This window comes from Meleagris gallopavo, chromosome 17 (assembly GCF_905368555.1).
Source record: "Meleagris gallopavo chromosome 17, MGAL_WU_HG_1.1, whole genome shotgun sequence".
Classification (NCBI taxonomy): Eukaryota; Metazoa; Chordata; class Aves; order Galliformes; family Phasianidae; genus Meleagris; species Meleagris gallopavo.
Genome location: NC_139420.1, coordinates 3,287,739 through 3,499,817, shown reverse-complemented (window position 1 = coordinate 3,499,817; position 212,079 = coordinate 3,287,739). Strand labels below are relative to the sequence as shown.

At 38.0% G+C, this 212,079-nt stretch overlaps 4 protein-coding genes and 1 long non-coding RNA gene across 6 annotated transcripts; 4 read left to right on the top strand and 1 right to left on the bottom strand.

The window, feature by feature from the left end:
• The first annotated feature begins 6,924 nt into the window (after positions 1-6,924).
• FZD10 (frizzled class receptor 10) lies at positions 6,925-10,258 on the top strand. Its single transcript, XM_010720229.3, has one exon. The coding sequence runs from the start codon at positions 6,956-6,958 to the stop codon at positions 8,711-8,713; it is 1,758 nt and encodes a 585-aa protein (XP_010718531.2). The 5' UTR covers positions 6,925-6,955; the 3' UTR covers positions 8,714-10,258.
• A 64,057-nt stretch (positions 10,259-74,315) lies between these two features.
• Positions 74,316-94,977, top strand: PIWIL1 (piwi like RNA-mediated gene silencing 1). The gene is made up of 21 exons (XM_019620996.3): positions 74,316-75,327; positions 75,731-75,816; positions 77,045-77,177; positions 77,456-77,587; positions 79,051-79,265; positions 79,716-79,837; positions 80,457-80,537; positions 81,430-81,627; positions 82,040-82,151; positions 84,086-84,206; positions 85,602-85,719; positions 85,876-85,990; positions 86,811-86,998; positions 87,580-87,652; positions 87,987-88,187; positions 88,501-88,604; positions 89,113-89,183; positions 89,758-89,911; positions 90,790-90,915; positions 91,956-92,103; positions 92,363-94,977. Exons 2-21 carry the CDS (start codon positions 75,736-75,738, stop codon positions 92,477-92,479), a joined length of 2,610 nt encoding a protein of 869 aa, XP_019476541.1. The 5' UTR covers positions 74,316-75,327; positions 75,731-75,735; the 3' UTR covers positions 92,480-94,977.
• Positions 93,746-210,516, bottom strand: RIMBP2 (RIMS binding protein 2). Of its 2 annotated transcripts, XM_085238704.1 has the most exons (27): positions 210,292-210,516; positions 209,040-209,174; positions 185,262-185,399; positions 146,478-146,567; positions 141,012-141,134; positions 137,647-137,751; positions 135,173-135,223; positions 133,365-133,385; positions 130,006-130,210; positions 126,978-127,129; positions 125,374-125,450; positions 124,777-124,886; positions 123,547-124,356; positions 120,558-120,709; positions 119,755-120,222; positions 119,138-119,287; positions 116,972-117,130; positions 113,576-114,307; positions 111,771-111,888; positions 108,835-108,987; positions 105,988-106,172; positions 103,879-104,047; positions 101,799-101,864; positions 100,320-100,423; positions 98,516-98,587; positions 97,706-97,840; positions 93,746-95,308 (listed from the first exon to the last, which is right to left on the bottom strand). In XM_085238704.1, the coding sequence occupies exons 1-27, from the start codon at positions 210,490-210,492 to the stop codon at positions 95,120-95,122; spliced, it is 5,070 nt and encodes a 1,689-aa protein (XP_085094830.1). In that variant the 5' UTR covers positions 210,493-210,516; the 3' UTR covers positions 93,746-95,119. The 2 variants fall into 2 exon arrangements, with proteins under 2 accessions (XP_085094830.1, XP_085094829.1); XM_085238703.1 differs by lacking the exons at positions 101,799-101,864; positions 113,576-114,307; positions 185,262-185,399; positions 209,040-209,174; positions 210,292-210,516 and adding an exon at positions 158,009-158,150.
• LOC146543167 (uncharacterized) lies at positions 105,414-113,198 on the top strand. The gene is made up of 2 exons (XR_014887064.1): positions 105,414-105,648; positions 106,563-113,198. It is a non-coding gene; the product is annotated as an uncharacterized LOC146543167 (long non-coding RNA).
• On the top strand, positions 169,327-182,182 carry LOC146543166 (uncharacterized). The gene is made up of 2 exons (XM_085238706.1): positions 169,327-172,009; positions 182,136-182,182. Exons 1-2 carry the CDS (start codon positions 169,327-169,329, stop codon positions 182,165-182,167), a joined length of 2,715 nt encoding a protein of 904 aa, XP_085094832.1. The 3' UTR covers positions 182,168-182,182.
• Positions 210,517-212,079: the final 1,563 nt, after the last annotated feature.

Below are 212,079 nucleotides of genomic sequence, written 5' to 3'. Positions count from 1 at the left end.
AGTTTATTTGTTTCTGGATAGGTGTATCATCTCTGGTCTGTTCTGGGATAAAGAAAAGAATATATGATCCTACTTGGTGTCTTCTATGTGCACGAATTAGGTAAGCTTTAGAAAAGTTTAAATACCATTTGGATGTAGAAAGTGTCGTAAAAATACAAAAAAGAAAAAAAAAAACAACACCTAAGAATTAAAGTACTGATAAAAGTTTAAACAAGTGAAATAGGAAAGGAGTGGTGGATACAGAAAGACACTTTGTGCCATCCTTGAGGCTCTTTGAAAGGAAAAACAACACTTCCTTGTCAGGGCACCAGCAATCTCCAGCTCATATTTGCTTACTTTGGCACCAGTCTGACAAACCTCATTCCCTTTCTAATTGCATATTCTAATTCTTTACTTCTGGCCAGCCCCAGTCGTTCTGAATATTATAGGCTGGGTACAGAAGCTGGGATGTGACTACTTCAACAGTTATAGACAGCTGGAAATTATCTTTTACATCAGTGCCCACAGGCAATTTCTTCCACCACCAAAACAGCATGAAGTATTAATGGAAGAGAGACTAAGCCTCCCAAACTTGCAGTCCTCAGGCCTGTCTATAACTACAACTCTCCCCACCCCCGTTCTTTTCATAGAGATAGGTTTCAGGCCTGAACAGCATACATCAGTCCTGGAACCTTCACAAGAAAGCCTGATCTTTCTAATCAAGTTTTCACATGAGCAAAGTAGAGTGCCTCTCAGACAAATGGGTTTTTGTAAATTGCTCTGGAAGTTCATGAATGAATGATAGTTAGTATTAGGGAAATAGACCTTTCTGTACTCTACTGTACAGTAATAAATACATTTATTCATCTTAATTCTGAAACTCCCTGCCTAGACCAGAGGCACCCAAAAGCTTATGGCATTCTATAGGCAATTAAAAGATACAATAGTGGGAAGAAAGCTGAATTGAACGATATATAGGTGATCAAATGAATGATGAGCAGGAAAATTACAGTATTGCAAAACTTTAACAGCAAAGAAGGGAGATTTCCACAAGATTATTGCCTAGGTGTGAAGGTCCTTCGTGGACCAAGGAGAGCCAGTCACCACATCTTTCATCAGCTGCAAGCTCGGGTAAAATAGGGTAATGTGCACATGTCAGAAATATTGCCTTATACTTCATATACTTCAGACTGCTTTCATCTACCCAGTCGCCTTTCCATAATCCAGCTGCTAATTTAGAGAGACACTGAAACTACAACTGGGAGCTGCAGGCACTAAGAGCATCTTCCAGACAAGAAAAACTCAACTTCATTTTCCAGTTCTCTCCAAGCTGGATGCTGCAAATGTTTGTATTGGAGACTTATTGTAAAGATACTTTGTTGATGCTTTACAAACAGCATGAGGAGCAGAGATTCTTCTGTAGCAGACTTCCTTGTTGTTTTTTTTCTTAAACTAGAGAAGATTAAGGGAACCTAGATTATCACTTTTCTCCTTTGCACCATCCAGGAGGTACACAGTTAATGTGGGTTATGTAAAACAATGACCAAAATTGGGAGTCCCTATGCTGAAACACCTGCAGTGTCTGATGCAAAGCTGCAACTGCAGCAAGTCACCCAGACCTTGGGGTCTTACTGCTCCTGCCTGCTGATAGCTGCTTGGGTTTCTATCTGTGAAGAAGTACACACTTATATCTGGAAACAGAGTGAGGGTGCCATTAAAAGATTGGTTTTTCCCTTGGAAAGTAAGAGAGGGGAACTTACAGGTAGAAAAAAAAAAAGAGTAAGCGACTAGAACAGAGCTAATTAATCTCTGCTATCATACGTATTTCTCACTACGTGTATGCCTTTATGAGTCTAGATCTGGCTGCAAGACATTATGCAAATAGTGCATGCAAAAGGAATGGCGAGTGAAGCTTATTGGGCAGTAAGGGAAGAAAATCTGTGTGCATTTCCCTTCTTACTGGACCTTTCCTTTCTTTAGTCCCTACAGAACTTTCTGCTCTGGCCTGTGCTTTAGGACGATATTGGCCTTGTAATATGAAAGCAGAAGTGAGAAGGATATTCTGCTTTTATATACTTCTAAAATTATTGCATTTGTTTCTGAGTAGGAATCTTTTATTTATTCTGTTTCGGCTTTGATTTTCTTTTTTTTCTTTTTCTTTTTCTTTTTTTTTTTAAGTTGCTGTTTTTGTTTTTGCTCCAAACAGGAGAAAAATACTGTATCTTTAAATTAGAAGTAGCTGAATAATGAATCTTGGGCAGTGAAAAGGCTAATGTGCTGTGGAAGAGAAGGAGTTTAATCTAATTTAGTTGGAGGGTGTCTGTCTGTGGTGTTGTTTTCTGGACTGTGGGAATAGAGGAGGGAAGCTGCCCCAGTGAATGGTTCCTCCTGAGCCAGAATCAGTGGGGAGTCCCTTAGATGCCACTGATCCGAAGCCAGGCCATGAAAAGGGGATTAAAGAAATGTTCTGATTTGCAATTCACACTAATGCACCCCGTCGAACCTTTGGTAATATTTCAAACCACATTTCAAGGGAAGTGCCCTTAAAATAGCCAGCTAAATTGTATTAGAGCAATACTATACAGCCCACTCATCCATTTATGATTTGTTTTTGTTTTTAATTCCTTTAACTGTTGGTGGTGGTGGCTTTCTAAGGTAATTAAAACTTTTGTGCATTGTGAATATTCGCACTTGCATGGGAATATTTCTCAGTATGCCTGTCCTATTAGGCAGACGTGTTTATTTAAATATTGGAGGAAAAGTGCTACAAAGATTCCGTGGCTAGGGAGAAATGAGCTCATTTGGTTTAAAAAGCAAACATTTGCTGCGTGCCATTTAATTTTATGAATACCTAGTGGAAATTCAGAAAGAAAGGAAGGCTTCTACAATTGATAAAATTGCTATCAGCTTTCTTTTGTGTGCGTGTGTGATCTTTTTGTTTTACAGTCGACACCTTTTGTATGGCTTTTATACACGTGTGTGTGTATGTATATATACATATACGTGTGTTACACATCTCATTTTGGTAACAAATTCTAACAGATGCAAACAGTTAAAAGGTGCCCGGATGAATCAGCACCAAATATAGAAGAGGAGAGGATTACTGAATAGGGCTAACATTAAACTGATCTCTTTTTTGTGTGATGAACAGAGAGCACAAAATATTGAATCTGAAATAGTGATAGATCCAGAATTTTTAAACTAAAGGTCAGCAAGATAAGTTCACATTCTGTTACGACACACTTGTTATAAGAGCTCATGTATTTTGTTACAATTCTTTAATGTATTAATTAACTCTTTAACTCCCCAAGCCTATCATTTCATTTCTCTTTACTGCTGAAGCGTCAGAACATTTTATCTCAAAGGGATTATTTGGGTTTTCTTTAATCCCATTTCAGAAAACCTTGCCTAGCACTGCAATTTCCATTGACTCTAACATGTATAGAGTAGATGCAACTTTGATTTTCACCGTTACCCATATCAAAGTATTTTATTACACTGCCACTGTTGTAGATTACACAGCATTAAACTTTGCCATTCCACGGATGGGGGGAGAGTGGGCTTTTTCTTGTCTTGTTTATGCTTTGCTACACCTACAAAATATTTAGTTACGGTTTAAATTTTGAGATGCATTATTAAACATTCAGGTTTTTTAATCTTTTGCTTATGGGACAGAAGATGAGCTGGACTTTAAATGCAGACGATTCCTCTGCACATTTTGGGGAGGTGTGGAGATGGATGGCTAGAGGGAGAAACGTATCTTTCCTGCGAGTTGGCACATTATTTGAAATCATGTTTAATTATAAAGTTTCATTAAAAATCTTTTGCTTAAAATTTTAGAAGCCTAATAAGATTTCCATTAATTTAAACATATCGCTATTCCCACAACGGCCCAAATGCTTTCTTTTTCCTCTTTCATCCATGGTTAAATATGTAAATAAAATGTCTAAAGTCATTCTTCAAAGAAGACAAAAGAAAAAAGAGCTGAGGGAAAAGACAGCCATAAAATTCCTCCCAATTCTCCATAACATTTGCCAGAGGGGGGCCAACTCCTAGCCAGGGCCTAGCAGCAGGGGTGCCTGGCTGCTCCATAGAATCACACATCTCAAATCCCACACACAGGAGAAAAAAATAAAATAAAATATCTTTTCAGCTGGAGCCATCAAAAGGCTCTTTTCATTTATTAGTTACAGAGGTATCTTCCAGTTGCTGATTTCTCAGCGCTCTCATTTTTCTATAATAATGTTCTATTTGTTAGTTTCACCGACTCAGGCTCGTTGAATGGAATATGCTCCTAGATAGCTCTTCAAAAATATAGGAAGTGAAATAAATGATCTAAAGCAAGATGCAATGGCTAAAATAATGGCTAGAAAAACAAGGCTGATTTAAATTGGCACATAAAAGATCAATTAAGAGAGGCACAACTACAAAGGTTTGATTGTGGGGTTTTTTTTTAATCCCTTTCCTTTTATCCTCATTTTTTATTTGTATTTCTTTTGGCCACTTTGGAGAAAAAGGCCTCTATGTGCTATAGAATACAACACACCATGTTTTGTTTAATGTGTTTTTCCTAGTTGTTGGGTTTTTTTTTTTTTTTTTTTAATGAGAATGGTGATATAAAGTGCTCTACAGAAATACTTGTTGAAAATAGGAAAAACAACCTCAAAAACAAGCTGAACACAACCAATATTTAATAACTTCATCTTAAGCAATAGGGAAGTTTTAAAAGGTGGCTTGTCCCTTGTGAAAGCTTTCCCCACACTTCTCTGCCACCCCCAGCTGAGCCCTCCAGAAGAGGAATTGGGATGCATACAAATACTAAGAAAATAGGCTTAGATTAATGAAGAATGGAAATGCCCCAACACACACTCGCTCTCACACACATACATACACACAGACCCACTAAAATAAATACAGCTTATTTTGCTCGTAACACTGCCTGCTTTTACAACATTGCCTAAGGAGTCTCTGAGTGCCCAGGAGAGGTCAGCCCCAAAGACCAGTGCCTTATAAGTGTGATCTCTTCAATCCACCCAAAAGCCATTAAAATATATATATACTGTTTTAAAACATATTTATGATGGCTTTTACTCCTAAGCAAAAACTAGCTGCATCTTCAGGCTTTTCAAAGACGAGCCCTAGCCCTGGTTTGTTGTCCTTGCCTGGATCGGTTTCACCCTTATCACAACTGAGGAAGCCAACAGTTTCCTTTCTAGAGGCTGGTGGGTATTAGCTCTGACCCTGCGGGATTTGGTAGTTTCCAGGAGAATCCGTGTTCGCTCCGATAAGAAACAGGCAGTCATGGAGAGGAGCCCAGTTTGTGTGGGCGAGCTTGAATGAAGAGAGATTTTCCTTCTTCATTAATATGTTCGCTAAAACTGAGCTCAAAGTAAATAGTAATAATTAAAAACAACAGTAAAGTAGGGCTCATCTTTTGACTTCTGATCACAGTGCTCCTTTCGGTCTGTACATCTGTGAATTTTAGCTTGGCTGGGGCTTTAACTTCTTCCTTCTAGCTCTGATGGACCAGTAAGTGGTGTAAATCTCAAAGCTTAACTCAGAAAGTACACACAACTCACTGTAAAATGATCTCTGTCACCAAAATCTGTATGTTTCTTTTCTATAGTGGATGAAGTCACTTTCTCAAGGTTATGTTGCTTTTAGGGCTTCTTATGTAAGCGGGAAAAAAAGAAAAAAAAAGCTACTTTTCAAGAGATGCCATACTGTGATTAAAAACATAATCAGGTACTTTTCCAGCAATCCTATCTGTCCTGTTCATTTAGCAATTCGAAACAAAGCACAGCGTTTGAAAACAGCTGAGATTCCAGGCTAAAAGCGAGCATATTTTATGACCCTGGCAGCGAAGAGTTTATAGCACTCGCCATAAAATGCATCCTCCTCCTCCCCACATCCTCCCTGCTAAAGCATTGCCCTCCCTCCAATAAAGGCAGTCAAGGAGGTACCACCTTCAGCCCTCTTATTAGGAGCCACGAAGTCTGCGGCTCTCGCCCTGCCTGGCTTCCTACCTGGGCGAGGGAGGAGAGGCTGACGCCTTCCAGAGAAAGGATCTTGTTAAACTTTCAAGGGAGGGCAACGGGAGAGAGAGGAGAAAGGAAGGAAAGAAAGACAGGAGGAGAGAGAAACAAATGGGGCTTTTTCTAATCTGTGCTGATCAAGGAGAACCTGTAGGGGTCCTTAAGGAGGTTTCAAGGCGTTTCGAGTGATTGGAAAGTAATCACCGTGTCAGCTTCACCTTTCTCATGCAAAGTGGATGTCGTATGCAAGGCGGATCCTGCACAGGTTTTTATTTTTTTGTTGTATTTTATTTTCTCCTCGGAGTCAGCCGCCCCCGGAGCCCCAGCTGCTCGGCCCGGAGTTCCCTGCGGGGGGAGGCAGGCAGGCAGCGCTCGGCTCAGCTCTGCACGGCGCGGGGCCGGAGCGCCGAGGGGGCAGATCTTCCAGGCCCCCCTCTTCAATGGCTTAGATATTTCCTCCTCCTCCTTTATTCTACACTCGGATAAACCAATCCCCACCTCTCGGCGAAAAAGTCCGGAGCCGTGACCCGCTCTAGGAAGAGGAAAATCCCCGGAGGAGCTCGCTGTACCGAAAGCCGCCCGGGACATGTGCGAGTGGAAGAGGTGATCGCTCGGATCTGCCCTGATCGCTCTGCCTTCGCTTCGAGGGAGGAGGAGGAGCAGGAAGGGTGCTGGAAAGACGGCTCGCCAAAGTGGAAGCCCGGCGAAAAGAAAGTTGCCGGGCTCCCCGCAGTAAGTTCGGCTCATCGGTGCGTTGGGGGCACGTCTTCCTCGCCTGGCTGTTCCCGAACTTCCCCGCCCGCCTCCCCGCTTCTCCGGCGGGGCCGAGCGGCCCGGGCGATGCTGACCTGAGCCCCGCCGTGCCCTCCGCGCTGCCTCGCCGGGGCCGGACGCGATGCAGCCCCCGCCGCAGTGACCCGCCGCACTGACCCCCGGCCGACATGGGGCCAGCCGCAGGGAACCTGGTGCGGGCCGTCCTGGCGCTCTGCTGGCTCGCAGAGCGCTGCGCGGGGATAAGCTCCATCGACATTGAGCGCCCCGGCGACGGGAGGTGCCAGCCGATCGAAATCCCCATGTGCAAGGATATAGGGTACAACATGACGAGGATGCCGAACCTGATGGGACACGAAAACCAAAGGGAAGCGGCCATCCAGCTACACGAGTTTGCCCCCTTGGTGGAGTACGGTTGCCACAGCCATCTGAAATTTTTCCTCTGCTCCCTCTACGCCCCTATGTGCACCGAGCAGGTTTCAACGCCGATCCCAGCCTGCAGGGTCATGTGTGAGCAGGCGAGGCTGAAATGCTCTCCTATCATGGAGCAGTTCAACTTCAAATGGCCAGACTCCTTAGACTGCAGCAAGCTGCCCAACAAGAACGACCCCAATTACCTGTGCATGGAGGCCCCCAACAATGGGTCAGACGAGCCGCCCAGGGGTTCCAGCATGCTGCCACCCATGTTCCGGCCGCAGAGGCCCAGCAGTGGCCATGACCTGCAGCAGCACAAGGACAGCCTCAGCAGAACCTCCTGTGAAAATCCGGGCAAGTTCCACCACGTGGAAAAGAGCGCTTCCTGCGCACCGCTCTGCACCCCGGGGGTTGATGTTTACTGGAGCAAGGATGACAAACAGTTTGCTGTCATTTGGATTGCCATCTGGTCCATTCTGTGCTTTTTCTCCAGCGCTTTCACTGTACTCACTTTTCTGATAGATCCTCAGCGTTTCAAGTACCCCGAGAGGCCCATCATCTTCCTCTCTATGTGCTACTGTGTCTACTCTGTGGGGTACATCATCCGCCTCTTTTCAGGTGCTGAGAGCATTGCCTGTGACAGGGACAGCGGCCAGCTCTATGTCATCCAAGAGGGACTGGAGAGCACTGGCTGCACCATTGTGTTCCTGGTTCTGTATTACTTTGGTATGGCCAGTTCCTTGTGGTGGGTAATCTTGACTTTAACTTGGTTTCTAGCGGCTGGGAAAAAATGGGGGCACGAAGCAATTGAAGCAAACAGCAGCTACTTTCATTTGGCAGCCTGGGCCATTCCAGCTGTGAAGACCATAATGATCCTAGTTATGAGAAGGGTGGCTGGAGATGAGCTGACAGGGTTGTGCTATGTTGGAAGCATGGATGTGAATGCCTTGACCGGGTTTGTACTCATTCCTTTGGCTTGTTATCTAATCATTGGCACTTCTTTTATTCTTTCTGGTTTTGTGGCCCTTTTTCATATCAGAAGGGTGATGAAAACAGGCGGAGAAAATACCGACAAGTTGGAGAAACTCATGGTCAGGATTGGTGTCTTCTCAGTCTTGTACACAGTGCCTGCAACTTGTGTCATAGCTTGCTATTTTTATGAAAGACTTAACATGGATTACTGGAAAATTGTGGCAACTCAACAGAAATGCAAGATGAACAATCAGACTAAAAATTTAGACTGCATGATGAATAATTCCATTCCAGCAGTAGAAATTTTTATGGTCAAAATTTTTATGTTGTTAGTCGTGGGCATTACTAGTGGGATGTGGATCTGGACTTCCAAGACTCTTCAGTCCTGGCAGAATGTTTGTAGTCGAAGATTAAAGAAGAGAAGTAGGAGAAAACCTGCAAGCGTTATTACCAGTAGTGGAATCTACAAAAAACCTCAGCATCCACAGAAAACTCACCTTGCAAAATATGAATCCACGTTACAACCACCCACCTGTGTATGAATAGGCTTTAGATGAGACTTACAAATATCCACAGTAGCGGTCCAAAATTAAAAAATAGATGGTGCTTTTTTTTTTTGGCAGAGGACACTTTAATACCTCAAGGCAAAATGTCATACTGAATTCAGGACCTGGTTAAATACTGAAGATAAATGTACTTGTGGAAAGGTTTTCAGTGAAAGAAATATTGTGAACTAAAACAGCCTCTTTTGTTACTAATTTTTAGTTATGTATTTAATCCGGCCCTCAGATAGTTAAAGAAAAACAGACAAAAAGCAACAACAACAACAAAATAACTTGTTTAACTTTTTAATGTAGCTGAGCTGGGTTTCCTACAGGTTTCTGAGTAAGCAGATATAGCCAAGTTTTATGGAGCAATGATTTTTCTTTTAGAAGCACCCAAGTGAGCATTGTCTCTTAAGGAAAGGAAGGTCCCCGAGAGGTTTGTCCTCACTGAGTATGCTGCTCTGTGAAAGCAACTTCCGTGCTAACTTTGAGAGAGAGAAATCCTTTACGACTCATCCCAGCCCATTGGGTTTGTGGTGCCTAAAAATAGGTTCAATCTATAATGCTCACTAATATTCTTTCACTAGAAGAGAAACTTCCTGCACCAGACACAAACTTTCTGAACAAGAATAATGTGCAATACATTTTTTTTTCCTTACCATGACATGAAAAGAGAAACAAGTATTTTGCTGTACATAAAGACAACAAAAGAAATCTCTTAACAAAAGAACTAAGAGGTCTAGTCCTCAGAAACCCTTTAGTGTTACATTTTGTGGCTTTTTAATGGAAATCAAGCCAATGTTATACACGTTTGGACTGATTTGTGGAAAAAAAAAAAAAAAAAGAAGGGGGGGTGTCAATTCAAAGAGACCCAAAGGGCTTATTGACTCTTTCTATTGTTAAACAAATTCTCACTATGAATAGATCAAGAAGCACTAGATTCTGCAAAGGGAAGCTTTGTATAGAGTGATGCTCTTTACTGTGCTGGGGGTGCACAGTTTTGGCTGTATATATTTGTAATATACAATTATTTTTCATGCTCCGCTATTTTATTAAAAATAAAATATGCTCTTTAGTTTGATAATTTTGTGTTTTCTAAACTTTCTCTAACGTGCTTTGTGGTTAATAAACTTGCTCCTTCAGCCATTTGGCAAAAGCACACTTTGAATACAATAGTTGTTATACTGGACAGCGCGTATAAGCAGAAAGAACAATAATTTCCTCCAAAGAAATTGCTAGTTGAGATCAGATAGGTGGGTTTTGAAGTTACGTCTTTCTGTGAACCTCTGCAGTTGAGGAAACTGAATGGGAAGAAGCTTTGGTGATGTTAAAACAAAACAAAAAGCTGCAGCCATGTAGGGTAGCACCATGTTTGCAAAGCACAGAGATTACAACAATGATCCTCGGTTAACACCCCTTTAAAATTTGCATAGGGAACGCTCAGCATGTTAAAGCAGTTTGAATGCAGCTCAGCCTCTACTCTTCAGGGATGTTTTTCCCTTCTAACGTTGCTGAATGCACGTTATTTGGGAATGATGACGGGAAAGGAGAGCAGAAATCTAAATATTTGAATACTGCTACAGGGAAACCATCTGATTAAAACAGTAAATACGTTTTCAAAAAGTTTTTAGTAAGACACGAGTTTTACGAACCTGAAGTTTTCCATGGAGTTAACTAAAGTAGGCTGTGAGATCACCTGCAGTGGTAGTAATACAGCCTCACCTTCTCACACAGGCTGTTCCAGAAGCCCTTTGTCAGGTATCTCACTGCAGAAAGAAAAGAGGTTTTAATGGGACATCCACAGAACGACGGTCAGCTTGCAGTGGCTGGGAAGGTTACAACACAAGGACTTCTTTCAGTGGCCTGGTTTTTCAGGAGCAGAGCTGCAAATGAGCTTTTTTCTTCTTGTAGTCTTTAAGTGTTTCTAGCAGTGCCAAGGAACTTGAATGACAAAAACCTCTTCAGTAATGCTCACATGCGAAGCAGCTTTCGATATAAAATTTATTTAGATGGAGGGGGACGGGGAGGTGGATATTTTTCTGCCCTTGTGCATGTGTGCCACTGTTGGATGCACAGCTCTGTAGATGCTCTGTAAGTTAATCCTGTCAGAGCACACCCTGCTGGAGCCAAAGTAGGACACTGCACTGAACAAATCCACTTCTGAAATTACTCAATTAATGCTTTAGCATCTGTGTATTTCTAGTTAAAATCAATTACATTAGATCCCAAGAAATACAAAGTTTTAATATAATCTGTGTATTGCAAGTTGCTGTGGGAGATTCTGCAAGTATACAACTATACTGACTTCTTTACATCAGGACTAATGTATAAAAATGTAGCAGAGTATAATAATACAAGAACATTAAAAACAATGTTCATTCAGAAATTGTACTTCTTGCTGTCCTATAACCCCTGAGTCCTTAACACTTTCATATTGAAGTTGCTACATAAGGTATCAGAAGCATACAACTTTTAAGGAAAAATATGCTTATTTTTATGATGTCAGTGATTTAGTATAGTATTGATAACTTATTCTTGTCCTAGATAACATTAGTTAGAAATAATAATAAACAATGAAAAAAGTATTTGAAAAAAGTACGTCAAAAATATTCTCTATTAAACTTCTTTACTTTACATAGGAATTTTATGTTTTAGTAAAATCCTGTTGGTACTTTTACATGTGGAATTTGATAGAATTTGTCTCCACGTACTGTCAAGCCCTGTTGGCTATCTGCTTATCAGTAGGTGTGTAAGAAAAATATGTGAATATATTAACAGTTCAGTCACTCCATAGGAAACTTGTTGAGGAAGGAATGCAAGCCTAGAACTTCCTTTTGGAGAGGATGTCTTACTGCAGTGCAGTGACATTTATCTTGATACAGTTTTGCTCGCTTAAAAATTTCTCAAAAAAAAAAAAAAAAAATCCTGTTAGTGGATTTATATGGTAACCAAGAATCTAATGCTTGCTGCAGCTTGTGTCTGAGGGCTCTGTTCTCTCCCATGAGAGCTGTAGAGGGTAGAAATTGTCTCGAACTGTGTAGGTTATGATGATGCAGATCATATCTCAACACTGAGGTATCATCTGTGCATATGTATTTATATATTAGGGGCAGGTAGAAGAAAGGAAAAAAGTTCATTTTCTGGTGAGGGTAACTTGTTAGACTGTTTGTGTTGAATAGACATTACTGGGGTGAGAAAATGAGATCAGCGGGGAAAAATTAGATTTGGGAAAAAGCACAAAATTTATTCTTGTTACAACTTATCTTGTTTTTCAGTAAAATGCCAGCGATTCTTATAAGTAGAAAATTAAGCTCAGTGCTTTCAAAAGTTTTGTGTTAGGTGTGACATATTTGAACAGTACAGTGCAAGCAGCACAGCTGAAAGGATGTGAGGAGCTCCATCAAGGAATGTTCAGATCTCTTATCAGATTTTTCCCAAAGTAGAGTTTCATATGTATGTTATTATGAAGCCATTATTCACATATGGCTGTCATCCCATGGCTTCAAACTGTATGAAAAGCCAAGTAACAACAATGTCTGAAACATACACCCTTCTTATTCTAACGTTTAAAATCTATGGCTTCAAGGGGATAGTTCTGTAATGATGGGATATTATGTGCTCAGGTGGTCTTTTGATGACAGGTGGTCTCCAACAACAGATGGCCTCAAAGGAGAAACTTCAGTGCATTTTAGTTTAAAACATTTACACATTTCTCTAAAAAAAAAAAAAATGAAATGTTATCCTTGTGTAATGTCCTTAAGTATTTCAGACAGAGTAGCCGAGTTATTAACACTGACAGATGATAAATCAGGGCATCCTTTAAAAGGTGGGTGATGGTGATTATGTGGTCTTGGAGCTTGCTTTGATCAGAAGTGACAGGCCTGTAAGGTCTGTGCCACTCAATCCCCCCTGGAGGGAGATCAGCACCTGTTTGCACTTTGAGCCTCCTCTACCTCCCACTGCCTTCCAGCACTATTTCATCTTTTTTAACACACTTGATGTTGATTGGCTTTAAGCAAAGTCATTATTCATTTACAAAACACTCCTTGATGGAGCTCACTCAAAACCGAATTTCAGTAGGAGTGTTTGTGCTCTTACACTTAAGGTTGTATCAACATTCCCATTATAAAACTTTGATTTTCAGTGAACTACTGAGTTAAAATCATCCCGAGTCTAATATTAACCTCTTTCATATTTTGTCTGAACAATAGTATGGGTGGCCTGTGAATCAGTTTGTATATCTTCATGTACTTACTCCAAAGAGACATGTGAACAAATTTGTGAAACAAATGGCCCTGATATGGTAGAAAATATTTTAGCTGTTTCAGGTAGCTTTGTCTTATTTTCAAAGTATAATTGATATTTCTAGAAAACATCACAAGACAAGGATTTGACTTCACCAACAGGAAGCATAGGACAAACTACAGAAATCAGTGTCCATTGGTTATTTAGTGTTGTACATGCAGGACTTTGGGACGGATGAGTTGGGCTTAGATACAAACGCACACCACACTCAGCGGTATCTCATTAGTTAATTCCAGCATATCTGAGAACAGATGTTCATGCTGCTGGTTGGGGAGCCCAGTTCTGCCTTTCCTGTATTAGCAAAGTTAAGGCTTTGGGGAGTTGTACATCAAAGGCAGGATTGAGTGGTGGTTGCGTATATTTGTAGGGCATTGTTTAAAAAGGAATTCCTTCAATTTGTTATCACTTGTTTCTTCCTTCTATTCTTCAAGATCCCCTCATAGATCTGCTCCACTGAAATCAATGGGTGACCAACTAAATTCAGTGTGTGCTTTGAACCAAACTTCCTATCTCAGGGAAACCACATGGTACAGGAAAACTCCTTAGTTTGTTGGGTTTTTTTTCCAAATCAGAACAGTTTTTTTTTTTTACAAAAAGAAATCATAATATGAAAAAAAAAAAATAAATAGAGGAAATTTATTACAATTATATTTTAAAAACATGCTACCATGTTAGAATACACGTAGCGTGTTCCAAAATCATGTGTCATTTTCAAAATGGAATTCAGAAGTACTGGGTGTTGGTAATGTTGAAACAAAATGGAAATTCTTTTTTTTCTTTTTCTTTCTTTTTCTTTTTTTTTTTTAAGCACTGCTCTTACGTTTTTTTGCAGAATGTTCCATATTAACAGATCTACATTTCCTGGCACGAATACCCTTTCAAAAATTCTTCAGTCAGTTTAAATCTTTGCTCGTGAGCCTTTTGTCACCTCTTCCAAGGGAGCGGACCTGTGGTATCAATGGGAGCTAAGGATGAAGAGCAACATTTTGAGTCTAGCCTACAACGCGCTCTTCATTTCCTCCTTTCTTCACTGATCAGCACTTCCCTTCCCTTCCCTTCCCCTCGTCTCAGTCTTTCATCATCTGCATGTGACTTGCTTCTTTTACCCTCCTCTCAAGTGACCCCATCCCTCCAGTCTCTAATCTGCCCACACACCGCTTTTTGTGGTACTGGCCCATAGCTGGGACTGCTTTGAGGTGTTTTTTTTTTTGTTCAATATAAAAGAAAAGAGATTTCAAAACTTGTTTTTTAGCATTCTTTTTGAATAAGGAATGTGGTAAGAAACAGAAGTTCAAAGTTCTGAGCTACCAATGCCCTGATGAACACAGGAGAGTGTCAGGAAGAGGCAGGCACCTTAAAATTGAAAATGCTCTTTTGCTGAAAACAAGCTTGGCTCTGTCTTGTATGTTTGTAATTTCACATTTCCTTTATTTGAGTCTAATACCTATCTGTGTGAAATTATCAACAGGAAAGGAAGAAAGAACACTGGATCAATTGATAAAACAGGAAAAAAATAGAACAACAACAAAACCCACCCAAACATTCAAAAGCTTTTAGCCTGAGGAGAGGTTTGCACACCCAAAGCTTGCAAGTTTTTCCCATTTATACCCAGCTGAACTAACAGACATATCTGCTCATTTTTCTCATGTCCTTAAATCCTCAGAACTCTTAACAACACTACAGTTAAAGCTATGCTACAAATAGTAACTGAGACTGACTTTGACCTCCGTGGTTCTCGAACAAATTTGAAAACTGAACTATGACCACTAGAATCATCTAGTAACATTAGAAGTTGTGGTATTGAAACCTGGATTTTTAATATTATTTTTTGTTATTTAATTTTTCACCTTTTAAAGACTTTACTCAACCTATTCAAAATCTCAATTTGTGTTGTCAGAATTTTTTCTTGTAAATTAACTTTTAAGTAAAGGACAAATTCCTATTGGAGTTTTAGGTTTTTAAGTTACTACAGATGCTGGGGTAACACTTTTTTTTATTTTTAATTACATAAAATAACTTTATTTTCTGGGATACTCGTTTAGTATTCATATATGGCAACTTCCCTAGATTTCTCAGCCTTTTGTGTCAGTATCAGTACAGTTTTTAGTTTGTTTAACAAACCTTTCATGTTTGACAGAAGACATTGGTAACGTTTTCACAAGTTATTTGCTGAAAAATAGTAGGGAATAAAAATGAAGCCATGGATTGTGCAAATTATATTCCTACATAGTTCCTACAAATAGTTGTGATCCTGGGTTGTATATTCTGCTTTGTTTCTTTCTCACTGCTGAGCTAGGAACACAAAGAGTGGACCAAGTTTTATGTTTATGTTCATCTTTAAAAGCTCTTCAGGAATGCCTTTGAATACCTAAGAAGGAAACTATAAGAAGGACTTCTGATGTTTACATGCTATATGGTTGTCTATGACAACGAATTCCACAATAATATATCTATATGGGAGGAGCTGAAACTTTGCAAATTGTGTTTCTGCAAAAGAGAGAAGAGAAAGAAAATTGAGCATAGGTAGTAAGTAGGTTAAGGATACAGAGAACAGAGCGCTGGGAGATGAGGAAGGAAGGCACAGCCTCAAGGGAGTTGTCATTATGTAAGTCATAAAGAAGAGAGTCACAAACACAACAGCTTAATTATTTTAAATTAATATCATCTGATTCCCAGGAGCACTGCTTTCCATCATACTGATCTGACCCTCTACTCTCCTTGCAGATCAGAACTGATGTTTAGATATCTTCATTTCATGATTCTCTTGCTATCATGTGTGAGTGTTGCAATCATTACAGTGGAATCTGATTATCTAGTTTTATGCACGGTATTTTGCACAATTAAAATGGAAGAATATTACAATGTTACATTTCTTTATAAACTGAAGATGCCAGCCTGTGGTTTTGAAAGAAATTACAGTGCAGCGACAAGAGAAGGTTTGAAAAATTTTAAATCAAATTTAAAACTTCAACCATTACTGCTTTTGTTAATTACCTTATCTGGGGTAACAGGTTCTTCTTCACGTTGCTTTGAAATATTGAGCCTTAGAGCCCACATAGTTTGGACTGTGAAGAGATGTATTATGCAGCTCTTTGATCAGTTCGGAAAATTATTCAGAGTCCTTGATTTGCAGTGTATGATAAAGCGAAAATTTTAAAGGCACAAAAAGGTATGTTCTTTATACCTTCCTTTAATATCCAAGTTTGGTTTCTTATGAACTACTGATTAGTGACCTCTGAGCGAGGTACTTAATGAAACAGATTCCACGTTTATTAAGTAGTACAGGAAACACCGAGGAGACTGGGGAGGTGCTATGCTTAAAGAATAAAGCAGAGATCAGCCCAAGAATGATTATCAGAAGATGCTCTCTTCTGTACACACTTATTAGAAAAATGATGAAATAGAACAGCTGTGAGTTTGTCTTCTCTTCCTCAGACTCCCTCCATCCACAGGGTTTCAGGCATGACACAACACCAAAGCAGAATCCAAAGCCAGTATGAATGCTCAGGAGACCACATGCTCTCTGATAAAAAAGCATATTCAATTTATCTATAAATATTTTGTGTGTCTCAGAAAAACAAAGTTTTGAAAGCAGTGTTTTAGAAGTTATTTTGGGAACTCCAGATTTTGTTTCCTTTGTACAAATTTGGTGCTCAAATCTCTGCCTGCTGAAAATTCCACTGTGTGTCTGGAGCCCTGAAGTGAAATTAATGGTCTTTTTATCTTGGGAATCATAAGGCTCAAAAGGATTGGAAAGGTCATAATGACATTTATGTGAAAGTTGGAGAAATGCTGTGACGTGGGTTTGTACTCCTACACAGCCACCCGTGCTCGCTGGGGATCTCCATTGCATAACGTTGACATGCCTAGAGGTACTTTGAGAACAGTCAGGAGCACAGCTCAGGTTTTGTGCTTTCCATTACGTGGTAGTGACTGTTTCTGGGTTCGTGTATGGTTTGTTTGAAGTAATGACAAAGTAGATGTCTCGTTTCGGCAAGCCCTGTTAATGTCACTCTGTCCGCCTTCTTTGGTTCTCACCTTCTTGTGTTAATGATCCCTGGTCAGCTGGGCATTTACAGCACCTAAGAGCAGCTGTTTGAAATGCATCCTTAAGCAAACTATCCTTGTCTACAGCAGAACTCAGAATGCAGGACACTGACTTCTGGTTGCTTGTTTGATGTGCTTAACACAACAGAGGTATCTACAACTTGGCATCTAAAAACGTCAACAAAAACAAACAAATTTTGTTCATTTACATAACAGAAAGTTGATTGGACTTGCAAGGAGACTCCTTTGAAATGCACCATTGTTTCTGTCACTGATGGGAGAAGGATCTGTCTGGTCTGGTGCTCAACCTCCCATCCCATACACACAGCAAAAGGTAAAATTTCAGTCAATGGAATCTGTTCCTCCTATAGTGTGGGGGTATTTAAACAACAACGACAACAGAAACTGCAGGGGCACAATTGTCATGTATTTTTCCTAAACTATTATTCTTAAGAGACTGAACCTATGCAAACTTCGTGATTGATTCTAACTAGTACAGAATCAGGCTGCAACAGAGAGAAAAGGTTCCAGCAATACCCCGATTCCCATAATGAGTGATTCATAGCTTGATTTTTCATTATATCTATTCAGAAACATCTAGTACTCAAATAGTTGTAGTCTTCAAGAAGTAAATGTGTATGATAAAATATCCCTTTCTATCATCATAATCTACCAGTACCTAAAACTCACAGCATGACAAATCAGGAAATCGTATTTCAAAGCAGGTTTAACCTTTTGGATTTGTACTTTAAACACTGAAATATTGCGTCAAGAAACTATGTAGTCATATTTTTTCTTTTGCTTCTGCTTACAAAGAAGGCCTCCCTGAATTATCTCCTTTTCATTCTGGTCATTTGCAAAAGTAATTTCTGAAAACAACAAAAGGAATTGGTAGAACAAATTCCCAAGGTAAGAAGAGGGGTTGATGTTAGGAAAGAGATGGCTGGTTTCTATTTGTTTTCTGTGCTTCCCATGGGATGAGCCATACGTAGTTAAATGCATTATTAGTATATCTCAGACCTCTGATGAAAAGTAAAAGGGTAGCACAGTGAAAATGGCAAACAAAAGTAATCCCTTAAAATGTATCATGGCACTCGATGGTGTAGAATATAATAAGCATGAAGCAGCAATTAAAAGGTCAGAATTTCATGAATTTGAGTCTTTTGTCTTAGATTTTTTTTACAGCTTCAGCTAGTGTAATATCTGATCACCTCAAACTACAACATCTATTAATCAAAATATTAACACCAAAGCTATAAAATCCTATTAAAGATAGTGAGTTGAAATGCAACTGGAAGTGCAGATGAGTCACTCCCAGTCAGTGAGGCAAGAACATGTTAGAAGGGAGGCACAGCAGATCGCTGCAGGCATTGTGGAGCAGTTGACTCACCCAGAGACGGAGGGGTAAATCACCCCAGTCAGCTGAGCTGGGAGCCACAGCTTTCAGATAGAGCAACAACAACCTCTGCATGAAGCAGTGGTTCCCACAGGTGCTTTGGGAACACAGCAGGGCCAGAGTGTCACTGTATTTCAGGAACAAGATAGGGCTTGCTGATGATATCTGACCAGTGTGATACCAGCTCCAGAAAATTCAGGAAGACACTGGGCCCCTTTTCTTTCATGGGGCAAGCTGATATCTTGGTGAAGCTTGTACTTCCTCTTGGATTCCCGTGGGTAATGAGAAACCAGCTTTGTTGTGGAAGGGCAAGACTGATATCTTGGCTCTGTGCTGGCTCTTTCATCTTCAGAAATTCAGTGAGAACCAAACCTTGAATTACCAGTCTGAGATGCAGGAGTAAAGATAAGGCAGAGCAAGAGGAAGAATATGGGTTTTGAAGGGCAGTTTCAATGGTAGAACCCTGGAAGAGTCTGGAGCTTGCTATGATGAAGAAATATGAATGCCTGATGTCTTAATCAATTCTCATGTTTTATGAAATATAACATCATTGGGTGTCTAAACATTTATTTTCTTAATTTACAAATTTGCCTAAAATACCTATGAGGAGGTGCTGGGGGCAATCAAAACAGAGCTCCTGAGAGCCAGATCACAGAAGTGATTTGAGGTGGCTGATCCCATCAGCATGGTGAATTATCCAGCTGGAGGAAATGATAATTTCTAAGATGAGTTCACAAAGTCTCTTCTAGCTCTTCTTCCCCAAATAGAAAATTTTTCATACATGATAAAAATAATGTGACTGCAGTCTATTTTATTGCAGAGCCTGTAAAAATGCTGTAGGAAATGTGTGGGGTTTTTTTCTTCTTGCAGTTTTAAAACAAGTTATCTTTGTTCACGAACCTGGCACAATCTGGGCACTATTGCTTCGGCAGTGCCTATGCCTATCAGAAATAGAACAAATGAAAACACTGGAAAGGTATATTTTCCTGTCAGTTAGGAATTTTACCAGTGAAGAAGAGGAAGACATTTTCCTTTTATCTACTCCTCCTATTAATTAGTCCACACACCCTAGGCGAGCATTGTATGGACAAGAAAAACTGGCTTTAGTGATCTTAGTAACTGCAAAAACTGGTATGACTATCACACTTAGGCTTCAGCAGATGAAGAAAATTAATATACACAGAAAACATAGAGCATCCATAGAAAACTTAACTTACATTTGGGAGGGATGAATAAGTAAAAGGTTCTTATCTCTAGGGATTTACCAGTTATCACTTTGGTTTGAATTGCACAAGAAGGAGGAGAACGATGACCCTTTCCATTGATCTGTCTCCACCTGTGACAGCATGGTGCTAATGGAATGTTAGGCATGAGAAATAATTAAAAGCATTGTAGTAAGTGTACAGCTTGCAGATCCACCACCATCTCAACTTATACCCAGCCCCTTTCTTTTTACTCCACCCAAGCTTTGGTTTCCTTCACTCACTCATGACTTTCGTGCTATCTTCACATACCAGCTGAAATAGCTCCTACTTTCTGTTGCCTCTCATCCAGGATTATAAATGATCTGTTCATCATTACACTATCACTAGCATAATGACCAGGTTCATAAAGTTATTGAACACTGACTAAATTTATATCAACCATGATCAATATTCTTATCTATTAACAACTGATTGTTGTATATTGGCAGGTGGGATAAAACCCAGGCTATGTGATGCAAGTTGAGCTGGAAAATGTGCAAAACCAAAAGTAATAGATATATTTGTGAGGAATCTTGGGTCTTAACTGGTCCATCTCCTACGCTGAGCTGATGTTTGTGTCAATCTCATTACAGAGGGCAGGATAGATGCCACTGGTTTATGACATGGATGTCATGCTCAGAAGAATGTGTGACGTGAAGCCACAGGATTGCTGTAGAATCAGTGTTTTGTCAGTAATGTTTCATTCTTCTTTCTTTCCTTATTCCAGTTCATAAATTCCAAGCTAAACTAATTACCAGAGGCTTCATTTGGTGAGCTACAGGCTTTAAGGGAGCAATTCCAGTCCTGAGTAGAGCATATCATTTATCAGAGGGGAGTGCATCCTTCTACTGGCTTTCAATAGCCATGGTTTTAGATGAAAGGTGCTAGTTAAATTGAGTGGATCAAGGCCAATCAGCTCTTGGCAAAGCTTTAGTCAGTAATGGACCATACAGAATGATCATATAATTTCAGGTTGATGAGACAGATTCTGCTGTTTCTGATAGCAGCGTCATTTAGAAGTAATCCCATCAGCTTCAACAAGGTATATGAATGTACTCCATTATAGCTGAGAATGGCCTTTGAATGTACTCTCATAAACTATGTACGTGCCTTTCCTCTTTTATTCTTTCCCTAGTTAGGTGCTGTTAAAAAAGCATGCATTTTTTTCCACTGTAAGCACAGAAGCTAAAGAAGAGGTAAAATGAAATGAACTCAGTGTATGGAAGAGATCATAGTTTGGGAGGGAATCACGAGGCAGATATTTTACCTGTTATCTTAAGTTATGAGTGTTTGGTTTATATCTGCCCCCAGCGGATTTGAGAAGCTGCTTAACATCTGGTTGATCATGTTTCTTTGTTATTTATTTTTTATTAACCCCATAGTGTATGGAGTATATCTAAATATTCTATTTCTAATGGCAATCATAACTGTGTTCCTTGGTCTTTTATTTCGGGTGTAAAATTTACCATGCCATGGTGTGAAGGTCTAGTAACAAGTTTGTATGAGAAAGGAAAAAAGTTGGAAACAAATGCATTTTTACCTCTATGAAGCTAGACAATTGATCTGTCTTTGGATTAAAAAGAGGTATTTGGCAGATATCATTTGTTTCTTTTAACTTCAGATGATCTAGAATTTAACAGAGAGGAGGAGAAATTCTAGGTCCCCACTAAGCTTTATCCTACAGTAGAAAGCTTCAAAATCCCACCCTTTCTGATACTTGTAAACACAGCAATATCTGTTGTGCAGATGACTATTTCCCAAGTGGGAATGATTAATTAATTCCACCTAGCTGCCTGTTCATGTTATCGCATGGAACAACAGAATCAACATGTGACTCAGCCTACACGAGGATGCAGAAACCTCTAGGCTCTGTCCTCTGATTTAATTAATAGATGTCGGTGAAAGTACAGGGCGCCATTACAAAGGCTGTCAGTACCACAAAAATGGAGCAGATTAACTAATTACATAAGCAGGCAGGTAATTTAGGCAGTAATTGCCCCAACTGCAAACCCAGATGCAAGCATTTGAAGATAGATGCAAGAAAAATGTTTGCATTTCTTTCCGTTGACAGTTTTGAACTCTTGTGTACAATCCCACAGAAGCCCCAAGGTACTGACGATGTTTCAATCTTGATACATTTTGTCTTCCATGAGATTTTTCTTTTGCATTTTTATAGATCCTTTTCCACAGAATTATCTGCTAGAAGGGACATTTTCTGTATATCCAAGATCAAACTTTGTCTCATTCTAGGAAATATTCCTTTTTTTAAAATTTATTTTCAATTCACTTTCTGCAGGACACAGATTTCTTTTGGGCTTTAAAGAAAGCAATTAAGAAAGCAACGTCTCTTCATTTCTCTTAGTAATGAATAATAAAAATATTCAACATTGTCTACATTCAATTGTCTGTATTCTTCTAGTCTTAGAAATTGAGTACTTCACATTAGTATTTGGAAAATAAGACTTTTTTAGCAGCTCACTTTATTTTATCTGCTGGTGATTCTTCAGTGAAAATACCATCATGTAGTCCACATAAATAACGTTGATTTTCAAGGTTGATTATTTTATTTAAAAAACAGAATCTTAATTATCTTTATTTGTTTTTCTTTTTAGCTTTTACAAATTAAAATCTCAACATTGCTTTCTGACAATAATTTGCCTACAAGCTTTCGTGCCTCCTTTATTTTTACCATCTTCAACAAGGCAAAAACGGAACTGTATTTTTAACTTGTTTATTTCCCTGTAGATCATCATATCCAAGCTGTACAGAAAGGCAGTTTTCTACAGACATAACAGAGCTAAAATCCTTTTCTTCCTCACATACAAAAATGAAGATTCCTCATAATTGTAACTTAGTATGTATAACCTCTTTCTTCCAATACCAACAAATTCCATCTTATTTAAATTTAATCATCAACGCGTTGCTGCAGAGATTATCTTCCTGATTTCTTGGTTGTGTTGTAGCATTATCTGTTTGTGCCCAGCTTTTACAACATGCCCCTTCTTCACCACTTCAATTACTTTCAAGCCTCTTTGTGGATTTGTTACCCAACATTTCACACGCTAGCTAAGTGTTATTTCCACAATTACTCCTTTTGATGCCACCTTTATCACTTAATTATTATTTTCTCATCCAAGCTTCTGTGTACAGGTGGAGCATCTCTTAAACGTCTTCTAAGTAATTGCACTGTAATCCCTGTAATACCTTCTCAGATGTCTATTCCCCAGCAATGCCTTCGTTAAACAACTGATGTAATAAGGTTGTTCCTTGTGCTGACCAACACAAGCGGCCAGATTCCATGTATTTTTCCCATCAATCATCTTCCATAAAGTCTTTGGGGAAAGAATCTCCAACTCTTCTCTGTGCTTAGGCATTGAAAATAGGATTCTGGTCTGTCACTAAGGATCTATAGCATGACTGCAAGGAAAATAATACATTATTATAACAATTCAATGTAATTGGGTGACAACTTACATTGTGTTTGGTAAGCTGAATAATCAATTCTGCTTCAGGATATCAGCTGATAGTCACTTTGGTTGTGAAAGAATTATTGTCTCACTTGTAAGCAGTCTTAAAAAAGCAGTCAAGTGCATCCTTTTCTTCTTGCCTGCCTCTAAAGTATTCGTTCTGTTTCTGAGTCATCATCACACTTGATTATACTAAATACTTTTTAGAAGCGACAGTCTATGGTATCCCTTCCCTTTTTGTCCCAGCCCAGCTGCCATTCATGCCTATGTCAGTTTTGAAGGCTTTGGAAATCCCATTCTTTGTCACCTGGCTTTAACCCTGTCTGTTCTTCTATGTAGTAACAAACTCTGAGATGCTGTTCAAGCATAAGCTATGAACATTTGTAAAAGTGTGACATATTTGCCAAAAAGTCCTTACTGTCCTGCACAAACATATTTCACACACACGACCTGGGTGAAAGAGTGAGTGAAGGGACTATTCGGAAAGCAGAGGTTCACTAAAGTTCTCTGTTTGTAGCACTTTAAGAAATTTAGAAGGTAGTTGTTAGCTCATCCACTCCGACATAAGAAGCCTGAGTCCCCCAGGGATTAATCTGGGTTTTCTGATCATACTCCACAACCAAGATCTACAGCAGAGACAGGATTACTCTCTCCTTTGAAAATACTCTAAAAGTACTGAATGCCTGTCCAGTTCCCCTCATTTCAAATATGAATCTGATACTTTTCAGATATGTAAGCTCTAAGGAATAAATACTCATTTGTCCAAAATAACTTAAAATAGAGATATGATACTAATGGAGATGTAGTTCCTTTTCCAATTCTCCCTGCATCACCTGTCAGCATTTTCATCCAGGTTTTCTGCAACAGTCAACACCTATGATGGCAGGAATGATTAATACTTGGGTTTATTTATTCTTGTATTGTTTGTGTTTCTTAGAGACTCACTGTGTCAGACAGAGTAAATGAAATAAGCCTGTATAGGATGATTAGGCAATACAATTAAGCTGAGATCATCCATTCTGACAAAGCTACTGTCTCTCACACACACACTTACATAGAGAAGAGGATCTTTAGCTTACCAAGGAACAAAGTGTGGTATCACACCCAGCAGGCCCCACTCAACATCCAAGAAGAGGATGCTATCTAAATTCCTGAGACTTTCAAGCTAGTTAGTTGGATGCTATGGATGCAAAAAGCTCTTTGATGACCCAGTCACTCAACTGAGGGGAAAGGAACAGCAGCTCTTGAGTTACTTGCAAGTTCATCAAACAAGGCTTTTTTTTTTTTTAATAGCTTCTGCTATAGCTTCTGTTAGGTTGTGGTTTCATGTCCTGTAAGAACACATTGAAGGAATTCTCATTCCTGTTTTTTCCTGTCCCTTTTTTTCTCTTCTTCTCAATCAGAGTTTTATTTTGGCAGTTTCTCAAAGAAGAACTGTGAGATTTTCTGGTTTACAGATAGTAACTGAGGAAGAAGAAGTAAGGCTTATTTTGGTAGGCTTTTCTTCCAAAAAATTACACAAGGTCTTGTATAGAGCAAAACCATCCAAGCACCGAGTCAACAAAACTGAACAGATGGTAATCTGTGATGAACAAACAGAAATGAGCAGCTGTTGGAAGGGAAACTGGGAATCAGTTTTGCTTGACTTGTAGCCAATGGAACAACAACACAATCCTAACTTCAAGCTGCTGTTTTTGTGAATTGTCCCCTTCAGGCCAGAACTTTTAGGTAACAGTTCTGAGAGTTGTTTCAGTGGATCACAAACATTTTTACTTTTTACTACAGCAAGTATCTGTGAAAATATGGCAATAATTCTGCAGCAATAATCAGAACAATTAACAGGCTGAGGACAGAGGTTGTAGGAGGTCAAGAAAGGAAGTAGGTGACCTCTGAAAAAATAAAGGAAAAGTACTGTTGTAATGGATCAGAGATGAAGTGAGTAAGCAGAATAGGTTTCATTCAAATGTTAGATACTTTTACTTTCCCCTGCAGACATAGGTATACAGATATATTTAGTTCCCCTGCTACCATTCATATCATAACACTATCTGTGAGTTTCAGCTCTGGCACAGGACATCTGTGTGCTAACACAGTCCAAAAAGACTGTCCCTGCCTTAAATAACTTCTTTTGACTAGCACAATATGATATTAGCAGGATTTTGCAGTTACAAGAACAGACTGTAAAAAGATGTTAAATCTAGGCCACTGCAAAAGAATCTGGAGAAAGAAGGGGAGGGATGGAAAAGGAAGGAAAGAAAGAAAAACAGTAAAGATCATCACTAGGAAAATATGTCCCACTTTTGAGGGTTTTTTTTCTATGTGTTCTGCTCAGAAAAGGTTTCAGGTGAAGATGAAAGGGAAGTAGTACAAACCACACTGCAAAAAATGGCAACATGACAGTGTGAAAAAAAAGGAGCAACAAACAAGCCTAATGGTTTGTGAGACAGTCAGTGTAGAAATGCTAGGAGACATCAGCACTTTGGACATAAGTGTTCATTTAGAATAGGGTATAATTAAAGGCAAAATTTGCTCTACCTGACAGAGGGAATAAAGTGAGTGAAGCAAAAATATGCTGTCCTACACACTGATGAAAGAGCAAAATAAAATTTGGCATCAATATTTTCTCATGTTTGAAAATTACTGAAAGCACGATGACAAGAGTAAACACTATTAAGGAATGTCCAGACAATTTGAGTACAGGGTGTGATGCATCTCCTTACGCAATGTTGAGGATTGGTTTAATCTAAGCATGCTTTGTGCCTGTTAAAGATCTGCTGCTATGACTTGAGCACCACAGGATCTCATGCAAAAGACCAAGTACACATTTTAGGCAGAGCAAAGCACTGATTGATGCTTTTTTTTTTTTTTTTTCTAGATTAGAATGCATCCAAAGAGATACTATAATATACAGTGTCTGTACTATAAATTGTTACAGGGATTAGAGAGATGAAAACAGCCACACTAACTGCCAGGCACCATGCCTGCCCTGGCCCCACTCCTTCCTCAGCTGTTAGGTCCCCACCTGGCAGGCTGCTGCTCAGCACATTCACTGCAGGAACAGTACCATTCATGGGCTGATGTGGTTTCTCAGTCACTGGTTGGAGTTGCTTGGTTCCCACACTGCTGAAAAGGCTATCATCTGAATCAGCCACTGCATAGTCTGTAAAATAAAATTATTCATTATTTTCCTATCTCAGCTCCAGATTCTGCCTGCTGGGAAAGCTCAGTGCAGCTTAATTAAGTGAGTGGGGTGGTATCAGTAAGGAGCTGAACTTCTGATAACTTAGTTGAAGCAGAATGTTTACACCCATTAGATTTTACCAGTGCATCAGTAAGAACCGGAGTTTCCAGATACCATAAAAAAGAGTTTCCTGGCTCAAGAACATACCCATATTTTTTCTCAAGCTGTACCTAATACTCTAATACAAGATATTACTTCTGCTCACAAACCAGGTCTGTCCACACACTGTGAGGACACTGCAGAGATCTGCTGCTCCATCAAGTGAAAGCAGATGCTGGTGTCAGTTATTAACTGTCACTTTCAATTCAACCTGACAAGAATGAGTTAATGGAGGAGCTCCTTTACAATGGTAGACAGGAAAATAAAAGCCACACTGAATCTATTTTTCTTGTCTCCCTTGTTTTCAAAGACAGTGCTACTGGCATAACACAGAATGCCCTGTTCATTCATTTGCTGATAATGCTTCCCCCTTTGGGAATGAGACACAGCTACTTCATGGATATAGAGTAACTTATTCAGCCACAAAGAGAAACCTCTTCCTTCCTTTAAACTGTTCTCAGACTACCAAAGCAGCTACTGATGCTGACCTACATATTACTGGCTACTTTTCTCACTAATAGCAATTGAAAACTGGAGATAACAATCTTGTTCTTTTTCAAGTGCTTAAGATCTTATGGCTTTCATTCTTGTTTCCGTTATATTTGCCAACTAAAACTACGGGATGTATTGTACTGAGTGAGTCTGCACCAGAGGATTTTAGAAAATGCTTGACCCCGTGTATGATCTCTGTTTGTAGTCATAAATACAAATGATCAGGTTTAGAAAGCCACATGCAACACAAGAGCTTCCTTTTCACCAATGGTAATACAGAATTCTTGTATTCAGACTGAAAAATTCATGATGGAATGGAATAATTGAGAGAAGGTTTTTGTCTAATAGTTATGTTTGGCTGAACCCAGAAGCTTTTTTTGCCACTCTGCCGTTCTTCTTCTTAATCACATGAACTCACTTCAGATGCTTTACATGGTTCCTCTCCTACACCCTTCTGAAATTCAATCACAGACCATACTGTAAAGTAATTGAGGAGTGGTTGTGTCTTAGACTGCTGTACTGCAAAGATGCCTGAGTATTCCATATATTTAAGATTTAAATAGTTCTTCAGGAGATGCGATAGGATTTTTGTAAGAGTTTAAAATTGAGTATCTATGCAATAATTTGTGGGTATGTCTGTGTACCAGTTATCAAGCACTGGTTTTTCTTCTGCACCCATGGGATTTTGTGTTGTAAAGCAACAAACAAGTACAATTGCAAACTGAAAAATGGCATGGCAATATATTGCAACAATGAGTATGTCTCACTTGGAAAGTTTTCCTCATGGCTCTTATTCAGAATGTTCCTTTTGAAAAATAATTACTGTCTTTAATGGCAGCTACTTTCAGAAAAATGCTAGCAAAGTATTAGGAAGGCACACTTAGGCAGCTGACATGATCAGTACAACATTTCCTTTTCCTCACGCTCTGTGTATGTTGTAAGAACAGTTACCAACATCAGATCTTTCTCCTTTGCTGCAGTGTTGGAGCACCATTATATCACAGTTTCTGTCTGATAACTAAAAGAACAAAGAACAAATAAAGTCTTCAAAAGATCACCATGAGATCCATGAAAGATCATCATCCTCTTCAACTTTTTTCTTCCTATTACCCTGTACTTTAGCTGGCATCTATAAAGATAATGCATTTGTGCCTTTAAGCCTTCCTGGTAATCACATCATAGAATGGTTTCAATTGGAGGGGACCTTAAACACTATTTAGTTCCAACCCCCCAGCCATGGGCAGGGCTGTCAACCACCACCTCAGGCTGCCCAGGTCCCCATCCAACCTGGCATTGAATGCCTCCAGGGATGGGACATCCACACCTCTGTGCCAGAGCCTCACCACCCTCCAAGTAAAAAATTTCTTCCTGACATCTAACTTAAATCTCCCCTTATCTAGTTTAAAGCCATTCTCTATCATACTGTGTAAAAAGTTGGTCCTCCTCCTGCTTCTAAGCTCCCAAATCTTTGTGAAGAAGTTACACCCATACACATCAGCTGAGCCATTAAGTCAACATCAAGCACAGTGTTACAAGTACCACCTACACCAGCTGCTGTGGGTGGCTCTTAAATTTCAGAGATCTTAACAACTGCCCTTAACAATTCCCAGTTGAAACTCATTTTCATCCTGCACTTCATTCTGAGGCTCAGCCCACTGGAGGTTTCTTACTGGGGCGATGTGCATTCAAAAACCAGAAAATGCATGAATTCATTTGAAGGTAACAATTCCCCTTATCCCCTTTAGAAGTAAGTACATACAGATCCAAAGCTGTGTGCTTTTTAAGCTCTCTTTAGTCCCATTTTTTTCTTTCCAAGTTGCCCTTGATTTTGGCTCTTTGTTGCTGATTCTTCCCCTATCCCTTTAGTACTGTCCCTGATTTATATGTCAGTGCTGAGTGCATCTGATCAAAACATGGCAAAGTTGCTGGTTCAGCACTCGCAGCAGGGGCTGGGAGAAATGGGCTATGTCTAATCCTACTTTGTAATCACTGTCACAATGCTGTGATGCTGCCAGTTGGCAAGAAGGGGCAACAGTGGAATTCGGACGAGATAATGACAGGTGCTCACAGCACAGCTAGAACAGCACGTGCTGGCAAACAAGTATTTTTACTACCCTGCTCAGCCTTTAAAATAAAAAGCACATTGATTTCAAACAACAACCCACCACTGAAAAGTGTGCAAGACATCGCATGTGGCAGCAAAGCTGAGCAGGCACCCGAGCGATGGCTGGATATGTGATTGCACTAAATTATATCTATATTCAGTCTGCTTAGAATGAGGTAGCACTAAGAAGCTCAGCTAGGTAGGGTGTTTTTTTTATTTTTTTTTTTTAACTTCAGCCTAAGAAAATTTTGTGGGAGGAGTCACTTTGGAAAGGTGGGAAAGCCTTTACCCTCAGGTTGCCTCAGTAAGAAGCTCCCGCTGTGATACTTGAAAGCCCAATAGACATGTCTGAATTTATAATACACTCTTGAAGTATTCATTCATAATCCTGTAGGGATTTTCAAAGCCACAAAGAGGATGTATTTCTTTTAACTGGCTACAGGGAAAATATTAGTTCCTGCCGTAATAAACAAATAATCTATTTTGGTGCAAGAAGAAAAAATTAAAAGAGTAAGAGCAAGGAAAGGAGAACATTTCTGACACTCTTGAAAGTTTCCGTTGTTCTAAAATATGTGATACCCCACGAACTGTTTCCATTTTCTCCCTGTTCTCTACTCCCTGTTACTCCCTGAAAATTCACTGTTACTACCTGGTTCTCCACCAGTGTAAACTGAGTTCACTGCAATCACACCAGGTGAAAACTTCAGCCAGTTTACCATACAATCAAAAGAAACAAAATGCTGAACTATGAAAAGATGGAAGTGTGGGCGGTCAGAGGGAGCTATTTTCCCTTGGATTATTTGTCCCCACTATCTCCAAGCCCATCACAAAACAGAATACACAGCATTGCAACTCCGCATCACGCAGCCACTTCTGTGTGCTTCCACAGCTCGTGTGGACTTGTGCAGGCACAGTTATTATGGTCAGCAAATATAGGCCTCAAAGAAAGTGAGCAAAAATGGCATAGAGAAGTAGAGCTGGGAGCAGTATGTTCCTTGTACAATGGGGTTCTATTGCCATAAGATTAAGTTGCTGAAAGGAAAATTAGCCATCTCTAATCGCTCCGTCAATTCCTAGCCCGTGTCAGCAAAGTACTCCTGCAGACTTTTACATCTTATGCATGCTGTGACAAGCCCTAATATCATGGCTGGTGGAATTTAAGTACTATACAACGTCTGTGCTTAGTATGTACATAAAATGAGTGTCATAAAGGGAGCGCTGATCTTTGCCAGAAGGTGAGGTGGCTGCAGAACACCTGTGCTGTTACTGCTTGTGTGCTCTGCTTATGGTGAGACTTCACCGCTGTGAGCAGGATGGCTCACACCTTCAACAGCCCTGCAGAGGAAGCAACTTACGATAGCAGCTCACACCTCTGCCTCCAATTCACCCTGCCATACTGACAGAAGGAGCCTGTCCCATTCATATTTGGTTTAATTTACTTGTGAACTATGTGATCACCTTTCAGAAATAGAGAAGGAGCCAAGTTAAAATTCATCTGTATACTTCTTGTATTTGTCTATTAAAGATAATTTCTTATACTTCTCAGTCTATACCTCAATCAAGGCATGGCAGTCACTTAGTTGAGCCAGCCCAATCAGCTCTGGATAGGAAATGAGGAAGATCAGTATAACTGAAGCTGCAAGCAGGCACAGTGTAACTTCATTTTGAAGAAGAGAATAAGAAAAGATTCACCCGCAAGAGAGTACATAGCACCTCTGTTCCTGTGAAAGTGCCCACGTATCCTCTGATGACCACATGAGTTCAGGACCAAGCTGAACTTGATGTCACCACATTTCCTATAGCGTGAGTTGTTTTTGCTAGAAGTCTGTTAATCCAGTATGGAGTGAATCCAGCTTTGTTCAGCTTGTGAAATCAGAGCCTGAGGTGGAATAGATGCAGATCATTCTATTTGCTCACATCACAGATCCTTTACAAGATACCTATCTAAGTGAAGATACTGGAGAGAGAATTAACCTACTTGAATAACTAGTGGTTTTAACTGCTTTGAATTACAAAACGTTCCCCTGAAGAAGGGAACTCGGGTTCCCCTGGATGACCAATTATAGAGCAGTATGGGGACAACATTCTCATTGTTGTGCTGTAATTTTACATTCAGCCAGGCTTAATGAATTAACATGCACTGCAGCCTGGTGAGAGGGCTTACAAACAAATACATTGTAGTCACCAAAATAAATGTGATACTATAAAAGCTTGGGGAGGCAGAGGGAAAATTGGTGGACTAAGCTGAGCACTAAGGCTCCTTATCAACAGAGGATGTTGTACTGACAGTAAATAAAAAAAGCACCCAGAAACCAGGTAAGCAGCTGAACTGCAGACTGCAATGTAAGCACTTCAAATTCACCAAGGCAAATTCACTTTGCCATCTGAACCTCCCATCACCCAATCGTCTCTCACCTTATTTAGAAGCTGAGTAACAGCAGGGTCTTATCTTGGGAAGTCACTCTCAGCTCAGCTGGGGAACAGTATACTGCAAGCAGCATTTTCCACTATAAACACATTAATTGGCGACCATTTTCCTCACTCAACATGTGCACAACTTGCAACACTAATGGGAGCTATGCAGGCTTGTCAGTTTGCTGCAAACATCTTTTCTTTGGGTCACTGCAAGCTCAGCTGTCTTTCATTATAAAGACATTAATCAACTCTAAACAAGACCAATTTATTTTCCTTGAAAATAATTTTCTTACTCCTCCTGTAGCAGCACAGGGATTGAGATGAAAGCTGGTATGTCAGGTACAGGTACAAAACTTCATCATGAGTTGTTACAAGAGCCAGAACAAGGTATTTGCCTCATGAATGATATTCATATTTTCAGGATTGAACTTTACGAATTAGAACACTGAATAAAGAAACTAAGGTTTGGATTAGAAGATATTAGAGGTTAGAAGACGCTGTGCTACAGAAATCTGTTCAGATATAATGACTTTACATACAAATTTACTTCTCCAGCACTTTGGATTTCACAGTATGTGGACCACTAACAGGTTGAAAGGATGCATGAAAAGGCAGATGCAGGCAAGCTACAGCAAAACACACCACTGTTTATTCTGCTGCAGATTTTGCTTCATAGCAAACTTGATTGTTAAGCAGAGTCCAAATGAAGCCTGCATACATTTCCTAGGTGTATTCTACAAAATGTTTTACAGTTGTCAGTTTCACCGTGAAAACAGAATTTGGCCCATTTTTTCTACTTGTTGTAAACAGATTCTTTTCCTGAATTCCCAGAAAATTAAATTGTTCCTTAGCTGCCTAGACTATAAAAGTAACCATAAATTACCCTTGTTTGTGAGAAACATCTATTTGTATGCATATTTCATATAATAATTTTCCATTGTTGAGAACTCACAGTCAGAGACCTTAATATGAATTTTCCTATTAAATCTGTCCTAGGAAGTCACTATTTAAAATCTCTCCCTCTCCTCTAAATTTCTTTGGATTAAAATAATTACTTTTATTTAATGTGTGATCACAGATTCACCTGACCTGTCTCTGCAAGAGATCTGACAATGCCCAGGTCAGTATTTTCCCTAGTAAGAAAGCTCTTTGTACAGCTCACCCTGGGAAGCTGCTGAGCAGCCCATGCATCAGCTAATAACCAGATTAGTTTTCCTATTTCCCACTTAGAACTTCCGTGGTGCTTGAATGGTGGAGGAAATTACAGCAAGTGGAAAATGAGCAAAGCAGAAAGGACAGACACTTCAAAAGACAAAGATTTTCTCTGCCAGCTATTTCGCAGCTGCCATTAGCTGCTCAGAGCTCATTGATAATGTGAGGAAATATGGGGATGTTAGAAACAAATTACAAGGTTAAGTGAAAGCAAACCGGAATCCTGACTTCTATTTGAAAAAAAAACCAAAACATTTAGATGTACACATGTGGCAGTCACAGATGAAGATAAAAGCTGCAGATATGGTTCTGGGAATGTGACATATAGTAGATGGTTTGAAAGGTTTGCACCATAGGCAGAGTTGGTATAGCAACGAAAGATAGCCATATCAGTCATAATATGATTCTATGCTAAGAACTCTGGCAAGGTTTATTTTGAAGCAATCAATAGCTCGTAGTGAGGACTTGAAATTTGGCAAGAAGATACCCTTCACATTGTGCATAGGCTTTTTGTTTTCCCTTCGAAAGCTCACATTAAGCAATCCAAAATATAAACTCTGGAGGTATTGTGGTTTACACATATGCAGTAAACACTTGTTAGAGTTCATCATCCAAAGCATGTAAAGATTTTGTCAGTGCCTGAATTTCTTACTGAGTCTGGATTTGATTGAACTGCCCTTTCACCTGCTCCATCCCTAAGAATGACTGGAGCAAGAGGATACTGAAAACTGCAGGAGGAGATCAGTATGGCAGTGTCAGGAGTAAACAGATTTTTCAAGATACAAGGGAGCTGGGAAGATGGGAAGACCCTTGACAATTTTGATGGCCAGTCTCAGTAAGACTGGAATTATTAGGACATGGATACTGGCTCTTGGAATCAATGGGATTGGAGCAAGAAGAGCTCACGAAGAATTTAAGGCATGTTTCATCAAATGCTTGCAGAAAGATGGAAAGTGGTTTCACAGTTAAGGAAGATGTCCTGGGGAGATGAATTCAGCTGCAGAATGGGATGCCAGTGCAAACACTTACACTGTATTTTTCAGAAAAGATTATTAATTTATGTTGTCTCTAGTCCACAGCTAAATAGAGGCTCTTAAAACTGATTTGCAGAAGTGCAGAGCAATTTACACTTTATAATAAAAACTGCTATGAAAGAAATCAGACCTTCCATGTCTCAAAGCTTAAATAAATGACTACTTCCAGCCTAAATATCTCTGTGCAGTTCTCCAGCTGTTAAAAAGGACCATATTTTCTAATCTCAAAAACATAAAGAAAAATAATATAATCTATGTACTGAATGACAAAGATCATATAAAAATAAGATATGCAAGCCAAAATAGAGCTCATTTGATAATAACAGCTATTAACTATGCAGTGAGAGCTCTACAGAAGTCCCTTATCATTCAGTAATGCTGCTGCTGCTTCCCTGTGATCCTGCTGTAAGACAGGAGAATGCACCTGCAGCCAACACCTCGACAGGCAGCCCTGGAGGCAGTGCTGCTGGTTCCTGCTGTGCTGCTTTTACTTCTTCCATCTATTATTGCTCAAGATTAGGACAGCCAATGCCAGCGCAAGGATGTGCAATACCGTGTCATCATTTTAGAGAGATACATCACTGGATCAAAAGATGTCGATAAGAAGTCTTCATTATTAGTTGAGAAACCAGGGATATTAGAAAAGGACTTGACAAGTTCTTTTAGGCTTCCTCCTTCATTCTTCTGCCAGAGAGAGATTCTCCTCAGTTCACCCATCTTCAGGGAATCCTAATACCTTCGTTACTGACCGAGTTTCTTCATGCCTTCAGAAGCACGTTGCTCACAGAAATAATCCTCCTGTCCTCCTCCAACCTCCAAATCCATGACAATCTGAAAGCAGAACTCTGAACCAGAAAAGTGAGAAATTTATTAGGACAGTCATTCTCAATGTGTGAGCCATGGCCTAAGGGTGATGACTACAAAAAAGTGTCACAGATTTACGAGCACATTGCCACATCCATCCTCGTGGGAGAAAAGGCTATAGATCATCATAGTGAAAAAAAAGAATCAGAGCCTGAATGTAAAACCAACAGCTAAAATAGATATTGCATTGGTAAAATACAGCACTGACCTTAAAAAAAAAAAAAAAAAAAAGATTTGCTGTTAGTTTGTTTGCTTGCTTTTGAGAGAGATTTGCCTAGTCTTTTCTTTATAAGCTCTAATTTCTTCATATCACCTTTTCTAACATCTTTGAAAAAACTGCCAACACTTCCTGGCTGCATACCTTCTGAAAGAGTTTTGCTTCAGGATTACGAAATACTTTCTTATAGTCCTTCAAAGGAACAGCTTGCAACACGTGTGCCCAAGTCTGCACATAGAACCGTATGCGAGTCAGAATGGCAGTGTTCCAACACTGGGGGAGGGCACCTCAAGTGATAGAACCAATGTAAGGGTAAATGTTGGGGACTGCTGACACTTTGTGCACAGATGGGTTTATATTCCTTGCAGCTGGTTCATTAAGTAGCAGGGCATAAATCCAGGATGACTGTAGGGCCAGTTGGTGCTTAATGTGAACACGATTTAAATGGGACAGCCACAGTCCATGAATCTTTTTGCTGCTTTTTTTATACTGGGCTACATTTCAGGTTACTGGGCACAACATGTGAATTATATTTAAATTCCTGTCCTTCTCTGATTTCCAGGTGTTCACTGTCAGATTAATGTTAGCGGTAGGTTGCAGGTTAGGACTTGTATGTGTGCGATTTTGTATCTCAGCATGTTAGTCTGAAATTTTGTGAAGCAGTTTTAGAGATTAGGGTATCCGTATCACATCTATAACTCCTGTACATTTAGTGATAAGTAATTTTAGTGATACAGTGTTAGTACTTTTTTACTGAGGTAACTGCCATGCTAAGAAGGCTGACATGCCAACAAGCCAAAAATATCCCAAGCCCATTCATAAAGTAACTCCCCAGTAGCTCTAAAACAGCACTGACAGTAGACTTTATCCAGGGAAAAAGCATTCCCTGAAATGTTAACATTTCATTTGGTAAAAGAGCAAGAGCATAAACGCTGACTGGTTTTGAGTTTGGCTTTTTCTACCTTTTTTGTCTTGACTCTAATGAACATATAATTGGTTAGAGCTGTGTTTATCCCTACAGTGAGCTGGCAAGCCCAGATAACCGTCTAGATTCTTAGATATAAATAGGCACAGTTCCAGTGTGTTTAAGGAAGAAATGCTGATTTAACCCAGCTGAAAGCTTGGCCTGTTACAGTTCATGTTTTATTTATTCTTCTTCCATATGGATCTGTATCTTCCAACGGTATAGATATAGTATGGCAAATTGAATCTGGATAACGTATCTTCTCTCATTCTCCACTGTAGAATACAGAAGGGTAGAGTTTTTCTTCTAGCTAAATATCTTCCAAGAGCCTTGTGTCAATGGGACATCCCCATAGTCACAAGTGTGATCTGTGTCTGTGTACATAAAATTCTAAGAATAGATGAGAGAACAGCAAATGCTAGTCAGACATAAATAATGTAATTCCTACATATCAGTAGAGCGAGTTGTACATTGCAAGCAGCTTTTTCTGGCAATGCTTTATGTGATTTCTTAACGCCCAGGTAATTCTGTGCTTCCTGCCAAACATGCAGTCTTCGGGGAGATATTTTTCAGGGTTGCAAATTTACATTCAAAAGTCTTTGCATGTACTTAGTAAAACTGTAAATAACTGAATTCGTTGCAAACACGTGTGGATGTGTGTGAGGAGAATTCGATTTTGGTTTTGATTTTTCCCCTCCAATGGGGGAAAAAAAATCTGTATCAAATGGGCAGGAATCATAGAATCATGTCTGCTCGAGTAGATGAGCTGCATTTTCTGCAGAGTGACAGGTAGATGGGAACAGAGTCTGCCATGGGAGAAACCCAACAAACATCGGGAAAAAAATTCCAAAGAAAGGATTTGGGGTGAATGGGAACCCAAGGCTTTCTGGAGGTGTTATAGGAATTTATACTGACCTGTATGCAGGAGGATTTTAGCTACTGTACCAGGATCGAGTCTGAGATACTGCTAGGTACAGGGGAAAGGCACAGAAAAGCTGCCCCATGCTGAGTGGGGACCTTTTGTACCCTGTGACTGTCAGATCTGACGGAATGGAAACCACTGAACAGCTCTGTCGTAGCTGAGGTAATGATTCTTGTTGACTGTTTTCCTTTTGCTGCAAAGATAGGAAGAGTCACACTGTGCCTGACATCTAAGGAGATTCCACAAGCAATTCGCCTGAGTCAGCAGGGCCTGTGCTGCTGCCTGCAGATAGATGGCATAAGCCAGAGCTCGGCTATCTGCAGCACACCTCTGGGGGGATGTGATGGAGGGAGCCTGGAAAGGGGGCCAGATTTCATTACACAGTTTAAATACCTTATAAATATATATAATATATCGTAGTTGTTTCCAGTCCCGATCAGCTTTCAGAATCCCACTCTTTCCTAACTGCAGCCTGTCACTTCCTTGACTAATCCTCTCTCTTGCTGCCTTAAGTTAACACCTCTTTATTTCAGAAATTGGCTTTTTTAGATTTATACTCCACTAATTGGCTTTTTCACCCTCTGAACCTTTTCTGCTTCCTCCCCGTGCAATCCAGCCCCTTTCACCACCTAATCCCCTCTTTTCACACTTCGATTCCACCATTCTCTTCTTCCTTCTTTTTATTTCCTCCCGAAATGAGCTCGTACTCTTTTGCTACAACCCCTGAGGGTCTGGTGTTAAAAATCTCCGACTTATGTTGTGGTGTTAAAAATTTCTGACTTTCCCTGACTTTCATTATCTGACACTTCCAAAATAGGCTCTGTTCCTATAACATGTGTGGACATGCCAAGCTTGAATTTGAGTGCAATCAGACTTGTGTCTGTATTGCCAACTTTTATGGTTTTCTCTTGAGGCATGGGATCTTTCTTTTTGTTTCTGAAAGCCCAAATGTAAGGAGGCCATGTTAAAAATGCTCTGCTTCACAGAGGAGAAAAAAAAGGCAGAGAAGATATAACTTCTAGCTCTTCTAGTTGCAGAAGCAGGTGGAAAATACAAATTATACAAACATTAGAGTCAGAGGGGACATAAAAATAACTCAATTATCTTTATCTCTCTCTATATAAATCTCTTAATTGCAATCTCTTAATCTTATTGAAGGTGATACAGTTTTTGAATATCTGCGGTGCTGAGCGTATGTAATCAAACATATTTGGGATTCCTTGTGTTCACTTATTAAGTTATCACTGGCTTTTTCTAAATAAAAACCAAGTAAGTCAGAAAGATGGATTGCCTATACGGTATCAGAACAATGCTCTACCCAGTGTGTACAAAAGATTCAAAGAAAGGAAAACAGAGAACCAAAGCAGTGCTGCTCTAAAGGGATATTTTAGAACATCTGGTCTCTACTGGAAGAAGCATTTCTCCAAAAATGGGAAAAAAAAAAATTAAGTAAAAAAGTAAAATCTTTACATGTATTCAAAAGCAAAACTTTAACGAAGAGGCTTTGATCTGCAAATGTAATTAGCATTAGAATTAGAGATGGAATGGAGATTTGTCTAAAAGCATTAATTCAAATCCCACGCCTGATTTTTCCTTATCACTGCTGTAATTCTAACAGTGCCTGTGGCAGATTCAGAAATCAGAAGAAAGGGACAAGGGCAGTAGGTCTCCCACTAGCAAAAAAAAAAAAGAGGGGGGAGAGTTGAGAGAGGGGAAAAAAAGCATGAGATGGAATTAATCTATAATATCCCCAACCCAGCCCTGTTTTCAATGTATGAATTATTTATCTTCCAATCTCAAAACGCCAATATATCTGTATGTGCCATTACTTTGATCTCATGCCGCTCCCCAGCACTGCAATGCCTACAACGTGGCTGTGGTAACCTATAGGTTTCAGGTATATTTCCTTTTAATAATAGACCCAAATGTCGACTACAGGTTGGTTTTGAAAAGTCTGGAAAAAGCTTTTTTTTCTCGAAGCCATGGCTCCTTCCATCCCGCTGCGATGTGTGTGTGCTCTGGGCATGGTGTGCCGTCACACCTGGCTGAGCAGCTCCACTTACCTCAGCTCCAGTGCCAGTAACAGTGAACAGTTTGGCCTGTTTGTTTGGTAAAACACAAACGGAGGTAGAAAGGTTAAAATGGACTCCTTTGTGATGTGTGGTCCTTTGTATTAAGACAGCTAATCAGTGTTTGAAGGGATGTTTGAGTTTAGGATTAACCTCTTTCCCTAGTCCCCCGAGCATCAGAGCATACATACGTGCAGACAAAGCGTTTTGTTTAGTCAACTGTAGTACCCATACCTCTTTCAATGGAGAAGAGAAGGCAGCTCTGTGCTTTGATTCCTAAATCATAGGGCCTCCCAGTTTATTCACATATGGTTTTAAACACGCTTGATTCTCTGTACTCACCAAAAGCTACAAACATTAAAAACCTGTCACATCGTTAAACCTCACCCATTGCATTTGGCCCAAACGGTGCCCAGCTCACTGCTCCCTAACAGAAGCCAAAGTTCTTATTGGGACATCTCAGACTCTGTTCCGTGCAATTGTTTTTCTAAATTGTGCTCCCTGTAAAATAGAAATAATCACATGATGACTGCCCACTTAACAGAAAGATTTGGCATTTATGGTTTTCAAGCCAACATTTTTATTATTACTATTATTAAAACTACAGTTGATCATTTTTACAGTTCTTACCTTTTTTTTTTTTTTTTTCCCATTTCCTAAGAAAGAAAATAACTTTAGCGGGAACAAAGGCTGAGAGGCTGAGCAAAAGGCAGCCATAAGAGCCTTATCAAAGCCCCAACAGAGTGGGAATAATTATTCACACTCTGTTGGGGGTTCCAGAAAGACCATCTGAGGAAAGGATCACTCAGTCTTTTCAACATGTGAAATTAAAGGAAACGACTAGAAATTCGGTATGGGGTGGGGAGAGGGGAGCAAGGCAGGGGCAGCTGAGAGGAAGATGTGGCTTCTCCCCTTGCACTTTGCTCACCCATTAACTGACCGCGGCCCAGCTGAGTGCCTGCACGGTGCCTACCAGGACTGTGAGCAGCTTCAGCCACAGGATAACAGCAGAGCTGTGTTATCAGCCACTTTTGATGGAGCTGCTCTGTTCACTGTCTCCCACTGGTGTGCTCGTTGTTTATTCTGCACATGGAGACAAATATCTAAGCTTTAACTGATCAACCTAATTGTTCACTGTAAAACAAACACCTTTGTGCTATCTCCCAAGCTGTCCCTCATTCTGGAGGAAAGCATCTCTTAAATATTCATGGAGCAGCCTCACATTACCCAACTGAAACTTTCATTTTTAACCATTTGGCTGCTTGTTTTTTGAAGTTCACAACCTGTCACAATGATCAATATTGTTTAATTATTTCACAGGACGATCCCATCTGTCTTTAGCCATTCCTTACTTCACACTGTAGCTTTCTGAGACAAAGTCCTTCAAATTCTTATTTTTAGTGTCAGACATCCCTCACTGGAGCCCTAGTGACATGGCCTCAGCTCTACAGTAACCATCACTGTTAGACCATCACTATGCTGCTGATGTCCCTAGGACTTAGACAAATAATTTACACAAATGGGAAACTGAGGCAGAGAGGTGTGATTTACCCTGGGTCACACAGAAGGTCTGGGCAGAGCAGGAGCCCAGTTGTAAAGCTTTTACAACTACAGGGCTCATCTAATGACCACCAAATCAGCTTTGTTTTTTCAAAAACAAATCAAAACAAAACACAAGTGAAAACCTGTAATTAAAATGAAAGAACTCTGGCTATTTGTAAAGTAAGACCTACCTACCTACAGACTGGAGATAGCCTTTGGCATACTGGAGCCCTGCTCTGAGTTCAGGAGTGTTTCTCTTCATAATTTTTCCCTCTGACTTCAGCTCAGGGTAAAGCAACAATATGCTGCACTGGGCAAAGCCTCTGATTTTGGCAGGCATCGTGGCATGTTGATGGGCCCCCAGTGCCTGTAGCGAATGCTCACTTATCAGTGTCCCTGAAAGCAGCCATGTGTTTGCAGCAACATATCAAAAGGATTACTGAAATGATTATTTTTATGATATTCTGAAAAATACTGCTTTTATTAAGCAGGGTGAATGCTCTGCACTGGCCATTCAAACAGCTCAGCATGTTTGCTAGCTCAGCATGTTTGCTATGATTAGGAATTATTGATAAGGATTGTAAGTTTTGTTTTGTTTTAACGTACAATTGAAGTCAACACTGGCAGGATTAAAATCTTCATTTGGAATGAAAACCTATCATTGCCTCTTATTTGCTCAGGTTTTTGTAGTAACTTTACAGTCAGCATTGTACTTGGCTTTGTGTTTGAGATAAGGCTGGTGACTGCCCGGATGGCACCTCACCTGCAATTTCAACCACACAGAATGCTGGTTTTACTCAAATACCTTTCCTTCCAACTAAACCAGCCTCTGAATAAGCATGTTTAAAACTAAAGGCGATCTCTCAGCCCATTGGGTCTTCTGCTTCTTGAGTACGTCACAAGAAGATTCTATACGGTTTTCTGGCTTGGGTTTTTGTTGAGAAGTGAGATAACCTCTTTGGAGATGACCATGTTAATAAAGTGCAGCTTGACTCAACAGAAAAAGTCCTGATCAGGTGTTTCATCTCTGATCATCTTCTAGATAAAGAATACTTCTGCCACTGAGTAATGAACAGCCCAAGCAGCCCGCTGATCTTAGCCTGTGACTTCTGTGATCAGGAAGCTATGGAGACTTTTTTAGGTAAGATAGAATACTAAGCTCAAGATTTATTTTATATGGGGAAAAGAAAGATGTTTCCAATCTGAATTCATAAAAACAAAGAGCCATGCCTGAGCCTGAAAACTGCTGGACATTAGGCAAAAAATTAACTAGGTGATGTAATCAAGTTGTCTACATGTCTAAATTATACATTCCTAAAGAAAAAGGGAATCTAAACTGTTCACTGATTTGTGCCTCATGCTACATAATATTGTTCTATTTTATTTTGTGGATTATGCTGTTGTCTAGCTACCAAGGTAGTGACAAATGGTTAGAAACAAAGCAAAACCAGGGATCTGGGAACTGATTGCTAGAGACAGAGGATGGAGGTAAAACCACAACCAGACCCAGCGTGCCCTGCTGCTAAATATCTACTGGCCTCTTCCACTGAATGAGCTAAATCTTGTTGGGTTTGTGTTAGTGAAACTGCAGATCCCCAGCACAAAATTTTACCCACAGGCCTAGCTGAGCTGTGTTATAAATGTGCTCTATACCAAGGGAAAAGTATTCTCTAGTGTCAAAAAATTGTTGGTGTTGCTTTGATTATTTTTTATAGAAAAAAAATACTTTCAAAGTGAAAAAGAGGATTTTTTTTTTTTTAAATCTTAAAAGGGAAAAAAACAGCAGGGTGTTGCTTTCCTTAGTCTATATGCCCTTTAAAATCCGGCAGAGAATACCCTATTAATTTATTTTCTCTTTCCCAGCATCAGTCAGGTTTTGAAAGATGCCCATCAGACTGCAGATCTGTAGCTGACTTATTATTAGACCCAATGCAATGATGGAGGAATCATGAACAATTTTTTCCCCATACTCCCAGTGGCAACAACTGGTGACCACATGGCAAAAGCCCCGCTGATTTTTCCTCCGAAGCAAACTAAAGCAGATAAGGTCTGTCTCCCTCCACTGATACACAATGTAGGGATGTGCCTCTGTTATAACCCCCGCGCCACAGTTATTGTTAGCAGGTCAAAGCACTGAATATCAATAGACTAATTCCTTCACCCCTCCAACCCTTCTCTGACTGGAATGTAAACTTCTATTGCACAGCTTTCACCTTTGGCCCTCGCCATCTTCATGGCTCCATACTTCAAAGAATTCTGCTCATGTAGAAAATGCCTTATTGAAGGAATGGTCATAGCTGCACAATTATTTCAAAAAAACTCGACATTGTATTTTAGCTGAGGACAGGAGAACTGGCGAAAGTCTGAATCACTTTCAAGATTCAGATCTAAATCCTGAGGTTTAGAAATATGAAAGTCAAAACTACAATAGTCCAAACACACAGAGCCTATTCTTTGCACCTTGAAATGTTGGAAATTAAAGAGCTGCTCTCAGTTTGACTACTCACCTTTCCATTTTTTGAGGCACCCAACAAAGTTCCCTGTGCTAATGAATACAGGTTTTGATTGTTGGATTACACAGATTATTTTCTGTCATCTTCTAGTCCTTTAAACAATTGCTTTCTTTGAAATCCCTTATGCAAGAAGCATGTGACCTTACAACACTCTTATTTCTCTTTTGTATTTAACATCACAGTCCTCTCTGTGGCTATATACAATATGGGGAATGCTATAGGTCAGGTGAGGTGGTAGCTAAAAACGTAGTGTGCTCAACTATTGAAGCTAACACAAAATACACAGAATAAAAGAGGGCTACAAGGAAAATGATTTAAAGGTAAACATTATTTTTCACATCACATTTTGTTACAGTTAAAAAAAAAAAACAAGGAACACGTGATTGTATGTGAAACAGGATGCAAGTACAGGGAAAACAGAAAATTAAATGGGATGTAAACATGTCATACAAGGTGGCCAGACTGCCTGGAACAAAGCAACAGAGGTACCTCTGAGCCCTAGCAAAGCAGTAAATAGCTTGTCCCTGAGTCTGGTCCTAAAAATTTTTTACACTTCTACATCTTCCGCCTCAGCACCATCCTGCATTTCACAATCAGAATTATGTGCTTCCTGTTATCTTTAGGGAACAGATAGAAGAGACTCAGAGATACTGAGGCATGACTGTTAAACCAACAAAACAGTAAGTGCTGGTTAAGTGCTGATGAGTGTTTTTGATTCTGTGTTAAGCTGCAGACATGTGCATTGGGCCATACTTTCTGAAGGTGAGGTTTTCAGTGAATTATTATTTGGTATTTGTTGTGTAGTACAGTTCTTGATTGGGATTTAAATGCAGGAAAACACTTTGGGTACAGCAGGCTTGAAACAATGAACCTAACTTTATCTAACTCAGCATTCAGAATTGTTACTGGCAGAGATTTGTAGAAAGGAACCAGAAATCGTAATTCAGCAAATTCCTTCTATCACTGCTCAACTTTCAGTCCTCTTAGTAAATTATTAACCTCAGCAACAACTCCGTTAGCAAAAGATTAAAGGCTGGATTCTGGCACCCTTGCTGTTATTGGTTAGTATTGTGAAGAGTCCTGTTGAATGCTGCAGAAACATTATTTAAGGTACTACAACTCTACATGAAGAAAAGTTCATGTAGAGTTGTTCACATGTAACATGTTCAGTTACAGCATTAAAAAAATTACTGAAGATTCATTTGGAAGGGCACTCTTTGCCTACTTCACAGAGCAGCCTTCAGCTGGATTCCAGATACAGGAAAAGCAGACCTGGCCATTCAGTTTCTCAACCCAATATCTTAACAGAGGCCCTACGTACAGCAATCTCAGCCACCCCCTTCACTTAGTCTTACCCATTTCAGTTTCTCTTCAGTTAAGTATAAATATCTGTCATTTTGCAACAATACAACTGTTTGGGAACCCATATAAAACAACCTATATTATATGTAGGCACTGAGGTTTTGTCTCTTGCTTCTCTCAGCTATTATGAACCAAGAGTTATCATTTCAGCTTTCTGGAAAGCACTTGATACAGTCAGTTCCTTTTAGAACATATTTTGTTGGAAACTGTTAGAAAATTCAATAAAGAGACTTTGATCATGATCCATTCATTGACTTTTTTGGACTAACTCTTATATGGGATTTAAAGTGGATTTGAAGCTTCTGTTTTTAAAGCAAAGCATCTTTTCCAAATTCCTGCAGTGCCTCATGGCATCAGCTTTGCTTTTGAAATAGAGAATGAGGATGCAAAGATATTAAAGCTAAGCTCAGAGAAACATGATTTTTCACCCCCTCTAGAAAAAAAGAAACATCTTTGCTCTTTCTTTGAATACATAATTAGTGTTAATTGAAGAGCCATGTCAAGAAATTTATACGGAGGGACAGGATATAGAATGCTCAGGGATTTTCATATCAGTGCCAGACCCAAGAAAATGAAGATCTGCAGTCATACACTTCATGGTTACTCATGTCACATACAAGACCTACAAGCCATCATTCAATTTCCACTCATATGTAGTCCTCACAAGCAGCTCCCCAGTACAATTGTACCAGTTCAGAATCCTAAGGAGTACAGGCTGAATCCTGCCATTATGCTGGCTGTGTTTTGTGGGGCTGCTCACCCTATGGGCAATAGCTGCTCAGGCAGACAGCCATGCCCTCCTGGTTAAACTGCCTCAGCTCTCTTGACTGAATGGAGAAGAGCTTTCTTTTTTTCTGGTAGACTCATTTGCTGCTGTACTTCATAAAAATGGCTGATCTCACAGTGGTTCTACTGACTACAAGAGATGAGTATGAAAAAATTGTTCTCAGCTTCTTTGATGATATGATGTAAGTACCCCTAAACTTTGTGAAGATTTTAATTTCCAAATTAAATATTTCATGTAAAGGACTTTCAGATAGCTAGCACTCAGCAAAATTTCAATCGAAATCTCAGATTCCTATTCTGACAAAAAAAAAAAAAAGTCATTATAAGAAAACCTGAAGTATTACGAGCTTCTTAGAAATAGATAGTTTTAAAGCAAAAAAAACCTGTTTTTCTTAAGTGCATCCTTATAAAAGACTGAAACTTCTCTCAGTGCTAACTCATGTCACATGTCTATCTCCCTCATTCATCAAGATGAGAAAATTACATAACACAAAATTCCCATTCAGCTTTAAAAATTTTCCAGCTGTTATGCAGTTCCCTGGATCCAAATCAAAGTCTGCAGATCCTCTAGGGGTAAAATCTCTACTGAACTAATAGCACAGTCTGGACTGAATTATTAAGAACATTCATGGTGGCTCCATGAATCTGCCTGGATGCAGATCAGCTGCTCCTAATTGAATCACATGCTACATCATTATGTCCTTATGTCCTTGGTATCACTGCTTTTTTTTATTTTTATTATTCCTGATATCTTCTTGCTTTCTTTCTTCAAAAGCCCATCTCTGGCAATTTGACACTAAAAACAACCTTCTGAAGATGTATTTCCGAAGTAATGGGGCATTGAAATAGAGCCAAATGCCATCCTCAACTTTGGGAGTGCATCTTTTCTGAGGCAGCCTCAGGTTTGTTTAAACTGAAAAGCAGAATAATTTTTTTCTTTTATTCGAATCACTGGTTCTCTGGTTTTCATTTATAGGCGTTTACTGTAGATCTAATGACCATGTCCTGTACTTTGAAACTGGAAGAAAAATGCTGTAAACAATTGTTCTCTTCTACATGAGCTGTATTCTGGTTCAAGTAGACCCCTGTTGATCCACAAAAAAAATTGTGTTTTTTTTTTTTAGGGCTCATTCTGTACATAGCAACATGCAAAGCCCAGTCTTGTGCAACAAAATAAAAACTTGAACCAGTGTTCAACTAAGCGTCAGTTGCAGGAGTTCCTCAACTGGAGGAATTCCTTGAATGCTTGGGTCTTTCTGAGTGTCTTCTATGGAACCTTTTACTCAAGTCACTAAGAAGACATTGCACATGGAAACGAATGGTAGAAATATCCAAGCAATGTTAAAAAAAAATTGTTGCTCTGGTACTGGAAGTGGCTTTAGCAGCACAGGACTCTGTGTGGAGTGCTTTGTCCTGTTGAACAGAAGCAAAATTCAGTCACCTGCTCTCAGTTTTATTATTTTACTTTGCTAATTCACATCTGTTACTACCTTTAAAACTTGGAAATGGAAAGTTGTGAGTTTTAGTATAATTAAGTGATGATCTTTATAAAGGGTTTTGCTTGACGTTTGTGTGCACGTAAATTCTATAATGATTAAGTAGATCTTCTACGTCAGACTAACCATTTGAAATAGTTGTTCTGAATTGGAATGAGTTTATTTTCCTGTTCAAAACGTGTTCAGTGTAAAGATTTGTGTTTCAGTGGCAGATGAAGAAAATCCAATAAACAAGCAAAGTAAAACCTTCAGTATCAAGTCATATGCTAAGGCCAACTTGAAGAGAAACTGTTTGGCTGTTCAAAAGTAGTCAGTAATCCCATTACATAGTGACTACAGTTTGCTGCAAAGCAGTCCTGAAAAGTTGAAGAAATAGAATGTTTTGGACAGAGACTGTAGATGGAAGCAAGGCTGGCAGTTTCGTTCTCCATCAAAATGTTCCTTTTTGAAGATGAATCATTTCAAAGGGTAAAAATGGACATAAACAGAACAAACTTACAAGCTTTTATTCTTTCTTTTTTTTTTTTGAGCATGAAGACTTAAGTGCTAGTTATCATTTCTTAAAATATGCTAATTGATTTATTTAGTGAATAAGAGAAAAGAAGGAAAACACTTCAGTGTATTGCAGGAAGAATTATCCCTTATAATGGATCAAAAATTTGAGGGAATAATTTAGGGGAGGTTTCTGTTAAATAAATTAGAATAAAAACCTTGAAAAGGTTTTACTTGATGATATATGCAGGAAGTTGTGAATCTTCTATCAGCAGATAATACCAGTTCTCTTCAGCACGTGATTGCTTGTAGCTTGTTAGGGAACATCTGACATTGGGCTCAGTCAAAGGCAGAGACAGCACCGATGAGACCCAGCGAATTCAGTTCATTCTAAGAACAATTCTGGAGGTCTTTTGGAATCCCTGTACACCTCTTCTGGGTTCTTTCAGAAGTCTAACGGGAGTGTGGAATGTAAATTCAAATCTTTCTTTCCCTGAACATACATTTTACCCCAGTTCTACCCTTCATATGCTTGCTAACATTAATTTATTTATTCCCTCTTGCCATTCAAAAGATTTGCCATCAAAATAGCTATCAGAAAATAAGCTAGGAATAAACCACGGATAAAAAATCTCATTAGACATTGCTAGGGCCAGCATTTCATTTTAGGAATTACCTCGGAACTGCCTGTTCCGATGTCAGGACCCACAAAGGTCATACTGCTTCTGAAGCAGAACCTGGCTCTATGCAAGTTCCTGAAATCCAACTGGGCATGCAGTGTTTGTAATGATTGAAGTGATGTCCTATTTTGCAATACCACGAGCCTTTGAGTTTTTCGACATAACTGTTTGTGCTATCCAGTTTAAAAAATAAACAGAACAAAACAGAAAGCTTGTAAAAGAGACAATTAAGTGTCTTAGGTTGAGATGCTCCATAATTTATTGCAGATATATGAGAGAACATTTGTAGAATGCGTTTAATTCATTTAATAGTAATGCAAACATTGATATAAATTAAAACTCCAGAATGCTCTCTCACATCTTTTCGCTCCCCATGAGAGGTGAATGAAAATGATTTATTACTCATAGATTATAATTGCTTAAAATAGGTTATGATGTAAGAAAAAAAACCTAATCCCTTCTACCAGGCAGGAGCAAAATTCTACAGACAGAGAAATTACATCTAACGCCAGTATGCTAAGGAAGAAACATCCTTCGTCTCCCTTTGGGGAAACTCTAAGAACATCTTTTTAGAACTGTCAAAATTCACAAGCTGTAATAAATTATTCTTTTTCATTACCCATTTATTAAGTAGGCTGTTTGGTATAATAGCAGAAAAATTCTGTTTAATTTTTGCAGTATTACACTACTGTGATTTCTCATTTGAAACAGACTAGTTATCAAGAGCAGTGATGTGTTTTATTTTGTACGTTGGGACCATCCTTCCTCTGAATTCTGATGAAGACAACTTTTAGAGCATGTAATGCTCTGCCTGTCAGAACGGGTGCATGTCAGGGAGGTGCCTGGCTCAGTGGAGTTGCTACCCTTTGGACCAGTACGTGTAGGCTCTTGGATTCCAAGTGCAGTTAAGTTGTGCACACGATATCCACCACTGCTTTTCTACAATCTCTTCGTTAACATACATCACAGTGCTTAGTACTTTTTCCTCTTTGAAATTCTGGATCCCATCCTTCTTCTCTCTCAGATCTTGAGGAATAATTTATGATGAAAGGAGTTCAGTCACTGATTGCAGCATTTGTATTAGCATATTTGATTCAGTTACTTGAAGAATTAAAGTGGACATTGGATAGAAAATTTAGTACTATGTCAAACAGGAAATTTGAGGAAAAACAGATCACAAAGCAAAGATTTTTTTTAAAATGGCACAGTTGTAAATAATGGCTGTAAGAGGTTATAGGGAGCCCGCTAACAAGTGCAAAATTCTGATTGAAATGCAATACTTTTTGCTGGATAAATGGCTAGAACTTGGGCTTAGGAGATGAGAAATCTGCTATTATGTCCTGGTTCCATTAGGGATCTTAGTATGGCTACAGATCTTTGCATGAGACATTTATTTACATTAGACTCCAAAGTTCTACTCAGGATAAAGCTGCTTTGCCCCGGTGGTGTAAGTGAAACACCGAAAACACAAAATGAAAGCAAAAATACATCTTCAGGTTTGCATAAGTGCGTATTATGCATCAAGAGCTTTGGAATACAAGATCCAAAGTTAACCAACACACTGTAAGTGGGTTTTTTGAGAGTACCACCAGCTCTCGCTCAGCTGTCATGGGCCACATCCTTCCCATGCACAAGCCCAAATGTCTGAGGCCTATGGGCAGGCAATGTGCAACTCAGGGGAGGTCAGATCAGATCCTTTGCTGGTAAAATGAAACTCTTGTGGCTCACCTGGCATTACACCATGCTTCTCCTGTGGTCTGCTATGGTTTTTGGACAGAGTTGCATAAGTTGTAACTCATAAACTACATAGTGGAGCCCAAAACTTCAGAATACAAAAGCAGAGAGAATAGGTGACTATAATATTTGGGGTGAAATTTACTGCCCTCTTACTCCCCAAAAAGGAAACAGAAAGACAAAATAAATCCTACCTATTACCTATGCCCTGAGAGGCAAGAAGCCAGGAGTGCTGGCTTTGGTTGAAAATATATAAATAAGTGGTGGTTATAAAACCCACATTGTATCTTCACAGCCAGCAGCGACATAAAGCTGCTTTCTTCAGCTAGGAAGTGGATTACATTTTTATAACTAATCCACAGCGCTTTGGCTGAAAAGATTTGCTAAACCTCCCCCTCACTACGTTTTCTTTTAGGTCTGTGCACTCTTAAAGCTTGCTTCCACCTTCTTTCACCTACTTCCCAAAAGTGTGTGCGTGGCTATTTTTGGAGATTTGCAGTATGTAACTGTATTTGTGCCTGGCATTGTTAGGATTCACAGATAGGGAAAAAAAAAAAAAAAAAAAAAACACCAAAAAACACCAAAAAAACCAAAAAACCACCAACAAACAATTCAGTGCTTCACTGATCCATAAAATCATTATAGGCAGCATTTCAGCTTCAACAAGTGCCAAAAATTCCCTTTTTTTTCCCCCCGAATATAAAAAATAAAGCAGAAACAAAAATAACAAGGCTATTAATCTTTCATTAAGTTAAAGGGATGAAAAGGAATCGCTTAAAGTATCATTCTTTACTTGCACCACAAGATTGGATGCCCCCTGCTAACTTCAAAGGCTCCAAAAGAAGCTGGTTAATATTGTTGGCACAGAACCAGACTGTGGTTTACTTTAGTTTTTGTGATTTTTTTTTTTTTTTAACAAAAGAAAACATTAAGGATTGGACACTGATTGCTGAGTAACAGCTATGGAAAGGAGCTGCCTTTTGTGCTGCTACCAGCAATATGTCAATTTTCAGACGTGTAATAGCTGTTCGAAAAATCGTGTCAGTCACTGCATGAGGGCAAAAGTCTCTAGCCTTGCTCCTATTTGTTCTGTGGTTTCAGATCAGATACAAATCATTACTTTTGCTGTGTGCCAAAGCGTTTGGACTTGCAGTGGCTTTGGTGAAATATGGGCTTGCTCTGTGAGAGCCACACAGAGAAAGAGACAGACCCATCACCAGGTGCCCAGTCACCCACCTGCTGCCCTGCACAACTGCCAATAATTCTAATTCTTCCCCAGCCCCCAGATTTGTGTCTGTTGAAAACAAAGCTAATTGCTACCGAGTGACAGAACTTTGTGGTTACATTTCTTTGTGCAGGGGTTTCTTTTCAGTGTAGTGCAAGCTGTTAAGCTATAGATTGTGGTTGCTGCTGCCTGGCAAAGGGTAAATAACAAGAAGGAGGGAAAAGGAAGGCAGGAAGTGCTTGTGATGGTTTGATGATGTGCTGATAGATTAATGAGCTTGGCTGAGTTGTGTGGTAGAGGCTCATGTAAATCCATGTTGCTTGGTGTGCGTGTGTGGCAAAGGGACAAAACTTTCAGTATATTTTGCCTTCTTTTTCAGAGATAAAATAGTTCAGCCTCCACTGCACAGCCAGCCTTCAGCCTTTTTCCTTATGTTGATAGTAAGGCTTGAACATGTACAGTGAAGCCTGCTGAGGACTGAGCACCTCAATTCTCTGCGTGTGCATACAACTTTTCTTGGGCAAAATAAGTAGAAGGCACAGGGAACATTCCTACACCACACAAAGCTGCCACTCCAAGTGCTGTGTGTGTACAGGGTGATGTGAGCTGGATGAGCTGCAAGCAGTGCACAGGTTTGCAGAAGCTCAGCTCTTGCATGGAGGAGCTGGAGATAGTGGCCATGTCTGTTGGGAAGACCAAAAAAACAGACACGTCCTTCTACATAGACCTAACAGAAAGCCAATCCTAGATGCCAAAAGTTGCTAATAGTCCAAAAGTAGCTAAGAGTGTCCTGTTCCTGTAAAAGCAAAGCACTGTCAGTGTTGGGATCTTCTAATAACAGCCATGATGCAAACTTCTAACACAAGTCCAGACTTCTGGTTACTTGGTGTAACTGACTTGGGTATAAAATGGGATGAGAAAGCACCAGCTGAGAAGTTCAGTACGGTTTATGGGAATGTTCTGGAAAGAAAGGCAGTAGGCATTTTTAAAACAGAAGCTGTAGAAAGAGGGTAATGTAATTTGAAGAATCTACTGTATTTGATCTGTTGTCATTCATCCCCTAAAACAGCACTATTGGATCTGCGCTTTTGAACCCATGTTACAGAATAAATTAGGTACACTCCATTCATCCCTATGAAGTTCTTTGTACTTATACCAGGCTATTAATACATAACAACAGCAAATAAATTTGGCCTCTTCCCCCAAAGTGTCATTCACCCAGCATCACCCCGTCATACTCGCATCCATGATCTCTTCTCTTCTCTCTTGGTCAGATTCAACATTCACTAAAAAAATTACATTTAATCCAGCATTGTTTGCATAAGATGCATATACATTCTTGCATACGCCAAACATGACAGATATCTTTAATTCTTTCTTTCAAACCACTTTTCAAGGAAAGTTTGGAATAGTGCCACTATAACTAATAATGTCCCCCTGTCTTCTAATAAGCCATTTTATTTGTCTGAGTTAGACCATAAATTCTTTGGGGCAGGATAAAAGGGCATGACCATTATCCCTTCTTTTATTTTTATTTATTTATTTATTTATTTATTTATTTATTTATTTATCTATTTATTGCAAGAGGAAGCATATATTTCCTGCACAAAATAGCAAACGGAGCCAGTGTCACTGTTTGCTGAGCAGGTTGCCCAGTGCTTCCTATTATGAGACACCTCTCAGTCACTCATAGTTCTGCCAAACTTTTGTTTGTCCCGAAACGTGTGATCCCAGCCAAGTGCTGCAGTCATTTCTGAGATTACTGAGATGAAGGATAAGTTTGTTGTGTTTTTGTGCTCTGGCAGACAAAGAGACAATAAAGCTGTCATTTGTCTTCACAGAGCCTGAAAGCGTAAGTGATGTTTTTAAGGCTTCTACTGTAATGATAAGTGCTACAGAAATCTCCATTAGGAAACTACAATTGTGTCTCAAGGCCAGTTAATGCAGTTGGTACACAAGGCAGGGAGGTACACACTGAACAGTGGAGGTAAAGGGAAGCACTGAACAGCACAGATCTGTCTCTGTGTGCTGAATGAGGCATGGGTTCTCTGGGAAAAAGAATGTAATTATGTAATTAAGAATTCTGCTATAATGTATAAACAGCAGGAGGCTAATGCTGCTTCACGAGCAACTCAACTGCTGGAATGTTCTTATTTTTAAGTGCTTGTGTTTGACCCGAATAATTTTCTTTTAATTTTTTTTCCTATGTCTGTGTAATAAATAATAGGACCTAATGCAAACAATTCAAAATACAATTATTTCATTTGGGCATCCATGTGAGTTGCATTCATTTGGGATAGAGTAGCTTCTACATAACAAAAGAAATACTTCTTCCCTGGAAAATGAAATGTTTCCTTCTCCCAGATTTATCTGATGGGGTTTCCAGTTAAGCAGGATAAGGAGTACATTCTTCAGAAGTATCTTAGACAGAACCTGAGGAGGGATGCATAAACAAGTATATCACCTGAGCATCCTTTCCTGCTATGGGACTTATGGAATCCCTTCAGCAGGGTTGCTACCCTGGTTTTCATCTGCATCCTTTCCTCTTGCAGAAATGCAATGGGTTCATTCAGTCGTCTTCAGTGGGCTTTGGATCAGGCTTTGGACATGAGTCAGAAATAAGTGTAAGGAAAAATAGTACTTTAACACCCTGTACAGGCCGGTTGTGTGCTGCAACTTTGAGACTTTTTATTGAATTCACACTTCACTTTGTGTAATGTTTATCACAAAAAGGTTTCTTAAGCTTAGCTAAGCAAAAAGACTTTTCAAGAGGGGAAATGGTTCATTCACGCTTGAGAGGGCTGCCTCTTAAATGTTACATTAACGATAAGATCCTGAAAGAGCTGGTCTGAGGTGAGCAGTCTTTTTCTTTCCTTTTCTACACTATCTTTGCTGAAGTTTTCTTTCTCGCTTATAGTGAAGGAGAACACTTCTTCTCCTTTTTTTTTTTTTTTTTTTTTATCACCAACTTCAACCACAGGGTCAGCTTTAATTTGGGTGAGTCAGAAACATTTATCTTTGAAGTTCTCCCATGCCTGGGAATGAAGTGTTTCTCCTCATCTCAGAAGACAGACATTTTAAATAATTGAAATGCTAAAAAAAAAAAAAAAAAAGAGGCAATAATAGCTATTTATTTAACCTGCCTTATAGCAGGCCTGATTTATATGTTTGCTGGTACATATAAGATTTTAAGAGACTTCTTTAGTTCCTCTATGACAATGTTTATAGTTTGTTTATAGAAAGAGATCTGTGCTCCAGATTTTACTCTAAACTGCTCAGCTCAGACAGTTGCTGCAGCAGATAGACTTGACCCAGTCCTCACCCTGTTTAAGATGTGTTTTATTTTTGCAGGCATTCCATAGTTGCAGGAAGCACTCAAGCCTTAATCTGGACCACTTGTCGGGTAGTGAAAGGGAAAAAGCAATACAGAGAGCAATCCTCTTGAAAAACCATACATGGGTTTAGAGAGAGCTCAGCAGGCCTGCAAATGCTGTAGGCAGCTTTGAAATCCCCAGTTTGAGATGGGCCAATGAGTCTTTGTTGTTGATGCCCCAAGGGAAAAGCTAAATGTAGTGCACATCACAGTGTGAATGCATACCAAGAATAAACAGAGATTTTGCATGGTTTGATCTGTACATCCTTTTCCTGCCTCCTTCTGCAGTTTTGGTGGAAACAAAACTGCTTAAAAGACAGAAAACCCTGGAAATATGTTGGTTCTCAGATTGTGAGTGGTATGTCCAAGTTCGTCAAGACTGAAATCTTTTGTCCTCTCATGGTTTGTGCCTGTGGGCAGGACAGCATGCCATCAGTGCAGCTGTCTGACTGTTCAGAGGGCTGTGCACAGTGGGAGTGAGCATATGCTATCCTTGGCTTTATTTCTTTGGGAATATTAGACATCTTGACACGAGTCTTTGTATGTTCTTGGCTTCTGTGGTCTTCTTTTGCTTTATCCATAGTAACTGGACTGTAAGTATGCCTGGCATTGCCAGTGCCTGTTTCTCCTCTATGAGATCTTGTATGGTGTATATGAAGGCCTATGGTAAGAAACTCACAACATTCTGAGTCTCAGAGCAAGCAGTCTTTGCTTCCTTTTTCTTTAGTATTTGAACTACCCATTTCTTCTGAGACCACAGTATGACTAAACAAGAAAGAACAAACCTTAAGTATACTTGAGGAACACTGCAGTGAACTTTAATTTAGCTATTTTGGTTCCTTTTCCTGCTTTCACACTGAGCCTAACTAAACAATTAGTATTACTAATTCAATGGAAACTCTTCTCAAGATTTCCCACATGAACTAACCTCAGTTTCAAGATAAGAAAGACATGCAGTGGAGATCAGTGTGGGCACAGAGAACATTAGCAGGCTGAAGTCAAAGTGACCACAGCAGCTGCTACTTACAAAATTCTTAACTCTCCTTGAATGAGAAATTTGGATGAAGGAACAGGAAATACCCAGGAACTGATAAAATAATAAATTAATTAAAAGGTGTATGATGTTGCAACTATTGCTTTACCTTGCAAGAGCACTGCTTTTTGCTGTCTCTGCCGAGAGGGGTTCTGTCCCTGATTTCTCAGATGGTGAAAAGGATGTTGGCCCACTTGCTACTCCCATCTCTTGTAAAGTTTGCGGTGCTTTGCTATTTCTTGAAGCTTTGTGGAAGGTAGGTACTCACTATACTATATCAAGACTGTTTTCTCACAGATTCTTTAGTTCTATGACTTCCCTGCTCTCTGGGCGTGCTGGTTTTCAAGCAGTATTCATGTGAGCAGATTATGGGAGGAAACAGGGTTCATTCAGTGGAAGGAGCAGTCCAACTAAATAACCCTTGTGTCATGTGAGTTCCTGTAAAACTGATGTAGATAAAAGTATTAATGGTTTGAAAATTAGTTCTTCTGTCCTTCTCTCCTGGGCGTTAGAGTGCTCTCAGATGAGATCTGGGCTATTTGGCTGATGTCTCTTTTTTGTGTTCTGTCATTTCACCATTCTATGCTCAAGCACATATCCCTGAAGACAGGACATTTGCTTATAAAATAAGATTTTTCTTTAGAGATGTCTTTGGATAAGATTTAACAGATTAAGGGGTTAAATGAAAGGATGGAAGATGTGGAAATAGTTCATCTTTTGGTATTTTGTTAAGAAACCCCTAATGCACTTACATACCCTAATCTTACCAATTCCATAAAACAAATGGAAAGTTAATGAAGCAAACCTCTCAGTCTAATATAAAGACAACTACCCACCTGAAAAATGACACATTGATAAGCAGGTTTCACATTCCCTCTTTGGACAATGCTCCCCTCACACAGACCTGAACAAACCCAGCGCAAGAATCATTCATGCTACTACTGAGCATTATGTAAGGCTAAACATAGAATTGAATGTCAGTCTTCTCAGACCATTCTCTTTCCTAAGCTGCAGCATGCATACCATGATGCATTCCTCAACTGTTGTTAATTTAAGGGGTTTGAAGCCGAAAAGAGGAGATTCTGGAAATGTCGTGCTGTTCCATGTGGGTTAACTTAAGCTGGGCTATCTGTGTTTTCAGTTTGAGGATTCAGAGTGACTTGGTGGAAGACTCTCATTTGCTCTTTTTCTATCTACTGTTTCTCTTTAATCTGGAAATCAAGAGGACCAAGATTTAATATTAGAATTCTGCGCAGCAGATTGTTAGCGGTATTATGAAAAATAATTTATATATTAGAAAATAAAAAAATAAGGACTTTTTAGTCTTGAGTAGATATAAAATGAAATACTTTCTTTGATTATATACATCTGTATCTTCACAGTTAAGATTGTAGAAAGATTAATTTGTCATTTTCTTTTGTAATGGAAACCTCAGACCTATATTATTATTTCTCCACTTATCTAACTAAGCTCATTGTCTTCAAGCTTTTAACATACATTCTTAACTATGTCCAGGAATAACAAAAAATATCTTTTTTGTTTGTTTGTTTGCTTCCTCTTATTTCTGCATCCTTCTGGGAGCTGCACAGTTCTAACAAACATCACTGTACAGAAACAATATCCCACTGCACAATTTTTTTCTGACTTTGCTGAGTTCTGTTTTCATTTAGACACATAGCCAAAATTCCATACTTGATCAGACTAGTGCTATAGTATCCTGTCTTTAAGAAAGCTAGTAACAGATGCTGCATAGGAAGGAGAAAGGAATGCTTTGGTTAGGAACCCAGGGGTAACCTGCCTATGGGGAATGATTTCTCCCCAAGCCCTAGCAGTAGGAGACTTAGTTATGCCCTAAAGTATAAAGCTTTATATCCTCTTGAAAAAACTGCATTTTTTCTTTTTCTCTCCCTCTTTTTTTTCTTTTTTAGATAGCTATCATAATTTCTCAAAAGTTTTTGTGAAGTATGTAATTCTTCATGGAGTCCCATTAAGTTCTTGCCTCCACAGTTTGTAGGGTAACAATGAGTTCAATAACCCAATTATGTTCAGTTATGAAATAAATTTCTTTCCTTTTTGTCACTTTCCTTTTTGGTCTATTTCAATTTAATTAAATGGTCAACATTTAAAGTATACTTTTCCATCTTGAAAAATAAATTCCTCATCATAACTTCATCATGTCATAGAACCCACCCCGTTCTTTATTTTTCACTTTGAATAATTCTGAGTTTTTACACTGATGAGAGATTGTTTAAGCAGCCATCTCACTTATCTGCTGTAGAAACAATATTTTAAACATGCAATTTTCCATGAAAGAAGCTAGTTCAACAAGTAATTCTCGTCTGTCTTTGATGGATCATTTGCTCAGACATAATGAATTCTGCAACGTCTGATAACTTTATTTCTCATAAAATAATCACAGTAAAATAATGAGTTACTGTATCATTACTTTTGCTTTGTTTCTCATTGCTTGCCTTTTTCACTTGAAAGAAGTCCTTGAGTTCTTGATTAGTCTTCATGGCTTAAAGGATTTGTCTTTGGCCAGGTTGAAAGAAAAAATTAGTCAGATTCTTTACTTTTCACTAAGCATTGCTCTGAAATAATGAATCATATCCTTTTCTATAATGACACAAAACATCAAGGGTGACTTCCTACTCACTATGGAAAGACACAGGTCCATCTTTATCATCGGGATAAAACACTTGTTAACATAATCTGCACAGTGGTTCGGGTATGTTAGCCTGCTAGACCTCTGATGAGATAAGGCAGAGATCTTAAGAAGAAGAAAGGGATGGAGAAACAGAGATTCATAGATGAAAAAAAAAGGGGGGGAGAGAAAAAAGTGATTTTAGATGGTATCAAACAAATGAAAAGTAAAGTATTTTACTGTCAGCTCTCTCCCACCAAATTTGCCTCTTCCCAGTTCAATCCTGGTACCACCACTTAGGTCAGAGATTTATTAAAATGCAATGAAGCAACAATATTTCTGGAAACTTTGAAGCATCCTGGAATACTTCAAGAATTCTTCCTAAAGGGTCTGATCCAAAGCCCACAGAAGTAAATGCTTCCCATTGATTTCAAGAGGCTTTCGATTTTGCCATGATCCTGCATCGTTTGAATGAATGCTGAAAGGTTGTTGGCAAGGTGTTCAAGAAGTCACTACTGCTGTTATTAAGAGAATTCATCATTAATAGAAACAAAATACCACATTGTTATTTGCTGAAATAGTAACAATACCTCTCCGTCTGATAGCTGTTTAATTTTAACAATTAAAATCATCACAAATTCAACACTGAAAGGTTTGAAGAGTTAAGATTCATCAAAAATTTGGAAGCTGCAGTATTAGCACTAACAGAAAGGGCTTGCATTTACTTCTCAAACAATCTTTATTTTAAAAGTATGTGCACTTTTTCAAATGTTATTTCATGTTCTGTTCCTAGCAATGACCTCTACTATCTGTGCTGGACTTAGATATTATTTTTTTACGGAAAAGAGATCTCTTTAATCAGCTTAAAAAACATTGTGAACTGAAACAGCTCTTATTTAAAAGTTTAACTTTACTTTCATCAATTTATAATCAGAGTTCCTCTGGTATGTTTGATTCCTGACAAACAAGGATAAAAGTCTTGTGCCCCCATTGCTAATGAGATGATAAAACAGCAGGGATCAAGTTTTTAATTACTACAGGCTATGCACTGGAGAGGTACCAATGATATTTTCTATTGCATGTCTAAGTTGTAACTTCAGGCTTATGACAGTCATGCTGTGTTCCTCTGCCTTTGATGATCACTCATCTTTGTCTCCTGAGAACATACAAAAATTTCTGAGCTTGGATCCTGGGGGGCTTGCAATTATTGCTGTAACCTGGCACAGGTTCCAGTGTAGTACCATTGCTGCTCAGCAAGGATCTGATGTCTGAATGGAGGATAGGACATGCAAAACACTATGAAGTTTTCTTCTCAAACAATCTGGATTCTCAATTTACTTGCATGCAAGTCCCTTTAATAATTATGATTTTAATTAAGCTCAAGAATAATTTAATACTGTTTTACTTTTTCCTATCAGAAGCACAATCTATTACCTTCTCATTTATGAAGAACTACAGCCACAGGCACACAGCAGTGCACGTTTTTGGCACTAGGGGACTCAGGTCGTGGAACACAGAAGCTTGTTTTTGGAAATGGTCGTCATTCCTACCCACATTTACAAGCTTGCTGAGCAAGTTTTTCAGTGTATAAGATTAATAGTGATACAAGAAATTTAAATGCATTTTCTAGTAATAAATAATTCCATTATTAGAAAGAGAGAGCTGAAGCAGATAATTTTGCAGACCCACCCTTCCCTTTCCCAGCTTCGCAGATCTCAGCTACACTGATCAATTTGCATTTGGCCACTATTCTATTTATTCAAATGTTTATTTTCCCTTTTCCTCCACAATGCTGACTTAGATAAGGGTGAATATTTCCTTTGGCTCCAGTGCAAGGCAAACACAAGGAGAGCCACCCATTCTGCTAACATAGACAAAGCAGAGATGAGACAAGAATGAGGGCATCTTTAGGTTACAAAGAAAGCCTCTCAGTTGCTTTAGGATCGGATCACTGCTTAGAACACCAGAGGAAAACACGGTGTCTCCTCACTGTGAGGAACTTCTGAGCGATTTTATCCTTTAACACAAGGTTTGTTTTCTCATGAAGAATTTTTGAAGTCTGGCAATAAACACACCTCTTCAAATCAAGAAGAGTCTGTATCAGTGCAGGCCACGTACCTCTGAAATTCTGCTCTGAATCTGCCGCATCGTTTTCCTGCCACATTTGTAAAGCTCTGCCTTGTTCCACAAAATCTTACAGACATCATTTCTACTAAATTATGTTGAAAGAGCACTCTATGGGACAAGTGTTTCCTCTCAATTTATTTGTTGCCTCTTCTGCTTAGCCAGCGCTTGATGTGAGGAGATGTGTGCATATCCAAAATGAAGCTTCAGTTCATGCTCATTTGCTTCAGTCAAATCTTAACCCAGGGAGCTTTCCATTTGGGGAAGGAATTAAGATCACAGAAATGTTCAGATGGTCACTCCAGCATGAAATGGAGTCACTATGGGGGAAAAGAGAAGGAAATCAGGAGCAGGATGTCCTCCATGAATGCTGATATAGAAAAAATAGGGAAGTACTATTTCTTCATCTAAACTTGAAGATCATTTGAGTATGGAAAAAAAAAAAATTAAGCAAGTTCCTACATGCCAAGATGTTACAAAATACTACATGAAAGCAAACTAAGATATTAATTTCAGCAAGAATTGTGTATTCTGATCTGACTTGAATTCTCCAGAGATTGCACGTCAAACAAACACTACAAAAACCAAGAGACCTGATGACCCACTTCTCTCTAGCTTGAGGATAAAACCCAACTGCATAGTTGCCCTATCCAAACTGGCTGTAACTAATCATTCTTAAGAAAAACAGTGTGGTAATACTAACTTCAAAAAGTACCTCACAAATTTGGAAACTTTTGTTAAATAACCAACCACAATTAATGCACTTGGCTGCAGAATTCAATTGCATTTTAAAAGCAAATAATGAAGGAGATTTCATACTTGTTTTGTTTTAGCACTGATATGACAGATCAAAAATGTTCATGTTACAGCTTCTGACTAGAAACCAGGCATAGCTCAAATGCATTGATTTATTTTACAAATGTTGGACATCCAAGAAATAAGACTACAGTTCTGTAGGGGCTATGGATAACACTAAAGAATTATACAGTTCATACGAACTCAAACCAATGCATAAACAGAATCAAAAGACATTTAATGTGCTACGTAATAGAACGTGAAATGATGTTGACCATAAAATGCATATAATATAAACTGCAGAAATTACACCATTTTAATGATCTGCTCCTTAAAAAGAAAATGCGAAGTGTTTAAAAGATTTAGCAAAACGTGTGCATAGATTGTATAAATCATCACGGATATCAATTATATCTCAAAAAAGTGTACAGCTCTTATAACATCAATGGCTGCTTTTAATTACAGATGCAGTGTAATTTTCTTAATTTTAATGAGTCTTTTTCTATTATAGGATTAACTTGCACTGAAGCTGAAGAAGCCAAAAGAATTTTGCATTAGAATTCCAAAGACATTTGAGAGGCACACAGAACAGCAGATTGTTTTGGAATACATTGGTTTTGGCTCAAGTGCAGAACCCCAGAGGGTCTTCATTCATCATCATCATCACAATGCATTGTAAAAATATTGAAAACATTTTATTGAAAAATGATAGAATGCAGTTCACTACAGGCCAGAGTGGAGAACCAGTTATTTGAGAGGTTACATCACTCTGTATTGGGGGTGCTCTAGTTTTTGACCCTTCTTTGCCTTGCTTACCCAAAGGTTCATCATGGTCAACAACTTGCTACCTATGTTCAGAACTTTTCTTTTTATTTCAGCACATTCTTAGGCCACTGGTCACCAATGAAATCTAATGTGAGACATAAAGATGAGGGACTTTAGGACCACAAACAATTTATGGGAAGCATCTGCTTTTGTGCAAACATGTGAAGTGTCAGAGATTAGAAGGCATTGTTCAGTCTGGAAAGTGGGCTCTGGAACACAGAAAGAAAGGAGCATCAGGAACATTATACATCCATTATGCTAAAACTATGCCAGCTCAAAGAGTTCTTGTTTACAAAGAGGTGAACACAGTTCTTGAGGCTACAGCTGCACCTCAAGAGTGATTTCAGTATGCTAAGGTCAGAAACATCAGCATCTGGAATCCCATTTTCTTCAGCAAATTTCTTTCCTGTGACTTTTCTGTTAAAAGAAGTGTAGTGTATATCAATAACATTATTTTGCTTATACAAAAGGAAAAGTAGATAATAGGTGCTTCTTATGTCAAGAGAATTGTAGTGCTTTTCTCTGACTGCTGGGTGGCCTTAATATTTAACTCATAAATGGGCAAATGTCAAAGCAGATCTCCTACTGTGCCTGACTCCCTCTAATAATTAGGTGCTGTTTTATTGTTCTGTGGCTTAGTTGTGAGTACAGCTGTCAGCTGACATAACTGGTAATGGAAGGACCACATTCCTTATAGCTAGACAACTCCCTTCAAAATTCAGGACATATTTACAGCCATCAGATTTGCAGTATCAGGTTCCAGACTGTAGCTTTGTGCAGCATATTTATATCTGAACCTACTTTACTGCACTCTCATAAAATACATACTTAACCCCACTTCCCCCCCCCAGAAAAAGAAAAGAAAAAGGAAAATAAAGAGGATCGGTGCTTCTGTCCTGCTACAAGCATACTTTGTGCAGCTTTGGTAGAACCAAACAGCTTCATGGCCCTCTGGGAACTCTCTCTTCCTTGGAATTGCTGTACAGCATAACCCTGCTCTACTGGTTTCAGCTCCCTTCCCTCTCACACAGGTCACAGAGAGCACAGGACAAGGACAAAGCAGCAGTGAGCACAGCCTGGGTCCCCAGACGCTGCAGTGGACCTTTGGAGAAAGAAATAATTAACATAATTTAGCAGCTTGCTAAAAAAGCAAGGTAAATTAAAAAAAAAAAAAAAAAAAAAAAGACAGTTGCAAAGGTTGTTGGGAGCATGTGTAGGCAGAGGGCTCATATTTATATTCACTCAAGGGAAGTACAACAGCCATATGCCTTGCCTGTCTTGGTTCTGTCTGAAAGGTGTTTTATCATCCTATCATCCTTTTTCAGACACACTCTATAGACTCCTATGATACTTGGAAGGGCAAGAAATTTTTGTTGGGTTGATAGCTAATGAGGAATCACCTCCCCATCCTGACATACTAGTTCTTCAAAGGCTCCAGGTGGCAATGCCAGTTCAACGCCTGCCAGAAAAGCTTGCTGTGCTGGGCGAAGGGCCCTAGGGAGGTAAGGGTTTAGAGCAGTAGCATTGCTGGGCTGTGCCAGCACCTGCCCTGCTCAAGGTGCTTCTGTGCAAGCTGTGCTGCGAGGACACAGTTGTGTGTCCCCAACAACCACCTCTGAGCAGGCAGTGGGTGGCACACAGAGATGGTCATTCCAGACATCCTTCCCATGGCCTCAACCAGACCAGATAGCAACAAGAACACAGCATGGATGTATACTGTACCCTCTGACACATGGTGATGTGCTGCAGGCTGTGGCGAGATGCGGTGGAGCAGCCTTCTTCAGGAGGTATTCCTGAAAAGGAAGATGCTGCTTCTTGCTCCTCTAGCCAAAAGGTGCACACAGGTCTAATGCTGCAGGATTTGTAGCTCTTTGTGTACTTAACACAACCCATCAGTGATGTTCTACACAAAACCTTTCCCCTGTCAGCAGCTGTCAGGCTTGTTATAAGCTGCAGTGGAGCAACCAGTCAGGACTTGTGGCTTTCTTGGGGAAAGCATTGTTGTGAGCATCGTTGTGCTCCTTTATTCCAGAAAATCAAATTTACTCCTCTCTATTCCATGTTCTAACCATAATTTCCTGCAGCAAAATATCATCCTTCCAGCATGGAAAATAAGGCAAAACCAACTCATTCAAAGCTAGTAGTATTTAGGAAGAGCATTTAGGAAACTTTGAATCTGTGACACCTCTGTCTCTAACCTTACATCAACAAAACCTTCTTTTGTATCAGTGGCACTTTTTCAATAGAGAATGTATCAGCCACAGCTTGTTACCAGAGGCAGAAATGATCAGAGAAAAAAAAAAAAAGTAACAAATAATCTAACAGTAATATTAGAGGTTTATTACTAGTCGCACACTGACCCCAATGAAGATGTTAATTCTCATTAATGGTTATTTGAATAGGAAAAAGTAGGGAGGGAAAAAAAAAAGGGAAAAATAAGGCAAATAAGATATTTTATCTGCTTTCTAAATGCTGCTAATCATTCACCCCAGTTTTTGTCAGATAAGAAAGTTCCAGCGGTGGCTATTTGTGAGATACTTAATGCATTGAGACTTTTAAAAAATTATTTTTGCCCAGGAGACAAATGTGTAACCATATGATTTTTTCCCCCTACTATGTTAAAAATGCATTTATATTTTTTCAAGCACACCCCGATTAAAGAGGGCACATCTGTTTTAAGTCCTTCTTTATGAAAATTACTGAGCTTCCTCTGAAAGCTTATCTTTTAATTTCAAAATTCTTTGTAGCAATAACTTAGATAATAACCAACCATATTTCTGTCTTCTTTGGGAAAAAAAAAAAAAAAAGAGAGAGAGAGAGAGAGGGAGAGAGAAAGAAAGAACCATTTTGAGCTTTGAACTCCCCCTCCCTCCCCTCTCTGGGTCTCCTTTGAAAAGGCCCCCCTCATTTGCGTTTAAAATGGATGTTTCATACTGGTTGATTAGTGTTAGTATGGGATACCAGCCGCTCTGAGCCCAAGGCTCAGCTTGAGATCTGCGGATTATTCATCAACTTCCCCGGCAGGGGGGACCGTTTCTCACTTTCACTGCACAGCAGCAAAGTGTTCAGCTTTGCTTTTTAAGATTTTTTTCCCTTTTCACAAACTTTTATTTTTTTTTTTTTCTCCCCCTATGAAGGGGTTACTTGAGTGTACATAACACCAGATCACTTTTAATACCGAACCTCCCCCACTCCGACTGGCTTTCTTGCCCTGAATAGCACGTAATGGATCGGGATGTATTTACCATATGTCTGTCTCGTTACAACCATTGTTTAAGGCAAAGATCATTTAAATATGTAAACTGAGACTTGGAGAGCACTTGATCTTACCATTATATTAGGGCTCTATTATAGCATCTCACTTTTTTCTTGTTTTTCTTTATGTCTCACTGATGCTTTTTTATCATATATATTAGGTTAGAATAGGTGTAGAGGATGTATGTTAGGACATGTCTGTAATAACAAGGCTTCAACAGCACTTATTATCGTGGCATTCAGCATGTAGAGCATCTAGTCTGAACAGAATTGTTACTTGGTGTTGGCTACCTGTTTGTTTGCAATCTCTTATTGTTGTTAATAGCTGTACCTGCAGTGCTAATGCTGCAGAACCAAAGAAAAGGGAGTTTTGCCTGTGCAGAACAAAAGCAAATAGCACACAATTTTGTGTGCCTAAAATCTAGCCCACTTTTGTGTCATCTGATCTCACAAAAGATGGGATCCCTACAAATGTGAGGTGTCTCAGCTGTGTAAGATATTATGGATAAGGGAATACAATGGCAACATGAAGTTTTTCTAGGTATTTATTTGTGTGCATACACATATTCCTTTGCTCCTTTGTCTCAGCTGCCTTTAGGCATTCATTCTTCCTTGAACACAGTGAATAGATATGGAGTTATAATGGCTACAAAAGGGCCCAATTACATTCTTTTTGCTTTAGCCACCTAAAACAGGGATGAATCTTGATAATAATTTAGATGAATCTACTGCTGATAGAAAGAAACCAGCACCTGCAGAACATTACCATGCTAACAGTATTCTGTAGAATATTCCTGAGCTATGGAGCTCAGTGCATGAACTGATGGAGTCCAGACAAGAAGATCAAATCAAAATCCCAACATTTAGATGGCAGAGACTGACATACTGAGACACAGGATGATTTGGTGCAGTGCTCGCAATCAATCATTCGTCTTTAAACTAACAGCTAGCATGAGCTGATTTTTCCCTTTTGTCCCCTGCTCTCATCCCTGAGGAAAAAGCAAGAAAGGCATCTTTCATTTGGTGCTTTTAGTGAATTATGCTTCTCCTCCAGGATGTTTTCCATCTGCCTACAAGGAGCTTAGGAGGAGTTAGGGCTGCTCACTGCTGAACTTGATCAACAACTTATCCTTGTCAGAATCAGGTGAATGCAGCACTGAACGTGAAGGTACTGCACACATAAAATGCCCACTACCATGATGCTGATATGATGCATTTTAGAACCCACGCACAAATGACAGTGCCGAACCATCCGATGTCTTCAGCTGGCTCATGAAAACCACAACAGCGCCTCAAATAAGTGTTTTATATTCCTAATTAACACAATAGCTTAATGACACAAATGGGTTTCTACCTCCTCTGTTAGGTCAGCTGTATAAGCTCTTTTCTTTGTAAGAGCCCTTCAGTGGGTAGCATCATGGATCAGATTCCTGCCCAGAACAGATTTTAAATAGAAGAGAATCGCTACATTTTCAAATTAATGTTATACAGATCAGGATTACTGCGTTCATCACCATGCTTTCCCACTGAAGTCTGTTGGGAATCCATGCAGCAGGAGCATTTTTAACGTGGTGCATCAGGCAACAACCCAACATTTTAAAAGTTAGCCAAAATAAAATCTTACAAAATCATGGCCTGCAAATGTTCCAAGGAAAGTGAGTGGAATGATGACAGATGTTATGTGTGTAGGTAAATATGTATTTTGTTTAAGACGAAATGTGTCAGTATGATTTAAATTTGATCGCAAAATTAATTATTGGGATTTTTAAACCATTTGGTCATTAAAGTATCTTCAGAATAAAGAAAATAACTCTGGTTTTTATTGTTTTACTTCAATTTACATTGGTGGTATAAGGAGCTGACAAGAAATGATGACAAATAAGCTATTGTAACCCTTTGGGAGTTTATTAGGTCATTTGTGGGACCATTGAATAGAGTCATTTGTTACCCTCAGGTGTTTGAGAGCCTCTTTACCCTTGGGAAAGGAATTTAACAAAGGAGTGTATTTCAAAGAAGGCACTCTGTGTTTTCCACCCTTTTTCTGAAGTGTTTTCAAACACACTCCAAGCTAAAAATTCTCAGAAGTGAGAAAAAGAGGTATATATCAGACGACCCCTGAAGCAGCTGACAATCCCAGGGAGCAGAAGATAGGGTCAGACTCTAGATGCTTGAATCCCAAATACATTTTCACCATAGGAGGCCCTGATTTATTTTTGCCCTACCCACTGGTGACAAACTTTGAAATGCACAATACAAAAGCATTGGACTAATGCCCTACTTGCATTTTTTTATTTGGCTGAAATGTGACATGTCTTGGTTTTTTTTTTTGTCTGGTTCCAAAAGACATTGGTTGGGTCCTTTGTTGCAAAAAGACATTGCATCTGCCTTAATCTATATATCTTCTTAATTAAATAAAGGATTTGCATTTGTTCAGCCTATAAGAAAACAAGTTGTCAGGCAATAGCAATATAGCCACGGTGAGGAATCTGCTAAACGCAAAATTAACAAAAAATTAACTACATTTCTAATTATCATACATTTCTAATTATCATCTAGGTGGTTATTTGGCCTGAAAGCAATGGTCCAGACAATCTCTCCAGTCCAAAGAAGAGTAAGAAAGAAGACAAAGGAAAAAGAAAACTGGCAGTGAATCTGTGTATGTACATTTTAAATTTCTTTTTTATTTCCTCGAATAGCAGCAATGAAATTTTACTCATGATTCCTACCTAAAATGTGCAGGGTAAGCAGTTTTAGCATCACCCAACCTGCACTTTGTTCAGGACGTGCTATCTAATGACTTCACTAGCTCATTATTTCTGCCTAATTATCATACTTAGAGATGAAAATCTGTGGAAATTAAAAGGTTAGTAGTGGCAGTGATGAAATAATAACGCAGCCTTACTGAGTAGTGAAAATTTACTGTGTGGAAATCCTGAATTTAATAAAAACAGTTGATGTAGACCAAGTAATGAACAAGTTTGATGGTTTTTGTTTTTTTCCATGCTGACTGTTGCTGCTGGATCCAAGGCAAGATCAGTCTTCTTTGTTTCAGGAAAAGAAGCCTTCCTATTCAAATTTTGTTTAAAATAGTTTGTATTCGTAGAACCTCTCAGAGAAGTGAGACAGAGAGAAATAAGCAAATCACAGACTGAAAAAATGCACATTTAGGATGATCCTTAAAATAATAACCGGTATCAAGTATGGGGAAATGTTGATATCATCTTTTCATCTTGTCTTGGAGTACTGCACTCATTTCTGGCTATTTCATCAGAAAGTTATGGGTAAGTTTTCATTAAACTGCACTGAAAAAGACTGATTTTAGAAGCATAGAAATTTTACTCTTAGGTTATATACTGTAATCAAGAAAAAAAAGGAATGGTGACCTGTCTGCATGAATTTGGCTTCAGTAATCACAAAGGATAAATCTTAAGAATTAGAGTTGTCGTTCATTTTAAACTAACACTGATCAGTCCTTCAGTACCACAGCTCTATTCTTTGCTGTGCTGCTAACAATATAGAAAAGGTACCAATGACTCCAACAATTTTATATATTGATTCAATGACTGATTTGTATTTTTTGTCTGTGCAATCAGAAGTCCTTCTTGTCGCTGCAAGGCTGTAAACCTGGGTTTAGTGGGAACCATTTGAAGAACTCCTTAAGAGTTTAGAATAATTTTGTCTCCTCCTAAAAAATTCACTTTAAAATGTGGTTAAGACTTCAAAGAGTTGGAAGGTGGTGCTTTGGGTGATGGTGGGAGGCTGGAAGGCATCACTGTGGTTTTACCAGTCTCCTTTCCATGCGCAGTGTCAGGCAGGAGTTAACTGCATGTTTGAGGAAAACAGAACAAAGCAGTGTGAAAAAGAACCTGTTTTCACATCTTTCAGAGTTCTGGATGGGGTTTTGTTTTCCTTGACAGAAGCTTGAATGTAGTGTGAGATTTTTGGCCTATGTTTTTTGGGAGCTGACTATTGCCTGTCTGTGTGTACATAGCACATAAGAAATAGCATAACACTGTCTGTGTTCTCGCCGGGTGCAGGCAGGCAGGGATTTGTGCATTCCTAACATCCTTCACAGGCAGTTATAGAGGTTCCCACACTATCTCAGGGATGGTCCTGCAGATTCAGTCACTCCAATTCTTCTGTCACTGAAAAAAACCACTTCAAGTGGTTTTTTAGCTCAGATGGAAACTATAGCAGGATTTCAAATTTTGAGTTCAGCAAATTGAAACTCAGTGTAATCAAGATGCCTGGCTATGGTCCAGAGTTCCCTTTCATAGTAAACAGGACTCAGAAGGAGCCTCAGGTAGCAGTGCATTGAGCCAGCATAAAGTCTGCATACTGGACTTGAATCTACCTGTCCCCTTCTTTGCATTTATAAAGATGGATGCAGGCTTGACTCAATAAAGGAAAGCTTTGCAGTGTAGCAGTAATTCCTTCCCCATATTGCCTGCAATGCATGCACTAGTTCATACCAAGGAGGAGACTACAGTTGTTTTTTGTACTGTGAGTTATTTCTTGTTCTTATTCAGAGCTGCAAATATGCATTCATCCACTTAGACTCCACCTTGAACTCCCTCTCAAGCCAAGTATCCTCCAGCTCTTATCTATCTTTAAACAGCAGCATCCATCTTTTTTGATTACGCAAGGTGGATCTTTCACAAGGAAAGCTGATTCTTATAGCTCCTCTTGTCTCTTGCTTTTTCATTTCACAGTTGGACTCACTTTGCTTATGGTTCATGCAAATAAGCTACTGTGTGCTTGGAAGTAATCCCTGATGAGGAATGGTTGAGGTTAGGATGCTCTATGGGATTTCATGCAGCCTACAAACCTCTTTGCTAAGGCTGAATTTAAGAGCAAGGAGAAATTAAACTGTCTGTAGGTGGATGTTCTAACAGTGACAGCTGTTTATTCCTGGCTGCTGCTCATACTTGGTTTCTATCTTTCTCACTGGCCTTCCAGTGTCTTTCCCATGTTATCGTGGATGTAATCCATACAGGGAGTACTTCTAACTTGAGAGTCTTGTTTGCTCCTGAACTGCCTCTGGTGTAAAGAATCTGGCAAGTTTTGTCAAGGGAGTTTTATGCTGGGAAAGTACAAAACAGTAACTTGGAGTGCCTGGGGAAATTTGTAATCAGAAAGTTCAGTGCACATGAAATTAGGCACCTTCAAGAAAAGGCAGCATCTAAGCAAGGCATTCCAGTATTGCAGTTTTGTATTCAAGTTCTATGTCATACACTGCAGATACACACACAGAGTCCATCTGCTCTCCCTTCACCCCATCAGAACACAAGATGACAAAAGTAACACCAGGTCTTGATAATCAAATATAGGAGGAAAAGATCACTTTTATCTGTGATTCCCACTTTTGCAAATGCTACATGAAATATGACTTAACAATTTACAAAATGTACAAATCTTTCAGGAGCAGTAATTGGTTTTAAGCATTATATTTTCTCTGGATCACTTACAATAATGAAGCAATAGAATGTGATTAAACACTGCCACTTGTGGAAATGTTTAAATGTACATGGATAAATGCAGCATCTTTTGTAAAAGATCAAGGAATACTAAATGTTCACTATATATTCTATTTTCTGCTTAAATACAATAAAGAGAGTTGCTTTCATGCAATAAAACATTCAGGTTAAACTACTATGGAAACAATACAGGGTATGCAGATTGGTTGATGGTTGTAGAAGCTGTGAGAAACCTGTTTGGTAGTTAGTTGTGCTCCTCCATTCTTCCCAGGCATGCAGATCAGACACTATTTGCAGGGAGCAAAGAGCAAGGTGATTTTTCTAATGTCTTAGTTGAGATATCTGATCTGCACTTTTATAACTAAAGATATCACTTGTGGATTGTGTTCCTTGTTCTGATGGGAGCATACCTGCCAGATAACCAGGAATTTGACCACTCTTCCAGAAAAGTTATTGGAATAGGATACTGAAATTGTTACTTCACTTTCTTGGATAGTTCTAAAGATTGTGGCTGTGGATCTGATAATTTCAGCAGCAACGCTGTGCACAAAGGAGCAGCAAGGCTGTCCTCTGACACTGGATCAGTGACACCAGTACATAAATCCAGCGCTGTGATCCTGTGAAAACACTGTGCTGCAAGTCCACTCATTCTCATGCATGCATAGCACTGATAAATGTCTCAGTAAAAACATCTCAAAAATAATTTTGTGACTTAAGAAAACATACTTTAGCAATTACCATTTCCTTTACCATGAAACCAAATTCACTGTACATTACAGCTTTAAAGCCAAGATCTGAGGTTCAGATCAACTCTTTAATCCTAACTGTGGCTTCAGGTACTTCCTGATATTTATGAGAAATGCTCCAGGCCTGCAGCTGGGCTTTGAACAAAAAAATAATGAACTTCGTTGACTGAACAAAGTTCCACATTATTTTAAAGAAAGTTAAGCTATGACATTTTTTAATCCAATGCTAAATCACATAACCCAAATTCTCTGCATAATTCAGGAATGTTCAGAGCAATAAAAAGACAATTAGATCAAACCTGCTTGTTAAATGAGCTGAAATCAATCTATCTGAACTTGAGAACTTTCACTAGTCTTTTTCCTGAAATACATCCCATTACTCTTTGGATGAATACAATACTTTTACTATGTAAAAGTAAAATTACTGATTGAAAAGACTTGTTCAGTTCCAGTGTACTCTATACACTAACACTGTCTCCTCTTATAATTTAAAAATGTAGATAAAAAAGAGCAATACGACATCTTACAGAATTGCATACTTATATTCCTGCAACAAGTTTTACAAATCATTTATAATAGGTCCTGTTTCTGTTCTTTTAATGTGACCTCTTCATTCAATGTTACTGTTTATTCAGAACTTATGTCAAATCACTTCTTGCTCACTCTGCACATTAGATGTCAGCTCAGAATGATGTGAAATTGCAGAAATGAAGAGAAAATAAAGCTGAGTTGATTCAGCGTGGGAAATTTTGGCAGGGATATGATGGTTCATAAATGAAAAGGGCATTTTCTTTTCAGGAAAAGAGGGCTCAGGGCACTGTCTGACAAAACAGGGCTTGGAGTGAGCAGTGCTGATAACTGCAGTGATCAGATACTCTGGTAAACAGTGAGCTCATGAAACAGAAAAACAGCTTTCTTCTATTGAATCAAAACAAGTTGTTGTCAAGAGGAGCAGGGGAGAGTCCTATGCAGTAGATGAGAAGAGAGTCGATGAAGTTTAGGAGGAGAATTCCTGGCAATAAAAGTTTAGACATAAGAGTTAAGAATCTTAAGGAAAAATAGAAATTAGAGATTAAACAATAGATTACAGAACAGCAGAGAAAATACAGAGTTGAAAAATGTTTTCCCCACTCCCAAGGGAAAATGCACACATTGTATTTGCTGTGTAGAGAGTTGGATATTATCTCCTTAGACTTTTTCCCTAACATGCCTTTTGCTTTCTGTTTTGGTATGTAAATAATAGCTTCCCAATCCCCCACATTTCACTCATGGTAGCACAAGCACCAGGCCCCACTGTGCAGGCCAACCAGATCCTCTACCCTGAGCATAATTACAGTAAATTAAATGGGACATTAAGAATTTGCATTGGGATGAAGCAAGGCTGTTAACTCATGAGATATTTCTGATAGTAAGTCAGCTTTTAAAACCTTGCCTCTGACATTTTATATATAAAAAAAAGATAAGAATGTAAAAATACTGTGATTGAGATTTGTGAGTTCTCACAGGAATGTGAATTTTAAAGTTTATTTTTGAGCAATTCCTATTTGATTTTTTTACAAAATATTTAAAAGGATTCAGGCCCAACATGTTGGTCTCTTGAGAACAGGGCCACATGTGACTTACTGTGTTCTGTTGTGAGATGTTCCTTTATTTTTATTTCCTTCATCACAGCAGACAATACTTCTAAATCTGATATCTTGAAGTATTGCCTTTTCTGGGGATAGAACCAAAGAACTGTGGATACCTGAGCCTGGTGTTATAAAAGGAGTATAAAGGCAAGACATTCAGCTCACACTGCTGGGAATGTACAATATGGTTATATTCCATGCTAAAGGTACTGAAGTGAGCATATTCTTCACTGTATGCATTCAAATCATTTATTTATTTACCATTCAGGATCCCAAAGTGCTGCTAACTACACAAGTTAACAGCTGTCTGTTCATACAGTTCCTGGCTCCTACCTCCTCAGGCATCTTTTTCCTGTTTATACTTGTACATCAGATGGGCCTTTGGAAAAATCCCTGATTTTCTTTTGTTCTGTTTTCTTTGTTCTGTTTCCATGCAGTCTTTTCCCCTTTGGAGATGACATGTATGGGAAATGGCTTATTGTAGCAACAGGAGACAGAAGCAAAAACAACTGCATCATGGGTAAAGAAAACATCAAAGCAAAGCGCAAGCCAAGTAGCTGTGAAAAAATTATTTCGTATGTGATACTTCAGTGTGTTGAAATCCAACATTGGTAGATTTTTTGGCAACACAGAAAAATAAAATAAAACACAAGCAGCTACCACTTTCAAAATCTCGTTTTCCTCTGCATTTTTACTAAAACCAGACAAGACTATGGACACAACACACCTGCTGCAGTTGGTGCATTGCCATTTCTACCTTTTCTAAGATGTGAAAATACATTAACCTACCTGTAGGGATGGTTTTAACCAGACTTGAATTGGATTTAAAAAAAAAAGCAAGTCTGAAAGACTGTGAAAAGCAAATTGGAACCCATCTTTCATTAAATACTAATTACCTGTCTGACAACCCACGTACAAAAATTAGTGTGCTTATTGCAGAGGTATTGTTATCGTGGATGTATGTGTATTGCTGTAGGTAGCCAACATGATTAAGTACTTTTAGCAATTTGTATCTAAAGATAATTAAGTTCTGCAGTGAAATGGAAGGAATCTGGCATTAAAAAAAATAAATAAACATTAAGGATGGCAGATATTTTAAGTGAATAAACAAATATAACTATTTCCAACACACACATTCTCCTTTCTCACAATTTACATAATGTAAACGGCTTTGACAACATCTTCACATTCTGTTTATCGTTAAATAGAGCTGAGCTAAGAAAATCTGCATATTGTGTTTCTGCAGCTGAACCTTCTGACCCGCTGGAGAGTTCTGCAGGCTACCGAGCAATGAAAGTTCCCTCTGTGGGTAAAGAGCCCATGGCAAGCAGTAATCAGCGCTTGCAAAAGCAGCAAACGTGCCTCATCTAAGTAAGTATGTGTGGAGTTTGTTAAATATTTATCCAGATTTATATTTGAGTAATAAAAATTACATGCTGGAAGTACTTCAACTATCTTTAAGCAGCAATATCCACACTTCCATAGTTTGAACGCTTTTATTTTTAGTTTGTAAAAGAGAATCTGGTTTCCTAAGAGGGTTACTATGCTGACATTAATTAGAAGCACAACAAAAAAGGCTTTGGAAGCAAACTGACAATCCAAATCAAACAAAAGAAGGTATTTTTATTATTTATGTTAATACCACCACTCCTTTTCCACCTGGAATAACAGAGAACAAAGCAAAGCAACTTTGTCCTCTATTCACTGCAGGTAGCTGAAAAATTGCAAGTGACCTGACGAGATCCCTCTGGTCTTTTATGAAGGTAGGGTTTTAATTAAATAACGTTATCTCTTGTCCCTTGAAGTCCGTATCTCCAGATGCATCACAGCCACCTAAGCCTCACATAAAGGCACACTTACAGCAATAGAAAGGTGCACGTGAGCCTTGGCACTGCCTGGCCCTGCTGTGCTCCCACTGCAGTGGGGAAGGCTTGCAGACAGAGCTAATGCCCACTGAAGGCCAATTACTTTCAAGCCATAAGATTTGCTTGTTCTGTGGTACCTAAAATAGACACGATGATTCTCTGGAAGCAATCACAGCAACTGAACCAGCCTTGGCAATTAGAAGAAGGCTTTTTTTTCAGCTGGATGCTTGTCTGCCGGAGAATGTCTCTCAATGTAGGGATGATTGCTCACGTGTTCTCAATTGTCGATGCTTAATTGGATTGTGTCCAGTCCTTCCTTCCAACTGCTTCTATGCAGAGTATATTTAAGTCCATTTGTGTCTATTTTTGTCCACATTCTGTGCGTGTCTGGAACAGAACAAGTTTTAACAGCAGCTTTGTAAACGCTACTGACAAATGATCCTTCACAGAAACAACTTTCATTTCTTGTTTCATTGCTCCACCTTCTGGTTAACTCACGTTTATTTTTCAAGCAAGATCTGGAGTGGGAATGGAATCATACCTAGCAGGGAAACTCCCTCACAAAAGCTACAAAGCCCTCAACGGCCGCTCGTTCCGGAGGGCGCGCCACGAGGCGAAACGCTCGCGCCTGGCACGCAGCCTTCGGCTGCCAGCGGCCCCCCGTCGGCACTCTTCGGCACTCTTCGGCAGCTCTCGGTCTTCGGGAGCCAATCAGAGAATTCCGTGCGTTCCCGCTTTAGCCCGCTAGCGCGTGCAGGCTGAGGAGAGTTCTGCGGGCCGGGCCCGAGGGAGGCGGCGACGAAGGCTATTGGTGGCGGGTTTTTTGGTTCGGGAAGCCCGGCGGGGAGGTAGGCGTGTGGTATTGTGGAGACGGCGGTCTCCTGTTTGTCGCTGGAGTGGGGACGGCGTCGCTCTGTCACTGAGGTAATGCTGAGGGCATGGCCGCGCTGGTGGGGGAGGGGAAGCGGATTTGCGGCCGAGAAAGGCGGAGCCGGAAGGGATGGGCCCTGTGTGAGGAGCCGGTGGTCTCTGGGGGCCGTTTGGGTGGCTGTGCGCTACAAATAAGGCGTTTGGTGCTCCGCTGGTAATGTAGTGAGTTAGTCTGCGTCGAGTTGGTAAGCGTAACTTCAGAGTGGCTTTGGTGGGCTCAGAGTTTGAAGCTCTGGCCGTGTCTTCACGGCTTGAGAATGCCTGGACTGTGCTGTTAGGCTTCAGGTTGGCTGTAAGGAGTTGTTAATTACTCACATTGAATGGGCAGATGAAACAGTGCTGCTTACAATATACCTTTGGGTAAGACTGAGCGCTAATGGGTGCTTTTTCTTCGAAGGAAACATGACGGGAAGAGCTAGAGCCAGAGCAAGAGGGAGGCCTCCAAGTCAGGAGGCTGCCATTCCTCCTGTGGGAGCTGCATCTGTAAGTTGGCTCTCTCTAATTAGCACAGCTGTGCCTTGAAATGTTACTGCTGCTCACTGTTTTAGTATGTATGTGTTAAATGAAACTCCTGTATAGGCTGGCACTCGTATCGTGTAGACTGGGTGCGTCTTCATCTGTGAAGCTGAGTTTCAGAAGTGTTTGCAAAGGAGTTTGCAGAAGGAAGAAGAGAGCTGAATTCTAGATGATCCCTGTTGTCCTTGGCACTGGACTGATACAGACGCATTGTAATACCACAAAGTTGATTCTGCTCATGGTTTTTATAAAAAAGAATTAGTGAGGTTAAAGGAGATGAGAGATCTCTTTACATAACTTTCTGACAACCTGTGATTGTTTGGGGGAGTGCCTTTCTGAGTGGGGAAACTGCAGCCTTTGAGGAGGTTGTCAAGAAGATGGAGCTAGGCTCTTTGTATTGGGGCATGGTGGGAATATGAGGGAGCACAAATTCAAATGAGTTGTTCTGACTGAACTGAAGGTGTAGAGGAATTTCAGGAGAGAAAGGCTGGCAGGTTGTGTGAGAGTACAAAAGGTTCTGCTTTGTTGTAGAACGGAGCTTTTCAGCTCTCTGGCTCAGGTTTTGCCATTATCCCTGATATTGGCCTGTTGCTTGCTTGTACTTAAAATAGTACTTGAACTTGATTTTTCAACTTGGGGAATAACTAACCATACTTGTGGAGCAAACTGATAATCTGGTCAATGTTAAACTGAATTGTGGGATTGTTTGTGGCTAACAGTCATGTTTTGTAGTCGCTAAATAGAATAAATCTCTAACTTCCCTGGGAACTTGAGTTGTTTTGGGGGGAGAAGATCTCGAGCTATTCTGTGCAAGCATGACACTTTAATATTACATTAATATTATATATTAAACTAAACACTAAAGGTAGAAGAACTGTTTTTATAAAATAGACATTTACTTGGAATATCAGTGGAGACACTGAGAATGAGAATAGTCCAGAGATTCTGTGCAGGACCTGGAGAGAGGTTTACGTTTACTGCTGTTAAATGAGCATCATCCCAAACCCCATTGTTTTAGTATTGAAAGCACAGAGTAATAAGTCTTGGTAACTAATATAGGGGAAAGAAATTCAAATACAATTGTGACACTTGAGTGTTTGCATATTCTGCACTTGATCAGTGGCTTTGCTTTGTTGTATACCCAAAATGCTGTTTCTTCAGTTGCACTGGAAAAAGTTGTTCTCAACTATTGCAGGCTCAAAGGACTTTGCCCAGTCGTCCACCTGGGCAGCAGCAATCTCTGCAGCCGTGTCGTCCTCCAGCATTGGCAGAAGAATCTGGTGGCCGTGGGCGACAGAGAGGCCCTCAAGATGCTCCAAAGACACTAGGTCAGAAGGACGAAAAAAAAAAGTTAATTTCCCACAAGAGCATGTGTTTTGAAGAGAGTGCAGTTAATACTCTCTTCATGCAGCATTTCCAATTCTTCTTTTCAAAATAACATCCGTTGCTACATTTTTGAAAAGTTGAGTGTTTACCTTGTGATGATAGTGTTGTCCTGGTTCAGTGATGCTGACTGTTGAGTGCAAACTTTAGTAGAGCTTGAACAGAATATGATCTTCTTTATCAAAATAGTAAATAAATAAGATTCTTTTCCTCTGTTTCAAAGCAACAGGATTACAGATCTCAGCAGGGTTTCAGGAACTGTCTTTAGCAGATAGGGGCGGACGTCGTCGGGATTTCCATGACCTCGGGGTAAATACTCGGCAAGCCATAGAACACGTTCGAGAATCAAAAACTGGTATGTCTAGGTTAGGTCATAAACAAATACAACCAAGTTGAAATGAACAGTAGTTTTGCTTTTTTTCTGCTTTTAGCATCCCCTTGGGAGCCGAGTTTAAAAAAATATGTGTATATCCTTATTATGCGCTAGAAAAAGGATATGAGTTGTTCCCGACACCTGAAGAGGAACAGTAAGATGATGTGTGACAGATGCTGTGTAGCATTTAAATTGCAGGGATTCAGACATGAGTGGTAGTCAATGTGTGTTCCCGATGTCCACTTCTGCAAGCAGCACTGCATTGCAGGACTCTATAGGTTTGCTTACAGACATCTGGATTCATAACAGACTTAAACAAACTTGTAAAGATCTCCTGCAAAAAATGTACAACTTGAGACCTGTTCTGAAGAAACAGTTTAGTTTAAGTAGAGGGTAATTAACTTCTGCCCTTAAGATGAAGTCATGTGAAAAGAAATACAAGCGGGCTGCCATAGTGGTCCCGCCTCATTGCTACACCACTGTCCTACAGTTCTATGCTGATAATGGTTTTATACTGCAAGTGACTGAGAGATATCACAGCAGTACAGCTGCACCTGTAGCAGTCTGTGCTGACTGAATGGCCCAGCAATGGTGGGAAGTAATTTTGCTCAAGTCACTTTGGGTCAGAAGCAGAGTAGCTCTTATCTGTATTTTTTATTCAGAGTTCTGCTAATGCAACTAGATCATGGCTTGCTGTACCTAGGCAGCTGTATTGCTGGCCTTTTGTTTTCTCTTTGTACTTTTGTACAGGTTTCTGGTAGAATGTACATCTTCCGTAGGACGTTTTGTTTCCATCTGAAGTGTTAAATTTCAGATAGGAAAAATGGGTGATCCAAATCAAATTGAAGTGCATAATCCTTACTGACTGCAGTGTGCTTTTAAAAATTATTATTATGCTTGTGGTTTTAAGTCTAAAAGAAATGGAGATGAAACTTGGAGGAAAAAAAAAAGAAAGTGGGGAAAAAATGTGGCCTGGAGTTTGTTCTTACTGTGTAGTGTTTTTATTTTTAAATCTTGAGATATCAAAGGACATGTCCACTTTCCCATTCATACATGAAGAGATGACATCTAAGCTGATTGGTACTTGTCTTAGTTCTTGTTCAATGTTTATGATTCACAAAAAAAAGTAATTTGTCCATCTGTATTTTGGTGGCAATTCACCTCTGTAGTATATAGTAGCTGCCCCTTAGGAGGTTAAGTTATTGATGTGAATGTGTGCCTCCTTTGATGTAGGAGTTTTCCAGAGGGACAAAGGAATTATAAAAATCTCAGGTGACAGTAATAATGCTATCCATGTGGAGTAATTTCTATGAACGTTACTGTTGTAGGATGGTTGCTGAACATAACTGTGTGTATGACTTAATATTTTAATTTTTTGAAGTTATTAAAATTCTGTAGAGGGGTAAAGCTGATGTAATTACTACTGTGTTTGCTTCTCATTTTAGGCTCTTCAGGTGCTGTGATAAAATTAATTGCAAATTTTTTTCGTCTCACATCTCGACCCCAATGGGCTTTGTATCAATACCATATAGACTATAATCCTGAGATGGAAGCACGCCGCCTTCGATCAGCTTTGCTCTTTCAGCATGAAGACCTAATTGGAAAGACACATGCATTTGATGGATCAATATTATTCTTGCCAAAAAGACTGTCGAATAAGGTGTGATACGAGAGTACTGTCTTGCTTTTCTTTTGGCTTGTGTTTCATGACATTTCTTGTTTCTTACTAGTCTGGTTGAACTTAAGGAATAGATGTCTCAAGAGCAACATTTAGTTGAATTGAATGATAGTATAAGCTAATTTGTTTCCATAGAGAAATTTGTTAATAAACTTTTGATTCTAATGCTCAGACTCTGCAGACTAGCATACTCCTCTGCACAGAGGCAGGTAGTACAGACTGTATTTTTCCATCATAACTTTCATGTTCTGACATCCACTATCGTGGAAAGGCTGGATGTACTGGGTATGCATAGTAAGGTTTTAGTAGCTTGGGGCGGGGTTGCCCCTGTGGGAGGAGTTGAAGTCTGCTTATACACTGATAGTAATGAAGCAAAGTCTAGGCATAGCCTGTTTGCCTTTGGTTTTATTTATCTAAGTTCATCTTTCTCAGGTTACTGAAGTATTTTCTAAGACCCGAAATGGAGAAGATGTGAGGATCACAATCACACTGACTAATGAGTTACCACCTACTTCACCTACGTGTCTGCAGTTTTACAACATCATTTTTAGAAGGTTTGCTTGCCCAGCTATGTGTTTGTAAGAAGTGATTTGAAAAATATCTGGCTTAATGTTTCATTTCCAAAGAATGGACTACAGATCAATATGATAAATGTAAACTTTCAAGCCTTTGTAGCTACCATTTCTGTGTGGCCAGCCACACCTGGTAATATTTTAGCGTGTGGCTGCATGCACGCTGTGACGTGTGTTGGTGTTGAGAGACTGAAACTGGTTGCTTACAGAAGCTGTGGATGCCCCATCCTTGGAGGTGCTCAAGGCTGGGTTGGGTGGGGCTCTGAGCAGGTGGTTGGCAGCTGTGCCCATGCAGAGCACAGTTTGAATTGGATGGTCTGTAAAGTCCTCTCCAACCCGAACCGTTCTATGATTCTGGTGATTTTGGTACATGTTAGTGTAAAATTAGTTTATGCCTTTTCCCTGTGCAGATAGATTCACACTGCAGTGCTCATTCATCTAGGCAGTTAGCCCCTTCCCTGCCCTCTTCTCCTGTGTGTGAATTTGCATGTTAAAGCAAAAAGTAGTTCTGGACCATGAATGGAAACAGTTGTACGAGAGGTGGGACCATAGATAGTTTGATAAATAATAATGGTAAATAATAACTTTCTTCAACTTCTAGGCTTTTGAAGATGATGAATTTGCAGCAAATTGGACGTAACTATTACAACCCTAAGGACCCAGTCAACATCCCTAATCACAGGTTTGACAAAATGGACACCCAAGTGAGACAGGAGAGAATGATTTTTCAGTGTTGTTCAGCTGTTTATCTTATAATAAAGTCATAGATGTAAAAAATGTTATTCCCAAGGAGCACGAGACCTCCTTGTCAAACATCATTCTGTGTAACGTCTGATCATTCTTTAGCAGTGTGTGTTCTGTTATTATGTTGAACAAACATGACAGAAACCCTGCATAAATGACCATAAAGCTGAAACCTTTGAACCCTTTACTTCTAAAGTTCAGGAATGTCCAGCCTTCATTTTGAAAGCCATTTAAGCTGCTGAGGAAATTCCTATCAGGCCATGCTCCAGTGGACCGATAGTTTTGCAGCTTGCTGATTGCAAGATGATGTGTTTTAACTCTGTCTCCCTCACCAGGATCCCATAGAATATGACTGATGCTTCTAGGTAGCACTGGGTCTGCTGTATGTGTTGACAGTCTTGAGTTTGGCTGATGCCCCTTGGTATGGCTGCAGTGTACACCTTGTTGTTGGTCTAGCCTACCTAACCTGCTTGTTGTAAGAAACTAGACAGTGTTCTAATAAACTACTGGTCTTTTTAACACATCCCTTGAACACTCATATACTGTGTACTTACGATATTTAAGTAGAACTTTGAAACACTGTTTTTCTGGGGGCTCGGTTATATTGCTGTATCACTAATTGTTTAAATCTTAAGTTGTCTAGAGGTACTTGCATTTAAAATACTTCTTAAAATTAGTTTTTGTGATCTCATTTGTATTGGATAATGGTTTCTTTGTGACTGATGGCTTCAAGTGTCTGAGACAGTGGACAGAAATGACTCAAGGGTCTGAATAGAGATGCTTTAAATCACTGTATGCATTTTAAGATCCTGTTTGTTCCCTTCTGATAGGTTGATGGTTTGGCCAGGCTTCACAAGTTCTATTCTCCAGTATGAGGAGAGCATTATGTTATGTGCAGATGTGAGCCATAAGATTCTTCGTAGTGAAACAGTTTTGGATTTTATGTATAGTCTCTATGAACAGGTTGAAGAGAGAAGATTTAGAGATGCCTGTGCAAAGGAGCTGATAGGTGTAATTGTTCTTACAAAGTAAGTCTCTTTGGAATCTTCTAAGAGATCTGTTTTGTTGTTTGTTTTTTTTTGTTGTTGTTGTCCCTGTCCTGAAGAGTACAATGAGGTGTTGGAAAGCTAAAAACATTTATCACTGTCCCATTAGCAAATTAACTGAGGTGACAACATTTACAGAAGCAGGAAATGCATTTTGGGTTATTTCTGTTTTCATTTGGTGTGCAGTGTAGCTTTTAGTAGAATTGATACCTGTTATAAAAGGAAAGTTGTAGTTACTGCTGCTCATACGAGCGAAACTTCCAACTTATATGAGTATTGCCATTAATTTTTTTCTTCATAGTTTTGTTTCATTTGTAGTTGAGGTAATAATTTAAAAAACAAACAAAAAAACAACAACAAAACAAACCAAAGACTGATGAAATGGTTTATTCAGGTACAATAACAGAACATACAGAGTTGATGACATCGACTGGGATGCCAATCCGCAGTGTACTTTTAGACGAGCAGACGGCTCTGAAATCAGCTATATAGACTACTACAAAAGGGTATGGAAACTTACCTGTCAGTTTGTGTGGTATGCTTGAATGTTATTTTAGGGCATTGTTGGAAGCTTTACCTACGATGCTGTTGTCTTTAATAATTTGTAATCTGAATGTAACTGTCTACTTGGCATGAGTTTACCATTAGTGGTCCATCTCAAAGAGTAGGAAATCGTGCAGTAAGACCAGGAAGGGGAACAGGGAGTTCCTGGTGAAACTCAAACACAGAATGGAAATATACAGAGTAAAAGCAAGGACAAGCAAGCTGGAGTGAATAGAGAGAGTGTCCCACCATGCAGAGATGAGGTTCGGAAAGCTGAAGCCCATTTGTAGTTTAATGTTGTGAGGCATGTAAAAGGTAACAAGAAATGCTGAGTTACCAAATGCAGCCTTTTCTTTAGTCTTCATTATGAGGACTGGCCTCCAGGAGACTCAGGTTGCAGGAAAAAAAAGGAGGAATTTTTGGAGCAAGGAAGATCTACTGTTGGTAGAAGAGCATCAGGTCAGGGAGTACTTAAGCACTCTGGGTTGCACCCACAAGTTCTGAGACAGCTGCCTGATGATACTGAGGGGCCTCTCAGAAATCTTTGATGATAGTTGGAAAAAATGCCCAAGTGCTGGGGGAAAGTGAACGTCACTTTCTTGAATTAGGGCTTGGAGAAGGATGCAAGGAACTACAGGCTGGTCAGCTTCACCTCAGTCCCTGGGAGGGTGTTGGAGAAGCTAATTCTGCAAACTTTCTAGTAACGTGAATGATGAGAAACTCATTAAGGCAGCTTGACTGGTGTGATAAGTTTCTGTGATGAGTAACTGGCCTGTTAGATGAAGGAATGCCAGTGGATATTGTCTGCTTAGACTTAAAAGGCAGGACTGAAAGCAAAGCCTTACTATAAGATCCTTACTATAAGAGAAGTGGATGAGGCATGAGCTGGATGAGAGACAGTGAGAGGTGGGGATTGAAAACTGGCTGAATGGCTGAGCTCCAAGGCATAAAATCAGGCTGGAGGTCAGTAACTAGAGACTTAGTCTTGGAACCTGTCCTGTCTAACATCTCTACTAAGAGGTTGGATAATGGACAGAGCGTACCTTCAGCAGAAACGTTGTTGATGATTTTCTGGAGGTGAAATATGTGGACAATATCTTAAGGAAATTACATTTTATTAGTTTTAGGCCATTTGAGACAAAGTTTATGTATGAATTTATAGCTCAGCCTTCTCTCAAATTAAACTTCCCTTTGGAACACAGTGAATGTCATTTTCTACTGTAAAAAAGAATGGGGCTTCATTAAGATTTTGCTTCTTTATACATCTATAAACTAGGATGAGTTTTCTTTCCCTTCTAGCCTTTGCTGTGATCTCGCTCTTTTGTTTTTTAAATAGTATATTTTTTTCCTGAGGTGTGATTCTCTTTAAAAATAAGAAAGAGTTAAACTGTGAAGTATGTTTTACTGTCGGCTTTTTTTTTTTTTTCCTGTCTAAATTAAATTAGTGACTGCTAAACAGACCAACTCTTCCCAGATGCGTGGAAAAGTTGCAGGAGGGTTGAATTTCAGACTTGTGAGGAATCTTGTTTGATTCATGGGATGTATTGAATTAAACTGCTCTATAGGATAGGAACCTTGTCCATTAACTAACTGGAATGAGCATCCTAATCTTGTATTAGGTACTTCGGGTGGTATTGCCTCAAGCTAGGCAGGACTGTTTCTGTTGTCTCTTGCAAGTCAATATCTTACAAATTAATAACCTGATCTCACTAATAGAGAGAACAGTGCTTCCTTGTTTGGCTTTTTCTGATGAAAACAACTTCCTCTAAGTTAACGTGTAAACTGAAGGGGAAAAAAAAGTTGATGGCTGCTTTTTTCTTCTTAAAATTTTCTGAAATAAGCATTAAGAAAACTTAGTGTTTAATAGAGTGGCATACAATATATATTTTTAATACAGCAATATAATCAAGAAATCAGTGACTTGAACCAGCCCGTCTTGATCAGTCAGTGTCGGAGGAAGAGAGGAAACGTGATGGTAGGACCTGTGGTTCTAATCCCAGAGCTGTGCTATCTAACAGGTATGGTAGCAGTAGTTTTTTCATATCAAAGCATCTGTCAAGCCATGCCTCTCACTGTAACTGATGTTTTGACTGCATCCATTATAGATATGCTGCTGTGGTGGTGGCGGTTCTTCCTTTTGGGGAGACTCTGGACCTCAATAAAGGTCTTAAACCCCTTTGAAGTGGTGGGATGTGGTTTTGACTGTTTCCTAGACAGCCATAGATGGAAAATATTTATTATTTGGAGGTCTGGTAACTGCTGCAGATCCCTCACCTGAAGTTCAAGAATTGCATGTGAATTCCACCAGATCTAGATGGATACCTGGAGTGGTTTGCAAGTTGTTCAGTTTCAAATTCTGAATAAAATTATAGTACTTTGACTAGGAGACTTCACTGTCAGCTGTGACATCCTAGTCAGCTCTCCTGGCCTGTGAGGCACCTTCCTTGTCCTTAAGTAGCTCCTAAACTTGTTAGCAAATGCTAAAAGCCCATTATTCACCTTAGAGTTCAGCATGTTTTGATCATGGATCAGTGCAACAGCTCTGCCTGTCTTACACAATGTCCTGGACAGTCTTGCTGACAGAAAACGAAGAGACAGTGCTACCAGGGATTACTGGGCAGTGAAATTTAATTATTTAACTTAGCAGAGAAAGCTTAAAGACAGTCCTGTAGATCTTTAAGAAGATTTGGTATCATGATATTATAAAAGTTTGGTTTTTAAAAGTTGAGCTTGAGAGTGCAGTGTGTTCAGCAGGTAGGGAATTTAACCTTGTTTATTTTTGCTTATGAGATGAATGAATTAAGCTTTTTGGAAGTCTCTGATTCTTCTAGACTTTAGCACTATTAATATGCTCTGTACTGGTAATTTTCACTGCATAGGAAAATGAATTCAAAGCTCTGGTGTTCTGACAAATTGTTAATGCCAGCGTGAGTGCCTTCCAATGTAGGGATTCATTTTTCATCTGTTTAGCAAACTTCCTTTTGCTTACTTGCCCTTAAGAAAACCAAATGAGGGCAATAAGGAAACTGTGCAAATACACAATACAGTAAAGTTGTCTAAATAGTACTATGTTAAGAAAAGACTGAGGAGCTTGTATATTGCAGTGAGAACTTTCACTAACCTGTGTAATATGGGAGGAAACAATGAATAGAAGAACTGTGTTATTAGGAAAGAGCAGAACTTCTGTACTGTGCAATCATCTACAAAAGAGTCAGTAGGTACAGTGGTATGCGATGTATTCTTACAATTTAATGCAGACAAGCATTAAAATGCTTTATGTAGCATTAATTACTGTGTACAAATAATTATGTCTCAACTAATGCAGCTTGTAAGTGAACTGACAAGGAAAAACTCCAGTTCTAGACTTCAGAGTTTTCATAATCTTTAGTCTAATCTGTATTTGTTATTGACAGGATTGACTGAGAAGATGAGGAATGATTTTAACATGATGAAAGACTTGTCTGTTCATACACGACTTTCGCCTGAGCAAAGACAACGTGAAATTGGAAAGCTTATTGACTACATGAAAAAGTATGTTACCTAGGTATCTCCTGTACTTCCTTGTTCATACACGTTTGTTGTGACAAACTTATTTCTTGCAAGATTTTTGTGAATCTTACTTTAAAAAAAAAAAAAAAGTCTCAGCAAGGATAAACTTGTTTTAATTGAAATGCTGTTTTTGAACAGAGATGAATGTGTTCAGAAGGAACTCCGGGACTGGGGTTTAAGCTTTGATTCTAATTTACTATCCTTTACGGGAAGAGTTGTTCAAGCAGAAAAGATCCTTCAAGCAGGAAACGTGGTGAGTAAGTTTTCTGGCTCTGTCACCAGTGAAGCAAGTTCTTAAAGGATAAAATACTGCTTGTTGGAGGAAGGATTGTGAGAGAAAACTGCACGCGAGTCACTGTCCATATGATTTAAATGCAATTGTCCACAAGTTCTGTTTAAAAATGCTTGGCTTGCATTACGGTTGTCTTCTTGCAAAACACTCCCTTCTGTCTGAACAAAGTGCTTTCAGATACAAAAGTAGGAGAATACAGTTGTTTGTAGTCAATTTCCATTTATTAAAATACCAAGGCTTTCAAATGAAAAGCCACTAAGTTGTCCTGTGGGCAGAACACACACAGAATCCATTCACTTCAAGCTGGGTAAATCTTTAATAAGAATTAATGAGATTTCATTAAGTTGTGAATTTCGGTAAGACATAATACTTGGTTTGTAGTAGTCTGTGCTATAAAGGATTTGATGGTTTTCAATGGATGTTAAATAGAAAATATTTTTTAACAGTACTTAGCAAAGCATTTTTTTTCATATTGAAAACTTCTTATACCTTCTATCTGGGGAAAATACGTATTAATACATGAACAGCTTTGTCGCTATATCTAACCAAAGCCTGCACAGCAAGTAATGACTTAAAATGAGGGAAACATTTAAAGAGTGTAGGATGCCTTGAAAGAGTTGAATAAAGCTCTGCTGATGTCTGAGTGGCATTAGTAGGGAAAAAAACAAAACACCCACAGAACAACATGAAAGTACTTCTGTATATTCTAGGCAAATGTGTTTGCAGGCTGTCTTTTAAGTGTTTGATAAAGTGGTGTTTCTCTTCCATTTGTTGTTTACAGTTTGATTACAATCCTCAGTTTGCTGATTGGTCACGGGAAACCAGGGTCGCTCCCTTAATCCGTGCCAAGCCTTTGGACAACTGGTTACTGATTTACACACGGCGCAACTATGATGCTGCTAATACGTTACTGCAGAATCTGTTCAAAGTCACTCCATCTATGGGAATCAGGATGAACAAGGCAACCATGTAAGTATGTTAGTCTGATGGAAAATAATTTTATTTTTAGTAAGGTCTATCTGTTAACATGATTAGTTTGGTAAATAAGATAGTATTGAATTTCAAGTTACTTCTACTGTAAGATTTTAATTTAAAAGAGAAGTTCCTTTCAGTTTGTGGGTTACTCAAGTAAGTGATGTTTCTTACTCATGCTTCTCTTTGTGGAAGCTTTCTTGGGGGGCTGAGGCATGCCAAAGTCAAATAGCATTAGCCATCTGATTATTGAGCAGAACGTTCTCAGATGGACTTGTGTAATATGAGGAGTGCATGTTTTAATGTCGGCCTTCACCAGATCTTCCTTTATCAATTTTACAGATAGCACTGAATGTTTGTTCTTGTTTTAAACTATCTCTAATCGCACTTGGAAGCCTAAGAGAGGGACTTCTTAGTGATCAGCAAGTACAAATATCATGTGTTTATTAACAGCTATAATTAGGGCACATAATACTGTGCTGATGCATAATGGGTATTTGTTTTTGGTTATGTTTCAGTAGCTGTTAGAACTCTTAATACTTACAGGAAGAAAAACAAAACATTTCTCCTCCTTTCAGGATTGAAGTGGATGATAGAACAGAAGCTTATTTAAGGGTTCTGCAACAAAGTATTACTCCAGACACGAACATCGTATGTATAACTTCAAAGCATGTTCATCTCTAATTTGTATTTTTAGACTAGTGGATTAATTCTCAGAAATAAAACCCTTGGCTTGAGGACACCTACCATCATCTCCTGTTTGCCCACTCATAGTGCTGTTCAAACTCCAGTGCACATACCAGTAGCATCCCGTTTAAAAAGCCTTTGTGCTTGACTTGCAAGTATAGCCACTGAAACTTTCCAGGTAGCTCTTTCATTATCAATATTTGACTATTTCTTGAGTGTAAGAAATCTTGAAACAATATGTAATATGCTATGTAATTCTGAGAATTCAGATTCTTAATAACTTTTTTCCCTTCAAAAGGCAGTTTGTATTTTGTCTAGTACCCGCAAGGATAAGTATGATGCTATCAAGAAATACCTGTGTACGGATTGTCCCATTCCAAGTCAATGTGTGATTGCTCGTACTTTAAGCAAGCCTCAGACTACTCTGGCCATAGTGACAAAAATTGCCTTGCAAATGAACTGTAAGATGGGTGGAGAACTTTGGAGTGTTGAGATCCCAGTAAGTGTTTTGTTGTTTTGTTTTTTTTTTTTAATTGCTACTTTCTTTATTCAGTCTTATTTAAAAAAAATCCTTTTTGCAAAAATAAATTGGGTGCTCTTGGTCTAGTTTGCTTCTTGTCACAGACACAAAATATGAAGCTTAATTTCACATGAAAGAAATGTAATTCTTAGAATTGGATCTGTGCTTTTCTGAAGTGAACTGAAAGTGCAAATGGTTACGTCTTGATCTTGATAAATTTTAGGATGGAGATGATAGATACTCTGTCATGTCTGCTCATGGTAACACATGTTTTGTGTTGATTCCTTTTAAGCTGAAACAATTAATGATTGTGGGCATTGATTGTTACCATGATACTTTATCTGGAAAGCAGTCAATTGCTGGATTTGTCGCTAGCCTGAATGAAACAATGACAAGGTAAGATTTGAATGCCAGAGAAAAAGGATCTTAACCAAAAAGAGTCTGGAATGTGGTAGGCCATTGTTGAAAGCCTCTGAATTGGTTTAACTGTATTTCTAACAGTTATCTGTGAACAGGAGTAGTTGTTTTGCTCATGAGTTCTTCCTTGCACTACATCTGCTAAAGAATAGCCTTGTCCTTTTTCCAGAGCACTTGGCAGTGAGAGTAAATGGGATGCGTGGGGGGGTGTCAGGGCGACAGGCTCTAGTCCCACTTGAGTTCACTTGAATGATGTTTTTTTGATTGAAAGGAATTTAACATGGTGCTCAGGGACTTGTCTACCAAGTTTTGCAGCTACAGTATACTCATAGTACACTAATTCCTGCTTGACTGCCTTGACCCACAGTAACCATAAAGTCCGAGAATAGTCATAGCCATTTTAATTAAAAAAAAAAAAAAAAAAATTTTTTTTTTGAAGTAAGCCCTGTAAATGCTTCAAAACTTGTCTTTTTTCTGTTGCTCACAGGTGGTTTTCACGCTGTGTTGTTCAAAGCCGTGGGCAGGAACTTGTGGATGGGCTCAAAGCCTGCTTGCAAAGTAAGGGAAAGCTTTCTGCTCTTGTGGAGGAGGAGTTAAGGAATGACAAATTCCCTTCCTCAAGACATCTGTTTATGTGTCTTGAAAAGAAGCATTACCAACTTGTACTTAGATGACATATTAGTTTTTTTATAAATATTGCTGAAGATGTGTATTATTTTTCATACATTCTGTTGTTGATTCCTGTATCTTCTAACAGTAGCTAATAACTGTTGTCAGTGTGCATCAAAAAAAATTTGGAGAAGCATCAGCAACTCTATTAAGGAATTTACCCTACAGAACAAGTGGAAGCAACATTCTAAAATAGATGTAATGTTTTTTTGTTTTTTTTTTGTTGTTGTTGTTGTTTTGTTTTTTTTTTTTCTTCTAGGGTAGGGATTTGTTTTGAATTGGCAGCCCTGAAACATTCAGGGGGTGGAATGAACAGTGCTTCTAGTGGAGTACTGATTTGCTCTTGTTGTATATTCATGTTGCATCACCATGAGATTGCTGCTTATTTCTCTTGATGGTTATTAGGAGCATTATTTCTTAACAGTGCAGATTCAGAAATGCTTTTCCATTCTTTTTTTCTTAGCTGCTCTAAGAGAATGGTTCAAGTGGAATAAGTATTTGCCCTCTCGTATTATTGTATATCGTGATGGTGTAGGAGATGGGCAGCTCAATACTTTGGTGAATTATGAAGTGCCTCAGTTTCTGGATTGCTTGAAGACTGTTGGTAAAGACTACAAGTAAGTCCTTTTCTACTAGCCCCTTTTCTCATACCACTAGAGAAGCAGGTTACATAGAGTGGTTGCTGATTTAGGTTGTTTCCTCTTTTCATCTTTGTTTATTTTTGCTTGTGCTTAAATAGCTGCTTTTCTGAGGGTTGTTTACATGATTTGAGATACCCAACATGTAATAGGATAGGAAATATTTAAGTACATGTACCACGAGTATTCAGTGCACAACATACACACGTGTACGTATTCTTTAATCATTCTTGAAGCATACGGTAATCAACAACTGTTCTTAGTAGCAGTGAAAGTGACTGTACAATAAAGCAGTCCTTAAGTTCTGCACAGTTCTGCTTTAAATGTTCCCTACTACGGGATTTCTTTAACTTGACCAATCTCTTTCTTGATCTGAATGATGAAATTATTTCCTGAAACAACAGACAAGCAGAACACAGAACAGTTATAAACAGGCAAAACTGAAATGCTCACTTCCTCTGTTTAGTTTCTGTAATGGTTTGCTCTTTGTCAAAAATACTGTAAGAGACAGTGTCTTCTATTTATAAAAGATAAAGGAGAGAGATAGTAGAGTCACATTTGTATTTAGGAGAACTTTTTTGGTCTATTTATCTCCCAGTGAAATTCAATATAAACAAATTTGGTGGGAAATAGTATCAAAGTTGCACCAGAAACTGAAAATCTGAAGTTACAAACAAGATCCAACTTAATCTAAATTAAAGACAGCTTACCTGTGAAATTGATGTCCTGCAGAATTCTAGTTATTTTTTTTAATTGGAAGCTCTAGAGAATCTGCTCCTGAAATATTCTGTTTTTTTTTTTTTCCCAGGACTGACTGACTTTTCTTCTTTTCTCTTAATTCTACTTATTTATTTTAGTCCAAGACTGACTGTGATTGTTGTGAAGAAACGAGTGAGTACCAGATTCTTTGCGCAGGTTGCTGGAGGACTTAAAAACGCACCCCCTGGCACTGTCGTTGATACAGAGGTGACCAGACCAGAATGGTAAGTTCTGGTATTCTTGCCGTTGTTAGCAACCTGATAATGAAATAAATATATCCAATATTAAATGGACTGTGGGATCAAGTAGAATAGTTTCTCACATGTGCCCTTTTGACATGATACCCTACTGTGAAATGAGTAGGTCTAAGTTTTATTATTCTGCAGTGTTTTCATATGCACCTGTCCACATATATACACTTGCAACATATATAACAGTATTATATGTTTTAGTTTTTCTTGATTTATTTATTTATTTTAAAGATTAAGTACTGACTGACTGCTGATAGGATTGTCTAACTGTCCTTGTCTGAAGCTAAATTTTGTCTGGCTTTAGTTTTTGACATTGCACTTAAATGTTGTCACTTTTATGAGCAAACCTTGGAAACTTTCTTTGGCTGGTGATTGAAAAATCACTGGAAAAAGAATGGCATAGTTGTGTGTTCACATAAAACACAGATGCATCTCGTTAGACTTTCCTCACTTTTCCATTTTTGCAAGTTAGACTGCATGGAACTTAGATCAAGTATTGATTAAAATGCAGAGTTTGCTCAAAATGGTACAGTTTGTCCAGATTTGATCAAAAGGATGCTGGAGCACATAGGATAGAATGCAGTTTTGTTGTCACAATAGCCAGTTTTGCCTTTTGTTTTTTGTATTTTACTACCAGTGCTCTCTCGTACTGCACTGTGGCCAGCAGGTATTTCTTCTGAAAAAGATGATGGTTTTTCTTGTAGAACAGAGCATTTCTGCAATAACAATACACAAATGAGGAATATAAGCTACATATATGCACAGAGTGCTGTACAGCAGGAGGGATAAGACCTTCATGGTCTTCATCTAAGTGCATGGAAATGGTCTGACTTACGTTCTTGAAGATCTTCTAGCCTTTCAGGAATAGAGGAGATGAATGTTCTGTAAATGTATGTTTTTGGGCTTAATGAATGTTTGTGAAGTGATTCTACAGAAACAACAGGAGAAATTGGTGGGTATGACCATTCTTTTTAAGAAAACTAGACTTCTGGGTTTTGTTTCTTCTATTACAGGTATGATTTCTTTATTGTGAGTCAGGCAGTGAGAAATGGTTGTGTCGCACCCACTCATTATAACGTAGTATATGACACTAGCAAGCTGAAACCAGATCACGTGCAACGTTTAACCTACAAACTTTGCCACATGTACTATAACTGGTCGGTAAGTATTTCCTTGGGGAAAGGATAATTTTTCTCGTTCTGAGCATCTCTGTGTTATAACAACCCACGGAAAGGTAGAAAAGAAGTATCTGATAAAAACCAGTGCAAATACAAAATGTTTGCGAAGTCCTTTTTAATGCGTTCAGTGTAAGTGATGTTTCACAGATCTGCATAAATGGCAAGGAATTGTGACTTGTGAATTCCAGTGCTCCTTTTGTTAACTGAAAGTAATTCTTCTATTTTTCTCCCCCTTTCTGCAGGGTGTTATCAGAGTACCTGCTCCTTGCCAGTATGCCCATAAACTGGCTTTCCTTGTAGGACAGAGCATTCACAGGGAACCAAATATGTTGCTTTCAGACAGGCTTTACTATCTCTGAAGTTACCAGTTTAACTAAAAAAGTTCCTTTCTAGGGAAGGTAGAAGTGTGGGGTTTGGGTTGGTTTGTTTCTTTCATGAGACACGTGCGTGAGTACGTGTAGTTGTGGAACTTAATTTTCACTGTAGCAGGAAAAAGATTGAAGATAGCAGACCTGTGTTTTGAATAAGACTTTATTCAACTGCATAGAGGAAAACATTGTTAGAGACTGCTACAGGTTCATAGGTGGAGTGAACTCAATTTGGTGGTTGACATTGTTAATTATTTTTCTCATTTAACAAGTGCTCACTTAATTTCCTGTGAGGAACATCAGTATCTACATCAGCACTGACTTGGGGAAAAAAAAAAAAAAAGTTGTGCTATATACAGGGCTTTTTGGTTTTTTCACTTCCAAATACTTGGAAGGGTTTAGGTGTCAGTTCAGATTGTAATTCTGAGGTTCTTGCTGGTAACTGTTGAGCAGGAGTGGCTTAATTTGTAAGGCAAAACATGGAATACTTCAGATGTTGTATTACTAGCTATCCTGTTAAACTAGATCAGACAGAAGTGTTTGATTAGTGCTGTTCTTTGAAACTGACTCACAAACTCTGTTACTTTTCTTTGCAAGATTTAAATAAAGTTGTAATCCTGCTCTCTTGATCATGTTAGATGTATTTGTTCTGCATTAGTAAAGACTGGCCCTAGCATAACCTGTGCCATGCTAGTGTAACTTCTATGACCAGTTTTTAGCTTTGTACAGCTTCTAGAGTTTTGCATTTAGATTTATTCTTTAATAAACTTGAGCAGCTTCCTACAGCTCTGAAAACAAGGAGGCTCTGCAGCCTGTATTGAGTTGGCTTTTTCTTCCCTCAGCTGAAAGAACATCAACCTCTTTCTTGCAGTTTGTAATGGAGAGCTGTATGTTTTTCTTGGGAAGTGTTACACCTTGCTGATGCCATATAGTGCTACTGTAGTACTTAGTATCTCTTATTTCTTCATAGTTAACTATTACTAACTTGTCCCTGTCCAGGCTGTTCCTTCTCACCTGGTTTCTTTTGTTTGAAGTCAGGAAATGTGGGGTTAGTGTGACTGCTTCTGTAGGCAGCTAATAACAGCTGGGAGGTCGCTGCTGCATACTGCTTCTCCTCCACGTGGGTGCAGTGTTTGAATGCACAGCTTCTGTAAGCACAACTCACTGCTGCTTGTGCGTGTCTTACCTGTAACGTCTCATTCTTTAGAGAGAGAAAAGCAGAATCCAAACGTGGGTACAGAAGAGGTACAAAAATACTGCACTCTACAAAATATCAAATTATTTATTTATATAAAATATATTACACAACAGTTGTACACATGCACACACTCACACTGTACTTTACCACAAATTTAGGCCATTTATTTTCTTTAATGTTACAATCTAGCACACAGTATCTTACAGTAATTTACAGTATTATCTGAAGACACAATGGGGAAGCTTTGATCATTCATTTACAAACCTTCCATAAGTTACAAAAAGAAAGGCAGTCTGAAAAGTATGTATAAACAGTAAAAACAATTTACAAATGGACAAGAATTACAAAATAGTAACAGCCAATGACTGCCATCAGTGTAAGATTCTTTTTACTGAGATGCCAATATTGCAGTTATTATTTTTATCACCTGTTGCAGCCTTCTTACAGGCTACGGCTTGTGTATGTAGCACATCTTTGATGTGAGACATGCATTTTACCTTGAATCTGACATCAGCAACATGAAAAATGCCTTTTGATTTAGGACTGTACCTCCACCAGCAAAGTTGGGGAGCAAAAGTATTATTATTATTATTATTATTATTATTATTATTATTATTACTATTTTTGGTGGTGATTTAGAACAGTGAACCAGGATCTCCAGAACTGGAGTTGGTAGAATTTGTAAGCTTGAAACTGAGGGTGAGGCTCTGAATAACTTCGAATGCATTGGATTTCAGTTTAGTGACTATCTTGACAAAATAAATCCACGGTAGAGTTTTGGTTTGAAAGAAGAAAAAGAGAATATGAAAAAAAAAAAAAAGTATTTTGCGCAACACTTTCAAACTCCCAGGAGTTACATCAGACACTGAATGGAGTCAGCAACATCATATTTGATCTTAAATTACCATGATTTAGGGAGGATGAAGACAGTTGAATACACAGTACGTACAAAGTATATGTTGTATATTTATTAGACAGTACAAATCATTGTGCATTAATAAGGCAAAACATCAAGGCTGATTAAACTAGGAGTTTCAAGACCATTTCTTTAATGAGTAAGATTAGACACAGTGGGGATGATCTCTGAACTGTGAATTAATGTGGTTTTTTTGTTTTCCCCTTACATATGGTTAAAGGAGACTAAAGGCTGAGATTTATCCAATACTTGCAGGTGCTGAGTAGACTTCAAACAAAACCATGTTCTTCTGGTCTTAATTCTACAAATGTTGTGTTGTTTTTTTTTTTGTAATTTAAAGAAAAGCTTTTTTTTTTTCTTTTCTGTTTTAAGCAATCCAGATGATTGATGTCAGAGTTAAAAAATGCAAAGGTTTGGTCAAGTTGTACTGCATAGTCATGAAAGCCCTAGTTTTGATATTTAAAAAAAAAAAAATACACAGACTGGAAGCTTTACAAGTTGTCCAGGAGCACATGAATCATTTCACTGCACCAAGCTTTTTCAGCAGTTTCTTGCCTTTGGAAAGCAGCCCCTTTTTCTTTTTCGAGGACATATCCCTGCCTCTCCCGGGACTACCAGAACCCATAGGTGACGTAGGTGACCCAGAATGAAGATGAACTGTGGGGGATGGTGCTCTCCTTGATGTACCTGTATTCTCAGGAGGAACCTATTAGGTACATTGTTATAATTTATTGAATGTTTGAAAGCTTAAAAGCTGTTAGCATCAAGAAAGTTGGCAACATCACTTGTCCCATTACCCACTTAAACAAAAGGGTTGGTTCATTTCTTGTTTGTGGCTTAAAATATGATATGGGCTTATGGAAAATAGATAAATTTTGAGAAAAGTGTAGACAATAGAAAACATGCCAATGAAGCCCTATTTTGGTTATACTTTTTTAAAAAAAAGCTGGCTGTGCTTCCCAGGCCTTAGTACTGGCCACAGAAGCTGCAAAACTGGCTTTGCATTTCAATATGCTCTAGTACAGAAATGAAGAGGGACACATTCAAATATAGGTTCAAGAAAAAATAAATATATTCAATACTAGAGATTAGCACTCTGTAGAAACAAAACTGTTTCCAGGAGAAATTACTCAAACAGTAAATGATCACATGTTTCTTTATGTCCTTTAAATGCCTTTTCTTTAAAATTAACTAGCATACTTTACTTTATATACATATTTGAGAGGATGGCACACTGGCTTTAAAAAAAAAAAAAAAAGAAAAAAGAAAAGAAAAACAAAAAAGCTAAAATGAACCTTAATTGCAATCAAAGAAAGCTTAAAGACCCTGACTGCTTGATGTGTATGCTGCAGCTATGAGGTTGCTGAATGGAGGTGAATCCTTGTACGATAACTAATGACAGCATTCCTAGATATTTTAAAGAGCTGTTTGTTTTAATCATCAAAAGTACTTGAATGAAGATGCTAAAACTACTTACTTACACTCATCCTATCCTAACTACAGTGCCCTGCTGACAAAATGTGGCAGTATTTGTTAAGGTGCTTTTGTCATAGTAGAATCCATGCTTTAGGAACCTCTCTTAGCTTGTAGATCAGGTTAAAATATTAGCAGTTTACTGGCGTGTGCAACAGTGAGTTAAGCAACGGGGCTTCAAGCCTACTTTGATTTTAAATCAAGGTCTAATCCTAATGACAAAAAAAAACAAAAACAAAAACAAAACCAACTTGGTAAAGCACCCCAAAGTACACCTGAAGATACCATATATTTAGTCTAATGCATTCATTGAGTGAGCTGCATGTTTCATATTGAGACTTCTATTGCATTGGTAAACCAAACAGTTTCTAGTATTTTAATTCAGCATTTTATAGGAACATCTGAGTAAACTGGACCATATGGAGGGATTTTTTTTCTTCTAGAATTTTTTTAAAATCAGTCTCAGGCAAACTGGGGTACAATTGATCATGGAAAACATATTTTAAGGCAATTTAAGTAGCTATATTGGATCATAAGGAGTTTCTGAGCCAGCTCTACCCTTGTACAGTGCAGTACGCAGCAGCTTACATTTCATTGGTACACTCTTTTAAGGGTTGGGGTGTTGTGCTTTTCTCTTGAAAAAGGAACTTGGAATTCTTACATCTCAGGTTGGCTAACAATGCAATATGCAGCTTTTGTTTGCAGGGCAGTTAGACATCAAACTCGCCTTTCTTTGTTAACATAAACATTTAGCTCGTGAAGAAATATGCTCCAAATGTTGACCTTCATGAAGTGAGGTCTAATTGATGTATTTCTAAGAATTCCTTTTTAAAGGATTTGTCTCCTAAAAAAAAAAAACTAAATTGACTTCAGTAGATACAGCATAAGCATGCAGCTTTTTCTTCTGTGGCCAGTCATTTTGGAGACATATTTCTTTTCTTTTCCCCCACAATTAAGTTTCAAGACTTGCATTAGATAGCCAGGTAGCTTTAATTGAAATCTCTATTGGTATCTTCAGTTGCTCACTTACGTGAAGGCTACATTGCCTTATTAAGGTGTGAAATGAACACTCTTCTTCTGTTTCCAAGCAGATGAGCAAAGAAATAAAAATATATATAAAATATATAATATATAAAAGTATTGCAGTGATGAAACAAAACAAAAAATGAGATACTAAACATGATTAGTTTTTCATAAAAGTCTCTAGGCAATTAATGCTGGTTGGAATAGAAAACCATAAGGAGTAAAAGCTGAACACTGTCACTGGGCTGCATTTACAGTCTGTACTTAAAGGAATGGTTCTACTGCTCTGTTCACAAAAACTTTTGCCTTTGTCTAAATAGTGCACATAGAAAAGATTGGTTCAGAAGCATTTGGCAGTAACTACTTTCACCGGGAAGAAGCTGTTTAAACTTAGATGATAACTGAGATTCTCTAATGACTGCAATCAAATCAAATGCTAAATTTAGCAAATGTAAATGTAGCAAGCTACTTTTTATGTTTTATATATTTGAAAGTTAATTTAAAATGAGCAAGTGGGTTTAAAATGTTAAAACTCATGTCTAAATTATATATGAGACAGAATGGAATGAAAAATAAAAATTTAAGTTTTCAGTACTTGGTTGCTTACCCTTTTTGCTTTTGTACGCATCGGTGTATCATGAAGGTAGCGTGAGGGTGCATCAGATAGATAGACTTCAACATCATCAGGCACTTCTTCAAGAAAGTTGGAAGGAACCAGCCCCTTCTGTCCATTCAGCTCACCCTGTAACACGATGGATGTTTAAGGGAATGCTTTAATTAAATGAAATTCAGGTTACCAAGAAGGTAAGAAAATACTTTTGACTATATTTCACAGGCAGTAAAGCAGTTCTGAGGCAATCAAATTATTTTCTTGGTCCTCAGCAGCAGTCACTTGTAAAAGGGAACTGAAGGAGCTGGCAGGGCTGTTTTCTGCAGCTAACATGGTGTGGATATGGAGAAATCCAAGCTGAAAATGCAGACCGACAGCTACTGCTGGAATACTGTTTCTCAGGAGTAAATTCTTTCTCTTAAACAAATGACAGAGTAGTATGGCTCAGTTACCTGTTGCTCAAAATGCTACTGAACTGCTAATTTCAACTAAATAACTATCATCAGAACAAAATCTATCTAAATTCTCTTCCTGGATGAAATGCCTTATCCATTAAAGTCATTTATAAATTCACGTAGATTAATTTGTGATTAAAGTACACATTTTCCTGCAAACTGAGTACTGTAATTATTACTTACACAATGCCAGCAATAGCTCTGAGTTGCATCAACCCTATAAACCTGTGATGAAGCAGTAAGAGTGAGCCATCTTCAGCAGTGACAGTGAAGTCATTTGGGTTCTGCTACACAGCTGCAGCTCTGAGCGAGCTTACAGCAGTTTGAAGGGACCAAGCAGAGGCCAACTTACATAGTAAAATCCATCTTCATCAATTTCACCGAAGACAGTAATAATGTCCCCTGTGCAGAACGTAAGTTCAGCCTGCAAAAAAAGGAATGTTTGTTTTGTTAGACAAACATTAATGGTTTTCTTTTTAACAGCAAGTCCTTTAATATTTTTCACTCTTTTATATTAAAACAATCAGTGAAACTGAGGTGAACTGTGAGAGCAATTGCTGTTTTTTTTTGGTTTTTTTTTGTTTTTTTTTTTAGAATGTGAAATTGAAGCACCTCTCTTAGCAGGTTGCAGGCAGCTGCAGGACTCACTGTGCCAAACAAACTGAACGCAACCCTACCCTGGAGATACTCAAAAATATATCTGCACAAAACTGGGCAATGCAACCAAACTGAAGCCAGTGCTGTGATGAGCTGTGATGAAGGTGGTGAACTACTTGGCTTCAGTGTTCCCCTGAAGTCACACCTGTGGTGAGGAGGAACAGGACAGACGGGGAAAGAACAGCTGAGAATGTTGGGTTGTGGTTTTTTTCCAAAACAAGAACTAAAAGCATGGAGCTGAATTGGATTCTGTTTAGTAAACGTGTGGAACAGTCATCTCCAGTCTCTGATTGACAAAACAGTATATTTAGTTCTTTAATTGTCTAGTATTTAAAGTTTTTAAATATTGATGGCTGTGGGAAAGCAGCAGAATGAGTACAAAGTTTGCAATGTATCAGTGAAATTTATTTCATCTATTGCCCAGACTGTTTTGTAACACTAAGTTTGAACCAGACTTAGTTCACCAAGAAATAGAAGACAACTCCGGCTGAGTTTTGATATAGAAAGTACCAAATGTTCCAAAATTCACTCTTGTTTAAAAAAATAATTAAAAAAAAAATCTACACACCAATTAAAAACAAAATCAAGTTACAAAAAAAAAATGAAATCATAACTGGGGAAACCCCTAGCTGTGCAGTATTTTCTTTATAGCTTTCAGTGTACTGATATTCACTGCATATATAAATGAAAAATGCATCAAATCTTGACTGAGGAACTTACCACGTAACATCAGAGACAATGTAAAAACAGATTCCATTGTTGCTGATGATGAATATGGAGAGATGGGAGACCGCATGTAGGTAGATGGAAGATAAACTCATAATGAAGATCTAGCTAATGCTCAGTTGTTTAAATGAAAATCTAGCTAATGTTCAGTGATTGCCTAAGATACTTTTACATTCTTATTAAGAAAGTATTAGAGACAAGACAGTCACAAAAGCTCAGATACATTAATTAAGAACAAAATATGATATACTGTGAATGCTGTTCCTCTGTGCTATACTAGGCTGGTTTGAGCTGCAAAAAAGGGCTGATTTTGAAGGAATGGTAAGGTAGGTTACAGACATTTGATAGCATGCTCGTCAGCGTGAGGTAGAACAGTGTTTGGAAATAACCATCTTAAATGGAAACACAAAGCACATTTGAAAACAATGAATGGAAAATAATCATTCTCTACTATTTGTAACAACACCATTTTTTTGTCCTTACAGAAATTCATTTTAAATAGATATACACACATTGCACAGTCATATATCTATAATTGACAATTTGTGGTGAGCCATAATAAATAAGTCCTTGGTTGTTTTTCAACAAATATAATGCTACTTGTATGAATTTGCTGTAAATATGAGTGTATCTGAAAATACTCTCTGTTTCTAATTTTGAATTTTTTTTTCTGCACATTAGCTGTTATGTGTAATAGTGCTTACTAATACCAGCTATATTGCAATTAAATTATGGCTCCATGAATGGTAAACAGTAAAAAATTACGTAAATACCTCTACATCAACGTTAGGAGAACTTTCCCTTGGATCGTAATCGTACAGTGCTACCATCCTCCTTGTAGACACTGAGTGCTGCCTGCCACTGCGCCTGTTTCTTTCTGTTCCAGTCACAAGGAGAGGAAGGGAAGGAAAGCTATCAAAGTTATTTTGAACACAAGCCACAAGGTCTGCATTTTTTCCCCACACCATTCACAACAGTGCAGTAACAATGTTGGTATTTCTCTAGCACAGTGATAAGATGCCATGGATTACCACAAACCTAATAACACAGATAAAGGTTTCAAACCAGCATATGCATTTCATCAATAACAGTTTGCTTGCACTCTTCATTTTAAGCTACTCAGATCTCTGAGCGTTATTTATCTGCAAATGCAAAACAAGAGTTCTGAAATTTTCTGCCATTCTTGGGTAGAAGAGTCGTGTTTATGAGGATGTACAAAGCTAAACATTTCTGCTTATGGGTTTATTCCATTTCAGTACAGTTACCACACTTACTATCTGTTCCTCTGCCCTCCCCTGGTCACAGGATTATTATTCAAATTTTTGCTGGGAGACTGCAGTGAGAACTGGGCACTCAGCTGTCCCAAGACAAAAGAGGTTACCATTAACTTAGAAGTTTGCAATACTTTTCAAGACCCCTTGACAACAAAAACTCACTCTCAAGTCCTGTTAAATTTTACAAGTTTAATTTGTGGGGAACAGAAAGAAAGGAGTGAAATAGTAGCTTAAAGGAACCACGTGCTATGTTTACTGATTGCTATTAACATTTACCAGGAAGTCCAAAATGGGCCACATTTTTAATTTGAATGATATTAGCATGATTCTTGCAAATGATTGCTGCAGCAAGAGAAACATGCTTGTTAGTGCTACTTACAGACAGGCATTGAGGGCAGGCCTGATGAGCATTATGCAGTGTGACAAAGGAAACCCGAGGTTGGGAGGCACCCTGTGATTTCTGGCAGGTGGGTGAATGACAAAGGTTGAGCTAATGTAGGAGCAAACACTGAGTGTAGCACGCACTCACAGATTTCACATCACCCTCCAGCTGACACTGAAGCATTCAGTCAGAGACCGCTTTTGCAGGGGGTGGATTTGAGTTATTTTTCCAGTTACCAATGCAAGGGAATAGACAGAACACAAAGAGAGATCCAAAATGGAGGCGTGGACCATAATAGAAGGAGGACCCAGTTCCCTGGTCTCCCAGAACCCATACTTAGATGAGTACCTCAAGAGTAGCACTTTTCAGTTTGAAGTACTTCTCTGGGGCAGGACACTGCCTACAGTCTGGGCTCAAGGACCACGAGCAAGGAAAGAGTCCAAAAATGATTCCCTATGTAATTGCTATGTGACAGTATTTTCCAGCTTCTGGTTTCCAAGAGATCAAAGGCATAAAAAAAATATATAAATCTAGACAGCTCAAATCATTTCAGCTAATTTACAGCTTGAATCAAGTTATTGTTTCTTAGCACAGACCTCTTTTAGACTTTCTGGATCTGCGGTGTACAGAGCGTGTGCTCTCTTTGAAACGGTCACAGTTGACTTCAGGAAAGGAATGCATACAAATAAAAGAAGAGAAGATATGAAGCTGTTCAAAGTTCTGTTTTTAAGGATTAAATGTGGGCAAAGGATTAAGAAAAATAAAGCCATATGAACACAGCATGTAAAGTGTCTGATATGACATTAGGAATATGAACAACGCTATGAAGCAGACTAACAGCCTGCTAAACGATCCACGTGGGCAGCTTCTGTGACAGCAAGGATCTGAGCACATGGATCTCTTTGCTATTCAGACTTTATAGTTTTAAATTAAGCCAAACTAACTGCTCTCTCCAATCCATTAATAACAGCATTTTTTAGTCTGTTTTGGCTTGTTGTGTTTTTGTTTGTTTTAATGTGGCTAACAAATCCACGTTAAACTGAAAATAACGTGATGCTTTTGAATTGCTAAAATATTTAAAGGTGAACTGCTGGGGGTAGGTTGCTAACAGCTCTCAGAAATATCTCAGAATAAAACTCAGTGCTTAAAAACATAAAGTGGGGCAAAATTTCCACTTCAAATTGCCTTCCTCCTTCCAAGAGAATTTCTCAGCTATTTCAGAAGACGCTGCTGGTTGAGTGCAATGAAAAAAGATGATATTTGTAGAATATGACCCTTAAACAGCCAAAACATTAAAATTATAGGGTGTTAAATACATCAGTGGCTTCATTTTTAACTGGTGTTCTGTATCAACAATGTAGTGACTTCAGAAAGAACTGAGAGCACTGAGCAAGTCTTAAAGCAGTAAGCTCCAAATATGGCTGCTGAGGATTATATTTGCTGTATTTAAACACATCCTCATGAGAGAATTAGAAGTACCTTTAGACACTTCTTCATCCCAGCAGACCTTCAGTTGTGTTTACAGATGTAAGCACAGCAGGTTAGGTGTCCAATTCCAACAGACTTCAAACGATGTACACTCATGGTAACAACTACATTTGCAAAATAATGCTGTGGACAGCCAACCTATTTGGGCACATCTGTAAGACCCACTGTCTGCCAGTCCCAAGCTTCTGAAATGGATGTGCAGGTGTCTGTGTTGTACTAAGGAGCTGATGGGCAGGGGTGTTTACAAGTGCATGAATGGGAACATTTGTTGTATTTCTGTAGCATAAGTCAATAAATAAATAGATTTGAGATGACAGCAATTAAGAACTTAAGTTATCCTTTCCTTTCGTAAACAACAGAAACTTTAGAAAATAATATCTTGAAAAGCAACTAAAATAATTTGTGTCATATTTACTAATGTTTTGGGATACAATCAGGTTTATTTAAGAAAACAACTGTGGAAGACTTGTTTTTTAGCAACCACTTTTACAGTTCACTTTTAAACAGGACTGAACCAGTTCCAGCCCTTCACACTTTTTTGAATTATGTTGAAAGCTTTGTAACATATTGAGATAGTGTTATAAAATGTACGGTTAGAAGAAAATCTTAGTTAAGATACTTGCATTGTGTATCCCTGTACAACACTGTAACAATGATGTAATGCAAGTGGTTCATAACTGAATCATTTGGCCAATCTGCTTTTTAAGGGGTTTGTTACTGTAACATCCATAAAATCTCACAATACGTAGTGCTATCCCAAATTATATTATACATAACCCTTTGCCACAATCCCTTTAAATTATTGGTAAAGTAGGAAAATGTAGAAGAGTATAAATAATGACAAATAAGTGATTCATTTTATGCTTTGCAGCAGTGAGCATATCACAAGGCACCTCAGCACAGCACGCTCCAAAGCACAGGGATCTTGTTCTGTGTCTTTCAGGTAAGGAAAAATACTAGAGTAGTGAAGATAAAGAAACCACCTTTGCAGCAAAAGGTGTGACCAAGATTAAATATTTGTTGACTAAAGTCATCCAGTTACTGACACAGAATGTATCCCACAATGTAGTAAATTGCTGCAAAATTTAGATGCATCTGCATATAATAAAAACAAAAGGCAAAGCAGATCCAGCCAAGTTAACAGCACCCAAGAAGTAGGTGAACTGGTGCACATATAGTGTTCCTTACCTATTTTCTCTACTGGTGTGTTCAAAGGAAGAAAACCTTGTTTTAGAAGCTGATCCATCATCTCCTCATCATCTGCTTGGATCTCAGAGACCATGTTACATGGGATAAGGCCGATTCTTGTACACGTTTCTCCACGATAGAATCCATCAGCATCTTTGTCCCCATAAACCTGTTATTTAAATAATAATAATAATGTCGGTCAATAAAGTTTTAGCATTTAGGATTCTTTATGAAGGCAAAATGGTTTCCAAGGCACAGATGATTACAGTTCTAATGTAAAATTATATTAGTTTTTACTAATGCGATTTAAATTAAAGAACTGAAACCGTTAGGTTAATCTGAATTTTGATTTCTTAAGCAGAAATTGGACTTTTTCTGTTAGCATTAAAAAAGCACAAAACTAAGTGACAACACTGAAAGTCAACAGCTTTCCAAGGAAACATGAATTAAGCTACAAAAATAGCATGAGCCTTCATCAGTGAGAACATGTAAATAAAATTTCTGCCTTCTAAAAATTCGTACTGTTTGCCAATGACAGGCCTTTATCTGAGATTGTACCACGCAAAAATGATGACTTTAAGGCAGAACTGATGATTAATTTTAGATTATTTCTTGTTTAGGCAAAATCAATTTCTTTATTTCTTTTCATTAAAAACAAACACAAATCCAATCGCTTCAGTTCAAATCAGAGTTTGAAAAAGTGAGCTTTCATCAGCAGTAACTCTATAGAGCAGGAATGTTTTCAGTTTTAACCTCTTACCTGGCACAATTACTACTTCACAGTACAGCATCTGTGACTGTGATGCACGTACAGGACAGACTTCACACAGCTCATGATGGAGCTGACCCATCACCACCCCAATGCTCAGGTGATGTGTGAAAAGCAATTTGGAAACGCAAACTAAGCCACATTCACATCAGTGTGATGAGAAATAAAATGCAGATTGCATAATAATTACCATGGACCCAAACAGAAACTAAACATCAGTCAGCATAAATAACTTGCATAGGATCTCTCCAGACGTTTCAGTGGCAAACATGTACATATTAGTGAGGAAATAATTTAAATAAAAATTTTTGTAAATATCACAGCAGAGAAAAGTACGTTCTTAAACAATTTCCATATCTTTGGCATAAATCTGTATCAGTGAGGAGGGAAGCAAAAATATCTGCTGAAGTATTTAACATTAAATGTTTGTTATTTTGTATACAGGCAGGATGCAATCCAACACAGTGGAAAGAAGTAAATATTTTAATAGTTTAAGTTACAATTAATTATATCTTTCAAGCAGGTACTGTAAAAAGCGAGTCTGTATTTTTTCAGGTTCAATTTCAGATAATACTTAAATCTCAGTTAAACTTCTGAGTACCAGAAGCCCCACCTCTTCCCTTCCTCATTTCCACTCATTTCGCACCAGATTAGATATAAGGCTGTAGGAGGAAATGCTTACACATCTGCTGAGTCAACTGAAAAATCTGCTAGCTTTTTAAAATCTGAACAGCAAGCTGAGCAAATTTGCCTTGCAGCTGCACAATCGTAATGAGGCAAGCTGTGATAGAGGGCACGAATAAAGACATGGATGGAGCATAACGCTCTCTCTGCCACCTGAAACAGAGCTGATCTTCCTTCTGCTGCCTCGTCAAGGGTCAGCTTTTGCACCTTACACTGATTAGTCAGAAAAGGAACTTTTCCAGTTGCAAAGAGGAAGACTCTGGAAAAGAAATACCTAATTTTGAACCTTGATACAGCAGCTGTAGGTACTTAAGGAGGTAAGCACTTTCACGGTACCTTTGCAGTAAAGAGGACAATTTCCTTTAGCAGTTTTCTCTGTAGGGTTTGTGGCAATGGACACAGGGGGCTTCTGTCACAGTTTTGGTTTAGCATGTAACTCTGGCCATAACTAGCTAAGGCAACTTTGAGCTTTTTGCCCATTACCTAATCATTTTGAAGCCCTTAGCAGGAGGTGTTAAGGTTCCAAATCCAACAAGATTTACAGCCAGAACCTTGGAGAACAAAAAAAAAATCTTGGACTCCAGTCATACAAGTTGCTTTCTCCAGTAGGAACAAAGCACACCCTGTTTGTAACCCTGTTTGTCTTTAGGTCTCACCTTAATGATCTGCCCTTCTTTAAATGGCAGCTCTTCCTCTGCAGCATCAGGATTTGGGGACATTGTCAGCGGGTCGTAGTCAAAGAGTGCAACAAATATTCGAGTAGAAATATCTTCTGTTCCAGGATCTGTTTCTGATTCTTCGTAAATATCTGGAGAAAGATGGTCATGGCCACCATAGCCATCTATGGAAGTAAATTCAGAAAACAGCAATTCAGTAATACAAGTTGGCCTCATTCTTCAACTATTCCAGTTAATATTTAAAAAGTATTGGGCATTTCAGTGAAAACTCAATGCGTGTCCTGTCACGTTCAACATTTTCTTTAAATAGCAAGACTTTTTTTTTTTTTTTCTTTAAGTATATTCATAATCTGTTTGCACTGAATGGTTTGCTGATCTGCTACACCACACTAACATTTACACAAGTGAACACAGTTCAAGAAAACAATTTTTTTTTTTTTTTTTAGGTTTACTATAGTTTGCTGAAAATTAATGTAGCACCTTAAGAGTGACATAATGATAAGTTTTACCATTGCTGCAAAAATAACCATGCTTTTGATAAAACTGTTTTCCAGCACAGCTGCTTCTGTTCTTCAAAACATAAGAAAGCACATCCCAGCTGTGTTGACATACCATGTTTTAGGTGCAGGGTTTAAAACATGGTTCTAATCTCTTCTCTCCAGACAGGTAAGAAGATGTATAGTGCAGCAGTGTTAAATTATGCCAGGGTTGGTACTATTTTGTTTAAAGAGTCAGTAGTTAACATAGCCAGCAGTGCCTCAAACCAACACAAACACTATAAAATGTAATAAAATCCAGGAACAATGGTTAGCTATGACTGCATTTAATTATAGGCTTGATAGCAATGATCATCCATGAGTATCACAGTACTTGGCACTGTACTGCAGTCAGTCCACTGCAAGGTATCCAATCAATTAGGATATTAAAGGTGAAAACTAGCTTTTCATTTCTCATAGCTTTCATACTTTTCAGGTTACCTGGAGAATTCATTTAGTCCATGATTCAACAACACACTTGAGGACGGACTTCAGTAAAACTGAATTAGAAAACTAGGCCAAAAAAAGCTAACAATGAGTGTTTTGATTGACAGGTTTCAAACATTTTAAAATTTTGCTTTGAAAGAGCACATGGCAGCACTTTCACAGAAACAAAAACAGAACAGCAGAAACGAACATGCTCTTTCAACATACATGAAGCCTAAGACCCCAAAATCACTTAAAATCACAGGCCACTTCAGTAAAACCTATTGTGCAAGTCCCACTCACTTAAATGGGACCCACATATTTTTACTCTTTGCTAAACCAATACTTATCATTCAGTTTACGAGATCTTTCACAAGAGTAGAGAATGTGATATTATGAACAATGAAAATGTAGTAGCTATATCAATGTTTTCCCAAATACAATTTTAACTGTAATCATCTCTTACGAGGAATTTCTTTAAATAGTTTAAATATTCCATATGTAATATTGCAATTAAAATTTCTCTTTTTGCCACAACTCCAGATTTCATTCAATATTTGAGATGTTTAAACTACCAGAAAATATTTTCAGAGGGTCACAGCTTTAAGGGAACAGCTATTGACTCTTGGGTCCAGATAACAAGAAATAATGTGAGTAAGGAAAAATGCAAAACAGCAAAAGGGCAGGGAAAAATTCCAGCCAAGAAGCTTTATGCAGACACAAAGCACAGAAAGGAAGTTGGGGAGAAATGCACGTATGGGACAGAAAGCAATGGGACGCAAAGGGTGGGATTCCTCTGTTCTGTCCTCTCATAGTCAGTTTGCAGTCTGTTTGTGGTTTGTACTCATGCCCAACAGGTAATATGAAACTGATGGGTTAAAGGTGGGACTTCTTGATTGTTTTAAACTACAGATTGTTGCATCCTACTTTGACTGCAAACACAAAGTATAGCAAAACGCATCTCAGTTAAAAGCACTGACCTAATAATCTGAATCAAAACAGTCAAAGTTTGCTTCAGTGAATGAGATAGCATTAGCTCATTAGCTACAAATCTTACTTCTCTGAAGAGATATATACTATTCATACACACATATAACTGTGTATGTAAAATCTTAGTCTTTGGATGCAGCTAGACAGATTCCCAGCTGCTGCTGTTTACCAGCATTGCACTGAATTCATTAGCTATACATTGATTTACACAAGTTGGTGACTGCAAGCAAGTCATGTTTTGAAACTCAACAGTCAATCACTATTTGCTTAAATTTTCAGGGCCCATTTTCTTCATGCCAGAAATGAGGAAATAAAAGAAAGAGAAAAGTGTTTCCTACTCTATATATGACCTAGGCTGCTCTTATAGGTTAAATGCGAAGACACTCCAACTCACTGAGTTATGAACTATGAAAACTGAGTTGTTGATCATGTAATGGTTTCTATGTTGATGAAGCAACAAATACTATCAGTTCTCCTATTATCGAACATGGGTTGTGACATAACAGCTGTTTGACCCTCTCCAGCCTGTATGGAAACGTGCTTGTTTTGATGAATGGTTGTTCAGGTATATACAGTAAATACTGGCTGGCATTCGTAGCAGCGTAGCTTCACAAAGGTTCATGCAACGCAGTGTGCTTGGACGCAGCCAAGTATGGAGAGCTGGCTGGCTGCACAGCAGTTTCAGGATAGAGAGCTAAGGGTTGTTTGTCCCTTACATCTGAGTTGGAGAAACTTACCTGACAGCAGGCAGCATTTAAGAGCTAGTTCCCCTGGCATTCTGCATTGCATGCAATGTTGTCATACAGAAACCGCACTTGTTAACACGCAGCTCTAAAACGTGTCTGTCACAAAGGATGAATAATGTTCGGCATACCGTATCTATATTCAGAGGCCATGGTACGCTGCTGAGGCCATTTCTTGTGTCCACCAATGCTGCGATAATAAGCTTCTTCTTTTACAGGTGAAATATTTCCCTCACTACCTGACCGAGACCGCCCGCCTTCACTGTTACTGTCCATTGTAATTTCTATGGAGAAAAAGGGAATGATCTATTAAACATATTGTACTGTTGCCTTTGTGGAGGCTCCTGTGGGCAGGCTTTGCCTACCTTGTTTTCTGACTTGCATAGAGTAGGGAGGCTAAACACTGTGGAAGCTTTGCCAGACGCCTCAGCCTCTAGAAATCCTCCTTCAGCAGGGGAATCACAGAAATGTGTATCTCCTTTTTAAAAGCTGCTAAATTTTGTGCTTTTTAAAATTCAAACAGGGTAAATATTATCGGTTAGATCTTTGGATAGGAATCATCTTTTATTACGAGGTTCAAATAATCCTACCTGACAGATCTGCAAGGTCAAGAGCACTGTAAACTCTGTTTCACCTTCTAAAGTATCAACCTAAAAACAAAAATTAATTAATTTACTTAAATCCTACCTTCAACAATAACTAATCCAAAGTATTTATAGCTTAATGGAGAAACTACCTCAAATAATTTACATTTTGGAAAATCTGAAGAAAGTCTTATCTTTGGCATCCTGACAATATTATAGTATTGAAGGTCTTTCCCACTCATTTAACCTTCCAGAGCTGCTTTAAGAACTTCCTGTAGTAAGTGATGCAGAATAGCTCAGAAAATGCTCCAGGCACACATGTAAAAGAATAAGCTGCTGCCAAGAAAATTGGGATCCACATTTTTGAGCAGTATACTGAAGCCAATAAAATAGTTTCATATATTTAAGCAGTCTAAACTTTGGCATATTATAATGGTAGAACTACAGTAATTTCATTCTTCCAATATCCTATTTGCAGCCCTTATTCATGGGAAATTTCTGTGTCAGTGGAAGTCCTGAATAGTTGGTTCAAGTTTATGCAATCCTCTGCTGTATGATTTTGGACAGCATAATTTTAACTCGCTTTATTGATAAATGAGTTAAATACATTTAACTGGGACATTTCATATCTTCTACAATTTCATCCAGTAAACTTCTAGGAAGCAAGCTTTGTGCAGAGTTTTATCTAGTGTTTATATTTCCTTTGTCTATTCTCAAAGTATTTTACTACAGTATGATGCTAGAAGTGAGAAATGTCTCCCAGCTATTTTAATTGCCAATTTTTTAGTCAGAAGTCAGGCCTCTTGATATCTCAGCCGTTCATACTTTAAGTTGCACTGAAAGAGAAAAAACCTAGGACTTTAGTTTCTGTTTAATAATGTTTGATTGATTATAAGCAATTAATTTCTTTTTCTGACTCCTGATTGATTGTTACTGAACCACTAAAGAGCAGTCATGACTTGCTGCATTTGTGTCCTCACTTTGTTGACAGAAAGTGAACTCTGGCAAATTAAATTACTTCCCTATTTTTTAATTAAGAGGAAACCCGAAGTACTAATTCAAACAAACCTGCCCACTCTCTCACTGTTTATATAAAAAATTAGATACTTGGCTTAAGGGGTCCAAATGTAAACAGAATCTTTACTCTTGAAAAAAAAAAAGGCTGCTTTTGGACAAGAAAGAAAAAAGACATGAAAATCTAGCAGTCCTAACACCACCATCTGAATGCTGTTTGGTTCAGCTAACAGCAGCCTGTCAACAGAAGCACAGGAGCCTCCCTGGAGATGATTCTCCTCCATACCATTTTCATATCGGTGTAATTCCATTAATATCTGTATTATCTTGGTTTATAGCAGGATGTGGAGAGAGAATCAGGCCTCTGAAAAACCATGTTGTTACTCTGCAGCTATTAAGACAGTTTCTTGTATTACAGCTGTGTGTATTGTGACCTACAGTTTCACTAATAATAATTCCTGCTCAACAAGTATCAAAATAATTGTGCCCACTAAGGGGATTTTGCTTTTTTTTTTTTTTTTTGACAGCACTGGCATTTTAGTGTAAGCTCATAAAAAGGGAAAATTATTTAGTATTTTTTTTTAAAAAGCACTCCTTTATGATCAGTCTCTTTCCTTCTGATAATCCCCATTGGTGATGCCTCTCATCCACACAAATGTCAGATGAGAATTGCCTAACACTGCTTTCTGCTCCTGCTGCTGATGTGAACAGTGTTCAAAAATTAAAGCATGGTTTAGGGACAAGAACGAGACTGATTTTACATCTTCAAGGAGTAATGTTCTGCTAATAGCTCACATTACTCTTGTTGCATTTATTTTGCATGTGTTTCCTAATTTTTCAGTCCGAATGTTCCTTATTTGTCAGCACAGAGTGCAAGTTTTACAAATATGTATTTGTCCATATTATCTTGATTCCATTATCTTTTCTGCACAACTTTTTGGATTTCCTAGTATACACCAGAATAAATTTTAAGTCATAAATAAGCCAGAATAGAGATGAAATATAGTAAACATATGCAAGTTCTACCAAGTTGTTACATTTAAGAGCTTCAATTTTCTCCTGGTGAATTCCAAAAAGTAGTCAAGAAAATGGAAAGTAAATGTAAAATGATGGTTGATGAATGGGAAGATGGATGGCTGAATGGATCATCAAATGAGTACATTTATTTTTACTGATGGTATTCCTGCCTGCATTATAATTTTTTTTTATTTTTTATTTTTTAGGTAAGATTTAACAGTATCTAACCCAAGCAACACCCATTAAATTCAATGACAATAATCCCAGTGATGTCAATGCCTAGCAATTCAGCCCCCATGAGACCCCAGTACACTTATAGTTAGCTCATATTTAGATGGAGAAGCTTTTAGTTCCATCTCACCCCATAGCTCAAGACAAGTGTCCTTTGTAAGGATCGCCTCCCCAACTCTGAGGCTGCAAAGAACAGAAATGCACCAATCTGTCCAACTAACCAATGGAAGGGACCAACATTGGTCGAGACCTTTGTGGCACTGCACTGCCATGAGAGGACCTTCGCCCTGCATGCTCCACCCTTTCAGGCCGTCCTGCAGATGATGGATTACCTAAAAGCTAAAAAAACAACAAAAGAAAAAACAGGTTTGTAAATTACATGCATGATACCATTATGGTTATATGGTTGGACATTAATCAGGTCAATCACATTTGGAAGCAAAAGCTCTAAAGGCAACTAAACTTAGTTTTTAACTCAAAGGTTAGCTGAAAAGTAAATACTGTTGCCTGGCAAACCTGCAAAAGGAAAAATGGTTCCCTGATTTATGGCAGTTTTGCAACCAGCAGTCACGCATCAGAACAAAAAGAAAAGAAAAGAATAATTTTGGAAACATTCTTTTGCCTTTGTCGTTGCTGCTAAAATGACATTATAATCTCCTGAAGAGTCATGCAACCAGTCACGAGAGTTCATGATATTGGACTGCACTGAAAAGGCAAGCAATTTTTTGTTGTCAGCTATGCAGCTTTGAGCAGTTTGCAGCATGTGAACAAGTGTATATCCTTCTGTCTTTGAGCACGCTGCTTTTCTACAATGGCTTTTGATTCTTAAAGCCTTTTAGATGTTTTTGAAACTTGTAGAAGGGAATGTAGACACATTTCATCTCACATCACAGCTGTCTCCCTCTGTTCATTACCCTTGCAGAAAACATTGCTACTTTAATAACAAAATGATACTATTTTCATGCTCTCCAGAGTTCATCATGCAGCCGCTGAGATTAATACAGCTTGGGGATCAGTTTTAATGGGAGAAATTTTTAAGGCTCATTTCAGAATAAACTGCTGGGCTAGAAGAGCAGGCAGCTGATTTCTGCTGTTATATGAAACACGCTTGATCTGAGATTTCCACTCTGGACTGCTGTAGACAGGGAGGGCAAAGAACTTGCTTGAGCTTTTGGGAGCTGGGAAGCCTACGGATACATCTATAAAAGCACAGAGACTGCTAGACTAATGGACAGAAACACAATTAGGCAGGATTACACAGAGGCATCCTTGAAAGATATGGAACAGCCCTGTCCTCTCTCTTTCGAAGAAGCTGTTTGCCTGCATTCTCGTGCAGAGATGCAGACTGCAACTTCAAAGGCAAGAAGAGATGATCTAAAAAGGAAGTCGAAGTGGCGACAGCGCAGAGAGAAGGAAATGGAAATATGATGAAACCTGTGACTCAACAAATGTGGGTCACTGTTACACTGGGGAGAGTCTTGATTGTCCACAGATGATTCATGATAAAGAGCATATCCTAAAAATTCAGTGAGTGAGATGAACAAAAAGAATATGATGAAATGGATTCTTTGAGATATTTAAAATAATAATTACTGATGACATATTTTTTCCACTTAAAATGCAATGTGTTTGTTTTTTTTTTTTTTTAAAGCAACATTTAGATGGGCAAAATAAAGTAAAACATTCTTTGGGAAAAGTTGTAGTTCAGCTAACCCTTAATTAAAATTTAGATTCAGTTGTCCTTTAATAAAAGCAGCCATTATCGTAATTTGTTCTGTGGGAAAATCGTTGTAAAGCAAATTAAACTGATTTCAGCATGACATAAAAGATGACTGTAAAGCAAAACGCAGAATAATAAACAAAAATGAATGGGGAGGAAAAAAATGGGAAAAATGCAGCAGATAGGTCCAAAGGATGGACTCTAAAAATTAATTCAGAAAAACAAAACAAAACCAAAAAAAAAAACCCACAAGAGAAAGAAAACTGATTTGGCAAGCAGATTAGAAGGAAGGTTTACTTCACACACCAGAGAGTCTTCTGCATCTCTGTGGGATGACTTTGCAAGTGGACCAGCTGCCCTAGAGTCAGCCATTTTTAAGTCGTTCTTCCAGCCTCCCTGAACATCTTCATTTGACAAATTATCTGTTCTATTACATTTCTGAGTCTCATACTTTTTCTCGTAACTGGACTTGACCTGTTCACTCCTGGGCTCTACAAAGGAAGATCCCAAGTCACCAAAATCTTCTTCAATGCTGGTTTGCCTTGTTAAAGTTTTCCTGCGAGCAAGCAATGGCCTCATGCTTTTCCTGCAGGAACAATCAGCAGTGTCTGCACAACAGCTAGATGCAACATTGGCAGAAACTGAATCGCAAGTATATCTGAACGTAAAACGAGATTCTTCTTCTTCACTTCCACAGTCTAGTCCACTGTCTGGGCTTCTTGATAAGGACCAGCTATATTTGCATCCTTTGTCATCTGCAGCAAAATCCTCCATGTCTGAAATTCTGTGCTTGGCTGGGTACCAGAAGTTGTGCTGCTGATCTTGATTGTAGGGCCTAGGTGGTCTAGAGTCTCTAGCTATTGTGGATTTCTTTTTATAGGGCATACCTAAACCCTGCTTGTACAGCAGTTCAGAGTATTCACCATCCTCTTCAGCTACTTCTGGAATACTGAAAAGCTTTTTACTGTGATGTATCTGCTGTGAAAAGTCAGGCTGTTCCAAAAAAGTGGCTTCAGTGGTCTTATTCTTATTGCACTCCTTAAGATTATGTAATGTTAAGAACCAGAAAGGGAACAAATAGTGTGTGACAAAAATAAAATGGGAGGGAAAAGGGAGAAGAAAAGAAAAATAAAGACAGAATTAGTTTTAGAGCAATGGCAAACATAAGACATGCAGCTTATTAAGTGAAAAGGATGTCGTGCTTTGAATGAGAATCTGTGAAAAATAAAGACATGATTAAGAAAGTTTCTGTGTGTCAGATACAACGAGGAGTCAGTACAAACAACTGAGTGATGCTCTAACAAGAACAAACCCATGCATTTAAAAACAAAGCAACAGAAGCTGCATACAGATTCCAGCATGGTGAATGAGAATGGCATTAAAACATGGCACTAGTGCTGAGTATGATCCTTACCCCATGACAAATTGGAATTTAATTTTTCTTTGTAACCAGAACCCATATCTGAGAATGAAAATTCTGTTCTAACAAGCTTTCTTACTTTGCATCTATTATATTATCCTTTATAAGTATCAAATATCCCTAAAACTCCTGCCACAGTAGAGAAATTCTGCAATCATCATTAAAGAAGCTTTAGATTCCTTTAGAAAATTAAAAAGAAAAAAAGAAAAAAAAGGCATCATTTTAAAAGTTTGGCTTCCAGAGAAAGAAGCCAGAGAAGCTGGCTGCTCTCTGATGCCCCTTGGTCTGGCACTGTCCTCAAATCTCCCATCATAACCTTGTACCTGCTTTACAAAGCCAGTATTTGAAAATCAGCCTATTAGTAGAACTAAGTAAAAGTCTCTGTTTATACCAGAAGTGCATACAAACTATCCCATCTTGAACAAAATAAGCATTCTGAACAAAATAATCCTTTTGACATTTTTGGGTTGTAATTACACTAAACACATGTTGATAGGACAGAAGAAACATATGCAGTATCTTTGCTGGACTCCAAGAAGACACTATGTATGTCTGATCAATCTTAACTTATAAATGTGCATCACTACCATGAAACTTTTATGGCAAACTGCCATAGAAATACGAAAAAGTCAATAGATATGAGCAGGAATAGTTTTATCTGAGTTCAAGTACTCCTCATTTTAGAATACTCAGATCAGGTAAGTTAGCTCAGTCTTCCCTTTATCACTGACGCCTGCCTTTGTTTTAAGGAACCATTGGAGGAAACACCATCTCCCAATAAAGCAAGTATATGTCTGCATGCAAAACATTTTCTTGTTACTTGAGAGTATCTATTTCCTTAGGAGAAAATAATTACAGCTGAAAGTGCATGGTTGGCATACTGTCAGATGCAAGAGGAACACAAATCTTTTCCACTATGGAAAACCCAGTAAGTATGCTTTTTTTGCTGCTGTTAACTAACTACTGCTGTTGAAAAGCAAAGTCAGATCTCGTGAAAGAAGGGGAAATTACTGAGCACTTTGGGATCAGAATCTGACCTGAAGTATGCATCCAAAAGCCTAACAATACGGTGGGTAATATTCTCCACGAGACTCCGACATCCGTGAGTCCTTCCCCAGGAAGTACTCACACACTGACTTTGCTTCTGCAGATTAAGCACCATACCTTCCACATACACTACAACATGAACAGAGGTATGCCAGCAGAATTCAAAATGTCTAAAATGATTTATTACACCAATTAAGGGTCTGGTTAGATATCAAAATTAGCAATACTATCATAAAACTAAGGAATAGGTATAATTTCTGACTGAATAACAAGAACAGTCTAAGGACAATTTACTTTTTCTCTAGAGGAAAGGGTCAGAAGCAGCATGCAGAAGGATTTCAGATTCAACCTTTACGATAGCAGAAAAATTGAAACACCCATCAGTTTTGTTTTGAAAAAGTACCCCTCTCATTCCAGATAGTGTCAGAATAAAAGGGCTGAATTTACAGCATACACAGGCAGTTACGATGGTCACAATTCTTTTATATGTGTGAAAATAGCACTGTTTTTTAGTTAAATAACACAATACTAGAAGAAAAATCCACCTGTGGTTTTCCTTATCATTCAGGTTATCCAGCTTGCTAAGAGAAGAATTTAGCGTAATTGATATACACACAAAAAGCAAATCGAGTTTACACAAACAAACATACTATGGGAAATATTGATCATATTCGGTAAGTTCAGTGTTCTGCATATACTCTAATTGTTGTCCTTCATGATTAATATTCTTATATAGTGTTAAAACACAATTTCTGACAGTTATTTCCTGTTGTCTGGTGATTCCTTAATTACCCCAAATCTCCTTCTCTCAAGTGTGCTTTAAAGTCAGAGAAAGAGATGGCACTGGCACTGAAAATAGGAAAAAACACATCTGATATGAAAAGCCTAAATTGTTCTAGGTGGATTTTTTTTTCCCCTCTAGGTATGCAAGTTTATGTAATCAAGTCATTGTTTGAGTAGTACTTGCACTATATTGTCATATAAACAAGGAAAAAGATCCCAGATACAGAGCAAAACCTGTAAACAATTACATATAGAAAAGCAGTCAACTAGCCAAAAGAGTAGATATCCAAAAATGGAGGGGGAAAAAAAGAAAAAAGAAGAAACAAGTTCTAGGTCTACACGGCACTGTTATTTTTAATCATCTTCAAAATCCATAACTGACTGAAAAAATGCTTTGAAGGAAGAATAAAAACATGGAGGCACTCTTAAGGTTTCCCTGCAGTCACACTTACCTTAAGTGCATTGTGTGAAGTCAAACTGACTCGTCGTCTTCCTCCATCCTCCAGCTGCATTTCAGAGTACAGCTCTTCCTCGTCTTCCTCCATAATATCAGACAAATCAGAACCTCTGCTGCTCTCTGTATGGTAGTCTTCGCCGTGGCAATAGTGAGGCTAATCAGCAGAGTGAGAAAGAAAAGTCTTTAATGACTGAAATTGAAATTCCTTGTGCACCACCTATGAGGACCAGAAGTATTTCCTTGGTTTGAACGTCACAGTAATACTACATATAAATGACATCATGCAGGTTGCTCTTTTGTTTTAGTGAATAAAACTTTTTTTCCATTTATGCTCCCATTTAATTCAAGAAATCCAGTCTCAAATCCATAGGTGATCCAAAAAGATGCATTCAGAGCATCAAATCTAGCTTTAGTCTTGATCAAATTTCTATAAAGAGGTCCTTCATGCATCAGTAGACTTGCTGACCAAATTGTAAAAGCCCTAGGATAATTCACATATCATCTGTTCTTCACAGCTGCTTGTTACATCACATAATGATTTAAAAGTGATCAGCACTTAATTATTGCAGCACGTTACCATCACTGTATAATATAGCTAGCTGATGGAATTTGAAGCTTTCATTCTGTTAAACATTGTAGGAATGGACTGGCTAGAGTTGTAATGGTCTTTTATAACTAGTTTGAATATTTTAGGTTCCAATTAGGTGGAAGATAAAGAGGAAAAAATATGTCTTAGTAAATTGCTTACTAAACTGTTAAGTAGGTGTGGCCTTGGTTTTACAAGATATAATCTAACTGCTGTTCCTCAGAGTATATTTTTAGTCTTTTAAAGAGACGAGGAATTCTTTCAGCCTCACACACACACAAAATTCTAATTATATCTGAGAAGGCTTGAAGCCAGATAGATTTCAAACCTGGCCTCGAGGACACAACTAGTAGATAGCAAAGCTTAATCTCTTTAGGCTTCAAAGAATATAAATCTAAGGGTTCCCTGACTTTAAATGTTCATACCCAAGCTGTCTGGTTTTTAGAGCTCAGTAAAGCAGACACATTCCAAATAATCTTGGGATGATCTAAGGTATTAAGTCCCCTTGCAGCAACTTAGTATGCTTACAGTAGATATACCCAAATTTGTTTAATTTGGTCAAATACAAACATATATATATTTGTTAACAGAAAAAACCCTAAGTCTATCTTAGTCCCTCTACAAACACTATACACAGTTTATACTGAGCCTTCTTGGTGAGATCACTAGTCCTGATAAAATATCTTGGTCTCTTTGCATCCAGAACCATTTTAATTGTATACATATGTAAAGATGCATCTCACTCATGAGCACATTTTGTAAGCATAGCATGATTGGATATATTAAAAAAAAATGGAAACAATTCTGTAAAGATGACACTAAATGAAATCCTCAAGCCCCAGATTTGGAACACCTGAGATTTGGAGCAATGTTTATACGTATATGAATGATTGAGCTTCCGTGATGAGCTGAACCAAAACTCCAGAAGGTTTTAGAACTGGTACAAAAAGGAGGAAAGCCACTGCTCGGAGCCTTCAACAAGAAGCTAACAAGATTCTTCAACCATCCCAAGGCATAAGAAAGCATCTAGCTAGGATTTACAACTCCCTTGAAAGAAATTTATGAAATCACTTCATGTTTGTTTTGAGTTGAATCAAACTAAAAGCTGTACAGATGTGGAAAGTTCTTTTGCTACATCTTTCTATTCCTCACAGCATCCTTCCCTAAGTATATATGATTTTCTGCTAATTAGCATTACAGGTTATGGCTTTTAAGGAGTAAAAAATCCTTTCCTCTTTCCATTTTTTCCCCCCACAGCATTGCAGCATTCTTTCATACACAATAATAATGCACAATACAGAAAAAGAACCCAAATGTGACTTTTTTTTTTTTTTTTTTTAATTTCCAGTACTTAAGACAGCTGCGTAGTGTAACAGTGTGCAGATACATGGTACCAAGCAGTCAGCTCTCATCAGAAAGTCTAATGCAGCAGCAACAGGACATTAATCTGTTGCCACACAATTATACCAGTATGGTTACAATAATTAGTTGCCCCTAAGATCATGCTGAGCTTCACAAAATAACTTGTTTTATATTAAATAACTGCCACAATAAAAAAAAGACCAGCCTACTTACTTGCTTTCCAAGTTCTGATCCTTTCAAGAAATCATCAACTGAAGCCCCCCTCCTTTTGACATTAGGAGAATCATATCCATCTTCCTCATCATCTGAGTTAGCGTACTGTGCTGCATTGCTCCTTTCACTAAAAACACTCCTCCTCTCCATCTATCAAACCAACAAAAAATGGAAAATTGTAAAGATGACTTGATCTTGCAACCAATGGAGAAATGGCTAAATAAGACATAAAAACCCAAGAGCACAACGCTTTAATATACTCATGGTTTAAAGCAATGTTAGTTTTCCTGACTAACCGTTTAGGCAAGGCTTCCTCCCTATTCACCCCCAACCCCTTCCAGAATTATTTTTTGGAAAGATTTCTACTGCAGTTATGAAGCTTCTACCGTTGGTCAAAGGTTGATCAATGCTTTGTATGGTTAAAGGCATATTTCCTGAAGATACAACAGAATTTTAGTATACAGCTTCTTCTCAAAACAGTGATCTTCAGGTCTGGGAATTTATTAGATGCTCAGTAAGGTATATACTACAAAAAAAAAAAAGAAGTATAGTTGATGGAAAGTTCTACAATGAATAAAGCAAGCCCTAAAAGCTGCAAGAAAAAAGTTGGTCTTTACCCTATTGCTCTCTGCAACTCGCTGCGCAGCTTCTCTTGCCATGGCTTTTGCAACAGTATTTGGGACAGGTGTGCCTTGAGGTTGAGGGAGTATTCGGTTAGGCGATGGAGATCTTCTCCCCTGAAGCGAGCTGTGAAAGTTAGGGACAGGTGGCTCAAGTGTGTGCCCATGAACAGGGGATGCTGAACGAGTCTGCTCCCATGACTCATCTATTTTTAAATGTGGACCTAAATGTTCTTCTTTGGTTTCTGGGGCTCCGGCACTTGCTAATGGCTTAGATTTGGGAGCAGTTCTGGGGTGAGGGGATGGAGGCACCAGTAGGTCAGATGGAATGGCAGCAACAGAAGAGTCCACTGATTCCCCTTGTGCAGAGAGTGTTCGAACAGTAACTTCCTTTGCTTCAAGGTTTCTTAGTCTTATTAGCTCCACCAACGTGTTCTCTGCTGTTGGAAAGATCACCTCTGCCACCTGTGTACACAAATAAGCAACATACTAGCAGGAAGATACATTACCCTCCCTTCAACCACACCGATGAAGAGCCTTCAATGTTTTAACATGGAGTGAAAGTTAGGGCACCACAACAATTAGCACCAGTCATCTTAATTCTTTCCAACTCATCTGTCCAGAAGCTGAAATGCGTACAGAAAGGGAGCTAATGATCAAATAGCACAAACAAAAGAACAAGTACTGCTAAAAAACAAGAGCCTAGCACGCACTGAAGTGCCATCACACATTTATTGCCACCTTTGCCTGCCAGCAGAAATTCACCTAACGCAGATGGTACCTGTAATGCTGGGACTCACCCGTTGACCTTTCGCATAAACACCGTAGCCTGTGACATTGGCACCGTGGGAGGTCCCTGTTGCTGTCAGGGCTGGTGGCTTCCAGGACACCTGTATGGTTGCTTGGGTGGACCCGGCCCGGACAGTAACATCTTGAGGTGGAGCTGGAGGACCTAAGACATGCAAGACTGGTCATCATTGAGTCTTAGACTGGAGTCCGTAGATCAGTTTGAGAGTTGGAAACTACAGCCCTCCAAGCACTTATTTTTTTCAAGAAGACAAAGTATCATTATTGAGTTACAGTGTAAAAAACAGAAGCATACACTCAACATGAACTGATCCTGGGCCTTACAGCCATTAGCTAAGTTCTATTTACAACATAGTTTGCAATTGCATTGCACTTTGCTCGGGACCAATTTTTATCCCACCAGGCTGCATAACAACTGCTACTTTGAACAAAAATGCTAATAGACAAACGTGAGGGAAAAGGCACCCAGAATGACACTGTTAATGAAAAATGGCTGCAAGTGACAGCAAGTGACTTTTTGGTATGTATGTTTGCACTGAATGCATGTGGCATTCACAGAAATGACTTTGGAATTCTGCCTCATGACCATCAGTGGCTCCAAGTCAAGATCCACAGGTCAGAAGCACACTGACACTAAGGTGCACTGGATGCAGGGCAGAACTGGAAGCTTTTCAATCAGCAGCATGTTGGTGTAAAGACAACTGGATTCAACATCTTCTATACCTGCGCTGAAGAAAAATATATATCTACTAACCTTTTAAGGCATTTAGCATACATTAGAGAAATAGTACACCAAGTACATCCTTAATTAAAAGACATTATCAACCTACTATAAATAGCTCTATTTTGGACAGGAACCAAAGTAAAACATCGTAGTTTATCAGTTCATGAATATTTCAGGCATCCTGTTCCGTTATTTAACAATCAAACATTGGGAAGTGCTTCATGACAAAACATTTCCCAAGCAGGTTTCAGCTGCAGCCATGGCTGGGTAATAGCTGGGAGAACACAAACCTTAGCAGCTGAGAGTTTGCTTTTTCCAGTGAACAAAGTGAAGAAAGCACCTCCAATTTCTGTTCATCTACTGAGATAGAAAGTTACAAATATTCTGTGTGCATTCACTGCTGCCAAACAGATCATCATACAAGTGTAAATCTCAAACAAGCCTCATCCTCCAGATACACTGGCAAACCATCAGTGCATTTCAGTGGTTTGTTATCACTGCGTTTCATCCTTCAGTAGAGATGAAAATCCTTTAGCAAAGATGGAAATAAAATTCTGGTCATGTTCAGGACACCATAGGCAGAACATGAAATTTTTCCCTATAACATCCATTGCACCTAGTGTATTTTTAACTAGTAAGACCAAAGCAGTAAAACTAATCTAACCCACTTTTTTCCCAAAATAAGATTTTGATTTAGGAGTCAGTTTCATCTTCCCTATTTTGCTGACAGCCTGTATTATCAATTCAGCATAATTCTTCAGATTACAGGAAGAAGGCAACTGATCTATTCCAGTATCTTGTCTCTGTCAGTGGCATTTATCTGCTTTTGCAGGAGATGACACCTTTCTTCCATTCTCTCAAACAAACAATCCCCAGAGAGTTTATTTCTACCTCTGTAGCCTGTAGCAGAGATTGGTTTAATAAAATGCAATGCATCTCAACAGAGAACATGTCATTATTGTTTTAGTGTGCTTCAGCAACTAGAGGGAGTTAAAGACTCTTAAGAGTTTGGCCTGAAAAAGTCTCACTCAAAACGCACTTCCCAAATAACAAAGAAGTCAAACAAATTTAATTCACAGTATGGGCAACATCTCCCAGCTACAAAGTTTAAAATGCTCTCCTCCTAGTAAATACTGCAATAGTATCATCACTTATCCCACTGGAATGACTGAAAACAAAACAGTAAACACCCAAATTGAGGGTATTTTTACTAAACCTATAAATCAACAAGAACAAAAGCAGCAGACATACAAGCTTAATTCCTTCTCTCAATTCAACCAACTGTCCTGCATGTGTCCTTACGTGTCACACAACCCAAGGAAAAGACCAGAAAAAATTTCTGTTCCCTTGCTGGAATTGAATCCCAGCAGGGAGTCAATCAACACACTGCACAGTAGATGTCATTGGAATTTCACTTGCCAGGAGTCACTTGTGCTTGACTGTCTCTGCTTCAGAGGCATTCAGTGCTCTAAAAGTATGAATATAAAGTAAATCTCCTAATTGTCTTTGATTAGACGAATCTATAAGAAGAGATGTTCATATTTTTTAGGTATTACCATACATCCCAAAATCATGACATTACCCTTTCAATGTAGTACACTATTTCAGCTCTAGTCTCCAACATTACATCACAGTTCACTGGGAGACGACTCATAATTTATCTACATCTCTAATGTAAAAGCAAGGTGGGAAAAAAAGGCCCTGACTTTCCAAAACACGACCGATTTATTACCTCCACAAATTCAAATTGTACCTGTGATTACAACCACACAACCAAAACTCATCTGTACCACCCCTAAATCACTGTGATCCTCTAAGCTGTCTATACTGCTTTCTATTCCAGGAAAGAAATGGGTCATCTCCATAAAAAGTGCATTTGGATACACAAACAACATGCTAGAATAATAATTGTTTCTTTCCAGAGCTGTCCATACGAATGAAAATAAATTGCCACTAGAACTACTATAACTAGACTAATTCAAAACAAGTCCAGATTATTCTGATAAAACACATTCTAGCATGTGATGATGTTCTGCATGTCTTTCTCTAGCTTATTTCCCCAAAATGTTTCCAGGAATAAGAAGGGGAGTAATGCAGGAGAGAAATGAGTCATAGGTACCATTAAGCAATCTAATAGTCCACAGCCTGTTCATGAAAGCGACACTGATTACAGCATAAAGCAAAGGGTAGGCTAATTTATCTGGAATTTTTACAGAAACATAACTGGAGAGTTTGGGATAGGGAGAAAGATACCAAACCTGCTGGCAACGTAGAAAATTCCACAAAGGCTTCTTTTTTTTCTCGTTGTTCTAGGGGAAGCTGCCAGGGCATCTGATGGGGCTTTGCCACGACTTTCACCTTGTAGGCCATATTGGGTTTCAAATTAAAAAAGTGGTACTTGTAGCTAGCAGCTTTGACAATGTCAAACTCTTCTTCATTAAGAAAAATGACATGACTGTAATTACTATTCGTAGGGAGCCAGGACAGCTCAGCAGAAATCTGGGTTATGTTGTCCACCTTAAGATTAGAGGGGGCTACAACGACGTCCTTCCCAACTAACAAAGTGCACTGCAGTTCATCTGAGTTACCCTTATTTGTAATGCTCTGAATTGAGATTCGGTATGTACAAGTAGAAATGTTAAGCTTTTCTATAAGAGCTTTCGTTCTGCTTCCCAAGGCTATGTTCATCCGTACTTCTTTGTCAACCAGAACATTATAGCTGTTAATGGTTCCCCATCCGGGTGGCACTACTGGTGGCTCCCAGCCCACAATGACACTTTTGGCTAGTTGTTTAATAAGGGTGATTTTTCTAGGATAAGGCACAATGTCTTCTCCAATTTCATCAATGTTCACATCCAGAGTCCCTGCACCGTTGCTGATTACGCTAGAGTCTATGTGACTTGGTGGACTTATCTCCAGGATATCTCCTTCCAAAGTAGAACCCGAATGGTTGATGAAATTCTGATCTTGTTCACTGCTTAATGTGCTCGATAAACGGGTCTCATTGTCTTGAACAAAATCCACAAAATTCGAAGGGACTAGTCCTCTCTGCCCATCTAGAAGCTCCCCTGGTGAGAAAGAAAAAAAAGAAAAACGTCACTGAAGTCCTTGAGGAGCATACCCCTTGCATGTTAATGTCCTGTGGTAAGTGGATAAGATAGAGGTGAAAACTGTACATAAGCAGCATCTAGAGTTTGACAAAGTAAAAATTTAGTGTAGCAAAAACCCAGAACTGCCAGTAAGTTTTCATGCCACCTTAAATCTACCATGCAGGAAAAGTTGGCAATATATAATGTCTTATAGTTAGCTAAGCCTGCAAAGAGCGGCTTTGTTGGTACAGAAACTCTGTTAATTAACATAGTGATGATAGGGCTAATTTTAGCAACTGATTTGATAGTAGATGAAGGAGAGCACAGGGAGTGTGTTTGACAGTTGAACTGATTTAAATCTGCATCAATTAGCATGAATACACAGATTCAAAAACCTACCTTCATAAAAGCCATCTTCATCCATATCTCCATAGACGTAAAGGTACTTTCCTGCTGTAAGAGGGAGCTCTGCTTCTGGATTTTCATTTGGTCCATCAAAAGGGTTGTAGCTGCAAAGAAGTGCAGATGAAAATGACGCATGTATACTTACAACCCCCACATAACTGGATAGTGTACAGTTCTAAGGGTACCTTAGATTGTAATTCAGTCTTTTTTTTTTCTTTTTTTTTTTTTTTAATATATAACCCTGGCCTAAGTTTCCATTCTGAAAAGTGAATTAAGGAGATATCACTCGGGAGGTCTCTTCCAGTCCTTATCTTCTCCCTTTTCTATAAGACAGTCTTCTACAGTGAGCTCCAGCTAAACAAAGATACTTGTAGACAGAACTTGTTATAAAGTGTTTAAGCATATACTCATCCCAGAGCGTGAATAGCTGCAGCCTGTTACTTAACTACTCAAAGAGTGCTCAAAGAAAGCAGGCACATAGACTGTAGATCCACCTGCCAAAAGTTCACTGCTAAAAATGTTCTTGGGTTGTTCTTGCACTTGGGTTTTGACCAGGAACAAGAACTGGCTCCAGCTAATGATGTTTGTTACCTATAACGTGCAATACAAAGATGGACTTTCCCAGAATATCTCTGCTTCGAGGTATTGGAATTCTGATCATTATCCATCTGTAAAAGAAAAAAAAAAGACAAAAAGATTTCTAAAAGTTCCATGTATCATTCTCCCGACAGATGAAAAAAATCAAAGTAAACGTAATTAAGAAAAAAAAAAAATTTGATATGAATCAAAATCAGTCAATTTTATTTAGAAAAATTTAGAATAGAAAGTAATTGTAAGTCAAATTCCAGCACGGTAAAGAAATTGAACTATTTCTTGGTATATCCTAAAGATTCAGATAAGATCAGAGTCTAGACATTAATTTTCCTCAAAAGCTTGCAGAACTGACCCAAATATAGACTGGTTCTTTATCATTTAGTAAGTAAAAAAGATAGTGAGGGATGTACTTCACTTATTTTATGCTTTACTTTGAACTCTTTCAGGAAAAATTAACTTTTCCTATAAGATCTGGAGGACTTTCATTAAGGTAAAGATACTAGGATTAACATTAGAATCAAACAGGTAAATCGTCCATAACTGGATTATCATTTTACAGTCTGGACACAGTGAATATTGAAATACAACTTTCTGGCCTAAATGTGTCCCTGCTTGGTTGCCAGTATGGACCAAAAGAGTCCCAGAATACTGAAGCAAGTTACTTTTCTTCTGAATTAACTCTTAAGAGATGGGTTAGCTTGCTAGGCAAGCACAGTACACACCATCCTGCCAACGCACCACTTTCAGTGGACAACAACAGCTATCAAGTATTCTCCCCCATGTCGCCTTGGAGATGCAGGCAACTTTTGAAGGGCTATTGTCCTGATGTCTGAAAGCTCATAACTTATCCAATGCTTATTCTAGAAGATTGTTACTAAGAACAGAGAAGTTGCAGAGAGAATTTCACAGAATATCTTTTTTTTTTTATAGTATTATATAAGACTTTACAGCAGTGTCCCACTATTAGATTTTATTTTCTTAAAAGACTATTTCCTCATGATTTTATTCATACACATGAATACGCTTCCTCCCATGCCTGATACCTATAAAAAAAATGGAACTTAATTTCTGTTTGCTTGCATAATATAAGTATGCATCACATAATTACACTCAAGAAGGCACACAGTGAGCAACACTGCAAAAGAGGTCTTGACATTCCCAGTGAGATAACTCAAAAATAATAGAAAAATGGAATTAAACCTGACATGCACCTTTTCTGTTTCTTGTTGTTAATTCTGCTTCCCTAAATCTCATTGTTAATCTACCTTTTCTGGTTTGACTAATATGGGCTGCTTTTTTTTTTTTTTTTTTTTTCTTTATTTTTTTTTCAGCCTATTCAAAAAGCAGTTAATTCTCCCACATTTCATCTTGGTAGGGACACATGTATTTAACTGTGGATAAGTCTTAGAATCCATGGAATTCTAAGACTCTGAAAGTCTCGTGAAATTCCCACTGCTCACAATCACAGTTTGTCCCAGAAAATACGAATTTTCATGTCTTTTCTTTTTAAAAGTCGGTGGGTGATCTTGCATCAGTCTCTGAAGAAGAGAGATCCTGGCCCCATACCATATATTTCCAGCAACAAATTCAAGAAGACTCACGTCTGAATCAAATCTGCATCTTGGGGTACCAGATCTTGACTTTGACAGGAATGTAGGTTTGACAGACAACTGTTCTGGTTTGTCTCCAGATATTTGAAGGGGACGAATAAACTCCGAAATTACACAGCGACTTCCAGAAGGACTTTCATGACCTGGCATGTACAAAACTGAATAAATGATTGCTTTCAAAAGAAACACTGGTAAATAATAACAAGGAGGATTTTTTTTTTTTTTCTGTATTTTAGAAATCACTATTAAAAAAAAATCTTCCCCTTTGTTTTTGCATTCAGAATAAAACTAACAGTTAGAAAGAAAAAATGCAAGAAATCAGTTCTTAAGAAAGCACAGCAGTTTCTGGAAATGTATCTTCTTCCTTCAAATATCAAATAATGTAAAAAAAAACCAAACCAACCAAATTTCTTGTGTGTAAAATCTTGTAAAATCCACAGACCATCAAGTAGCCATTATTTTGTCATGACTGGCAGATATCTGTCAAGGAAATCTGAACATCCTTTCAAGGAAAGAGGCAAGGAAGAGCTCCAGACTTAATTTAAATTACTCAGAGAGAACTGAAGCTGACCATCCTCGCAGTACAATTAGACATGCCATTTTATTTATGGGACCGCTGGTTCATTATGGACTACCTAAATGATCTAGAAAGGCCATTTAAATGCACCTTTTATCTGATGAATAATAAATCTTGAAGTTTTTTCTATTGGATTGTGACAATAATATATGTTTAGAGTGAATCTTTAATGTTCTAATCTATTCTGGCTAGGTTATTCCATTTCCTGATACATTAAAAACATCACCAATTAAGGCAAAGCAGCTGGTCATAGACTGATCTCATTTCCATCATTTGCTTTGCTTTGAAAGCTGTCCTTGTGTTTCCCCATGTGTTCTTTTCTTCCTCACACATAATACAAATAATTATTCTTCTTGTTTGAAGAACTTGCTGCAGCACTACCATCATTATTTCAGAATAGTTGATTTTGAGAATTAGACATCCTGCCCATTTCTTTAAACACCATTTTATTGTTATCACTGCATTTATACTGAGAATGAATATCATCCAAAGATTTCTGACATTTATACTCCAGTGCTGCAAGGCCTGAGCTTTAAGAATAAAACTCAGTAGGCTAAAATCCACAGATTAAGGCTCTAAAATGTCTTCAGTACAGATCTACTTGTATTTTTTGTGTTTCCAGTCAAGGGCTTTTTGCAGGATTTTTGTTTGGTTTGTTTTGAAGATTTTATGAAAAAGCTATTTCTATTAGTACTTGAGAATAAATACTAAGTAGCATGGAAAGGCTGGCTCAAGACCTCAGAAACTTCTGTTGATTTTTATGTGAGGTCTAGGGCCTATTTACATGAACTCCAAAGGTACAGACCAGACTTCATGAGTTGTTAAAAGGACATTTGCATACCTGATTACCTTAACTTTAAAATATTTACTGGTTTGAAAATCCTATCTCTGGAGACATCAACAGCTAATCCTCTTGTTACTAAGGAAATTTCTACTAAATTCTTACAGCCATCAGATGCTGTCTTTTAAATTCCCTATTTAATGCACTTTAATATCCACGTGGCTAAGATTCGCAGCTCCAGAAAAGCCTACACTCATACGTACCACAGCAGTCAGTTTACTAACAGCTAAAATTTTGTATTTCAAAATCTAAGCTATACAAAGTACTAAGTTATTGAAGCGAAATGACAGAAGGATGTCACCTTGGTTCCTTTTGAGTTGGTTTCACACTGAGCGCAGCACCCTTCACCAAAAATAAGCACTCATCTATAGTGGTAGGGAAATTATTTGTGATTTCTAGACCCTAAGCTTCAGAATTTTCCTAGAAGCTTAGGAAGAAAAAATAATACTAATAAGCAAAGGCTATTTTGAATGTCCAGTTCCTCTTTGTATCTTTTCTAAAACAGTTTTGGGGGGATTTGTAAGCTATAAGAATTACCTGGCAATAGGAAAGCATTTCTTTGTATAAATAGTAGTAAAAAATCATCTATCATGGATGATATTGAGCTAACTTTCAATTGTTTTTGAGTAGATTTCTCAGCCTCAACAACAACATTAGGTTGTTGCACAGAGCCCAATTTACATGCCAGTTCCCTTCAGGAGTCCTAAGGTGACTTCTTGCCTTGAAGTTTCTTATGAATAATGAATAGTTAACAAAGATGTGTAGTCAGGAGGAGTAGTTGCCTCTGGCAACAGGCAATGATGGCTTAGCAAGAATTCAAAACAGATCTGGGCAAACCACACTCCATTGAGCATTCCTCACAATATATGCTTAAGAACACCAATACAGATTTATTTTTTTGATTTTACATTCTCCAATTCTTCTAAAATTCACACCAACAATATTTTTGTGTAACTTCTTGATTTCTGAGATACCTAGCAGCTAAGTGTTCAGCCAATTTAAGCATGGTAAAAAATTTAAACATATTTGTATGGTTTAATTAAGTAACTACAGATAACTAAACCAAACAACTAAACAAAATACATTTTTATGTTTGTCAAAATGTTCCATTCAGTTTTCCCATTTACTGCCCACTCCTATCTACAAATTTCTTTTTATGCAATGGCTAACACAGTACAGGAGTCTCCATTCTTTCTTTCTCCATGAATAATTAAACAAGATTATATATACATACAAGATAATTAAACAGACCAACCCTTGCCCCAAAACTGGAAAGGTTTTCTAAACCATTTATATGGTGTTCTGCTTCCAAAAGAAGTAAATACTTCCATAAGAAATATATCATTTTAACACTGAACAGGTTTTTCACCATGACTCCTAAGAATGATTAGAGATAATTTTGCTCCAAGCAGTACTTGAATAAAACTAGAGCAATCTCAGTAAAGGTATAAGAAATACTCTGAAATTGAAACAAGTCACAAAACAGGATTAGGACCAAATTCTATCTTCCATTTGTATAATCAAACTCTATTTACATAATTGAATGGCATCTGAGAGCCTGCAGGGCAGAACAGACCCGCAAATAAAATGCTTGTCCTTACCTTTGCCTAAAGAAGTGGCTATTCCATTCATTAACTGGGATAAAGATTTACTGGGAGAACCAGAGATATCTGAGGATGTCAGTGAGTTACTGCTGAGGAGATCAATCTTCCCTGCTTGCTGCCGGAACTTCTCTAACTCCCTGGACAAGAGGTTGAATTGTTCACTTTGTGTCCGGCATTTTTCCTCTAGCTCTCGGACCTTGGCCTGCACAAGCACGACAAAATACAGATATTTAACTGAGATCAGAGCAAGCTGTAATAGGGGCCAATTTTTGTTAAGTACCAGGAATCCAGGATAGGCAAACTACTTGAGATAAATGCACCCACTGTTTGTTTGGCTTTTTTTTCATCTCCATTTTCTTTTATACCCCTAAGTTCTCACATTTTGAAGAAAACCTTTTAGTAGCTCTGCAATATTGGGATAAATACTTAACTCCCAATTTCCAAAGTGGAAATTCCTCATTATATTTTTTTGGCAGTGCCAAGAACACCTTCAGACAGAATCTATAGCTTTGTGACTTTTGTTTCCTTTTCCAATATTTTTAAAATCTTTGGTATTTCTCTGAGGTTTGCCCATCCTCACTAATAAGTTGAATCATCCTGTATTACTAAATAAACATTTATATGTTAAAAACCAACAAGAACAGCAAAAAACAGTGTTTCATGCAGAATGTAGGATTGGCTGAATTCCCTTTCAAAAATACCGTTCCTTATGGTACGTGCCAAACCACACAGAAGTAATCCAGACACCAATCAAGAGGAGATTGTTTGCAAGCTTGTGAGAAGTACAAAAATATCATTGTGGGCAAACACTTCTGTTTTAATTTTGAGGCATCAGGAAGTAACAAAGCATAATCAAGCATAAGTTTCTGTGCTGACTTGTGAAATCTGCCTACATACAGTCTAAGAAATCTTGACATGGAAAAAATGGATGGGATAAGTGAAAGGGATGATTCCTGGGCTGAGGGGAACAATAAAGGACATGGGAATTCAGGATTTCCTCTACTACTTTAATTCTAAGAAAATGTAAGATTGGCAAAGAGACTAAAACAAAAAGATACCTTTTATTTCACCCAAAGCTGTAGAATTACTGCATCAACTGAATTAAGAATATATTAAAGTTTTTAATAGAGAGCACTTAAATTCCAATCTGTGCCTATAAGCAGCTTGCATGCACTATCAAGCATTCCTGAAGAGCTAAAACTCTCAGTGAGATTGTTCAGACAGATAAGAAAGACTATATTAATTAATACCTGTTGAGAAAACTAAAGAATGAGCAAAATTCTTGAGAATGTCATTTATGAGATCATTTTCTTATAGGGGAAAACATTTGGCCTGTACTCTGGAAATATGCCAGAGAAAAGACTGATGTTCGAGACACAGGAAGCACTCGTGTCTCATGTGCTATGACCCAAACACTGCAAGCAGACACAGTTCAACAGAGGCAGTAATAGGCTCCTTTTGTGGAAAGTAGATGCATTATATCCTAATCTTGTGCTTCATGATGAACAAATATCACATTCCTTCATTAAAATCCCCTTTATTGCATATGCCTCGTTAAGCAGCTGTGCTAACAAAGGAGGGCTGGATATTGATAAGATCCATTCAACTGTACTAAAAGTTTCTCATTCTTGAAAGAAGAAGATTTTCTCAGCTCATATGAAAAAATTGCATGTACTACATAGGAATAAAACTACATACATTACATAACACCAATACAAGGGTCTTAAAACAACTAAAGATAAACAAAATGTTCCCTACAGTCCTTGAAAAAAACACAAAAGCCCAAATTTCTCACTGAAGATTGTGCTTTGGCTTGTTCGTTTTTTTGTAATAAATAGATTTTTACAGCTACAATGACTTGTGAAGATGCCATTTCTTTGAACTGATAAAAACACAATTTAATTCTGTTAAAAAAGGTCTCAGTGTATCTATCTGATCATGAAACATAATAATACTATAGAGAGATACTGTGGGAGTTTTACACAAATATTAAGTACTTTGTTTGATTTTATATTTTCACTGCGGTTTCCAGCAACCGAAATGTGAGCCTTTGCTACTTGTCACTTTGCTGCATGAATAAGACATCTACAAGCAGTTTTAAAAGGACATCAAATGGACAATGCAGTAAAATGCTTTGGGTTTTCAGATCCTTCCCTTTCCAATGCAAAGTTTCCAATGGAAAAGAAAGAAACAAGCTACTCAGTTCTTTAAGATACATACTGACTCTTCCACACACAATTATGGAAACTCAAGCATACAATAAAAAATGAAAACATCACAATCCAGACCCAAACAAAATGCTAAGGCTGTCATAACAGCATATTTTTGGGAAAAAAAAAATTGTATTATTTATTATTTTAGAGATTATTTGCATCTCAGTATTTGCCTTCTCTGGCTTTTCTTTTTAATCGAAGTCGAGCCTTAGAAGCGAGCACAAAGCTGTTACAGTATAAAGTAAAATTGTCATAAGATCCACAGTAGTACTACCAGGAGACAGCCCTGTACCCACCTTTTGTTTCTTGCCTTCAGTGAGGTGCTTGGTTCATTGCTAATTAGCCTGACACACCCTCCTGTAGAAAGCCCATGTGCTTGTATGTCAGTGCAGAACTAAGCATGTGCTCACGCTCTCAGAAATCTGAATTTGTATTCTTTATCATGGCACTGCCTGTGAAGTCTATCTCAATACACAAAGTGGACCTGATCTAGCTAAACCTGAACCCACCTATACCAGTCTCTGTATGAAAAGACACACTTGACTGCAGACCATATTGAAAGTACTTCACTCAGGACTTGGGAAGTTTCTCATAAAATACACAGTGAGCTTGATATAAAATGAAGCAGACTTCATCTATTACAAGACAGATATTGTTTGCACAAGACAGATAAGATGATGACCAGCCTTCTAGTGGACAGTTTGAATTCAGGCTGGCAATTCATTTCATAGCTTAACTGTTTACGTAAAAGCAATGGCTTTCAGTAAGGGGCTTAAAAAATCAACCCAAGGTGAAAACATAAAACTACCTTTGTACAAATCACAAAACAATCTGAATTCAAACAAAATCCACGGTCTGAAAGCTACAGTCTTGAATAAACTATCAAACCATTCTTAGTGGGCATGCTTGTCAGAAGTTTACTTTCAGAAACAGTGCCTTATTCCTCATCAAAACATATCATATATGAAGAAAAAAGATCTGATTTGGATGATTTGGTATCAGGCTAATCAATGCCAAGCATGCTTGCATAACAATGGTTTTAGCACGCATCCCATGCAAGGATAGACAGGACTATTGTATTCATTTTAAGGGGAAAGGTGCAGGATTCAGCACAGGGAATGGAGAATATATGCCCTAAAATACCTGCATGCTGTCCAGGGTGTTCTGGATGAAGGGCAAAGCAATAAATTCCAAACAAGACACAGTAAACAAAGATATATGAAATAAAGAAATAAAGACAGTTCTGAACACTTTTGTTTTAGCATTTCAAAGTAAAATACATTGAAACAGTTAACAGGTATAAAAACCAAACATGCATTAATGCAAATCACACTATAGAAGATTTCAGAAATCAATAACTGCTGATCTTGAATTGCAAAAGGCAGATAAATAAATAAAATTAATGGGTCTAAGGCAACAAAAAGCAAAAGCTTAAGAAACCTTGATGGGGCGACACAAATCAGTTTGCAAACAAATCAGCTAAATAGGAATTTTGTTTAGCTTGAGGGAGATAAATAATCACTTGCTTCCTTTGTTTCTACTTATATTTTCCTGCATCATATACTTTCCACCAGACATTAAATTATTATCTTATATTCTTAAAGGCACAAATTTAATATATATGATAATAATGAAAGCATATGAGTAAAAGCCTTCCTCTGGACATATTACTTCAAGTAACTAAACATTTTTTAGGAGATTATTGATGTATCACCTCCAATTAGCACATGACCAATAGGTACACAGACAGAATAACTACCATGAGAACAAAAAACCACTAAAAGCAGATTTTTAAGTGAAAACTGACAAATGCATTTGCTATACTTGATCTGTGGTATTGTATGTTCTTTAGATTAGTAATTTATGTTAAGAATTAGTATGTATTTAATGCTTCTTCCTTTCCTCATGCAAAAAAAAAAAAAAAACTAGTTTGCTAGTTATCATAAAAAAATCCTATTATGTGTGAAAAAGAAAAAAAGAATAAAAGGTAATTCTGGATGTAAAACATGTTATTTACTTCTGTATCTGTATTTCCTGACACTTTACTTTGTCCAAGTGCATCAAATGATATAATTGGAATTTAAAGAATCTGTTGAGTCTAGCTTTGAAAAATCTAGGAAGGAATTGTTTGCTGCAGGGACCTTTTTGCAGGAGTTCTGATTTCTGCTGTATGTACTATCTTACACAGCACTGTGGAACATCACACATGAGAAACAGCTGCCTGGGAAGGGAATACACAAGGGCTGTTACTATTTGCATACATCATTTTACTACATCTGTATGCATGCACTATAAAGTGCCATTATTTTAAAAGTCTCAGTTTAAAAACTGTAAAAAATTTCACTCTGGTAGAAGACAAATAAGGTTGCAAACCTTGCCCTATTCCAACTAAAACTGACAGCAAAGTTCATGGTTTTTGAGTAGGAGTAAGAATTTGCTCCTATTTTCATGCCGTTTCTATGCAAGAAACAACTAGTTCTGTATCCTCAGGCACAGCAGACTAGATGACTGGATTTTTCCTCAGGATAAATTTTCAGAAAGTACTCCATGGCAAGAAAGCTATTTCTATGAGCAGTTCCTAGTGATAGTACTAAGGTTTTGATGCATCCTTATGGATAATGTTGCCTTAGTTTACGCAGGCATTTACTGGATTATTAATTAACTAATTATTAATTTAAATACAAAAATTACTAATACCTATCACCCAAATAATCTCTAAAAACTTTATTTATTTAACAGTGTTTGCTTACTATGTGCTTTAGTCACTGGCAAATTCCAAAAACACATTTCAGCACAGTTGGGAAATGCTAAGAAAGGCCACTGTGGGTGACACACAGCAACAGCATTAGAGGCAGGATTAAAGAATCGAATCTTTCAGAAGTGATGATACTGTTATTGCCTTCAGAATGAAACCTCCATAACCACAAGTAACACAAAAGGTATCTTCTTACCTCTAGCAACTGAACTGCTCCTTCATGTTCCTTCTTAGCTTCAACCTGAGCCTTAGTTATTTAAATAGAAAGAACAAAAGAAAAATGAACAGAAAAATTAATTAGTCACGTCATATATAGTATGTTCTAACCACGAAGAGTAGCATACCATATACTCAAATCCAAAGCTATCAACAGTCTTGGAGGGCTGGCTTGGGCAATCCACTACAGCACTCTAGTTCTAAGCCATCAAAATATCTGCATTATTTTTGGAGACAGAATCTCAGTGAAACTTAATAGCATCAGTATTTATTTGGCCCAAGACAAGCATGCTCAACACACTGCTAAAAAAGGTGACACAAAAATTGAACTTATTCTTTACATGAAGCACCATCTTACAAAACGCTTAAAGACAACCATAAGAAAGGTTGTCTGTAAATAGAAGTACATCTAGACTTCAATCAACTGGCCCAAAGTAGAAAAGAGGGAGTCAATGATAGCATGGAGGGGTTGTTTTAAGTAGCTCAGAAGTAATCAAATTCTGTTCACGAATAGTGTGAGCCTTAAAAAACACAAAAAAAGCAGCACTGAGTAACTCTTCACTGCCCTTGTTTTACTTCCATTTAAATTCTCACTGTCTTCTTTATTGAAGCTTGACCAAGATGAGCAAAATTATTTATTAACCTTTGTATCAGGGTGATGGCAGTGCAATGCACTCACTTTGCCTGTTAACTTCTCACTGCTCTATATCAAAGATCACATTCAGAATATTTCTTATCAGAGAAATGTCTTCAAAAACTTCAGTTTAGCAGGGGGCAATGCCTCACAAACTTTCTAGATAATCTGGAGCAACGAAGGACACTGACACAACTGTAACAACTTAAATCATCCTCATGCACAAGGGCCATCATGCTTGCTTGCTGGCTGCAAGAGAAGCTGGTCAGGCCATAAAGTCACAACAAAAACCACATATTCAAGCTATGCTTCACTGTCACGCACAGTAATAAAACCTGTTTTGGCCCTGCACACACAGTCCTACTTCTTCCTGCATTACAGATGAGTCTTATTGCTAGCACCTGATAAAATAATGGCTCAAGGAGCATTAGTGAACATAGCAGGTAATAGAAAGCCTGGTGCTATCCATCATTACAAGTTTAATAAAATCCACCCAGAATATGATTCTTGATAAATGATTAGGAAAGCTGTGTCAATAGCTATCTCTCTCTTTCATCGAACCATCCTATATTAAGGTTTCTTGGAGAAGACCACCTGATTCCCCTTCAACACAAAACTTGGATCAACAATATTACATTCTTCCTTTTAGGCTGATAATCTGAAGAGTTCATACACATATAAAGAAGAGAATGAATTCTTATTTATAATATTAAAATGTGACTGCAAATGCATCGGGCTCTATTTGTAATGTGCATTTTTTTAAAGTCTAAAATTCTGTGATTCATCCCATCATGACAATGACAGAGTGGAAAAGAATTTGAGCATGCAAATGCAAAAAACAACACATGCATACACACACACACACACACACACACACACACAAAAATCCACCAAAAAAAAAAAAAAAAAAAAAAGGAAATGAACAAAATCCCAACATACCATCACCACCAGCAAAAAAAAATTTAAGTTCAAAATGTATGTAGAGGTCCAAATAATGGCAGTTACACGTAACTAAAATTGACGTTTTGAAATATGGTTAATAGATAAAATAGAAAAGATTGAAAGAAAATTAGCTGGAAGATTTTGGACAAATGAAACATTCTATTAGAAGCAAATCTGTAGCTATGTACATCTTTTTCTCTGCTGACAAAGTCTGTCCATGCCAACCCTTACTCAAATTACCATTGGTGTTATTATTTCTGTATTTTGATCTACTCCAGCAACTGGAAATGTGAACATTAGTACTGACATCAAAACAACTTCAAATGACTTTGGCAGAAGTGAAACTCAATAGCATGTTTTTATGTATTATAATGAACATTGAGAAGATGCACCTTGTGATAAAATATGTCTACTTGCAAATTAAAGAACAAGCACACCAATGAGGTACTTAAACAGCCATTTAGTTCATGAAAAAGATCAACTGTAACGTGCACAGACCTTGACAAGGAGTTGCATTAATCTAATATAGGGGGAAAAAATAGTGTGACTCACCAGTGACAAGAAGAGGAAGCCAAAGAAATCCTATTCAGTGTCAGTGAGAATGATTAACTGTTCAGGTTAATCAAACTGAGAAGGGAATGGTAGATTCTCTGCATTTCAATTACCACAAAATTAAGGCTGGATTAAGGCACTTAAGGAATACAAAAATAGTCCCAAGCTTGATGTAAAGGCAAGGAAGATGGGCTGGGATTTTGGGGTGAAAATAGGAACTAGTTATGTAGCTGTGGATTTAGTTTCTTTAAACCTAGTGATTGTTGTGACGTGTGCTTTATCACTGTAATTTGCTGTTATATCTTACTATCATTTCCTTCTCTTACCTTCTGCAGGAGTTCAATTTCCTGCTGTTTGGCGTTGAGGACAGCCAAGGCTTGCTCATGCTCCAACTCCAGCTGTTGCCGCCGTTCAGCAGCCTCTCGCATATGCTGTTTCAAAGAATGGAAGACGAAACTATCAGGGGATTCAACATATCTTAGACAAACATACTGCCAGTCCCAGGACTGCAGATGGTCAACACAAAAATATTCTGGTATCACTTTTAGACAAAAGAGAATCTGAACAGAATCTTAAATTGGTCAGTACCAAGATGAATATTGTCACTGCTAAATTCAGGCATTCTGACAGCAGTCTCTTTTAGGAGATCTGACTGTCACTGCCAGCAGTGTGGCCTCTATGATGCCTAAGTGAACAGAAGTCTTCTTATCCATCAGTTACATTTTTATACGTGACGTTTAAACTGAAGTAAAGCTTGGAAAAAAATTAGCTTGACAATTCCCTAAATACCTCATTATCTAGAGTTTGTTTCTGTCTTCCAAATGATGACCCCTCAAAAATAGCTTACTTTTGTTATTCTCTGCTCATTAGTTATGGTAAATCACACAGAGTAAAACAAAAACAGATTTAGAAAAAAATGACTTCACGATATTTAAAAAATAGTTTTAAGAACAGTTACAACTAATGATTCAAAGCAGTATGAGGCACACTTCCTGGGAAGCTGAACAATGTCAAGATACCCTTTTAGATAGAAATCTTTTTCATTACAGGTTATTATTCTCTCAACAGCACTGTACCATTCAAACACCCTCTTTAATAAATCAGAGCTAAGAAAGATCACTAGAGATTCTGATATCTTTTCTGGCAAAATGGGTATTACAGATTTGTATTTTCTAAATTACATATTCTAACACTCTGTTCTGAGACACAGTGCCTTATCTGCACACCATGAGCTATTACACAGAACCTATTAGGAATATGCAGTTAGAAATATATGGTGGCAGTTGTCTCAAACAGGCCAAAATATCTCTTATATACAAAAGAAAACTGTATCCAGCATATTGCTGACTTTTTAGGAGCTGCTAATTCTCTGCTACATGTAACTAAATAACAAAGAAGGTCAGCATAGTGAGGCTGTAAACATTTCTGAGCTATGCTTATTATTTAGAGTTTATTTAATAATAACCAAAAATGATGGTTCAATTCTCTTCTCAACTAAACAAACTGCCTGTTTTGCTGACTACCACCACTCAGTATTTAAATTAGCATGAAGCTACATTTACTGAGCTCAGCAGCTGCCATTAAATCTCATGTACAACTTGACAATGAAGTGACTCGTATTCAAGAAATGATGAAGCAATCAAGACATTTTCCCACTGCTAATCTAGAAAAGCTTTAAATATTAAAAAAAAAAGTCTCAATTCAAGATTTACTAGAGGATTTGGTACAGTACGTTTCAATATTTTTAAATTCGTGCTATTTTTAAAAAAGCTACTAGAGGACATTTATAAACCTTTGGAAAGATCAATAAATAATTAATGCAGTGACCATACAGCAAATCTACAACGTGTAATAAAGAAACAGATTGTGATACATGATCTGTGGTTCTCCCCCGCTTTTAATTTCTCAGTTTCCTTAAATAAGAATGTGATAGATATAGTTGGCAGATTTTAAGGCCATTTGGTCAACTACACTAACCCAGAAGTCACTCACGGTGCTTTAGTACTATTGTGATCTACTTAATACATAAAGCAGGAAGGAATCTCTTCACTCCAGCATCTGTTCCTTCCTTGGCACAGCAATTAAAGCTCCTCCAAAGCAGAAGACATTCCCTCTCCTCCCACTCTGCTCACAGATTGGTTCTGTCTGCAATCTATTTCACGCTTCCTATCCGCACATCAGCTGGTGTCATTTCCTGTTCCGAGCCTGAGGGGAACAGGTTAGGGGAGTGTAGGAAGACTGCAAAGACCACTGGAAGATCAGCAAGTTCTGAGCTGCTGAATTCTTTCTCCTTCTTCCTTCAAGAGTGGTTTGCATGATCACATTGCCATCAGCTTGTGTAGGTGGTGGCAATCCATTTGCCCTTGTAATTGATATCATTTGTGAGGAAAATTAGAACTTTCTAAACATGTAAATTTGCACTTCCCTTTTTGCAACCCTTCTAGGGGTCATAACAATGTTATTCTAACATCAGAAAGCAAATCCGTATCTAGAAGAGCACAGACAAATACAGTAAGGTCTTCATATTTCAAAACAACTGGCGAATAATCTTCTGTGCTTCAAAGAAATTGTGAAGAAGGAACCTTTTCAGTGTATCTTTCAGATCAAAGGTGGGAACCCTGCTATGCCACAGAGAACTAACTGATGACATCGTGGACATCTCAGTTTTCATTAGAACTTGTGCTAGACATTTGTAGTATAAAACATTTCTGAAATGGCTCTTAACAACCCCACTTGTTTTTCCAGCTTCCTTATGGGCAGCAGGGAGATGTGACAATGAATAGCTTACCAGCTCCAGCCCACTCACTTCTTACACACTACTACCTGCAGCTGCAACCAAAACAAAGTAACTAATTATATCTTACAGCAGAGATTTTTACACTTCCATAATGTGCAGCTAAACAATGCTAAAACAAGCTCAAATGGCTTTTAAGTACTAGAGTTTTGTTCCGACACAGAACTCATACATGATGTTGAATGGGGAGCAAATTTAATTTTCACCCAAGTACTTTTCTGCTCAAAGGACTTGTCATCTGTGCGTGCAGATGGGTGGGCACAATTTCAGTGACATGAAAGGGAAAAGCTGGCTGAACACATCAGAAAATCAGAACTTTTCTGTTTCAGAGGCACAGAAGATTCCCATGAGTTAGCTAATTCAGCAATTTTTCATCTTTCCTTTTCAGCTTTGTTGATATATCCTGAGATAATAGAAAGTAAACTATACTTCTCTTCTGGCAGAGAAACTAGGTTAAGTATTTCTCAAAACTTTCCACTGGTTGGAAAGCTACAAAGCATTTTTTAAACCACAAATTTCCTGAACATACGAGGACACATGAAATACACAATTAACTGCATCTGTCTGGACAAGCTTTAAGGAGGATTTGGAATTTCAATCTCTCCAAGGTATACTCTGACAGCTCACAAGCATGACAGCATCTTCAACTATACATTAAAACCTTTACTGAGAAATGCACTTGTGAATAAAAACACATTTTTGAATTTTTCTAAGTTGAAAAGGAAGCAGCAGATTGATGATATACCAACAATTGTATCTTAGAAAGCAAGTCTGGCTAGACACCACTGATTTATAATTAACACCATAGACACCATTAATTTATAATTAATTAATATGAGGAATATTAAACACGCTATAGAAGTACTGCATCACTGGACTTCACAGTGTCATACATACCTTTAGGACCTGCTCTAAGTTCTCCAGCTTGGCTTGGAGCTGGTGTTTTCCCTTTACAGCCAAATCTCGTTCTTTGGTTACTCTGATAAGGGTTTCTCTAAGATGGTCATAGTCTGACTTCACCTACGACAATAAATACATGATTAATCCACGAATACCTTTGAATATCTGAAAAAAACATTTCTGTATATGAAAATGAAACAGGAAAGAAGTTCAAAGAAAAAGGAAACAATAAAAGGTAGATGGAAGGGAATGTTCTTCTGTGAGGAAATTGCATGCACCCCAAATTGGTGTATATAGGAAAGTCATTTTCTTTCAGGAAGGTCTAAAAGCAGGCAACCAAATTGTGGCAATGCATAAAGATCTCAAGTTGAATAAATACATGTATTATACAGTAAATACAGTAGATGACAATCAAAGCAATTCCTATATAAAAATGGACTGAGCTTTTGGTACATACTGAAATGTAACTCACACATTTTAGTTCTCCTGAACTATTCATTAGTTTAAATTGACATCAGGACAAAATCAAATACAGGACAGTGCACGATCAGCCCGTGCTAGTATTTTAAATCAGGGTCTCTATAATACTGCAGGTTTTTAAAGAATCAGATACGCACCAAATAGGATTTGGTTTCCTATTTAATATATTTGGTGCTAACTTAACCATTTCAGCATGTTTATAGGATTTCATAGATCACCAGCAAAATCAACTATTTTATAAGTGCACACAGAAAGCAAGAAAATATAACAATGAACTACTTTATTCCACCATGGAAAACGCCTTTCTTGACTTCACAATGGATGAGATTCTGATTTATAGGAAATAACACAAACAGTTTATGAGTTTATATGCTATACTGATGTGTAACACTAGGATCCTTACACAGCTCAGATCACATCAAAAATAACAATTTTATGTTAATAATGAAAACTCATCCATAATAAGTATCTTCATAAAATGTTCACATTCTGTTTCATAAATACTGCTGTTCCCTCTCCGCAATGCTAATAGGAGGTAAGAAAGAAAAAGAAAGAGCCAAAATACTTTCATGGAACAATGTTCCAAGAAGCTCCTGTTTTCCTTTGTTAACTGCAATACAAAGTGTAGAAGCATGAACAATGCTTGCAGGATTACTGAATAAGGACAGGCAAAGCAGTGTGAAGAATTGGGATAATGCTTAGACTTGCTTTAATCTAGGTGCAGCTCATCTTAATTTCTAGCTTCAGTTAGGAGAAGTGACAAGTTCTTTTTACAATTTAATTACCGTAATTCCATTTTCTTTAAGAACCAAAGGCATTAAGCAATCTCTGACATGGATCTCTCTGAGATATTTTCTAAAGCGATGTTTTGGAAACTGATTCAGCCAATTTGCCTTCTGGCTACAGTTTGTTAATTTGCAAATTTCACCATGGACCAAACAATCTAAATGGTTGCAGCCAGATCTCATATTTGTCTTTGTAAGAGGGCACTTGAGAGTGCAGTGGACTAGAAAAAAAGAAAGAAGAAAATGAAACAAATCATGTTTTCCACAAGAACTGATGCAATTATCGTCAAACTCAGGATTTTTTTTTCCCCATGCACAGATTTTCCTTCTCCTCTTCCCTCATTTCTTGATAACTAAGGAAACTACTAAACAACTGATTTTCATAATCTATTAATTTCCTGCATCCTTCGTATTGTATTTCATTGCTCAGATCAGCCAATGTATATTGTTGAAGAATAATGGAGTGGAAAAAAAGAAGTAATGAAATATTACCTTCAGTGATGCAAGTTTGTTATTGCTTGATCCTCAGTTAATTTACTGAGAATGAATGAAGTAGAATATTTTGGAAAAGCTTCAGGAAAATATTACTTAGGCTTTAATTTTCTCTGCCTCTGAAATACTTGATACTGACAACCTTTGTAAAGAATCTTCTAAAACTAAATAATCACTGCAGTCTGAATAATTCTGGGGAGCAGGTCAGCATGGCAGCATTCTGATACACATCCTTCCCTTTTGGCAGTAGAGGGTCTATAGGAACAAACAGTACCTGTCAGACTGCTAATGTAATTTGGGAAGGAAATGAATCAGGGAGAGGTAGAGTTGCAGATATTTTACACATCTCGGGATTTTTGTTCAGCATCAAAGAGCACATACTCAGAATAATGAAAATTTAAGATCACTCAAGTGATAATCCGATTCTCTGCTTTCTACACGTCAGTCTTTGCACAATGTTCTGTGTATATTTTCATTTCCCAGGTCGGAAAGTAACACAACTAATTCTACCAGTTGCCTTCTGATAATTTGTTACTTTTAGCAACACTAATAATTCTAATATATTTCTGCAGGGCCTTATTGCCAGGACTTCTTCCTTCTGAATATTGTATATCACAGAGTAGCATGATAAATGTATGTAAATAGCATAAAACTTGATGAGTCTACCTTTTTGTTCATTTGCTTTTGTGTGGATGAAACTTGTCAAGTGCAAATGCAATGCTCCCTACCATTGTTTAAGAAGTCATAGCATATGCATGAACTTGAATTACACAGACCACATCAAAACATCAATATTCCCAGTTGACCTAAATTGAGTGCCATCGTAAGCAGTTCTAGTTTCATGTCAGAAATTAGGGAACATTTTGATCTGCAACGTTTCTCTGTTCAGTGCATCAACAAATTTATTTTTCATCTCACAACTTCCCACTTACTAAACGTGTCTTCATCTGTGTCAGTTAGGAAGGCCAGAACTCTGCTCAAGTATATTTCACTTTCTGAACTCGTAAGAGCCAAAACTACTTACATAGACCAGGAAAATAAACTGCAGGTTTATTTTGTTACATCAGTGAATAACTGTCAGCCAATTGGTGAAAGAAATTCTATGAGAAATGATAGTTCTCTTCTACTGACATGTTTAGGTTGAAAAATGCTCTCTGCCACTCACAAATTCACTGTGTTGTACATAAATCACAAATGCTGAGCTATGACTACTGTGCCTGAATACAGAAGTGCACCTTCTGCCCTCACTTTAGACTTCTCCAATATGTTTCACTTTTCACACCACTGATATTTTTAGAAAAAAACGATTCAGAAACAGCCACGAAAATGGTATGATATCAGGTATCATAGAAATAGATTCCAAAAAGAGTATTTTTATATAAAAACACTACCATGCATATTCACTTGAACAGAAAAACAAGTCAAAGCCTGGTGTCACTGCACTTGTAGGGATACAAACTTTTTCACCAGAACTCTGCTCCAGAAATGTAACTTTGTTCCTCTTATGCAGAGTAACAACACAAAACTGCATAAATGAAGTACAATTTTGTTCTTATTTGGTGCACTTGAAAGTAGCACAACTCATACTTGCCCCTTTCTCAGAGCTGAATTTCAATAATTACATTGTGCATAAATGAGCAGTTGTTATATCTGTGCTACACAGCAGAATGCATAAACATTCTCCCAGCTCCAATTGCTCGGATAAAGTTGGCCTGCTTTTCAGGTCAGCTCTCAAGGGGGAAAAGAACAAACTAGGTTTTCCCCTTCAGGGCTGAGCTCTAACTCTATTGGATTTCTGCATTCAACATTCATGTGTGTTTAGTTTCATGCTTTCTTAATAGTAAGAAATAATCTAAACCATACAATCTATCCTCAGTCTCATTTTATGTATGGGGGAAGGAGAAAAAAAAGAAAAAACAGCAGTTCCTTAGAGATCTTGTTAGACAAGCAGGAACAAACAAGGTTTGTTAACAGCCAAGGTATGCTGCAAAATTCCTCATATCTCACATATTTTTAAAACTGTTGAAAGTGAGAGGGTATACTTATAGGAAGTCTTTGATCCTACAGAGGCTGGGATATAAAAACCAGAAGCACAGACACACAGAATTTTTGTAATGTGTCCTGCATAGTATTTTATAGTCATAGTATGATAAATCCTGACATCGTAATGGTGAAAGGTAATTTTATTATTAATTTAGCTAATGTGTCTAAGGTTGATACCACACCTTTATATTTTAAATTGCTCTTACTAGGTTTTTCAGTGTTTCTCAAGCTCTTCAGAAAGAAACAAACGTTACCTATAATAAAGTATTATTAACCATGTAAGTCATCACTTTCTGATAGTAAGAGAGCTAATCTTCTTACTGACACCAAAGTACTAAGCCTTCACTGCATTAATGCTGCATGCTATTTCTCTGCCAGCTAGAATATAAAACTGCCTATGTAAGTGTTTATGTGATTTGTGAACCAAACAGTAAGGGTGGTGTGTAAACAGCAATAAAAAGAAGAGAAAAACATTAAGGAGATGAAGACATTCCAGATAGATGGATGAATAAAATTGAGTAACTCTATGATCCACACCTTCTACCCAGTATAACACACTGTCATGCTGCTTTTGTATATAAAAATAATTTATATCCTGACCAACTAAAAATTTCCAATCTGCTTTGATATTGGGTGCTACATGGAAAATTTTGAGTACATGCACAGCCATCTCTAAATCTCACTATTTTGCTTTATCTTAGGACTAAGTCAGACCTCCTTTGGTTTGGAAATACAGTGCTCTGTGACACGTGTGCCAGAGATATCAAAGCATGCAGCTACCACCGTTTTGCAAGGCTTGGGGATGGGCTTTCATCAGCGTCTGTATGAGCTACAGCTCTTCTGATGTGAATGAGGTTGCTGAGCAACTCACTTAAGCCCTGTAGAAATCCCAGATTGGAGTTTTATTTTTAGCTAAACGTAGCCTTGTAAAGTGGCTGGTTCATGATGTTTCTTCCACTGAATACATATGTGATGAGGTAAGGCATGTCAGCCCATGCTACTTAAGCCACCCAGAATTTGCCACAGATAAAAATCACAGTACTCAGGAAGATCTTTTGTCCTGAAACAGGCAAAAAAAAAAAAAAAAAAAAAAAAAAAAAAAGCTTACTATGAAAACAGGACCTAGAATAGCTGAGACACAGACTTATGCCATATGTCATGCTACAGGGAAAATAACAGCTGATAACAAAATTTGCAAAATTTACTGCTGGACAATGAATGGCATTTCAACATTTTATTGAGAAACGAAAAAAGTGCAAGGGAAAAATGCAGAAGGGAAGGAAAAGACACTGCCAGTAAGAAATCCTTTTTGTCAGCAATCTTTGGAAAAATTAGAGATCTTTTTTTCAATCAAGTATAATCAAAATTACTGAAAAAAAATCACCTTTTTTCCAAAGCCTAATACCTATTTGTGACATTAAGGAAAGATGCATCAGGAATAATGCATCTCTCAGTCAGTATCATCTATCAGTCTGTCTTTTTCACTTGTTATTTTCACTTGAAAATAGCATTTGTTTGTCAGATACACATGTAACTTATTTTTAATTAAAAGTCTTTGTGTTTTCTAAGAGAAAATAAAAACTAGAGGTGACTACTCAATCCATCTTTGAAGACTGACTACTGTAACAAATTAATGTATGTGTTTTGTGTTTAGGATTGGTACCTGGTCATATTGCAGGGCTTTGTGTGACACATTTGCATACTGAAGGCTCAGGCGATTCTTTTCTTGCACAGCATCCTTCAGTTCATTTTTCTAAAACACAAGAAAAGAGTGTGTGTTATAGACCATTTATCTCCATTACAGTACATCCTATTAAGTTCTTAAGGAAGCAATGTTTTTGCATTATTTGGTATTAACATACCATTAAGAGTAGTACCAGGCATAAAGCCAAAGGCACTGAAGGTGCAGAGGCAGAAGATTAGCTTACAATTACAGTTGGCTCTATCATAAAACCACATGTTTTCAGTAGATGATCTGATTAAAGATGTGCAGACAAACAGATGACCTGACATCACAGGCCTGGTGCAGATAAATAAACATATATATATATGTTTTATATGTTTTATTTATATTTAAAAAAATGTCTCCCTGCAGATGCAACAAGGAGCTCAAACCTGGCTACCTTACTGAGAGCAGGGAAGAAACTTGGCTTCCAGAGTAAAGCAATATCCTCAAACTTAGATCTTTAGAAGGCATTCTGAGGGCAAAAGCCAACAACTGGAATTTGTAATCATGTACATGTCTATATTCGTATATGTCACTAGATTTATGATAGCTATTCCTATTTGTAGCATGTCTGCTTATAATAAATGCACATATACATCTTTACATTCAATCTTTTTTAGAGTCTGGGGGGAACACTTGCACACTACAATGGCAGGCAAATCCAAAATGCAGACAGAAGACAACATTATCTAAATATGTTAAGATATTAACTACAGCATACAGGTGGGAAGCTGTTCTCTTGACTAAACACTACTGAATTACACCAAGACATCAAATCACAGAATTTTCAGTCTCCTAGTTGCAGTTACACCCATTATCTCACACTTAAGGATATCAGCAATTAAAATTTCTCAAGTTCTGTTAAATTTGTTGTTTAGGATGCAATTAAAAGTGACAGTCAGATCCTGAGATGTTAGACAGTTCTGAAGGACAAAATGACAACAATTTCTTAGCTCACGTTACATTTTTCAAAGGTGTGAATTAAATCAGCAAATATTTTTACAATACAAGCAAACTGCACTGAACAGTTCCTTGGATATGTGAAAAAATCATCAAATTCTATTAATTACTGAAAGTTATTTGTAAAGCATTGTGTAACTATTCTGCATTTTAGTAGGCAAAGATAAGCTACACTTGCTGCCCTGAGAAATTCTTAGAACCATAGGCTTCTGTCAAGCAAGATTCAACGCTGACTCTAATGGATCAATTTGCATTTGTTATGAATCAATACTGCTCAGCTGACCTTAATGGGAACAAGTGACAATGCCTTACCAGTTTTTAACAAGGTTATTAAAGGAATTCAAGCAGAAATGGAGGGGAGGAAGAGTGAGGAGCAAAGCAGTAATTGATGGGAATGTAGACCAGCATCCTTCACATCCTATTTAAATTCTCCACAATAGAAAATGCTTTCTGAGATACAGCAGAGCAATTGGGCTGGCTGATACCCTATCCAAAGAAAAAAACATTTATTTGCAAGGATGATCTTAAGTAGGACAGCAACTATCTCAGTTTCACTGGTACTTAGTAGTTAGCCAATTTGGTTTTCCTTCTGTTCACAGTGGCAACTTCTTTCAGTCCTCTTTTGCACTTGTCAGGATAAAGGACCACATATGTTCCCCATCCCAACCAAATCCATAAACATCAAGAATCCCTTGATCAGTAGCAGGAATTACTGGCATATTTCTAGCCCAGAAAATACATGTAAAGATGACCAACAAGAAAGGAATTTGGATGCAAGGGTGTGCTGTGAAATAACATATGCACATGTACACTGACAACATTCCTACTGATTGCTTTCAGAATAAGCACTAAGGAAACAAAGAATAAACAACTCAAAGGTCTCAGAGCAATAATGTGGTAAAAGCAATGATGAATGGAAGCCTTCTAAGTTTAAGCCCAGTTCCTTTATTGAGCCATGTCTGCCAAAGATGTCATCATAACCATCAATTCAAAATTTCCCACAGTTTTAATTTAGTTTTTGACAACTTAAAATATCTCTCAACAATGGACCTTTACAAGAGGGCTCTGAGAGAAGAATTCTGGTAGATTCAGCTGCAAGTGTTTAGTTCTAATACCTCATAATCATAGGTCAAAGTAATTAAATAGCAGGGGCTTGGGTTGCTAAAGCTTTTGATCTATCTCTGCAAGGATGCCAAGTTTATGCATTTTTTTCCTAAATGGTTTCTGCAACTTCTGAGATGTGCTTGGGATTTTTGGGATTATAAGACTTCAGTAGGTTGGATCATGGCAAATATTGTTAACAATCTAAAGTAAGTTGCCTACCCAGAATTTCCCCTTATACCCACATGAAAAATGATCTAGAAAGAAAAAAAATATATAATTCTTTTTGGAATCATTGGCAGGCTGGAGAAAGGAGGTGCATGTTCTGCTGACAGGAAAACTACTGCAGAAGATAACAAAGAAGCATATAGATGAAGTATCCATCACACTACTGAAATTCCTCTGGGTACTTTTATACAACAGTCACATGAATCTGCTACATTTGGTGAATATATTCACTTGGCATACAAGAACACACAGCAATTGAACGTTTATTAGCTGAATGCAGAGAAAGCTGATGTTCACACAACTCATGTAAAGTGATTTCACGTACAGTAGGTGATTGTTATTTACTTGGCCCATATTTTCACTTATCTGTATGGAAAAGTTTTTGAACAGTACTGTTTTCATACAGTTGTTGAATACGAGAAAGCAACTGAACACAATAAAAGCCAACCAAGAATACTGAAATTTTCTTGCTCATAGGAAGAAAACCAACAGATAAAACCCTTGCTCTTCCCAAAGCATTCTTGGAATAATAATTTTCTACCTGATGTATAGAAAGAGGAAGCAAGTTTATTTATTATCTGACAGAAGCCTTAGCTGAAACTCAGGTCTGTGCATTGCACAAATACAAAAGAAATTACCAGTACTCCAAAAAAAGTCTACCTTTTAATTTAAGAAGATAAAGAAATAGAAAAACAGGAAACAGAAAGGGAGAGATCAAGGCACTTGCCAAAGGTCATGCCCCTAACCAGGTGGCTTAGTGACAGACTTACTCCAAATCTGCCTTCCCACACACTACTCCAGTCATCTGCCATATCCTGAAAGTAAACCTGTGATGGGATTAACTGAAGCAGCACATACTTAATGCCCACATGTGAACACAAGCCAGCTTCTGTATAGCAAACACGAACCGTACTCAACAGTTACGTCTTCTAAAAAAGATTACAATTTCTTTAAGATTTCCTAAAGATTAAAATCTCTTCTTAAAATTTCTCATGGGCAGTTTCTCCAGTGTTGAGTACAGTTGCTAACTGTACTTGGAGAAACACTTTTAATGGCACTTCTTTCACGTCTCCTCTTCACACCACAGAAGGAATTTCTTCTCTTGTAGCTGTGAAATAGCACCTGTATTTTTGCAAATGATAGTTATGCATTGTTTAATATTCATGGCAGTTAGTGACTCTTCCTAATCCACTGACTTCAATATTTTCCAGATTAGCTAAACATAAATCTTCAGCAAAGAAGACCAAAGTTAATTCAATCATCACAAAACTAAATTTCACCCAATAGAAAATTGATATATTAAAAGTGAATTCAAGTCATGTAGAAGAAAAGGACATTTTACAGTTTTCAGATGAAACAGAAGATTCAGATATGTAGCATAAAATCTCAGTAGCCCCAGTCAATCTCTAAAAGATGACAGTTCATGGCTGCCCTGCATACACCACCATGCTGTATGTGACCCATGTGACGGGCTGGAGGGGCACAAAAAAGGTTTGTTTTCCATTTGGGGGAAATTCAACACATTAGATTAATATCTTATTATGTTGTAAGTTGTCTTCATAGGGATTTTATGGCTGTATCCTGAGAGTTTTGAAGCTTCAAATACACTTTAAAGGAGACAGATGTCTTCTGAAAATACTATACAGAAATAAATAGAATCCTTTTCCATTCACTTTCATGTACTTGACAGCTAGCATTGAATGCATTAACAATAGGGCAACACTTCTCACTTCAGTTCTTACAACTGCCAGTTTCAAACAGAACCTCCAAGTCAACAAAACAAAGAGGTCAGCAAATACATAGGGCAGCCATCACAAATGACAGATCTCCTGGCAGTGGGCTGGATACACACTTCATGCCTCCAGGTTGTCAATGAATGCTCAGGCTTCTTCCCTACAGCCTTCCCTACTCTCAGTTTAATAGTTCTACCAGAAGTCTAAAGGGAACACACAGAAGGATGCCCCTCCCCTGCTGCTTAGATCTAAGAGGAGATTTTGTGGAATTTTGCAGGTCATTTCTGGACTTGACAAGATTCAGATTTTGTCAGTTCATGACAGACCAAAAACCAATCCTGTGCAGAGCACTACAGTACAGTCTTCTCTCATATTTTATCTATTTTCATACAAATAACTTTTGACTCTTGTTGCAAATATAATGAGGGTTTTGTCCTTTTTCCCCCAGCTGCTCTCTCAGTTGTTCTTATTTTACTCACTGTATGTAGCAATTCCAGCAATTTAATTGTGCATAAGGAGCCATATTAGCTCTACCATTTAACCTATGCAAATCAAACCATCACAGCTGTTAATTGAGATGAGTGGAGATTAACAACTCATCAGGCCAGTTACTCCAAGACACCGTACTAAACTTATGCCAAGACAAATGCTGACTGAATGTTAGCAGAGCAATGAGCAAATGGGAAGGAAGCAGGACTTCACATTCCCAAAAAATCTCACTAGTCCACAGTCTTGACATTGAGTTTTAAATATTAGTTGAACTGCCTATTATCCTTTTCTAGAGACACTGCTGCACAGCACATTTTTTAACAGCAAAAACAAAAAAGACAAACAAAATAAACAACACAGATTTGAGGCAGTTTAATTAACTGTCTGATAAAAGATAGCATGCATCCAAAAATTTTAGAGAGAAATGAACATGGGAAGTGAATGGAAAGGATGGAAGAAACTATGTAGAAATACTCAACTTTCCTCCTCCTCAAATAAAGAAAAAAAAAAAAAAGAGTATTGTCACAGATAATAATCAGCTGGTGACAGAACAAGCCAAAACACAAACTTCTTTATAATATATCTAGGCAGAAGTTACACCGAACTTAGATTGCTTCTATTTAAGCTTTTTCAACAAGCAAATATGGGAAACAACAGATACCATACTTACATATATCACATATGTGATAGGGTGCCAGTCAGCATGCATTCATGTCAGGACTCTATAGAGTAATTTGCAAAAAGAATCTGAAGCCTTGTCTTTAGCATGTCAGACAAAATCCCAAACAGCAAGGATATTTACTGCTGTATGTAAGAAATGCTTCAGGCATTTTCAGCTCAGGCATTTCAATTTAGGAAAACAACACTAAAGATGATCTTTTCAAAATCTTTGAAGTAAACTGAATCAGAAAATTGACAGCCCTCCCAAATGTATAAAAACACAATCAGTCCTACAGTGTGCCATTTTTTAAAGGACGCCCAGAGCATCACAGACACACCAGTATATCCTTCACAAAAAATGAGACAATTAATAAAAATATCCATTAAAACTTATAAATAAAAACATTAGAAATAAATGTATTACCTTATATATGATTTGCATCTTTTAAAGTGCAGAAATGAAAGCAAAAATGTGTGTTTCTAGTAGAGCAAAAGTAGAAATTCTCCTGCAGATATGAGGACTGGCTATAAAAATTCACAGTAGGAGGATGACTTCTGTAGATTTAATACAATCTGACACCACTGTCTGGGTAACAAGGTTCTACATTGCCTGGAGAAAGGCATCTGTTGCCCTGTGTGCTAGTTTGCTCATCCATCAATTATATATATAATTTTTTTTTTTTTAAAGAAAAAAAAGTTACACACTATTCATTTATCGGTAGCCTTTTTTTCTTTGAGACTTGTTTTGCCAGTAACCTGGAGTGACTGCATTAGAACACACTGACTGTAATCCTACATGATGTTTCTCTATTTTGAGAAGCACGCACAGAATCACATTATTCCAGGAGAAAACTGAAAACCAGTTGTCTAAAGGTACTTAAAGAAAGAGGAAAGAATAAGCTTCTGATACTTTCTTACATACTTCTGCCATGTACATGACTCATCACTAAGGTCAAGTTTAACACCACTGTTTTCTTTTTTATTATTATTATTATTTTTTTTTTTCTAATAAGATTAAAAAGGCAAAGATTATTCATTCTCATTCTATTATATCCAACATACCAGTAACATAAATGTAGGATCGAAGAAAGCCCTAAAAGATGCTGAATACCTCCCTTCTCCCCATGCCATGAAGGGTGCAGCACAGCTCTATCCAGTACTGTATTCCACCATTACCAACTTAATAGTTAAAACCATGCAATTGTAATAATATATATATTGTAAATTAGTGGAAGGCTGATTATTTTTCATTGCATTTGACAAACTAAAGACTTTTATCTAATATTTCTCTGCGATTCTGACTCTGAATTGTCACAGGCAAGTACAATTATCAAGCAGTACAGGAAAGTAGTCTAACATTTTATGATGTTAGCATTTAAAGACTAAAGAGCCCAATTTTACTTCGAATGTTAACAGACAAAGGAAGGCCTATTTAGAAGTGCTTCAACAAAAAAAAAAAAAAAAATCCCTTCCCAACTAGATTTGCTTCATTTTTAAAAAAGACATTTTCATGCAAATTGTACTTAATTCTAATAAAAGAAAACAAATGCAGCTTTACCCTCTAATCAGTAGGCTGAATGTAGCATAATAAACACTACATAAAAATAGCACTACTTAGAAAGCACTACCAAGTAGGGAACATGGGAACTGTAGCAGTGTATCATATTTGGAAATCACCAGCGCCTTGCTTGGCACTGCAGTGACCAGGACCAGATGTTAAGAGCCACAAATAATTAAAGTACTGAATTATTTTTCATTTTAGTAAGACTCCTAAGGTAATAGGCTTGCACTACCAACTCATTCCACTCATGCTTCTTTTAGAGTATCAACTCTTCACGTGCTGTTTCTCATAACTTATTTGAACAATCTTTTCTCACCACCTCAGCTCTGCCAGCCTCACCAGAACACTGCTTCACACAGTAAGGCAGCCCAGGCCACTTTTTGCAAAAGGGAAAAGGAGACTTCAACATCAGATGTACCTGAAGACTTGGAAGATCCCTCAGTTTTGGAATCTTGTGTATCCATATTCGATTTGCTTTGCTGCTCTCAGACCACAGCTACCTTTTTTTTTTTTTTTTTTTTTGCCCTGTTCTCCACTTCAGCCACGCACATCATATGAAAATGACAAAACCCCTCATCAACAATGAAAATAAATGATAATTCTTGATATGTGAAGTACAACAGTTTTATTATCACGCCCACCCCCACAAATTCATAACACATCCCAGACAGACCCAACTGCAGCTGTGTACAGTGAATTATCAAATACCCAAGTTTACACAAGTTCTCTTCAAGTCATTAATTCTGGATTTACATCTACTCTGGCTGAAGTAAACATGAACATTGTAAAAACAAAGATTTCCCACTACTATTTAGTATTTGCAATTATGTTTGTATTTTCTGACGCTGCTTCCCCTGTGAACCTGGAATATATCACCTATGCACAAAGGCCAACTGTCTTTGCACACTTCAAATTCACAGCACAGGCAGAACGAAGTCTCTGACGGGCAGTAGGTGGCACTACATCTTTTGGTAAGCTTCTGCAGAAAGCATTATGTAACACAAGCCCAAATTTTTAGTTACACGTTTGTAAACCTTCCCAGTACCTGCTATGGAATGTTATTATTGGATAGCTGATTAATTACTACTGACAAAATCACACCTAACTTTGACATGGAAAAAGAATATAAAGATGTATAGCTGACAAGCAAAAAATCAACTCAAAGCAATTCTAGGCTTATTAATTTCAAAGAAGAAGAAAAAAGCAGAGGTTAATTCCCAACAACAAAAGGTTGTTTATATACCTTAACACAGTAATACTTGTAGATGAGCTGTTCCAATAACTACAGTTGTACGATGCTGTTAATGCTTTCAACAATGACCATATGAAAAAAAAAAAAAAACTGGCATAAATTTTGATAGTTTTATACCAAAGTAATGCTACCACTGAAAATGCTCCTACATAACGTGCTTTAGCTTTTGTCAGGTTTCTCTCTTGAAGATGCCCCTTCACTCTGTGATAGTCAAAGCTACTGCTTAGCATTTCCATTAAAAACCAGGTATTGATGTTCCATCATGCTGTCAGATAACAGGCAGCTGCTGGCAACACAAACACAGCCAAGGATACCATAAAAATACGTTTATGCAGCCAGAAGTAGAGAATCAATCTTAAACTTAGTATCACAGCAGTGTTTTGCATTGGACAGTATTAGAAAGTTAATCAGTTTGATTTATGGGATGAAATAAAATCAATATTTATTCAGGGCTTTTCCTTTCTATTATTTTTACGTTCACATCTCAATGCACCAAATGAACCGGCACATCTGAAAGGCCAGGTCTAAATTCTCATTTCCCATGGCACAATTTGAGTTTATTCATGGGTAACTTACAAGCAAGCAAAAGAAAGAAATAATCTGAAATGATCCACTTCTAAAGGAGAAATAAGTGAACACGGAGTTATTTGAAGAAAGGCATAAAGGAAATGCAGCGCAGGGTAAACAAGCTCCCTGAAATGCTGGTAGCAAGCTGTCTGAAGGGGACATTCCCAGTGGTTCCCTTAAGAAATATTTTCTTACTGATGTTACCATCATATGGCATAATGTTTTGTTTCACATCTACGACAGGTAGTAATTTTTTCTATTGCCTTTACTTCAGTGGATGTGCTGAAGACATACCTTAGTTTTGTATGTCAAACCAAATAACCAATTATTTAAAAATAGTTAAAAAATGTATGGTTCTTCCTTCTGTTCTCTGTAAGTGCGTGGATTTCCACTCAAACTTTATGATTATCCAGAAGGAAATTGCTGTCCACATTTTCCATTTGCTATGATTTCACAAGTGGAAGAACAAACAAAGCACGTCAGCTAGAAACACATGAACAAAGTAATTCTGATCATCACTGGAGCTCATTAGGGATAAGGTTGCTGCATCTCCTTAATTACCTACTATGTCATTAAGGTTTTTATTTGCTGATTAACAGAAGGCATACAGAAGACCGGTGAATTGCAGTGTGGGCTTGAAGATCTCTCAGTGGAATACCTTACAGGACTTCTACAGACCATTTATGTTAATATTCTGCTAACACAACAGTTGCAGACACTGGTATATAGAAATAGCTCATGGAGAAATCTTGTCAGCTCTGATTAAAGAGTCCATTTCACTGTGCTATTTCTTATGATAGAAATTTCTTATTTTTCTAGAAATAGAACAAGCCTCCTTGTTCTATTTCACTGATAATTAAAATGCAATTAGTTAGATCAGCTTTCACAAACATTTCTCAAAAAGCTTTCCTTTCCATCATGCACAAAGAGGAGAGAAGACCAAACAAGATCAGCTGTTGTCATGGCAACATCATGCCCCAGCAGGTGGAAAATGCAGTCCTGTGGCACTAAAAAAGGATGAAATGTACTGAACCTAAGCATAACACCAGCTCCAGCTCAACAAGCTAAGGATGTTTTCAGAGATTGCCAACTCTTTAAGCAACAAATTTAAAGAGACAAATGTTAAAAAGAAGTGTGAGTTCTGGTGACATTAGTAATGACACAGCTGTCTCAGAAATTTTATTAGGTAGGTTATATTGACATTGTGCACAGTTCTGAAAACCTACAAAAAGTTTAGCACAATAGAAAAAATAAGTGACTTGAAAGCAGAAAATAATTTTTCATTTCAATACAAACATAAGAAAAACACGCAGAATAATTTAGGATCTAGACATAAGAAGCATAATTCATCAACAGCTATTCAAGATCCAAAAGTTGTGTTTGCAGAACAGGTAAGATTATAGCCTTCAGGCTTTCCACTAAATTAAGTAAAAACCAAACACTAAATAAAATTATGCATTAAGCTGAGCAAAATGGTACGGACCACTGCTTTCCTTGCTGTACAAAATGGTATGATGATTATTCTGTAGTCCAACAAAATCTTCCTCAACTAACACTAGCTACAAGTAAATGCCATCCTTAAAACCTTTCATCCCCATCCTGTTCCAAGAAAAAAAAAAAAAAAAAAAAGGAGAAATACTGCTTTTCAAAAAACATGTCAATATTTTCTGAATTTTCTTAACGTTCATTCTATCTTGAATCTTAGTAAAGGACCAAATTTCGTTTTAGAATCAAAGGTAGGCTCTACCAAATTAGAAGGAAGTCCCTGCCTAAATATATTTTGTCTTTCAAAGCATAAGGTAAAACTGCTAAAATTAAGTCGAATTAATATACATATAATTTCAGAAGCAATAATCCTTTGTTTACAGAAAAAGGAGAGTAGCTTTACAGTTTTTTAACAGCAGTAAGTGCTTGAAGACTCCTTGCAGCTTTGAGTGATAAAAATATTAAGAAAGGTTACCTGACAGAGCACAGACAGACATGATGACAGCATATGATCACCATAAAAAAAATCTTGAATATACCTATACCTATAAATACACCCTGAGGATGTCAATAGTTTGTACAGTGTCCCTTAAAGGAATACACGAGGCTTGTGTTTCACCAAGATGCACATGGTAATTAAGACCAAAAAATGTTCATTATTTTTGGATTCTTCCAATGGTTAGAGAAAAACAGAGCCAGCCACCAGCAACAAGCACTTCTGGAAATGTTTCACAGATGATTTGACTGGCGCTGAACAGCAACATGAAAGCCGTCAGAGCCAGATACTAACACAGAAATCTTGCTGTATGGTGTTGCATGCAAATTTGTAAGTCTTTAAGCCTTTAAAAACTACCACAACTGCTTTGGATTCTTGCTTTATTTTGCTGTCATAAATTTGTTCTGCATTTCTATAGTCTATTAGGAGAACTTCCCAGGCACCTTTGACAAGAACAGAGCATAGACAAGAGTCATACATATCATAAAAAGCAACACAATATCCGAACAGCATAGCTAGCATGTTATTTCTCATTATTTTCCCTTTACTAAGTCTAACTAATGCAGCCAGGGAGATATTTACTTATCATTCTACTTTCCTTAGGATAAACTCAAAGGATCAACAAGGCCTCAACTCAGACAAGGAACTAACTAGTTAATAGCTGTGGAATACTGAAGTTTATCAAAACTCCACAGTATTTTCCTGTTCATTAAACTCTAACATAAAAAAATAAATGTAATGCTTGAAGCGTGCATTAAAGTTGCAATCAGACTTCTCTCTGCTATTTCCCAGCTCTTTGCAAACATGTTATTTATTTGGCATCAGTTAAATTCACTTCAACATGACAAATTAGGTGTATATAACCCTCAGCCACTAATTATTTCATTTCCTAGAGTTACAGGTGATAGCAAGGAAATATATTTCACCCCCACTTACTCAGAAAGTAATCCTGCGTATACACGACTGCATCCATCTTCCCTCTTTAATGACAAAGGTAAAGAAAGAGAGTCAGATTCTTTTTCTGCTCATTCATGCTGCTCTGCATCATGCTGCAAAATTAAAATTAATCCTCCTTACCAGCTGAGGCTGACCTTTTAGCCACTGGCTGGAAAGGGAACATCACTCCCCTGGGGGCTGTTCGAGGGGAGGGCGTTAGGCACGCCTGACACCTCTCAGCCACCAGATGAGAAGAGGCAAAAGCACATTGAAATGGGTAATTTGGTAAGGTATGATTAGTTTTACTTACACAAGGCAGGCTGGCAAGCCATGCTCAGCTTCACGCTTCCGTAAGTACCTGCAGCAGAGAAGCCTTTTGTGGTCTGTAATGTCAGTAAACATTTACATTTTAGTTTATTCTTTAAAAGTCAATTATTAACTGCTTGAGGCTGAACAGGAAGATTCTGTGAGCTTTCGCTGTCTGTGTATTCCAGCTTTCTATTGCTAATCCCTGAACTAGACCAGGGTATTCTAGGACTTAAAGCATTTATATTCACGTAAATAATCAAAGTTTATTCACAGTTGTTTCTAGGATAAAATCTTGACATGTCAGTAAAGCACAGAATTTATAAAATGTGTAAAATAGTTACAGAGACAGCAAGAGGTTTTTGCCTTCTGTCACTCAAAACAATCTAAGTGATAAGAAATTTAATTTCTTTGAGCATAAAACCTTTTTAATGCAAGTATGCATTATGCATATCCTGAATATAACTTAAAATCACTTTCTCTCTCTTACTTCATGTAGCATTACATAAATCTTAAAAAGATGCATGGTCTTTGTTGTTGCAGTTTGTACATTTGCAGATATTTAATCATAGTCTTACATTAAAATATATATGACCTAAAAGCAGTTTGTAAGACCTTTAAGCTAACCAACCAGGTTGCGCTCTAATCAGAGCACAGAATTAATCTTTTGTATAAAATACTACCAAATTAGCAAATTATCCTTGTTAAGGAGAAAAATCAAAGGAGAGGAAAAATGACGCAAGCTGGTTTTGATTTGCAATTAACAGAAAATAAATCCTGACTCACGTGATACATGTAGGGGAAATACAATAGAATTAAACTCTGCACAGTGAAAACCCCACAGAAGGAACTCTCGGAGCACAGGGGGATGATGCAAAGCACTGATGCTGCTACTGCCACTGCTACTGGAATATACTATTCCACTTTATAAAATTGAACGCTGAAAATTTCTCATGCTGAATTAAAGATCAAAAGAAAATAATTTCAATGCTAATAATATTTAGCTTCAGGGGTTGTCATATTTAGTTTTTTCAGTTCATAAAAATCGATTGTTGTGGCAGTCACAAGTTGAAAGCCTCATGGAAGTTCCCAGGAAAGGCTCAAAGGACAGAAACAAGTGAAATACTGATGAACACAAGCGTACAAAGAATGTTGTGTCTGCACTGTTTCAAGCTGCTACACAACAAAGCAATGTTAACGAAAGTACTGATCCTACATTTAGAAATTTTAAAGCTAACTTCTAAATGAACTGTGATTTTTAATCTCCCCAGGAACATAACTGATAAACACTGCCAGGTTGTACATACTAACAAATACAATTCAGCTGCTGGCTCCTGGGGTGCCTTCTGCGACAGAACGTAGGGTGATTTTAATGGCAGCTTTCTCCATTCCCACATTTGTATAGCTCTCCATCTGAGCAACACTTTTGCTCAGGTATCATTTAACATAGATCTAGAAACCTCAAGATCAGGAAGGTTTTTCAAGACACTGTGGTAATTAACATCTACTGACTGATCAAAGCTTAACTGATAATTTTTTTTTTTATATAACATTTCAAATAACTGATGGAGTGATTTATTTGATCCACTGAAGAGCTTTTAAACTAATTTAAAGGTGTACAGCCCAAATCAAAAGACCAGTATCAAAGTTTTAAGAAAGAAAAGGCCAATGAGGTGAAAAAAAAAAAAAAAAAAAGACTAAGGAGTAATGATTTCATTAATGAAGGATATTATTCATATGAAATATTAGGTTTGCAAACAGTACCATAAATAGTAAGCTAGACTTATTGTACTGTTTGCTTTACCAATTCTCTTCTTTTTCCATTCACAGATATATGAAAGGGAGAAGCCTCCATTTATAAAACACTACCCCAAAATCTGAAGAAGAATGAATTCAGTTTAAGTTTCAGGAATATGGAGATTCGTTCCATTTTATTTCATCTGAGCTTTCATCACTTCACAGTTTCTGAACTTTGCACGCTGTGCACAAGTGCAATTAAGGAAAACAATGAACACAAGTAATTTATCTCTACTGATTAAAAAGGAAAAGTCGCTTTTGTTTCATATTTCTAGAAAGTATCAAAACTGTGCTTCCACATGAATCATCAATTGAAAAATGAAAGAAATTTTAAAAAATAAGATATTAAATTTAAAAAGCCTCATGGTTCATCATAGCATATAAGTAATATATAGAGGATATTAGCATAATTTCTGAGCTCATCTGTTAAAAATGATATGTATGTTAAAAACCTACAGCTGAAATCTACTCATGAAGCATGAAACAGATCTCTCACAAGTTGATTATAATTCTGTATGCAAAATAAATCCTTGGAGGACATTTAAAAACTACACAAAATTTCCAGCATTTTAGACACTTGAGATCAGTTACTGTCAGCTGTATTTCTACCTATTACAAATGTCATTAATACATAATTTTATTCATATTGAAGTATTTTTAAATTACTATTTTCCCCCCCCTCAATGTATTTACTTGAATCAAGGCATTCTGAAAAATCTTCATTTCTCAAGCAAACTAATTAGCTCTGATAAAGCCAAAAGAAATTAGTGTTAAATATAAACAGATAATAAATTTAAGTGATGCTTCTGAATTTCAATGGGCTGAATTTCCAAATATAATGTTAATCAAGAAAAAAGTTTTAATTTTTCTCTCATTATGAATACAGACTCTTAAATGAGGAAGCATTTCTAGGGACATGAAGAACTCCAAAAAAGTGATGTAAATGTAAGTGGATGCAGGAAGGCTGGCTATCAGGATGTTTTTCAGAAAAAAACTCAAGAAAAACAAAAGCAGACCCCAAGACAGCACAATAATTCAGTCATCTGCCCTCCCTATTTTTAAAATAAAGTGTACTGTTCTGCATGTATGTGTAATGTTGTAGTCCACAAATGCCATGTGCAAGTGTAAATGTTGCTAAGCTTCTCTACATGACATTTAGGCAGAAACTCATACTGACACTAAGTTAAATTAAGTTGATCATGACTGCTATGGATATCAATAAAGTGAAGAACGAAACTGAAAATTTCATTCAGCTGCACATTAAGTTTTCTAAAAACAGGAGGGTTTTTTTTTTCCCCATCTACTGAATAATGACATCTGCCTCAAAAAAGTGATTACCTGAGATTGATGAGGTTCCAGAGATCAGATGTCTTGACAGATTCCCCTGCTCCAGTGACAATCAAAATATCAGTCATTCTAATAGGCATAACAGCATATGAAATATTGATATTTCTCCTAAATTTCGCAGTTCAAAATATATAACCATGGAATTACTGTTTATACTGCCTGTAGCATTCCACTAATTTCTACTTTCTTACAAATATTTTGACTAGAATATACATCTATGAGAACCATTTCATAGCACTTCATGGCAAACTATATCCAAGATGCTGCCTTTTAGTGAACTATCATTTCAGTGTGAGCGTGCACCTCATTTAAGGATAACTGGACACCACAGACAATTCTTTCCCTCTTCTACATGCATTCTCACTCAAGATTCCAAGAAATCTTCTAGAGCCTGCAGGGTATGAATAGAGAGAGTTGGACCTAGGATTTGGTTTATCATTTATCTCAACAACAATGACAACGCTTTAACTTTCTTCTTAATTTGAATATCCCTTCATTAGCGATCTTTTCCCTCCATTAGTGGTTTACCCTTCTATTTTATAAGGCCCCAGCAAACTACTAAATTGAGTTTGACAGGAAAACATGTTACAGGCCATCTGATTTATTCATATTTTCTTTTCCTCTACTTTACACCGCATTTAATGTCTGAAATTAATTATATTATAGTTATTAGGATTATTCTTGTCAATCTTTGTCTGATTCTCAAAAAAAAAAAGTTTCTGGAATAACTTGAAGATCAAAATTGCTATATGTACAAAAGGCAATCTATTTTCCCTTCAAATTCCCTTGATAGCACTACCACCCAGTGTGCAGCAGAAGGCTGCAAACTCCTCCCATGTTTCTTTATTTCATAATTATCACTAGCAAATACTGGAGAATGGATAGAATTAGAAATAAATTAGCATCACTCATAAGTCATCATTCATTTGAAGTAGATGTAGCCTAAATTCTTCTCATTGTGGATAAATAATCTACTTACAGTTAAGTCTAAATGGGAAGACACTCCCTTGAAATTATTCTAGGAAAAGAATATCATTATTCGCTGGCAACATGTCAAACACAACTTTTTCTTTTCCTTGAAACTTCTCCAAATCACTAATTTTAAACCTATGCCTCAAATCATTTGATGTATGATAGGAGATTATCTGCTAAATGCATATCTTTCTCTTAGGCATTTTAGGTTTTATGCAGCTATGCCAAGTTTAGTTCTGCTTAACAGACCTATTAAAAAAATAGAAAATAGTCAGGAGAAATTAGTATATAGCTTTTGGGTGGCTGAAAAAAAAAAAAAAAGAAAAGAAAAAAAGCATAGTAAAATTGAGAAAGAAGTAAGATTTTCTGAGTTGTCTCTCTTATTGGTACTGTAACTCACCAGAGAATTCATGTTACCATTCTCCTTTTATTTTCTGCTGAAAAGCAGGCAGATGAGGGGAGCTTGTTAAGTCCATTTGTTCAAACTTACGATTCTGTTTCAGTCTTTGTCAAAATGGAAACTGCCACTTGATTAGGAACTCAACCAAATGCCAACTCCTGCACCTTCAAACACTCAGACAACGCTCTATTTAAGCAGAGGAAACGAAACTCACTGCCAGAATGTTTTGTATTCAGGTTTTTTTTTGCTCCATTCAGAGGATCAGAATCTGGGCCTTTTCTTTACTGTTTTCAGCATAATTCAGCATGATTAAGCCTTGGTGCTGCCAAGACCGTATCATCTTCAATAGGTTTTAGCTACATAATTAACCAAATGACTTATCATAATTTTGTTCTTTCATTGAGAACAACTGGATTGACATTAATGCTGTCACCTCAACTCAATCTGCTAACCACTGCTAGCTGAACCACATGTAGGAAGGGAGTGAGCATTTCCCCTGAGAGTCCCAAACAACCCGCAGTGAAGGGATATGCTCCTGCAGAGAAGATGGCAATCTGAACATTATGGCAATCTACAGTTCTGCCACAGCAAACCTGCAAACTCCTAGTGTGTTCCCTGGTTAAAAACAAATTTGGAATATTTTGCTCTACTCTGCCAGATTGTCAAATAGCATTATTTCTTGCATGCAAAATGTATGTTGAAAGTTGCTCAAATGCAAAAACGTGTCCAACCCTGCCATAATATGGGAGAGAATAATTTCTAAATTTAGGAAGTAATTGCTTTGCTGTCCAGTGAAATGCACACTATAAAAATAATCTCCTCTAGGCAAGACCTCATTTTAAACTCCAATTCAGATTTCAGTGAACACAGGCATTAAACCTCTGGAAAAAAAAGCTGTACAAGGCCACTGTTGTAGCTTGCTGGTTGCATTGGTGCTTGCTCTGCGTCACAACAAAATCAAAGTAACAATATTTAGTGCCACACTATCATTCAAATTGTTTTCCAAATAAATTATACAGTACCCTCAGACTTTTCTTTTCATGAAGAATCTCAACTTCTCTTGTGCTTTCATTACAATTCAGAACAAAATTTCTCACATTTCTAACTTTGTGCAAATGTAAGAAAGGAAAGGTTCTTGTTTTAAATACAGTTTACCTGACTTTGCTGCCCTAGGGCAGTTCCATCCAAATCTGAACCCCAGGAGCACCAAGTCTTTCATTGCAGGACTTTCGGAGAACTGACTTCCAAGCTTTTGAGATCCAGAAGAGACTAGAGAACAACCTATCAAACAAGTTGGCAACAGAACAGCTTGCCACCTTCCTATTTAAACTCTTTCAGTAACCCTATGGTATGGGTCTGCAACACACTGCTAGTTCCCCAACAGGCTAATCAGTACCATTCATGGTTTTATGCAAGCATCAGCAGTGATTTACATGCATTTATCACGTATAGGCTTTAGCTTCACTTATGTAAGATATTCTGAAATTAATGAATATTATACAGAATATATCATTCAAAGATGAACACATTCCACATTTAAATGACTTTAGAATTCATAGGATTGGGCATCAATCCAGCTGGGAAAAACAACAACAGCAACAAAAGCTAGAAACCAAATATGCAATGAGTTTTCACTAGTATTCAGAAAGAATTAAGGTGAAAACAGAATGGAACTGCACAAACCAGTCTGTGAACTGAAATAATAGACAAAAGTTAAGGGAGAGAACAGGTCTCCCACCAAGAGATAAGCAAAAGCTTCTGTGATAACAAACTCCCAAAGTAGTTTGTTGCCTCTGAGTGTTGCCTGGCTGTGGGGAGAAGAGGAAATTTAGGAGAATAAAGCTCCCATCTCCTACAGTAAGCCCCCTCAAAAGATTCAGTCGCGCTGCTAGCTGCTGGCAAGACACAACTCTGGAGAGCAAAGGTTTCACATAGGTGAAAGTTTTTCAGTGGCAAAAAAAAAAAGTAAAGGTAAAATGCTTTGTATTGCATTTGAAGTGTTGATGCTTAAAACATAAGGATGAAAATGTGCAAGTTACAGCAAAGTCCTGCAGATTCAAAAATTAACTGTTAACAAGGATGGTATCTACTACAGCAGGGAACAGTCACCACGGATTAGAATAGCAGCACTTACACTTTTAGTGAGGACTCTCACTGTGCTGGACCAGAGCTTTGAACATAGCAGCATACCACTTTGGGCCTTGACACTATATACATACAAACTGATCTTTCAAATCTAGAAAATGCAGTGTCATAAATAATCAAGACTATGACAAGGATCTATCAAATCATCAAAGCCTTTCCTGCTTACCATGAAACTGTATTTATTTGAATAAAGTTACTACAGAATTACAACAAACCACAGGCAAAACTATCAAGCCTTTGAAGAATTCCACATTTCTTTTTTTCATTTTGAATTGAATCCATTTTGGTTCATGACTGATATAAAAATGAATATTACCAAAATTGCCCAAAATACAGATCAGAACAAACCCCAATATACACAGCTGTCTTGTGTTAGGGAGTTGAACAGACATATTTAAACCTGTGAAAGAAGGTTAGATCACTGTGACCTAAAATTCGCTATTCTTTAATCAGTGACTCTTCAAAAGAGAAGACAGCATACCAGTTATAGAAGGATCTTCCTATTCTTTTGTGTAAACCTTTATTACATGTACTCAGTGCATCTACAGAACACAATGACAGGCAGATAGGTAGGCACAGAACGGCTCCTCTTTTCAGCTAGGTGAGCTAACAGAATAAAGGTTCTAAAAATAATCCACTTTGTTCAGCAATAGCTTTTGTCATTGTTCTTCTTTTCACTGTTCTTACGGTCTGTGAGAAAGGCTAATTTTTCTTCACAGATCTCTGCATGTGTTCTAACAGCTCAATCCAGGCTCTGGTTTTTCAACCTGCTTGGGAACCATTAGAGGCATTTGCAGACTGGGAAACATTTAAGTCAGTTGAATCAAACCTGCTTGAAAAAAATGTTTATCATGATTTTCAACAGAAAAGATTCAAAATAGGAATCATGGGGGAAGAAAATTGGAAAGAAAAATACTAAAGCTTTTCTTCACTAGTAGAAAAGACCATCTCACTTTTATTCATTAACTTGCTGTTAGCGAATAGGAAAAAAAATAAAAGGAAAAAAGGACATTCTCTGTTTCTTTCAATGTACCAGTTAAAGTGCAATCTGGTTATATATAGTATTAATTCCTACCAACTGTCTGTATCTTTCACTTCATTAAAAGGCTGAGAACATAGGCAAGCAGTACTTTTCCACAGAGTGAACCACAACTGTCTTGCAGAAACCCACTCATTTATTTGCACTAATGTGGAACCACACCACCAACCCTTGTCCTTTTTGACCACCCCATTCACAGTTGTGTCACATCACTGCAACTGCTGACCAGGATACAAGCTCCCTTCTCCCTCACTGACAGATGCTCTTAAAACTATGAAGACTGGAGAAGGACACGACTGATGGAAACCAGATGGAGAAGTGTCATGGTTTCATGATTTTTCATTATCGGTGTTCCACATCATAACATCATGCAATGTACTGGGGGTTTGACTGCTGATGCTCAAGTTCCGGGTGCCTGTCCAGCGGAGAAGAGCAGCTACGTTTCCCCAGGGGGCTTTGCGGTCAGCGAGGAGATATAACTCCCGGCAAGGTCACCTGATGCTCTCTTCTCTGCCTGCGCTGCTTCGCTTGCGCTTCTCTGCCTGCGCTGCTTCGCTTGCGCTTCTCTGCCTGCGCTTCTCGCCTGCGCTTCTCTGCCTGCGCTTCTCATCTCAGCGTTGTGGTAAGGCCGATCCACTATCAATTTCACATTCTCTCTCCTTATAAAATTCTGTTGATACCATATTTAGTAAATTACTTTGTTTTACCTCAGATTGTTGCCACTGTTTTCAATTATTTCGGGGTCCCTTATTTTCTTTTTTTTTCCGGGGGCGCGGATCCGCGGATCCCTCCGCCCTTCTAGTCACGGAACCGGGCCGAACCAGCCCGTAAACCGTTGACATTCTTGGTGGAGAATGCGGGCATAAGTTGCTTTTTAGCTTTTTGAACAAATCTCTCTCTCCGCTCTCAGACAGCTTCATTGGGAAAGTTTATCTGTTTCACCAGTACTGTCTGAAAGCGTGACCTTGAAAAGTCCAGGCGGACGGCCAATAGTCTAGGATATTTGTAAACTTTGAGCCTTGCTATCTTGTTTCTGTAAAAGAAAAAAAAAGAGAAAAAATGCTTTCTCTACTGAAACTGCCTTTTAAGGGGCTGCATGCCACTGTCTCTTCTTTCTTAATGCTAAAAACATACTGGGCCTTAATTAAGTTCACCACTTTGCTCTATGGAGCAATAGGTATATATAGCCAATTGAAAACATGGATGGAAATAACTATGTGGCATCTGCATATTATGTGGCATACCATTCCAGAGGGAGCTGCTAATTTTACAGGGTTGGGGATTTTTAAGCAGGTTTCCAGCCTCTCCTTTGAATTCTTTATGCGGATTTTCAATGCTCACCTGATCACGTTATTAATCTCCGTGAATGTACTGCTCACCATTTCACTTATTATTAGTATTTATTATATTTTGAGGAAGTCTGCCCCAAAACCAGTAAATACTGAGTGGCAGGGAATGTGGAGAGGCCTGGGGGAGACTTTAGAGAGATGGAAATCTTCGGTGTCATGGAACTTTACTCCAGAACACCTGAAAGACCCTGAAAATTTAAACAGATATTTGAGACAGGAATGTCGTGGCTCAGGAAGATCTGAGGAGGCCCAAATTGTTTGGGGCCTGGCTAATGCTTACCGGGCCTTATTCAATACTATCCTGGAGAGGGAGAGAGTTTGTGAAATTGAAAAGGAGAGTCTCAGGGAAACAGTGCAAAATGAGCGAGAGAGTCTCCTGGTCGAGAGAAACAGCCTCCAATCTGAGAGAGATGCCCTCCGAATTGAGAGAGACTCCCTGCAATCCAAACTCAACAGTCTTCAATCTCAACAAGACACCCTCCAATCTGAGCTAGATACTCTCATAATCGAACGAGACAGGCTCCGAGCTGAACTGGAGGATGAGAGCATTGGAACTGACCAACCTGATCAACTACAGGAAGCACCACAATTGATGTCACTTGCCCCTGTAAGAGGACGGAAAATGAAACGAATCTCGACTCAGTTAGAAGAGAAGAAAGAAGAGGAGAGAGGTCCAGAGGAGTGGCTCCAAGATCCACAAGAAGCACCCCTAAGTCCAGGGGAGGGGCCCTCAGTAAGACCACGGTCACCGGCGCCAATGAGGGCAACAAGAAGTCCCGAAAGAGTAAGAGGTGAGCAAGATATCGTTACCATTGTTGATCGATCTCTGAAAATGAATGAAATTCGAAGTCTGAGAAAAGACTTTTCACGTCACCCAAATGAGCCTATTGCCACTTGGTTACTTCGATGTTGGGACAATGGGGCCAACAGTGTGTGGCTGGATAGTAGAGAAGCTCGCCAACTGGGTGGCGTTGCTAGGGACTCAGCCATTGACAGAGGTATTAGTACATGCCAGAACCAGGCCTTTACCCTCTGGAAGCGGATGTTGTTAGCTGTAAAAGAAAGATATCCCTTCAAAGATGATCTGATGCCTGAGAAAAAGAAATGGGCTGATATGGAAGAAGGCATCTGTTATTTAAGAGAATATGCTGTGGTGGAAATGCTACATAGCCCCGATTTCATTCCTGACGAGCCAGACCAAGAGCATGATCCCGAGAGAGTCAGGTGTACACCAAACATGTGGCGTACATTCACAAAGACCGCACCAGAAAGGTACGCCAGCACATTTGCAGCAATGTATGGCAGAGGGGAAAGAAGACCCCTTATAAGTGAATTGGTTAATAAACTTCAAGACTTTGAGTTACATTTAAGCCCTCTGCGAGCTTGTGTTTCAGCCATTACAAAGGTAGCTGAAAAGCTGGACAGAATGGAAAACAAACAAGAAGATATAATAGACAAACTATCAACCGTGCCTGAAGCTGATAAATCCATGGAGGTAACGGATACATCAAATGGGGACCAGAATTCCCAAAACAGCCTATTGGAGGGGCTGATCAACTTGATTTCCTCCCAGCCGGTGGCATCTAATGTCTCAGCCATCAAAAGAAGACGTTCTCCTGCTCGAGCAAGTGACAACAGTAAGACCACATCACGTTTTGCCTTGTGGCATTACCTACGTGACCATGGAGAAGATATGAAGGAGTGGCATAAACAACCTACTCCTGTACTTCAAGCACGGGTAAGAGAGTTACAAGACAAATCAACCACCAAGGTGAACTTCTCCAAAAAGGTGATTGCTCCAGTTGCTGCAGACAATGAAGGTAACAAATAGAGGGGCCCTGCCCCCAGCCAGGGGGGGGAAAGGGATAATAGAGTTTATTGGACTGTGTGGATTAGATGGCCTGGCACATCAGAATCACGAAAATATAAGGCCCTGGTGGATACTGGTGCACAGTGCACTCTAATGCCCTCGAGTCACCAAGGGACAAAATCAATTTATATTCATGGGGTGACTGGAGGTTCCCAAGAGCTGACTATGTTGGAGGCCGAAATCAGCCTCACTGGTAAAGACTGGCAGAAGCACCCTATTGCGACTGGCCCAGGGGCTCCATGCATACTTGGTATTGATTACCTCAGAAGGGGATATTTTAAGGATCCCAAAGGGTATCGATGGGCCTTTGGAATAGCTGCTGTAGACACAGAAGGTGTTAAGCAGTTGTCTATTTTGCCTGGCCTGTCAGAAGATCCATCTGCCGTGGGGTTGCTACGAGTGAAAGAGCAACAAGTACCGATTGCTACAAAAACGGTGCACAGACGGCAGTACCGCACCAACAGGGATTCCTTGCTCCCCATTCAGAAGCTGATTCACCAACTAGAGAATCAGGGAGTGATTAGCAAGACTCACTCACCTTTTAACAGCCCCATATGGCCAGTGCGTAAAGCCAGTGGAGAATGGAGGCTGACGGTGGACTACCGTGGCCTGAATGAAGTCACACCCCCATTGAGTGCTGCTGTGCCAGATATGTTAGAACTCCAATATGAATTGGAGTCAAAGGCAGCCAAATGGTACGCCACCATTGATATTGCTAACGCCTTTTTCTCCATTCCTTTGACCAAAGAATCTAGGCCACAGTTTGCTTTCACCTGGAGGGGCATTCAGTATACCTGGAATCGTTTGCCCCAGGGGTGGAAACATAGCCCAACCATTTGCCATGGGTTGATCCAAGCTGCACTGGAACAGGGAGGTGCTCCTGAGCACTTACAGTATATTGATGACATCATCGTGTGGGGCAACACAGCAAAGGAAGTTTTTGAGAAAGGAGAGCAAATAATCCAGATCCTTCTGCGTGCTGGTTTCGCTATTAAGCGAAGCAAAGTGAAAGGGCCTGCCCAGGAAATTCAGTTCCTAGGTATAAAGTGGCAAGATGGCCGTCGTCACATCCCAACAGATGTGATCAACAAAATCAGTGCCATGTCTCCACCCACTAATAAGAAAGAGACACAATCGTTCCTGGGTGTAGTGGGTTTTTGGAGAATGCATGTTCCAAACTACAGCCTCATTGTAAGCCCCCTTTATCAGGTGACACGGAAGAAGAATGATTTTATGTGGGGTCCTGAGCAGCAGCAGGCTTTTGAGCAGATTAAACAAGAGATAGCCCGTGCCGTGGCCCTGGGGCCAGTACGGATGGAACAGGATGCGAAGAACATCCTCTACACTGCTGCTGGAGAGAAAGGTCCCACTTGGAGTTTGTGGCAAAGAGCTTCAGGAGAGACCCGAGGCCGACCCCTGGGATTCTGGAGTCGGGCGTACAGAGGGTCTGAAGAGTGCTACACTCCAACTGAGAAGGAGATCTTAGCCGCGTATGAGGGGGTTCGGGCTGCTTCCGAAGTAATCGGTACAGAAACACAGCTCCTTCTGGCACCTCGACTGCCAGTGCTGAACTGGATGTTCAAGGGAAAGGGTCCCTCCACCCATCATGCTACTGATGCCACTTGGAGTAAGTGGATTGCGCTGATTACGCAGCGAGCGCGGATGGGGAATCTCAACCGTCCAGGAATCCTAGAGGTGATCATGGACTGGCCTGAAGGCAAAAAGTTTGGAACACCGCCAGCAGAAGAGATATCACGTGCTAAAGAGGCCCCACCATATAATGAACTACCCGAAAATGAGAAGACATATGCCCTATTCACAGATGGATCGTGTTGTATTGTGGGGAAACACCGCAGATGGAAAGCCGCTGTGTGGAGCCCCACACGACAAGTTGCAGAGGCCACTGAAGGAAAAGGAGAATCGAGCCAATTTGCAGAGGTAAAGGCTGTCCAACTGGCCTTGGATGTTGCTGAACGGGAGAGGTGGCCAATGCTTTATGTTTACACTGACTCGTGGATGGTGGCAAATGCTCTATGGGGGTGGTTACAGCAGTGGGAGCAAAACAACTGGCAAAGAAAGGGTAAACCTATTTGGGCTGCTGACCTGTGGAAAGATATTGCTGCCCGAATAAAGAATATGGTTATAAAGGTGCGTCACGTAGATGCCCATGTGCCCAAGAATAGGGCTACTGAAGAGCAGCAAAATAACCATCAGGTAGACAGAGCTGCCAGAATTGAGGTGGCCCAAATAGATCTGGACTGGCAGAACAAGGGTGAATTATTTCTAGCCCGATGGGCCCATGAGACCTCAGGCCATCAAGGGAGAGATGCGACATATAAGTGGGCTAGAGACCGAGGGGTGGATTTAACTATGGATGCTATTGTGCAAATCATTCACGACTGTGACACGTGTGCCACAATTAAACAAGCCAAGAGAATGAAACCTCTCTGGGAGGAAGGGCGATGGCAAAAGTACAAATATGGGGAGGCATGGCAGGTTGATTATATCACCTTGCCACGATCTCGTAATGGTAAGCGTTATGTGCTCACCATGGTGGAGGCAACAACTGGGTGGCTTGAAACCTATGCAGTACCCCACGCTACCGCCCGAAATACCATACTAGGTCTTGAGACACAAGTCCTGTGGCGACATGGTACCCCAGAAAGAATTGAGTCAGATAATGGGACTCATTTTAAAAATTCTCTTGTAGGTACCTGGGCTAAAGGTCATGGTATTGAGTGGATTTACCATATTCCCTACCATGCACCGGCCTCAGGTAAGATTGAACGATACAATGGGTTGTTAAAAACTATGCTGAAAGCAATGGGAGGCGGTACATTTAAGCACTGGGAGAAGCATTTGGCAGAAGCCACCTGGTTAGTCAATACCAGAGGATCTATCAATCGTGGTGGTCCAACCCAGTCCAGCTCCCTACATACCGTAGAGGGAGATAAAGTCCCTGTTGTACATGTAAAGAATATGTTGGGAAAGGCAGTTTGGGTTATTCCAGCCTCTGAGAAGGACAAACCTCTTCGTGGAACTGTTTTTGCCCAGGGACCTGGGTCCACTTGGTGGGTGATGCAGGAAAACGGGGATGTTCAATGTGTACCGCAAGGGAACTTGATGTTGAGGGAGTGCAGTCAGTAATTCCTAGTGCGTGTGTTTATATTTTGTTTGTCTATATTAAGCATGATGTAGTGATGTGGAATAAGGGGTGGAATGTCATGGTTTCATGATTTTTCATTATCGGTGTTCCACATCATAACATCATGCAATGTACTGGGGGTTTGACTGCTGATGCTCAAGTTCCGGGTGCCTGTCCAGCGGAGAAGAGCAGCTACGTTTCCCCAGGGGGCTTTGCGGTCAGCGAGGAGATATAACTCCCGGCAAGGTCACCTGATGCTCTCTTCTCTGCCTGCGCTGCTTCGCTTGCGCTTCTCTGCCTGCGCTGCTTCGCTTGCGCTTCTCTGCCTGCGCTTCTCGCCTGCGCTTCTCTGCCTGCGCTTCTCATCTCAGCGTTGTGGTAAGGCCGATCCACTATCAATTTCACATTCTCTCTCCTTATAAAATTCTGTTGATACCATATTTAGTAAATTACTTTGTTTTACCTCAGATTGTTGCCACTGTTTTCAATTATTTCGGGGTCCCTTATTTTCTTTTTTTTTCCGGGGGCGCGGATCCGCGGATCCCTCCGCCCTTCTAGTCACGGAACCGGGCCGAACCAGCCCGTAAACCGTTGACAAGAAGTCAGCAACATGCCCAGAGGATTCCTAATGATTCACAGATCACAGTTGGCAACTTGGCTTTGGAAAATTACAACGAACACATTATTACAGGGCTTCTGTAGCTTCTTATTTCATCAGTATTTTACAACAGCAAAACTTTTTTCTACTTCTTGATTTATTTTTGTTTTATATATTTGTTTTATTTTATATGAGATAAAATATTGAACCTAGATACTCTGAACTCCATGGTGTTCAGTTACTTCAGCGTGGCTGAACAAAATTTTTTTTACAGTGCCTTCCCAGCTACTCCTTATACTTGACTAAATATGGTGCTACCTTTTCCTGGAGTTAAAGATTTCCCAACCACACTTGAAGGCTTGTCTTGCTTTTAAATTTAATTATATGGTAATGCACTAAAAATGCTGTTACATGGGAGGACTGCAGTCTTATTCATTTTATAGATAAAGATGCAGTCCTATTTCAGGAAAACTATTTCCAGAATCTGAATAATCAAGATCTTGAAAAGGGTGACTGTACGTATGTCCCAGCTCATCTGTCAATCTCATTTTATTCATGTGACAAGAAGCTGCACTCACAAGGTTTGAATCCAAGAAATAGCATTGAAATAGAATTCTTAAACTGAAGTTTAAAAAGCCCACAAAACTTAAAAATATCATTACAGCAACAAAGTTGGGAGGGGGCATGATGGAGGGAGTGGGACAACTCCTGGAAATTTTCTGTATTGGTGTTTTAACAAGATTACATAACTTAGCCTCATATAAGGCCCGTGTGTAAAGTACATGCAGAAGGGCTTAGCTCTACAAAACAGTGGTGCAGTCAAGAAATACTGACTTAAAGCTTGCATCACACCTGTCATGTAAAACTCTCTTGACCCAATCACGCAGCCGCGACTTATTTATTGGTTAATTCATTTACTTTTAGGAAAAGAGAAGGAAGGGGGCATTTTGTTTTCTTAGTTTTTCATCATTCTCTAAGAAAGCAATAACGAGATCTAAATTTTCTTTGCTAGAAAAACAGTACTCATTTCTGAGCACTGTAGAACGTAGTTAGAGTGTAGGCATTATGGTCACTGCAGCATATGTAAAACTTAATATTTTAAGATGCTTTTTCAGTGCATTCCTTTTACTTGAGCTGTCTCTGGGAATCTTACACATTCAGATCCATAAAAAGATAAGAGATCCTTCATGGCAGGCATAATACAGCATCATGGGACTCACCAAAGATTATTGTAATTTCATTCCAAAAAAATCAACTCAATTTTCAAATACACAAAATATGTCAGAACAGGATTTCTAGGATGGTAAAACAATTTATAACCTTTTTGCTCCCTAGAAAATCTAGGAGGCATCCATTATTTAGTCAGCCAGTCTATAAAAATTACATGACTTTTAACACGCTTTTTAGCTGCTTTTAATTGCTAACATTTACATTGCTCTCAAAATGACAAGGTGTCTCAGCTGGAAACACAGTTAAATTTTTAATAATACTGGAAAGCAAAGCAGCAAATCTTGGACTGTAAAATTTAAACATACACAGCTTTATATGCATGCATTTATACATATATATTATATACTATTTATTTTATAGGATGATTTTATACTTCTATAGCATAAAATTCTTTTTATATATATAATGTAAAAACACTATACATATATATATATATACACACACACGCATGTATGTTCTTGCCATACCTATAATTAGTGGAATTTTGTCAGTTAGGAGAACGATGAGGCTACTACAGACCAGCAGTATAACAGGTTTGCTCACTACCATTTCATAGTTCTAATGGAAAACACTTAAAAAAAAAAAAAACCTCACATGAAGTAAACACATTTTACTCATGTGCAAAGCCAGCTATCAATTACTTTGTCCTTACCTTAAAAGCTTTTCTCTCCAAGCAATTAATTCGTTTTAGTTTTACTACTCCCTCAAATGTCAAATACTTTGCAATTCTACGATCTTTAATTGAGACTGTAAATCATTAAATACAGCATACTGCCCAGGAGAGATAAGCTGTATCTGTGTTCTCCTTGTCTCTCTGTGGCTCTCTTTTGCCTGAATAGAACTTGAACAACTTACCCAATCTTCTGTTGGACCTTCGAATTAATTCTATACTTGTTCTGGGTTTATTAACTATATTAACCTTAGAAAGCAAAGGTGTATTAAATACAGCATTATTACTTTTATGGAACTAGGTTATTTTTTCATGATTATTTTTGCTAGAGAACAGAAAATTTCCTCATGGTGTCACTATCAGATAACTTCTATGTTACATGACCATTTCAGATCACTTTCACAGACATGTTTGCTGCCAAAACTTTAAAACATCTGTTTAAAAAAACCTCAGCTGGCCACAAAAGAGTTAATAGCCCACAGCACTGCCCAAGGTAGTGCTATTAGGTTGCCAAGAGACACCTCCAATGTAATTCATATTGACTTAGGGCTAAAGACAGCCAGACAGTAATGTTGTTATAACATCCCCATAGGCTTCTTGTTTCTTTGCTCCTAGCAAATAATTCAAACAATCAAAACATTTTAAGAAGAGTACTAGAAAGCAATGAAGATAACCATCAACACCCACCACTACCTCATACACACAACTGATAGAAGTGGACATAGTTGCTCAAACTCAATCCTTTCTCTAGATATCTTTTCTTCTTGGTCTCTTGCACATTTTTTTCAGAAGGACATGTTAAAATTTTGGCCTCCTCGTTGCTGTATGTCTTTCTACTTAAGCCCTGAGAGTGTTCTCACTCCTTTGGCGAATTAAGTGAAAGTCAAATTCCCTATGAAAGAATTTAACCAGTGTGGAGAGCTGGAAGTACTTCCAAGCTATTAAGACATAAGAAACTGTATTTACCAAAGAAAAACAATGTGTTGAAGCTTGCTGCTCTCTCTAATGAGAATGTAGGGAGGTATCTTTCCTTATCTGAACAATGAGTGTCATAGCTGTCCAACTTTCAGGAGTCTCCTGTAGCTCTAAGAAAATGAAAAAACAACACAAAGAAAGTTGGAAAACTGAGGGGTTTTGTTTTCAGAGCAACGGAGAGAGAATAGTGCTGATACAGAATGAGCAAACAAAGTTCCATATTTCTTCTTATACTACTAAATAAAACCTCCAAACAATGCTTCCTGGTTCAAATACAACCAGTAAAAACTGTGTGTGATAACTAATGCAGATAGATACGTGCACCAGAGATGATGAACATGCTGGTATTCCCACTTGAAGTAGTAAAGTAACATCATAAAGGATTAATTACATAATTGCAGAAGCACCCAGAACACACACTGCCACTGTTATTAATTCTCCTGTATTTAGGTGTCTTTTATCTCTAACTTTTCTTTTCTACATTAACTCCAGATCAATATATTGCCAAATTAGCAAAGTAACCTATACATATATCCGTACATATTTATATATATGTGCTGGGTTTTTTTGTTTTTTTTTTTTTTCTTACAGAAATACAAAAACAGTATCTCTCATGAATACATTTTTGACAACTTTGTTTGTATGCTACTTATTCCCCACTTGGTTATATTTCAGAATCTGACAGGAACAGGGCTTAAACCATTAAACCATGATATAGGTATTAATTAATGGTTTTCACTCGTTCACCAGCGCCTGAAAGGAGAAAGATGGATTAAAAAATATACTTACAGCAGAATTTAATTATCCATTTTCAAGCCACTGGCCTCCTGGCAGAAGTCTCTCAATGCAGTGCAGAATAGGACTTGGATTAAGAATTAATTTACTGTCAGCAATGATCTACAATTTAATGACTTAATCAAGTTTGCTATAAAATTGGTAGGGAGCTCTGGAGCCTAATATTGCTGCAGAGCCTGCTGCATCTAAAGACAGGTTTCAGAGAGCCATAATATAATCATCATCCAGCAAATCCAAGATCTCCCTCAATATATAGTCAGGAACTGTCTCTAGGAAGCTTACTGCTGACATTACAAAGCTATGGGCCATATATTTGAAGTTCAATGCATACATATGGCTCTTCCCTCTTTCAGCTAAATCTCCTGAAGAAACTACTTCATAATACCAAGACTAGCATGTAAATACAGACCAGCGTGTGCATATTTTGTTTTCTTTCCAAATCACAGTGTAAATATGGAAAGTAATTAATTTTAAAAAGATGAAAGGTTTTAATACACATATACTTTCATCTCTATTCAGAATTCTCCCCACAGTGGGCAATAGACTACAGAGCTCTTTCTATAGGAGCAAGCTGGAGAAAAAAAAAAAGAGATTAACAAAGTCACATAAGGATAAAATATGCTATGATCTGAGCCTTCATCAGAATTCTGAGATTTACAAGATCTTGATTATCTTAAAAATAAAATCAGTCTACATTCTCTGCTAGGAGCCAACCAGTGAAGTACTGCAGTTCAAAGTGTTGAAATGGAAAACGTTATACCAGAAATTGTGGCATAACAACTCTTACCTTGAGTTTTCAAGGCCACATTTGAATGAACCCAGAGGCTCTAACCATTCCAAAAAATATGAGTAAGTTTCTGTGTTTAGCTAGGCTAAATATTCCAAACTCTCTGCAAACAACCACCAGTTGCCAGAATACCTCGGGAAAAACCATCAGAGCAGCTTACCTACTTTACTACTGTCATTGTTTTATCCTAAAATTATGAATCGTCTTTTGTCTCTTTTTCTGATGCCCATCCATATTTATATCACACCTGACACAATGCCACTTGTACATCCAAATGATTCTTTTTGCAGCACTAAGGACTGTCAGTTTGTTGTCCTTTTTTTTTTTTTTTCTTTTTTTTTTTTTCTCCCCTCAAACAACCTGAGAGCAGACTGCCATCTGCTGCCATCTGTCACGTGGCAACAAAATTTAATGGAATACTGGTGGAAAGGTTCAGCCTTTACAGCCATATCACCAACACCTGCCTCTGACATCATGGGCCAACATACAAAACAAGAGGCATTACTTTCAGAACAGCCATTGTATAAAGCTGTTGTATAAAATTGTATAAAAGTATGGACAAGACTATTACACAGATGTACTCCTTCCTGATACATGCACTTATCCTGGAAGACCACACTGCATCTTCACTGTTAAAGGAAACTCGTGGTTAAAAATGATGAAATTAGTGCAAAAGTGAGATGTAGTACACGGCTAAAAGATACTGAGCTTAAGTTTGCTGAGGTGTTTGTGCCACTCAAAATCTTTGGCTAATAGCAAATTCTTGTAGTATTTATATTCATGAATACCATGATGTCAAAACTTGAGTGTGCATCAAATGTGAAAAAAGAATTATTATATTCTTATTTTCAAAAAACACCCATCCACAAAACAAAACAAGAAAAAAAGTGCATAGACATGGTAAACTACTTGTAAAATATAATAATGTGGATGGGATCACTTGTAACTGTTTGAATACAAGAGGTAAACAGAAGAAATAAAGAATGCATAGAGAATCTCCATAAAGAAAAGGAAAAGCTGGATTTTTAACCACAGCTTCTTTCTCCTAGTAAGTCTCTCCTGCAATAAGTATTTCTCAACTGAGCTTATATGTAATGTATAAACCAAAAGTGAGTCCTTAATGTGTTTGACAATACTCGTGGGCTCCAATACTTACAGTTGTTTTAATAATAATATCTCTGCCCATCATTCTACCATTTGCAAATACAGCAGTGCATTGGAAACAGCAGTTTCTACTTTCTGAATGTCCCTTTCTTATCTCAGGCAGTACTTACTGTGACTAGCAGTCCTAAAACAACCCCTCCACACAACACAGCTTCAGCGCTTTATCGAATCCTGAGTTCTCCACTTACACATCAGCACCCTGCTTGGTTTCTCTTTAGCTCACATGCACACCCACCCTATGTGGCACAGGTGATTTATTTATTTATTTTCAGCACAACAGGAAAATGGATGTTCCCAAATCTCACTTTTTTTTTTTTCTGAATTATTAGTAAAAGTTTACTTTAGTATGATCAAATATTTAATTACAATTTATGGTCTCTCAAATAAAGTTGCACCATGCTAGATTTCCTTACAACACAAGAGAGTAACAAACAATGCTTTGCTTTGTAAATTCAGAAGTGAATTTGCTTTCTCTACTATTATCTTCAAATATATGCCACCAGTTCCTCTCTAAACAGTTGCAGAGGGCTAGCTGCTAAGAGCATGCAACAGCAAAGCCCGCCCCCAGCTTAAGTGGGAAGCTAGGCTGCTCACCATCAAAATGCCAAAGGCACAAAATAGCTTACTTGTCCCAATTTCTTCATGTTATTTTGGTGACTTATAAAAACAACAACACAACTCATTAATTATAACCTTTCAAGAGTGGTGTTTTTTTTTCCCCCCTAACTGTTAAAATGCAGAAGAACTGCAACCACAGTACTGGTAGAACTATTTTTAGCCTTCGACATACAGAGAATATTAGGAAGAGTCTCATCTTTCTATTAATGCAAATTTATTTAAGCAGTCAGTGCAGGAAACTTTAAAATATGCTAATCGCTGCTTCTTTGGACTGCCGTCTCAGATGTCTTTGGTGATGTGTACTTACCACAGAGAGGCTAAGTAAAAGGATCACTGCCTACACTTGAAGTGTCAGGAGGTATTCACATCTCGATAAAGTGACAAACTTATTTTTTACTGCTACATTTGTGTATGTTTTACATTTTATACATTTTTACTTCTAACATCCTTTTCATATATAACACTTCTATTTCCTGGTATCTGAGCTGAATTGCCATAGTGTGTTATAAATGGAAGTGCTTTTGATAATCACATGCACTGTTTTTCTTTTTAAAGTGATCCAGTGCTGATGAAAACAGGCCGGATTGACGGCCTTGCAGATTGGAGTTCCCTGTTAATCCACAAAGAAAACAAGGCGCTGTCAGGGCAGTAGTTGGGCTAGCTTCCCTCCAGTCTATCTTAACTTAAATCCATAAGAGAGAGAGAAAAAAATAACACAACATACATATAATATCTCTAAACTAACAGCCTGACTTGGCTGGCATACGTCCTTTCCTCACTTCGTGTTTTTACTTGCAGAGAGAGTAATCTAAGAAAATGATGCATTTCTAGGACTGGTCTGCACCCCATGAACTGCTTCACAGAACCCTTAAAAAAAACCCACAATTTAAATTCTGCAGCACACATTATTCTAAAGACAGCACGTGCATTTTAAGTGTGCAGTTAAATGAATAGATTGTTTTCATCTAATAAAGAGCTGAGCTAATGTCACTAGGCTTGCCTTGGCTTGAGCACCCCTCTCTCGAAAGCAAGTGGTTTTCATTTATTGGGTGTCCCATCAGAAATAATACATACTTCCTGCAGAGGTTCGCTTTGATCAGAATAAACTTACCCAAGATGGATATATAACTCTCAAGTTTCATTATATTTACAAAACTTCATATATAATTCAGGAGCAGCGTGGCCAAAATATTGGGAATTATCATTCTAGAATGTACTTACTTAACTGGAACAAGCTGCAACAAACAAGCATCACATCTGAAAGAGCAGGCAGAGACACTTGTTCAAATCACCAGTCCACATCTACAAAATTGAACTATGAATTTAAAAAACAAAGGTCCTTTTTGAGCGGTACACAAGTCAGCCAGCAATTAGGGAAGAAAATGCTAGCACAGAAATGAATAAACAAATACAAACACAGGATTTTAAAATACCAGAAGTAGCTCAGGCAGAATTCTTAAGAATAAAGTCACATGCCTTAGTCATACAGCTACATAAACACAACAAATCAGTGTGGCCAGAAATGTGTTTCATTATACAATGATAACTGCTAGTCTAACATCTTTTTAACATTTGGAAGTTCTGCCTGCCTAGGGTAGACTAGGAAACTGTTAGTAAAGAGATATTGAGTTATCCTATACTTAACAGATATTACATAGTTACTTTCTTATCTAAATGAAAATATATATATATAAAAATAAAAATAATAGCCCTGGATTTTTGGAGAAAACAATTTCCCACTGAAATTAGCCCCCAGTCTTCTCTGGAAGACCAGTCTGTGTCCAGTATTGCATTTCATCTTCTGTCAACTGAAGCAATACAGATGGTAGAGTACATTTCACATTTGTGTTCCTTTTTCATACGTTACATTTTTATGCCCTTTTTTTTTTCCCCTTGGACTTTCATGTGAGAAGTGATCTGCAAATTTTCATGGCAACTATATGAAACATGCCATCTATTGCTACAGAAGGTAACAGTAAATAAAAAGAAGTAAATTTCAAAATAAGCCCACTAGTGGTCTTAATGTAGTGCGCTTTGCTGTGGATCACCTTCTGTTCCTTTATGACCACATTCAACATTTTATGAACTCTAAAGAGCTACACAGAGAAAATCATCTGTCTTGCTGAAATTGGTGATCTCAATTACATCGTTGAGATCTTAGGCCAACGTGCTTCTGGCTTTGTATGAGCACATGTATAAAATGTACTGCTAATTATTTATACAGCTCATTATCTCCTTGCTCTGTTAGACAGGACTCATTTCCTTTGTCCACCCACCGCCTTTCAGGTAACAGTGAACTAACAGGCAGAATGTGCCTGAAACTATTGCTTTTTCAAGAAGGTAAAAACTTAACCAGTACAGAAACTTCACAGGAACATTCAGTGAAATCCTAAAATGATATCTCACTGTCAGTAGATTTAAGAAAAAAGGCAGTTAGATTGCAACCTTCCCCCTAAACACAGAAAATCACCTGTCAAGCTTTCTTTAAGTGCAACGTAAGTATTTCACAAACAGTTGTGTGCATGTGGAAGGAGTATGAGAAAACATCCCAAGATATGTTGGGGCTAATTTCTGCCCCCCCTCCCCAAAATAAGCTACACCAAGGTCACAGGTAGTGTACCAATTTCAGTAAATATTCCTCATGGAGATAAACTGTGGCCATTTATATGTATATATTTATATATTTATGTATAGTGGATGCTGCATATACAGTCACACACACCTCCATATACAATAGCAGGAGAGCCAGACAGCTAGGCTGAACTCCAGCACTGTACCGGAATCACTCTGACTATCTCATTAATATCCAGCCTCACTGCTCTGCCATCATTAAGAGACTGCAAAGTACCTCTGAATAGCAAGGAATGCTCATAATACTCAGGAATTAAAAAAAAAAAAAAATCTTTCTTTTTCCTTTCAGCCCAGGTTTTGCCTAACATGATGAACATCTAGTGCACTCACCTCATTAAACAAGGAATCCAAGAAAATATTTCAGAAGCATCATGACAGATTCCCGCTTTGCACAGAGGCAAAAGGCTTACATAGAATACAGCTTACTTCAGAGAAAACTGTACCACTGAAGAATACAGTAATTACAATTTTTCCACCATGAACGTGTCCAAGATGGTTATATCTCAGCAAACTGATGCTGTTAGAGAAACTCTGCTGACACATTGCTACCATGGTGAAAATGGCATTGTATTTGCACTAATGCCCTTTTTATCAACCTTAGTTCAACATTCAGAGCCCTTTAATTTACAATCAAGGACCTGCACGTCTTTCACTGCAGCTGCAGGTAGTGTCAAATGCTGCTGTTGCCTGGTAACTAACAGGTAACTGGTGTGAGTCTGCTATATTTATGTATGCAGAAAGCTAATGACAAAAAAAAACATTTGTATGTAGATTAAATATATATATATATATATAATATATTTTTTATATATTATATATATATAAATATATATATATATTTTTTTTGTCTTCATTTACTAAAATACAGGATTTTCCTCTAGCAGTGAAGCCATTGCCTAATCATACAGTAGAAGAATTGCACTTCTTCTAAAAATCCTTCTGATATAAATAAATTTATTTATAGTATAATAAATTATTCATATTATAAATTATAATTATTTAATTATAAGTATTATATTTGCAAATAAACAGTGAATAGGAGTGAACATAACTTAAAATGAGCCCCAAAGTACTGCAAATAAATATACTATGAAAGAAACATTGTTCAGTATTTTGTTAGGAAACCGTAATCCTGCCATCAAGGTACCTACTGCTCTCACTGTTATTGTCCTACTGCTCTTTCTGTCAGTTTTCCTGGTGTTTGCCCATCACCTAATGATGATGAAAGAACATTTTGCTTAGATCTAATAAAAATTTCTTTTGCTGCAGCCAGTCTATCGTTTATTTTGCTTTCACTGTGCATCTCTGCACAACATTTGGCCCTGTATTCACTAGCCATCCATTAGGAAACATTTTTTTTGAAGAATAATAAGTGCACTACATTATCCCTGAACACACAGTCTTCTGTTTTTGTGCAGAACATATCGAGACAGTCATTACTTACACGTCACTCAAGAGGCACCACCATACCAAATACGTTTGCTGCGATAAAGAGTAACTCAAGACTAATAAAATTATCTGTTATATTTTGAAAGAATTAAGAGCAACAGTTGCTAATGTTGGGACACAAAGAGATCTAGGGAACAAGTTTCAATGTTGAGGTTCTGCTTTGCAAACTGAATTTTAAGATGTATAATTGGCTTAGCACCAGCAAACAATGCTCTCCTATCTCACTTGAAGAGAGTATTTATCTGAAAAAAAAATATAAATATATCTACCTGCTTCAGGCTGAGAAACAAATCCCTCAAGTACATGCCTAAATGGAAGCTCTGGAACTTTCAGTTTACTCTGTTTCAGGTAATTCTGAACACAAAGAACAGGAATGATGTAAGCTACTTCATCTTGAACTCATCCTGAACTAGTATGTGTAAATGAATATCTGACACTATGCTCTTGATAAAGAGAAAATTTGGAGTACAACTTGGCTTAGCTGTTGGCAAAAAAAGTAAATCTCTAATAGATGATAGATGTTTCCTTGCCAAGTCACAAAGTTTCACGTTGCTTTGCATTCAGAAGCAATTGTTCTGTTTGCACATCAACAAAACAAAAAAAACAAAGAATAGCCAATCTAGAGATCCAAACTTATCAAAAGCTTTTCCTACACTGTGTCACTGATTTAAGTGTCTTAGGACTTTTTGTAGTGTTTCCAAAGTAATATAGAAAATATGCACAGTTCCTGAAATTCTTGAATTTCCAATAATAATTTTCATTATCTCCATTATTATTAGAACTTACTATTAAATGCCCAGGATTTGTTTCTTCAGGAAGTAGCATGAACACCAAACACCTGCCCACTGCTCCCTCCCACAGGCATGCCACAGTTCTCAGTTGTGCCGTTACAACTGATTCTGCAGCTGCACAGGGAATTGCATAAGGCAGTGACCTATGCTAAAAATAATGCTGGGGTGGACAGGGGAAGAAGTACCCTGATTAAGCAAGCATTTCTATGACAAGGAAAACCACGAAATTGTGGCTTAGCTATCTCAGGCAATTGACAAGCTTTTAGCCGTGTACACAGTAGGTCTCTACATGCAGAGCTGCACTTACTGCTGAAAACAGACTGCAAAATTCAGCTCAAGACAACTAGTTCAATGTACCATCTACAGAAACTTCAGAAAGTTTGTCTCCCTTCTTCTCAATACTTTTGTTTTCATTATTAAGTCAACCTCCTCCTCTCTCCCAAAAAACAGAAAAAAAACACATTATAATTTTACATTCCAAAAAGCAGAAAATACTTCATGTAATAAAAGCAAAAGCAGATAAAACAGCTGTTAATTACAGAAAACAGAATGTAGTGTTCCATTACAACTCTGAATTTAAAAAGAAATTTGCCCCTTCATGTATTCAAAGATGTTTGTACTTACATAATAGTATTTTATCTGAGAAGAAACCAAGACCCTGTATTTGAGCCATATCCCAATACCTTACGGTACATCAACACAATCCTATAGTTATTATATCCAAAGAACCTCTGATATGTTTTTTTGTGCTTCAACTGCAAAAGGTGCTTGATAATTAGAACACATACAAGCACACGGAAGTCCAATCAGAAAAATCTGCTGATATTCAGAATCAAGTGTCCATATATATGTATATGCCAGAGCAGACTGGACTGTTCTGAGCACAACCCTCCAGCACTGGACCTTGCAATTTTGTGTGCATGTATACAGAATGGAAAACTCCAATTTCTATTTATATCACATTTTCCTTTCCTAAATTCTCCTTTCAAATTTAAAATTATATCCTAAGTACACATTTATATTACTTATGTACTCTATGTATCTACAATATTCTAAGAAATTAGTACAACATTTAATGCTATGAAGATGGTGGAGCTAAACCCTCCTTCCCTCAAAAGATCTCCAATCCCCTGTCGCTAGAACTCATGCAAGGAAGAGAAAGAGACAGAACTTACTGAAAACAGCCAGTGATGATCCTCTTGATTTAATGTGGAGACATGAGACTTAGAAATCTGGGTCTCTTCTATAAACTCAACCTGATCAGATGTGCTCGCTGAAGTTGCAGACTGCAGGCATGATGGATCATTTCCAAACTGTGTACAAAGAAACAAAACAAATAAGTGACCAGTTTGTTTAAACTGTGTTTGCATGAGCTGACTAGCACTTACCCTTCTTACAACAGTGTGTTTCATTAACATGTTTTTCACTTCTAGTTACCCTGAAAACTTCTTGAAAGGGATAATAGAAATAATGCACTAAAGACAATGTCAGGGCAAGCAAAAAGACTGAAGTCTGACATCAGCCTTATACAAAGTACCATTAGAAACCCCGTGTTGTGCTTTTTTTTTTTTTTTTTGCTTTTTTTTTTTTATTTTTTGGTCAGCTCACCTACAAGCACTTCGGAGGCATCTTTAGGTTTGATATTTTAAAGTTTTTTGGAAGGAGCCAGCAACAACAACATTCTCAAAATCCTTTCCAAAGACAAACACACTACATTTTCAAGGAAATATAATTTGAAGAGGCACATGTTTCTGCCCAATCTTTAGAGAATTTGGTGCTATTTCAAAAATATTTAATCCATTGCTTAGCATTTTCTTTTCTTACCAACAGGAAAACTACAATTACAAAACAACACTATAAAGACGATTAATTTCTGGAATAGACAAGACTCAGTATCAGTACCATGATAATTTCAAACAGATCAGCTCAATGTAAAAACTAGCAAAACAAATACAATAAATTTGTTTCTCTTATTCCCAGAATTTGGCTTGCTAGTGTGTCAGTGTCAAAGTTGACAATATAAGGATATCTATGGGATTATCCACTTCATGGATAGTAACATATAGGTGAGCTGGAGCTCTTTTCACTAGAAACGGATCAGAAATAGGTATGTTAAAAAAAAAATAAATAACGAGATGCAACTTACAACACTGTAATTAAAGTGTTCTTTCACTGGTATGGTTAAATCACCTCTAAAACTTCAGTTCAGTAGAGTACTTCCAAAATATGCACAATGACCATCACTGTATTTGAGCAGTGCATGGGTACAGTAGATTTGTATGCATATTCAACAGGCTATCCCTTGAATTAACACACGTGCAGCACATTATTCATTACATACATTAGAGACTGACTATTCAACAGTAATTACAAAATGAACACAAAATGTAAGTGTAAAGATAAACATCTCTGGTCTGAAATGATGATAAAAAAAAACAAACAAGGCAGCAACAGAATGGATAACATTCTGCAAGAAATTCATTGGCTTTGGTAGATGGTAAGCATAAATAAGTCCTTTGAAATATTTTAAACATCTTATTTTTCACTAAAATTGAATTCTAAAAATAATCTTGTATATGGCCCCTCCACATGCAAAATGGCAAGGCATATGAATTGTGCCATATATGCACAAGCTAAATATCATAGGTTATTATCCAACAGATTGTTCTGAGTTAATGATAGATACTTCCACTCATACCCCCACATTTCTATCTATGTTTAAATGTCTTTACTTACATAATGCCAAATATCTTCATCACCAACCTAATTCTGAAGGTAACATCAAGGCTGTACTCGTAGAGCATGGAAATCACACTGAAGAGCATGAACCCTTACATTTTTGTTAGACTTGGGCCTGACAGCAAAGCATCTTTTATTTATTCATGAGTTTCCTGAGAAGAACTAGTGGTTGCTTTGTGTCAGCTGAATAGCATTGTAATTCAATCTTCACTGGAACCTGTTTATCTGAATGACTCATTAAGGTGCAAGCTTACTGCTAAAGAACTCTGTTTCATAACAAGTATATTTTGTTAAGGAAATACATGTTTAGAGAAGGTCACTTGGTGTGATCGATGAGTTTATCAAAGTTCACTTTTCAGAGGGCACATTATTTCTTAAAAACAAAAACAAATGAAGCAAAGCATAGTCACACCTGCCAGTAATAGAACACCACAAGGACTGCATCATTGGCTAGTAGAATATTTTACAGGCAAAGGCCTTGAAGATGAGGGCTCACTGCTGCACTAGAACAGAAGAGTTTCTCACGTGCTCAAAGCTTGGCATGCAAATGCAGGATTTTCAGTCAAAACACAGCCAAAGGGCTCCATCCCATTTTGTTACAGTAATGCCAAGGTCTTCTGAAATTCTCGTCTTTCCAGAGGGGAAACACTTCATTTTCAGAACTAGGTGAGATCCGCATTTAAGTAGGTGGTATAACATACCTCCCCATTCCATATAGACGTCACAGGACTGATGGAATAACACGTATCTATACCTCTTCATAGCACCCATTCACTTGGGTGAAAAGAAAACTGCTTTCACGTAAAATTTCTTATAGAAACACAATTCATTTTGTTCATGATTGAAATGCTGCTCAATGAGCATGGCTGATGTAAAACCCAGTGGTTCTTGCAAAATGCCAGGAAATACAATTTCTGAATCTTATGGCCAGTGAAAGCAAAAATAGACTGCAGTCAACCAAAACAATTTGAAATTACTGCAGTTTGATTTGATGAAAGTCTGCATAATAAGTCTGATGAATTACCATTCCAGCACTGAAACAAGCACAATATTACATGCAAAGAGCAATAGCATCTTTATGACCATAAAAAAAACAATACCAGGGTACTGCATCTTACCTAAAAAACAATACCACCACTACTTCCAGAAGAACCCAACAGTTCCTCCCAGATTTGCAGCGAAGTACTGGTACTGATCTAAAACCAAAGCCCCAGGAAACACTGAATGCTATAATTTTTTCAGCACAACGGTCTGCAGCTTCTGGGGGTGGTTCCTTATTTTCCTACACATTCATAACCTTGTGTAGTTTATAAGATCTGACAGGGTCACAGTGCAGTAATTTGGCTGCAGGCAGCCACCTTTCCAAACACCACACATATATACACACTGTGCTCTTTGGACTGGCTTGCCACCAGAAAAAAAACAAGAAATAAAAAATAAAACAACATTCTATACATTTTGCAATTATTTTTGTTTTTAGTTTTTCAACACAAAAAAGCCAGTACTTATTACAACTCTTTTCTACCACCAATTCTTATCTAAATCAGCTGCTCTACATGGCCAAAGACACAGGAGGATAACTGAGGTTAACTATAAGTTACATGGACAGCAACAGGGGAGAGACTGAAGAAGAGGGAACATGCTTTCTACAAGAGGGAAAGGATTTCACAATGCTGCTATCTTCTAAGAAGCAAGCCTTAAGGAATTATGAAAAATAGCTGTTTGAGGAGGAAAAAATCCTTTAATCGCTTGCAAAATTATTACCTCTTTTCAATAACATGCTCACTGTTAATCGAAGGATTCAAAAAGAAAAACAGCAAGCATTTCGGGTTTGAACTTGTTAACCACAACAATGCATACCTATTTTTTCTAATTCTGAATGCATTCTGCTCTTCAGTTACACTACTCCTTGATCTTGCACTCTATGAACTGTACTTGGCTACAGGAAATGAGAGGATATATTTTCTCAGACTGGAATATAAGAGGAAAAACAACACAGGTGATTAATTGGTGAGGAACATCAGTGTAATATTCACTAGAAACATGGAGCTGTTATTAAAAAAAAAAAAAAAAAATCTGTGTGGGGAGAAAGAAATATGGAGTCTTGTCTGAGGTAGCCATGATGATCTTAGAAATGGCCTAAGTAGCAGGTTTGGCACCAGCAATGGTTAGTTTGTCCTCACAAAATATCTCAAATACCATCTGGAAAATCCAGCTCCTGATATCCTTTCAACCCATGCAACATATGTTTGTTTTAATATTCTGGTATTAAGTTAAGTAGTACCTCCACCCTTATTTCAACTGAGAATAGAGAAATATTTTGATGGTATTTGACCCGTGATTTGAGAGTTTCCTGGTGGATTAAACAATCACTAGTTTTGTACTATTACTTCATATTTGAAAGTCACAAAACAATCAATTAGCAAGATCACGCTACCTGGTCTTTAATCTTATTAGAAAAGACAAATTTTCTCCATTTTTTAAAATTACAACCTTTAATTATGTTCCTTCTTTAATCAATTCTATAGCTACGTCCATTAATTTATGGATGCACAGAAACTAAAAAGAAAGCAACTTGCAAGACCATAGGGCCAGTACAAGAGCTTTCATTGCATTTGGCAGGCCTTAATCTCTACTCTAAGAATTGCAAGCAGTACTTCCTTTTAAATATATATATGTCCTGGTTTTGGCTAGAATAGTTTTCTTCCTAGCAGGTGAAATGATGCTGTGTTTTGGAATGATGCTGTGTTTTGGATTTTGGATTAAAATAATGCTGATAACACAGATGTAAACCAGATGTAAACGTTCTTGCTGAGCAGTGCTTGTACTTTTCAAGAACATTACCTCTGAATATGTGTCAGCGGAATCGCTAGCTAAACATTCACTCCAGAAATTTATTAACAGATAAGCATTCAAAAGGTGAGGAACACCTATTGGACCTCCCTCTAAACAGAAGAGCATCGATAAGTAATTGCTCAATATCAACACCTAACGTAACACCGTGTTTTTGATGTTTGGTATTTTAATAGAAAAGATTAATAATAATTTTGCAACAACAGTACTATTCCAGTGAAGTTCTACATTTCTCCATTAACCTGCAGAATCCTTCTTATTGGGTGAGCATGTGATCACAGCCAGGAGAGGACCTGTCTCTGTTCCTAAGAAGTTGCTAAGATCAACTTCTAAATATTTGAACTCCTCAACTGAGCACACAAAGGCCAAGTGTTGGTCTTCAGTGGCCTGGGAAAATTGGAATGACCAATAATAGCCTTTGTCTGTCTTTGAACTAGCTCCTCTGTATGAATTCTTTTCTTTAATACTTATATTTGAAATAAGAGAGCCAAAAGCTTTTTTTATGTTTCATCATTATTGCAATACAGCAGACAGCACGGCCATAATATCCTCCTGATCATTAGATCATTACAGATGATCCAGTTGAATGTTACAGATTAGATCATTAGATCTTACAGTTTGGGAGTTATTTCGGCTTTTCCTTCTACTTTACACCCACACATTGACTTTTTTTTTTCCTTAATCTTACTCCTTTCTCTCCAAATCTGTGATCATCAAAACTCACTTTCAAGCTCAGATTAGGGCAAAATCTCTGCCATGCCAAGGACAAAATCTGCCCTTTTCTATCCATGAAGTAAGCAGCTATTGTTACTGTACTCTTTGCTTTTAAATTATTCTTAAGTTTTTTGATGTGCAAGCAGGAACTGATCTCTTAGGAAAGCAGAAGGCTATGAAACATCAAATATATAAATCTAGAGCAGCAAGTTTTCCCATTGGTCCAGGCATATTTCCTCTTCTGTTTTGTTTGCTTAAAATTATCCTGTTACAGATAGAGAAATTTCTCGTGATTTCTTAATAAAGAATCAAAATGATATATTACTTTAATTATATTTTTTATTTTCTCATGCATAACTAATAGAACTTTCTAGCATCATTTGAACTGATAAAGTTTTCAAGTGATGTTTATGAGCCAGTAGAATAAACGTATGAAAAGCAAATCAGCAATAAGAATGAGAAGTGCCAACACCCGCTCCACCTGCAAACAACTTCTTCAAATAGAAAAACAATAACAAATAAGTAAACAATAACACCCCAAGACCAAAGGAATCCTATTTCACTGAGCAAATTCGGACAAGGTCAGAAGGCCTGATCTTTGGCATCGGTGTACTCTGTCTGAAAGCTGAGCTGCCATTTAAATACTTACAAGGGAGAGCTGTAATTGCAGGTTGAGAACTCTGAGACAGCTGAGCATGTACAACATAGGAAAATGAAAATATTCACGAAAACGTGAAGGCAAAGAGTATTAAAACATGACATTTTAATGACATCTGAGTCAGGCTGCACAAGGTGATCTCTAACCTCTTACTTGTGTGGTCTGTCATGGGACACAGGCACAGAAGAGAAAGTCGAACTCTTAATAGCTGCCAAAAAAGTGATGAAAATAATAATTTCAAATCAAATGACAGAACAACGAGCAGTAGATGGAACTACGCATCGTTTTTGTGAGCATTTCTAAAGAAATAGAGAAGAAGAAAAAGAAAATGGGAGGAGAAGCAGCTGCAAGTATGGTAAAGCACATTGCAAAAACACGTTGCAAAAAATTTTCCAGAACCTGCTGCATCTTTTAACTGGCTGCTATCAACAGTACAATATCTCAGCAGATTAAGTGTTCTTGCTAGATAATCTCCCTTCCTTCCTGGCTTTTAGTCCCTTTAATTAAACTAAATACACTCGTGTCCCTCTAGTTTGAAATCTACAGAAATTACAGATTCTTTGCACGCAATTTATTCTGTTTGACACCGTAAGAAACACAAGAAGACTGAGAACTTACAGTAAATTCTTCCTATAGGAAAGGACAGATAGCATGAATCACATGCCAACAACATACCAGCAAGATGTGCAAGGGCTGTCCACTCTGCCACTCTTTGTCTGTTCCCCCCCTTTTCACAAGCCTGTATATGCCTCAAACACACAATAGAGAATATTTCCATTCTGTTCATTTACTAAATTACCTTCCTGTCACACAAAACACCATCCCATAACTAGAGAGGACAGAATATCACATGCTTATATGGATTAAATAATATTTTGAGATAAAGATATTTAAAGAGCTATCTTGCAATAAGCCAGATGTTTGAAATGGATGGAATTGCAAGATAAATTATATTAACTGTTTCCATCAGCGACCCTATTATAACAGTCCTTAAATATCTGAAGGGTATGAATCTCTGGTTTAGACTCAGAAGCAGCAGGCTAAGAACAAATGTATCCTGTTGCTGGTGCTGCTCATTCCATCACTTTTTAGAAAAGATCACTACCTGCATAGTAATCAACCCTAATTTCTCCATGATATTGGAATTTTTTGGACTCAAACTTTGCCTTTGATAATTGCATAATGCATTTCAAAAGAAATGCTATTTCCTCGTAAGTGATTTTGAAGTATATAATGAAATACTTTTATTGGTGAAACAAGCCAACATCTCAAAATATTCCACTGATGACACCTGCTAGATTGCACAGTGATTTTTACCACTTTCTGAACATATTTCAGATTACAGGATATCCATTTTTAAGACAATAAATCATGCAAGGATTCACATCATACATTGGATCCAGTATAAAATCCATCATTCCATTTTGCACTGATGGCCTTTCAAAGGAAAACATTTGTGTGCCACAGGATTCAGAGATGCAAATGCTGCTTTTCAGCAGTGGTGCAAAAAAGAATATCTGAATTAATTTATTTGAATTATATTTTGCAGGAAAATGGGGCAATAATGGCTTGAAGGAAAAAGGCAGTATTTTAACTCTAATTAGAAGATAACAATCACAGACTCCTTTTCCCCACTTACTCAGATGCCAGTGCCAGGGATTTTTAACATTAGGTTCCATAGATTAGGATTTGCATTCCACACAAATTACCAGATACCTGAGTAGCTCAGATTTCAGTGTCAATCCATCTACTTTATTTTCTACATGTTACACTTTAACTCATTTATTAAAATCCATCTCAGTACTCAGTGTTTTAGATAGGTCTCTCACAAGGTCTACCATCTTGAAGGAAACCCACTTTCACTTTTTAAAGATAACATTGCAAAATGACTGATGTATTGTCACTGCCCTCTCCTGGAAGAGAGAAAAATGGGACAAAAATCTTTAATCCATACTCTGGGGTTATCAGGTACTTGACAATTGTTCTAGAGCTCTTTTTATCGTCAAGAGCTCTTGAATTTTAATTTTCCCCATGAGGTAGATGTGCAGAATGGTAACAACTACAAGTGTAACAACAGAGTAACAACAAGGAGGTGGTGATGAGGTAAACTGAACCTTCTAAGAGGTTCACTACTCAAGACTTTGTTGATTTCAACTAACAAAACACTTCCTGCTTTGGAAAATAAGCTCTAATCATATTCAAATAATCAAGCAAATGTGAAACTCATTTTCTAGGCTAGATGTGACAATCTTGTGTCCTTCGATAATAAGGCTTGATCCACCAGTTTGGGTTGCTAATGACAAATATTTGGTGACTGACACCACTTCCATAAGATGAATGAGGAAAAATAAACGAGTAAGAAATGTTTGTCATCAGAGCACAGGAGTAATTCAGGGAATGCAGATCAACTTTCTGGTTCTACACACTTAACCACTGACCTTGTATAATTCATTCGGCCTCTGTGTAAAGAGGAAAAAATTATTAATAGCAAGCAGTTCGGGAATAAAATATAATGGTATGGAGCCACAGGAGTGCCATAGCCATGGCAGATTATACAAATATCTCAGAAAGTAAAAGAATATAGGTATGATACGGAAATCGGAGGAGTGATTCCTAATTGTCCATATCAGTAAACCCACTCAATGATGGTATTTGATTCCTTTCATCTCTGTTCAAATATCCTCCCAGTCTTAGCCAGATCGAACAATGCCCATTATGACAGGGAGTAGAAAGCAAACGCTGCTGAAAATGCTAAGTTTAGCTTGAGGGTTAATTATACAGATTCAGCTTTGGAAGAATAGTGAACTTGATTGTGAGTGGGAAGATTGTTGTTTAGAGTTTTTAATAAATAAATTTAAAAATTAGAGCTCACTTGTCACTTGCAAATCAAAGAAAGAACAATAGGATGCACTGGAGGCTATCCAGGCATGCAATCAGAGCAATGGAACAGAAACATGTCATAGTCTACATCACCAGAATAATAAAATAAAACCAGGCAGATGACACAAGAAAACGACTTGATAAGCAACAGTGCGCATAGCCCAAAAAATGAACAAAATTGCAAAAAAAAAAAAAATTAAAATAAAAAATCATTATTTTTAATTGCTAATCAAACTGGCAAAATGAACTACTTTCTCCCCCCAAAAATAACAAAAATTAGCTAATGCTTTGTTCTTTTTAAAAACAATATTTTAAACTCTACCACTACTGTACAACTTCAACACAGATGCAGTACAGTTTAGGACATCAGATTTGGTATTAAATGAGCCACAGTATCTATTCCTACCCTTCTTACTTGCCCTTCCTTCCTTATGTATTAGCCTCACCAATTTTTCTTTCATTTGCATGTGTGTAACCAATACCTTTCCTACTGGCATGATCCTAGAATGATACCACCAGAATTCTAAGAATCAGCTCTTTAAGCCCAAAGTTATTACCAACATAAAATGCAAATCTTTTCGAAAGGATTTGAGGTGGCTTTTCATAAGAAAATGACAGTCGGAAGAATGTCTAACTCCCTTTGACATAAACAACTGTACAGAAGCTAAAGATTTGTCTCTTTAAAGAATTCTCAAACCCAAACAGAAGCCAGAAGGCATCTGGTAACAGCTGGTACCTTTCAATAGCCAAATAACGTGAGTTTGACATTCCCATTTTGGCAAAAGAAAATGTATAATTTTGGCAAAAACAGTCTCCTATCACTCGACAAACAACATCTTGAGCTTCTGTTGTAGAGTCCACAATTTTTCTATTCTCTCCTACGTGCATTACTTTCAACAACAGATGTGCTAAACAGCAGTACCTCTGTTAATTCTGCGATCACCTGCTACCTGCTCTCTGTTGATAGCTATAGATGATTTTATGACTAAGTTTAAATGTATCTGCCAAAACAGAAAGTGAACCTGCAGAGAAAAAACACGGTAGTTTCTTGTGCTTTTTTCTTCCAAGTGCAAGTCCTCTGGCATTAGCCTTGCTGGATCTGTGCCTATATGTGCAGCCAAAAACATTAACAAACAGACTAGTCCTACAGCACCGCCACCTGAGCACTGCAGGCTTTCCCCTGCATTCCAAAAACACTGCAGTCCACAGCTTTAACTCTACAGGTGAATAATCTGTCATTCTGGCCATGCACTAATGGGCTAATCAAAAGAGATTTTCAGCCTGTGGAGTCTAAAATAGGACTGCTTCATTCTAACATCAGAGAGAGAAGCATCAACATCAGACTGCAGCCTTCAGGTCCTGCCCACCACTTGAGAAACAATCATTTTTTCAGATAGAAATAATTTTGGATCATCTACGTAGAAATTATGACATGAAATAAATTCTCCCAAATTTATTCAAATTATACAGATATAATAATAAAGAATAATTATACAGATAATTGGTGCTTATTATTATTAAAACTGAATCACATTCTTAAAAAATTTTTATGTCTAAATCTCCAAGGCATAATGTATTTATCTTAGAGGTATATAATCACCTAAATTGGATCTAGTTGTCTGGGCATTCTTACAGCCTATGGAAAAATGGGCACTTCTCGCATGTAATTCACCTCTACTACATGACAGATACTAAAAAAAAAAGAAAGCTTTTTTCTCCAGCTAATTTTTTATCACATATTACAAAAGTACCACACTGACAGAGTGCTGGTCACTGGTCACAACCTCTCTCTGACTGGTGCTATAACTAGTCTCTTTTCTTGCTAAAGCTACAGCAAATTTACTTTGAACTCCTACTTGCTTTTCTTACCAGTCATTTCTCAGTTCACTGAAACCTCACATCTGTGCTTACACATTCATTTCACATGAAATTGTGCCTACAGTAGCTGATGACTCTTCTTTTTTAGGGAGCTCTGTGAATAAAGGCAAGTTAAATGGCTAAATAATCATAGTCCCAGAATTAAGTCTAGGAAGTGAGAACGAATTCATTTTGACTTATCATAGAATGGCCGGAGTTGAAAAGGACTTTCCTTTTAAGTCACATGAAGATCAGTTAAATGATTGTCTCTTTTCCTCCAATCTCCATCTGCATACTTTATGAGCAAAAGGATGATAATGCAGGGCACATCTATCGTCCTCTTTGATCTGGTTAATGAAACTGAAATCCACTGCAATTTTCTGCTTTCCATCATTTAAGGAATACAGTTACTCTGAAGATACCTTGAAGCTTAAAATATTCTTCCTCATAACCAGATTCTAGTTCTCCCAGATATCTTACTCCTTTATCATTGCCACTATAACTTATTAATAAAATCTTCTGCCTGAAGCTCCACAAACTTAAGCTCCTTCTTGAATTTGCACTGAGAGAGGTTTTTTGGTTTCTCTCTCTCTTAAGCAAGCATCACGTATTTCTAACTACTGGTACATGTGAGATAGCATTTACTGTATGACCTCACACTTTCTGAGATGACTTAGGAGAAGTCTTCATTAAGTCAACATTTCAGTCTGTAAGTTAGCAGCTGAAAAGTTCAGGGCACTATCCATTCTGTATGAGGATATGGAATCCACAATCATGTTGTGACTGTACACATAAGTACAGAGAAAGATGCTTCTTTTCTCCAAGAGTCAGCAACAAGAACAAGGTAATCAAGTCACAAAGCAGGAAAGGCCAAGGCTCATGAACAGCTTCTTTAACTCCTCTGCAAAAGGCCTTGCAAGCCATCACATTCCCAGTACCTTTCTGTCTGTAGACCCTCCACTATTCCATGGTTCACAAGACGCTAAGGAATGTAGGAAGTACGAAGAAGGTCAGGCTGCCAAGATTCACTTAGTATATGACATCAGTAAAATACATCATGTCGTGGTGTAAATGACAGAGAAACAGCCATAGGTGAAAGGAGAGAATGAGAACTGAGTCAGCTTGTGAAAATTTCACTTCCCAAGTGACAGATTTGTAAGGTCTGTAAATAGGTTGCTAAATCCTTCTTAGGGTACGTTAAAGGGAGCACCACAATATATTAAGTGACTTGTTACAAAGCCTTGTCTTGCTATACCCTTTCTTAAGGATGAGAACAAGGCAACCAGAGAAATCAGAGTACGATTTTTACATTGACCTTCCACCTCTTCACCTTTAACACTGCAGATCAGTGCACATCCTACTTTACTTCTGCAGGAATGTCATTACTGCAAAGACTGAAATATATGAATAAACAAAAAAAGAAACATCATTTCACCTTTAAGTCCTCAACTTGTACGTGCTGCTGGCAAGTGTAGAAGAATGTACTGGAAGGAAACTAAGAATGCTTCAGACTGTAAAGGCTAATACTGCTGTAGAAGGGCTTGTTTTCGTACATTGATTACACTTGCTGTCAGCCTGATTCCTTTAATATTTTAACTATACATAGCTTCAGTAATTATATTAATAAATTCCCAGTGCAGATAGCATGCTAAAATCCAGCCACTGTTCACATAAGAAAGGAAGTCTTGAAATACACTTTTCTCTTCTAAATCCTAAGTAAAAAAGACAGATCCTGGCCTGGTTTTCTCAGGAAGAACCATTCCCAAGAAACATCCAGCAATCTCGTTTCCCTGCAAGATCTTAGGAACAAGAGAATTCCCTGTCAGATTAAGATATATATTTTTTTAAGGTAGGAGCAGCAGATTTACCAGATTCCTATCCATCCACCATCACAGACATGTTTATTTCAGATCCCTAGTCATAGTACCCATAGTACCTCTACAAACAGCTGAAGACTTTAAAGCCAAATGCATACACCTGTACTATGCAAACTAAAAGAATAAGTCATCAGCAATCATTTGTAGCCAGACATAAATTCAGCTCCTGATAACGAGCTAGATAAGCTAATGGAGAAAGCTTTGGAGCAGTGAATTCAGGTTAACTCCACTGCAAAATCCTAAGTGATTAAACTGAGTTGTACACAATGCTGAGTTTATGTTACCAACTATTAAATTCTCATATTAGGGAGACCAAACTGAATCCCATAATATAACAAATGAAGAAAATTTCTCATTGAGATATCAAAAGAAAACATTTGCTGGCAACATAAAGGGAGATTTCTAAGCAATGTATGCCACGTTGCATAGTACATCTTCTTGATAACCCAATTCTTGAGTTCTGCATGTGTTGTAGAGAGGAAGGGGCTAAGAAGCACTATCTGCACAGCAAGACTGACACTGTTGCTATCTTCTCCTAGAGAACAACAAGCACCTGTATTTCTATGAGTTGTATGCAGTGTACACAACTGCTGCAATTTTGTGTGTTGTTCTGTTGTTTTTTGTTGTTTTTTTTTTTTCCCTGTTGTTTTTATTTTCTGCATCAGGAAAGTAAAGAACTGAAAATTGTAAAAGTCTCATATTTTTTTTTTTACTAACACTGACTTGTTGCAGTAACCTGGAGAAATCATGTTCCCTTTAGAACAAATGGGTTTGATAATCATTCTTACAAAACACCTGTGCTGTAAGACAACGTATGCAAGCCCTGTGAAAACTCAAGCTGAAAGTGCACCACATGAATCTATAAAACCTACAACAGTATGTCCATACAACAATGCATTCAACAGTTTTTAAAGCCCATCCTTGCAAAAAGATAAACTACTGCCATCCCTGCCTGCTCTGCATTCTCCCTTCACATGACCGTGGCACATGTATTTATTTGAAGACATGGTTTACTTGCTATTTTAACTCTAAAAAGTTCTGCTACTAAGTTTACAAATGCAAATTCAATTTATCCTTAACATGCACTGTACAGTACTCATTTTAAAAAGCATTTGGTACAGAATGTTTCTTTAAGCTCTTTGTTTTAAGGTTAAGATCCTTTCTAGAAAGGAGAATTACTACCAGAATCTCATACATCAATCAAGTGAAAGAAGTTCCCATGACTCTTACTTACTGAAATGGAAGGAGCAAAACCACTATTACACCACTGATATCCATCTTCCCCTGATCTTTCCCCAAAAGTATCCATAGAAAATCCTGAAAATGTAGAAGCTGAAGCCATATGTTACTGTCAGAAGCCGGCAAATATGTGTGCACAGGGGACTTTCCATTTCTCTGATGACCACACAGGTGTCTGAACCCAGGTGTGAGCCCTGGGCTCCCAAGAGGCGAGGCCAGGGCTGCCCATCCCAGACACAGCTGGTGTCAGCAGGACTGAGCAACATGATAAGCAGAGGGAGAACAGCACTTGTTTCTAACATTGCTCTCCTCCCCTTTCAAATGTACGGTAACTTTAAGTGATATGCAATACTGAGTATGATGTTGTGATAATTTCCCTAAATTACTTATTTGATGCTTTTATGATTTATGTAATAGTACTCTAATATCAATCCAACAGTGATGTATAGAGATAGTTGAATGTTCCCATAGAACTTTGCAGGTTTTCCACAAAGGAGACTCGATGGGACTATAAAAATTACTTCCCAGGCACACTGGATCACAACAGTAAGATTCATGCACGTGAGCAAAGATTTACAACTTTTCTGGAGAAGATATGGCTGCTCTGAGCCATTACAAATAAAAATCTTCTAAGCCCTGCAGTTATTGATACAAATTAAGAAATTCCAGTAATTGGAACAACGTGGAATTTTAAATGCAATGCAGCTCATGCACGTGCATTATTCTTCCTAGTGTCACCAATTATACTTTTAATGGCTGTTGCAAATAGTAAAAATAAATTACATAGTGCTATATGTCTCAGATCTGTATTTTTTTTCCCTTTTAAAGATCCATGATTGCTATGACAATTCTGTCCTCTTGGCAATTATTACACACCACAAACAAAACATTTTTATCCTCAAGGCAGATTTGATGTCAAGGACAGTTCCTTGTGCTTACTTGGGAATGTTAGTTGTGGAGGGGCAGTAACCTAGAAACAGGAAGCTTTCTTTTTCTTTACAGAGATAATTTAAGACAGCTGAACAACAGAGGCCCCTACCTGCAATGAAACATTTGTAGTTTCAGTATACCCAGCATAAGCAAGCAGCCATTTGTAGAACTGACAGACTATAGCCTCCATGATTTACAATAGCAGTAATTTAAAAATAGTAGTTATCAATTTCCTAAGTGTTTCCTATGAGTACAACATAGGGAAATAGTCAATTAATTTAAAGTGGGAAAAAAAAAAAAAAGGAAGCTTTTTAAAAAATATCAATACTTATCCCTCCTCCCTTCTTATCCAACATTTAATTAAGAGAACCAATGCTGTGGAAAATGCCTTGGACATGGCTCCACAAACAATATCCATACATCTATCACTGATTCAGCTGAAAGATCTTAAGCAAAAAAACCCTGAAGTACTTTGAAAATTTCTCATCTGCAAAATGATGAGAAATAATTTTTAATTGTTCTTAAGGACTCTGTAAAGAGCTTTTAGTGAGAAAAGCTATTACAAACCACAGGCAAAACAAAATGCAGAAGCACACAATCACATTTCAATAAGAAATGATAAACTTACAAAATATCTTCATAAAAAAAACAAAGAACAAACTCACACCACCCAACATCATAACTACCTGTTCCTAGTTCTTAACTGCAACTTCTATTGCAAAGCTACAGGAGCCCGTGCTCACTGAGCCTTCCAAGCAGGTGAAAATGCTGAAGTACAAAAGATCTCCTCTGACCTGCTCTGAACACACAGAATATCAAGTATCAGAGCCTCAGATAAGACCCACATCTTGGCCAAGAAACCAGAATGAGATTTACTTTCTCCAGGGAACAGCACTGGTCAGTCAACAGTGAAGTGCTTAAGCTGCACTGGATAGCATATAAACACATTGCAGGCAACAAAAATGTGAAACTATGCAAAGTAGGACCAAAAGATGGTGCTGATTCAGGAAAAGAGAGATAAGCTGTAATTCTTAGTAGACACACTGCTGTCACTTATAAAAATGCTCCTGCAGAACAGCAACCTAATGAATTTCCATGCATTAAAAATTGATCATCCCTGCACAGCATTTTTTTTTTTAAAACTTCTCTATTGATTTATGTTTTCATTTTGCATAATGCGCCAGAGTTTAATGAAGATTCATAGCCAGGGGAAGGGGTCAGAGAGATAAAGATGTTTTCTGTGTTTGTTCTGTACTCTGGTCACTTCAAATCTAAAATGAACAAACTTACCAGGAAAAGAAAACACATCCTAGCACATTACATTTAATATTCATGTAATCATTACCTGCTATGTCAGTGTTTAAATCTAACTCCTCCCCTCTTCTGTCCTGAAGAAAAGGCAGAAAATGCAGACTGCAAAGCATTGCAGGGAAGTAAGGAAATTGGCCTGACGACTGAGGGCACAAATCTTGTGCCAGAACAAACCATCCACAAGATTTCTACAGTTGTTCTCTCTCTCTCTATATATATATGAAAAACAACACTATCAGACTGTTGGCTTCAGACTGAGCCTTATGTCAGGCCCAGTATGACACAAGCACATTTTCCCAAACTACTTAAAGGTTATGTAATAGAGATCTGCAGAGCATTAGCAGTCACATGACTTGTCCCACTAAGATTTCAAACTGCCACCTACAAAATTTAATTAGCAAGCAGTAAACAGGAGAGAAAAGAAAAAAATATACTCTTGGAATTAAAACATTACAAATATTGTTAAATTACATACAGAATTGAGGTCAGCGGAGAAGGGGAAGGATTTAACAAATAGTTATAATTGTGACTATCAAAGAAAAGGGAAAACGCAGAAAATATGCACACATTGCTTATTACAGTGACAATCAGAAGCTTCATCCAGCTGAATTCTGAGCACTATCAACTATCAATCTTCAGTGAGAGTTCAACTCATCAGCACACTGTCAGACATACTGTGCTCTGCTACCCTTCCCGGTGTAAACTACAACAGATTTCCATAAAAGTCCCTGCTGATAAATACTACAGTGTATTTTTAAGCAAGCCCCACGTTATACTTACTGGAGATGTGTTTTGCATTTCTGTAAAAAGGCATCATGATATTCTGTGCAGAAGTAATAAGATTTTTCAACTGTATGAAAAGGAGGTACAGAAATATTCAGTAGGGGCTCAAATGATGAAGTTATGGAATAATTTCCTGATTCTGGAGAACTTCAGTGTCAATTCAGGATTTTTCTAAGCCAGCACTAAACAAGGTAACTTGGTTCAAAAAGGGCTTCCTTTCCTTCCCAAATTGGAAAGAGTGGATATTGTTGTCATTTTTTTTCCCCACACACATCAGGTGTAAAAATGTAACTGAACCTGTCTATAAAAATTATTTATGCTTCTCTACAAAAAACTAAAATTCTGGCCTCAGTGGAAGCAGAGTGTGCAAGTGAAGGCTGCCCACCTGTGCACTGAGCCCAGCTCAGGCTTTTATGAAGGCACAACGATGAAAAGCTTAAATAAAGAATGCTTTTCAAAGAAAAAGAAAGAAAGCAAGCTATTTTCCTAATTGCAAAAACAGAGAAGAGAGATTTTACTGTGCTATCATACTTACTATGGTTTCCTCTTTGTTCTTTACCATAACATTTACACTGCTGCTGCTGCTAACCAGCCAACATCAAACATTCAGCACAGTAGTGCTTATGGCCTTAGAATCAAGAAATGTTATACTGTTTCTAAAACAGTAAAGATAAAATCTAATGACAATTTAAAAATCTAAAATGAAATCTGACTTGCAGTCCTCTTTTTCACTGCAAATTTTTCTACCAAACCACTGCCTTCATCAAGGAAATTAGGCTCTTTATTTCATACCCATGAGCACAACAGAAACTTTAGCAAATCAAATAAAATGATTTTGAGCTTTTTGGAATAACAATTCAGATTCTTCTGGTCCCTTGAAATGCACACACACATATATATATATATGTACATGTATATATATGCATATATTTAACAGACCATCAATGTACAGTGTGGGCTGTCAAGTGATTTATAAGTGATTTATAAATCTTATAGTATTTGTAAGTTTTAAGAAGTCTTCAATTTGAAGGTCTCATATTTGAAGCCAACAAAATAAGTAGAATGTAGTGGAAAGTGTTCATTATTATTCCCATTTACAGAAACAGAACAGAGCCCAAGAGATACCAAGTATTTTGCTCAGGGCTATTCACAGAATCCGTGGCAGAACTGGAAATCACGCTCTGATTTCCTTAGCAAGTCCCACGTTACAAGCAAAAGCCAATGTGCTGAGATGCAAGCCTACATGCCACTCTAATTTCCTTATCAAAATGCCAACCACAGGTGGTTTTACTATCATACTTTCTAAAAGGAAAACATTTCCAACATGCAACTAAGCAGAAGATGGTTACATTTAACGAAAAGCCCACACTGACCGTATTCAAACTTCATTGTTCACCACCTGCTCCATAACATAACTGTTCTGCCGGAGTAATGTTGTCACTGTCATTTCCCAAGAACCCACTGTGCAAATCAGCCTGGTGAACACAAACTGTTTTCATGACATGTAGCTTCTTCAAGACAACATTTTGCAGCACTGTGTCTACGTTCTATTTTTAATGATGATTCTGGCACATAGTTTTCAACTCCAGCAGTAACTAGTATATGCTACTGTCAGCAGTTCTTCATGGCAGTTCTCACCTGTGGTGGACTGCTTACAAAAATCATCAGTGGTACTTGGCATTTTTTCAGAAAATATTAAATAGGATTCAGTTACCTACATCTATGTATGCAAAGATTGGCAAAATGATAGAAAGGAAGCACTACCTATCTGCCACTTTATCAGAGCATTCACAGGACATGACAAGCTAATGCTGTCAAAGGGAAAACAAACAAAGGATTTACATAAAATTCTACTTTAGTCAGTCGCTTTTGCTGAATACTAAAACATAAATTTGTCCAAGGAAAAAGTCTTACCTAACAGATATTTTGGTTGCTCTGATATATTTCATAGCACTGAGGAGGGCCAATAACAATTTCAATTAAATGAAGAACAGCCTTGACTCTCAAATCACGCTTCATTCAATGTAAATAAATGGAACGGACAGGACAGAGCAATGTGTGACACACCAGTTCTCTATTTCAGAATAAAGCCAGTGAGACTTTGGATATTTAATTTTGATTAACAGAAAGGAAAAGTCCTTAATACCAGAGGACACAAATTACCCAGCAATTGTAAGCATCGTATTCCTAGTCCTAGCAATCCAGAAAGGCCTGTACTTTTGTAACAAGCTATCAGCAGAATGAACACCTCTGTGGTTAAACATTCAATTCATACACGGTGCCATACACCTATCTAAATTACGAGTGTTCACATCTTACACATATGAAAAATAGAATGAATGGACATACAAAGAGATACATATCCTGCATACACTGAGAAGTACTTACAGAGCTTGTATCAGTACAAGACTGGCCACATATAGAGAGAGATGCTTAGATTTTGGAGCTTGTAATCAACAGTTATGTGTATCAGATAGTTGGTTGATTTTAAAGCCATAATTTGCTTACAGTTTCAGAAAATTCAACACCTTTCTCAAAAAGGTGCTCCAAGTACACTCCCATCCCTTTGTATGTTATAGCACTGCATCTCCATTCACTGCCTCAACTACAGTCATGCTGTACATTATCAAGCTGGAAACCATTCAGGTATATAGCAATGAAAAATCAAGGTTGCTGTCTTGTCTGCAGGCAGCATGACCACTTCCCTGGTTTAATTTGGAGTAGGGCCTTTTCCTTTTAAAAAGAAAGTAGTGTGTACAAAACCACTGGATCTTTAAGAAAAACAACTAAGAGTCATCTAAACAAGACCCAACATCCTCCTTTATGGTACTGAAAGTAATGCAAGTATATTTCATAATTCATATTTCATTCATGCTAATGAATCCTGGCTGTTATCTGTGAGATTTGATCTGAATCACTGTTCCTCATTTGCCAGCTGGGTCAAGCTGAAAGCCTTTGTCTATTAAAAATGTAACACCTCTGGATCAAAAAGGTAAAATAAAAAGTGACTGGAGTAACTTTCATATCAGTTCATGTATGCTGTTATTTTTTATTGTATTTAATTTCTGGAAACTTCAACTCTATCACTGACCTCTGTTTTAATATTTCATACTGTTTTCCTAAGGCAGCTTTTCAACCTTGCTAAGTAATAGTCCTTATTCAAATTTTGTTGATTGCAGTCCTGGTATAATCTTCCTGTTTCTGCACTCTCAGTGAATTTCTTAATATTGAGGGCTTTAATTTTATATCTCTCTTCTAAAAATTTCCAGTCATGTAAGGGCTTGACTCTCTATTTACTAGATGCAGTGACAAGACTCATTAATTAGATGTTCCACTGAGCTATTTTATATATAAAATTAGTATCGCAATTGGAAAAAAATTCCAGTCAGTGTTTTACCACTAAAATAACAGGCATCAGTAGCTACAAAAAAAAAACCAATGCCTCAACATGTGCTTACATTTCCCTCGGTCAAAACAGTATTAAGACCATATGCAATTGTAATGTCAATCATTATATTCCTGTTGGAAAGGCATACCTTGTCTGCCCAAGCCGATTGGCGTCAGCCAGTTTGTGAGGTTAAAAAATACCGACATAAAACTGCAGTCTTCCCTCCAATACTGAGAACAGCATACCTGCAGATGCTAATAATAACTAGTATTTGAACTAGCATTTGTTTGCATATCCTATAATGAAATGCTGCTGTACTTCTCTACGTGTTCATGTGCATAACATAATTCTCACAAATACTGCCATACACAGGGTGTTCATATGTGCAGCTGCAGAAGATCTCTCCCTCCAACAAAAAGAGTGAGATATTTACTTGCAGTGGGTCTAATTTAGCATTAAACACCACACACACATCACAAGTAATTTAATTAACAGCATTGCTTTGGAAGAGATTCATGACTTTGCCACGACATGACAATACACATCTGCAAAGCAAAAGGAGACCCTGATATGCACCATGCTTGGAGGCTCAGGTTGCGGGGGAGGGGGAAGCTGCTAGCCAGTATGATTACTAACTTTGCCCACAGACACCAATACAGGAAAGAAACATGGCACCACTAAACCTGCGAATACAGTATTTATTTCATAGGAAACCATAGAAAATGACAGGAAAACGACAACAGATTAAACATCAGTAGGAGGGAGGATGGAATAATCTAGCAAGAATTTAATCCCTTTACCTAGTATTACTGCATGACACTAACACATTTTATTATTCTAAGCAGCGCCTACAAGAAAACATTCAGTGAAAGGCATCATCAAATTGCAGCAGAATAATAAAGTTTGTCTGCCTCTGATAAGAGTTTCAGATGCATTACTGCTAACTAAAAAAAGAATTCTCCCCCGACACGCACAGACACGTACAAATCTTCAGCTCTCCCACCCTCAGTCAGCCTGTAAAGCATTTAGCAGAAATAGCTATTTTTAGAAGAGGTGAAATCTCAGCATACCTTCAAATCAAGTGCTTCCGACGTTCAGCATTCATTGCCGAGAAAGCTCTGCAGTCTGCTGTGTCAAATTACAACCTTGGAGAGAGAGGCAGCAGCAGCGGCGGCGGCGGCAGCAGCAGCATTGGTGTGTTTGCACAGCTTGTATTCAGGCTAGAAATGATTCATTAGTTGTCTGCAGGGAGGCAGGGTGAAAAAGAGAGAGCAAGCATCATCAGCCATGCAGCAGCTGCCAGAGCCTATGAAACAGCAGTGCTCACACACACATACGCACACAAAGATGGCTTTCCCTATTTGCCAGTTTCTCTTTCACACAGTATTAACCCTGACACAGCAGCAGGGAGCAGAGACGGGAGCTGACAAGCAGCAAGTGGGATCAGGGAAGGGTGTGTTTCTGTGAGGGAGGACTCGGGGAGAGGCGGGTGCTGGGAGATTTTATTTTACCTCCAAGTAATGCTATCACAGGATCTTCTCAGTAGGTCATCTGTGGCCTACTGGCACGAACCAATGAACTGTAAATGTGAGCTGCAATTTTTTTTCACAGCCAAGCCTGCCCAATGGAAGGCTTAGAAACTCAAATGCAGAAGGGTATTAAGACAGATTACCTGGAGCATCCTAACCATTCTGTCTTTCCTCTTCTAAGGAAAACCGTATCCAATATATTCACGCAAAAACTTGTGAGTGTGCCACCAGCCTCTCCCCAGCAACAAGAGGGAGGTACTCTAAGGGGATACTTTAAATAAATGTGTTTTAAAACATCTGACTTCAATCTGGTTTTTTTTATTATTATTATTCTAACTCAGAATTTGACCCACTGCGAGAATGAGTTCATTATAACATAATTAATTCTTAAGGCTCAGAGAGATTAAATTTTCAAGAAAACATGAAGTTTTGTGGAGTGTGTTTTCCTTTTTGCATTTAAAAGAGGAAAGAAATATTGTGCTCTCAAGGCACTACTCTATTAAATTCTGTTAAAGTGTATTGCAGGATATCAGACTGTGATCTTCAGAGTAACAAGCTTCCTCTAAAAAATGTCCCCCATTATAGGAATGAAACAGATGAAAATCAGTCAATGTGTGCTTGACATTCAGGAAGACCCCAGATGTCTTCTTTGTAACATTCTAGAAAGACTGCAGTTTTCTGAATGGGAAGTCCATCTTCTAAAAGTAAGGTACCCGAGACCACTCCTCTTTTGTGCCAATCTCAGCCCCAAATGACCTTCCCAGAGATTACTCATGTACCCAGAAAAAAACGAAACTCTGGTATTTTCAGAAAGAAAAGCTGTTCCTACTCAGGATCATATGTTCCTTCCCAGATTAGATTATGGCTTTGATCATCAGGCAAGTGCAGCCTTACTTTTATACTGATTTGTGGCATAAATTGTTTTTTGGGTGGGTTTTTTTTTTTTGCTTGTTTGTTTATTTTTCCAATTGTTATTTTGGCAAGTTAGGGTTTTTTTTTCTCAGTTGAGCTATGTGCAAGCTTTAAATCCAAACATTCCTTCCAAGTACGACTATATCAGCACTTATCACATACTGTACTTCAGCAACAAATACAGATCTGCAACATATGACACAAAGTAATAGCAGAAGATTCCAGGTGACACATTTTAGAAATCTGTCTCGCCTAAGCTAGAGACTAAATGAACATTTCTATCGCTTTACATGCTTTTGTAACAGGCAAAAGAAAAAATTCCTATGCCCGGTACCTGAAAATAAGTCAGATCTCTGTAAAATCACATAATACAGGACACTGAACAAAACCAACTCTTCTTATTCCTTCTCATAGATAGGCGTAAAGCACGCATACTCTGGACACAGTGTGTGTGGAGCTACATGTGTAAAATATATACATTACCATAAACTTTCTGGAAATCTCATGTTCAAAAATATGGAAAATACAAGTAAATTAAATAACTCAAAAACAACATAGCACCTAGTCTTTTAAACTACCATTATCAGCAGAGATTTACGGGTATGAGGATTTTAAAATACATGCTTTACCACAGGCAACTGTTTAGAAATCTAAGTCTTCAAACTTGAAATATTTAACCTATTGAGGCGTGGCAGATGAGGACTCACATTTTAGCAAAACTAGAAGAGGTTAAGTCATTGTTAACATAAACAGTTTAATATGTATTCAGTAATTTATATTGCCAAACATCAGCATCAAGTCTGATGTGGCTTGACATTCATTTTTGCTTGTTCAGGGCTGGATGCAGCTATGCTGATGAGGGTCTGCTGGTAAATAGGAATGCACATTAATGGCACTGCTGAGAGGAGACAGAATTACAGTCCTGTATGTCATGCCAAGAAATCTTCCCAGAATAACAATCCTGATAAAAATGATTGTGCCTGCTGATATACAGAAAGATGTCAGACATCTTTCTGTATGCAATAAGGGTCTAGGAAGTGCCATTTTAATACCAAGAGTGCATACATTTTCACAGACCAAATGCAAGATGTTATTTCTGGTCCCCACAAATTACATACAACAATTACTTAAAATACATCTCAGGAGGCCTACCTTTCTCCCACTACTTTTAGAATAGCAGTGCTTTGTTTCAATAAAACCAGACAAAATTATGATAAATCTCCCCCTTCCTACTTCAGTGTAAAATGGGAGTTAGAATTGAAAAAATTGTTAGCAGAACTCACCTTGCTAGCTGCCAAAACACACATGGGGCTTCCTGTGGAGATAAGCGATAGTTGTCTCTGAAGCCACAACAGCTCTTTCTGAGATTGTTTCAGTAGCTCTTCTGTGTTGCTCAGCTTCTGCCCCATCAGGCCTTCCTGTATGACAAAAATTTCAATTTCTGCTTTCTCAAATAAGTGGCGATAGAAACAGAATTTCTCTTAGCTGAATTTCTGGGAGAACAATAATATTTGCTCTAGCAATGTATTTATGTTTATGCATTTGACTTTCTTTACTTAATAATCTTCTGCCACCAGAATATTGGGATTTCTCTTTCATAGCATCAGCAGCAGAACATCCTCCACTTTGCCCTAGTCCTTCATGCTTAGCAGTTAAGCTCCTCTGGCTATTAATCAAGACAGGTAGTAATAGCTCAAGTCGAGGCAGGAAACAACTTGCACAATTCAAAGGTTTTGGAACTGGATGAAGTTCTCTTATATGATGTGCTGCTGTAAAAGAAGGCTGTAAGATGCTGCTGGTAGGTAACAGTATATAAATGAGTACAAGATAATGTTGAGAAGAGTTCATTGCTAATACAGTATTTAAGAGTTTGGTAACTACATAGTCTCAGAACACCCTTGCTTCTATGAAGGCTAACAATGGTCTTGGCTACATTAGGCAAAGTATGGTCAGTGTGTCAAGGGAAGTCATCCTCCCCCTCCACCCAGCACTGGTGAGACTGCACATGGAGTACTGTGTCTAGTTCTGTGCCCCCCAGTACAAGACAGGCATGGATATACTGGGAAGAGTCAAATGTTGAGCCATCAAACTGATAGAGAGACTGGAGCACATCTCCTAAGAGGAGAGGCCAAGAGAGCTGGGATTGTTCAGCCTGGAGAAGTAGAGGCTCAGGGGATTTCATCAATATATACCTGAGGGGAGCATGCAGTGATGACAGAGCCAGGCTCTTGTCAGTGGTGCCAGAGCCAGAAGAGGCAATAGACACAAACTGGAACACACTCATTCTGTCTAAATATCAGGACACAGTTCTTCAATCTGTGGGTAATGGAGCGCTGGCACAGGTTGCCCAGAAGGTTGTGGGATCTCCCTCCTTGGAAATCTTCAAAAGCTACCTTCATATGGGCTATCTGCTCTAAGGAGTTCTGCCTGAGCAGGGCAATGGGACCAGAGTCTCTTTCAACCATAACCATTCTGTGACCTAATTTAACTGTTTACTGGCATATGTATTAAGAACAGAACTGGATTTTAACCTACCCTTAAGCATCCTAGCCGATTTTTGAGTTCTTCACACTCCATCTGCAGCCTTTGGATCTCCAGATCTTTTGTACTTTTTGATTGTTTGTTGATATTTTGCAGATGATGGACCTTACCATTGACTAAGTGCATTTTCTGCTTTAAAGGAAATGTTCTGGTAATAGTTTTTGTGATGACAGCAGAGTTATTGGATGGCAACATCAATGAAGTTGAAAGGCTGACATCCTAGTAAAGAGAAAATATATTTTTTGTGTCATTTTTGCTAAAACTGTGTCTGGGGGAGGAAAGTAATTCAAATTTTTCACAAATCATATCATAAGTGCATTATCTGAAAATTCTCTTTCTAGGATCTTTTACTGATACAGTCAATGAGCAAGAAACAATCTCAATCAATCAACAGGAAAGAGGAGTAACTCAGAGAAGTGAAAAGCAGAAAAAATCTTTCATGCATTTTTTTCATTCAGGGAATGCTAGCAAGCCACAACCACTTTGATTATACAGATATCAATGTATTTACCACTTTAATAGCAACACAGGACTGCTGTTTAGCAACTATTTCTGGTTGCTTACTTAGTGTTTTAGCACATAACAAATTAAGTTACGCTTGCAGATGCCTTGGACACGTGCCTCACTTAGAAGCTGTGCTCCAAATATGCTTGAGATGCTGTATTCCAAAGGCACATTCAACCATGCTGCAAACCCTTCAGTGGGAACCACCTGTTAGGCAACATGCAGGAAATGAAACTGTCTCGGTACGTCCATCAGCTACTCAGATGCCCTTTTTTTTTTTTTTTTTTTTTTTTTTTTTTTGTAACATATAACTACCCTTCTCAAAACCTGTTATCAGGGTAAACCTTTGCAAAAATGTAGTGACCTGCAACTAGTTCTATGCATTGTCAGTTGGCATACAACAGCAGCCACATTTAAAGCTCCTTCATTTTACAGTTAAGCTCAGTCTAAGCCAGAAGTCAAAAAAATGCTAACGTCTTATGACATGCTTGTAAGCATATCCATTCCACTCTCATCTGACATTTACAACCACTGCACCATTTGATGAAATTGCTGATTTCTCAACGCAGCTTACATTTAGGTCGAGCTTGGTGTAGCTTTAATGTAGAAATAATAATTTATTCCAATTTGCATCATACACTGCTACGAATGTTAACGTGGATAAAAACTGACCTTACCATCTAAAGCTGTGTAGGGCTTCAGTTACAGCAGTGTTAAACAACCCTCCCATTATCACCTCACTTACATTTTGCTCTTGTCGTTCACACCTAATTCCAGAGAAAACAACTAAATTCTCAGTTCTCTATTCTGTGATATGAAAACCCCATAGTCTATGCAGTGCTTTCTTATTTTCCCTACATTTTGCCACTTCTTCTCTTGCTGAGATCTGTCAGAGCTGCATTACCAAAGAACAGCTCTCTCTGCTGCTGCGTTATTCATCTCTCCAAGCCTTTTTTTATTTTTCTGTATTGGAAGTGTGGAAGAGAAAAAAAAAAGAAAAAAAAAAAAAAAGGGTGGGAAGTGCTTATTTTGGGATACTTTGTCCACATGGGCATTCTGAACACAGCTTTGCCAAACACACATCGTTACATGAGCCCTCCTGAGCTGCACCCACAGTCAACCACTTTTTTTTTTTTTTAAATACTACTTATATTTATAACATCCTGAACATAAACCCACGAACTCTGGATCAACTCAGCAGCTCGAGGGTTGACCCAAACCTGCACAAACCCCTCCCGTGAGCTCTCGTACATCAGGAAACGCACGGTTAACATTCCC

Excerpts from the sequence above, each read along its gene's own strand:
- FZD10 (XM_010720229.3), top strand. The coding sequence starts at position 6,956 with ATGGGGCCAGCCGCAGGGAACCTGGTGCGGGCCGTCCTGGCGCTCTGC.
- PIWIL1 (XM_019620996.3), top strand. The coding sequence starts at position 75,736 with ATGACGGGAAGAGCTAGAGCCAGAGCAAGAGGGAGGCCTCCAAGTCAG. Across the intron at positions 75,817-77,044 it reads CTCCTGTGGGAGCTGCATCT|GCTCAAAGGACTTTGCCCAG; the intron begins GTAAGTTGGCTC and ends CAACTATTGCAG. Across the intron at positions 81,628-82,039 it reads GGTGTAATTGTTCTTACAAA|GTACAATAACAGAACATACA; the intron begins GTAAGTCTCTTT and ends TGGTTTATTCAG.
- LOC146543166 (XM_085238706.1), top strand. The coding sequence starts at position 169,327 with ATGCCCTCGAGTCACCAAGGGACAAAATCAATTTATATTCATGGGGTG. Across the intron at positions 172,010-182,135 it reads CTACCATGCACCGGCCTCAG|CCCAGGTTTTGCCTAACATG; the intron begins GTAAGATTGAAC and ends TTTTCCTTTCAG.
- RIMBP2 (XM_085238704.1), bottom strand. The coding sequence starts at position 210,492 with ATGTTGCCATCCAATAACTCTGCTGTCATCACAAAAACTATTACCAGA. Across the intron at positions 185,400-209,039 it reads GTGTTTTGGCAGCTAGCAAG|TTTGGAAATGATCCATCATG; the intron begins GTGAGTTCTGCT and ends CTTTGTACACAG. Across the intron at positions 120,223-120,557 it reads TTTATGCGAAAGGTCAACGG|GTGGCAGAGGTGATCTTTCC; the intron begins GTGAGTCCCAGC and ends TTGTGTACACAG.